A 287771-nucleotide genomic window follows, 5' to 3' on the forward strand; every position below is an offset into this window, starting at 1 on the left:
TGACTTTTATGAGCTATATTTCTCTGATGTTAGTGTCGGTTCTTTCCCTGTTCTCATCACAAACAGCAACAAGCATTACAGGAAAAAAAGCAGTTCTTCTTGGTACTGATCAGGTGGTGTATCCAAAGATTAACTTTTTTAAGCTCTAACACAATTATATCAAGGGAAAGTACAGTGATTATGAGTTTATCTTACTCTTCCTTTTTTTATTGTTTATAGTTATATTAATTAAACTAAGAATGTTGTATTCATTTCAGGTGTACAAATCACCCAAAGTGATTCAGTTGTATACATGTATGTATGCATGTATACTTTTTCAGATATATATACATATTCTTTTTCAGATTCTTTTCCACTGTAAGCTATTACGAGATATTGAATAGAGTTCCCTGTGCTATATCGTAGGTCCTTGCTGGTTATCTGTTTTGTGTATCATAGTGTGTATCTGTTAATCCCAAACTCCTAATTTATCCCATCCCTCCCTTTCCCCTTCTGTAACCATAAGTTTGTCTTCTGTATCCCTGAGTCTGTTTCTATTTTGTAGGTTCATTTGTATCCTTTTTTAGATCCCATATGTAAGTGGTATCATGTGGTATCTTTCTCTGCCTGACCTCAGTATCATTATCTCTAGATCCATCCATGTTGCTGCAAGCTGCACTTTTCTATTTTATGCCTGAGTAATATTCCACTGTTTATATGTACCACTTTCATCCGTTTGTCTGCCAACAGACATTTAGGTTGCTTCTGTGTCTTGGCTATTGTAAATTCACTCTTTCTTCTAAAGGCTTTTTTTTCCTTTTAAGGGTAAATGGCACAAGAAGAATCATTCGTTCTTCTTTGCATAAATGTTTCATGAACACAGTCCTGTGAAGACCACAGTGTTTGGAGTTGGGATGCAGGTGTTGGAAGGTCAGAGTCTCATGGCCCTCACGTCCTTTGGAAGCCTTAGCACAGGTAGAAAAATGATAAATGCCACAGAGACGCATTGCTGTAGAAATTCGGGGCAGAACAGGGCGTCCTTCCAGCAGGGACACACTCAATGGAGCTGGTGGCAATGGGGCTGGACTTTACTTATTTACTTATATGTATTTACTCATAAGTAATGAGTAAATACATGTAAGGAGGTGATGGAATTCCAATTGAGCTATTTCAAATCCTAAAAGATGATGCTGTGAAAGTGCTGCACTCAATATGCCAGCAAATTTGGAAAACTCAGCAGTGACCAAAGGACTGGAAAAGGTCAGTTTTCATTCCAATCCCAAAGAAAGGCAATGAAAAACAATGTTCAAACTACCGCACAACTGCACTCATCTCACATGCTAGTAAAGTCATGCTCAAAATTCTCCAAGCCAGGCTTCAACAATACGTGAACCGTGAACTTCCAGATGTTCAAGTTGGTTTCAGAAAAGGCAGAGGAACCAAAGATCAAATTGCCAACATCTGCCGGACCATCGAAAAAGCAAGAGAGTTCCAGAAAAACATCTATTTCTGCTTTATTGACTATGCCAAAGCCTTTGACTGTTAATCACAATAAACTGTGGAAAATTCTGAAAGAGATGGGAATACCAGACCAGCTGACCTGCCTCTTGAGAAACCTATATGCAGGTCAGGAAGCAACAGTTAGAACTGGACGTGGAACAACAGACTGGTTCCAAATAGGAAAAGGAGTATGTCAAGGCTGTATATTGTCACCCTGCTTATTTAACTTGTATGCAGAGTACATCATGAGGAACACTGGGCTGGAAGAAGCACAAGCTGGAATCAAGATTGCCAGGAGAAATACCAATAACCTCAGATATGCAGATGACACCACCCTTATAGCAGAAAATGAACTAAAGCGCCTCTTGATGAAAGTGAAAGAGGAGAGTGAAAAAGTTGGCTTAAAGCTCAACATTCAGAAAACTAAGATCATGACATCTGGTCCCATCACTTCATGGCAAATAGATGGGGAAACAGTGGATATAGTGGCAGACTTAATTTTTGGGGGCTCCAAAATCATTGCTGATGGTGATTGCAGCCATGAAATTAAAAGACACTTACTCCTTGGAAGGAAAGTTATGACCAACCTAGACAGCATGTTAAAAAGCAGAGACATTACTTTGCCAACCAAGGTCCATCTAGTCAAGACTATGGTTTTTCCTGTGGTCATGTATGGATGTGAGAGTAGGACTGAACTGTGGTGTTGGAGAAGACTCTTGAGAGTCCCTTGGACTGCAAGGAGATCCAACCAGTCCATCACAAAGGAAATCAGTCCTGCATGTTCATTGGAAGGACTGATGCTGAAGCTGAAACTCCAATACTCTGGCCACTTGATGCAAAGAGCTGACTCATCTGAAAAGACCCTGATGCTGGGAAATATTGAAGGTGGGAGAAGAAGGGGTTGACAGAGGATGAGATGGTTGGATGGCATCACTGACTCAATGGACATGAGTCTGAGTAAACTCCAGGAGTAGGTGATGGACAGGAGGCCTGGTGTGCTGCAGTCCATGGGGTCGCAAAGGGTCGGACACGACTGAGCGACTGACCTGAACTGAACCGATTTGCTCATCTATGGCTGCGTCCAGTCTTAGCTGCAGCATCTTCGGAGCGGCAAGAGGGCTCCTCTCCAGTTGTACCACACGGGCTCAGCTCTCCAACCAGGGATCAAACCCTTACCTACCTTGGAAGGGGGACCCTTAACCACTGGCCTTGGAAAGATAGAAAGGACCCCCAAGCGAGGCACGAAGGCTAGAGGCACAACCCTCTTCTCTTCTCTCAGGGAGCACTGTCCTTGTTGGCTGTTGTCCACTGTCTAAAACAATATTTTTTCCTCTTTTTTTCCAGTTAAGGTTGGAGAATAAATCCATTCCTCGTTACCCTATCTTGACTAGGAGTCCTCCCAACCTATTTTTTAATTCTGTGGGTGATTCCTACTTTTCATATCAATGAATAATATTAATTACTAATAGTGTTAATTATATTAATTCATATTAATACTATTCATATTAATTACCCAGTGACTCGGTTCCTAGGTATCCAAGGATGCATTTGAATTCTAGAATGGGTTCTTGTGATGGAGCAGACCACAGGCATAGGCTCTGGAGACCAGGTTCAAGTCCAGCTTCTGGTAATAAAGAGATGACGTTGGGCATATCACTTTGACATTGAGGCTGCCATTTCCTTTTCTGTCAGATGGCAGGATCGGTATCAGCCTCACCTCAAGGAACAGGGTTTAAGGATTAAAGACAGTATGTGTAAAATCCCACTGTAAACTCGAAAGCCCTATGTTTTGTAAGATCTCTTTATTAGTCAATTTCACAGCCCCGCTTCTATCATCTAACAAAGCTGGTGCTCTAGGAATCCTTTGATGGTCACTTATCATCATAAATGGGCATGGGAGGCAATGACAATGTATTGAAAGAAATGTGTGTCAAAAGCAAATGTCAATGGGACAAATACTTGTGGCGATCACCTTTCGAGGATTCTCTGTGCCATTTGCTACCTCCCTGAAAAAGTTGGCTTGAAGCTCAATATTCAGAAAACTAAGAGCATGGCATCTGGTCCCATCACTTCATGGCAAAAAATGGAGAAACAGTGGAAACAATGTCAGACTTTACTTTTTTGGGCTCCAAAATCACTGTAGATGGTGATTGCAGCCATGAAATTAAAAGATGCATACTCCTTGGAAGGAAAGTTATGACCAACCTAGATAGCATATTAAAAAGCAGAGACATTACTTTGCCAACCAAGGTCTGTCTAGTCAAGGCCATGGTTTTTCCAGTGGTCATGTATGGATGTGAGAGTTGGACTGTGAAAAAAGCTGATCGCCGAAGAATTGATGCTTTTGAACTGTGGTGTTGGAGAAGACTCTTGAGAGTCCCTTGGACTGCAAGGAGATCCAACAAGTCCAATCGAAAGATCAATCCTGTGTGTTCATTGGGAGCACTGATGCTAAAGCTGAAACTCCAATATTTTGACCACCTCATGCGAAGAGTTGACTCACTGAAAAAGACTCTGATGCTGGGAGGGATTGGGGGCAGGAGGAAAAGCGGACGACAGAGAATGAGATGGCTGGATGGCATCACCGACTCGATGGAGGTGAATTTGAGTGAACTCCGGGAGTTGGTGATGGACAGGGAGGCCTGGCTTGCTGTGATTCATGGGGTCGCAAAGAGTTGGACACGACTGAGCGACTGAACTGAACTGAACTGACTGTCTTCATTTGTGTATGTGACCACAACTATTGCTATAGATCATCTTTCTTAGAACCCTTTGGGGGCTTTTCCCTTTGCATGAATGTGACAGAAGAATGATTCTTACCAGCTCACTTTTCCCCCCCAAAGAGCAATAATGAAAGAGCAACAACCACTAACATCCTCGGTCAGCTCCTTGTGGGCCCCAGGCAGCACTAAGCACCTGAGCTGTGTTTCCTCATTGAATCCTCACCACAGCCCCGGGGCTGGGCTGTGATTGCCCCCATTTTCCTGACGAGTAAACTGAGGCCTAGAGAATTCCAGGAGTGAGTGCCAGACCCTGTCTCTAAAACTATTCTCTAGTAAAGCAAATCGAGTCAGATTCTCAGTAGCCAGAATGCTTCCAATTAACTGTGTGTGTGCACATGTACATTCTTTCTGGCTCAGTCAACTTCAAGAAAAAAGATAAATGGCTGTATAAGCTTATTTTAAAAATGCCTGCTTTTTAAAGAAAAGTACAGCTTGCGTTTGCTAGAGTCAGTTTATTCCAGTGAACTATATATCTGCTTGATTCATTCATTCATTCATTCATTCTAACCAGTTATTTAGCACTGACAGTCCCAGGCACCTTGCCAGGAACACAGGGACATAAAAAGTAATGACTTGAAGGCGTGTTGAATTGTGGTTAAGAGAACGGATGCAGGCATCCGTTTGCTTACTGCGTGGCCTTGGGCGAGTCATTTAGACTCCTGAGCCTCAGATTCTTCCTGTGACAAATGGAGATGACAACAGTGCCTACCACAAGGTGAGACCACATATGTCAAGCACTGTGCCAGGTGTGTGCCTGGCATGCAGTAAAAGCTCCATGAATATTTCCTATTGCCACCAGGCTGAGACACAGACAATGGACAGGAGCCACTGGGCTCCCAGCAACCACACTCCTAATGACCGTGATCCTGGGACTCGCTGGAGCAGCTCTCCTGCCTCCAGGGCCCTGTCCGCGTGGCCGGCTCTGGGCTGAGCACCCACCCAGGCCATTTCAGATGCCCTCTCTGCCCCTGCACTGGGTCTGGCATCTTGCTCTGCTTCACAGCCTTTGGCGTCCGCCACCCTGGCCTTCACGGTCAACACACCCACCTCAGAGCTGGCACCTGCCGGGGACTCGACACAGATGCTTGGAAGCTGCCTGCCACAGTGAGTGTTGGGTGAAAGAAAGGGCAAGGCTTCTTCTAGACTCCAGTGTTCCCCAAACTTGATTGAGTGTGAGCCACTTAGCAGTGGCCACAGAAATGCAGGTTCCTGGGCCCGCCCAGACCCACTAAGCAAGAATATGTAGGAGAGGGTGGAGCCTGGGAATCTGCACTTTTAGCAAGGACCCCAGGGGAATCCCCATGCAGGTGGCTCTGGGACCCTGCTGTTGGAAAACTTAGGTTTTCTCATCTTCTAACTGGGAATACTAAGAAAACTCCAAATTGTTATAAATATTAAGTGCAATTGTTTTCTTAACAAATTTGGTAAAGAACATAGGACTGGGAGTTTGGAGAGCTGGGCTGAGACGTAACCGTGTCTCTAACTCCCTGTGTGACCTTCTGCGAGTCACTCAACCTTCCTGTGACTCAGTTTCCTCATGTGCAAAGGGAAGGGAACAACACTGCCTTCTGTTCATCACAGGGCTGTTAAGTGACATCCCTCCCGGGAGACCTTGGTTATGGAAATCCTTTGAAATGGAAGAAGTGCTGGGTTTCTGAAACCCAAGCCCATGGGAAATGAAACTAGAGCAGGAAGGTACGAGGGCTGGCTCAGAGGCAGCCTGGGCCTCGGGGGAGAGTGGAGGTGAGGTCTTGACTGGGGCGGCCGAGCCCCTTCCCTGGGGAGGCAGGGAATGTCCCATGTGTGGGTGAAAAGAGGCCAGGATGAGAGAGGCAGCTCCCCGGGAGAGGCAGTGAGAGTGGGGAGACTACAGTCCTTAAATGGGGGTGAAAGAGAGCCTTTATTCACATGGAGCCATCGCCAAAAGTGCCACTGGAACTCAAACAAAAAACCCAGGTTACAGAGTATGTGTACAAGGAGACCGTTTATGTAAGTTTAAAAGATGTGTAAACAATATTTCATTCATATTTTATAGGTACATACATGTTTATGCAGTAAAAGTGTGGATCTGTTTAACAAGCATGTGTCTGTCACTCCTAATGTGCCAGACACTATCCTGTTGCTGTTCAGTCACTCAGTCTTGTCTGACTCTTTGCGATGCCATGGACTGCAGCACACCAGGCTTCCCTGTTCTTCACTATCTCCCGGAGTTAACCCAAACTCATGTCATTGAGTCGGTGATGCCATCCAACCATCTCGTCCTCTGTCATCCCCTTCTCCTGCCTTCAATCTTGCCCAGCTTCAGGGTCTTTTCCAGTGAGTCAGCTCTTCGCATCGGGTGGCCAAAGTATTCGAGCTTCAGCTTCAGCATCAGTCTTTCCTATGAAAATTCAGGGTTCATTTTCTTTAGGATTGACTGGTTTGATCTCCTTGCAGTCCAAAGGATGTTCAAGAGTCTTCTCCAGCACCACAGTTAGAAGGCATCAATTCTTCAGCGCTCACTATTCTAGGTGTTTTGTAAATAGTAGTCGATTTAACCCTCCAAATAGCATGCAGAGGTGGTGGTACTATTCATATTTCCAGTTTGCAGATGAGGACCCTTCAGCCTCAGAGAGGGTGATTATGTGTCAAAGTCACACAGCAGAACTAGTATTCCCACCCAGTTGTTCTGGCTCCAGAATCCTTGTACCTAACGTTGTTCCAGATCCTGGTGAGAAAGGTAAAGACTAAGGTTAGGACATGTTACCCCTGGAGAAGGAGGAAGGAGAGAAACAAGGAACAGGGGAGGGGCTAGAAGGAGCTCCAAATCTGTTATGTTTTGGGTTTTTTTCCCCAGAAAATCTGAGAAAATATGGCTGTATTTCTTTCCCAGGGCTCACATAACAGAGTACCATAGACTGGGTAGTTAAACAACAGAAATTTATTTTCTCACAGTTCAAGATCAAGCTGCGAGCAGGGTTGGTTTCATCTGAGGTCTCTGCCCTTGGCTTGTAGATGACTTCCTTCCGTCTGTATGTGTCTGTGTCCTAATTCCCTCTTTTTCTAAGGACTCCAGTCATTGTGGGTTGGGGCCCACCTGAATGGCCTCATTTTAACTACAGTAGGGCTTCCCTGATAGCTCAGTTGGTAAAGAAGCCACCTGCAATGCAGGAGACTCCAGTTTGATTCCTGGGTCAGGAAGATCCACCGGAAAAGGGAGAGGCTACCCACTCCAGTATTCTTGGGCTTCCCTTGTGGCTCAGCTGATAAAGAATCCGCCTGCAAAGCAGGAGACCTGGGTTCGATCCCTGGGTTGGGAAGATCCCCTGGAGAAGGAAAAGGCTACCCACTCCAGTATTCTGGCCTGGGGAATTCTACGGACTGTGTAGTCCATGGAGTTGCAAAGAGTTGGACATGACTGAGCGACTTTTACTTTTCACTTTCACCTTTTTAAAGGCCCTAACACTTACATGCTGGAGAAGACAATGGCGAGCCACTCCAATACTCTTGCCTGGAAAATCCCATGGATGGAGGAGCCTGGTAGGCTGCAGTCCGTGGGGTCGCTAAGGGTCGGACACGACTGAGCAACTTCACTTTCACTTTTCACTTTCACACATTGGAGAAGGAAATGGCAACCCACTCCAGTGTTCTTGCCTGGAGAATCCCAGGGACGGGGGAGCCTGGTGGGCTTCCATCTATGGGGTCACACAGAGTCGACACGACTGAAGTGACTTAGCAGCAGCAGCAGCAACACATACATGCAGTCACATTCTCAGGTCCTGGGGTTAGGATGGTTCAACACAGGAATTTGAAGGGGACACAGTCAGCCCACAACGATGACCAAATGATAAGATATGACAGAACTAATGCTGTTTGTTATATTGATCTCTATGCAGCTTTGTATGCATGAACTACTTCATAATAATAAAAGAAAAGTCAGTGTGTTGATCACAGTACTGAGTTCACAGTAATGATGAAAACACACTGGGTGAGAAGGTGCAAGAATCTGAGAGGAATAAGAGAGCCACCTGCTGCCTCTCTGCCATTCCAGATCAGGCTCCTCAGCCCTGGCTGCACATTAAAAGCATCTGAAGAACTCTGAGAACATTCTGAAGTCTGAGTCCCACCCAAAATCAATTAAATCAGAGTCTCGGGCTGGGGCTCAGGGTAAACAGGAGGGTAAACAGGTTGCCTGGGTGATTCTAATATGCACCAGGCCCATGAACCACTACTCTGAGTCCATGGCTCTCAAATGTTAGCTACTGTGGAGTCACCTGGAGGGCTCGTTAAACCCCCGGATGCTGGACCCCATCCCCAGGTTCCTGAGTGGGTGAATCGGGGATGGAAGGGGTGGAGACTTTTCTCCTTATCAGTTCCCAGGTGATGCTGCTGCTACAAAGCTCTGAGAGGCTGCCCACTGCAGACAGAGCAGAGGGTTTTTTGGTAAACACTGGACTGCAAATGCCCGAGGATGGGTTTACGTCCCCCTCACCACAGTCCCCACCACTCCCTGTTGCTCAGGTGGACAGGCGGCAGTGGCTGGACCTGTCCGGTAAGGTATCTCCCCCAGGCACCCATCCATTCATTATTCAGCGTGTCTTTATTTAGCACCCATAATGTTTCGGGTACCATTCTAAGGGCTGGGACCTCAGTGCTGAACAAGACAGTGACTGCCCTGGAGGAGATGGCAGTGAAGGGAAAACAGTGCTTTCTCGCTCACGTGCTCCTCCTTCCCTTCTCGCCTGGGTGGAATTCAGGGCAGCAGTGGCCACCCGGTCTGTTGTTTAAACCTGTGTGGGATGAACAGCCTTAGGTAGAAGTGAACAAAGAAAGATTGTGCATATAGTGGGATTGCAACTGTATTAAAATGCATTTTTCAAAGACTGAAAGATAATACATCAAAATGTTAACGAATGGACAAGTTTACGGATAAGTTTTGCTTTCCTTATACTTTTCTCTCTCGATTTTTCTATAGTGAACAGCTATTACTTTAATAACTTAAACATAACTCATATAAATACACTCTTGCCGCCGGGTGTACATGCCCGTGTGTGTGCAGGTGTATGTGCTCACACCTATGCTTGTCGACCGGAGTAGAGAGACAATTTATGCTCTGAGAAATAAGTCATTTAGAGAGTGGTTTTATCAGTGTGACCAGAGGGGAAGATTTCTCTTTCCTCTCATGTAGGGCCATTTGATTTCCCAGGGAATATGTCACTAATACAAGATCACACCTCCACGTAATTGAGTTTTTCTGCATAATGAAAGCTGACCCATTTACACAGCAATTCCCTGGTAAGTAACTGTTGAACAGCACCGGCTCTTAAATCACTCCCAGCCTTTCTCCAGGATTTAGGCCCTTCTAGTGTTACCGCTAGCTTCCCCTGGCCAGCACCCTCACAACACGATCCCAGAGAGTTTGCAGTATTTTCACTTTGCTCTCTTACGCTTAGTGGTAATTGTCATTTTGCAACGGACCAGTGACAAGCCATTCGTGTCCACGGATTCCGGGAGGGGCAGAGAGGGAGCAGAGCAAGCTGCGCATGCGTCAGTCACTCATCGCCGCCTGCCACGTGCTGTGCCGGGGCACGTGTGAGATCAGTCTTGGAGGCGTGCTTTGGTTTTTGCATTTCCAGAACTGTAGAGCCTAGGCACTGCATCCTAAAGTAGCGCCCCACCCCGCCCTGCGAAATTCTTTGGTCTGTTTTTTTCGTAGTTTCATGCTCTGGAAAATATGAATATGTCATATAGTAAGAGCCATTTATCAATATTAAGTATCTTCCAGGTGAAATTATACACTGGTCCCCACAACGACCCTATGGGGTAAATGCCGTCCTCATCCCATTTTAAGAGATAAAGAAACAGGAGAGGCTGGGTACTTTGCCCAAGGCCCTATGACTGATGAGAACTAAAGTCAGGGAAAATACCCTGAGCTTTTCCACTATGCCAGGCTCTTTTCTTAGAAACACAAATTAAGGTATAACAATAATAAAAATATTAATACCCAGACTTCATTATTTCATACTAATTCCTAATGGCTCACAAGGAGTTTCAATGCCCAGTTGCCCAGATTCTGACATTTTGGCTCATTTGTCAGCTCTATCGTGGCGATGTTGAAATATTGAAAATATATTAAAGGTGCTGCTCACTAGCCTTCCCCATTCCCCAACTAAGTTTTCCTCCCATCCTTTTTTTTTTTAATTCAGGTAAAACTCTTATAGTGTTTTAATTCTTATTTTTTTAATTGAGATACAGTTTGGACATACAACATACAGTTAACCATTTTAAAGCGAACAATTCAGTGGTATTTAGCACATTCACTCTTGCACAACTACCACCTTTGTTTTAGTTCCAGAATGTGTTACCTCTAAGGGAAACCATGTAACTATTAAGCAGTTACCCCCATTTTCCTGGCCCCTAGAAACCATCCCTCACTAGCCCTGGATTTGCATGCCAGGGGGTAGAACCCCTGTCCCATTCTGAAGGCCAGCTCTCTCTCCTCCTGATGAGAGGGATTGTCCAGCCTGAAGGTGGCAGCCTGAGCCACCTGCAAGCCCCCTTCCAGGTAACCCTCCCACCCTTCCAGGAAGGCAGCCTCTAGAGGGTTCAGGCTTTGAATCCTCCTTAAGTCTGTCGGTTCTGAGTGGCTGCAAGTGAGGGGACACTTGGAAACAGGCAAGCAGTATGTTACTGAGTTTGCTTTAATGCTCAGTGGTATTAAATGGCAAAGGGAATCTGCTTAACATAGTACTGATCTGGGGTGGTGGGGCAAGTTGCAGAAACTAACTCCTGTGGCCCATGATTTGTTATGCTCGTTCGTTCGTTCCGTCGCTCAGTTGTGTCCGACTCTTTGCGACCCCGTGGACTGTAGCCTACCAGGCTTCTCCATCCATGGGATTCTCCAGGCAAGAATACTGGAGTGGGTTACCATTTCCTTCTCCAGGGGAGCTTCCCGACCCAGGGATCGAACCCGGGTCTCCCGCATTGGAGGCAGACGCTTTAACCTCTGAGCCACCAGGGAAGCATAGTGAATATCAAAACACCCTGGTTAATAACGTTAGGGTAACAAAGGATGTATTAATATGTCTCTGGTCACTAAGTTGTTAATTGTAAAATACTAACCAGCAGGACAAAAATGGAGCCCCTGTGCCTCCCAACTTCTACCTTCTGTTACCTTCTACACATAAGAGCATTCACTCTTGGGAAAAAGCAGATGCTCAGTGGGGAAGCATATTTTTGAGGGGCTTTTGCATACATGATGGAAAGAGCAAGCTATTAATACTTTGCTTGAAAGATGAGTGGACCGCATGCACGATGGGAGGACAGGACTCAAAGATTGAAACTAAAATGTGCGTGCTGTTTTATAGTTTATAGAGCATTCAGAATTCATTCTCATGTAACCGTCTCAAAAACAGAAAATGAATGTCATTATTCCCATTTTACAGACAAGGAAATTGATGGAGTCCAGTTAAATGACTTGCCTAGGTTACACAGCTGGAAATGGTAGTCAGGCCTTCCTGACTCCAAAGTCAGCACTATTTTCAGGATGCTGGGTGTTACAGACTGAATGTTTGTGTCCCTCCAAAATTCCTATGTTGAAACCTAACCCCTCATGTGAAGGCATTGGGAGGTGGGGCCTTTGGGAGGTAATTAAGTCATGAGAACAGAACCTTCATAAATAGGATTAGTGTCCTTATAAGAGACCCCAGAGAGCTCCCTCCCCGATTCTGTCATGTGAGGACACAGTGATGAAGGCCCCCTATGAACCAGACACCAAATCTGCCAGCATCTTTATCTTGAACCTCCCAGCCTCTGAAACCCTGAGAAGTCTGTGGGTTTTGGTTACTACAGCCCAGACAGACAGACATAGGCTTCCACCTGCCATAGTCAAGGGTGATACTCCAGAGAAAGAGCAGGTCACTGCAGTGTGAGTTGCCAGAGCTTTCCCCAGGCATTATCCCCAGGTTTCCATTTGCTTGAATTTGTCATATCCATCAGGACCTGGTTGAATGAGCCATGGTCAAAGGCGAGAATCGTCCTCTCAGCCTGTGTATCCAGTGACACATGCATATAAGTTGGATCTCTCATCTCAGGTATCTCTTAATTCAGTGGAGTGCAGGGGAAGTGTGATCCAGCTGCTGCCCAGGCCCTTGTCTACTCTTCCCAGCTTCCTAACCGCTCCCCCACCCCCCGCCCTGCCCTGGCCACATTTACATTCTGTTACAATCATGCTGAGCTTTTTGCAGTTCCCAAGTGTGCCAGAAAGTTCCTACCCCCATGCCTTTAACAATTCTTATGATGACAGCTACAATGGTGATAGCTTTGTTCTGGATCCTGTCAATTTGCTAACTTCACAGTACACATGTACTATGTCATTTAACCACCGCCCCGTCCCTAGCCCTAATGAAGTAGTTATGGTCAATCCCATTTCACAGAGGAGCAAATTGAGGCTCAGAGTGGCTTAGTGCAGGCTTTGAGCCAAGCAATCTGGGTTCATGCCCAGCTCCACCACTATCCAATTAGTCTGAACTTGAGCAAATTCTGTCTCTCTCTCTCGGTTCCAGTATCTTGCAAACCACTGAGCGTGATGAACCTACCTCATGGGGCTGTTGTGAGAATTCGATGGGCACAGCCTTTGGCACCTGGTCAGGATTTCCAAAATGTTTAGCATAATTGATGCCCACTTTGTAGGCAGCCAAGAAAGAAACTAAACTCAGCTCAGCTGTGTCTAAGTCAAACCCTTCCCCTGCTGTTTCTCACTTTCATAGTTCAAGACCCAGGGTTCCACCCCTCCCCACGCCACCCTCCAGCACCTCGGGCAAGGCATCTGTTCCCCTCTTGTAAGGATGAGAGTGCGGGTGCGCAGGCAATCTTCCAGGGATTTCTAATGCCTCTCACAACTTCTAGGAAGGGCTTTCTGATCTCCTCCTGCTGTCCTCTTTGGTTCCCTCCCTTCCAAGCCGGGTAAACATCCCTGCCCGCTGTCTCCTCTCTACACTGTCATGCTTTCCTGCAGATGCGGATTCACAGGGCCCTCCATCTTGCCCCAGGACCAGGAGCCTCTAGGAAGTCCTGCTGAAACCCTAACATTGCAGCACCAGCCCCAGATCCTGGCACAGAGCTTTAGAAGGGGCACCGTAAATAAACGCGTGATAATTCGGAAAGTCCGCTCTCAGCATTACTATCTGGTGACTGGTCACACCCCTGCCTGCAGCGCATCCAAGACAGGTGGAGTGGAAAAGACAGTGGAAGCTTTTGGAGTGACTCCTGGTGTCCTGCCAGAGGTCAGAGGAGAGAGACTTTAAAGAATATTGTCTGTATTCCTAGGAAATGTGGCTGAATGTCAAGACTGTGATAGGGTTTGAGAGCTGGGGGACCAGAGAAGCATTTCAATTTCCTAGGCATGTCCTGCTACACGGAGAAAGATCACTCTGTACCATTACAGAGGAGGGTCTCTCATAATACCCCAAATTAGGATTTCAGTGAGGAGCATTTTGTCTAAGAATTTCTGTGCTAGAAGTCCTTGGAGAGCCTCTTAGGAGAGCCCCTGGCCCGTTTTATTTCCCCCCCTAGCACTTAGATAGGAGAAGGAAATGGCAACCCACTCCGGTGTTCTTGCCTGGAGAATCCCAGGGACGGGGGAGCCTGGTGGGCTTCCGTCTATGGGGTCACAGAGTCGGACACGACTGAAGTGACTTAGCAGCAGCAGCAGCAGCACTTAGATATGTACCAGACACATCAGATATGTATTGCCAGACACCCCCCAAGGCAGGTATTCTGTTTGGATTCCTAGCTGCACATAGTAGGCCCTCAGTGCATATGCCTTGTGGGCTGAATGTGTGTACTGAATGCACCAGCTTTTCACCGGCCCAATGCCAGGTGGGCCGGGCAGGCCAGCATCCTTCCCCAGGGACAGGTGAGAGGGGAGCGGACCCTGGGCTAGGAACCGGACTGGCCCGCAGGTCCGGGACACTCAGGGTTCGAACAGGAGCCCTGCCGCATGGGCTGTGACCTTGGGCCATACCCGCGCCTCCCGGAGCAGGAGTTTCCGCGTCTACGCCGCCGGGAGGGCGCCGCGCGCCCCCCAGCCCCCAGCGCCCCCCACGCGGCCGCCCGCCGCGACACACCCAAGGTCACCCCGGGCCCCGGCCCGGACCCCCGCCCCGCCGCCGGGTTTTGGGGTGGGGGCCGGCGCGGGGCGGTCCCGGGGCGCCGCGCGCGCTGACGCCGGGCCCCGCGATGCGGCGGGGACGGGGCGGCGTCGGCGGGCGTCCTCCTTTTGTGCGAGCGCCGGCGGCTCGGCTTCTCGAAGGTAAACGGCGTTTCCTCTTCCTCCTCGCCTCGTCTCTTCCTTTTATAGTTATTTCTCGCCTGGCGCTTGCCGGGGCCGCCGCCGCCGCTGCTGCTGCTGCCGTGCCGGCGCGGCGGGGGCCGCTCGCAAACCTGCGGCGGTGACGTGAGACCCGCCAACCCGGAAACGGCGGCGGCGGCGCCCGAGGCTCCTGCGCGCCCGCGCCCGCGCTCCCCTCGCCGCTCGCCGGGGCCGCCAGGTACGTGCCCCGGGCTCCGCCGGCGCCGCCGCCCGGGCCGCCCGGCTGGCCCGCGCGCGCCCCGCGAACCGACCTGCCCCCGGGGAGGGCGTGGGGTGCGGGGCGCGCGCGCGGTGGCTGCGGGGAGGGCAAGGGATGCGATCCGGGCCGCGCCGGGCGTCCTGCGGTTTGGAGTAGGGGCGCCGCGAGGGTGGGGGGCTCGGCGCGGGGACGGGGCGCCCGGAGGATGCGCCTCGGGTGGGCTGCGGAGGGCGGACGCGGGGGGCGCACGCCGCGGGGCCGCCGCCCGGGTCCACCCAGCTGCGGGGAGCGCGCGGCGGCGCCCGGAGGGAGGGCGTCCCCGGGGTGACTGCTCCCCGGCGGACCCCATCTGAGAGCCAGGTGAGGGCGCAGGGTCCGACCCCGGGCGCCTTGCACCCCCTCCCCCAGCTAACTTCCACTGCGGGCTTGGAAGGCCAGTCTTTTAGAATTGAGGAACTGGAGGGGGTGAACAAAATCTCCATTGGCTTCAAGACTTCCTCGTGGGGTAACCACCCGCCCGTGTTTAAAGAGGGCTGCTTCTGTGCTATTTATCTTTTAATCACCTTTTTTTTTTTTTTAATGGAAGTTAACGGGAGGATGCCCTTGCAGCCTACAGGGCTTTCCTGGGGCTGCGCACACACGCCGTGGGTCTCGAACCTGTATGTCCTGTGTGGCGGGGAGGTGGGGGTGGGGGGGTGAGGAAAGAGGAACCGAGGACTTCCCTTACTGGAGCCCAGGGGGGCGGGCTTTGATCCTCACCCTGCCGCAGAAATGGAGTTGGTGGGGGAGGGCTTGAGCGGGAAGGAGGCCCCGCCGGGGAGTGTCAAGGGGACTTTGTACCTGGGTTTAATTCCGTGCTCGGCCACTTGCTAGCTGTGTGACCTTGGGCAAGTCGCTTGCCCTCTCTGAGTCTTAGGCGCCTGTCGCTAAAGCGGGCTGCTCTGAGTTGGGCCTCCAGCAAGTGAGCGTGAATTTCTTGGCCTGGCGAGGGCGCAGGGATGGGAAGTGTCATTGTCACTCGCCTTTCATTTTTGCATCCCCACCGCCCGGAAGGGGGGCCTGGGGCACATAGATATCTGTGCAGTGAATAGGTGGATAGGAAATTTTGAGGAGTGAGTGAGTGGCCAGGTGTGGTTCCACGTTTTGGCCTCCTTGCCCTGTAAGGGCCTCTCCACAGTCCCCAGAGAGACATGCTTTGCCACCTGGGATATTCGTAATCCACCCCCTACCCAAGAAGGATTATCCTGTGAAAATATTGACTCCTTATGAAAAGGAGCTTAAACTCTGACTTTGAGCCTCTCCTCTTCTTGGAAGATTGTGTTTGGTGGAAATGAAAAGGAATCATCATTTTGATTGCCACTGCCAGATGACTGGCTGGGGCGGGCTGCCAGGGCTGACAGCTGGGCTGACTTCCCAGGCCTGGGGGTTCCTGTAAACGTGGTGGGTTTTCTCCTAGGTGGGGCATGCAGAAGTGGTCAGCTGGCCTGAGTTTTCTTGGGGAGGCAGGTTGTAATTTACATTATCTGGATGCTTGCTAAACTTTAGGCATGGGGAGGGGCAAAGCATGTGTGCCGAAGGAGGCTAGGTTGTTCTCATCCACAGGGGTACTTGGAAGTGGCCTTCAGATAAAGACTCAGGATGTGTTTCTGCATGTCCTTTGGGAGATTTTCAGATAATTTTGCTTTCTCTTACAGCCATTCCTTCTCTTCGTTTCTCAGCTCCCACAGGCCTGTGTGCACCTCTCTGAGGATCCTTAGCTGTGCTTTTTTTTTATTTTTCCCAACTTCTGGAGGGCAGGAGATGAACTCGAGTGCGGCTATTATTTTAAGAGGCAAGAGCAGGCACCTCTGAGCAGTGGCCAGCTACAGTTTAAGCTCGCACAGGTTCATTTTGAAGACATAGAGTGGCCACAGTTACCTATGAAGTAGAGATTTTATTTTCATCTTACGACTCAGAAAAAGTATAGGACTCGGCCCGAGACCCTCAGCCAATGAAGCCGCAGATTCAAGGTCATCACTCCAGTCTTCCATCCACTGAGCTCTCCCTCTCTTTCCTGTGGACTGTGCTCCCACCTGAAGGGCCTTTGCGGTTCCCCTGGCGCCTGGCAGGCTGTCTGGCATATGCTGGTGTCCAGTATTTTTTTGTTTGTGACAGAATGAACAAAAGAGTGATGGTTTCTCCTTTGCTCTTTGTGGAAGTTCAGTCTGTCTCTACCTTAAGGTCAACGCACTGGCCTATAGGTGACCTTGACATTGTTCTTTGGCCTTTCCTCCCCAGTGTGTCTTGGTTCCCCATCATGGAATCCCAGTCTCTGTTCTTCAGAACCTAGAGCCTGTGACAGGAGGGACTCCTGAAGAGACCACTGTCCTGTGACTTCAGCGGTCTGGGACTTGGCTGTCTCCAGCAAAACCATCTTCCAGCGAGCATTGTGGAGACGGTGTTGTGTCAGTGAAAAATTCAGCTTTAAAGTGACGCACTTTAGCTAGGCGCTGGCTTGAAGCCTTAGACAGATCACGACCTCCCTGGAACTTCCTTTTCCTCGTCTCTGTCCCCTCTCATCTAGTTCACTGGCCTCTTGAACAGGCTCCAGAGTCGTGCCTCAGTGTCCGCTCTCACTGCCCCTGTGCACGTCACCACGTTTCTTCCCCGCTCAGAGCCTCAGTGTTCTCATTTGTAAAATGGGATGGTTTTGCTCCTTGTCGTGTGCATGAAGCTCTCAGCCCAGGCCCCCAGTAAATGGCCATCATCATTAATGACTGTTATTATCAACAGCAGCAGTAATGATCCTTCACCAGAGAGAGCATAAGCATCTCAAAGGCCAGACCCATCTCTCTTTTTTAGCTTGAATTGGAGCTTCTGGAGAGAAAAAAATTGAGGGAGGGGTGGGAGAAGGGTGGATTTTATTCTTTTTCTCCTCTGGGGCACTTAGTAAAGGCTCCTCTTTTTTATCCATCCCTGAGGGTAAAGTTCTTTTGTCCTCTCTTTCTCATAAAGTGAGCTCTCTGTGTGTCTGTGACTCTCATTTCAATCTTCTTACAACCTTTGCATCCACTCCTTCCAGATTTCATCTGAGACTTGATCCCCCTGGATTCCCAATGGGCAAAGTTCTGTTGCATTGTGGAACTTTGGGAGTTAGGTCTTTGACAGTCTTAAAAGGGGTGATTGGCCTCAGCAGGTTGAAAGGAAGATAATAACTTTGTAACCAAGGATGCATGAGGTTAACTCCATTCTCTTATTCTCTCTCATCCTTTTCTACTTCGAAGGCAGTGTGGGCTTGGGTTTGGAGGCCTGAGTGTCTGGCTCTCCATCCTGGTTCTTCTGCTGCTTGCTAGCTCTGTGACCTTGGGCAAGACACTTCCTCTTTCTCTGGGCCTTCTTCATCTTTCAAATGAGGAATTATAATTGCCGCCTGGAAAGGTTGTTGTGGTGATCAATGCAGAAGTGGTCTGGGGAGTCTCCTAGCACATAGTAGGTGTTCAGTAAATATCAATTACTTTCCCACCATCCCTGGGCTCTTTCTGTCCAGGCCCCAATCCCATCGTCCTGTCACCCTGTTAATAGGGCTTCAGTTCCCACTGGGGATCAAGTCCTTGGCTTACAGCTTCTTCCTAGATTCAAGTCTCCATGCCTTCCCAAACCACTTGTTGACTGGCCACAGTATGGTGTTCCCCCTGATTGAAGAGATCCTTATACCAGAGCTGGTCAGGGAGAGTAAACTGAGGACTCATTGAGTTTACGTTCTGTCCTATTGATTTTTCCTCCCTCCACCTCCCACTCTTTTTCAAAGGCTTACATGTTACCATCTGCCCCAGGGAAAGGAGACGTTGTGTTCATAAATTCATAAATAATCAAAGTTGACGAGGAGATTTGTTTAAAGAAGTGATGCTGAGAATGATTTTTTAAATAAATATTTAGGATAATCTGAAGCCATTAGAGGAATCGCAGGGTTTATTAAAAATAAAACCTGAAAGCGTGTTTTGGAAGGATTCCTTTTCTTTTGAAGTTGAGTAAATGTCAAGAGTAGAAAATAAAGGAAGAAGATTTTCTGAGCGTGGACGCAGGGCCTGTGAGGGGGTAGATGGGCTGCTGGTCTGTCTCGTGTTAAATATTGGAGTCGGACACGACTGAGCGACTGAACTGAACTGATGCAGTCATCTGCTTTTGGAGGTTGGGGTGGAGGGGAGAGTAGGGGTAGCCTCATCCACAGAACTGAGGGAGGGGCTGCAACATTTTGAAGCCGCTGGGCTTCCTTGAGACTCAGGGGGCCAGTGGGTCACACCTGGCAGGAGTCACCTTGGGGGGCTGCACGTTTCAGATCCTGCTTGTGAGTCAGCAGCAGGCTTCTTGAAGGCTCCTAAGGTGGATGTCCTTTAGGAACTGTGTGTGTGCCTAGTCGCGCAGTCACGTCCAACTCTTTGTGATCCTCCAGGATTATGGCCTCCAGGCTCCTTTCTGTCTGTGAGATTCTCCAGACAAGAATACTGGAGTGGGTTGCCGTTTCCTCCTCCAGGGACCTTCCAGACCCAGGGATGGAACCCGGATCTCCTCCATTGGCCGGCAGGTTCTTTATCCCTGGCCCCAATGTACCAGGGAAACCTTTGGTACATTTAGTGAGCTACATTTTAGGGAGCCTTGCTAAGGGCTGTCTAGGTGGTCAAATCAAGGGCTGTGGGGAAGGGGCATGTTGGAGCTGGGGGGAACCTTGCAACACGTCCTATACTGGAGTGTATGAGTCCCCCAAATCTACTGAGGATTCCCTTGCAGAGTCAGAGTCAGAGGCTGGGATGGGGAGAAAGCCTGCATTTCTGACACTTCCCCACGTGATGCTCAGCGTTGTAGACCACGCCTTGAGTAGGGAGAGCTTGGAGGTCCCTACCCTCTCATTCACTTGGGACCCAGCCGACCCTGGAGGCTCCCGGCAGCTGATGGCTTAGTTAGTGGAGGAAGCAGACGTGCCCCAAACCACAGGATAAGAAGACAGTGGGAACCTGAAGAGTTGGGGAGGGAAGAGAGGAGGCAGGGCGAGTGTGGCAGCCTTCACCCAAGATACTGTTGGGAAGGACTGAGCAGGAAAAACGTGCTCAGTGTTGCAGGTGCCCGGTACTCTTAATTAAACCGATGAGGGAACTAGGATCTGGAGGGGGAAGTGTCTTGCCCAAGAGGCAAATGCAGGACTGGAACCCAGGTCTCCTGGCTCCCGAGCATCTGCCTGTGAGTACCTTGGGGCTGCCTGTGCTGGTCTCTGAGGCCAAGGCGGGTGGTGGCTGGACATCCTTCCCCGGCACGAAAGATATCTCTGCTCTTGACCTTCCTTGGGCAGGGGACCAAGCCCTTAAACCCACAGTGGAAAAGAAGACCCAACAAGGGAAGAGTGACGGCTTTGAAGTCTCACAGCCTGTCAGAGACACATGGCCTGCTCTCCCCTCCTCAGTCAGCATCCTCAGACCAGGATGGGGAGGGACAGTGCCACAGTCCTGCAGAGGAGGTGAGGGGAAGGCATGCAGTGGAGGTGAGGATGGGAATAGGCTTGGGCAGCAAGAGCAGAAAAGCTCCATCCTTGGCTCACTTGCTCAAGGAGTCTACTGGGATGGGCCCTGTCTGGCTACTTGGAGTTCTCTGGAATTTAAACCCAGTGCCCACTCAGCAAATACTGTTGGAATGTGGAGCTGAGGTGCCCTGGCCCTGCTGCGCAGTAGCTGTGTGACCTTGGGCAAATCAGAGCACCTTGCTGAGCCAGAACTACCTGGGACAGAGCTGGGCTGGTAACACCTCCTCTCTGGATTGTTTGGAGGGCTCAATGATGATGTCTGGACAAGCTGCTAGCCTAGCGCCTCATATCAATAGAAACACTCCAAAAAGACACCCCCTCCCTGCAAGGATGTAGTCACAGCTGGACAGGAACTGCTTTGTCCAGTGCTGATTTCAGGTCAGGATTGTATCCTTCTGGCATATCCATGGGATATGGATTTGATAGGAGGGCAAGTATTTCTTTTTGTTTGTTTAATCTTTTGGCTGTACCGTGCAGCATGTGGGATCTTATTCCCTAACCAGGGCTTGAACCTTTGCCCCCTGCACTGGAAGCAAGAAGTCTTAGCCACTGGATTTGCCAGGGAAGTCCTAAGGGCAGGTATTTCTGTAGGATACTTTGAAACTGCTGTGGTGCCTTAATGCAGAACCGAGGGGCTTGGCGCCTCTGGGGCTCTCCTTTGGAAGGGGGAAGAGCTGTGGGCCTCACGACCTGGTACCTCTTGGCTCACTCGCGGTGCCCTGAGTGTGGAGTCGCTTGCAGACCTGGTGCCTCTTGGCTCACTCGCGACGCCCTGAGAGTGGAGTCGCTTGCAGACCTGGTGCCTCTTGGCTCACTCGTGGCGCCCTGAGAGTGGAGTCGCTTGCAGACCTGGTGCCTCTTGGCTCACTCGCGGCGCCCTGAGTGGAGTCGCTTGCAGACTGCCTCCCACGCCCCGGCGCCCCCGAGCCCGTTGTGCTGCTGGTTGTGGCGCTTCAGTGGGGGCCTGGCTGCCTCTGCCTGGCATAGGGCCCAGCACCTCACGGGTGCTTAGCAGTCGAGTCCCCTGCCTGCTCTCAGCCTCAGGGACTGTCTGTCTGCTGGGACTCGGGAGGAGGAGCGAGCAGCCCAGCGGAGGCCTCCACTGCCAGTTTGTGTGCTTTGCTCAAAACCAGAGGTGAAGTAAAATACAGAAGACAGCGGGGAAGTGAAACTCGGCCAGTAACATCCTAAAATGTCTGCCCTGCTCCCCTGAACCCTAGTTCTGCGCACTTCCCTGAGCTCTGGGGGGCCCCAGGGGCAACCAGTGGGCACATGTAGATCCAGCAGGCCGTGAATCAAAGCAGAGGGGTATTTCATAGTCTTTTCCGAACATGCCTTCATAGCTATTGGGTGTTCAGTTCACTGTGGAGAAAGCAAATCTGTCCTGCTCTTCAACAGGGGTCACTCAGTGACGGCCTACTATGCGCTGGGCCCAGGGTGGGTCCACGGGGGGATAAATGCTCCGTGTCCCCCGGCCACCCCAAGGGCCTGAGCAGCTTAAGAAGGCAGGGTTCGGATTGTTTCCTTGGGCTCACCAGAACCCAGCCCCTCCAAGCCCACCCTGTCTTTCAGCAACCAGAGAGGCACTCTAGCTGGGTTTGGGGGTGGGCTCCAGAGGACGGAGCAGTGGGGTGATTGCAGGGTCGGGGAGGGGAGCGGATGGTGGGGACCGAGACAGCATCTCCGACACTTTGTGTGGCATTTATGGCCCAGGCAAGGGCCTCCCTGATGACAGGGCTCCCATAAATGTCACATGGTGGGGTTTTGTGATTTTGGGCTTTTGGGGTCTTTTGGTCTCGCTTATAATGACAGCAGCTTTCCCTTATTGAGCATGGACAATGTGTGCTTTCCAGGTGGTGATTCTTATCTTCAGAGTAACTCTGCGAGTTAGGCCATATTATCTCCACCTTCTAGAGGAGGAAACAGAGAACACTTAGAGGTTAGTCAAGAGCAGAGCTGGAATTCAAAGTACTGTCTCTGCCAGCTTCAGTGTCACCTACTGTTTTGTTTTTTTTTAAGTTTTATTTGTTTATTATTTTTGGCTCTGCAGGGTCTTCATTGCTGTGTGAGGGCTTTCTCTGGTTGCAGCGAGTGGGGCTATGCTTCAGTCTCCGTGCACAGGCTTCTCATTGCGCTGGCGTCTCTTATTGTGGGGCACAGGCTCTTGGGCGAGCAGGCTTCAGTAGCTGTAGTGGGTGGGCTCGGTAGTCATGGCACACGGCCTTAGTTGTCGCTCGGCATGTGAAATCTTCTCAGACCTGGGATTGAACCTATGTCCCCTGCATTGGCAGGGGGATTCTTAACCACTGGAACACCAGGAAAGTCCCACCTACTGTTTTTACTACCTCTTCTTAGTGTGCCTCGAGCATAACGAAAGTCCTACGAAGGGAGTTGTCTTTTAGGGAGCAGACTGCTGCGGCTGGATGCTGTTTGGTGTTGCTCGAAGACAGAGGTGGTTTTCTAAGGGAACGTCCCCTTATGCTAGGCACCCCGCCAGCCATCACTGGTGAAAGCTACCTTCTGTGAACTTGTCCAGAAGTTGAGGATTTATAAATTACTCTTGCAGGTAGATGACTTGGGCTAATTTGAGTAGTGAGGTTTTTGGTAAATTTCAGTGTGAAACTGACTTGTGCTGTTAACACACTTCTTGTTGCCTTTGCTGTTGGGACGTGTAGCACGTTCCTCTGTTCACACGCACCCCCCACAAGATGAAGATCTGGGCGAAGGAAGTGTGCTGTGGGTTCAGTCTTTGGGGCGGATGGTTGAATAGGAAAGTCCCGGTTCTGGAGCCTGGGTCATTGTAGACTCGAGACAATAAGATGGATACAGGATGAATTGCCTGCTGATGGTAGTCCCACCCTGCCATCTATTTTCAGTGTGTGGATTTGGCAGAATATTCTAAGCCTGTGTTTCCTCTTCCCCAGTATTTCTTTTATCTAACTATAAATTGGGTATGTTTACGCTTCCTGGGTGGGAGAATCAAGAGTCCACATTTTCTTTCTGTAAAATGTATTTATTTATTTATTTTTGGTTGTTCTGGGTCTTTGTTGCTGTGTGTGGGCTTTCTCTAGTTGCAGCGAGTGAGGGCTACTCTTGGATGCAGCGCCTGGGCCTCTCGTTGCGGTGGCTTCTGTTGTTGCTGAGCACAGGCTCTAGGCACGCGGGCTTCAGTACTTTTGGCACGTGAGCTCAGTAGTTGTAGTACATGGGCTCAGTTGCTCCGAGGCATGCGGAATCTTCCCAGACGAGGGATGGAACCCGTGTCTCCTGCGTTGGCAGGCGGGTTCTTGTCTATTGCGCCACCAGGGAGGTCCAGGAAGCCACATTTTCAACACGCACTCTCAGAGAATTCTGATGCCTCGCCACCCAGGTAGAGGAACCCCCACGTAGCAGAATCTTTTGCCTGGATACCACCTGATTCTAACTGCTGGGGGTGGGGCAGTTGGTGTAAGATGGAAAGGACATTGGAGATCACCTAGTCCCATCCTTCTCAGGCTTTTTCAGGCCACCACCCATGCAGGAAAACAGAATTTGTGAGCCCGGGTTGGGCAGTAAAAGAGGAAGCATCTCTTGGCTGGAGGTGGCTGACCCCAGGGCCACCCACCCTTAGTGCTGAGGAGGTCACTATCTCAACACAGTGTAACCTCATCTAGGAAGCTCTGATTCTCATCCAAGGTGGAAACTTGTTCAGACTGCCCATGAAGGCCCAGAGAGACGATATGAGTTGCCCAGAGTCACAGAGGAACTTGGAAGTCATCTATACCACTCACTGAAAGAATGAGCCATCAGACCAGGGAGGTGAAAGCCCCACATGGCCTGCTCATGGCCCAGCAAGGAATTCTTGTGACCAGATAGCCCATCCTTGCCAGGTGGCCATGGTGCAGAGCCACGGTGGCCTTCCCAGTGCTTACCAGCCTTGGAGGCCCAGTTTCCTGTTCTAACCTGAAACTGATTTTCTGTTAGTTCCTATCAGACAGACACATGCTTCAGGACTCAAAAGCACCAAAGGGGAAAAAAACATAAGAGTCACATCTCAGTCATGAAGTCCAGGAGTCAACCCAGCAGGCAGAACTGCGTGGTGAATTAGGAGACAGTCTCAGGAGAATTTGCCCCGGAAGGATCGTTTGCACACTTGTGATTTTCTATATGTGATGCTGTGCAGTAACCCGTGTGTGTGAACATATCATGCAAACAGTGTGCAGTTGTACAGAATGTACGGTATCCCAAAAAATAAATACACATAAATTCAAGAGGCAAAGTACACTTTCAAGTTTCTTAAAAAAAAAAAAAAATGTGGCCCTTTGAGCATAGTTAGATACACTATTGAGTATAGTTGAATGTGGCTAGATTAAATGAACATGAGATATACTTCCATTGTACCTTGTGATAGATTGAGGACATCGTGAGAATGTGTAGTTGTCCTGACCCAGTGGCACTCCACGTAATACACGTATATGTTAATAATTATCACAGGAGTCTCGCCAGTTTGAGTGCTGTTAACTTTGGAGAGTTTTAGGGGGGTCCAGATGCAGTGTGGGAGACCCAGTAGATGGGAAGGACACAAATTCTGGCCTAGTGGAGCCTGAATCAGTGTTTTTATTTTGTTACTGCGAGGCCTTTTCTCTATTTCCAGTGAGCAGGGGGTACTCTTCTACTTGCAGTGCATGGACTTCTCATTGCGGTGGCTTCTCTCGTTGCTGAGCACAGGCTCCAGGCACTCGGGCTTCAGTAGTTGCAGCACTTGGGCTCAGTAATTGTGGCTCGTAGGCTTAGTTGCTTCACGGCATATGGGATCTTCCCGGGGCAGGGATTGAACCTGTGTCCCCTGCATTGGCAGGTGAGTTCTTATCCACCGAGCCACCAGGGAAGCCCACATCTGTGGTTGACCACCCCATCCTGGAGTTGATCTGACAGGGTGTCCTGGGCCCTAGGGGGCTCTGACCTTCAGAGATGACCCCAGCACCTTGAGGCTTTTCTCCCTCCCCCCAGTGGAACTCTCTCTTTACCAAGCGGTGTTTCTCAAAGTTTCAGTGGTGAAATGCAGAGGAAGTGTAGAAAAGTGAATTTGCATACTTCTGACTTCACCCTTGCCCTCTCCCTCTCAGAAGTAGATGAGGAATAGTCCAGGCGTGTGACCTTTTGATTGTCCTGCCACCCCCTTCCCCCAGGGACCCTCCCCGCTTCCAAGATCGTGGCTGGGGATGGGATTGGAAAATGCTTCTCTCCAGCTAAACTGATCTTCATCTCAAGACCTCAGACATTTAAAACACAAAGAAAAGGAACCTGATCTCTTGTTCCTGATCCTATTAAGTGGGGCAGGAGGGAGGGAGGGTTTGATTCCACCTTCGAGCTTATTCTCCTGTGTTTTTCGGGGCTGTCACTCAGTCAGAGCGGGGGTGGGGAGGCCGACTAGCACCTGAGGTGCACCTGCTGACGTGCAGAGACTGGAATGTTCCTAAGAGCTTGCTTGGGAGAAAACCCAGTGGGTGCCCTGTCACCCTGCCTGGATGTCTGGGAGCTGTGTCATCCTGGGAAGGCAGGTGTATCTTCTTGCTTGTGGCCAGCTGGGTCCTTGCTTTATCAACCTTTCTGGGCAATCATGGCAGTTTGCTTTTATTTTTTACGTAATTTTATTTGCTGGTTTGCTGAGTCCTCGCTGCTGCACGGGCTTGTCTCTGTTTGCGGTGATTGGGGGCTGCTCTCTAGGCACAGTGCTTGGTCTTCTCAGTATTGTGGCTTCTCTTGTTGTGGCTTGCGGGCTTGGTTGCTCCATGGCATGTGGGATCTTCCCAGATCAGGGATCGAACCCATGTACCTAGTGTTGGCAGGCAGATTCTTTATCACTGAGCCACCAGGGAAGCCCAACAGCTATCTGTTGAGTGTCCAGAAGAGCCCTTGTTTTTTCCATTCCCTTCCTCTTCTCTTCTCCTGTTGGGCCCGATTCCGGGCCCTCGGCTCCCAGTCACCTTCCAGAGGCAGCGACAGGTGAGTCAGGCTCTATCCAGATGAAAGGAGCTCCAGCTGCTTGCTGAGCCCTGAGCCGCAGAGCTGAGTCACGCCGGTTCCTCATCCTGGCCCTTTCGAGGGTCAGGACTAGAACGTAACAGTTAAAAAGTTGGTGGTCGGAGAGGTTTCTGCCTGGGCCCGTCATCTCATTTAACTCTCATCAGCCGGGAGATGTATTCACAACGCCTAACAGGTGGCCTACTGGGTGTTCAGTTCAGTCTCTTAGTCGTGTCCGACTCTTTGTGACCCCGTGGACCGCAACACGCCAGGCTTCCCTGTCCATCACCAACTCCTGGAGTCTACCGAAACTCAGGTTTAGTAAAAGGTTTCGTCCTTGGGCACAGCTGAAGCTCAAGGCCACGCCAAGGTTTTCGTCCCTGAGGGTGTGCGTGTTGTCTGCCGCCGAGAGGGCGGGAGGCGCTGGGAACCCGCTGCTGGGCACAGGGCCTTGCCTTTGCTGTGTGAGCAGCCCTGCCAGTTGCTTCACGCTCCTTCCCTTCTCTGTGGCAGAGGTGTCATGGAGCATCCTTCTAGGAGGAGGAAGCCGGGAGTGTGATGGGCTGCCACCTCCCTGAGTCACTCTCCTAAGGGCCGCACTCCGGGGGTGCTGTCACCCGTGTCTTCCCAGAAGGCCCTGGCTGCTCTCTGGACTGCGGGGACGGGTCTGTCCTAGGTCTGCCCTGCTCTCCCCACCTGTCTCCCTTTCCTGTCCACACCCCACCCCCGCCACAAGCCTCCCAGCCTGGGTCGAGCCCTCCCTGGGAGAATAGTTGAGAGCTGACTGTGGGAACAGGCCTCTGTGAGTAGATGCACTGGGAAAAAAAGCCTTTGTCCAAGTTTGAGCCCAGCTAAGTGTTGTTGGCACTGAATTAAAGATGAGCCTCCTGGCTCTCTGTTCTTCTTCGCATTGACCAAACACCATGTCTTGAACCTTAAAAATAAAAAAAAAAACAGACAGGAAAAGAAGTCAGAAAGGGGCTGTTATGACAGAAAATAAAGGCTGAAGTCTAATAACAGTACCTTATAGCAGTGGAGTGCTTTGAGTTCATGTTGTGGCCGCTAAGCATCGCCAAGCCCAAGAACTGGGCCTTTTTCTCTTTGAGGTCTGCAGGTCAGGTTTCACTATAGCACTCCATCCAAGAGTGTTTGTAGAATGAGTGCATTTTTTTTTTTTTTTCCCAGAGAATTGAGAGGTTGAGTGATTTGCCTGGGGCTGCACAGCTGGGAAGGGCCAGAGTTGTAAGTCAGCCTTAGTCCTGGCTCTTCTTAAGCTCCAGTTAAGAGGTGGCCTCCTCACAGATGCACTTCAGGCTAGCAGGGAATTCAGAAGTCAGAAGACACACCTAGTGAATGAAAAGGGCATTTACTGAGGGCTCATCCCTCCCTTAGGGCTTCCCAGGTGGCTTAGTGGTAAAGAATCCGCCTGCCAGTTCAGGAGATGCAGGAGACGTGAGTTTGATCCCTGGATCGGAAAGATCCCCTGAAGGAGGAAATGGCAACCCACTCCAGTATTCTTGCCTGAAAAATTCCATGGACAGAGGAGACTGGCAGGCTACAGTCCATGGGGTCACAAAGAATCAGAACCGACTGAGCGACTAACACTTTCACTTTCACTGAGGAACTGGGAAGATGAATAATTTGGGGGTGGGGTACCTGGGGGTTTAGCTTGTGGTCACTCTATTTTGTTCCTTAGGGCTTACCAGGTGCTGCAGTGGTAAAGAACCCACCTGCCAATGCAGGAGGTGTGAGGGACGCAGGCTAGAACCCTGGGTGGGGAAGATCCCCTGGAGAAGGAAATAGCAACCCACTTCGGTATTCTTGCCTGGGAAATTCCATAGACAGAGGAGCCTGGCAGGCTACAGTCCACGGAATTGCAAAGAGTTGGACACGACTGAGTGTGCACGTGCGTACACACACACACACACACACACCGCTTACAGTCCATGGAATTGCAAAGAGTTGGACACGACTGAGTGTGCACGTGTGTACACACACACACACACACACACACACCCCTTACAGTCCATGGAATTGCAAAGAGTTGGACACGACTGAGTGTGCACGTGCGTACACACACACATTTTGGTCCTTAAGCTGAGTGGTGGGCACAAGAGGTAGTTTTATTCTTTTTTTTTTAACATCTGAAATAATGCAGATTAAAGCTTTTAAAATAAAGTTTCAAGCCAGAGGTGATTTGAAGATGCTATCTTGGGAGGGTCTGCAGTCAGTTGAGGGGAAGTTCCTCTTCTCTGTGCATCTAGCCATATATGGACCGGGCTGTCACACTCAGGACATGCTGAACTGAACTGCCTGGACGGTCTGAGCCAGGCTTTTTAGACAAGGTGACAGTTTGAATTTTAAAGGCCACTGCTGGGAAAAGCATTTCAGACAAAGGGACAGCATGTGCAAAAGGCAGCAGCACTCAAGGAGCTATAGGCAAATGGGTGGATTGGCTCAGCTTAGGAGCCATCCTTCAGTGTGTTTTCCTCATGATCATTTATACTCAGAGTGGCTCAGAATCCTGATGCTGGGGAAGATAGAAAGTAAGAGGAGAAGGGAGCAACAGAGAATGAGGTGGTTGGATGGCATCACTGACTCAGTGGATGTGAGTTTGGGCAAACTCCAGAAGATAGTGAAGGGCAGGGAAGCCTGGCGTCCTGCAGTTCATGAGGTCACAAAGTGTCAGACATGACTTAGCAACCAAACAGTGAATTTATACTCAGAATGGCTGAGAATCCAGGTTGGCGTAGAACTGACTCAGGATGAACTCTGCTCTGGTATGGAAACCAAGTCAGAGCACTTTGATGTTTATCAGGACCTTCCTTAGCTTTAAGAGAGGTTGGTCTCAGCCCAAAGAGGTTGGCTCCAGTTTCAAATGCAGAAAGTCATTGGTAAATGGAGACTCTGATAGAGGAACAGGACTAGCAGAGAGTAAACGCTGGTGAGAAGGATCATCTTATATAGAAAAAGAGCCAAGGTTGCCATTGTCTGATGCTAAGGACTCATCTGGGAAACTGCTGCATGCCCTTGGGAAGGGGTGGAGGCACAAGGGCCCATCTTTCTGTTTAGTAGCTTGGGGAATCATGTATTAATATATTCAAGATCGTTTTCTTTGAAAACATCTCAAAGCCAATGAAACTCCCTGGGGAGCCAGATTAAAGCAGTGATGGGGAATTTCATCAGCACTTAATCAAAGACATTGACTGTTTTCTGGGCCTCACTGGTGACTCTCCCATTGTTGACTTTAATTGTGGAAATGTGTTTATTAGCATCTTATTAGGGCTGGCCCAGGGTGTCAGCTTTAGTTTGCCCACTTTGATCTCTGGGATGTCATCGACTTTCTAGGGGGATCTTTGGGGCTCCTGGCCATCTCTGCCACTCATGTTCAAATTCAGGCCAGACTTGCACCCAGATTTCAGAAGAGAGGTCCTCCTCCACACCCCTGGTTCCTGCCTGGGTTGAGGAAAACAGTTTGTGGGCCGCTGTCATTGGGAGGGACCTTAGCCAGTGTTTGGTGAAGTGATGAGATGAGGAGACTGAAGCCTCCTGATGACGGTGAATGTGCTGATGGTCTCAGCTTCTGAGCTTCATGCAGTTTGGGTTGCTCAGTTGTTTCCAGCTCTCTGCAGCCCCATGGACTGCAGCACGCCCGGCTTCCCTGTCCATCACTAACTCCCAGAACTTGCTCAAACTCATGTCCATCGAGACAGTGATGCCATCCAACCATCTCATCCTCTGTCGTCCCCTTCTCCTGCCTTCAATTTTTCCCAGCATAAGGGTCTTTTCCAGTGAGTCAGTTCTTTGCATCAGGTGGCCAAAGTATTGGAGTTTCAGCTTCGGCATCAGTCCTTCCAGTGAATATTCAGGACTGATTTCCTTTAGGTTTGACTGGTTTGATCTCCTTGTAGAGCTTCATTAGGTGCCTCTTTTAATCCACCAGAGACTGGGGATTCCCAGGTGGCTCAATGATAAAAGAATCCTCCTGCCAATGCTGGAGACGCAAGAGAGGCAGGTTTGATCCCTGGGTCAGGAAGATACCCTGGAGAAGGAAATGGCACCCACTCCAGTATTCTTGCCTGGAGAATTCCATGGACAGAGAAGCCTGGTCCATGGGGTTGCAGAGAGTCAGACACGATTGAGCGCACACACAGTCCCCAGCAAAGCTGTGAGTCCACAGGATTTTTAAACACAGTCTTGACGAGCTGTGTGACAACCTAGTGGCAGGAGGCGGGGAGGGGTGAGGCAGGAAGAGCTGCGTGGTCCAGAGCAGCTTAGCTGACTCTCCCACCAGGGACCAATTAATTCAGCAGGAAGTTATGGTTTACATTCTGCCCTGGAAACTCAGGCTCTGCACACATTTCTGGACCTTGGCTCTCAGAGCATCCTCCCCGCAAGTTTTGTTTAATCACGGTCATGGTTGAAAACTCCCAGCATTTTTCCCCCTGATTTTATTAGCTAGTCCTTACCCACATTTCATCTGCTTTCTCTTAAACACTTTTTTTGGGGTCTGTGTTTATAGACCTTGAGTAAACACACATCCTTGACTTTAATTAGGAAGCCAGCAATGGCCAGAAAGGGGGGCTCATTCTGTTTCTCTTGTACTGTGACTGTTGAAAGAGTAAGACAGGGGATCCCCTAGGAGCTAGTAGAGAGACCTGGGGATGAATTATGTGGTCTCCCTGCCCCGCAGCAGATGAGGTGCTCTGAGTCAGCTTACATCGCATCGACGTTCCCTGCAGTAGGTCACCTGAGGTTACCTTTGATTCTTTCATTTATTCACCAAAGGGACACCACCTTTCTGTAACACCGTCAGACCTTAGTGGGCAGCAGCTATTTTTACCTGTGTTCCCTCCTGCTTCTTCACCTCTAGAATAGAGCATCCCATGGGTGTTCAGTAAATATTTGTGTATTGAGTAAATGAGTACCCGACATTCCATCGTTAGGAATCCGTTTCTTTGTTTTAATCACAGGCTCCTATCTCCTTGTATCTTAGAACAGTGCTCTGGGGGAGGGTGAAGAATACAGTAGGTGCCAATAATAAGCTGGTCACTGGAGGGCAGATGAAACTCTGTGACTGCTGGGGAAAAAGTGAGCCAGCAGCTGTCTGGGGTGTCCAGTCGGTGTGGAAACTGATATGAAGAGAGTGGGATTAGAGGCTCTGCTAGTTGTATGAACAGGAATCTTGGGCAGGTCACCCAGGCCCTCTGAGACAGACTTCTGATCTAGAAACCAAAGGGCGGAAGGATATCGCCAGACTCTTACCTAAAGAGTCTTACTTGCTCTGTCCCCTGTGTTTCGGTTTCTCCTCTATCTTCTCAGCTGTTCCCCCTGGGGCTTCCTCAAGGGATTTATTCTGCCTCCACTGTGTCAGACACCATACGAGGCCCTGGTGGGGGGACAGTGGTGTCGGAGGTAGATGAGTCCTTTTTTCTTCTAAGCCAGGAAATTGAGATGGAGAGAGAGCCAGCAGTGATACAGGGAGCTGGGGTCGGGGGCGTGCAACCCAGCCGAAGAGATCAAGGAGGGCTTTCTGGAGGAAGTGGCATCCTGAAGGGTAGGGGCTGTGTTTTCTTACTCTTTAGATTCCTAGCTCTAAGCAGAGTAGCTTACATGTAATAGGTATTTGGAGAATGAATGATGGATGAGCAAGTACATGTAACAGTGTTTTATAACCAGAAAGTGAAGGAAAAGGGGCAGGTGTTGGTGTTATGATTTGTGGAGGGTAGAGCAGGGGCACTTAGGGCAACCTTTATCTCCCAGCTTCCTGAGGACCACCTGTCGCCAAGAGCTAGGATCTCCCTTAGAGCACAGCCATCTGGGTAATAGTGTCAGCCTCTGCCTTTTGTCCCACAACTCAAGGATGGAGACTGTCCGAGGCTGGACATTTATAGCCAGCTTAGTGGCTAGCAGCCCTTCGTAATGGGATCTAAAGTTGGACATACAGACCTTGTTCTTGGGCTAGGTCCTAGGTCTAGTGGCTGACTCAGGAGGCAGCTCGTTTTGTGTGTGTGTGTGGGTGTGTGTTTATAAATGGAGTGATGCCCAGCAATTGCTGAAAAAAATGTCTGCAGCTTATATTCAGTTCACTAACTCTGCACTACATTTGCCATCCCCAGTGCAGAACTTGCTTGCTTTTTATCCTTTCCTTTAGCCAGCTGAACTTCTGGAAGCCAAGGATAACTGATTCATCTCTGTAACCCTAGAACCCAGAAGGAGGCCTGGCACGGCGCATCTGAATCTTGAAACAGTTTGCTGAATAAATGAACAAACAAATGAACGACTGAACCTCAGTTTATGCCAATGAAGTTACCCGGGATGTAGCTAAAGCCGAACACTTTATGGGACAGAGAGAGAGGGGTGTTTCTGGAAGTGACCTGCTGCTGCTCCGTTAGGTGTTTTGCAATAGCAGATGCTTGAAATTCTGCTTGACACTTGCCGTCTGTGGTAAGAGATGAAGAAACACTTCCTTTGTTCACACTTGGCTCTGAGGCTGGGTAGACAGTCAGCGGCCTCTCTCACTTCCTCCACCCTGGGAGCCCCTGGGTCCACTCTGTGGACCAGTTATGGTGAGACAGGGCTTGTGGGTCTGCAGTAGTTTGGTGAATTGGTGTGTCTTATGGGCATTTTCTGTATTTTCTATATCTCAGCATCCTTCCCACCTTCCTGTCTGGGGGAACTCCCAGGATGTAAATCTTGCAGGGGAACGGAGCTCTGACTCCTGGTACAGAAACCAAGGTGGACTAGATGTTCTTTTTTCCCATGTCTAGCTGCTTGGGCAGTGGCATGTGGCCTCCGAGTGGCCACATGGCTCAGATTCCAGGTTGAGTGCAGCAGTGATGCAGGTGATGTAGAGGTTCCTCAAAGTCAGGAATACCCTAAGTAGACATCCGTTGGCATGTCCTTGGCCCGGCCTCCCCGGCTCCTTTATCCCAGACTGGTTCTCCAGCCTGCCTGGAATTCTGGGAGCTTCACCTGATTTTCCCATCAAATTCCCTTTTCTCTCACCGGTAACCCTGACTGACAGGTGCCACCGAGGCCGGGTGGGGCACCCCACCCCTGTTATGTGAGGTGGGTGAGTTTGCTCTGGAGGCTCCCCATCTCCTACCTTCCCTTGTGTGGTGTCGACAGCATCCAGCCCGATCCCATTCCTCGAAGACCCAGTCTGTTGCAGGTCAGTTGTGTAAACATTGGGCCACCTACTGTGTGCCAGGTGTTGTGCTGGAAGACACAGGGGTGCAGAGACCAAGAGTCCCTAATCCTGGCGACCAGGGGCTTCCTGGCCGTTCATCCCTTTAACTGGTGTTTACTGGGCACGTGCTGAGTGCCAGCAGGCACTGTGCTAGGGCGCAGGGGTGCAGAACCAAAGAGAGGTAATGTTTGGCCTTTGGAGTTTTCATTTCAGCTCTTGAGCCTGTCGTTTCTTTCCACATGTCTTATTCTTTGCCTGTTTTTTCATTCATGTGTACGTGTGTGTGTGTGCGCCCACACTGTGTTAGACACACGGCAGCACATAGCCTTGTAGAAGAGACAGGGAAGAAAAAAGCCATTTTCAAATGCTGGGAAGGGCCATAACCTTGCTGAAGACTAGGCAGAGAGGTGACCACTATACGGCGTGAAGGGAGAGAAGGCATCAGGCTGCCATATGCTTCCACAGGGTCCGTCCTGGTCGCTGCCCTCTGTTACCTTGATAAGGACTGTCTGGTCCAGGTATTTGCTGAGGGCGCAATTCTGATGGCTCCATACGTATCGATTTAAGTGCTTGTCAAAATCAGAGATTGTCTGGGGACTAACTTAATTTAGGTTCTCTTAAAATAATCAGTGAGATGGAAATTTCAGAACACCAAAACGCTCACAGCTGTGCAGACATGAAACCTTTAGAATCAACAGTGAGTGGGGAGGACAGGGTGGGGGTCAAGTCGGTGGAAACTACAGGAGTTTCTCCCACTCTCCCCTTTTCATCCTCTCGTTCATCGAGAACTTGACCGATGATCCAGTTCTTCTCACTGGGCTGTATTGTTCTCTTGTCCCGTTCCCTCTTAGATTTGAAGCCAAAGTGAGGACCCTTTCAGTTCCTATGAGCTGCCCTAGGACTGGGCTCTTGAGGGCTTCTTCAGCAGTGGGGTTTCTAGGAAGGTCACCTGTACGAGCCCTGCATGCTGGCCACATCCTGCAAGGGCTATTTTTATTTGTTTTCGTGACAGCTTTACTGAGGTATATGATAGACAGAATCACGTCCTCCCAGAGATGCCCAGGTCCTAATCTCCAGGACCTGTGAATACTTACCTTACAAAGGGACTTTGCTGATGGGACCAAGGATCTCGAGATGGGAAGCTCTTTCCGGATTATCCAGGTGGAGCTTAGTAGAGGAAAATGGAGGGTGAGGGTCAGAGAAGAAGGTTTGATGATGGAAACAGAGGGTCAGAATCAGAGATTTGAAGATGCTGACACTGCTGGCTTTGAAGCCGGTTTGAAGCTACAAACCACAGGGTACCTGCAGCCACCAGGAAAGGGAGAACAAACAGTCCCCTGGAACTTCTGGAGAAAGCCTGGTTCTGATTTCAACCCGGTGAAGCCCATTCTGGATTTCTGGTCTCCAGAATTATAAGACAGTACGTCTGTATTTTAAGCCACTACATTTGTGGTAATTTGTTAGAGCAGCCATAGGAAACCAATGCTTGGTATATTTTATGTATCTAAAGTCTACCCATGTCAGTGATTTTTTTAGTTATTTTACTGAAGGGTGCAGCCATGGCCATAATATAGTTTTTAGAACACTTTCATCACCCTGATGAGATCCTTCATGTCTCTTTACAAATAATCTTTGTCCTCAATCCTAGGTAACCAATAATCTACTTTTGTACCTGTGAAAGTTGTTCAGTCGTGACTGACTCTTTGCGACCCCATGGACTGTATAGTCCATGGAATTCTCCAGGCCAGAATACTGGAGTGGGTAGCTGTTTCCTTCTCCAGGGGATCTTCCCAACCCAGGGATCAAACCCAGGTCACCCACATTGCAGGCAGATTCTTTACCATCGGAGCCACCAGGGAAACCCAAGAATACTAGAGTGGGTAGCCTATCCCTTCTCCAGCAGATCTTCCCAACCCAGGAATCAAACCAGGGTCTCCTGCAGTGCAGGCGGATTTTGTACCTGTACTTCTGTATAAATGTCTATAAACTTGCCTTTGGGACACTTCATGTAAGTGGAAGAGCTGACTCATTGGAAAAGGCTCTGATGCTGGGAAAGATTGAAGGCGAACGAAGAAGGGAGCGGCAGAGGATGAGATGGTTGGATAGCACCACCAACTCAACGGACATGAGTTTGAGCCAGCTCCAGGAGATAGTGAAGGACAGGAAAGCCTGGTGTGCTGCAGTCCATGGGGTTGCAAAGAGTCAGACACAACTTAGTGAATAGCAGCAGCAGCAGGTGTAGGAGGAAGATGTGATGTCTTGTGTCTGGCTTCTTTTCCTGGGTATAAAGTGTTTGAGGTTCATCCGCATTGTTGATGCTAGTACTTCGGTCCTCTTGATTGAAGGAAAGAGATGCTTTTGTGCTGTGTATCACATCATTTCTGCACTCACCAGCTGATGAACATCTGTGTTGTTTTCAGTTTGGGGCTGTTAGGATTAATGCTGCTATGAACATTCGTGTGCTAGCCTTTGTGCATGTGGGTTTTCATTTCTCCTGGGTAGATGCCTCGGAGTGGAATTTGCTGGGTTGTGTGGATTTCTGTATGTAACTTTTTGAGAAGCTGACAAACAGGTTTCCAAAGGGATTTCACTATTTTTCATTTCCACCAACAGTTCATCATGACTCCCCTCCACCCACTCCTGGTATAAGCCCCACTACTCAAGAAATTATTATTAATAGTCTGTTGAGGTTCTAGATTCCTGATCCTTGATCCATCCTACATTCTCGTATCACCAGGTTTGTTTTGGGCATTTGTAAAAATTTGGGGATATGGCACTGGATAAGACCTGATGATATTTATATTTTAATATAAACAGTGAGGCAGCAAGTTCAGGTCATTGAGACACTGAGTTAATTGAAGGGTTGACTCGATATCCTTTCTTCTTCTCTTATCATTATTATTTTCGAAATTGAAGTTTAGTTGATTTACAGTGTTGTTTTAGTTTCAAGGATACAGCAGTGGTTCAGTTATATATATTCGTTTTCAGATTCTTTCCCCTTATAGGTTATTACAAAATACTGAATCCAGTTCCCTGTGCTATATAGTAGGTCCTTGTTGGTTATCTGTTTTGTATATAGCAGTGTATATATGTTAATCTCAAACACCCAATTTATTCCTCCCCTGCTTTCCCCTTTGGTAACCACGAGTTTGTTTTCTGTGTGTGTGGGTCTAATTCTGTATCACTGTTTTAGAGTCCATATATAAGCACTATCATGTGATATTTGTGTTTATCTCTCTGGCCTCTTTCACTTAGTATGATAATTGCTAGGTCCATCCAGGTTGCTGCAGGTCCCTGTCTTTCTTTTTTATTTGTTTATTTTTGGCTGTGCTGGGTCTTCATTGCTGCACACGGACTTTCTCTAATTGTGGCAAAGGGGGCTGCTCTTGTTGCCACGCACGGGCTTCTCATCTCAGTGGCTTCTCTTGTTGCGGAGCACGGGCTCTAGGGCGCGTGGGCTTCAGTAGTTGTGGCTCCCGAGCTCTAGAGCATGGGTTCAAATGTCGTGGCACATGGGCTTAGTTGCCCTGCAGTGTGTGCGATATTCCTGGACCAGGGATCGAACCTATGTCCCCTGCACTGGCAGGTGGATCCATGCCTTTCTTTTTTACCCCAAGCAGATCGGCCACACATTAGCACATACTTGCTCCCCTCTCCCCCCCAACTCCGTTCCAGCTTCTGCTTGGAAGTTCTGCTTCCCCCCATCGGAGCCTGTCTAGACTCCCCAGACTCGGTGGATGGAATTGGGGGCTGGGGAGCAGACACAGGGTTCTGTCTATAGATAGATGTCTGCCTGGAGGGAGTTGGGGGGTGAGAGGCCCTGACCCTGTTGTGGGGGATGGCAGGACTGACTGATGAGAGCCACATGGAAAGCTTGATCAGTCTGGGCTTGCTGGGTAGGTGGACCCCTCCTGCTTCCTCAGTGACAGCAGTGAATAGAACACCGGCTTGATTTGGGGGCAGAGATGGGGAGGAAATCTCGCAGGCATTACATGTTCTGTGCGGGAACGGCTGTATAGACTTCAGTGACTTACTTTAAATTCAATCTGATCCCACAAGGGAAAAATTGAGTAATTTTATGGCGACTGGGAGAGGTTTTCAGGCCTTTGAGGAGAAACTTGACAGTGGGGCTTCTTGGCCAGATTGGGGTGACCAGGTTGTCGAGTTTGGGCCCTGGAGCCAGCAGGACCTTGGGGGGCATCAGACCAAGAAGTGGTTAGTCCCCAGGCAGGAAGGCAGAAACCTTGGGCCTGACCCTGCATGAAAGGCAGGTGTGGATGCCGTGGCTTTGGCGGGGCTGAGTTAGAGGATGATCGTGGCCTGTGTGTTGAGCAGTTGATGGGCAGCGGGAGGAGAAAGGCTCTGGAAATTCAGGGTGATGACCTGGGTCTGCCGAGTGGCCACGGCCTCAAGTAGAGCTCAAGGGATTCCAACTCTGTTCTGTGGATGATGTTTCTGCCATTTTTTGAAGACGAGGCAACTGAGGCCCAGAGAGGTGAAGCGACCAGCCTAAGGCTACACAGTGAGCCAAAGGAGCTGCCAGAAATTCGAGCTCCTGGCTGTTCCTGAAATCTCTGTTACCCTGCAAAAGGCGTTTTCTTTAGAGACGCTTGGGATGTACAGAGAACAGAACCAGCCACAATGAGTGATGAACAGATGTCCTCAGGACAAGTTGCTGGGTCCAGGGGAGGGGAGACACCCCTTACAGAGCCCACCCCCTGCCTGCCCACCCAGGCCCGCATTAGGAAGTAGAGGTCGCCTCTCATTGCACAACCAGCAGCTGCTGCTGTCTGTGTTGCCCCTGTTGGCGTTGTTTACGGGCAGCGGAGAGGGTGAGAAACCACACCAAGTCTCAGGCCTGGAGGGCTCCAGCCCCTCTGCCAGGAAACAGAGACCCCGTTTTGAGACACTCAGCAAGATGCGATGCAAAGAGCAGAAAGTATCAAAACATACAGCACTTCTCTGTGGCTCACAGTTTTAAGTGAGCGTATATGGATTAGTATTGTAATAGAGTAAATGGAGGTAAGGTTATTATTTATAAACTGTTGGAGGGGAAAAAAAGCAGAGGACCTGGTGTTTTGTCCTGGCTCCACTGCTTCCTGTCTGTGTGACCCCAGGGTGTCATTTCACTTCTTGGAATCTCAGTTTCCACTTCTGTAAAATGGGAAGATGCACTGGAAGTCCTCTGAAATCTTTCTTGCAGTAATTATAAATGCTGTATAAACTGTCTGTAATTATAAATGCTGTCAGTTTGTGTTCCATGCCAAGAGAAGCTCTATCTGTAGATTTTTTCCTGTGACTTTGGATGAAATGTACATAGCTGGCCGATTTTTCAACGAAAACTTGGGGTGGTGGGGGGAGTTTTAATTTACATGACAAAGGCTTGACTCAGAGCCACTTTATGGCTTTGGTGGGTGTTAGAAAGCTCTTGGGAGAGTCCTGATAGTTGTTCTGTGGGGACGATGCTGTGTTGATGAGGTTCTTTCAACATTGCCTTCACCCCTGTGAGGAGTGGGGGCTGTGACCTCAGTGGGCAGGATGTGGGTTACAGAACATGAGGGGTCACCCTTGTACTGCCAGAGCTTTTGTAATCAGCTGGCATGGGCTGGAAACACTTCCTGTCTTGGGGTTGGGAACCTGGAGTTGAGAGTGATCTCAGCATAGGTGTGCATGGTTGAACTGGAGGATTCATGTGGAGAACTCATGTCATCACGTCCTGGGATGACAGCTTTATGAGCTGCATTAGAGGGACTTGCATCATGATCTTCGGGCCATATAGGGCCACTGAAAGATCCGTGTATTAGAACAGGTGGTGTTCATAGCTTGTGAGATGGAGGGCAAGAGTCTGGGGGTTCAGTGGGAGAGAGATGCCCTCTTTGCATGAAGTGGAGGGCGTGGGGCCCAGAGCCAACCTCCCAGATGCCATCAGTAAGCCACAAAGTCACATGAACTGGCAGCCAGGGCAGGAAGCAACCAGCATCTTCTTGTGTACCCACTGAGAAATGTATCAGACCATACTCTGGGTTCCAAGTGTCAGAAACCAAACTCAAGCTGGCTTAGGTTTGAAAAAGATCATTTCACGTGAAGCAGTCAGGGGTGGCTGATATGGGCTCAGACCTCACTGGCTGGGTTTTGTCTCCCCCTGTTTCTTTGCCTTGCCTTCCTCCTACCTTGTTTCTCAGAGGGTCTTTCTCTGTAAGATAGATTCAGGCTTTCAACCTTTCATGTGAATAGCCCTGTGTGATGGGAGAAGGATACCCTTTCCTGGTGACTTTAGCCAAAGTGTTCAAGAAGATCCTTATTGGCCAGTTAGGGTCACATGACCATAATTGAGCCTTGAGAGGACTCTTACTGGCCAGTTTTGGTCACATGCTTGTTCTTGAAGCAGCATCGGTTCTGGAAGACTCCATGCTTCGACAGCCCTCCCCTGGGTGATCAGGGGACCTGGAGCACATGGTGGGAGTGTCAGAGGGTGCCCCAGAGGACACTGGTGCCATCCCAGAGGGGCTGGAGGCTGGGCAGGGAGGAGCCCCAAAGTTCCCTTTTGCCTGCTGAGGGTTAGGGTGGGTTAGGGTGGGAGGTCAGGGCAGACTTTCCTTTTGTTTGACCAGGGAGGCTTCTGAGGCTCTGTGCCTGAGCTTGGATGGAGTGAGTGGTCCAGAGGGAGGGAGGCGCTGTGAGTCTGTGGCCTGTCCCAGGTGCCGCTGCCCCGTGAGTCAGTCTTTCCTTCTCTTCCTCCAGCAAACGTGTATTGAAGGCTTGTTCTTCTGAATCCCTCAGAGTGTCATTTGCATTCTTCATGCCTCTGAACTGTGCCCAGGGTTGATGCTCAGAATGTTTAACATTGGGCAGCCACCAGAGTCCTTTCTGGAAGTTTCTACAGTGCTTGACATTCATCCTTTCCTAGCTGGGGCCCGCCTGGGGGCTCTGGGTTGGCGGGGAGTGGTCAGCTGGGGAGAGAGGGGCTCCGGCCAGTGCCTCTTTCCCAGCCTGGGTCAAGTCCTTCGGGATTTTAACAACTGGGCAGCCATGCTGGTGTGAAGCAGCCCAACACTTCCTGTTTGAGCGTTCTCGGGGTGGCACTGGGGAGCTGGTGCTCACTTGCCTGCCTCCCCCAGCCCTCCTCACACTCACCGCCCCCTGCCCCACTCCCACCCCCACCCCAGGGCTTCCATGGACCACCCACAGAGGGAAGGCACCATTGATGTTTGTGCAGGTCAACGGAGAGACGCCAGGAAGATGGCCCTATAAATGGCAGCTTTCTCCTGCTCACCCCGCTCCCTCAGCTGGGCTGTGTGGTTATTCAGATCAAATGCCCTTTCCTGTGAGGTTCGTTGAGTCCATGACTGCCCACACTTACTCTCTTTGCACCTGAGTTTTCTTTTTTTTTTTTTTCTGTGAGCAGTTCAGGTTTATAGGCTTTGGAGAGTGTGCAAATATTTGATTTAAATTCAGGAAGTCTGGAATGAGGAATAGAAAGAGTTACTTCTCGTTTATTTTTTCCGGGGACTCGTGGGGGGATGGGGTGGGGATGACGTGATGAATCCAGCCACCTGGTCCTCCAGGGCGGCGCTCCCAAGAGAACAGGCCAGGCCCGGGGCAGTGCGCTGGGTCCGCCGGCCCAGGGTTGCCTGTGTGAAGAGAAGGGACACGAGAGGATGCATAGTTTGGAGGCTTTTGTGGGTCTGAAACGGAGCGTGGAGCAGATGATAAGAAGGATGGTGCCTGCCACCTGAATAATAGCTACCAGCTGTTGGTTCTTCCTGCTGGCCGGCGATGGAGCCCATCTGATCCCTTTGACTGATCTCAGGAGTCCTCTCCACAAACCTGAGTGGTAAATACTATCATCCCTATTTACACCCGAGCCCCGAGAGGTTAAGAAATGTGTCCAGGATCACCCAGCTACTCAGTGTCAATTCGAGTATGTCAGGCTCCAAGGCCGTGCTAAAAACCACTGCCCTGTATACTGCCCAAGGGGTGTTCACAGACTCCATGGGCTGTTTGGGGGATAATTTGTTGTTTAGTAGGTAAGTCATGTCTGACTCTCTACAATGCCATGGACAGTAGCCCACCAGTCTCCTCTGTCCATGGATTCTCCAGGCAAGAATTCTGGAGTGGGTTGCCATTTCCTTCTCCAGGGGAATCTTCTCGACCCAGGAGAACCCACATCTCCTGCCTTGGCAGGCAGATTCTTTACTGCTGAGCCACCAGGGAAAACTTTGAGGATAAGTGGCATCCTATACATCAGAGCCTGAAGCTACTAATAAGCATTTATTCTCATGGTCGGAGCCTGCATACTGACTTGTAAGAGGGAGGAGAAAAAGTGTGGGTGAGAATGGATACAGAGGCAGTGAGCTCCAACCTGGGGTGTCAGGGAGGGAATGAACCCAGGCAGCCAGAGTTCCTGTCCCAGCCCTGCCCTGGCATCATGGGGCCTTGGGTGAGTCATACTGTCGCTAGCTTCTGGTTTCCTTTTCAGTGAAATGAGAGGAACAACCACAATAATAGCCTCTGTCATGGGCTTGCTCGGTGCTGGGTGCAGCCGTGGGACGCCGGGACGGAGAGGTGTACAGATTTGGGCTTCTGCTTGGGGTGCTTGGGGATAGTGGGGAAGGAGGACCCTCCCCACCGAGGCTGCGCATGAGACACGGGACAGCTCGGGCCTGGTGAACTGGAAGGGTCTCTGCCAGTTGGGGCGGGAGGGAGGCAAGCAACTTGTGGTCTAGCTGTGGTGTCAGGGTCCCCTGACCATCCGACTATTGTCCCTGCAGCCAGAGGGAGGGACTTAACAAGGGGACTTCTCTCCCCAGCCCTGGTTCTGCCTCGTGCTCATGTGTGCTCAGTCACGTCCGACTCTTTGCAACCCCATGGTCTGTAGCCCGCCAGGCTCCTCTGTCCATGGGCTCTTCCAAACAAGAATACTGGAGTGGGTTGCCATTTCCTTCTCCAGGGGATCTTCCTGACCCAGGGATCGAACCTATGTCTACTGCTTGGCAGGCAGATTCTTTTCCACCGAACCACCTAGGAAGCCCTCTAGTGCTGCCTAGATAGTCCTCATCAGAACCACCTTCCCAAGCCCTCAGATGACAGACAGCGAGTCCCAGCCTTGCCACTGGGACTCGCAGTCACCTGGGAGCTTTCTGCAAACACCGGTGCCCAATCTGGGGAACAGTGTTGCTAAAAAGCTCCCCAGGTGATTGTGATCTGCAGCTTGCTCCTCCGGGGACCTGCCGCCCGTTCCTGCTGAGGAGGTGGATTCATTAGAGCTGGGGACAGGTTCCAGAAACCAGATGCCTCCGGGGCTTCGCAGCTGCTCCTGGTTGCCAGCTCATTACTGTGTCCCGGCCCTTGGGAGAGGCAACAGGGGTGGTGTTCTCCTTACATGTGCCGGATGTGGGCTGGGCCCCGTGTGTCCTGTGCCCCTGGGCACTAGGTGGCCGGCCCGGGGTGTGCCTGAGCCCTGTGGGGCACCTGGGCTTCCTCCGGGTGCTGCCTCCTCCTGCTCTGGGCAGGGCCCGGATCCCTGCCCCTGGACCATGTAGGGTCATCCTCAGATGGCCTCAGAGTCTCAGCATCTCCCAGGACCCAGTACCTGCTACCCCAGTGGGACTCAGTGACAACCAGTCATAGGCCTGGGACCAGTCAAGCAGCACAGCCCCGGCAGTTTGGAATCTGAACTTGAACCTGCCAGGGATGCTGAAGTCTGGTCGAGATGATGCCCTTGCCCTCTTTTGGGTTCAGAATCATATTTTTCTAGCATTTTTTACATAGCATTTTACATTTTTTACATTTTACATGGTTCATTGACTTCCAGAGAAATTCTTTTTCGTAAGTTCTCCCGGGAACCAATCACTTTCTGAACACTGTCTCGTAGTCAACTTGTCAGGATCACAGAGGGAGAAACAAGCTTCCCCAGGGAGTTGTGACACATTTGCACATGACTGAGTCAGGATTCGAACCGTGGTAATTCTGACTCCAAAGCTCATTCCTTGCACAGAGGTGGACCGTAGTTCCAATTATGTAAAACCAAACTGTTCCGTATGGTGGCTACTAGCCATACGGGGCTATTTAAATAGAAATTAATAAAAATTAAATATAGTTAAAAACTCGGTTACATCAGCCAGAGTTAAGCTGCTCCGTAGTCACTCGGGTCCCGTATTGGACAGTGTAGATAAGGAACATCTCCAGCAGTGCAGAAAGTTCTATCAGTGCTGAGCTAGAGTGACCACATGGCGGAGACATGGCTCTGGGCCCAGCTTGCACAGTGGCTGAGGACGGTTAGAGAGCGGGGACATGGTGAGCCAGCCGGCTCACTTTGTTGCATGCGTGCTAAGTCGCTTCACCTGTATCCAACCCTTTGCGACCCTGTGGACTGTAGCCCACCAGGCTCCTCTGTCCGTGGGATTCTCCAGGCAAGAGTACTGGAGTGGGTTGCCATGCCCTCCTCCAGGTGATCTTCCCGACACAAGGATCGAACATTCGTCTCCCCCATTGGCAGTCAGGCTCCTTGCCTCTAGCGCCACCTGGGAAGCCCCATGTCACTTTGTTGGTGTCCACTAATAGAGCGAGCGACCAGCTGTCCTGCTTTGCCGATGGATTTTCAGGGACTTGGGACTTGCTTGGTTAATTCTGGGAAACAGGAACGTTCCCAGGAATGTGAGACATCGGTCACTTTGTTCACTACACTGTATCCACGTAGACCTCCTGTTTGTGCTTAGGTCCAGGACGCAAGAGTTGAACAAAGAGTTGCTCCAAGGTCAAGGGTGGGGGGAAGCTAGCTGATGAAGTGGCAGCATAATCTGGGAGGAGTGCTTTGAGAAAGAGGAGTACCAGGTAGTCTGTCCCCAGAAGTCTTTCCCTAAAGGGGATGCACCTGAGCTGAGAGCAGACACCTGGACGCGGTTAATCAGGTGAAGGAGTTTGGAAGTGGGCGGAAGCTCAGTAGTCAGCCCTGGGTAGTTAGGAGTCGGAAATCTTGGGAGCTGGTTCTGACTCCGCTGTGATCCTGCTGTCTTCACTGCAGGCAAGTTCCTTTCCTTCTACATGTCAGATTCTCCCATCTATAAAACCAGGCATTTAGACCAGACACCCCCAATAACATTCTCTGCCTTCACCCATGTCATGCTTTAATGGTGGCACAGTTTGAAAAGAGTAGGACTAGGGCTGACCCACAGGGTTGCAGTTTTGCTGAGATGGTCCTGAGTCTGACTGTTCAATCTCCAGGAAGTCTTCTCTTCCTCCTTCACTTCCTTTTTAATTTATTTTTTAATTGAAGTATAGTTGGTTTACAGTGTTGTGTTAATTTCTGCTGTACAGCGAAGTGATTATATATATATATTCTTTATACATATATATTCATTTTCTATTATGGTTTATCACAGGATAGATATATACATATACTTAATATTTGTTTATTTATAAGGGTCGGACATGACTGAGCGACTTCACTTTCACTTTTCACTTTCACACGTTGGATAAGGAAATGGCAACCCACTCCAGTGTTCTTGCCTGGAGAATCCCAGGGACGGGGGAGCCTGGTGGGCTTCCGTCTATGGGGTCACACAGAGTCGGACACGACTGAAGTGACTTAGCAGCAGCAGCTGGGTCTTAGCTGCAGCACACAGGATGTTTAGCTGTGACATATGGAATCTAGTTCCCTGACTAGGGGTCAAACACGCACCCCTGTGCTTTAGAAGCATGGAGTCTTATGCACTGAACTGCCAGGGAGGTCCCCAACATGGCATATGATTGTCAAGATTAGGTGATGGGAGTTGAGAGGGCAGGGCAATTGATGAAAGCTGCAGTAGTTATCTTAACATTGTTATCCACAACCTATGTGCTTATTTATTTTCATTCAGTCATTTTCATTCATTCACATATCTCCTATGTGCTTATTTATTTTCATTTCCTAATTTCTGATTCTAAATAATTAGGGTTGCCCCTGTGACCCTGTCCTTTGCATTTCCTTGTCACCCCTGGTCAGAGTCACACTGTGTCACAGTAGCCAATTCACATACTGTCCTTGGAGCCTGAGATCCTTGAAGATGGGAACTCTGTCCTCATCTCCATCTCCCTGTACCTCTGGAGCTGTCTGGCATGTGATAGTCAATCATCATATTCTTATTGAGCAGACCAACCTATTACTTGCTTGTGTGGTCACTTTTGACTTTGTTGTGGTTGTCAGAGCTACTATTATAAAATGCTACAGACTGGGAGCTTATAAAACAGCCCTGTAGTTCTCACTATTCTGAAAATCTGAGATCCGGGCACCAGCATGCTTGGGCAAGGGCTCTCCTCTCATTGTGTGTTCACGTGATGGGAGGAGTGAGGGAGCTATCTGGGGTCTCACTTACAAGGGCACTGATCCCGTTCATGAGGGCTCCACCCTCAAAGGCCTGACTTCCTAAAGCCATCACACTGGGGAGTTAGGATTCCAACATGGGAATTTGGAGGGGGGACACAAACATTCAGACCAGTAATACTTGTTATGATATGTATATTAATTATTATATGCATAATATGCATATAAATGATGCTGAAGCTCCAATACTTTGACCACCTGATGCCAAGAGCTGACTCATTGGAAAAGTCCCTGATGATGGAAAGAATGAAGGCAGGAGGAGAAGGGGACAACAAAGGATGAGATGGTTGAATGGTATCACCAGCTCAATGGACATGAATTTGAGCAAACTCCGGGAGATAGTGGAGGACAGGGCAGCCTGGCATGCTGCAGTCCATGGGGTTGCAAAGAGTCAGACACGATTTAGTGACTGAATCATGACAGTACATATAGAAAACTGCACGTCATGATTATTTTTGCACATGTATTGATTTGAAACATGAAATGGCAGATGTTTGGAGTTAGAAGGCAAAAGGAAGCAAACAGTGGCATGCTCAGGTGTAAACCATGGAAGGGTCTCCTGCTAACAATGTGATCCTGGACCAAACGCCATAGATCTTCCAGTCTGTCTGTTGAATGCCTCCTCTGCTTAGCGCAACAGGAGACAGATGCTGACTGGCTTAATTCTTCCAAGCAGGCAACAGGAGGTTTGGAAATGTTCTTAATAAAACTTTCTCATCTTGATTAAGAAATTATATACATATATATATATATTTTTTAAAGCAGATTTTTATTCTCTTAGTTAAAACTTAAGGGTAATGTGAACATATAGAAAAATTGCCTTCCTCATACAGGCTCAGGGAGGCAGTGGTAGGGAAAAGTTGGATTAAGAGAGCACTTTGAACTAATTGCAGTGTTAGCTTTTCTAAGTGACTGTGGAAACTGCTGAGTGTTCACAAGTAGCTTTTGCCGGGGCCCCCTTGAATGTGCAAGATAAGCTAGTTACCTGTGCAGTGATCACATTTAATATTTTTTCAAAATTTATAAAAAGAATGAATGTGCTTAAAAATCTTTTTTTTTGAGTTAGTTAAATATTGCCCTGGGGAGTTTGGGAGAGAATGGATACACACACACACACAGACACACACACACACACACACACACACACACACACCTGGGGAGTTTGGGAGAGAATGGATACACACACAGACACACACAGACACACACACACACACAGACACACACACACAGACACAGACACAGACACACACACACACACACACACACACCACACCACACCACACCCCGCCCCGAGTCCCTGTGGCTTGAATGGGAGGGGAGTTTGGGAGAGAATGGATACACACACACGCGGCTGAGTCCCTTTTCTGTCCACCTGAAACTATCACAACATTGTTAATTGACTATTTTCCAATATAAAAGAGAAAGTTAAAAAAATATTGCCCTGCTGATATTTTTACATTCCTACTAAGTCCTTTGAATAGTATAAAATTTCAGCCTAAGTTATGCAGATTATCATGAATCCTGAATAATAATACTTATTATAAATAGCATTTGTTGAGTATATAGTACATAGTAGCCACTGTTCTGCTGCTGCTAAGTCACTTCAGTCGAGTCCTACTCTGTGTGACCCCATAGACGGAAGCCCACCAGGCTCTCCCTTCCTTGGGATTCTCCAGGCAAGAACACTGGAGTGGGTTGCCATTTTCTTCTCCAATGTGTGAAAGTGGAAAGTGAAAGTGAAGTCGCTCAGTCGTGTCCGACCCTTAGAGACCCCACGGACTGCAGCCTACCAGGCTCCTCCATCCATGGGATTTTCTAGGCAGTAGTACTGGAGTGGCTTGCCATTGCCTTCTCCGAGCCACTGTTCTAGGGGAAAGTTATATTAAATAAGTGATTAAGAGTTGTTGGAAATAGTACAGAGCTCTTGTAATTGAACAGGATTATGGGTATATGTTTATAATCTTATTAACATATAGATATTTTTATTATTATTAACATAGGAATAGAATGAATCAAGGCTAAGAAAAAACAGCAAGTGATAAGCCAATAAAATTACAAGGTGAATTCACTGAGGAGGAGTAATTATTTGAATTATTGTTTTTTTGTTTAACATTTATTAAGCGTCTTCTGGGTAACAGGCCCTGTTAGGTACTTTTACGTCTGCTGTTTTATTTAATTACAATGCCTTCATCACTTGCAGATAAGATTTCCCATGGGCTTTCTTTGACTAATGAGTTAACCTAGGCCGTGGTTTGCAGTCCTGTTTGTGCTGTACAGTCACCTAGGGATCTTGGGAAAACTATAGTGCTGAGGTTTTGTCCTTAGAGATTCTGTTTTAATTGTGCAGGCTGGGGACCCAGCAGCGATATTTTTAAAGATTTTCCTCCTGCCCTTGTGAAATTTGGTTGAGCCGGAGTGAGAACCATTATGGTAGGTCATTTGAGATGTTATTTCATTGGCACAAAAATATTGCTTTAAATTCTTCAGCGATAAGCAGCTATTGTAAGCTTTGGGAGTTTGCTGTGCCAGGTGGATGCAAGCAAAGCATCTGTTTTCCTTTGTCTGTTTCCTATTAAATGGAATATGGAAAGTGTCAGAATGAGGATTGAATGAAGCAGGCTAGAAAACGTTACCCTCAATGTCCCAGACCCAGAATTTCCAGGTGCACTTCATTTGTCACCTGGGTTTTGCTCTGTGGTGGTTTCAGAAATGTCATGCCAGTGACTTGCATAATAAGTTTGTTCGTTTGTTTCTTGTTTCTGTTTTGCTTGAGTAACTTCTGCTCTAAAAGGTGCGTGCGTGTTAAGTTGCTTCAGTCATGCCAGTTATGACCCCTGGACTGTAGCCCACCAGGCTCCTCTGTCCATGGGATTCTCCAGGCAAGAATAGTGGAGTGGGTTGCCATGCGCTCCTCCAGGGGGTCTTCCCAACCCAGGATCAATCCCACGTCTCTTTTGTCTCCTGCATTGGCAGGTGGACCCTTTCCCACTAGTGCCACCTGGGTTCCTTTAAATGAAATACATACATTGGTACAGAGTATCGATCTGTGAATAAAAACTTTAATAAGAGGACACGGGAATTATAAGGAATTCTTTTGGTGGAAGGGATATATAGGTCAAAATGGCCTCCTTAAAAATTGTGTTTGCTGTCACAGTGAAGTTAATATCAAAACATTTTTTAAAAAGAGTGTTCAGGGAGCTCAGCTTTCCTTTAAAAATTGTTATAGCCTGAGATCACATTATAGAGAATTAAAAAGTGATCTATAATCCAAGAACATACCCAGACCCTAGAAAAGGTTTTTTGGTCATCTTCAAAAATAGGTTGATGCTTCAATGGGAGCTTTAGTCCTGCCTAGAGAATCCCAGGGGTCGTGAAAGTGTGACATAATTGGTGATCAGGTAAAGAGAAGATTCCATTAGACCTGCCAAGTATTTTCCCCTAAAATAAGCAGCGTTTCTGGTAGGGGCAACTAGATAGCCTTCCGTTTAAGACCGCTGTCCCACTTTTTAAAAAATTTTTATTTACTTGGCTGTGCTGGGTCTTAGTTATGGCGTGTGGGATCTTTAGTAGTGACATGCAGGATCTAGTTCCCTTATCAGGGATCAAACCCAGGCCCCCTGCATTGGGAGTTCAGAGTCGTATCCACTGGACCACCAGGAAAGTCCCTGATGTCCCCCTTTTAAAAACATTATATTGCGTTAGCTAAGAGGCCTTGCAAATTGTATCATCCTTTCGGACCTGAGGTTCTTCACTGGTATCACGAGTGGTGGGGGTGTTACTTTTCCAATGGAGCTTTGCTGAGTGTCTCCAGTGGCTTAGGGAGCCCTGGGGGAGGAGTGTTGAGCTGACACCTCTCTGGGTTTTCCACACTGGTCTCAGAGCTGCTGTCTGAGGGCAGCTCTGGATGGGTGCTCCTTTGCAGAGACATTAAACCCCTTCATGTTTGCATGCGTTTTTGAGGACCTGGTATGAATCAGGGTTCAATACTAGGGGCGGGGGACAGCAGAATGACCAAAATGAGTGTCTGCCCTCAGGTAGCTTCAAGTGTCTTGGAGGCGACAGGCTACACAAATAATTCAGCATTTCTTCAGCTAGGTCAGGGGCTGGGTGGGAGAAGGAGGCTGGGCAAATGACTGTGTGAGTGAGTCCTGGGTGCAAGAAACAAATGACAAGTAGGGGACAGCTCCCTCCTTGAGTCACTGGCTAGTCACTCCCGAAAGGAAAGGACAGAGGAAGGACAGGGCCCACATGGGAGGCTTGGCATTTCCCCCAGTGGACTCAGGGATGTGGCTGTGCTGGTGTAAGAGCTCTCAAGCCAAGAGGAGGATCTGGGGTCTCAGAAGACCACAGGGTCAGCCCTGAGGCCTGGGAGGGACCCTGAACGTGTTTGAACGTGTTAGTCGCTCAGTCGTGTCCCGACTCTGCCATCCCATGGACTGTAGCCCACCAGGCTCCTGTGTCCGTGGGATTTCCTGGGCACGAATACTGGATGGGGTTGCCATTTCCCTCTCCAAACCCTAAGTCAAGGTCCTGGAATTTGGTCCAAGGGTCTTGTGATTGGTGTGGCTGGGATTCTTTGAATGCTTGACCCTCCTAGCCCAGGCAGGTTGCCCTGGCAAGCCCACCTGCTGGCATGTCCAGGTCTACATACCCGATGTCTCTCTTCCTGCCTCTTGTGCTTGACATCATGAACCAGCCATCCTGCCTATGGGCCTTCCCATATGCTGCCAGTTTTACTTGGATCCCCCTCGGTTGGGCAAATTCTAACTTGTCTTTTTGTTTGCAGCTTAGATAACACCTCCTTGGGGGAAGTCTTATACCCAGCACTTTCCCTCCCCTCTGAAATTAATTAAATACCGTTTTCTGTGATTACCCAGCACCTGTACTCATCGGAAGCTCAGCATCTTAACCATTGAATTGATAGGGCAGTCTTTATTCCACTAATCAATGAGAGCTCTTTGTGGCTGGGACAGTTTAATTACTGGAATTAATCCCATGGCCACATGCCTGGCACACTGCAGGTGCTCAGCAGATAGGTCTTGAGTGAATGAGTGTCCTCACTTGACAGCAGCAGCTACAGAAGCTCAGAAAGGTTCAGTGACTTACCCAAAGTCACACAGCTCTGAAAGACCAAGAACGGACTGGAGCCCCTGCTATAAGTCTAAAGAGGAAAAAAGATCAGATCCAGTTTCTAGAGTCTCCCATCCAAGTACTAACCAGGCCCAACCCTGCTTAGTTTCTGAGATTGGATGAGATCAGGCGTGTTCAGAGTGGGATGGTGGTAGACCGGTTTCTAGAGTCATAGTCCAGCTTTTCTCTGTCCACAGAGAGGAAGTGAGAGAAAGCCACCCTTGTTTTGAGATGACTTTCCTTCTAGGGGAGACATACTCTCTTTCCTGGTTTGTCTCTAAGTGATGGAAAGACCAGCCTAATCTTCATGGTCTTAATAAAGAGTTTTGTGAGAGCAAGTTAGTATACTTTTTTCTAATTTCTAGGACTTTTGCCCAGGACCTTAAAACAATTGTTCCCAAGTAAACAGCTTGTCTTATTTTCTGCTTTGTAAATCTGGTCAAAGAATCAGAAAGAAAGAAAATAAAACCTTTATGTAATTGGAAAACATAGTGAGTTGAGAGACCTGTCACCAGTTTCTGGGCGTCTGTGTGTAAGTGCGTGCACACAACACACACGCAGAGTGTGGACCCTGTGCTTACCTGTGAAGCCTTCACTTGTGAGTATGCTTTGCTGTTGTTCAGTCGGTAAGTCACGTCTGCCTCCTTTGCGGCCCAATGGACTGCAGCCGGCTGGGCTTCTCTGTCCATGGGATTTCTCAGGTGAGAATCCTGGAGTGGGTTGCCATGCCCTCCTCTAGGGGATCTTCATGACCCAGGGATTGAACCTGCGTCTCCTGCATTGGCAGGTGGGTTCTTTACACTGAGCCACCAGGGAAACTTGGTATGCCTATGTTGTTCTAAATGAAATGGCTCTTTTCTTTGGCCACTGAGCAGTTTTCTGATTATTCTTGAAAAGGGAATTTTAAACCACATTCAGGCGACAGCAGAAAGGAAGCCTGTACTGGCGAACAAGAGGATTGCTGGCAACGCAGCCAGAGTGGTTGCCGTGATCAGCTGATAACATTCCCCCATGACAATTAGGCAGGGCCCCCAAATCTTTTGTGAATAAAGGGAGGCTGGTTAAGTGGCTTCCGGTAGTCTCGGTCCCTGATAACAAGCAAAGAGAAAACACTTCAGGCAGCTAAAGATTTAATCAAAATGAAAGCCAGAAAAAAGCATTCTCTTTCTCTTGTAGGCAATAATGAGTGTCTAGACATTGCAGACCTTGCTCTGATCTTCACACTTGATGCTAGTGAATGGGTTCGAATGGGATATTGTTTAACTTGGGTTTTATGAAAACTCCCTTTGATTCATAAGTTTTTGTGAATCTCTTTTGTGAGCATTTTGAGGGTGACAAGGATGGTGTAATGTACGTTTGTTTTCCCTTCTCTGTGGTGTAGATACCAAAAGCAGGAAGCGAGTTGGGTGGAATGACAGACCAGTTCAGATTCAAGTTGAGCTGAGAGTTTTTCTGAGACCCGGACTTGCTGAGGTAGCCCAGAGTCCCAGCATCCTTTATCATAGAATTATGAGTCTGAAAGGACAGCCAGGCTCCACCCTTTATGTCCCTGGGACAATTCAGTCCAGCCAAACTGTGCCCCTCCATCAGAGGAGTTTGATTTGGGGTTTCTCTTTATTTGCTATGCAGCCTTCAGCAAATTTACTTGACTTGCATATATAAAGAACTCTTAGAACTTGACATCTCTGAATGTCCATTTCCTTCTTTTTTTTAATATCTTCATTTCTTTATTTGTCATATACCTGACTGTTTTGAATGTTAAATGAGAAATACATTTGTGAAACGTCTTCTGTAAAATATAATGGTTTGGAGAAATATTATTTGGCTTGAAATACTACTGGACAGAAATGTTATATGGAGTTGTTATTCTTGGTACAGGAGAAAAACAGTAGTGATTAGGATTTACTGGAGGCTTTTTGTGTGCTGTGGTCTTGTGACTTGCCTAATCCTTGCTATATCTCTGTTTTGCAGGAGAAGAAACTGAGCCCTGGAGTTTGAGTAATTTGTTCAAGGTTACCAAGTTGGTAAGTGACAGAACCAGATTTGATTGTGGCCACCTGGATTCAGAACTAAGAGCTTCATTTGAATTGTCTTGAGCCTCACAATAGCCCTCAAGAGCTGAGGTTCAGAGAAGTAACTTTCCCAAGTTCTTTTCAGTGGTAAGGGGTTGTCTGAGTCCGTTCAGGCTGCTGTGGCAGAGTACCGCAGACAGGGTTGCATATAAACAACAGAAATTTAATTCTCACAGTTCTGGAGGTTGGCAAGTTCAAAATCAAGATGCTGGCAGATTCAGTGTCTGGTGAAGGCCCACTTCCTGTTTCTTCGTGCTGTAACCTCACATGGTGGAAGAGGCAAGAGAACTTTCTGAGGTCTCTTTTCTACGGGCACTAATCCCATCTGTGAAGGCCCTACCCTTGTGACCTAATCACTCCCTAATACCATCATGCTGGGGGTTAGGTTCCAACATACGAATTTGGAAAGGGGATGCCAACAGTCCCTTTCAGAGTTGACTGAAAAATAATAACTATATCTAGGGGAGCTCATCAGAAAGGGAAGTCCCCAAGTGTCAAAAATGGAGAGAAATCGAGAGAAATCCAAGCCAAATGGTTATATGAGCTGAAGGCACAATAACTTATGGGGTTTTTGCACCCACAAAGAAGCTGTAGAGTCTGGGGGTTAAGGTTTTGAGACCACAGTGGGCCTAGAAATGAGACTTGGGCCCAAGGTAGACATGAATTTCCAGGAGCTTTAAACATGTAATGTTTAAAAGGACTGGAAAAGCCCCACTGTCAGGAGAAACAGAGAGGAAGCTTTTTTTGAGAGGAAAGAAAGTCACCAGGAAGAAATGAAATATCTGGGGCTATACCATCTGTGGTTGTGGAATCTATATTGTTATTATCACGAGATATGAGAACTTGAGTTGAGAAATTAATATAGAAATTGGCTGTCTACTGTGGGACTCTCTAGCACAACACTAGGGATTGTGTTGTGTGTTTACACAGTCACTCCACTGGGTTATTTCAACAACCCAGACCTGACGGACTCTCGCAGAAAGAACTCTGAAGATGAGTGCATAATTAAATCATATGGACTGTTTAGGAAAGGAGTGACTAGAGTTGAAAGTAAAAAACCATCTAAAAGAGACTATCGACAGTATCTTTTTAAATGATTAAAAGCTAGAGAGAATACAAAAATGCAATGAAAGGTGGAAAAAGAATAAGTTGATTTGAAAAGCTGCCACATAGAAGTGAAAAATAGTCATTGAAATTAAAATCCAACAAAGGCGTTAACTGACAGACTAGATGTCGTGAAAGATACTTAGTGAACTGGAAGACAGTAATAACAGTTGACGTCTGTTTAGTCCTTAGTGTGTGCCAGCCACTGTTCTGTGTCCCTGTATTAACTGATTTAATCCTCAGAACAAACTTCTAAGGAAGGCATTATCATTATCATCTGTGCTTTACAAAGAAGCTAAGGTGCAGTAGTTTAAAACACTTGCCCAAGGTTGCAGAAGTGCTAATGACGGAGCTGGGGTTTGACCCCTGGCTGTCTTTTAGTGTAGCCTAGAGTCTGTGTATGCAGTTACTACACTGTAGAGTATCATTAAGAATAAGCACTAAGCAATAAAGAGATGGGAATACGGTGGAGAGGCATAGAGGAGTGGAGGAGAGGGTCTGCTTGTTTCTCAGCACAGGGGCTAGGGGAGAGGCAGCATGAGAAGACAGAACGATCAGCTGTCCCTTCAGATCTCCTCCAGTTCTGAGGTTCCAAGAATTTGTGATCCTACTGAGAGCAGACAATTGTAAAAAGGGGCAGCAGAGCCTCTGTTTCCACTGTTGTATGCATCAATGAGCTGATGTTTGACAGATCTCTGGGGGAAAAAAGAGAAGCCCTGACTAGCATTTGCCCATCTCTGTGGTATCAATACTTCCACCATGAACAGTTTCAAGCTACCGACATGATGTCACTGAACACGGGTTTGGGAGGAGGTGTGCACAGTCGGCTCTTTCGAGCCAGCCCGAGCCAGCTCAGCACACTAGTGCTGACGTTCATTCTGTTTTAAGCTCTGATCTCCGGGTTGTGCATCCAAGGGGCAGAATTTTCAGGCAGTAGTAGGATCGTGTGTGGTATCACGGGGACGAAAAGAGACCGTGGGACAAGAGTGAAGCTCTGCTCCCCTTTCTTCCCTTGAATTTGATAAACAAACCATTCTGTGAATGTAGTTGGGCAGATTGGCATCCTTATGACCCTGTTCGTGAGAGTAAAAGTGAGTCCAAACTCTTTGAAGGCCATTCCAGCATTTTAAGTGCTTGTACCTTTTGACTCTTGCAACTTCAAGGATTTTATCTTATAAATCCCATTTTTCCTATATATAAATACACACACACACACACATGAAAGTGAAAGTGAAATTTGCTCAGTCGTGTCCAGCTCTTTGCGACCCCATGGACTATACAAACCATGGAATTCTCCAGGTCAGAATACTGGAGTGGGTAGCCTTTCCTTTCTTCAGGGGATCTTCCCAACCCAGGGATTGAACCGGGGTCTCCTGCACAGTAGGCAGATTCTTTACCAGCTGAGCCACAAGGGAAGCCCATATATGTATAGTTTCCAAGGATTTTATTTTATAAATCCCACTTTTCCTATAGTAACACATCTTACGTATAGTGTGAGGTTGTGTGTAATGTAAGCTCCTTGCAGCATTGTTTGAAATAGCAAGGCCCTGGAAGCAACTGAAATAAATGTATGTCAGAAAAGGAAGATGGAAGAGATTAAGGTATATCCTTACAGGAGAATACTGGGCCACTGTTTAAAGTAATACGTCATATATACCAAGAAGGAATCCGCTCCAGGATGCATTCTTTTTTTTAATTGTTTTTCTTTTTATAGTTGGCATATAACATTATGAGCTTCAGGGGTACAATATAATGATTCCATATTTGGGTATATTGCGACATGGTCACCACACTAAATCTGGTTAATACGTGTTGCCATGCATAGCTGCACAATTTTTTCTTGTGATAAAAACTTTGATGATGTATTCTCTTAGCAACTTTTCCGCATATTTTTTTAAGATTTATGTATTTATTTAATGGCTGTGCTGGGTCTCTGTTGCTGCGCACAGGCTTTGTCCAGCTGTGGGAGCTGCTCTCTTGTTTCCGTGCCTGGGCTTCTCGTTGCAGTGGCTTCTCTTGTTGCAGAGCCCGGGCTCAGTAATTGTGACTCTCAGGCTTAGTTACCCCGTGGCACGTGAATCTTCCTGGACCAGGGATCGAACCCATGCCCCCTGCACGGGCAGGTGGATTCTTAACCACGGGACCACCAAGGAAGTCCCAGAATGCAGTATCATTAACTATAATCACCATGCTGTACATTACATTCTCATGACTTATTTATTTCAGAACCGTAAGTGTGTACATTGGACTCACTTTACCTATGTTTCCCAACCCCCAACTCTGGCAACCCCCAGTCTATTCTCTGCATCTATGAGGGATTTTTTTGTTGGTGTTTTTTAGATTCCACGTAAAAGTGAGATAATACAGTGTTTTTTCTTTCTCTGACTTATTTCACTTCGCATAATGCCCTCAGGGTCCATCTCTGTTGTGGCAGATGGCAAGATTTCCTTCTTTTTTTACTGCTGAGTAATAGTTCATTATATATATATATAACAGATCACACTTTCTTTATCCATTCTTTCCAGGATACATTCTTAGGTTAAAAAAAAAAAGCTCTATGCAGAAAAGTGTGTGTGGTATGCTCCCTCCCATGTTTGGGGGGGAAAAAAAAGGAGGAGGGATTAGTGTTTATGCAAACCCACCCACACATACAAACGCTTAATGATTTTGCATAGACTTTGCTGGAAGCACACCAAACAAGAAGGTGGTTGTGGGCAGTGCCATTGAATTCTTGAGAAGTCTCAGTGATGGTGGGTTTGGGGTGAATGAATGATGTCTTATTGTATATCCTTTTTTAAGCAAAAAATTTTTTAAGCATAAACATATGTTCTTGTTAAAAACAAACTCGTTAACAAAAAACTTCCCTTTGTGAGCTTTCAGTCGGGACCCCCTCTTAGATTTAGAGGAAATTGGCAGGTCTCCGTGGGGTTTCTGACCCCCAGGATTTGTGGAGCATGTGCCAAGCACCAGGCACTTGCCTGCGTTGTCTAACACTGTGGGTCTCTCCATGGCCTGACTCTGCCTGGACTCCAGTAGTGGCCTGGTCAGTGTGTGAAAAATAGTAATCCCATTTTCAGGAAGAGGGGAGGCAAAGTCTTTGTGGGAAGTCACGTGGCAAGCAAGAAGGGGAAGTGGAATTCACGTGGCACTTAAAGAAATCTTAAAAGTGCTTTGGGAACAGAGAGAACCCAGCTGCTTCTTAGCAATCCCTGTTATTTGGTAGGCATCCGTCTCTCCTGCCACATCCCCAGCACCTCTCTTGAGACCACGTGGACGTGTTCCATCAGTATTAATTTTTCCACCTCTAAGATTCTTTGCTCTGGAAAGTTGGAGCTGTGTTCCTGGACCAGATGAATTGCTGATGTGTTTGGAAACCACAAAGGCAAGGAGAATTTGTCCTGTGGTGTCCTCCTTTTCTGACTTATCTGCACAACTCTCCTGTTGAGTTTTGCATCATCAAAGATCTAACAGACACTTGCTCTGTTCACTTAAAAAGAGCGACCTTCAGGGCCTTTCTTAGCAAAGTAGATGTTCCCAGAGGTGCTTTGCTGTTGCCCTTGTTGTTTTCCGAGATCAGTCACATTTCTAACTCATCATGAAATGTCTTATGGAACCAGAGGCTTACTCTTGCTCTCTCTCTTTTATCATTTGGTAGTAAATAGGTTATTCATCTTCAGCGGGATGTTTTTGTGATTATATCAACAGTAGTCCAAATGGGCAGTAAAACTGGAGTGAAGACTTAAGTTCATGGACTCAAAATAAAGAAAAAACAACCTGGGTATTTAAGAGTGTAGCATCATCTGTAACATTGGGGTGAAATTCTTGCATGGGAGGGCTGTTTGCTGGTGGTTGTTTCTATTTTGTGGGCTCAACCAGACAGCATCCTTCAGAGATTGTAAGTTTCATTTCCCGTCGCGCATCGTGGGCTGTAGTGGTTTTAGTTTACTGTGAGATGACTGTATGTCAACAGTGTTATTTTGACTCCCCCAACAGTAATTCTATCTTCACTGCCTGAATGCAGGTACAGAGGAGATTGAAATGCTATTTCTTAGCTGCCGCCTGTCCTGACTCCACCTGCCTGTGCTCCCCTTGCTCTCATAGTGTGTAATTAAAGCAATTATCTTACTGGCTTTAAATAATTGTAGTTGTTTGTAGCTATCTCCACATCAGACCAAGTGCCAAGAAAGATGGTGTGGATCATCTTGCTTCCTGTGTGCATAGCTGGCATGCAGCTGATGCCAGAGCACTTCAAATTTCATGAGTTAGGTTTCTTTTGAGCCCCAAGTTGAACGGCCTTCCACAGAAAAGGGATTCGCTGGTTTACGTAGCTCCAAAGTGCAGGGATGGAACCGAAGGCACGGAGCCTTAGACTGTGTTGCTAAGGCTTACACAGGTTTTCCTCATCTCTCAGCGCTGCCTCTGATTTCTTTTTGGATTGTGGTGGCAGAATATGTCAGCACTTCTAGCAGCAAGGGGAAAAAATGCCCCTTTCCAACAGTTCAGCAGAAATCTCAGGAAAGAGAGGTTTCTTCTTCAGTGTCTCTGATTGGTCTTCTCTGGGTAACATGCCTGTTCCTAACCCATCGGTGGCCAGGTGAATGCGATGCTCTGATTGGCCACCTTGGATCAAATGCCAGCCCCCGCAGAAGCTGGGGTAGGGTCTGCTCTCCCCAGAGCTCAGGAACTGAGAATGAAGGCAGGCAGATGTTCCCCGGGGAAATCTGGAAACCATTTGTGAATGGGGGGTAGGCAGAAGCAAGATGTCCAATATAGTAAGTTTTTAATCAGTGTTTACTCAGTGAATGAATTAACAGATGAATGAGCAAACAAGTTCTGCCGCTGATTCTGTGAGCGGGTTCTATGATATCCGGAGTGGGGTTTTAACAGATGGAGCCTTTGCAGAGAGCCTTGAAATCAAGTCATGTAAGGATGACATTAAATTAGCTGAGATATTTAACAAGAAATAGACATATGATAGCTGTTCCCAAACGTTTGAAGGGTGTTCATAGGGACAGAACATTTGCTGGCTTCCTACTTTGTGTCATGCTTGCTGGGCTAGATGCTTTAATTGCCATCATCCTGCTTTTATTTTCATTTTATTTTTATTAGACCACCAATTTATGTTCATTATAGAAAGTCCAACAATGTACACACAAAAAAAGAGAAAAATAAAAGTCCTTCCATTAACTACCTAGGACTTATTGCTATTAATATTTTGGGGTGTATTCTCTCAATCTTTTCTCCCTATTTATAGATGCATTAAAAAATTCTTATTTAATCATGATTGTTGTGTTTGTCAGAGAGAAATTGTGGCTTAGAAAGTTGCCTGAGGTTCCAGGCTTAGGCACTAGAATTCTAGGACCAGAATTTGGTCCACATCTGTCAGCCTCTGAAGCCCTCTCTCATTCCCTGGTTTTTGATTTACCTGCTGCATAACCAGCAGTCTGTGTACTAATAGGGTTTTACTGCAGTTCTGTTCTGAGAATCTTGATTTCATCACTCTTTGTTTATCCACAGACTCATCTTTATTCATATACTCGGGAAATATTTCACTGGGTGCTTTGTGGGCGCTGGAGGTAGCCCAGTGGATAGCATTCCGGGAAGAATGAGCTCCTATCTCTTGCCAGAGACATTGAACAAAATTTCTGAGCTTCCCTCAGATTGGATCATCGCAGGACACACCTCTGTCTCTCAACCAATCATGGTGACAGAGGAAATAGGATAACACTGATTGGCTTAGACCATTCTGGACCCACCCCTGGAATTTTAGATGAGGTCTGAATGAATGAGGGATGCTGCTTAGCGGAAGAGAAATGGAATAGATGCTGAAGAGGCAACTGCTATCTCTAAGTGTTTAGGATCTGGCTATAGAAAGATAAGTAAGGCATTGTACCTACTGTTTAAAAGTTCACATTCTAGTGCGTTCCTGAGAGTTTGACAGTGATCAGAGGAAGGGCTATTTACATTGTTGAATGTAAAAATGCATTACATAATTTTTTTCGTTCTTAGAGTGTCCTTGTACATAGGTGTTTCCATTTTACGGAGAGGAAACAAGTTCAGAGCGATTAAGTGGCTTGCCGCAGTTGCACACCTAGGAGAGGAGCAAGGTGTTTCAAGGCTGTGAATCTGGTATTTCTTCCTCTTCTTATTGTGGTAGTCATGGAGAAAATAGACCGCTAACAGAGACCCTTCAAAGTTTTGCCTAATGACTCCTCCACAATAAGCAGGGCTTGGGAGTAGTTACTGCTTTTCATTTCAGGCTTTTGTTAGAGGATCATGCCTCCTTTTTTTTCTTTAACTCTGGATGGGAGGAAAATGCCTCTCCCTGGTCCAGATAAGTAAGAGATAATTGAATGAACTTCTGAGAAAAGCAGAACCATTGACAGCTCACAATGCATCAGGAGAGATGGTTGCATTCAGATACTTTTACAAAAATGATTTCTCTCTTTTTTTGACTTTGTTGCCTGAGGCTTCCATTTGGTTTTAAAATAGTAGAGTAACTATTATGGAATCATACACAGTGCTTCCTCCCCCTGGGCCCCAAGTTAACTTGCGTGTTCACAACACAGGATACATTTTTTGGTAAAGTGTTTATGGAAAGCCCAGTGTGATTCCTAAATTAAGCTGCCAAAACTAGGGCAAACAAACTGGATTTTCTGGTTTTCTCAGATTCTGCTGAGACTTAGCATCCAACAGAGCAAGAGATGATTTGCTGAAATCACTTGTGTGCTGGTGGTAAGATGTCTGTATTCATACTGTTGCCTGCACCCAACCTAAGCTTTGCTGCCAGGTGAAAGGGCCCCCACTTTTTTTTGTATACATTCTTTTAAATTAATTGATTATGGATTTGGCCACATCAGGGTCTTGATTGTGGCACGCAGGATCTTTTCCATGGTTCACATGGATTCTCTAATTACGATGTGTGGTCTCAGTAGTTGAGGCATGAGGGCTTAGTTGCTCTGCAGTATGTGGGATCTTAGTTCCCTGACCAGGGATCGTGCCCGAGTCCCCTGCATTGCAAGGTAGATTCTTTACTACTCAAGGTCCTTGTTTTTGTTCATAGATCTCCTGATCTCATTTGTTTCCATCTGTGCAGATGTAATTTCAACCTGAGAGAAATGAACGAAAAGAGAGAAATCAACATGATGGTTGCTGATAAGCTGACCCATAAGGTTTTCAACTTAGATGCTGTATTTTTGAGATCCTGTGTTGGCTTTTCACTTCTTTTTCAGGTTATTAGTGATGATAATTCTTTTATTAAAATCTATTCACATTTCTATTAAGTTGGCTATTGCATTTTGGATCTTGGGGATGGAGAGCTGAACAAAGAAATAGTCTCAGTTACTAGTAGCCTTTGGTGGCTCTCCTCTGACCAAATCTCCTCCCAATCTGTTCACACTAGTATCATATTTTTGGTTCTGATTTACTGTGGGCCTGGCAAACCTATGAAAGAGGAAGTGAGGTCTGAGGGTAAAATGCATAGCCTTTAGCATCAAATAAAGACCAGAAAAACCAGATTGCTGGGCTCATCTAGTTGACCCTGGAGGGGGCCCAGTGTGGTTGTTATTGGGGCTGATACTTACGTGCTGTTTGTTGCCTCGTATAACCTTGCTCACCCGAATGATATGAACACCACTGTCATAAAGGTGGCAGGATTCATGGAACCTGGGAGCAGACCATCTTGTTTGTGTGTGGGTGAGTGTGTGTATACCTGGACATATGTGTCTGTATAGATGTGCATCTTGCTGCCTCTGTGACAGTGGCTTTCAAACTTGCCTGTACGTTAGAATCATCTGGGGATCTTTTAAAATTTCAAAGCCAGGGCTACACACAAGATGAGTTAATTCACTGATTCTGGGCTGGGACACAAGCACTGGTAGTTATAAAGATCTCCAGGCGATTCCAATTTGCAGGCAAGTTTAGGAACCCTTGGCATTTGAGAATTATAATAACAATATCATTATTATCGTTTGAAGATGGAGAATCCCAGGGATGGGGGAGCCTGATGGGCTGCCGTCTATGGGGTCGCACAGAGTCGGACACGACTGAAGTGACTTAGCAGCAGCAGCAGCAGGGATAATGGTGGGCTTCCCTGGTGGCTCAGTGTTAAAGAGTCCGCCTGCCAATGTAGGAGACACAGGTTTAATCCCTGGATCAGGAAGATACCCTGGAGAAGGAAATGGCAGCCCATCCAGTATTCTTGCCTGGAAAATCCCATGGACAGAGAGGCAAGAAGCCTGACGGGCTACAGTTCATGGGGTCACAAAAGAATTGGATCAGACTTAGCGACTGAACAACAAGAACAAGAGCTGATGGTAATGACAGTGTTCCTAGCCACCGTTTATCATTTACCAACTGCTGCCTATAAGGCAGGCAGTGTCCTGAGTATCTAAACAGCAGGATCACATCTAATCTGCATGGCAGCCCTGCAAGATAGCTTTATAGGTGGTTGAATAAGGAAAGGAGGAGGTCATGTGTTTGTAACTGATGTCAGCTACAGAGTTGCTTAATCCAAAGTGTCAGGTGAAGTCTAGAAAGATGGAGTTGTTGGGCTCCTTTAGTTGATCCCAGAGTGACCACTGTGGTCATTGTTGGGGCTGAGATTTAGGGCTTGTTTGTTACCGCAGCATAACATGTCCCATCCTGACAAATGCAACCATCCATTTTAATAACCACAGTTTGATTTAGAAGTTGATATGCAAAAGAACATGTTGCAAGGTTATAAATTGAGGGTGAGTTTATTTTGGCTTGTGGCTTGGAAAGAGAAATGAGTGTATTAAACCAGGCTGTTAATCTTGGGCTGGTTGATTCATCCATCAAAATCAATCCAAGGAATCAGGTGTAATAAATTAATAAAACATAACCTTGTGTTTACACAGCACTTTTCTCAATGGAATACATGGTGCTAATGCAAACCTCATGCCACAGCTGGTCTTTTGACACATCCTAGGAGGACTGTTGCTGAGAAAGGCTTTCTTATCTCTCCTTGCTATTCTCTGGAACTCTGCATTCAGATGCTTATATCTTTCCTTTTCTCCTTTGCTTGTCACTTCTCTTCTTTTCATAGCTATTTGTAAGGCCTCCCCAGACAGCCATTTTGCTTTTTGCATTTTTCCATGGGGGTGTTCTTGATCCCTGTCTCCTGTACAATGTCACGAACCTCCGTCCATAGTTCATCAGGCACTCTGTCTATCAGATCTAGTCCCTTAAATCTATTTCTCACTTCCAATGTATAATCATAAAGGATTTGATTTAGGTCATACCTGAATGCTCTAGTGGTTTTCCCTACTTTCTTCAATTTAAGTCTGAATTTGGCAATAAGGAGTTCACGATCTGAGCCACAGTCAGCTCCCCGTCTTGTTTTTGCTGACTGTATAGAGCTTCTCCATCTTTGGCTGCAAAGAATATAATCAATCTGATTTTGGTGTTGACCATCTGGTGATGTCCATGTGTAGAGTCTTCTCTTGTGTTGTTGGAAGAGGGTGTTTGCTGTGACCAGTGCGTTCTCTTGCAAAACTCTATTAGCCTTTGCCCTGCTTCATTCTGTATTCCAAGGCCAAATTTGCCTGTTACTCCAGGTGTTTCTTGACTTCCTACTTTTGCATTCCAGTCCCCTACTATAATGAAAAGGACATCTTTTTTTAGGTGTTAGTTCTAAAAGGTCTTGTAGGTCTTCAAAGAACTGTTCAACTTTGGCTTCTTCAGTGTTACTGGTTGGGGCATAAGCTTGGATTACTGTGATATCAAATGATTTGCCCTGGAAATGAACAGAGATCATTCTGTCATTTTTGTGATTGCATCCAAGTACTGCATTTCGGACTCTTGTTGACCATGATGGCTACTCCATTTCTTATAGGGGATTCCTGCCCACAGTAGTAGATATAATGGTCATCTGAGTTAAATTCACCCATGCCAGTCCATTTTACTTCACTGATTCCTAGAATGTCGACGTTGACTCTTGCCATCTCCTGTTTGACCACTTCCAGTTGCCTTGATTCATGGACCTAGCATTCCAGGTTCCTATGCAATATTGCTCTTTATAGCATTGGACCTTGCTTCTATCACCAGTCACATCCACAACTGGGTATTGTTTTTGCTTTGGCTCCATCCCTTCCTTCTTCCTGGAGTTATTTCTCCACTGATCTCGAGTAGCATATTGGACACCTACCGACTGGGGAGTTCCTCTTTCAGTATCCTGTCATTTTGCCTTTTCATACTGTTCATGGGGTTCTCAAGGCAAGAATACTGAAGTGGTTTGCCATTCCTTTCTCCAGTGGACCACATTCTGTTAGACCTCTCCACTGTGACCTGCCCGTCTTGGGTGGCCCCATAAGGCATGGCTTAGTTTCATGACTTCCAAAGAATAGCAAGGAGAGATAAGACAGCCTTCCTCAGAGATCAATGCAAAGAAATAGGAAAACAACAGAATAGGAAAGACAAGACATCTCTTCAAGAAAATTAGAGATACTAAGGGAACATTTCATACAAAGATGGGCTTGATAAAGGACAGAAATGGTATAGACTTAACAGAAGCAGAAGATATTAAGAAGAGGTGGCAAGAATACACGGAAGAACTGTACAAAAAAGATCTTCACAACCCAGATAATCATGATGGTGTGATCACTCGTCTAGAGCCAGACATCCTGGAATGTGAAGTCAAGTGGGCCTTAGAAACCATCACTATGAACAAAGCTAGTGGAGGTGATGGAATTCCAGTGGAGCTATTTCAAATCCTGAAAGATGATGCTGTGAAAGTGCTGCACTCAATATGCCAGCAGATTTGGAAAACTCAGCAGTGGCCACAAGACTGGAAAAGGTCAGTCTTCATTCCAATCCCAAAGAAAGGCAATGCCAAAGAATGCTCAGACTACCGCACAATTGCTCTCATCTCACACTCTAGTAAAGTCATGCTCAAAATTCTCCAAGCCAGGCTTCAGCAATACGTGAACTGTGAACTTCCAGATGTTCAAGCTGGATTTATAAAAGGTAGAGGAACCAGAGATCAAATTGCCAACATCCGCTGGATCATGGAGAAAGCAAGAGAGTTCCAGAAAAATATCTATTTCTGCTTTATTGACTGTGCCAAAGCCTTTGACTGTGTGGATCACAATAAACTGTGGAACATTCTGAAAGAGATGGGAATCCCAGACCACCTGACCTGCCTCTTGAGAAACCTGTATGCAGGTCAGGAAGCAACAGTTAGAACTGGACATGGAATGATAGACTGGTTCTAAATAGGAAAAGGACTATGTCAAGGCTGTATATTGTCACCCTGCTTATTTAATTTATATGCAGAGTACAGCATGAGAAATGCCAGACTGGATGAAACACAAGCCAGAATCAAGACTGCCGGGAGAAATATCAATAACTTCAGATATGCAGATGACACCACCCTTATGGCAGAAAGTGAAGAGGAACTAAAGAGCCTCTTGATGAAAGTGAAAGAGGAAAGTGAAAAAGTTGGCTTGAAGCTCAACATTCATAAGACTAAGATCATGGCATCTGGTCCCATCACTTCATGGGAAAGAGATGGGGAAACAGTGGAAACAGTGGCTGACTTTATTTTTCTGGGCTCCAAAATCACGGCAGATGGTGATTGCAGCCGTGAAATTAAAAGATGTTTACTCCTTGGAAGGAAAGTTATGACCAAGTTAGATAGCATATTAAAAATCAGAGTCATTACTTTGCCAGCAAAGGTCTGTCTAGTCAAGGCTGTGGTTTTTCCTGTGGTCGTGTATGGATGTGAGAGTTGGACTGTGAAGAAAGCTGATCGCCGAAGAATTGATGCTTTTGAACTGTGGTGCTGAAGACTCTTGAGAGTCCCTTGGACTGCAAGGAGATCCAACCAGTCCATTCTAAAGGAGATCAATCCTGGGTGTTCATTGGTAGGACTGATTTTGAAGCTGAAACTCTAATACTTTGGCCACCTCATGTGAAAAGTTGAGTCACTGGAAAAGACTCTGATGGTGGGAGGGATTGGGGGTGGGAGGAGACGGACTGCAAGGAGATCCAACCAGTCCATTCTAAAGGAGATCAATCCTGGGTGTTCATTGGAAGGACTGATGCTAAAGCTGAAACTCCAATACTTTGGCCACCTCATGCGAAGAGTTGACTCACTGGAAAAGACTGATGCTGGGAAGGATTGGGGGCGGGAGGAGAAGGGGACGACGGAGAATGAGATGGCTGGATGGCATCACCGACTCGATGGACATGAGTTTGAGTGAACTCCGGGAGTTGGTGATGGAGGCCTGGTGTGCTGTGATTCATGGGGTCGCAAAGAGTCAGACACGACTGAGCGACTGAACTAGCTTCCAATAAATAAATAATTAAAAAAATAAAAACTAAGGATGGATACTTTCTCATTAAACCTGTATTCTTCTTTTTTTTTCCTTGTCCAGTGAATACTAAATTTTATTTTTTAATTTATTTTTGATTGGAGAATAATTGCTTTACAAAGCTGTGTTGGTTTCTGCTGTACAACAGCCGTGAATCAGCTATAAGTGTACACATAGCCCCTCCCTCTTGAGCCTCCCTCCCACTCCTCAACCTGTGTTCTAATGTGAAATCAGCCCCAGGATTTTAGAGAGGAAGCTAGCTGAACCAGTTAAGCTTCTTTTTAACTTGGGCTTTATTGGTTCTCTCCTGGAAAGATTTCTTTTTCTTCCTTTTTTAACCTTATACAGTATCTCTTCTTCTGTGGCCTTGAAGCTGTGAGAATCTAAACTCTTGCCATGCTCTTAGCTCCTGTTTGGCATATTCACATCATACTGTCTAAAGCTCTGTATTTCAACCGTTGTCCCCCATAGCTGGCGACCTCATCGTCTGGCTAATTTGAGAACAGGGAGTCAGTTTACATCTCACCTCCTTGTGCTGCTGATCCATTCCCTGGGTCCAGGGCTGTGGCCATGCTGGGGGTTCGGAGTAGGGTAAAGGCCCTAGGACTGGGTTAACTCACCCTGTCATCTGTTTGACCAGCTGCCATGGTTTGAGTGCATGCCTTGTGCCAGGCATGGTGCCCGGCTCTGTGCTAGCACTGCGGATGCAGGGTTGACATGACAGGCATGGCTCCTGCCCTGGTGAACCTCACAGTGTTCAAGGCAGTACACAAATCACCATGCAACTACAATTATGATATGTCCTTGAAATAAGTAACACCGGTCCTGAGAACTCTCACAGCAGGGACTCTGACCTGCTTTGCTCAAAGTTCAGATGCCTGGTGGTGATGAAGAGCTCAGGTGAGCCGTTGAAGGCTGGAGGCTTTCAGAGTAGCATTTGATCCCAAAAGCAAGGTAGGACCAGGTGAAAGTTTCACGATGAAGCCCACAAACAGCAGTAGGGTCCTGGTGATTTGATCAAGTTCAGCATAAGGGCTGGACGGATCCTCCCTATCTCTCCCCACACCCCCAACGCTGACTCCCCCGCACCAAAAGGAATGGTCCTTTCCCTTTACTTTCCCGGCTGCCTGTCTGTATCAGTTTCTTTGGCAATTGTGTGTTGCTTTGAATGATGATAAGGTCGTGTGTCTTTCATCCCCTGGAAGGGAAGGCTGTTTCCTGTATTCTGTGTGTTTTCCCCAGTGTGTGACCCTGGTTGATCAGTTGGGTCATGAAAAGACCTACATTTTACTAGTTAACTTTGGTTTGTGGGCCTCTTGCATTCTTCTTGCATCCACAGCAGCAGATCAAGAAGAGTAACAGGTGGCCCCTCCAAAGGCCTCCGAAGAGCAGATTCACGAAAGCTTCTGTTGATTGAGGCAGTGAATGGGAAAATACTCTCAACTTGGGAATAGTTTAATAGAAATTAGTTCACCTAGTTTTCTTTCTGCCCCTGTGATTGTTTCCATTCACAGAATAACTAATGTCCAAGAGCCTCTTATTTGCTTAAGCGCTTCTGGCCCCTTCCTTCAGGTCTGCTGCCATCTTCCTTGGACATGTCTTCCATTGCGCCTTCATTTTTCTCCTCTTTACATGCTTCTCTCTTCTGATGCCATCTTTTTGAACAGATAAATTTATTCAGAACATTGAAGGAAATAAAATTCTTTCATCCCTCCTTTCATGTTGTCATTGAGTTTTAATTTCTCTGGTGCCATCTGCCGTTTCCCCATGAGGGTAGATATTTTATATGAGTAGCATTCTATTTTATGCATATACTTCTGTGCTTTGCTCTTTTTTCTTCTTTTAATGTTTTTGGTGGCTCTGCACAGCTTGCCGGATCTCAGTTTCTCTATCGGGGTGGAACCTGCTCCCCCTGCATTGGAAGCACAGGGTCTTGACCACTGGACCGTCAGGGCAGTCTCTGTACTTTGCTCTTTAAACTTAATATTCACAGTCAACAGATGTTTTTTGAGATGTTAATTGAGCTCCTAGTGTGTGCCAGGCGTTGCTCTAGTGGCTGGGGTTAAACAGACAAGTGAGCAGACCAGATCCGCATGCCTGTTACCCTGGTGCTTCCGCCTTATTCATAGAGATTCACCATAAACACAGGACAGATTCTGTCAGGAGGTAATTAATGTCATAGAACAAAAATAGGATTAAAGAAGGTTGGGATTGTTAATTTATAAAATATTGTCTCGTGTTGCTACCATCTTTCTATGTACATATATGCTCTGTACTAAGTCGCTTCAGTCACGTCCGACTCTTTGAGGCCCCATGGGCTAAAGCCCGCCAGGCTCCTCTGTCCATGGGATTTTCCAGTCAGTAATACTGGAGTGGGTTGCCATGCCATTCTCCAGGAGATCTTCCTGACCCAGGGATTGAACCCACATCTCTTTTATTTCCTGCGTTGGCAGGTGTGTTCTTTACCACTATCACTCTGTGTACCTAGGGTTTCTTATTATCCCTGATATCAATAGATTATAATTTATTGAAAACCTTAGAAATTTAAACTTTAATCTGGAGAGGACTTATAAGTCATTGAGAGCAGACCCTTCATTTTCAAAGTGAGGAAACAAATCCAGAGAAATGAAATGACTTGTTCAAAATTATCCAGCCCCTAAGTGGCAACGCAGAAATTGTAATTTTAAATTGTAATTAAATTGGTTTTCATTAATTCTAAAGACAGTTCTTTCAAATTCAACTATGCTCTTTCCCTGTTGCGGGAAATTTGTTTCTGGTTTTTATTATACATAATGCTAGTACGGGCAGCTGTATGCAAGTACTACCTTAATGAAGGTAGTAGGTTAATTAATAATTAAAAATAATAACAAACAAGGACTTCCTTGGTGGCTCAATCAGTAAAGAATCTGCCTGGAATGCAGGAGACGTGGGTTCGATCCCTGGGTCAGAAAGATCCCCTGGAGAAGGAAATGGCAACCTCCTCCAGTTTTCTTGCCTGGGAAATCCCATGGACAGAAGAACCTGGTGGGCTGTAGTTCATGGGGTCACAAAGCCAGACATGACTTAACAACTAAACCATCACCACCTTTGCCAGGCACTGCCGTAACTGCTTTACTTGAGATAACATCATTCTGATACTTTCCTAGTTTTTCCTGATACTTTCCTAGTTTTTACAGATGAGAGAATGAAGGGAAGAAATCAGACTCTTGAGTACAGGGTCTGAGCTCTCAGCCACTGTGACATACAGCCTTCTGAGTCTGAATACGAAAACCACAAATCTCAAAACCCAAAATAAATAATCTGTAACATATAATTGTTTTAACCACTTAAGAGTTTACCAAGACCAGGGATGTCTTATTTTGTGTGTGTGTGTAAGTAATTTTATTATCCTCATTAATTTGGTAGAGATAAATCATATTGAAATAAGCAAAATCACATATATTTTATAAGGCAATGAAATGATCTGAGAGCAGATCTATTCTACTCTATATTCCCATCTATAAATAGAAAATAGCTATTATTACCATCTATAAATAGAGAATAACCAAATCCACAGAGTTTCATATTTATTACCTATGTCTTAGATTTAGTTGTATGTCACTGCTGTTTTTGGAGTAAAAAGTGGTTGACTATGGAGGCTCTCCTGTTCCATCTATTATTTTAGTTAACCCTGACAATAGCAGTGAATTAGGTGGTTATTGTGCCTATTAAAGATGAGCAGTTTAGGCACTTCCTTGGCTGTCCAGTGGTTAAGCCTTTACCTTCCAACGCAGAAGGTACAGGCTTGATCTTTGGTCAGGCAGCTAAGATCTCACATGCCTCATGGTCAAAAAACAAAAACATAGAACAGAAGCAATGTGACAAATTCCGTAAAGACTTTAAAGAAAAAATGGTCCACATAAAAAAAGAAATCTTAAAAAAAAGTTGAGTCATCTAGTATTTTAGATGAAGCTTGGACATTGAGAGATTAAGTTAATATTTGTAGAAAGAAAGGGGCAAGTAGGAAGCAAGGAAGTTTGAGTGACTCATGCATGTCAAGAGCTCTAGGACCTGGGGTCTAATCTTGGCTTCTTCTCTTAGTAACTTTGTGACCTCCAGCAAAATATTTAACGTTTTTTTTTGTACCTCACCGGAATTTTGTTATCTGGAAAGTGGAAGCAATAAAATCTTTCTCTTGATGTTGTTATAAGGATTGAATTAGAAAATGAGTGGAAATTAGCCAAAATGAAACCATTGATCAGAGGTATTAGCGGTAATAGTTGCTTCTGTCATTACCATATTTTAATCCAAACTCCTTTGTCTTTCCTCTAACCATGATATTTCTGGAAGACACATACAAAAATCTTCTTTTTTAGAACTCAATTTTCTTGCCTAGAAAATTCCATGGACAGAGGAGCTTGGCGGGTTAGTCTGTGCGGTTGCAAAGAGTCAGACACGACTGAGCATGCACATGTACAGTAGTTGATTTACAATGTTGTGTTAGTTTCAGGTGTATAGTACAGTGATTCAGTTATGTGTGTGTATTGTTTTTTAGGTTCTTTTCCATTATAGGTTATTACAAGATAGTGAATATAGTTCCTTGTGAAAGGTAAGTCGCTCAGTCGTGTCTGACTCTTTGTGACCCCATGGACTATATACAGTTTATGGAATTCTCCAGGCCACAATACTGGAGTGGGTAGCCTTTCCCTTCTCCAGGGCATCTTCCCAACCCAGGGATCGAACCCAGGTCTCCCGCATTGCGGGCAGATTCTTTACCAGCTGAGCCGCCAGGGAAGCTTAAGAATACTGGAATGGGTAGCCTATCCCTTCTCCAGCAGATCTTCCTGACCCAGGGATTGAACCGGGGTCTCCTGCATTGCAGGTGGATTCTTTACCAACTGAGCTATCAGGGAATCCCATAGTTTCTTATAGTTACTACTTACAGGTAGGTCTTTGTTGTTTATATATTGTATCTATAGTAGTGCGTATCTGTTAATCCCACACTCCTAATTTATCCCACCCGCCTTCTCTTTTGGTAACTGTAAGTTCACACAAAATCTTATTTAAATGGCATTGATAAAATTAGTGATCCTTGACACAATTAGGGATTCTCTTTTTTTTAATTTTTAAAATCTTTTTATTTTATTTTGGAGTATAGTGGATTAACAGTGTTGTGATAGTTGTAACCAGCAAGGGATTCTCTTCCTTTATAGCTTCCTTTGCCTCTGGTGGGGTGCCATATAAGGTGGGGGAACAGCAGAGCAACCCCTCTTTGGGTTTCTGGGTCACAGCGGCCTGGGTCACAGTGAGGCCTGGGAATGGATGGTTCACCCAGCCCTTCCTCTCCCTGCCATCCCTCTGGATCTGACTTTAAAACATCTTAGCCCCACCTTCCGTGACCCCTTCCTATGCCTGTGCATCTTCACAAGGTGACCCGGCTGCTGTGGGGGTGGGCAGGTGGGTCAGACCATGGGTGACCTGGAACACTGAGGGGTCCTTTTGGAGGGGGGTCTCCTTCTCCAGGTCGGCAGGGGGAAATCTTTTCTTGTGGAGGCTGTGACGTTTGAGCTGAAAATGCCAAGAGGTTCTTGAACCACACAAGGGGACTGAGAGAACTGTTTGTGAGAAAGGCCGGCATCGCCTTCCGTGTCCTCGTAGACTTTTCTGTAGCCAGCTTTTCTTTAAGTGGGGCACAGGCTTTGACCCACAGACTGCTTACGACATCAGTCAACTCCATGGACCAGCCCATCCCTCTTGGGAAAAGCCTGGCCATAGAACAGGGTTTGGGAAGGAGACGTGAAGACGTACAAAGTCTCTGCTTTTCTTCTTTTTACGTTCAAGTCTTGGCAAGAAGACGTGCTCTTTATTTCTGTCGCCTGTATCAGTAGCACACTCCCGAAATGAACTCCTTGATGTCGTCCTGGCTTCATCATACTTGAGCTTTCCCGGCTGCAAACAATTTTGCTTCTAGTTGATGGGGACTCTAATGACTACAGGTGGTGAATGGGCGGTGGGGAGTAGAGTTCTGCAGAAATACAGCTTGAAAGCAATACAAACACAGAGCAGAAACGGGGAGGCTGGTGAAGGGCAGGGCTGTATTACAGCACGTTGCCTTTGTTGACACTGAAGAAACCAACCCTTTACCGTAACACTGGGAAACTTGTTAAATGCTTTGTGGTGTGCCGCAGGGTCCCGCAGGTATGTATTATAGAGCCTTTAACAACAAGGTGCTGAAGAACCTTTGTTAAGGAAAGATGACCAAGGTAGATCCTGAGATGAAACACAGCAGATGACAATTCAAAATATGAACCATGTTTATATAAATCAATGTATTTTCTTTACATAGATACAGACATAGTAAAAACATCTGGAAATGTGTGCACATGGTATGGGAGGTTAGCTCATGGGGTATTTATAGTTTCTTCCTTTTGCTCCTCTGAATTTTCAAAATTTTTTTGCAATCAACATGTAAATATTATTCATATAGTCAGAGTAAAAGAAAGGTAGAGGAGGCCAGAAACCTCTTTTTTTTTTAACTCAAATTTTAACCCCCCAAATCATTCCACGTATTTATCGAGGTCCCCTAGGAGCTGGGTGGGCACAGTGACAGGTGTAGGAGTGGGCAGGGTAGCCTTGGCCTCTGCCTTCACTGAGCTGACACTGTGTTGAAAGTCTTTTTTTTTTTAATTTAAAATATTTTTTTAAGCTCAAAAATAAAAAAGTTACAGGTTGTGGTGAGTGCTAGAAGAGGGGCGGGGAAAGCCAGTGACATACGAGGGAATTTGGAAGGGAAGGTCGACTTTAGGAAGCAATGGAGGGACCGCTTTGAGGAGTGACTCTAGAGGAGGCTGAGACGCAGCTACATGGCAAGTGTATTCAGGGCGTGGGGAGGGGCCGGCAGATGCTGCCTTCCTGCGCGTCACTCGGGCCTGGTGAAACTTGAACTGCAGATGCCCACGTATGAGCACTGTGTTTCACTTGGAAATGTGAGGAGGCTCAGGGATACACCTTGTAACTCTGGGGGCATATGGCATACGGACACCTTTATGGCCTCTGAGAGATCGGTTAACGTCTTGCTAAATCACAGGAACGTATTGGGTTTGAACTGTTGAGTCTGTTCTTCGGTTCTGTTTGAGGAGCAGCTCTGATGTCATCCTTCACGCTGGATAGGCTTTGAGCCCTGCTCAGAGATTCCCAGGCCTCCTTCCCAATCCTCTTTTGCATTCACTAAACTCACACGGTGGGTGGATGCTCGTCTCTGCAAGGCATGACCCTTGAGTCTTCATTCTCAGCCTGGGCTGTGGTGCAAATATCTGGGAAGGTGCCTCTTTGTTTAGGGATTCAGTATTCACTGATTCCTCAAAGAGGAGGAGGAGAGCACTTGAGAAAAGTCCCTGAAAGTTAGATTAAGGACAAAGACTCGATAGAGAGTCAACAAAAGCTATAATCTAGGTGCTTTTACTGGATGGTATATTTGAGTTAACAGTGGCAGCAGCTATTCATGGAATCCTCTCTAAGAGCCATTGGGCCATACAAATCAAGAACCATAGCAATGTTTAGGTCCTTTGACCCATCGATTAAAATCCATGTAACTTATGCTAAGGTCATCTTTTTTTTTTAGTGGGGAGAAACCAAGAAAACGGTGATGTCTATTCTATAATAGCAGTAATAGTAATGACAGAGTACTTTGGGGTTTTGAACTCATTTTCCTGTTGTTGTTGATCAGTCCCTCAGTCATGCCCGACTCTTTGTAACCCCACGGACTGCAGCACGCCAGGCTTCCCTGTCCTTCACCATCTCCCGGAGCTTGCTCAAATTCATGTCCATTGAGTAAGTGATGCCATCCAACCATCTCGTTCTCTGTCACCCCTTTCTCCTCTCGCCTTCAATCTTTCCCAGCATCAGGGTCTTTTGCAGTGAGTCGGCTCTTGGCATCAGGTGGCCAAAGTGTTGGAACTTCAGCTTCAGCATCAGTCCTTCCAATGAATATTCAGGGTTGGTTTCCTTTAGGATGGACTGGTTTGGTCTTTCAGTCCAAGGAGATTTTCCTATACAACATTTATAAGAGCATCAAAACATTCCTGTGAGTACGTTTTTATGTCCATTTCACAGAAGGGAAATGGAAGGTTAGAGAGAGGGTGAGTGCCCTGCTTCACTCTGGCAGATTCAGGCTGTGAACTCTAGCACATGCACTGTCACCTGTAGGTATGCTCAGAAACTGAGGAAATTGCTGGGAGTCCAGGAGGCAGAGGGAAGGAACCAAGACTGAAAATAATTATTGAACTTAATATAGGCTTAATTCTGTCCCAAGTACTGAACAAATTTTATCTAAACTAATTTTTAGAACAAACTGTGAGGAAACTGAAGTTCTGAGATTAACCTGTGAAGGTTGTAGGACAGGTGTCAAATCCTGGCGGGGCCAAATCCACAGCTCCCTGGTGCTTTTAGCTCTGCTTTATTGCCTAGTGGTTCACAAGAATGCATTGCTCCAAGAGGGAATAATGAATGAAGGAGTGAAGGGATGAGATGGGTTAGGCCATAGAGAACTGTTGTTGTTGTTCAGTTACCAGGTCATGTCCAGCTCTTTGCGACTCCATGAAATTGCAGCACGCCAGGCTTCCCTGTCCTTCACCGTCTGCTGGAATTTGCTCAGACCTGTGTCCGTTGAGTCGGTGATGCCATCCAACCATCTTATTCTCTGTCACCCCCTTCTCCTCCTGTCCTCAATCTTTCCCAGCATCAGGGTCTTTTCCATTGAGTCTGCTCTTTGCATCAGGTGGCCAAAGTATTGGAGTTTCAGCTTCAGCATCAGTCCTTCCAATGAAAATTCAGGACTGGTCTCCTTTAGGATAGACTGGTTGGATCTCCTTGCAGTCCAAGGGACTCTCAAGAGTCTTCTCCACACCACAGTTCGAAAACATCAATTCTTTGATGCCCAGCCTTCTTTATGGTCCAACTCTCACATCCATTCATGACTACTGGAAAAATCGTAGCTTTGACTATACAGACCTTGTCAACGAAGTAATGTCTCTACTTTTTAATACACTGTTTAGGTTTGCCATAGAGAGTAGACATTAGGATTCCATGGTCAATAAATTCTTTTCGACAGCTCTGTAATTTCCACATGCAATAGGGTTGCCTAAGCATCTCCCATGAGAGTTGCAGCTTTCCTGGCCCTTGAGGCTACACTTTTCCAATACCCTTCACCTAAAGGCTCCCTTTCCTCGCTCAACTCATCCCTTGCAAAATGCCCAGAGTCAAATGAGTCCAGGGTGAACCAGGCATGCAGCGTGTGGACCTTTAGCAACTGAAAAGAAGCAGAGCTATTTCAACATGATGAAATATTCTGCAGCCTTAAAGTGATAAATGTGCCTGGAAAAATAGGAAAAGATATTAGAAGGTAGTTGCACATATCTGAAGATACCAACTGAAGCAGTGTTCATTTAAATGGATAAAGGTTGGAAGAGAATAGGAATGAAACTGGAAAGGTTTTGTGATCGGATGGGGTCACTGTCAGATTAATCTGTGAAGCTAGGAACCGCAGGGTCATGACCCACAGCTTCTGCTTTTTCTTCCTCTAAATTCCACTAGTCGCAAACATGTAGATTCTATAATACATCAGTAAATATCTCAATTCTGGTGTCCATTCTTTCTCTCCACTGCCAGTCTCCTAGAACAGGCTCTTACTGTGTCTCACCTGGGCCTCACAACAGCTTCTCTGGTCTGCTGGTCTCCACTCTCTCTCCCACTCTAGATAATATTGGACACTGGTCAGAGTGATCTTGATATAAAACACATCTGATTATGTCTCTCCCTTGCCTAGAAGCTTTTATTTACTGGTGGTTGCCTTCAGGAGGCAAGTTCAGACTCCTTAGGATGGTGTTTGAGGAGATCCTTTCCCATCACCCAGTCTTCCCCCCAAGCGTGTCATGACCTCTCCTTCCTCTGGCCATGTGACTTTTCTTCTTGGCCCTTCCCCCATCTCTTCAAGACCAAGCTCATCCTCTCTGAAGCCTTCACAGCCACTCCAGGGAGGGTTAGTTGCTCCACCCTCCAAAATTACAACGAATCATGCCGTGTTGTAATTGTGGGGTTACAGCCCTTCCCTTTACAGAATTTTGAGCCCTTCCAGGACAGGAACCACATGACTTACTGACTTCACCCTAAACCCTCAACATGGTGCCTGGGACACAGTAGAGGGGCAAAACTGTGTTGATTGAATGACTCAGTGACTGAATTTGTAAAAAGCAAAAGAGGAAATGCAAGTCAAGGGCTTTTAGTACAGTGCCTGACACATATACTAAGGATTAAAAAAAAAAAATGCTAACAAGCCACTATGGTTAAATCATCATTAGAGCCTAGTGCTTTTATGTAAACATCATTTTTGCATCCTCTTTTTTTTCAACCTGAGACTTTGACCACAGCTGAAATGTGATTACATTTATGCAGAAGGATGAAGAAGGGATCGTGGAAGAGTAAATTCATTACTTCTCCTAGGCTTTTGTTTTCTGTCCCCTCTTTCAGGACCTCCCACATGGGATAGTGGCAGAGCTTACACAGGTCAGGAACAGGTGTAGGGCTGATAAGGAGAAAGGTGTCTCTGAAAACAGCAATCTATCCTCCTCATGGGACTCATCCTCTATTTTACAGTTATCACTCATCAAATGGATTGTTTTCTTTGCTGGTCTGTGGACAGGGAGGCCTGGCGTGCTGTGATTCATGGGGTCGCGGAGAGTCGGACACGACTGAGCGACTGAACTGAACTGAACTGAAGCTCCTCCAGGCCAGCATCATGGCTATGTCACTTTCCAGAAATAAAATTCGGGCCAATGAATGACAGTTGATGGGCATCAGATTTCTGATCAGTGTAAAAGAAGAAGCTCCTAGGACTTCCCTCGTGGTCTAGTGGTCCCTGCTTCCACTGCAGGGGTGAGGGTTCAGTCCCCATTTGAGAAAATTCTACATGCTGTGGAGTGAGGCCAAAATAATTAATTAAAAAAAGAGGCTCCTCACAATTAGAGGATAATGAGCTCCACATAATTGGAGATACTTGAGCTAAACTGGATGTTCACGTGTTGAGGATATTACAGACAAGATTCCTCCTGCTCTCCATGGGAGACTCGGTTCCAGGTGTGTGGTTGTTGGCAGCTCGTATCTAAGGGACTGAGCGAGTGTAAGAACTCTTTCTCTGGTTCAAAGAGAGGACAGTGGGTCAATATGGACCAGAGTTATTTAACAGTAGATGTCCGTGTATCTGACAAATGGATCAGAGTTCTTGGATTGTGGAGATTGTTCTGTTAGCATCAGTTCAGTTCAGTCACTCAGTTGTGTCCGACTCTCCACGACCCCATGAATCACAGCACGCCATGCCCCCCTATCCATCACCAACTCCCGGAGTCCACTCAAACTCATGTCCACAGAGTCGGTGATGCCATCCATCCATCTCATCCTCGGTCGTCCCCTTCTCCTCCCGCCCCCAAACTTTCCCAGCATCAGAGTCTTTTCCAGTGAGTCAACTCTGTTAGCATCAGTGTTTGCAAAACATCAGCGCCCTGTGTTCCATTGAAATTGATGAAGATTATAATGGATACAGTGTAAGACCCCCAAATCATCCTTAAGTATGATAATTAGGGTAAAAGTCTGAGGCCTAGGGCTCTTGCCCTTAGTGTGTGCCTTGATAAAGCCACCTACTCTCTCCATGACGCTCTTAACCACATTTCTTTGTAATATGGCCAATATCACTTGGTCTTCATGTAACTCAAGAGCAAGACAGAAAACTACATAAGGTTAAGTGCTGCCTTCTATATCTGGGGCAAGGAGTGTTTGCTTGGCTACCTATGGTAAAGCCCAGATCACTACTGGGATCTTACCTATTAGACTAGAACAAGGGTTCATAATCAGGGTTTCATAGATAGGCTTCCTGGATCCAAAAATCTCCTGAAATTGTGTGCAGTTTGTGTGCCTGTACGCATTTCCCTGGAGAGAAAAGTGCATACTTTTATAGGATTTTCAATAGGGATCTTGACCTCAAAATGTTTAGAACCATTTACCTTCATAGTTACTATCAGCTTAGCAGTCAGATGGAAAATATCCCTGGGAGATGTGATCATTATTTACACTCTGGCATTAATGAAAAAAATCTGAGAGCTTCATAATGGGATTAGGATGAGCTAGCTAGATGGGATGTTCTTGTTTTCTAAGTAGTGAAGTGAGTGAGTGAAGTCGCCCCGTCGTGTCCGACTCTTTGCGACCCTGTAGACTGTAGCCCATGAGGCTCCTCCGTCCATGGGATTCTCCAGGCAAGAATACTGGAGTGGGTTGCCATTTCCTTCTCCAGGGGATCTTCCTGAGGGAACATTTATGTTCAGAGTGAAAGGGGAATTTGGGGAAAATGAAGAAGCTGCGCTCTCTACCACATCCAACTTCTCTGTCCATCAGATAGCCTTACTCAGGCCAGACCCCAGAACAGAGTCTCATTTATCTGAAAGTGCTATGTGTAGCACCATGCAAGCCTCAAGCGGCGCCTGATTTCTGTTCTCAGACTGATTATTTAACACCTCCCAAGGGCGTCTCCACGATATCATCGCAGGCGATAACGGTGTACCTCTCGGCTCTGGGGAGCCTGCCAAGCGCATCTGCAGTATCTGGGAGTTGGAGACTCAATCAGCACCTGGCGGAGAGGGAAAGGCGTGCCCGACTTTGATGGGTTCAGCAGAGTCCAGATCTGCGAGTCTCGAGTTTCTGCCATTTCTGAGCTTACTGACCTGAGGCAGGTCACTGTCACCTCTGAGCCTCGGTTTTTCCATCTGTAAAATGAGAAGGCTGCAAGACGCGGGTCCACCCAGAAGCCATCTCGGCCTTTAAGGTTCTGCCCCTTTAAGGAGGGCGGGGTAGCGGAGAAGGTAGCCGCGCCCCCTTCCTCTCCTCGCGGAGCCCTCCAGACCACCTGTCTCCGGCCTCGCCCCGCCCCCCAGGGGAGGGGCGGGAGCGAAGGGGGCGGGGAAGGAAGACTGGGTTTACCTTGCGGGGCGGGCGCGCGGCGCATGCGCACGGCCGGACAGGTCCGCGGCGCCCTCACTTCCTGGCATTCCCCCTTCCCCCTCCTCGCCGTTACCCTGTACATCCGGGTCATTTGCCCTCCCCGCTCGGAGGAGCCGCCGCCGCCGCCGCCTGGCTCGTCGCGGCTCTGCCACAGGGGCAGGTGCGGAGGGGCTCCCGGTCCGGCAGCCGCCGCCGTTGCCCCGCTCCGGGCCCGGGGCTCCCCCTAGCGCCGCTGAGGAGCCGCCGCCGCGGCTCGAGGAGGGCGGAGGAACGGGGCTGAGAGCGCGCCTGGAGGCTCGCGCGCAGGGTGAGTGGTCTATTTTTTCCCCCTTTTCCCCGCTTTCCTCACACCCCTGGCTCGCCTGCTCCGCGACCCCATTTTGGCGGAGAGGCGGGCGCGGTGGGGCCGGCGCGGGGCTTCCTCATGCCCCCCACCGCCGCCGCCGGGGGCCCGGCCCGGCGCCCACCCCCGGCGCTGCGGCGGCGTCTCCGCGGGCGCCCCGGGCCCTTCCTCGGCGCCCGGGCCGCGCGGCGCTCATTCATTCGGCTCTGCCTCTCGCCGCCCCTGCTTCCTTCCCCTCGCGCCTCCCCGCGCGTGCTCGCCGCCTCCGCCCGTGACCTTTGGCTCCTGGGCGCTTTCCGCCCCCACGTCGATGGTCGCCCCCCGACCCGGAGCTCCCACCTCCCTTTGCTCCCAGCGGCCGCCTTCGCTCCCTCCTTCCCTCCGGGTGCCGGTCCCCGGATCCACACCCCCTTCTCCCTCGGACTCCGCCACGCCTCGCCCGGACACGCGGCCCTACTGGTCACCTGCCGTGAAGTTGGTGCCCCGACCTCTTTCACTTGTGCCACAAGACCGTCCGACTCAGGTGCTGCGTGGACCTCTGATCCTTTAAAGTCCCGGTTCTCAGTCCTAGGGTGTGGTCTTAGCTGTGCTTCCAAAACACACGTTTCTACTATAATTATCCAAATGCATGACTGTCAAACTGTAGTGGAAGTGTGTGTGTGTGTGTGTGTTGTCCTCTTGATTATTCTGGGTCACACCAAATATCTCTCTCTTTTTTCCCCCTGGAAGAGTGTGCGATTGATTGCTCTGAATGTAAAATTTGGCCGAAGATTGTTACTCTTTCAACTCCTCCACATTCCTTCTCCCGCTGTTCTATGACTAATTTGCAACATTACCTGTTAATACTGTTTGTTGGTGAGGCTTCTTCTTGGCTCATCTGTCACCAGCAGTTACTGAATGTCCCCCAGTGAGCGGAATACTGATGAAATAATTGCCTGAATTCTTGCACTGCTACAAAATGCCGTTCTGGAGAAGACAAACATTTGGGACATTTGTTTCCACTTTTTCTCTCCCCCCCCCCCCCGTAAATTTATTGAGTTTGAAATCTTTTTACTCCATGTGTAATGTGGAGAATGTGTATCAGTTGTGTGTTCCTGTAGTCTTGCCATTTGGAAGACTGGCATTCCAGAGGAGTGTTTTCTATAGCTCAAGGAATTTCAGTCACTTGGTTGTTCAGAGACTTATTGCAGATCATTTTAGGCTAACGTATCAAGAAAAATAAACTGATCCTTTTAATTCTTTAATTATACTTAATAATAGAAACAGAAGATCTGTGTCTGGAACAACTTGGTAATCGGGGCTTATTTGATAGCCTGCTTGTAAAGTGTTGCAGTTAACTAAAACTGCCTGATTCAGCATTCATAAAATGAAATGACAGCAGTTTTTCTAATATGACATTCATAGTTCGTAATAATGAACTCCAAGGAAGGTACTTAGTCCTGAAGTGCACCTTCCTACGTATCAGTTTGATACAATTGCTGTCAATAGCATTTATAACAGCCATTTCTTCTGGAGAGGTAGGTACTAAAAATGTGGTTGGCTGTTCGTCCCCTTTCAGGTTTTGGATGACCACTTTAAGTGCTAAGATTACTTAACTTGGAGTCAAGATTGTATTTTTTTTTTTTGCAGAGCAATTTTGCTGGGTAATATGTATTTTAAATTCTTTAAAACTTTTAACAGTTATGTCGCTACTTGAGAAAACTCTCATTTTGTAAAATGTAGGATAAAAAGTATAAATTCTAGATTATTTGATAATTGCATCAAGGCTAGATTTTTCTTGCCTAAGAAAAAATGGTTGATCAAAGGAAGGCATGATTAGTAAATTGACCCTAATCGCCCAAGCAAAAAATACCGTTTTAGATGCTGAGTAAAACTGAGTGAATGTAATTTATTTCTCATAGATTCCAAGTGACATTTAACAGCAAACTTAAGATTTATTTCTTTGAACTTTCCCCTTCAAATGGGTGAAAAATAGTGTCATTCTTGAGGTTATTTGACTCATTTAAAGTGGTCATTTACCTTTACTTAGTAAGTAATTGAGCAGTAGAGACAGATGCTTATTTCATTTAATCCTAGTCTCCTTGGGGAAAATACTGTACTGTCACTTTTATGAGGTTACTTAACTCATTAACTATTGATGCACTCAACTGTTAGAACATATAATTTGCTCTTTTCACTGTTTAAGGAAAACAAAATTTCGAAATCTTTAATTATATTGTTAGTGGCATGCCCACTGTTACTTTTGGTCTCTCCTTTTCTGTTACTGTAACAGGGCTTAGCACAGTGCCTGCCTGGTGCACAGTGGATATGCAATAAACGTTCTGACTAATTGAATGAATGGCAGGCTTGGAACAGTTAGACTGTAACATCATTTTGTAATTATGTAGCAAAAGTCTTAGAGAAAGATGTTGATTGCTCTCAGATGCAATTTTCTCAGGTAACTTGTACATTTTGAGGATTGCTTTATATAATTATTTTAAACTGCTTTGAAATCTTTGAGGAGAAACTTCAATAGACATATCAGTTTGTGATATACTTAGTTCAGTGAAGGGATATGTTCACTGAAAATGGATATTTGATGTAGGTATCTTGTCAACATTCATGACCAATGGTAATTCAGATAATTTTTTGTATATTTAAAGTTTCTAAAAATTCTTGAGTGTGTGAGCTTATCCTATATTATAATCAGTTCACTAAATAAGGTTAATTTTTCAAGGAGCATTTTTCCATATAGTAGAAAAGTAACGAACCTGATAATGTGGCAGTGTTTACTTAACATTTCAGTGGTGGTGGTGATAATGATGTTAACAGTAACTAACAGGTACCTAGTGTGTGCTACTTGCCAGGCAGTGTTGTAAGACATTTAATCTTTACAACACCCTAATTCTTATAGGTGGTAGTATTACAGACTAGGAAACTAAGGCTGGGTAACTGAAGGGACACAGAGATAGAGGACTGGGTCTGTGCCCTTCATTATTACTCTGTAATCGCGAACACCTCTGTGCCACGTTCTCCATACAACCCTGCAAGGTGTAGGTTAATTCTTGCTGCTGCTGCCGCTAAGTCACTTCAGTCGTGTCCAACTCTGTGCGACCCCATAGACGGCAGCCCACCAGGCTCCCCCGTCCCTGGGATTCTCCAGGCAAGAACACTGGAGTGGGCTGCCATTTCCTTCTCCAATGTGTGAAAGTGAAAAGTGAAAGTGAAGTCGCTCAGTCGTGTCCAACTCTTTGCGACCCCATGGACTGCAGCCTCCCAGGCTCCTCCGTCCATGGGATTTTCCAGGCAAGAGTACTGGAGTGGGTTGCCGTCGCCTCTCCAAGGTTAATTCCTAGTTAATTCTTAAGTAGCATTAGGAAAGTAAGGCTCAAACTGCTTAGGTAACTTGTCCAAGTACTTGCCCAAGTAGGATCAAGAAGGCTGGCATTTCAACGCAGGCCTCTATGACTTGTAGTCTTCACTAAAATTATTTCAAAGTACTAATTTGAGGTCCTGTATTTTATGTTATATATTTAGAAGGCATATTTAAAACAGTGAGTCTCAAACGTTTTCACCTGCCACACAGGATGGATAATGTTCACTCTTCTCTACTGTCTGTGAGCACATGTGTTAACATGTCAGTTGCTCAGTCGTGTCTGACTCTTTTCAACCCCATGGACTACAGCCCCTCAGGCTCCTCTGTCCATGGGAGTCTCCAGCCCACCAGGCTCCTCTGTCCATGGGATTCTCCAGGCAAGAATACTGGAGTGGGTTGCTATTCCCTTCTCCAGGGGATTTTCCTGACTCAGGGATCCAACCCAGGTCTCCTGCACTGCAGGCAGATTCTTTATGGTCTGAGCTACAGTGAGCATGTACAGGATTACAATTTCCTGTCCACTGGCTGTAACTTTACCCCTTTCCCACTCACACAAGTACTGAAATGCAAATGAGTGACATTTGTAAAATTTTTTAAACAAGGAAATCGTTCTTAGAGTTTTGATCCTTTAACTATATGGCATTTCTTGTGACATGCCCCACATCCTGATCATGGTACGTACCATGGGTGAGAATGGCTGTTTTCAAAGACACTGGGTGATTTTATTTCAGTAGAAGACCTACTGAAATAAAGATGTAAGATATAAATGTAAAATGTAAAGATATATTTCTGTAGCTATTTTAGTTTATTTTGAAAAGATGGTGTTCTGGTACTGTTGTATACAGCATTCTGAAGCTTTCAGTCCTGTACAGTCATTTTCTGCCTTGTGAGTAATCTCTACTTGATGTGTTCTAGTTGGTGCATTTTGTCAGCTCTGTGCTAAATCTAAACTGATAGACACCTTTCACTGTGTCTATCTACACTGTGCCCAGAAATCCTTCTCTCAGTCATAAACCGACATGTTCTCAGATAATCCAAATTACACTGAACACTGAGGTCAGTTTCAGAAAACACCAGAAAAAAAAAATGTCATATTCTCAGATATTATTACTTGGGGTTGTTGTTGTTCAGTTGCTGAGTTGTGTCTTACTCTTTGTGGCCCCTTGGACTGCAGCTCGCCAGGCTTCCATGTCCTTCACTATCTCCTGCAGTTTGCTTGGATTCATGTCCATTGGGTTGGTGATACCATTCAACCATCTCATCCTCTGCTATCCCCTTCTCCCCCTGGACTCAGTCTTTCCCAGCATCAGGGTCTTTTTCAGTGAATCGGCTCTTCGCGTCAGGTGGCCAATGTATTGGAGCTTCCAGTCGGTTAGCTCTAACACGATTAAGCTTCAGTCATTCCAATGAATATTCATGGTTGATTTCCTTTAGGATTGACTGATTTGATCTCCTTGCTTTCCAGGGGATTCTCAAGAGTCTTCTCCAGCACCACAATTCCAAAGCATCAATTCTCCAGCACTCAGCTTTCTTTATGGTCCATCTCTCACATCTGTGCAGTGACTACTGGAAAAACCATAATTTTGACTGTATGCCTTTGTTGGCAAAGTGATATCTCTGCTTTTTAATATGCTGTCTAGGTTTGTCATAGTTTTCCTTCCAAAGAACAAGTGTCTTTAATTTTATGCAGCAGTTACCATCTGCAGTGATTTTGGAGCCCAGAAAATTAAAATGTCTGTCACTGTTTGCACTTTTCCCCCTTCTATTTGCCATAAAGTGATGGGACTGGATGCCATGATTTTAGTTTTTTGAATGTTGAGTTTTAACCCAGCTTTTTCACTCTTCTCTTTCACCCTTATCAAGAGGCTCTTTAGTTCCTCTTTGCTTTCTATCATTAGAATGGTATCATCTGCATATCTGAGATTATTGATATTTCTTTTTGCAATCTTGATTCCAGCTTGTGATTCATCCAGCCCAGCATTTCATGTGATGTACTCTGCATATAAGTTAAATAAGCAGGGTAATAATATATAGCCTTGACATACTCTTTTCCCAATTTGGAACCAGTCCGTTGTTCCATGTCTGGTTCTATTACTTCTTGACCTGCATGCAGGTTTCTCAGGAGACAGGTAAGGTGGTCTGATATTCCCATCTCTAAGAATTTTCTGCAGTTTGTTGTGAGCCACACAGTCAAAGTCTTTAGCATAGTGAAGCAGAAGTAGATGTTTTTCTGGAGCTCTCTTGCTTTTTCTGTGATCCAGTGAATGTTGGCAATTTGATCTCTGATTTCTTTGCCTTTTCTAAATCCAGCTTGAACATCGGGCAGTTCTTGGTTCACGTACTGCTAAAGCCTGACTTGAAGGATTTTGAGCATTGCCTTGCTTGCAGTGTGAAATGAGCACAATTGTATGGTAGTTTCAATATTCTTTGGCATTGCCTTTCTTTGGGATTGGAATGTAAACTGACCTTTTTTCAGTCCTGTGGCCACTGCCGAGTTTTCCAAATTCACTGGCATATTGAGTGCAGCACTTTAATAGCATATCTTTTAGGATTTGAAATAGCTTAACTAGAGTTCCATCACCTCCACTAGCTTTGTTTATAGTAATGCTTCCTGTATTTCTATATTTGGGATTATTTATGCCATTTTTCTGTTCTTAATGTGGGTAATGGAGAATTAAAGGCACTAATTTAAGTGAAAACGGAGATTGACTACATCTTGAAGTGGACTTTTTGTCCACAAGTTTGTTGACATGTACTGTTTTTTTTTTCGGCTATGCCACAGGGCTTGTGGGATCTGAGTTCCCCAATCGGGGATCAAACCCAGGCCATCAGCAGTGTGAAAGCCTGGAGTCCTAACCACTGGACGCCAGGAGTTCTTGACTTGTGCTCTTATTGGTAGAGTCTCCGTGTAAAATTTTAGTATGTATGGACAAAAACATGTAAGTCCTGATTTGCTCTTTCCTGATAGTGTTAATATTCTCAGAGTATCTGTAAGATAGGAATAATACTATCTTTGCTACATTCCTCCCAACACTGTTGTGAGATTTTTGTATTTATTTCAGTGCAACATAATAGGGGAGGAAGAATGTAATTTTATGAAGTGATGCATTTTTAAGTTGAATGATCATTAAAATCTTTTTTGTTTTAATATATTTCTTTGACACCTGGCACAATATGTGGTATATGATTGCTATTGATTACTCAAATAGTTATTGAGCACGTAAGCAGGGTTACACAACAGTGAATAAAATGTTAGTGGTCCCTTTTTAACAGAAGAAGCAAAGACAGAGGAGAATAGACAGTATGAATTTAGCAGGTACCTAATCTTATGAGCCAGGATAAGCACCCATCTTGTAATGTCATCTAAACTGAGATCTGGGGAGTGGACCATTAGTCAGTCTGGCAGAAGGAGAAATGCATGGACATAGGAAGGAGAGGCCAAAGCCTGGAGATGAGGAAAAGCCTGTGCATCTTAGGAACAGTTACTGGTTCTGTGTGGCCGTACTGCAGGGAATGAGGGAGATGTGGGAAAGAGGTGGACAGGAAGCGCGCTGTGAGGCTGGCTGGCTGAGTCATGTTAACAGGTTCAGGGCAGTTTGGACCAAAGGCCACGGGAAGCCATTATAGGACTTTCAAGGGGGTGAGAAATACTCATTTATCTTTTCAAAAGGTTGTTCTCAAAGCTTTTGGAGAATGGATTTAAGGTAAAGTAAGACTGAATACAGTTGAGCAAGTTCAACTTTTGCTAAAGTCCATGAGAGAACTGATAGTAATCAGTGCTCAAGTACTGACAGTGGATGGTCTGGCAATACAGGGTTTATAGATGTGGGCGCCCATAACTTTGTGTCCAGTGGTAAAGTAGAGGATGAGTTTCCCCAGAGGGCTCTCCACCTCTTTTTCATGTAAAGTTGAGATGTTATGGAGCTAAGGCAATCCAGATATATTCTCAAACAAGCATTTTCAGTTGACTCCCCATCTTGTTAGTCATTGAGTATGAACTGACCCACCCCAAAGTAGATGTATCAGATTGGAAATCATGAAGCCTCCCTGAGTCAGACTTTCAGTTTCCACAGGAGCCCAGTAGCCAACTGCTTAACAAAAGCAGTTGGCCTGATCGCTGTGTCAGGGAGGCAGAAGAGTCCATCCTCCCAGGGGCACTTCCAGGTGGCCCTGTATCAGAGGCTCCAGTCAGTAAAATTGTGAGTCACAGAGACTTGTCACCAGAAATGGTTCTTAGGGCTGTGGAGCCCCAAAGGTGCTAGCACTTGCCACACAACCCCTCCTGATTGGGAGAGTCCCCTCTGGGACTCACAGGATGGGAAGTTCATCCTATACCGTAGGATGGATGTAGAGGCAACAACAGGAGGGCTTTGAATTGGCCCAGAGAGCCTCGGCCATAAGTCACTTCATTTCCCTTCCCTACTGTAAATGCTGCCCACACCCTACTCGCTGAATCTGGGTGTGGGACGAGATCAGGGAGGGACCACGGGGGTGTCCGTATCCAAGAGAGCCATAAAACTTGAGTCCTTCTCTAAAGCTTCCTGGCCAGCTTCTGAGGGGGATGTGGTGGTCTGTGGGTCAGGGAGACCTCAGCACTATCCCTTATTATTTTCCTCTGTAAAGCAGAAGAGTTTGGGAGGAGGAATAGAGAGGGAGAGAAGGGGGTGTGTGGCGGAGAGCAGCTCTGCACCAGTAGTCAAGGCTCTGCATTCACTTTTGGTCACTCCCTTGTAATTCTGCCAAGGGAACTTCTTTTCGGTCCATCATCCAAAGCCTTTTCAGCAAGGTAGTCTTTACTTACGCAGTCTATTTTAGCTTCGGGGACTCTGGCTCAGCAGTCACAGATATTCACCTGGAGACACAGGACTTGTTTGCCCATTGTCGTGACACATCCTTCCTCTTCCAGCCCAGGGTAGAGTGAGTAACAAGTCAGTCATCATTTCAGTGCCCGATTTCGATCCCACTTTTCACTGCTCAGTTTCTAAACGTGAGTTCAACTCCTTTCATTAACAGGACAGTGGATTCTTAGTCCTGCCTTCTCTCCATTCACCACTAGAATAACTCTGAGATTCCAGTGTGTCTTCTCATTTCCCAGAACTCTGCCCTCAGGGACCTTTATCCTCTCTCTTTGAGTCCTGGCTCTGTCAGTATCCCATTCATGTTGCCAAAACTGTCCAGAACCATGACGACCAGAGATCTTATCCTGCTTGCAAGCTAGTAAGTTTCCCTGCCACATTTTCATGGATGCTGGTAGAAGACAGGAGTCTCCTGTGTAAGAGCTAAAGGATAGTTGATTCCTCTCAGTAATATTAATAGCAGTAGCCAGAGTATCAGCATTTGTAATAGTGTAATTTCCTGATCCTCAGGTACCCATAGTGGACCATGTTACTGGAGAGAAGCCCTTCATTGAGGGAACCCAAATATTTTGTAATGAGCAGTAAGCATGCCTGTCCTTTGCTCTAGAGGGAGTCATTGTCTTTATCTCTCAAGGCTGTTTGCTCCACAGATGTCCTTGAAAATATAGTCCAGAGCAAAAAGTCAGTACCTCTGTTTGCAGCATGTTAAAAACACAGACCTATAGAAAGTTGTTTCCCAACATATGTAAATTGTATTTCAGTAAATCTGACTTTAGAGAGGTAGCTGACATTTAATAAGAACACAATATGTATATTTGTTGGTGTTCGTTTGGTTGACCTGTTTTTGAGGGCAAACCTCTATGCAATGACTTCCATGAATTTTAGGATTAATTTTCCCCAAGGTAAATTGCTAACTAATAACATTTACTTAAAAAGAAATGTGTAACATATTCAGATACCTTTTGATTTGGGGGAAAAAATTACTTGTGATCATTAAGGATTTCAGGAACGTTAAAGTGAAATGTGAGAAAACTGTTGTAGATTGATGCAAGGAGTGGGGTTACTTTGTTTTTGTTTATATCAGATTGTATTACAGTTCAGTTCATTCACTCAGTCCTGTTCGACTCTTTGCGACCCCATGGGCTGCAGCACGCCAGGCTTCCCTGTTCATCACCAACTCCCAGAGCCTGCTCAAACTCATGTCCATCATGTGAGTGATGCCATCCAACCATCTCATCCTCTGTCGTCCCCTTCTCCTCCTGCCTTCAATCTTTCCCAACATCCGGGTCTTTTCCAGTGAGCCAGTTCTTTACATCAGGTGGACAAAGTATTGGAGTTTCAGCTTCAGGATCAGTCATTCCAGTGAATATTCAGGCCTGATTTCCTTTAGGATTGACTGGTTGGATCTCCTTGCAGTCCAAGGGACTCTCAAGAGTCTTCTCCAACACCACAGTTCAAAAGCTCAATTCTTCTGCGCTCAGCCTTCTTTATGGCCCAACTCTCACATCCATACATGACTACTGGAAAAACCATAGCTGTGACTAGATGGGCCTTTGTTGGCAAAGTAACATCTCTGCTTTTTAATATGCTGTCTAGGTTTGTCATAGCTTTTCTTCCAAGGAGTAAGGTCTTTTAATTTCATGGCTGCAGTCACCATCTGCAGTGATTTTGGAGCCTGAGAAAATAAAGTCTGTCACTGTTTCCCTTGTTTCCCCATCTGTTTGCCATGAAGTGATGGGATGCCATGATCTTAGTTTTTTGAATGTTGAGTTCTAAGCCAACTTTTTCACTCTCCTCTCACTTTCATCAGGAGGCGCTTTAGTTCTTCTTCGCTTTCTGCCCTAAGGGTCGTGCATTTATTTTTTGTTTGTTTTTGTTAATATGTTTGAGTTTCAAAAGGTAAAACCTTCCCTACACCCGCAGCTGTATATGCTGCTTCGTGTGTGACAAGCTCTGATGACACCTCCATCTCTGGTAGGGTTGGACAGAGTGATATCACCAGCACTGGTGTTAGTCTTTCTCTTGTCTCGTGCTTCTGGTGGACAGAATGTCTGCTCGGAGCTTCACAAAATACTTGGAGCCCAAAGAATCTGTCCGAGATGCGGGAGACCTGAGTTCCATCTCTGGGTTGGGAAGATCCCCCGGAGGAGGGAAAGGTTATCCACTCCAGAATCCTGGCCTGGAGAATTCCATGGACTGTGTAGTCCATGGGGTCGCAAAGAGTCGGACACAGCTGAGCAACTTGCACACACAGTCACAAATATTACTAAGTGAAAGTGAAAGTTGCTCAGTCTTGTCCGACTCTTTGCGACCCCAAGGACTATGGAATTCTCTAGGCCACAATACTGGAGTGGGTAGCCTTTCCCTTCTCCAGGGGATCTTCCCAACCCAGGGATCGAACCCAGGTCTCCCTCATTGCAAGCGAATTCTTTACCACCTGAGCCACAAGGGAATCCCAAATATTATTAAACTTAATTTTAAAAACTTCCCCCAAAACCATGAGTCGTAGGTGATCTTCACTATCACGGATGAAGAAACTGAGGATCTGAGAGGTAGATATGATTGCTTAAGAACACACAGCTAGAAAAAGTTGAAGTTTGTCTTGAAGCGCAGCCCTGTAATCATGGTCTTACTCCCTGCCAGCTTGGGTTGCAAACACAGTGTTTGTAAGTGAGGCTTCCTTTTCTTTAGATTTTGAGATAGTGTAGTTATAGGAGAGTGAGAGGCCAGTGTAGTTAGATGGAGAGAGGCTTAAACTTGCAGTTTTCATATTTGTTTTGTTGTTAAGTGGTAGGGCTCCATTTTATCAACTTGCAATTTCTAAATCGTCCCTTTCAGTTATTTTCTGTAAACAAGTATTCTTGTGGAGTATTGAAAGCTGACTTTCCTTGCTGAAGATTGTTGTTTGAACTTCTTCTGACTTAAATATTTAATGTGTTCTGATATTAAGTAAGTATATTTACCAAGTTGTTTTTGAAAGTACAGAGAAATCAGCTTCATGTATTCCATTCATTTGCCTTAAAGTGTACATGAATTTAGACTTGGAAATGTAAAATGATCTGCTCGGTATGTTGGTGCTAGTTCTGAGTTGCTACTGGGTAAAAGTAGGTTGATGCCTAAAACTGAGAGGCTGAAGCGTTTTTGAAATAGTCTTTGGTAAGTGGGACTTCCTATATTAAAATGTGAATATAGTTAAACTAAAGCTTCTTCTTTTTATTTATAGAACAGTATGTTGAAGCAATAGTCAAAATATGTAGCCTGGGGTTGGCAACCCTCTGAAATGGGTGTGCCTCAGTTCCATCGCAGTGTGTGTCATGGTGACAACTGGCCAGGGCTCTGTCTTTGGTATGTGTCCCTGACCCCTTCTTAGTAGCCTATTAGCATATTTAATGTGTGTTTTTTAAGAACTTCATTTTAGCTGATTTTCAGTGTTCTTTCTTTGCAAGCAACTTTTAAAAAACGATAGTGTATCTTAGTTTTATTAAAATCAAGTTTAACTTTTTAAACCATTCTCAATTTGCCTAGTTTGGGTAGGTAGACAGCTTATGCATTTAAATAATTTTTAAAAATATTTAAGCACTTCAAAATTTCTTCCCAGTCTAGGTATACAAGCAGACCTTTTTGTGAAGTCCTTTTATGGCCTCTGGTCTCTCAGACCCCTTCTAAGATCTTATTTGGGCCTCACAAGTGAGAGACGGAAAAACAGTTTTCCAAAAAGTGTGACTGGTTTATAGTATTACAGGAAACTGTCCTCAAGTTATAAAATACGGGTTGAACAGGTGCCCTTAGACGGTCTATCCCAGGCACTTGTTCCCCCCTTGTAGCAAGGTCACATTTTTTGTACATCAGGGCTTCTTAACTAATTCGCTGTGCATAATCTTTATATACACCCTTTTCCGTCATCTTCTGTAAAATGGGAACTCTTAAGTAACCTTGTCATGAGTTAGTTGAGGATATTGGAAAAGACTGCTTGGAACTATTTGGTGAAAGTTCTTCACTTAATATGGAAAGAAAAAAAGCTTGTTTTCTGAGGTTGCTAAGATCTAAGGTAGGAGCAAATCTGTCTGTGAAATTGTGAAGAAGGAAAAAGAAGTTTATGCTGTTTTGCTGTCATACCTCAAACTGCAAAAGTTATGGCCTCAGTGTATAAATTCTTAGGGAAGATGGGAAAAGGGTTAAATTTATACAGTAAGATACTGTGAGAGACAACATTCACTTAACTTTTATTACAGTATGTCATTATGATTGTTTTATTATTGTTATTCTCTTGCTGCTGCTGCTGCTGCTAAGTCACTTCAGTCGTGTCTGACTCTGTGTGACCCCCATAGACGGAAGCCCACCAGGCTCCCCCCTCCCTGGGATTCTCCAGGCAAGAACACTGGAGTGGGTTGCCATTTCCTTCTCCAATGTGTGAAAGTGAAGTTGCTCAGTTGTGTCCGACCGTTAGCGACCCCACGGACTGCAGCCTACCAGGCTCCTCCATCCATGGGATTTTCTAGGCAAGAGTACTGGAGTGGCTTGCCATTGCCTTCTCCGTGTTATTCTCTTACTGTGCCTAATTTATAAATTAAACTTCATCATCGGTTTGTGTGTATAGGGGAAACCATGGGTGTGTGTAGGTGTTAGTGCTATCTGAGGTTCTAGGCCTCTCTTGGGAGTCTTGGAGCATCTCCCCCTTGGATAAGGGGGACTGCTGTACCTACTTTTTCTCTCTATAGATTTTCCTCTTCTGGACATTTCTTATAAGTGAAACCATGTAATACATGTTTTTTTGTGTGTCTGACTTTCTTCACTTACCATGATGCTTTTGAAGATCGTTCGTGTTTTTGAGTACAGCTAACTTTTGAACTATGTAGTTGACCCTCTGTACAATTGAGAATCTGTAACTTTACAGTCTGCCCTCTGTATCTTCAGTTCTGTATTCTTAGGTTCAGCCAACCTCACTATGTAGTACTTACTGCATTGCGTATTTATTAGAAAAAAATCCACATGTAAGTGAATCTGTGCAGTTCAAATTCATGTCATTCGAGTGTCAGCTGTATATACCAATAATTCGTTCCTTTTTGTTGCTGTATAGTATTCCATTATATGGATACACTACATTTTTTTTTATTCTTTTACAAGTTGATGGACATTTGGATTGTTTCTGCTTTTTGGTCACTGAGTGTAATGCTGCTGTGAACATGTGTGTGACTGTATGTTTTCACGTCTTTGGGGTAGATGCCTAGGAATGGACTTGCTGGGTCATGGTAAATTTGTGTTTAATTTTTTTTGGTTTTTTGAAACTTCTATCTAGACTACCATATGAGAGTTTCAGTTTCTCTATATCCTCCTAGCACTTTTCATTGTCTTTTTGGATTATAACAATTTTATTAGTTGGTATGAAGTGATACTTTACAGTGGTTTGGATTTCCATTTCCTTAATGACTAATGTTGAACATCTTTTAAAGCCATTTTTGTATCTTTTATGTGAGATGTTTATCGAATCTTTTGACCATTTTTTAATTGGGTTGTCTAAGTTGGAAGGGTTCTTTACGTAGTTTGGATCCAAGTTCTTTATTGGATACATGATTTGTAAGTATTTTCTCCCAGTCAATGGGACAAAAAGACAAAGAAAAATTGTCTTTTTATTTTTTTCATTGTCTCTTTTGAGTTGCAAGGCTTATGAGTTTTAACAGAGTCACTTTCTGTTTTCTTTTTTAGATTTGTGTTTTTGGGGCTGTGCCTAAGAAATCTTTGCCCATTCCAGGGTCATGAGATTTACTCCTCTGTTTTCTTCTAAAAGTTTTTTTTAATAGTTTTAGCTCTTACATTTAGGTCTTTGATCCATTTTAAATTAACTTTTGTGTATAGTGTGAGGAAGATGTCTAAACTCATCTTTTTGTATATCATTATCCAGTTGTCTCAGCACTATTTGTTGATGAGATTGTCCTTTCCCCTTGTTGAATTGCCTTGGCGTTTTTGTTGGTAATTAATTGACCATAGATATATGGCTTTATTTCTGGACTCTCATTTCTGTTTCATTGGTCTGCATGTCTCTCCTTCTGCCAGTACCACATATTTTGATTACTGTAGCTTTTCATACCATAATAATATAGCATTCTTCTTTTCTTATAAAAAATATACACTCTTAAATATTGAAACTATATGGAAAAGTAAAAGAAGAAAGTAGGAATCACCATCTAAGTGGTCACTGTTTCGGTGACCGTGATTCCAGACACCTCTGCACATATATGCATGTTGCATGAGTGCACACACACCCTCTGCAGTTATACATAGAGACATGTCAGTATTTGCCCACACTCCTTGTTCTTACGTACTTTTTGAGTGAATGCCTCTATTGTCAACTTCAGGAGAGAAATGATTGTTTTTCTTTCTTCAGGCACTTTTTAAATTCTGGGAGTTTTTACTGACATAAACTTCTGAGAAGAGTGAAGATGCTTTGGGCTGAGAACTATGAGTGGTGTTTTCTTGGTCTCATGTTAAATGGAATGTATATCTCACTCATCTGCCGAAATATGGCCTTCAAACAAAATTTTAAATGTGTGCTCTGTGAATGGATGGCAAATAATGTGTGAAACTTTGAAAAATTAATCCCCAGATCCAGTTTTAAGTAAATTTAGTTTGCAGAAGTCTCTTGTTAAGTATTAGGTAAACTTTTTGACAGTTGTGACAGTGAGTGTGGAGCCAATAAATTACATATGTATATGCAGTGATAGTTGTATTGACAGTCATGTGGGGGCTGATCCCTGCTGCAGGCTTGGTTTTTACTGAGTTATAATGGAGTAGCATATTTGCGCTTTGGTCCTTGGTGATTTTAGCCTCGTAGACTTGATGAAACTGGGTCCTTCGCTACTTTCAGTAGCCATTGTGGAGCTGACCAGATTCGTCTGAGTGTAGGTCCACTTCCAGGATCAGAAACTCCTCTGATATTCACATTTTTCTTGCAGTATGATTTTTATATGATGAATACATGGTTTAAAGTCACATTTAGAGGTATAGATGTAGGAGACCATACGGATTATGCTTCATTTAAAAAGATTGAAGTTTAATTTTGGCAATAGGGAGCCATTAAAGAGGTTTTGACTTTGGAGGGTGACATAGATAGACAAGTTTCAAAAAGCCACCTTGCACATTGGTTGGTTCCGTGGAAATTCGGTGTTTGAAAATGTCATGCTTAGTCTATGGCCATATCACCCTGAATGTGCCCAATCTTGTCTGAGCATGTCATGCTTAGGTTATGTGGGAAACTGGATCGCTCAATGAAATTATATAAATGAGTGCTTTTTTTCATGATTTTTAAATGTTAATACTTCAAATAAATTTTCAGAAGACAAAATGAAAACCAGTAAGCAGTGACTAACTGGTGGGATTATAGATTTTTCTTCCTGTTTGGTGGAAATTTTAGAAAAAAATATTAAATATGTAATAAGATGTTAAAATGAAGCTCTTTTGTTCTGAGTCTAGCTCTAAGTCAGTAGATGCACATTTCTGAAATGAGTTGTAAGAACACAGTGCAGGTCCTGCAAGAGAAAGAGCCAGAAAATGGATTTTGTGACTTCTAACACCTGTCCCATCTGTTGGTATATGAAGATTCAGGAAGTTGGAAATTGGAAGAGTTTTTGAACCAAGTAGTTGATGTGAGTTTCTTCTGACTCCCCCTCCAATCCCAGTGTTCCCCCCACCCCAAGTACGGGTAGTGACTTTTAGAGCTTACTCAGCAATTGATTCTGTTTGGGGGATACAGTGGGTTGATGTCTGTCTCTCTCATGCCTGGGTAAAGGAGATGCTGTTTGCTCTGGCAGCACATGAAAAGGATCTGTGTGGGTTCCTGTTCTTTGGGGCAAGGGTTACGTGATTCCTGTGGATTCTATGAGGGCCACTAGGCGGAGCCTGGTGGGCTGCCATCTATGGGGTTGCACAGAGTCAGACACGACTGAAGCAACTTAGCAGCAACAGCAGCAGCAGTGAGAGAGAGCCCATTGGAGCAAAGTCGTGTGGAGTGGAGCAGGGAATAGACAACTGGATGCCCAGAGCAGATGCATGTTCTCCATCAAGGGAGTGCAGTGAGAGATCTCAAAGGACTGGAGTGGCTGAGAGCGTGCCAGGACTCTGGACGCAGTTCCTCACAGGTTGGCTCTATGCACTTGTGAGCTCAGAGAGTGCCCATGTCCTCCAGGGACCCCTTAATTGCCTCCCCCAGGGTTACTAAAGTGGAAGGAAGAGGGGTAAAGCGCAGTCCTCTAGTAATGTCTGCTAGCCTGCTTGTGGAGAAGGAAGTGGCAGCCCACTCCAGTATTCTTGGCTGGGAAATCCATGGACAGAGGAGCCTGGCAGGCTATATCATCCATGGGGTCTCAAAGAGTCAGACACGACTTCGCGACTAAACAGCAGCCTGCCTTAGGCAGAGCCGGGCACAGGGGAGAAACTGTAACCTTGAATGAAAATTTTGACAATTATACAGTGCTAAACAGAGCTATCAGTTTCTAAGCTCAGTTTTTATAACTTGAAAATGACCAAGATCATAATAAAAGTTCGGGGGCACTCTCACCAAAGAATAACTTTAAAGGACAGCAGTGAACAGAAAGTTGCTTTATGGTTACATCCCACAGGTTCTGCTTGTTCGGGGTGATGGTCACTGTTGTTTTTCTAATAAGAAAACTATCAGTGAAAACAAATTTTTATAAGAATGTGCCCATTGAGACATTTGTTGTGGGTAAAACACTGCCTTTATGGCCAGGCAGATCTGTGCTTGAGTCAAACCAACGCCTTGTTAGCACTGACATGAGGTAAGTAAACCAGTTTTTGAGGTTAATTTCCATCATTTACTTTTCATAAAAGGGGAACCATCATCTGCTTTCTAGTGTTTTCCAGAGAGATTATGGTCTATAGCAAAATTCATGGTACACATAGGTACTCGCAAATATTACTAGCGCTCTTTCCTCTCTGAAGCAGATGTTTCCTATAGCTTTAAATGTTCTTACTCCCCTTCACATATGTTTTGCTTCCTCTAAATGTACTTCTTTAGCATACCAAATGAATTAGAGGATTTAAATGACTACTGGATACTACTATCAAGGATGTAAGAAGTGTGAGCTTTTAATATAGCTAAAAATTCAGTTTTGAGTTGAATTGTGAAAGGTTTTCAGAAACAGTGAAAAGTAGTTTTACTTATCTGTTAGTTTTTAGTGAGGAAACGTATGAAGTAGGGATCTAGAGAAAAGGTAGACCCAGGTGGAGAATTGTTTTCATTACCTTTCTTGGAGCTTTTTTTTTTTTGGGTGCACCGACTTACTTGATCCTCGGCATGTGGGATCTTCCCAGGTCAAGTGTTGAACCCATGTCTCCTGTATTGGCAGACAGATTCTTGACTACTGAACCACCAGGGGAGCCCATGGTTTGGTTTTCATAAAGCAAAAAGAAGGGTTCTTACCCCAGCGAAAACACTTCGTAAAAACTAGTATCATTCTAGTGTTCCTATTTTCTCAAAACATGCATCAGTGTTTTCTTTTTCTGGAAAGCTATTTTAGTTTTTTATTTGATTGATAACAGTTTAAAATGTTCTTGGTGTTTTGTCATCTCTTCTTTCTGGATGTTCCTATACTTTAGTGTTCAAATTTTGTACTTTGAAACTTAAAGGTTTATTCTTAGTAATACAGGCACCTCTTAAATGCCTCAAAAAGCTGATTTATGTCACTTTTAATTTCATAATATCTTTATAGTCTGCATCTCAGAGTTCCATTTGTAACATAGTTAAGATTTGTTTATTTATAGGAATGGCTTTAAATTAGGAAGGAAGTTATAGTTAGCTTTGTATTTTGAGTCCAGAATATTCTTTATAATTCATTCAAGCATCTTTGGTTGCAGCTTGCAGAAATTGACAGGGTAATTTGGATGGAAAAGGAATGTATTGGGAGGCTGGCAAGCAACTCACAAAACTGGCAGAGAGACTAGGAATGCAGCCTCAAAAAACTGAGCAGTAGTGAAAGGAGAAGGCAGTGGCACCCCACTCCAGTACTCTTGCCTGGAAAATCTCATGGGCAGAGGAGCCTGGTAGGCTGCAGTCCGTGGGGTCACTAAGAATCAGACACGACTGAGCGACTTCACTTTCACTTTTCACTTTTATGCATTGGAGAAGGAAATGTCAACCCACTCCAGTGTTCTTGCCTGGAGAATCCCAGGACGGGGGAGCCTGGTGGGCTGCCGTCTATGGGGTCGCAGAGTCAGACACAACTGAAGTGACTTAGCGGTAGCAGTGAAAGGAGGGCAAGCCCCAGGAAAGCCCAGCCCAGGTGATGGTCTGGTTGGAACACTGTCACTGGGGTCTGCTGCTGCCAGTACGAATGACTCCTCAAGTATCCCCCCCTGGGTCAGTCGGAAGCCGTGGGGGTGGAGGTGCAGTGTTAGTGGGCTGGCCGTCCATGACCTACACACTTGTGCTCACGTAACTCTCTGAGTTTTCATTTGGAGGCCCTTGACCTGGCACATTTAACATGAATGGAACTCTTGCTTTTTTTGGTGACCTCAGTGGTAAAGAATCCGCCTGTCAATGCAGGAGACACAGGTTTGATCCCTGATTTGGTAAGTTCTCCTGGAGGAGGAAATGGCAACCCACTCCAGTATTCTTGCCTAGGAAATCCCATCGATAGAGGAGCCTGGTGGGTTACAGTCCGTGAGGTCCAAAAGAGTCGGACACGACTAGGTAGCTGGGCACGCAACCACTTGCTCTTTCCCACCTAGGCAGGTAGTCTTAGAAGTTGTTCTGTAATTTGGATTTTTCTGTTTTATGTCTCCTTATAAAGAAGAGAAGCGAAAAGCAAAGGAGAAAAGGAAAGATATAAGCATCTGAATGCAGAGTTCCAAAGAATAGCAAGGAGAGATAAGAAAGCCTTCCTCAGTGATCAATGCAAAGAAATAGAGGAAAACAACAGAATAGGAAAGACAAGAGATCTCTTCAAGAAAATTAGAGATTCCAAGGGAACATTTCATGCAAAGATGGGCTTGATAAAGGACAGAAATGGCATGGACCTAACAGAAGCAGAAGATATTAAGAAGAGGTGGCAAGAATACACAGAAGAACTGTACAAAACAGGTCTTCATGACCAAGATAATTATGATGATGTGATCACTCACCTAGAGCCAGACATCTTGGAATGTGAAGTCAAGTGGGCCTTAGAAAGCATCACTGTGAACAAAGCTAGTGGAGTTGATGGAGTTCCAGTGGAGCTATTTCAAATCCTGAAAGATGATGCTGTGAAAGTGCTGCACTCAATATGCCAGCAACTTTGGAAAACTCAGCAGTGGCCACAGGACTGGAAAAGGTCAGTCTTCATTCCAATCCCAAAGAATGCTCAAACTCCTGCACAATTGCCCTCATCTCACACGCTAGTAAAGTCATGCTTAAAATTCTCCAAGCCAGGCTTCAGCAATACATGAACTGTGACCTTCCAGGTGTTCAAGCTGGTTTTAGACAAGGCAGAGGGACCAGAGATCAAATTGCCAACATCCGCTGGATCATGGAGAAAGCAAGAGAGTTCCAGAAAAACATCTATTTCTGCTTCATTGACTATGCCAAAGCCTTTGACTGTGTGGATCACAATAAACAGTGGAACATTCTGAAAGAGGTGAGAATTCCAGACCACCTGACCTGCCTCTTGAGAAACCTGTATGCAGGTCAGGAAGCTACAGTTAGAACTGGACATGGAACAACAGACTGGTTCCAAATAGGAAAAGGAGTACATCAAGTCTGTATATTGTCACCCTGCTTATTTAACTTATATGCAGAGTACATCATGAGGAATGCTGGGCTGGAAGAAGCACAAGCTGGAATCTAGATTGCCGGGAGAAATATCAATAACCTCAGATATGCAAATGACACCACCCTTATGGCAGAAAGTGAAGAGGAACTCAAAAGCCTCTTGATGAACGTGAAAGAGGAGAGAAAAAGTTGGCTTGAAGCTCAACATTCAGAAAACTAAGATCATGGCATCTGGTCCCATCACTTCATGGGAAATAGATGGAAAAACAGTGGAGACAGTGTCAGACTTTATTTTTTTGGGCTCCAAAATCCCTGCAGATGGTGATTGCAGTCATGAAATTAAAAGACACTTACTCCTTGGGAGGAAAGTTATGACCAACCTAGATAGCATATTAAAAAGCAGAGACATTAGCCTCTAGTCAAGGCAATGGCTTTTCCCATGGTCATGTATGGATGTGAGAGTTGGACTGTGAAGAAAGCTGATTGCCGAAGAATTGATGCTTTTGAACTGTGGTGTTGGAGAAGACTCTTGAGAGTCCCTTGGACTGCAAGGATATCCAACCAGTCCATTCTGGGGGAGATCAATCCTAGGTGTTCATTGGAAGGACTGATGCCAAAGCTGAAACTCCAGTACTTTGGCCACCTCATGCGATGATTTGAGTCACTGGAAAAGACTCTGATGCTGGGAGGGATTGGGGGCGGGAGGAGAAGGGGACGACAGAGAATGAGATGGCTGGATGGCATCATCGACTTGATAGACATGAGTTTGAGTGAACTCTGGGAGTTGGTGATGGACAGGGAGGCCTGGCGTGCTGTGATTCATGGGGTCGCAAAGAGTCGGACACGACTGAGCGACTGAACTGAGCTGATACACAGATTGAGGTACAGCATATTTGACAAGTATTTTACAGAGGGTAATATTGAGGATGTCCCTATGTATCACATCAGAAGGCGTACAGTGATTGTCACATTTCTTGATGATAACTGAGTTTGATGCCTCATTTGAAGTGGTGCCTACCAGCTTTTTCTGTTTGTTTTTTCAGTCTAAAATACATACATAAAAATTACTGATGATATGAAAGTATTAATTACGGCAATTAATTATTGTGTTTGCAATGATACATTCATTTGGTTTGTGGATATTAACCTGTTAAATCATTAAAGTTGTTTAAGTCTAGAAAATAAAGATAGTGCAGTACTAGCTTTTTTTTCCTCTGCATAGGTTGGAGAAGTTTATTTTATTTTTTTGTCTTATTGTGTTTATACTTATGTTTGAGAGTAACACTCAATACACTGCTGTGAGCGTGTACCACAAAATAGTATGTGTATATGTTGACAGTAATTTCAGGCTATGACAGTTCCTCTTCACTGCATAATAGGCAGCACAAGGTAATATACAGTGTATGCCAAAATGTGGAAATATTGATTATTTTCCACTTCTATATCTCTGCAAAGCCTCTTGAAGTTAGGAGAAACAGAATTCCATTAAGAAATTACCAGCTGTTTTGAGAAATTAAGCTGTATGATATGATGCTTTTGTATTTGTGTGTATTGATGTTTTGTATCTGTTAAGTCCATTAGATATCATATGGCTACTTTAATTCCTAAGAGAAAAGCTGTAAGATATGTAAGGTTTTTTTTTTTTTAAAGAGACGATAGACACAGAAAAAAAATCAGTTTTATCTTAGGATATGTAGCATGTTTGGACAGTGTTTTAAACATAAAGCTTTAACACACACACATTTTGGCCATTAAAGACTAATTTTTAGAATAATACTTTTTTTCCCCTTATTCTTTGTTTATTCCAGTTTTATTGAGGAATAATTGTCATACATCACTGTGTAAATTTAAAGCATACAACATGATGATTTGATTTCCATATATTGTGAAATAATTACAATAAAAGTTATTGTTTTTTGATATTTTCCCCCCTTGTTGTAAGTTCAGACTTGAATAGTCAATATCTGAAATTAATTAAACTCTCCAATAAGTAGAAATAAAAGACAATTAAAGTTTAAACATGCATAGCAAATGGGATAATAATTGTTGAAAAAATTGGTGTAGTTTTTGTTATTTAATGTGATGAAAAATCTTATCTATTGTTGTGTGGGATTCTTGATGTTGCCTCAGTCTCAGTTTAACAAAGCTTTTTCTTAAGGACTTTTGCATTAATCTTTTCTTTGCCCCATGTTAGGAATCAGGTGGATAGCATTTAAAATGCCTCGTTTAGACACAGATGTATAGAACTGTCTTTTGGACTCCGTGGGAGAAGGTGAGGGTGGGATGATTTGTGAGAATAGCATTGAAACATGTATATTATCATATATGAAATGAATTGCCAGTCCAGGTTCGATGCATGAGACAGGGCGCTCAGGGCTGGTGCACTGGGATGACCCTGAGGGATGGGATGGGGGGTTCAGGATGGGGAACACATGTACACCCATGGCTGATTCATGTGAATGTATGGCAAAAAGCACTACAATTTTGTAAAGTAATTAGCCTCCAATTAAATTAATTAATTAAAAAAATAAAATGCCTCTTTTAGGAGGAAAGAATATTTTCCTTTTCTAGGTTAATGGGTATGCTCAAAGAAATCCTGTAAAAATGTTTTACTTAAACTATCTAAAAAATATCTTTGGAAGTTGTTAGTGGTGGTGGTGGTGGTGTTTTAATAAACGTCAACTAATACTGTCCTCTAGGCTTAATTCAATTACTTCTTCATCTGTTTTCCTAAAGTATTTTATCCACAGAACTTTAGTGTAGCATTGTACTTAATTACATGGCATGGTCGTAATTTATTTACCTGTCTTCTCAGACTGTGAGCTTCTTGAGGACAGGTATTATATTACTCAGTATTTTATACTCTGCCTTGCATGTGCAATCTGGTGTTGGAAGTCCTTTTCTAATCTTTGTCAAATTGTCATTACTAAACAGGTTAGCATTATTTTTTAAAGAAGATTGTGTGACAAAGCATTTTTTAATGATTTTGAAAAATCTACTGTTTGATGATTGCTTAAGCAGATAGTTGTGAAGTAATATTACATATCAGGTATACAGTATATCTTCAAAGTGGTTTTGTGCTTGCTGCAATTGAATTATTTTGTTAGCTTGGAAGAACCATTATCTATAAAACCATGCTGTCCACTTGAGAGTATTTTATTTAAAGTCTTTTTTATTAATTTAAATAGGGGAAATAACACATTTTTCTAAATTTTACTAGTTAGCCCATTACTTTTTTTTTTTTTAACGGCCTCTTTTTTTTTTTGAACGATTTTCCTAAAGAAATCTTTTTGGCAGAACGGCCAATCTTATGAGGCCGTAACTCTAAATAAGTCACATTTACTCTAGTACCCTTAAATCATTTATCATGTCGTTTGCTTAATTCACACATTCACTCAAGCAGCATATACACATTGGAGACTACAGTGTGTCAGGCATTATGCTTAGTACTGGAGATACAATAACAGTGAACAGGCTTTCAGTCCTGGGAAAGAGCCAGACATTGTGACTAGTGATATGATGTGTCATGGAGCCCATGAAAAAAGATTATTGTGGAATTTTCTCTAAATTTCTGTTATAATTGTGATCTGTAACAGGGATCTAGTATGGACAGAATTGTTAAGGACTTGTTACTTTTTACATGTGCAAGAATCATTTCCCCAGGAAGTCATTAGCCTCTTTCAGGATAAAGATTGGCTTATTTCTTTGTATCTCAAGCACGGCTGGGGACACAATTGTGTTGAATAGACAAACAGAAACTCTCTAACCCCTGGTGCTGCTTAAACTCTTTGGGCCTTGAAAACTGCAAGAGTGACAGTGACAGCCTCTCTGCAGAGGGAGTGCTCTTGGCCTAATGTGACAGGTTAAGCCCTGGGAAAAGAGCCAGACAGTGGAATAAGTGCCCCTCGGACTTTATTTCTGGGTTGCTCAATTTTATGAATACATATTGTAGTCCTTTCTATAGATGAAGAAATTGAAACTTTGGGAGATTTAAGATTCTTTTTTTTAAAAATTAATTTATTTTAATTGGAGGCTAATTACTTTACAATATTGTATTGGTTTTGCCATACATTGACATGAATCCGCCCCGGGTGTACATGTGTTCCCCATCTTGAACCCCCTTCCCACCTCCCTCCCCATGTCATCCCTCTGGGTCATCTCATGCACCAGCCCTGAGCATCCTGTATCATGCATTGCACCTGGACTGCCGATTCGTTTCACATATGATAATATACATGTTTCAATGCCATTCTCCGAAATCATCCAGCTGAGGTTTTCTTTCTGTCAAATTACCTTACATGTGGATCTGTATTTTTGTTTGGAAAATGATTAGATGTTTGTTTTGGTCGTAGAACTCTTTGGAATTAGGAGAGCACGGTGTGACATCCCAGGCACAGACCTCTCTGAAGCTCACAGGCCCAGCGTGACCAGGTCCTTAGTGCTGGCTTGGTTCATGGCATGCTGCAGCAGCCCGCACTGAAAGGCTCACTGGCTGATGTTGTTTGTAAGCAACACAGATTACCTTTTACAACAGCCGGAATTTGCCAGTTACTTCACTTAATTTTTAATGTTATATAAGGGTTAAGCAATTTTAAGAGTAAGTTGTGGACATTTAATTTTATTAGTGGTTCCTAGTTTTATTTTGCATAGATTTTTTTTTTCATTTTAGTGTATGGAATAAAGCTTTTTTAAAAAATTGCATAGATGACTCAGTATAACCATCTGTATTTTGAAATTTGTGGTATTGCAGTTCAAACCCAGAAGTTTGAGAACATACTGCACTTAAATACATACTTTTGTAGAGCATTCTCTCAATATTTGGCACTTTGGGGATATTGCTGCTAAACACTTGCTTGTGTTGTATATTTCCAACAGTAGGAAAAATGGCTAGAGAAAATTAAGAAGTGGACTTAGCCTTGGGACTTTGGATTTTCCAATGGTGGACTTGTCTCTGATTCTGTTACTGTGAAGTGTGGTTTTCAGAGGTACTCGGTGAACAGCCAGTTGTAGAAAGGGACATGAGTGGATGGACGTTGTGTTCTTTGCTTCCAAAAGACCATTTTCTTTTGTTAATGTAGGTTAGCCCTTTTGATATTTATGTGTTTTTACATGGGTTAGACTATAATATTTGCTGTAATTGAAAGTGTGAAATCACATGCCTTCCTTCCCCCTTGTGGTATAGCTTGCAATATGGAGTATTGTTTTTATGCCTTGGCCAAATTGTCATACTTGTAGGTCTGGGTCAGCTTCCAGCATTTCATCCATTGCCTTCTTGGTGTCATAAGACACACCCGTGAATTCTTTCAATGAGAATTTTTTTGCTGGCATCACTTCCTGTGGGACATCTTCGTCCTTTTCTTCACGACCACTTTCCTCACTCTTGTTGATAAGTTTGTCTCCACAGAGTTCCTCTGACTACATATTTAGTCTTCTTAATGGCGACAAGTGTCAGCGTTCTTGCAGTCAGCTATTTTTTTCTATAACCCCATTTATGTTCTGTTAGAATTTGACTTCTGATATTATCACTTCTGTTTCTTTACTGTAATTTTATCTTTGTTGGCAAGTTCTCTTGTTTGGCTGTCCATTTTTGTAAAGTGTCCCATGGGTTTGTACCTGGGAGACAAGGAGGAAACACAGCTCTGTGCTTTGCAGTCTTTGTGTGACCTAGATAGCAGACGTTCACAGTGACCAACCACTGATTGGCTGTGAGAGAAGTATTGAGATCGGGCACTAATGATGATATAAAAGATGGGTATAAAATTATGAAACTAAAAATATAAAGCATTCTGTTTTCATTGTCTTCATTTCTCATTACATTTTAAAGAGGCAACCAGATGTTTTAGAAAACATGTATTTGTGGGTATGGTTTATACAATAACAACAACAGCATCAGCTTACACTTATAGGTTACTTGTATGTTAGGGACTGTTTTAAGTGCTAAGCATATATTCATTTACTCCTCACAATAGCACATTGAAGTAGGTATTACTGTTAGTTATCCCCTCCACAGATGACCAAACAAAGTCAGAGAGAGATTAACTTGTCTGGAGCTAAGGCTCACAGTCTGGCTCCAAAGTTCGTGCTTTATATGTTATACTTTGTAAACCAAAGCTAGTTCATAAACTGTTGCCAGTCTGCAGAAAATTGGGATTTGTGTTTTGTAAATCATTTAAAAACTTTACTGTTTTTTCTTTTTTTTAGTATTCTGTGTTTTTTTTTTTAACTGTAGCATGTTAGTATTCTGGTTTTTTTCCCTTTCAACCATGATGGGTGGAAAATTAAAAAATGAAACAGCTGTCCTTCACCACAGAGAGCTTGAAAAATCTCAGTATGCTATGCAGGAAATCGTATTCAGTACTCTAGAAATGACCTGTATTCAAAGAACGTGTCTTGGTCTTCATAAAAGGATTAGCTGTCTGAAGAATTTTTCTGAATTTAACAACTTCAGATTCTGATTATTCTTGATGGAGAAAAGAGGGATTTTTACTGTAAACACCTTAGAAGGAGGCAAGGCTTATCTCAAAAACTTCTGCTATTTTGAAAGTGGAGCAGGTTCCTGAAAGAGTAGTAAATTGTACCATTCACCTTTGTGCTTTGCATGTAGATTTGTTGTTTTAACACGGATAGGAGAAAACATGCTTGTTTCCTGTCACCATAAGCGTGACGTGCAGATCAAGAATTCACAGAATCATTTTACCTGAACCATCTTATAATGTGCTTCAACACTTCATATGTGCAAGATAAGTTATAAATTGTTAATAAGCATAAAGTGAAAGTTCATGAAGTCACCACTGATTAAGATACAGGAAGCTGCCTTATTCCTTCCCTATACAGTCTCCCTGCTGCCCCCTAAAGGAAAATACTTTTCCTGAATTATGTGTTTATCACTTTTATAGCTTAAAAAAAAATCACAATTGTCAGTGTCTCTTAATAATATGTATTTTAATTATGCCGTATTTGAGCCGTGTAAAAATCATTATGTAGTCTTCTTAAGACTTATGATGACATCATTTCTGAAATTCATCCATATCCTTCTTGGTGACTGTAGCTCTTTTGTACTGATCTATAAATTTTCATTGTGTGAAAAAGCTATAGTGTATTCATTTTCCTATCATGGAACATGTAGTTTGTTTCCAGTGTTTTGTTATTTTTTTTCCTTTGTAACAAATAGTGCTTCTACAAGAGTTTCTCTAGGTATATACCTGAGAGTAAGATTGTTCACTTTAGCAAGATAATACCAAATGATTCCTAAAGTAGTTGATAATCACTTAATTATCACCTAAAGTGATTATCAATTGATAATCCCACATTCTGGGTATCTGAGAGTACCTGTTGATAAACATTTTTGTCAAGGTCAACACTCTTGTTAAAGCTCTTAATTTTTACTAATCAAATGGTATTTTATGTGGTTTTAGCTTATAAATGTCCAAGACTGAGGATTCAAGTTTTGTGTTTCTTTTTATTGAAACACTTCTTTATAACTGTGGTCCATTGTTTCATTGATTTTTTTTTTGTCTTGCTCTTACTGAGTTTAGTAGTTCTTTACATATTAGATACTGATCCTTTCTCTGTTATATATGTCATCAATAGCTTTCTGTGGCTTAGTGGTTTGTATATTCAGTTTCTTTAAAGTGTCAATAAGCAGAAGTTTTTGATGCTAATATAATAAAATTTATCAGTCTTTTCATTTGTGGTTATACTTTTAATATTGTATTTAAATTGAGCTCTTCTTCCCTACTTTGGGATTATGAAGAAACACTTTGTGTTTTCTTCTGAAATTTGAGTTTTTGCCTTTCAAATTAAAGTCTTTAATTCCATGAGAATTGATTTATGTGTGGTATAGGATAGGGATTTTACTTTCTATATGAACAGTCAGTTACCCTAGCTCCATTTATGCAGCAGTCTCTCCCTAGTGATCTGCAGTGCAGTCCCTCAGGATTTGCTTCTTCATAAAGGTCTGTATGTATTCCTGGACTGTGCATTCTGCTTTTTGACTGTACTTTCATTTGCCAGTTTGTCTTTGTATTAATTCCATTCTTTCTTAGTTACTGTTGTTTAATTTTATATCTTGATGTCTGATTAAGCAGTTTGTCTAGTTTTGAGTCCTTGAGCATTTTGACTGTTTTTTGATTTTTGCTTTTTTATGTAAAGTTTAGCATGAGTGTATTAAGTTTTATAAAATAATACTTTGGGGATTTGGGTTGGAAATGCATTGAATATTAATGTGGATTTTAGAGAGGACTGACATTTCTTACAGTATTGTCTTCTTATTTATGTATATGATGTCTACATTTATTTATGGCTTTTTTAAAGTTTTATGATTGTTTTCCATGCAGAAATTACAAAGCTTTTGTTAGGTTTATTTCTAGTTACTGATTGCTTTTTGCTATTGTGAATTGTGTCTGTGGGGGAAATTCTCTTTTGTTCTTTTTACTGGAAAATAGAAATGCAGTTGAGATTTTCATGTTGATAAAAATATTGTTACCTTGCCAAACTCATCAATTGTTTTTTCCTCTAAAATTTTTTAACCTTTAATCTCTTTCTCTTAACTTATAAAGTTGGCTAGGACCTGCATGCAGTGTTAAAAGTATTGATCGTGGACGTGTTTGTCTCATTTTAATTCTAAAGGGAATGTTTTAACAGTTCTTCATTAAGGATTATTTATTATAGGCTTTGGTAAGGGTAGATATCTTTTATTGTTTCTATTCTTATTTTGCTAAGGTTTTTTTTTTTTTTAATCACAAGTAATGCTTCATGAAAAGATCTTTCTGCATCTTTGACCTGATCATATGTCAGTCCTTTTTGCTTACATCTGTTAATGTGGTGAAAAGCAGTTCTAGGTTTTCTGCCCCAACTTTGCTTTCCTGAGATGAGCCAATTTTTTTTTTTTTTTAGTTCAGAGTAGGGCTCAGAGTGGAAAGAGGGGTGGTAGTGGGAGGGATAGAGGTAAGAAGCTGGAAAGGATGGTCATTTCAGTGCTAATACGATTGCTGATTATTTTGGAGCCTGTATATTCTTAGGAGGATATGTCATTAAATGAGTAGATATTTATTTGATCTTTTCCAAAATTGGCCATGGGGAAAATGGTATTTTCTTTATATATAGAATTGTAACTTTTTATTTTGCCTGTATTATCGCTCTTATTTATACTTCCTTTAAAATTTAATCATATGTGTAAATTTTATAATGGATTTTGAATATATGAAGTAGATTAAATGAACCACACTAAAAATTCATATCTTTTCTTTGAAACAAACATTTATTTTGAAGAATTTGAGTTTTTGCAGCTGCAAAATAGGTTATGTATTTGTTTTACAGAATTTACTTAAGCCTGTAGAATCTTTAGGTTGGCATGATCACAGTACCTGTTGTCCACAAATGCATTTTGCTGCTAAGTCACTTCAGTCGTGTCCGACTCTGTGCGACCCCATAGACGGCAGCCCACCAGGCTCCTCCATCCCTGGGATTCTCCAGGCAAGAATACTGGAGTGGGTTGCCATTTCCTTCTCCAGTGCATGAAAGTGAAAAGTGAAAGTGAAGTTGCTCAGTCGTGTCCGACCCTCAGCGACCCCATAGACTGCAGCCTTGCAGGCTCCTCCATCCATGGAATTTTCCAGGCAAGAGTACTGGAGTGGGGTGCCATTGCCTTCTCCACAAATGCATCTTACAGTACGTTTATTGCTGTGTGTTCCAAAACATACCCGAGTTTAGGTCTTAGAGAAATCCCATTGTAGGAAGTCCACTAATCAGGGCTTGATGATTACATCAGCCAGGAGATCAGTAAGAAGGTTCTGAACAACATTCCCGAAGCCTAGTGATCATCTTTATGAAGCTACTGCCTCAGGCTTTCCAGTTATGCTGCTGTGGTTTTTTCTTTAAGGAATCGTTGTAATTTTACAGAGGATGTTAATGGGAAAGTAACATTGCATTGCCCAAAAAATTTGTTCAGGTTTTTCCATATGATGTTACAGGAAAATTTGAATGAACTTTTTGGCCGGCCCAATATTTACTTTACAGAAAGTCACAATTACACAGAGGAATATTATAACTGTTACTACTTGTACAGTTTCCTGAAAAATAATTTTCTCACTCATTCCCTGCCTCCTTTCCCCTGCCCCTCTCATGTGACTTTGGGCAAGCTACTTCACCCTTGAAAGCCTCATCAAGGAAAAGAGGCTAATAATTTTAATCTGATTAGATTGTTAGTCTTCAGTGAAATAAATCATGCACAGTGTGTCTTAAACACAGTAAGTGCTTATGAAATGGCAGCCTAGTAGATCGTATTTGAAGACAGTGTCTAACTTTATCATATGCATTTATATACAGTGTCTGATCTAGGAGTTCAAAAGTGACAGTGATCCTCTTAAAAATAAGGAAGGCCTTGATAGAAAAATGAGAAAGGACTAGTTTTACAAATACAGAGTAAAAAGAGCCAGCGTTATTTAATAGTTCAATAAAACTGCTGTGAAAGAAGGCACCATATTGCGTGTGTATGTGCAGAAACACACCGTGGTGCACACCATGTACATTTTAAACAATGAAGTTCATGTCCAGGATGCATGGTTCTGATGGCATTATAGATTGAGATGTATCTTTGTAAAGCAATTTGGCATTAGGTATCAAGACCTCTACATCAGTTCAGTTCAGTCGCTCAGTCGTGTCCGACTCTCTGCGACCCCATGAATCACAGCACGCCAGGCCTCCCTGTCCATCACCAACTCCCGGAGTTCACTCAAACTCATGTCCACAGAGTCGGTGATGCCATCCAGCCATCTCACTCTCTGTCGTCCCCTTCTCCTCCCGCCCCCAACCTTTCCCAGCATCAGAGTCTTTTCCAGTGAGTCAACTCGACGCATGAGGTGGCCAAAGTATTGCAGTTTCAGCTTTAGCATCAGTCCCTCCAATGAACATCCAGGATTGATCTCCTTTAGAATACCATAAACAATTTTAACTTATATCAACAAAGATTTGTGTTGGGTATAGCCAGGATAATTCTTCAGATTGTCCTCTGCAGAGAGGGGCCACATCTGTATGTCAGGCACAGCACAGAAACGTCACTCTTGGGATCATGGGTGGATTTGGGGATCAGGGTCTTCTCGCCACACTGTGGAGCAGTGGCAGCCTGGTGTATAAACACACAGCAGCACTGGTGGCCCGTCTGGACTCAAGTGCTCAGGCTCCACAGCCACACTAGTGTATTCAGCAGTGTCTTGTGCGTTAAGAGGTTAAACTCTTCTCTGTCTAGTCTATGTGGGCTATCTTAGTTTAGTGTGGAATTATTTCATCACAGTTTATTAAAGTTTTCTTTCTTCATTGCCCTGTGATGATTATACATTTCTCACATGGAATGTTCTCTTTGTACCTTCTACCTTCTTGTCCAGATTGTATTTGTTTTCCAAATTCTACTTCAGCTGCCAGAGCTCCATAGCTTCATAAAATCTGTACTCCTAGCTGGAATTCCATGATTGCCGCAGCACTCTGTGTAGCTATTTCTCATGATACTCATTTTCATCTTAAATATTTTAATTGCTATACTAAGACTAGACATTTGAGTGCACAGTCTTTTTCATCATAGTATCTCCTAGGGTATCTCTTTTAGTGGTATATACATAAACAGACTTTGTGATAAATATTTGGTGTTGAGTTTTTTCTTTTTTAAGCATGTATATACAGTTGGACCTATTCTAATTTCTGATCTCTTCCCCTCACTGTATATCTATCCCAGGGCCAAAACATTTTAATTACTGGTGAGTAGGATGGATCCATCTCACCTGTTCTTCTGTCTCTCAAAAAATTTTTATAGACTTGCATGTTTCCTTTTTCTCAAATAGACACAGAATACCTTGTCAAGTTCTCAGGTTTAAAACTTATCAGATATTTGTTGGAATTATGTAATAATGCACTTTTTGTAATATTGTCTGATCTGTGAGTATAATCCATAGGCCCTTTATTTCAAGTGCTCGTTTCTAAGAGAGCTTTTTAAATTGCTCTGTGTATGTTAAGGGGAACTTAAAAAAATTGAATTCAGTTAGGTTTTATCATATACCCAAGCGGAGGAGAACTGCAGCCTAGGTGGAAAAGGTTAGACTTTTCCATGGGATTATTTCAACACCATTTATTAATGCAGTTAGATATATGTACCATCATTTGAAATACTGCAAAGCTGTAAATGTAGCTGGCAGTGCTCTGAAGTCATAACTCTTCTATTTTATGTTTTGTTGGAGGCAAAGAAATTTTAACACTTATTTGAAGAACCTCTAGGTTTATAGATATAAGATGGTGGATTGTCTAATTTACATATTATCTAATATTCACTACTTACGACTTGATGTTTGATTTCGAAGGGTGAAAACAATTACAGGTGTTTTATTATTTCTTGATTTATTAAGAATTAAACAGAATCAATAGAGCTTTTCCCCCATGGTGTTATGTAAGTGGCACTGGCTTTTCTTCTGTGGTTTATGCAAGTGGCCAGCCAAGCCACTTTGGCAGGAAAAGCAAAAATGTGTTTATTCATTCCATTTGTAGTAGCATTGATCCACGAGGAGCTTGTGAGGAAAACCAGAGTGGTTAGGCTTTGAACATAAGTAGCTCCCATTCATCTCCTGTCTGATCGAGGAAAGTATAACGACAGATTAAGGATTAGTAGTATAGCAGCAGTTAGAAACAGTACAAAGTTCTGAAGCAGATGTTGAGGACTAATGGTTCATCAACCAAATACAGCCCTCAGACTTTTTATTTTGGCCTACTGAATGTTTCCAAAACTTACTCAATTACTTCATAACATCCCCAAACGGTTTTATATGAGTACCTAGCAGTGGATCACCTGCATTTTTAGCCTGACATGTTAGTAACGTGGCACTCTATAGATGAAGCCCCAGCTAGCACTTCTGACATGATCTCAGCATCTCACTTTGCACCACCTGTTATGGAGGCTCTTGAATACAGAAGTAATAGTAGATCTAATACTGTTCATGCAACTCAGCCTTCAACAGTGAGTAAATAGGAGGTGGAATAGAAAGCATGAAGATTTTAGGCAGTGAAAGTTTTAGTTGAAAAGGGATATATGAGAAAGAGTAATTGCAGAGAAATCCAAGGTTATAGAAGTGTCGTCAAATGATCGGGGAGACTGTGGGTCGGTGAGGCATGGGGAGTGAGATGAGTTCAGTTTTGAACATGTGAAGTTTGAGCTGTCTGTTAAAACATCCTAGTGGAGATACTTAGTAGGCAATGCTATGAAAGTGCAGAGATGGAGAAAAGTGTCTGGACTGGATAAATAAATTTGAGCAAGTTTCAGATTTGCTAAATTTAGATTCAGAAAGTTATGAGATAGGATGAGGTCACAAGGAGAGTGGAGGACTTGCATCTGGGTCCTGGGGCATGTCAGCGTTCAGGGATTTCAGAGAAGTTCAGCACAGGAGATGAAGAGGGAGCAGCCAGTGAGGTGGGACAGAAAGGAAAGGAGGTGTGGTGTTCTGAAGGACAAGTGTCTAGACCTGTTTTCACCTTCTAATGCAGAGCCCAAGACAGGGCCTCTTCAGACAGGTGATTTCTTGGGGGAAGTGTTAACAAGAAACAGAAGCTGAAGAACTGGGGCAAGTGAAACTGAAAAGGAAAGTCAGTCTAAGGGAGTCTTACTGATCTGGTCACTTCTGTGAGCATTTGGGCTTTATCTTGAAGAAGCCCCCTGAGAAGATATTGAAGAGTACGCCTATTGGTGGGAGGAAGAGGGTGTTTGTCTACCAGACTTCATCTCCCCAATGGCCAGTGATTGCCCAGGCTCTTGTTAACACCTTCGTACTTCCAGGTTCATTATGACTCAGGATGGCCTAAGAGTTCCTGTAGGCGTCTCTAACTGCAAAGCCTCTGAGCAGGAAGTGAGCCCCACCAGTGCAGGAAGCAGCTGAGGGGAGGCGCCTCAGCTGGAGTGAAAATGAGAGGCGGGACATGAGGGTGTCCTGTGCAACCCACCAGTAAGCTTGCCATTTAGTTCCGCCTGCTACAAAGCTTTCAAGGTGGTGGCTGACCACAGTGTCTACATTAGACCCATGACAGAAGGCTTAGTGGAATAATGTTCTTTAGTTCAGTCAACTACTAATTCTAGACTGTCCTCCCCCTCAGCCAGCACCTTTCAGCAGGCTGAGGCATTTTCCTGGTAGAGTGACCCAGACTTTCTTCCCCCAGGGATTGGTGCCTGTGGTTACGTTGTCCTTTCTGCGATTGCTATAGCTGTCCATTTGCAGTTGCCAGCGGGCGGGGCCGCCTCAGTTCCCTCCCACGGGCTCTCGGTCTGCTGCCTCTTGTGTAGGAGCTGGCTTAAGTCCTCATGGCCAGGGGTCAGTTTACAGGACCCTTCCCCGTTACTCTCCTGTCGGGTATTGCTTCAGAATTCTTCCTGCGTCTCCTGACAGAAGTGCCTTCTCTTCTCCCCTAGAGTCAGAACTTTTAATTCAGTGGACCCTAAGGTTGCCAGTCTACCGTTCATCTTTTGATTCCTATATAATTTTTTTTTAAACTCTGTCAGAGATAGTGCCACATTTCCACCTTGGGAAGAGTGTGTCAGATCACATACCACTTGGAAAACTGTGTGCGATTCCCTCAAGCTGTTACCAATCTTGTATACATAGAAAGTTTTGTTATATTTGTTAATCTCGGACTCTTGGGTTATACCAGATAAATAGGGAAAGAAATCTTCTCATAAAAGTTACTAGTTACATCAGTCAAATGTTTCCCTCGTTCTCTGTGAATTCAGCTAGTCATATGGCTATCGTTGTTCTTAGTTGCAAAATTAAACTCATTCTGAAAACTTTATTTCACCTAAAATTATTTAATAAGGCTTTGAAATGGTAAAACCAGTCCTCGAGAGGACTTTGTGGTTCAGTGAGTTTTTCCAGATGTGCCTCTGGCATTATTATCATGAAATATGAAGATCTTAGTACTTGTATTAAAACTGATTTTCTAATACATTGAAACAGAACTTAAACTGTGATAAGAATATAGAAACATGCCTCTTTTGATAATTTTACAAGAATAAAGAGGAATTGCTAGTTTTTTCTCTTGTCATCTGAATAAAGAATTTCTTTATTTTTTTCTCTTGTTACCTCCTGCTTCATAAGCTATGATGAGAACTGAGTACTTGGTACACCTGTTTGTCTTTGAATATCTTGATGGTGACAACTAGGGTATATAACTTACTGGTATTTCTCAGGGCTTAAGATAACGCCTTAGTAAGTCCTCCATAAATAGTTGTCAAGTTAACCCAAGAGGGGAAGGATATGGCTTATGCATGTGACATATGACAGCATTGATGAACTTTGTGGTTAAAGTTAGTTTTAATAAAATTAAACGTTGTTTTAAATTATAATAATGTGTTAGACTGTCTTCCTTTTTCCTTCCTTTAGACAGATAAGAGGGACACAAACAGAGTCACCAGCACTGGCTGAAGGTAAGTACGTCTTTGGGGAAATGATGATTCTAATGCGTGAAAAGCCGCGGTTTGAATGAAGAGTGATACCTGCTAAGCGTGATTTAGGGAAAACGTTCTGTGCACGTTGTCGAACTGCTAAAAATGTCTGTAGGAAGTACCCTGTATTGTTTAGTTTCTGGCTTAGAATGGGAAGTAATGTAGATTAATTGGAACTTTTTTTTTACAGCTTCCTTTCAATAGGAGAGGTATGTGTTTTTCCTTGAATTTCTTTCTAAGTCATTTTAGCTATCACCAGTATAGTTGAGTAGGAAAAGTCTAAGCCATAGTTCTAGTAGTTTGAAATAAAATGTATGTGTATATTTTGAAGCTAGCTAGAAGGAAAGACATGTTTACATACTTTCTTAAATAAGAATTCTACCTATAATAGATTTTGGTCCTTTTATAAAATCGTTAAAGAACGCAATAACAACAGTAAAGAGTCACTGTTAAAGGGTCCTCAGTACCTTACCATTTACAATCCTGTGATTGTTTTAATTATAACAAGTTAATAGGTGTTTGAAAATTAATTTTTCTATAGATACATTTTGTGTTGTCTAAGTGAAAATGATCAGCTTAAAGTCCCTTTCTGTGTTTTTTCTATTCGTAAGCAGGGATTTATATTTCAGAACTTGCCTGTCATTTTATTAAAGTGGATATGATTATGACAGTTATGGTCATTCTTTGGAATTGTAATAACCTCACCTACACTCTCTGTTATAGGGCAGGAGTTACCCCCCTTTTATTTTGTTGTTATTTCATGAATTCTAATAATGATCCATGATTTTATGAAGTAAAATGCATAGAATTAAAAAAGAAACCAGTTACTATTGAAATACAGTTAACAGATATTAAAAATACAGATTTTTTGATCATTATATATGTTTCTCACATTAGAGAATAAGCTTTAGTGACAATTCTGTTAAGTGCTGTAATTTTAAATAATTATGAACTTGCAGTAATTGTAATATGAAAATACCCTTGATTTTTATCAATGACACATTCAATAGATATTTCTAATCCTACGGTGGCTTGTTGCCTGTAATCCTGTAAGGAATTGCTAAATTTCACATAAAGCTTAGTAAGAAGTTTCCCATTCAGGTTCACAGATCACCAAATTCTCTCTCTGAACCTCAGATAAAGAACTCCTATTAGTGAAAAATCCATTAGACTTTTCTTTCTCCATCATGTTTGAGTAAGTGTAGCTTTTTATGTCTGTGTAACTAATCTTAAAGAAGTAGAGTTACACATCCATTCCTTAAGAAATATCCTAACAGAAATAGCTTTGAAAAAACTTGTATTTGCTAATCAGTAATCACAGAAACAGCAACATAGTCTGTAGAAAAGGGAGTAGAAGATGAGTTAAACCTTGGAGAGACCCTGCCTTCAAAGAACTCACATTCTAGTTCAAGGAACATGAAATAAGCATGTAAAAAATAACCTATCAGTTTGAGATACTTAAAGTTTAATACAAGGAATGTCATAAATGTCATAGGGAGGATGCAAATATATTGTAAGTGCTCTGATGCTTGTGTTATGGAAGCACAAAAAAAGTCACGACTTGTAAAATGTCACCAAGTGTCTTCCAGTTGCTTGTTTTGAATAGAACATTTGTGGGGCTTTTTTTTTTTGGTTGTGGTCCTTTGATTCTATCATTGTATTCTGATTCTGATACCATATTTTAAAGATGTTCTTAAAAGCTGCACTGTCAAGCAGCACAGGGATTGTTTGGTTGGTTTGGTTCTAGGAGGCCGGTGAAAACTGGGACCAAGGAGGAGAAATTAACAAGCTTCAGCTTCATGCAAGTTTTTTGTGGTGGTTGAGGGTGGGGTTCATGTCAGATTAAGTATGTGTCATTTGATTATTGGCTGAAGTTTCTAAAAAAGTTTTTTTTAAATTGACTCAAGTCTGGAAAGGTGTCATTTGAAAAAAGAATGACTTCCTCTTTGGATGTACTCATGCAGAATAAAGTATTGAAGCAGAGACTCGATTACAGCTTGGCATAAATAGATGTTGTAGAATACATTCTTACTAAGGTAAGATGGTCAAGCTTGAGTCTTCCATTTTAGTGCATGTCTTAGTTTGGGCTGCTTTAACAAAGGACCACCAACTAGGTGGTTCATAAACAACAGAAATTTATTTCTCACTGCTTTGGAAGCTCAAAATCAGTCCAAGGCCAGTGTGGATGGTCCCTTCCTGGTCTAAGATTTTCTTATTCGTTGATGATTGGATATTAAGCCTTTCTGTCTGGTATCTTTCACTCCTCACAGTGACTGTTAACATTACGGAGAAACCACAGGGACGTCCCTGGCGGTCCAGTGGTTGAGGAGTGCTTCAAGTGCAGGGGGCAAAACTTTGATTCTTGGTGAGGAAATTAAGATCCCATGTGCTACATGGTGCACCCAAAAAACAGAAGAAGAAACAAACCACAGTCCACCCCCTACCCCCCCCCAAAAAATGGAATTTTTGCTTCAGAGAATACTTTATCTTTTAATTCAAATTATGAGGGAAAGTGGATAAATTTTTTTAAAAAAACTTTTTGGCTATGCTTTGTGGCATTCAAGATCTTAGTTCCCCAACCAGGAATCGAAACTGTGCCCCCTGCAGTGGCAGCATTGAGTCTTAACCACTGGACCACCAGAGAAGTCCCTGAAGGACAGTTTTTAAGAGCCTCTTAACCATTACAGTCATAATGTAATAACTAGAAATTCTTATTTGTGTATATCAAATACTGGCAGATTTCTTTGAGCTTGGAAGTCTCCTGTTTTCCCCCTCTCCTTCCTGCTCTGAAATCTCTGAGGGAAAAGAATGATGGTGGGTTCGTATTTCCTCCTTTTGACCACCTTGAGACCTCCTTACCTGGGAGTGAGGAGTTCCTTGCCCTTTCTGCTGTAGTTTTTTGGCTGGGAGAGAAATCAGAGGCTCTCATTCTTGCAGAATGAGGCAGAATGTGTATATGTAGTGAATGAGAACGTTTCTGTAGCCCTTAACCTCGCCGCCAAGATATGTTAAAAGGCGACTTTTCTGAGGATGAATGTTAGGTTTTAGGATCAAGATTTTAAGAATTTTGGCTCTCACTGCTGTAATGCATAAGAACATGAGAAATACCAGTGAATATTTGTTCAGTGGTGATAAAGAGTGTTGTGGGAAAATATCATTGCTGTCTAGACCAGCTTTAACGTGTTAGCAATAAACCTTTGCCTGTTTGCCTTGCCCTTAATTGAGTTTCTCAGCTTTTGTGGATTTAATTCAACTTATAGTTGAATTATTCCTTTGTAGGTAGCACATTCCACGAGCTTACCGCCTGCTTTGTAAAGTTGCAGTTTGTTTCATTTGACCTAAAGCTACACCTTTTATGGATGCCCTTGGTTTAGATATGCTCTTCTTTGATGAACAAGCTTTTTTCACTTGAATTTTAATTCATTCATTAATTCGACTGTTTATTGAGTAGTGACTATATAATAGAATGTCTGCCAGAGGCTAGAGTTTATTTAGGAATTTAAAAGCTTAAAAAGAATCCCATGAATCTACTAGCCACTGAGGGACTAGAGTATTTCCTAAACCTTTTAAGTTTCCCAATCCTATGGCCCTGTGCCTTCCCAGAGATAACCAGTATCCTAAATTTTGTGTTTATCATTCCCTTGCATTTTAATATATATATATTTACCACACACAGGTATTGATATATATAATTTTTTCATGATTTCAAAATAGTGGTAGGTTTTAAGAAGGTGAATTCAGAATACTGTTTTTGTTTAGTGGTCATAGTTTAAAGAGAAACCTTCATAATAAATCCTTATAAAACAGGTAATTTTGAGTTTCAGGATTTTTTTTTTCATGTTTCTATCATACACTATCTTACACACTCCTAAGTCACTTACCTTAGAAATTTGTACTAGCCCTTGTCATGTCCTGTGTCTGTCCCTGAATGTAGGACACTCGAGCAGGAAGCATTTCTTTGCTTTCTTCTAAATTTGCAACTCAGGCAGCTAATTTGCATAGTGGTTTAATTTTTAATGGCTGGGTATATGGAAGAGTACCTGCAATCTCTGAATCAAATTCAAAGATGCCAGGACAATCTGACGTAATATTATTTTATCATGGTTCACTTTCAGTTAAGGAGCAATATTAGTCTCCTGATTTATTGTACTTATTGCACATAACTAGGCATCCTAGTGAGTCTTTTACTTAAAATAGCTTAACTAAGATTATTCATTTTTAAATGCTAACTTTAAGTGTATCCACTAGATGTCAGCATTAGGAAAGGTGTGTCGTACCATGTGTAGAATCACAGCCAGAAGAAATGTGAGAGGTTCAGTCTGAGTAGTAAACTGACCTGTGTAAAGTCACATATTTTGTGATAGAGTCAGAACTAGAAATCAACATCCCCCAATTTTCATTCCATTCTTTATGTCACATTTCTTTTTTATTTTATTTTTTTTAATTGGAGGCTAATTACTTTACAATATTATATTGGTTGGTTTTGCCATACATTGACATGAATCCGTCCCCGGGTGTACATGTTATGTCACATTTCTTTAAGGCCAATAACTTAACTCCATGTAATTGCTAGACTAATAAAATATATTGATCTTGACATGTGCTTGTGAGGTTTTAGTACTACTATAGTGATACTGTAGCTGGGCACCCAGAAACACCTGAGATCCTGCTTCCCAGGCTTTATATTTTTGAGAGTAAGGAGAATCAGTGTCACCTTATTAGGAGCTACACTGCCTGGTGATACTAGATTAGATAGTATTGGTCAGGTTAAGAATTAAGTTATTCTCTTTGAGTTCCTCTGTATAAGTCATATTTCAACCAGGAAGGCAGAAACCTTGCTAAGTACTTTAAAACAGGAAATTTAATATATGGATTTATTTACACAAGTGTTGGAAGCCTGAGCAAAATTAAACCGGGGTCTGTGTTTTTATGTACAACACTTCTGTCACCAATTCGGGACTGTTTTCCAACACCACCTCTGACACCAAATGTGTGGAGTTTCTCCCTCACACCCACCAATTCCCCAACTCTCCAGATACCATCTAGGTGTCCTGCACTTCATTTTGATTCTGACATTAACTGTGTGAAGTGAGTATACGCCTCACAGGTTAAGGGCTCCGTCCCTTGAGACTGTTCCCCACTCCAGATGCCAGGTGCAAGTCCTTGGCCTCCTCTACCTCTCACCAACCCCCATGAATCAAGGCTTCCCACAAACCCCTCCTCACATTTAGCGATCTGCTTTGATCAGTGACTCATAGAACTCAGGGGAACACTTTACTTGTTTCAGTTTATTATAAAGGGTTTTATCAAGGATACAAATGAACAGCCCAGGTGAAGAGGTGCATAAGGTGAGAGGTCTGGAAGTATCCTGAGCACAGCCGATTCTTGTTCTTGTGGAGTTGGGCTGTCCCACTCTTCCAGTAGGTAGCTGCATTTACCAGCCTGGAAGCTTCATTACGCAAGCCTGACTGATGATAAGTCATTGGCCGATGATCAAACTCAATTCTTTTTTTACAATTAAAAAATGTTTAATGCCACCCATGACCCTTCCTTTACAGGGAATAGATGATATATTCGTTGCAAAGATTAAAATTCCTTAACCTAACATCCAAGGTGCTCTCTGATTCAACATCAACCTGGACTTCAGTAGAGTGGAGAGGCTAAGGGAACGTGGGGGTGGGCCACCCTGGCCTGAATGTCCAGAGGTCAGGAGATGAGGCTGAAAGTTGCAGCTCTCTGGTCATGCCTTGGTCTTCGTGGCAGCCAGTCCCCATCTTGAAGCTAACTAGAGGCTTGCCAAGAGTCAGCTACAAAAACAAAAGAGGCTCCTGCCACCCTGGAAAGTCAAGAGATTTAGGAGCTCTGTGTAAGGAACTGGTGATAAAGACCAAGTATATATGTGTTATATCACACGAGGTAGCTTAGATATTAATGGTACCCACAGGAAGTAGCCATCACTTCTAAAGCAAAAGGCAAGAGGTGGATTAGGAAGAATTTAGATGCTTGAAGGAGGAAGATTGGATGCTTAGACCTCTGAAGGGGGCGGCCAGGCCTTTCTCTACTGCCAGGAGTGCCACAGAAACTAGAACTTGGAACCGCAGCTGCCTTTTGCTCACAGGAATTGCCAACAGAACTTGAAAAACAGAAAGAAGGACCTTCTTTCTTCCCACCTTCCAGTTTTTTTTTTTTTTTCATGACTCCCCCAGACAGAATATACTGAGCATTCAGCTGACAAAGTAGTCTAGGTCGTGAACTTGACAGCTTCCTTGTTCCAACATCACAAAGCAGATTATAGAAAGATTGGCGTGGGGAGTTAGAAATAGGTGAGTAACCATCACAGTCCACTTCTGACTCCTCAGCACTTGCTTGTTGAATTAAGGACGATTATAACAGCAGTGTCACGCTTTCTCTCCGAATTTTTGTTCTTGAATAGCTCATGCTCTAAGGGTTCAGGTGGGAGGGGGAAAGGTTCTATGAATCTAGAGTCACAGAGAGAATGAGGAGTCTCCTTATTTTGCAAGTTTAGTGGAACCAGACATGGGGAGAGACTTGCAGTCCTGGGAGCTCAGGTTCTGCTTAAGCACATTTACCACAAAAAAGATCAGAAAACAGCAAGGTCAGGAACAGAAGGGAAATCTTGGTTGTACCATGTAACGAGCAGATATTTGTCGCTGTCATTGTGTCAGAATGATTCTGTTGAGCAGCTTCTCTTGTTGGCAGGAAGGGGAGGAAAGGGGAGAAGTAGGAGCAGGAAGGTGAGTGTGTGATGTACATTTGCAGTGCCATCAGGAGAGCTGACAGAGTAATGTTACGTTAATTATTGCAGATGCTTTATTGGCAGACTTGCTTGAACTGGTTATTTCTCTCTATTATACTGTTGCTCAGAGAAGGCAATGGCAACCCACTCCACTACTCTTGCCTGCAAAATCCCATGGACAGAGAAGCCTGGTGGGCTGCAGTCCATGGGGTCGCTAGGGGTCGGGCATGACTGGGCGGCTTCACTTTCACTTTTCACTTTCGTGCTTTGGAGAAGGAAATGGCAACCCACTCTAGTATTCTTGCCTGGAGAATCCCAGGGACAGGGAAGCCTGGTGGGCTGCCGTCTATGGGGTTGCACAGAGTCGGACACGACTGAAACGACTTAGCAGCAGCAGCAGCGTACTGTTGCCCACCTATTGGTGGTTTTCAGCTTCTTACATAAAACTAGTGTGTTTAATACCATTAACTGCTGTGTTCCTAGTGTGAATTGCAGCTATATCAGAAGCTAAGAAAGAATTGTGATTATACCTCTCCTTTAAACTACTCTGTACCTAACTGATCCTTTAAATTAAAGAAATATCATTGGACTCACCTGTTTACAGTCATTAATTCATTAGATATTTATTGAATATGAACACTGCCCTATATCGAGTATTTCCTTTGGCTTTCCTCATAGCTCAGTTGGTAAATCACCTGCCTGCAATGCAGGAGACCCAGATTCGATTCCTGGGTCAGGAAGATCCCCTGGAGAAGGAAATGGCAACCCACTCAGTATTCTTGCCTGGAGAATCCCATGGGCAGAGGAGCATGGCAGGCTACAGTCCACAGGATCGCAAGAGTCGGACACGACTTAGCGACTAAACCACAACCACACTGAATATACATTTGGCGAATAATTAATATTCAGCTAAGCACAAAAGTGAATATCATTTTTGGGAAGATGTTCTTGCCTGGAGAATTGCATGGATATAGGAGCCTGGCGAGCTACAGTCCATGGTGTTGCAAAGAGTCGGACATGACTGAGCGGCTGACACTTTCACTTTTCAGTGTTCACCTAAGGCCAAAGCTGAAAATCACTGTAGAATAAACTTCTGATATAGATGAATACATCTGAAAAATTATCAAAATTATTATGTTATTAACTGTAATAGATTTAAAAGTTTGACCTATTGAAAATTTTTTATTCTTGTACTATTGCCAGCTGCTAGCTTACTCCTGGAGTCACTTCTGCTGTTCATTTGCAATATTAAATTGGCATTTGCTTTCAAATGGTGGTGATGTTGCAGTCTAGAAGCAGGTCTACAAACAGAACTTTGTGCAATGTTTGAAGAAGATGGTGCCTGAAATTATTTCAGAAGCAAACATGCCAAGTGAGATTGTTGATAGCATTTGAATTATTTTCAAGTTTCTGCTATTTTAGACTGTACTTGCTGCTTTGTGTAATCTCTTGAGAAATGTTTATCCTTAAACCTTAGAGCTAGAAATATTGCACTGCAGTTATGTAACGGCTTTCAAGATAGCAAAGCCCTATGAGTTTCTACCTGCCTTTCTCTTTTTTATTCACCAGATTGCAACATTTTCTGTGTAGTTGATTGATCGGAAGGCTTTTTCAGTGTGTGTCATTTCTGTGATTACTCTCTTAGATAGAGCACATGAATTAGGTTATTTCTTCAGCAGGCTCCAGCAGGTGGAAGTTATTAGTAATTTTTTTTTTTTTTTACTGAAGGTGTTGTTAATTACATTCAGAGTACAATATTGATACTTCTTACAGTAAGGCAGACTTTTAAACATGTAATAACTACTTGGTTATTAGTAATTAAGCACAAAGCAATTCTGGACCCTCTTGTATCTCTGGTACTTTTTCTTTGGAAGGAGGATTATTAAAGGGATTTATTATTTTTTTGCTTGTACAAGCTACAGTTTGTTACATTACATTGTCTGATAGTTTCTGAATGTACAGCTGAAGAGTGTGAACAAAATGTAAGCTTGTGACTCTTTAGTCATTCCAGGCCTTCAGCATGCATGTACCATTGTCAGTGAACATGGTGTAATATTTTTCATTACTGATTGTCCATCCAGTTAATGCTGCATCAGAGTCATGGTACAGGTTATATGAGAATTGAAAATTTATTGGTAGACAAGTAAAGCAGAAGCATAGCTGAATTCCATACCCACCATTTCGTTGATTTTAAAGATTTTCAGAGGTCTGAATAGCTGTAAGATCGAGAAATAGCATAGTTAATATTAAGTAAAGTTTTATATGCAATAGAATATAGTTCAGGAACATTGTATCATGTGTAATCCTAGGCAAAAGAAGACCTTTTTGCGTAGAATTCAGAACTTGGGTAAATAGAAGAAATTTGTCTTTAACACAAAAAATGATCGCTAGAGTGAACATTTTGACAAATTTTTTTTAGAATTCAGAACTTGGGTAAATAGAAGAAATTTGTCTTTAACACAAAAAATGATCACTAGAGTGAACATTTTGACAAATTTTTTTCACATTTATGCATTTTTAGTCACCATAAATTAAAAGAAATGGGATGATATTAAAGCATTCTTATGAAATCGATTGTTTTTAAGTTTTGTTAGAAAGAATGAACTCTTTTCAGTATCTCCTTTTTCTCTTAACACTTCATATTTCTTTGTGTTCTTTATTCATTTATTGAGTTGAAGATGATAATGGATATTGGCTTGATTTTGGAATTTGTCCTCCATGGAAAATTTTGAGGGCGCACAATTAACACTCTGATTTTAATTTTTTATCAGAAGATGTGAAGAATTCCCAAATAGGAGTTTCTTTGGAGGATATATCGTCTAAAGGAAATTAACATTTAAACCCACACTTTAAAGCTTATTACTGTTTAATGTTATGAGTGAAGTTCAGGTTTACAAAGATCAGAATTCTGATATTGGTCAGTCTCCATCCTTATTGTATTTTGGAGCCATATTTATGGCTCTGGGAGGATATTAGGTTCTTTTTAAGTTATCTTGGCAAACTGTAATTTTCTTGACGTTCATAGTATTTGAGAAGGGAGTAAGCTTTTCCTAAATTCTCAGGTGTTTTTTTTTTTTTTTTCTTTTCAACTCAAGGGTTTTCAGTTGTCAGTGTTTATTTTGGTATTTCTCCTCTTTGGAATACTCCTATAATTTTACAGACATATTTTTATTTCTTGCTGCCCCCCTCCCCAGCGAAAACCACTGCACTGGGTCATTGCTGCTCACAGCTCTCTGGTTGCAGAGAGCAAGGACTACTCTTTGTTGCCGCTGCGGTGGCTTCTCTTGTTGTGGAGCACAGGCTTTAGGCATGGCCTTCGGTAGTGTGGCTCCCGGACTTAGTTGCTTCTCAGCACATGGGATCTTCCCAGATCTGGGATTGAACCCATGTCCCCTGCCTTGGCAGGCGGATTCTCATCCACTGTACCACTGGGGAAGTTCTTCGTGTATTTTTAATCATGCAGTTATTCAGCAAATATTTATTACTACCTGCAGCATCCCAGGCTTTATTCTAGATACGGGGGGTAGAGTAGTATACAAAGCAAAGCTCCTGTCTCCTTAGAGTTCACCTTGCAGTTGAAGACAGACTAAACAGATTTTCAGAGGAATGAGGATGTGTTAGATGGTGATAACCGTCAATTTGGGAAGGAGACAGAGAGGAGAAAGAAGAGGTATGATGGACAGATTGGTGAAGGAAGCACTCTCTGAGGTGGTCTAATTGAAGTGACGACCGCAGGAAGTGCAGTAGCTTGTCACTTAAAGGAAGGTCTGTGGGCAGAACCTCCCAGGCCAGGGCAAAGCAAGTTCAGAGACTCCTAGGAGAGAGGTCTTGCTGTGTTAGAGAAAGTGCAGCAGGCTGTTGTGGAGAGTGATGGGAGGTGAGGCTGGACTGAGACAGGGGAACATCATGTTGGGTTTTGTACCACCTGGTAAGGAGTTAGGGTTTTATTTTGAGTGTAGGAGTAAGCCATTGCATGTTTTTGAGTGGAGTCGAGATGTCCATTTGTATTTTTGAAAGATTGCTTTGCCTCAGAGATTGCAGTAGGAGGCAAAGGTAGAAGCAGTTAGGGGGCTTTTAAAGGCATCCTGGCAGGGGGTGATGGTGGCAAGAAGCAGGCTGCTGAGCAGTGAGGGAGGTGAGATGGGGCATCCTTTAAGCTAATGGTAAAAGTGTATTAAGGAGGGTGTGTCAGTTATGTCAGATGCTCCTGACAGGTGAAGTAAGGTGTGGACTTGAGAGCTGATCATTGGAATTAGCAATGGGTGTTACTTGATGACCTTGCCGGAGCATTTTGGTGGCATAGGATTGGGCAAAAAGCAAGGTTGGAGTGGACTTAACAGAGAAAGACACTGAGTGTAGGCAGCTCTTCTTAAGGAATTTTCCTGCACAGAGAAGCTGCGAATAGAGTGGGAGCTGGGGAGGGAAATAGTATTGAGATGAGTTTTTACTTTGTATTAAGATGGGAGAAATAGCTGCATGTATGACAAAGAGGAGCATATAGAAGAAGAATAGCCATAAAGCAGGAAGGAAACTCAGATGAATGTATTGCCCTAAATGTCACATGAAGAAAATGTTTCGGGAAGGAGCAAATGATAAATTGGGTCAGAGGCTATTAAGAGGTCCACTGAGTTGAGCTGTGAGAACTGGCCTTTGGCTTTTTCCAGATGCAGGGCTCAGTGGGCTTCGCAGAGAGCCAGCTTCCTCATAGTAGGAGTGGGCGTGAAAGCCAGACTGGAACGGGCGGAGAGAACGAAAGGCAGAAACTAGGAAGACAGTTACAGACGGCGCACTTGACAGGTTGCTGTAGGGAGGATGGGCAGATGATGTGATTGTAGAGAGGGTGTGAAGGGTTGCTTTTCATACAGAGAGGAGAACAGGCCCCTGAGGGAAGGGCATCTGTCAGGAACAGGTGCAGAGGTAAAGCAAGTGATTGTTAATGAAATAAGGGGGGTAGAAAGGACAGTCGGTGTTTCCTTTTCTTGTTTTTTGGGGGGGTAAAAATATAAGGATGTCATTTCTTCATGTGAGGATGGAATATACATTGTTTGAGGTTTAAGGCGATCTTTGTTAGAGGTGGGGAGAGGAGAGTACGATTGCTCAGCTCATCTGAGAGCATGTTTCATGTCCATGGTCACACATTTAATGCAGTGGCTCTTATCTGGGGGGCAATTTTGCCCCCTGGGGAATAGTTGATGATATCTGGAAACCGTGTTGGAGGTCACAGCTGGGTGTTGGGGTATTACCAGATGTCTAGTGGGTAGCGGCCTGGGATGCTGCTAAACATCCTACAATGTAGGGAACGGCCCTCAAACAAAGAATTACGTAGTTCAAATGTTAATAGTGTCAAGTTTAAGAAACTGTGATTTATAGTGAATCTTGTCAGTATGTTTGAGTTTTCCTTCCTTCTTCCCCCACCAAGAAGTATTTATTAAATTTATAAACTGGATGTAAACAAAACTGACACTAACCAGAGTCATTCAGAATGTGTTAGGTATGCTGAAGGAGAGAGTTGGGCAGTGTGATGGAAGATAACTGGGCAGGGGTACAGCTGCTGTTGATAGGGACAAAAGCCACTCTGAAGAGGGGGCGTTTGAGATGAGGCCTGAAGGGTGAGGGGCTTCCCCAGTAGCTCAGCAGTACAGAATCCATGGCCAGTACAGTAGCTGTAGGAGACAGAGTTAGATCCCTGGGTCAAGAAGATTCCTGGAGGAGGGCATGGCAACCCACTCCAGTACTCTTGCCTGGAGAATGCCATGGACAGAGGAGCCTGGCGGGCTGCAGTCCATAGGGCCACAAAGAGTCAGTCTGACTGACGGCTGAAGTGACTTAAGCACACACACACGCTGAGGGATGAACAGAAGCCAGCTGTGGGAAAGCCCCCTGAAAGTAGCATTCTAGGCAGAAGAGACAGCATTATAAGACCCCCCCTGAGCTCATAAGGGTAAATGAAGGAGCAGCATTTCTTAGGAATTTTCTGGAAAGAAAGATGAAATAGCACATTAACTGTACCATGTTTTTGTGTTTCCAGGGGCTTCTGTTACTCTAGTTAAGGAAACTTACTTTCAAATGTTGTATGGGAAAATGGTCTAAAATATTTATTAAGTGCCTTTTGTAAGCTCATAAATACATTTGACAGACAACCAGCTAGGAAGAACATGTTCCTTTCCAGATAAGATGCCAGTTTTGAAACAAACATATAAATAAGAGCTCACGGTCACAAAATTCCACCAGAAATCTTGCAAACACTTGAAGTAAACTATATGTGATTTCTGCATATTAAATTTCTTCTTAGCTTATTCAGTAAATATTTATAATATTCAGTGTAAATCCAAGAATTACAGTAAAAAGCAATCAAAAGGAAATTCTTTACTTTTTCCTCCTGAATCCAGATTGTCAGACTAACAGTTTAGCATTGTAAATAGTAATTTTTATTATTTAACTTTGAAATAGTGCCTCTCAAGTCTATCAGTATTTTGGACCAAGTTTTATGTAATGTGAAAAATCTTTTATGTATTTTGTATCAGGTTCATTTATTCATCTGAAATTTAGAGATCGTATTAGAACTCTTTTAGATGCAAATGACAGAGGGCCTGCTCAACTAAAAAGGTAAAAGGGACATTGATTGAAAGAAACTAGGATGTCTTAAAACCAGAGGAAAATCTTGCAGCTGAACTGAGGCAAATGGCAGCAGCTGAAACCTGGGAACAAACAAGAAGAAATGAAGGACTTAAGGACACGTCGTGTGACTCTCAACTGCATGTTGGCTTGTGACAGACTGGCTTCCTCAGGGCAGGAAGCACATGGGTTCCAGAGTCTCACGTGCACGGCTTCTGCCGCTGGGAACAGACCCTGCGGGTCAGTCAGATCGCTCTGACAGCAGCCGGAGCAGGGGCAGCGGCTGCTTTGCTAGGCGTGGTCCTGAAGGTTTTGCTTACACTGCATCAACCCGTTTAGTGATTTTATGAACCCTCTGCAGTGGAGGTGGTTATTATATATATTACACAGATGAGATGGAGAAGGAAATAGCAGCCCACTCCAGTATCCTTGCCTAGAAAATTCCATGGATAGAGGAGCCTGGCGGGCTACAATTCATGGGGTCACAAAGAGTCGGTTATGACTGAGCACACACAGATGAGTGAACTGAGGAAACTTGACTGAAGTCACAGAGCTTAGAAGTGGCAGAGCTGTGGTGGGGCTGTTAAACCCTGGCAGTCTGGTGCCTGACAGAACTGGCAGATCCTGTTTTGTCATAGTCATTGAAATCAGTCACACTGAGGAGATGGAGAGGGAAATGGCACCGACTCCAGTATTCTTGTCTGAAGCATCACATAGACAGAGGAGCCTGTTGATCTACAGTCCATGGGGTTACCTAAAGTCAGACGCGACTGAGCAGCAGCAAACTCATAGGTATTGAAGTCGATCACACTGGAGATGGAGAGAAGTTTTTTTTTTTAACTGTAAACTATGCAAGACAGCAGGAATATGGTTTTACTTTGTTTATTATTAAAAAGTAATAAGCTTCCTGGTGGCTCATATGATAAAGAATCTGCCTGCAGTGCAGGAGAACCCAGGTTCTCTGGGTTGGGAAGATTCCCTGGAGAAAGGATTGGGTACCCGCTTCAGTATTCTTGCCTGGAGAGTTCCATGGACAGAGGAGCCTAGCAGGCTACAGTCCATTGGGTCACAAAGAGTCGGACAGGACTGAGTGAGTAAAACTTTGACTTTATTAAAAGATAGTGTGTAGTGTAGTGTTAAGTCACTCAGTCGTGTCTGACTCTTGGCAATTCCACGGATTGTACCCCACCAGGCTCCTCTGTCCATGGGACTCTCCAGGCAAGAATACTGGAGTGGATTGCCATTCCCTTCCCCAGAGGATCCTCCTCACCCAGGGATCAAACCTGGGTCTCCTGCACTGCAGGCAAATTCTTTACCATTTGAGCTACAGGGAAGACCATTAAAAGATAGGACAACTGATAATATTATAATGAACCATTTTCAGACCTTTGAAAAATTCCATGGGTTTTTGTTCAAAGAAAACACATGATGTGGGTTGCCTGCACAGCCAGGAAGGAATTTACTGAAGGAGATGTAGAAAAATGGAGCAGATAAGCTTGGCCAGTTTCAGTATTTTCCCTGAGGATCAACTGTGTGCATCCAAGTTCTAAGGGAAGGAAACTTGAATCTCTCCCGCTGTCTACCTGGTGGTGGTCTCTTAGGGCTAATTACAGGGCAGCATTTTAACAGTATTCTTGACAGAAGGGGGCCATGGGTTTTGCGATTTATAAAAATGTAGTTTGTATTAAAAGAAACAGAGCCATGATTTTTTTTTTTAAAGTTACTTTGTGAATTTTGATTTATAACACAGGGAGCATTTTAATTGGATGCTTTCTGTGTGCCATACACTGTGCTGATAAATCAGTATTTAATCTCATTGAACTCTCATAATAACCTTTTAAGATGGTTACTATGAAATGTGTATTTTACTGAGGAAAATGAGTCCCAGGAAAGTTGACGACTATCCTCAAGGCAAACAGCTCTTTAGGTAGAGTTAAACTTTTAATTTGATTCCACAGATTAAGCTCTTTTAGCAACAAATGGCATGCTGCCTTTTCCTCTTAAAGACAGTTACCGTCCTTTCACATGCTGATTTTCCATCTATGGTTGAAGTTTTGATCAGTTCAGTTCAGTTGCTCAGTTGCATCTGACTCTTTGTGACCCCATGAATTGCAGCACGCCAGGCCTCCCTGTCTGTCACCAACTCCTGGAGTTTACCCAAACTCATGTCCATCGAGTTGGTGATGCCATCCAGCCATCTCATCCTCTGTCATCCCCCTTCTCCTGCCCCCAATCCCTCCCAGCATCAGGGTCTTTTCCAGTGAGTCAACCCTTCGCATGAGGTGGCCAAAATATTGTAGTTTCAGCTTCAGCATCGGTCCTTCCAATGAACACCCAGGACTGATCTCCTTTGGGATGGACTGGTTGGATCTCCTTGCAGTCCACGGGACTCTCAAGAGTCTTCTTCAACACCACAGTTCAAAAGCATCAATTTTTCGGCGCTCAGCTTTCTTCACAGTCCAACTCTCACATCCATACATGACCACTGGAAAAACCATAGCCTTGACTAGATGGACCTTTGTTGGCAAAGTAATGTCTCTGCTTTTTAATATGCTATCAAGTCGCTCAGTCGCGTCCCGTATCCGACTGCTTGCAAGCCCATGGACTATACAGTCCATGGAATTCTCCAGGCCAGAATACTGGAGTAGGTAGCCTTTTCCTTCTCCAGGGGATCTTCCCAACCCAGGGATTGAACCCAGGTCTCCCGCATTTTGAACAGGTTCTTTACCAGCTGAGCCGCAAGGGAAGCCCTCCAAGGAGTAAGCGTCTTTTAATTTCATGGTTGCAGTCAGCATCCACAGTGATTTTGGAGCCCAAAAAATAAAGTCAGCCACTGCTTCCACTGTTTCCCCATCTATTTCCCATGAAGTGATGGGACCAGATGCCATGATCTTTGTTTTCTGAATGTTGAGCTTCAAGCCAACCTTTTCACTCTCCTCTTTCACTTTCATCAAGAGGCTTTTGAGTTCCTCTTCACTTTCTGCCATAAGGGTGGTGTCATCTGCATATCTGAGGTAATTGATATTTCTCCCAGCAATCTTGATTCCAACTTGTGCTTCATCCAGCCCCGCGTTTCTCATGATGTACTCTGCATATAAGTTAAATAATACCAGTAGGTAATTCTTTGTATATTTGTTCTTAGTTCTTATTAGTGACAGAAGTTATATATGTTTGGAAACAGATATCCATATGTATTTGAAAGGTTTTGAAAGTTGAAGCTGTGAAATTGTTTTTTCCCAAATGTTCCTAAAAAGTTTATTGAATAGATTTAGTAATACTTTAAGGTCATTCTTTGGCTGTTTTATTTTTTCTTGTATATAAAAGCTTGGTATTATTAAACTTTTAACAGTGTAGAAGATAATTAAGATGAAATATTTCTCTTTTAGTTTTAATCTCAGACAGTCCATCTGTGTCATACATTGTACAAGATCCTTTCAGTGAAATTCTGTGTAATAGGAATTTTAGTATCAAAAATAACATAGATCCCTGTTGGTTGCCATAAGGGGCATTATTTTAAGAGAGGGGTCCCTGCAGTGTTAACCATTGTTGTGAATAAGCTAAATTGCTTTTAACATTTCTAAGAAGTGTATGCCAGTTCATCAGATTTTGGTTTGTAAACTGAATAACTGTTACATGCAGACTCTTCTTTCCTCTTTGGGAAGCTTAGAGTTAGGACCATATGCCAGTGTCCAGAGAATAGGTGGAGGAAGGGAGCACAGCACCGGATGCCAGAGTGCTAACTCTTTTCAGACTTTTTTCTAATAGGGGTCGAATAATAAGGTGTTTTCTTTCATTGATAAAAATATTGTTACTTTGTATTTCACTTCATTTACCTTTATCAGAGCTTCCATATTTGGAGAAAATATGGAAGTATGGAAGTATGGAGCTTGAGAGGAAGGGGAGGGGATGGGCTGTTTGTGGTGCCTTAGACTGCCTTCCCTATAGCTGCTGCATTTTCAAGGTGTGAATCTGATTTCCTGGAGGATCCTGACCCCTCCTTACACCTTCATCTCCACTGAGTCATGGCAAGTTCTTGGACAAGGTTTATATCAATGCGTTATTTTTCCTCTGCAAACTTAAAGAATTGTAATATTTGCTGGCTCCCTTTGTGTTGGCTTGCTGTGTTAACTCCTAAGTTACATACTTTGTGTACAGTTGATATTGCTGAATAATCAGCTTATGAGTTAAATTATAAAAAGTTTGATTAATCTTAGAAATATAGAAAATGTAGAAATACTGGTTTATGTATGGTAAAATTTAAAAAATGAGTCATTAATTGATATCTCCTTTCAGTCTTTAATGATTAAGTGTGGTTTGAATACTGTCTTCCTTATACTCCTAATAGGATTTGCTTCTACAAGAGGGAAAATATCCCCAGTATTTAAAAATAATAGTCTCAGTATTTCCTTAGATGAGAAATCTATTCTTAATGTTAATTTAAATTGAGAATATATGCCTTAAGCATTTTAAAGGAGTAACACTAGCATAGATGTTAATGAAATGTAACTATTGTAAGTTAAATGTAAAAATCTAATTTTTCTTCCAGTTTTGCTTTATGTAAATTTTTTGATATGTGGAAAAGAGGGACAAGAGCTATAAACTCAGAGCCAAATGTGCTTTTGTTCCAAATTTTCAATGCCAGAAGCATATAAACCTGCACCTGTTGGTAATTATGAGCAAGCCAGCCTTTGCCGAATCCCAGGCCTCTGCTTAAAACTTTTTTTACTGGAACTAAATGATGTTGCCATTTTTATTTTTAGGTTTGCTGGCATGGGTAATCTCATTAAGGTGCTAACCAGGGACATAGACCACAATGCAGCACATTTTTTCTTGGATTTTGAAAGTAAGTCTCTTAGCCCCTCACGGCTGGTGCATAATGGTAAAGGTGAAAGATAAATTAATACTCACACCACAGTGAAGGCCAGCTATTTGTTAATAAAATACGGGGATCACACAAAATTTGCATGACTTTTTTTCTTAATCGTAGGCAAGCATCACCATCATATGTATGATTCAGTTTTTCGTTTGCGAATCATGTTGAGTGTGTAGCCAGCGCTGTCCTTTCATTAGTCCATGAAGCAACTAGCCTTGTGATGAACATTCTAATAGTATGCCTCAGTGACTGCCCAGCAACCTGGTTGCTTATAGTCCTATAATAATTCTATTCATATGAAGAATCAGAGTTGTGCTGCATATCCAGAATCAATTCTTTAAGTAACTTCCACAAATTATTGAGAATCCAAATTCGGTTAGAAATACATGCTTTGTTGAACGGCATACAGGAAGTAGTCTGCTATTCTGCTACTCTTAAGATGAAAGCAAAGGTGAGCAGTGGCTGAAACTCTTTAACATTTGGCTTTAAAATAAATTGTTGTTTCAGTGCAATATTTAAAAACAAGATTTCCTGTGAATAATTTTTGATCAGAAATTTCTTTTTCAGAATACTAGCACTATTGGAATACTTAAAGAATTTTTCATTATAAGGCCATTAATGAAACTGGGAGAATTTTAAGAAGAATTAGAGCAACAGTTGTGCCATTGTGTACAGGAAAACTACATTTCACCTCTAGGTCCTACATATCAGCACCTGGAGAGCCCGCTTTGCTGACTGCCCGAGCACAGTCTGGGTAACCTGAAGGACGAATTCATGGCCTAATGAACATTTTCCCTGTTATGATTTTTTTTTTAAGTTAAATTTCAGATGTTCTTTTTTATAAAGGGATATTTTCTCTTTTCTCATTCTTGTCTTGACAGGTACCTTAACATGGGGAATCTTCTTAAAGTTTTGACATGCACAGACCTTGAGCAGGGGCCAAATTTTTTCCTTGATTTTGAAAGTGAGAAGATGATTTTATATCTATTTTTCTTTGCCTGCAGTAGACTGCGTTTGTCTTGCACTAAATGAATGTTTCCACTTCGCCATCTTTTTAACTTTTGCTTTGCATGACTGAGCTATGAATTGTTTGAGTAAAACTTCTTGTGCCTTCTAGAACTGGAAGTCATATTTTATAGATTAAATTGTGATAATGTTTTTACTTGAATTTTTATAAGAGATTTATATCTCTTAGTTGGACATTAATTTATAATTTGAGATCTCTAGTAAAAACATTTGAGATGCTCTGAAAACATTTTTATGAAAAGATTTTGGTGGAAAGGATATGCTTCTTCAAGATTTGTTAATTAGAAACAATATTTGGGGAAAATTTTACTGTAGTGGAGAAAAATTGATTAGGTTTCAATTACTCTATGTACCTACTGAAATACTTTGAATACACAATCTGTTCATGAAGGCCATTCAAAGCTCAGTAATTTGGGCATAATATTAAAAGGTAAGTGTGAACCTTAATTATTTAATCTTTGAAGATAACCGATTTTAAAAGTTAAATTTATTGTGTGTATTTATTTCAGGAATTAATTTTTTTTCTAACTCTAAATAAAAAGAAAAATAATGGGTTCACAGACCTTTAAGTAATTTGCCTTCTGTTTGTTTTATGTTGCATGACCTATTGTAATATGGTCTAAGAGTGGCAGGTAAGTGTCATTGACCTCTGTGCATGTTAAAAAGCTTTTGCTTTTTTGGCTGTCAGTATTGCTTTAGCTTGTCTGGTTGTCAGATTGGGAACAATAATATTCAATTGGTGTTTTAGTGTGAATGTTGCTATTTTAACGGATCATTAGAAAATTGTTAGGAAAGGGTGAAGAGCCTTTAGGTTATAAATCACGTTACCACTTGCATTTTCATCTGAGATTAAAACATTTGAACAGATTTTTAAATACTTAAGACATTTTATGATTTTTAAAACAAATCCCTTAAATCCCCCCGAGACGTTGTATTTTTTCCATCAACTTCAGTTTATGTGATATTATACAGTTCATTCTGTCTTATGAATAATTTATATTTTTTTCTTTAAACAAGGATAGATCATATGAGCACATAGATTTATAGTTTGTCTCCATTTGATGGGGCAGTCTGTGGTCTCTGATATTTTTCCACTTTTATTACATTCCTATTGATGTTTCATACTGACAATTTGCATACTCTGTACAGGCTAGTGAAGAGTAGTAATGTCAACATCAGGACCATATTGTTTGGTTTTTAGGGAACGATGTTATTGAATGTTAGTTTTCTTGACCCTTCTCAACAATTTAACAATGCTACTTTAAATGCATGTTTAGCATGAATTTTAATCAGCTTGGGGATATTGAGCAGTTTGCTGATTTGAGGATTATTCTTTCAGATGAGGCAGCTTACATTAGAGCTGTATTTTAGTTTACTTGCATCTGTTTCAAACTTGCTGTTGTATATTTTTCTGCTATTCTGTCTCCTTTTTATCTTTGTCTCAAGTTCTTTACATTTGCAGAATCTTGGCTTTGATACAGTCAAGATCTTGTTCAAGACTTGGCACTTGATCTTTTTATAAACCTAGCATTATGTTGTGGTCAAGTGAGAAGTATGAATTTATTGTAGTTCTCAAAAGATTATTTGAACTTGGTTTTCTAATCTGTGAGGTTATCCTTAAATTTTAAATAGCTAATGTAGTAGCAGGAAAAGGTTAAAATTAATAACAAGAATAACCAACAATGAAGATCTACATATAAAATGTTAACTTCCTAAAGGCAGATATAAATTAAGTATTTGTTGCTTATATCAGCCAATGTAAAACTTTTGACACTTACTAGTAACCTGTAAATGAAATGTACTGAAAACAGACTGCAAACTAGGTCAGAGTTTGTCCCTGTTAATTCTTAGTTACATTTTTTAAATATGTTTTCTTTTGAATCTAACATCAGAGTTGTCTTAATCAGTTTTATCTCTCATCCATTTGCATATTTATCTTCTTTTTGGAAATGTGCTTTTGTAAAAATGTATTTTATCATTTAGCTACTATAGTGACCCCTTGAAACTTCCTTTCTTTTTAACTGTTTTATACCAGATTCAAAATTGCCAACACATTTGATTTGCCAGTTCATAGATTGATGAGATTAAAGTCATATTCTGTTATTAAACAGTGTTTAATACATTATTTATTTCTAGATAAACTGTAATATTTAGGTTACCGGAATAATTTAGCTTTACTCTTACCATTATTTTAATTGGTTAAGCCTACCTAGTTCAGTGCATCTCCATGGTTGGGCAGCTATAGAAACAATACCATACAGACAGATATATTGGCATTTTGCATCAAGCTGTATAAAAATTAACTATTTTAGTAATTTTGAACTATGATTTAATGGATCCCTATATTTTACAAAATGAAGACTGTCTTTAAAGTACATCATTATCCCTTAATATATGTGCTTGCACGCACACAGTGCGTGCCAGCCAGTAGATACTGGGGATGCCAAGATAACTAACAAACAACCCTCACCTTTGGGGAGTTCTCCATCCAGTAGAATAGATAGCAATGCAAGCTAATTATTTAACATCATTCAAATTATATAGGTCAGGAAAGGAATTAACTTTACCTTTGAGTGGATTGGACATAATGAGAGAATTCCTGACGATGATATTAGAGTTGGGTTGTGAAGGGTGATAAGAATGTTTCATGCTAATTTAATGCAGGATGTTGTGGAGAAAAAGGAATAACATGTTTTTTAAAAAAAGCCTTAAAGCATGAAATGACATTCTGTGTTCAGTGAAGCGTATTATCTACTTGAGGTACTAGAAAGAAGGTCTTTTTCTTAAAACAAATTATCCCTATATGATTTTATTCTAAGAATAGTGGTTTAATTAATATGTAAGTCCAGAGTTGCATATAAACTTTGGTGGCAGTTATGCTAATGACAGCATATTAGAAGCACTGAATTGGGGCCTGTACAGCCTCTTCTCATTCGTGAAATTTCTTATTTTATAATGACATTGTTAATTTATAGCTCATTCTAATGACAGATCTTTAGCCTGAGTAACTACTATGTGTATTAGTTCATGCAGTTGTCTCTTGCGAGAAGAGGGACTCTTATTTTTATGTCCCTTCCCAACCTTAGCAAAGTGCTTCATGATCACAGAAGTTCAGTGTTCATTAGTTAACCTTGATTTGTGTAACTCCAGGTAGACCAAATAGAAGAGTAAATATAGGTGGTTATTTGTGAGAAGTAGACTCTTACATTCTCTAATTCTTTGTTATAGAGCCTTTCCACTTAGTCATACATTTCTTCGAATTCTTGTGTCTTTTGTGTTTCCTGTTCCCCTTTCCCCCCAGTCAAAAAAAATTTGATAGTACCCACTCTCTTAGTCTTTTGTTTTTCCATTTTACCTTTTATATATTTTCAGTTGCTTTTGCCCAGTACTTTGAAATTTCTGATGGCATTTTGTTGTATTTATTTTTCTAAAGTGGTGTAGGGTTATATTTGTTTATATATAAAAATTCATAATAGCCTTCTTTAACACATGCTGGAGGCATATTTATGAATCTGTACTTTCTCATTCATTCAACAAGTATTTATTATGGAAAATCTACTAGGTACTAAGTTTATATACTGAACAGTGGTATGTACTGTACATACCCTGCCTATTTACTGCATGAATGAATGAGATTAAAGCAGAAAGACCTCTTACCACAATTACAATTTTTTTGTGACTTAAAATTTTTTTCCTTTTGTAGCTCGTCTTTGCCTCTGTACCATAACAATGTCAAATTTAGCAGTTACTTTCAGTGACTCTTCAGTAGGAAACTAGTGTGAAATTATTAAAATAATTAATTTTGCCTTCAAATAGTAAAAGCAACTGAAACATGCCCTAATTTCCCTTGAACAGCTTTTAAAACTAAGCTTGATGAGTAATCACTATGCCTACTCTCAGTAGTAGATAGCATTTTGCAATCAAATGGATGTCCTTTTGTTAACTGGCTAAGTGATATGTTTTTCCTCAAGTAATTAAATTTTTCATTTTTTGCTATGAAAAGTCAAAGTGACAAGTCTTGGTTGATCCCGTTTTGGGGAAAATGCTTTATTTTATACAGTCCTTTCCCCTCCCGAGTACTTCACCCTTTTGCATGACTTGCTGTCAGTAAGTAGTGCTTACCTGTCTGCTCTTTTCTGTTTGTCTTCATTTCTACAGCAGTCTTCAGCAGCTTTCAAAATTATAAATGTGACTTTCCTGTGACAGTCTGAAAAATGTTTAATCAGTGTGGTGCTGGGTATTTTTACCACCCTTAAGGGAAACTGGAATCTTCTCCTTTATTTTTAAATTTCTTGGTACTTATTAAACCTTTAATAATGATTAACCACTTCCAAGGTCTATTTAAATCTCCTTGATTAATATTTCTTTTGTATATAATTCTCAGTGTCATGTTTTTCTGTTAACAGCTAGTCACCACACCCAAGATACATAGTTTAGTGTTTTCAAACTTCACAAATATCTTTTAATATATAATAGTCAAAATATTGTCCTTTGTCATGAATTCCCACTTCATGAATTCAAACTATGATACGTGTCTACTATTGATGTTATGTCTGTAGTTTCATAATTTCATATGGAAAGTATAAAATACTGTTTTTTGCATGTAAAATTTTTCTCTACTGCATCTGGTGTAAGTATAAAAAGTTATAACTGAGGTGTACTTTTTTTAGTGTGTGTCTGATTATGACTGGAGAATATGGTCTGGCTAAATCAAAAATTATTACTGCTAAATGACAAACTCAGATTTTTAAAAAATCATTTAGCTGTAATACCATTATTTGCTCCTAGTAATACCTTTATAGCTTTGGACACAGAGTCTTTTGAATTTTTCAGTCGATTCCTCTTGTGTAATTTGTCTTAGTAGTTTCATTTAAAAAAAATACATGATTTCTGAAAGGAGATTTTCAAAATAAGGAAACAGACTTGAGAACACAAATTCTTAAGTTGGCTTTGCATGTGAATGTTACTCTTACTGTTGCTGTAGTACTGTCTTAAGTATGTTGAAATTAAAGTTTGATACTGTAATTGTTGATTTAAAAATATAAATGATATATCTTTGACTAGTTGGAGAATTTAATAAATGAAATTGAATTATGACTTGCCTTAAGCACAAAGTTCCAGGTTTTAGGCACCTGGACTCCTAGTTTTGTGTGTGAACTAAGTTTTAAAAAATTTTTTAAGGAAAGGAATAAATAGATCTTTGTGTATTTATGGGAAGGTGGAGTATGTGCAGAAAAGTCTAGGTTCTAGTATTATATGATTGGTAAACAATATTTATGAGAAATGTTCTTAATTCATATTATAAATCTGGTCTGCCTCCCCTACCCACACCACAATTGCTCTCTAAAACATTATGGTAATCATAATGTTTGTTATTTTAAGTGCTTTTTGCTTTGTCTGTAGTCTTGAATATAGTCTAGTGGTAAAGATTTCTGAAAAACTCAGATTCCTCACAGAACATCCATTTCCATCATTTTCCCCCACTAAAAATCAAATGTTTGAATAAAAAAGATTTATCCTTAGCAACACAAATGACCAGGGTATTAAAAACGGGATTTTTGTCACCTCAGGCCTTAACAGAGAAATCCAGAATTACTCATCTATTAAAACCTGTTTTGTGGCTAAAGCCACACATGGTGGAAGTGCCCATATGTTTATGTTCCTAACTATGCTTTTTATAATTCCCCCTTCATTTTTCTTCTCACTCAGTCCCAGGTATATGGAAACTCCTTTTTTGCATTAATATTTCAAAACTTCAGTGATAATATTGTATCTTAAATTATCTAATTTTTAGTAGTCTAGTAATTCTGGAGTCCGTTCATAACTCAAACTCCTCTGAAGAGTAATCTGCACCTTTTGTTCATCAGCAGAGAAGTTCACTGGTCAGAGTATAAAGGTTTTTAGAACCACTAAAGTCTTTTTTCTTAGTTCCCAACTTTTTATATCAAAACTCAATCATTAAAGTGAACTTCATAGGAAAGCAGTTTATGTCTTAAACTGTAGATGAGCCAGGTGCATTAGTTGGCCTTTCCTTTCTGTTGAGTTAAATAGATGGTTACTGATGCATTTTCAGTCATTACTGTTAGTGGTGAGTATAGTAGAAACAATGAGTGTACACTGACAATTAAAATTTTTGAGTTACAACTCTCATTTGTTTAATATAACACGTCACGACTTGTAACTTGAATAGTAATGTTTGGTGTTCCTTGCTTCTCTATGATATTTACCAACTTGAGGCTAGTTACTCAAATGCAGAACTATGAAAAAATGATCAGTCTTTTCTAAGAAGTGTGAAGTTCGCATTGGAAAAAATGTTAAGTCAAACCAACTTTTTAGAAAATTGGATTATTTAATACTTGAGTTATTATACATGTACTTAAAAAAATCATGTGACTGTAAATTTTCTTGTGCTTTCCTGCTGTTTAGATGCCCAGCCTACAGAGTCTGAGAAGGAAATTTATAACCAGGTGAATGTGGTTCTAAAAGATGCAGAAGGCATCCTGGAGGACTTGCAGTCGTATAGAGGAGCTGGCCATGAAATACGGGAGGTGAAAATTCCTGTCCCTCTTTTTAATCCTTATTGTTTCCCATACTGTATTGTCTATTTCCATAGTCAGAATTATTTAAAGGAAGATTACTTGCGTTATTTCAGAAGTGGTTGCAGTGATATAAGGGTAAACAAAACAAGGTTCTATAACTACGTAATTTATATATATTAAAGAGAATTCTTTTGGTCTACTCTCGTACCTGAAATTTACAGTATCTGTGGGGATGCTTTTCATACTGTTTTTGGAGGGGAGATCATCGAGCATTCTGTGGCTTTTCTGATCTGCCAGTCTATCTTGCTGCTCCTCCTAAGCTTCCAGGGAGAAAGCCAGAACCATCTTTGTGGTCTGGACCCCCTCAACTGTGTCTGATGCCACCAGAGAGCAAATGTATGGTATAGTCACCCTCAGCTTTCTTCTTCCCAAACCTCTGAACTTATCCAGGTTTTCATCCATCTTTTTTTCCATTTCTTTTTTTTCCCCTAGAAGAAGCCATGTCTCTACTCCTTACCAAGACTAACTTCTCTACGTTTGTTCTCCACCCTCCTCTGAAATTTTACTCTTTGAATTTCCTTTTCTTAATTGCATCTTTTTCTTTTACTGAGTTCTTCCCCACTCAGGCACCCATACACGCAGGTGTCCTGTACTACCCAAAGAAACTCCCTGGCCTCTGGACCTTCTGTCTCTTTTTTCTCATTATATTTCTTGAAGGCATAGCTCACACTTTGTTGTTTCATTTTTTCCCTGACCTTCTGCTTCTATTCTTCTTATCTCTCCTACACTGGACTGTTTGTTTCCCGAATGTCTTGCACATGTACAGTTCCTTGCTTTTGTTCTTGTCTGGAACGTGCACTTCTTTTTTTTCTTTTCCTGCTCAGTTCCTATCCTTCCTTCAAATCCCAATAATCTACTTCCCTGTACTCTTTTGCCATAGCACTTTGCACAGTTTTTTTTAATAGTAGTCACGACTTTTTTTAAAAATTACTGATATATGATGTCTGTATCTTCAGCCTTCTAGCTTGAGGAAGGTTTCTTTCTTATTTTTGTGTTATCAGCACCTAGTACAGTTCTTGGTAAGCAGTTAGTAACTATTGAAGAATAAATGCAAAAAGACTGATCTTGCCAGGATCATTGGTTTGAGTTAAAACCTTACGATTTCAGTAAATGAAGGCATGTAACCATTTCTGGGAATTTCAGGTTTTCTAAACATAGCTGAGTATAAATCTAATGTATAAAGAACAAATGCGACAACTGAAACTGTCATAGGTCAGTGTGAAGACTTAATTGACTTAGTAGAACAACCATTCTACCTTTTGAGAAGGCGTACAATAGAATAACAAAGTGTTTAAAGTTTAATGGAGGTTGGTTTATGAAGAAACAGGTGTTTTGTGTTTTAAAGAAACTGTCTTAATACAAGTGGCATTGTAGAATCATTGTCTTTTTGGAGGTCAGTTTGACAAGGTGTAAAATCAGATCTATAAAATTATCTGTACTCTTCTGTCAGATACTTAATTTTAGAAAATACTCTCCAGAAGACTGTATCATTCAAGGGAGAGGTAAATGTAAAAATCTTTATGGCTGCCTTATTCATCATAGCAGAAATTTGGAAGCAATTCATAGAGTTGTTTTGAGGATAAAGTTAGATAGTCTATCAGAAGAGACACATAGAAGCTGACACATAGAACATAGACTGAGAGTTTACTGTTATTACTATGCTAATGATGTGAATTATAATATATATATATTTGTTTAAATAGCACTTTATTAAACACGACTCTAAAGGTGAATAAAATTTGATTTAGGACACAATCTAGGGACTTCCCTGATGGTCCAGTGGTTAAGACTCCGTGCTTCCAGTGCATGGGGCCTGCATATGATCCTTGATCAGGGAACTGGATCCCAAATGCCGCAGCTAAGAGCGAAGATCCTGTGTGTTGCAACTAACACCCAGCAGTCAAATAAATAAGATAATTTTTTTATAAGAATATATTAAATAAACAAAGCTTATTCTCTAGAATAAACCACTAGAGAGGGAAATGAGAACTTTCTGCTAATGTTTTGATATATCAAACATTTTAACATTTTTGAAAATAAGAGTTATAATGCCTACTCCATGACAGCCTCACCTGCTTCTGTTCTTCTTACCTCTCCTACACTGGACTGCTTGTTTCCCTAATGTCTTACACACGTACAGTTCCTTGCCTTTGTTTTTGTCTGATGTATGGCACTTCTTTTTTTCTTTTCCTGCTCAGTTCCTAGCCTTCCTTCAAATCCCAGTAATCTGTTTCCCTGTACTCTTTTGCCATAGCACTTTGCATGTTATTTTTTTTTAATGGTGGCCATCACTTTTTTTTAAAAAGGCTTGACATCTCACTAAGTGCCTTTTTCACATTGGACTGTGATATAGGTGCTGTGTCAAAAGTGTTATCTAACAGCAGTGGAACTGATCTGAGAGGAGGGTCACAAGTATAAAGAGAACCATAAACAGTTGTCATAGAAGAGCAGCCAGTGTCTTCAGTTCTAAATCCAGGCAAGGCACACCCAGGGAAATAGTTAACTCTGTTCAGTCTTGACAGTGGGTGACATTTGCTGGAGCATTTTAATATTATGAGAATGAGTTGGTATTTAGAAAATCGTGTTTAAATCCTTGCAAGAGAGGTTGGATAGGCTTCTGAAGAGAAGAAAATAAATTAAAAATTTTCATCTGTTTGCTTATTCCCCAAATAATAAAATGAACACATTTTTATTACTTGATATAAAACCATTGAGATTTGGCTTAAAGGCTAAAAGGATTGTTTCGTGCACATCAGAATAATATCACAGTCCCTTTGAAATAGTCATATCAACATAATGTGAAATAAAGATTGTTACATGTTGTAAAGTCCAGTTTTCTTTAACATAATGTTATTTCTAGATAGTCATATAAGTGAGATTCATTTCAGACTCCTATTTGTTTATGTAAAAAAAGATTGAATATAATGACAAGCTTATAAAGCAATTTGCTTAAATAATGTATATGGCCCACTTATTTAGCTTGTCGCTAATTTATTTGAAGCATCTTCTAAATCTGTCTAGTTTCGGTTTTATTTGTTTCTTTCTGGTTTTGTATGGATGGAGTCAGAGTACTAGTGTCTTGGGAAAATCTGAATGTGCCATTATCTTCTGATGATGTTGTAAACAGGTGCTTCACCTTTCAGGTGGAATGTTTAGCTCATGTGAAGATGTTAGAAAAAGCAGACCAGGTTATGGAAAAAAGGGTGAAGAAAAGCATCTGTAAGCAAAAGGAAGATGAAATCAATAATATACATTTCTTTGGGAATAGCCCTCTGTACTTACAAATGATGGCCCAATGACTTGGAAGACTGGGCAGAGAAAGGGCATATTCTTATTTACAATAGAATCTCTAGATTATGTTTTATTTTCTCTCCGTTCACATTTGAAACTTTTTCACCTTCTTCAAGAAAACCTAAAAAATTTAGATTCCAGAATAGGATTTTAGTTATCGGGAAGGGATAAGTGACAGTTTCTAAATCACATTTTTCAGGTTGATTGTTCTTCAGTGTTTGATAGCTTTTTTAAAGCTAGGTTGGACCTTGGAATTTGAATTATTGAGAGTTCATTAGCCTTTTCCCCAGAATTGGGTCTTATTTCATTTATCACCTGCCTTTTTTGTTCCTTTTATTCCATTAAAACAATTCTTAAAGAATTTCTAAGAAAGCTTGTCTGTGATATGGGAAAAAATATAAAATGGTATCTTTATTTGGTTCTAAATTTGAGAGTCTAAATTTTAGATTCTAATAGGTATCAAGGCATAATATACCTGACAAACATACATTGTGTCATTTTTCTATTCTCTTCTATCCGTATCCATTGCAAGGGTGATGAAAACTATTATACTAGGTTTAAAGCACCCCTAGAGTTGAGAAGGCCAATTTTGGCTCTCCTGGATCCATTATACTGAATTTCATAGACTATACCAGGATTTACTATGTTTGGCAAAACCTGTATTTTAATGTAAAAATAATGCTGTTATGATTTTTTAATAAGTCTTGATTATTTTTACTCTTTGGATTTTGAAGGCCATCCAGCATCCAGCAGACGAGAAGTTACAGGAGAAGGCATGGGGTGCCGTTGTTCCACTAGTAGGAAAATTAAAGAAATTTTATGAATTTTCTCAGAGGTTAGGTAAGTGGAAAGTTTTATCATTATGACTTCCTCAGTGAAGAAGCTGTTTACAAGATTTCATGTTTACACTGCTAAATGTATGTGTCTCATAGGTAAAGCCGCTTGGTAGACCAAGATTATAGCTTAATGCTGCTGTCTTCCTGTTCAGCTAGGCCTTTTAAGTTCTTTAGACAATTTTCCTCAACAAATTAAAACTTCTGTAAGAAGATTTCCGATTTTTTGTAGCCTAAAGTGTCTTATTGTGAGAATTGCTGGTAGAATTCCTTTCCATCTCTGGAGCAAATCCTTTCCCATGTGTGGGAACTAATCCTCAGTCTCCTCGGTGATTTAGATTTTTGTGTTCCTAAGATCGATCAGATCCATGTACCTAAAACTGTACACAATGAGAACTAGGAAGCTAATGGTATATGTGAAGTTACTGAGGGAGTTTATTAAGTAAAAAGCATTCGGAATGGTATGCTTTTTCCCTTGTATGGGAAAAGTTATTTCAAGATCAGAATTGTGCCTTTAATACAGTGAATAAGTAGAATTGGAGTTCTTTTTCTTGAAGAAGAAAGAGACAGCAGGTAAGATTTAGCCATTTAGCTGCTTGTGTAAATTGGAAGAGCTTTTACTTTGTGAAGTTGAGAACATGGGGTGGGAACTGGTGTAGATTGTGTCAGAAGTTTGAAACATTTCAGTTTAAGCTTTTGACATGTGTTTATATAGTTTTACTTTTTGAATCATATAAATATGTTCTATATCCTAAATGAGTATATACAATTTAATAAGAAAACTAGTACTGTAAGATAGAAGCCAGTTGCTCAGTCATGTCCAACTCTTTGTGACCTCATGGACTGCAGCACGCCAGGCTTCCCTGTCCATCACCATCTCCTGGGGTTTGCTCAGACTCACCTCCATTGAGTTGGTGATACCATTTGGGGGCTTAGAAGCTAAATTTAGACCTGAGATACGATTTGTTTTGCCCACGTGGTTTTTTAAAAATTCCTAATTAGTTCCCATGTTTTAAAATTGGTGATTGTTTGCGTTTTGTGTGTATGTATCTTAAGTCTTTGGTTGCTTTGGAAAAATCAGTAGCTTAGGCAACAATTGATCTTTCCTCTCAGTTGGCGAAGCTAAGTGGCAGACCGACTGTGTCCATTAGTTAAGGTGTGTACTCTCTAGTTGCAGTGGGTCTCTACTGCATCCTGGTTTTTTATATCTTGCTCTCTTTATGTCTTTAAGTAAACTACTTGGCCATTTGTGTCAACCTCTGCTTCAAAGTTGAAATTCTGTGTTGTTTTTTTAATGTCCGTATTTTTTAAAAAAGAGAATTTCTTTTTTTCCTTAGATGCAGTACACGCATCAAATGCAAAGACAAGTAATAGTTGAGATAGAAGCGTTTGCATAAATTGTCCTTTTCTTACAGAAGTAAGAATTATAAATTATTTTCCTCAAGCATAGCGGTCAGTTCTGTTAGTCACGTATCTTGGGTAATCCATAGCTTGTAACCTCAGGGGGCCTAGGTGTTTTTCTCTTGGGTAACTTTTCTGCTACTTTAAGTAGTTCTACTTCTCAGTAGTATCACCACTACTTTAAGAGTTTTCTTGTGTGTTGCTAGTTCCCAGCTGTTTTGAAGTTAAAATGCTTGCGATGCTGCATAGATCCTTCTCATGTTCATATTGGTCTCTCAGCATTTGCCAATTAAAGAAAAAAGAATAATTAGAAACTAGGTCAACCAGGCAGGCTTACATGTTCATATTTTAACTACTGGAGTTACATCAGGTGAGTGGTGTGTGTATCGGCACAAGTGCTGAGTTCCACCTCACCAGAGGCTGCAGTAACACAGGTAGTCGCAAAAGGCTCTCGGCGTTTCATTCTGTCAAGTGGGAGCCGTGAACTTCGGTTGTGTAGGCTAGGACTTCTGTAAAGGTGTGAGCAAAGCACACGTTTAAGATCTGCTGCTTTACTCCTCAGCTCTTGGCTAGTAGCATGGTTCATGTTTCCAGTTTCCTTGCTGACAGGATTCATATCCTTGCTTGCGTGTGATAGGAACTCAGTGTTGAACGAGTGAGCGAATGATGGATTAATGAATACATGCGTCTGATATATCAAATATTTGTTAGGTATTTAGGAGAAGCAATAATAATAGATTTTAGGCTTTCAAGGCCTAATGGCCTGTGTTTGAATTCTGGTGTTGGTGGTTATTAGCTGTGTGCTCTTGGCTCCATCATTTAACTTCTGTGAGCTTCAGTGTCCTACTTGGACCTCCAGTGAGTTGAGTCCTCTGCTTTAAGTGCACTTAACCGCTGTTGTCTCTTTTCTTCCTCGCTGCTGAGCCAGAGATGAGGATAAACACCACACAAACTGTGAAGATGCATGTGGTCCTTCAGAATTTCAAAGAGAAGGTTGCTTGGCTTGAGCACTACAGATCAACCATGGGTTGGACTCCAGGAGAGGGACCACTTGACTAATTCGGAAGATACTGAGCTTTGCCAACGTGGTTTAACCTTGCTGACCTAAGAAACATCCTGTACTTGCTTGTTTCAGTCAGAGGCAGAGGGCTTCCCAGTTGAGAAAGCTGTCTAAGGGAAGGTTGTGTGTCCAGACAGTACACAAACTGCTTTGTGTCTGCTAGTCTTCCTCCCATTCCGGGGGTTGACAGCGACCCCCTCCAGGTATCACAGTGAGTGAGTCTGTCCAACATGTTGACTCCTCTTCAGTGGGCTAGATTCACCAAATCCTATTCGGAAGGTTCTGAAGCGCACAGTAATAGTGGTTACCTCGCTTGGCTGTTTGAAATCCCCTGCAGTCCGTATCCTTTGGGTTCTCTTCTGAGGATTCAGACTGGTCTTTGATAGTGGATGGCTGGCAGTCGGTAAGAGAATATATGGCTCTGGTCTCTGAAGGAGCTTCCTCTTCCTTGTCATGCCTTGTTCCCCCTTCTGGATCTACCATGTGGCCTGATCTGTCATTATTTCTCCACTTGATAAGTCATCCATACTCCCACAGTCCGTTCTCCATGCTGCAGATAAAGTGGAGTTTTTATTTTTTAATTATTTATTAATTTTTGGCTGGGTCTTTGTTCCTGCTTGAGGGCTTTCTCTAGTTGCAGTGCCTGGGGCTTCTCGTTGCAGTGGCTTCTCTTGTAGAGCAGAGGCTCTGTGTACCCAGGCTCAGTAGTTGTGGCTCGCAGGGTTAGTTGCCTGTGGCATGTGGAATCTTCCTGGACCAGGAATTGAACCGTAGTCCCTTGCATTGGCAGGCAGATTCTTAACCACTGGACCACTAGGGAAGTCCGAAGTGGAGTTTAAATACTAATCTGATGATGTCACTACCCTGCTTAGTTTCTCTAGGGACACTAAGGTGACAAGGCCGGGTGCTTCGTGTGGCACACAGATGATGTGCGTATGGTTTTAGTCTTAGGTTCCTTTCCTTCTTGCCTCTCTGTTCCATGTGCATTATTGTTTTGCAGTTTCTCTACTCAGTCATGCTCCTCTCAGTTCAGGATTGGGCCCTCTGCCCTGTCTGTTTGCAGACTCCTGCTCACTCTTAGCGCACAGTCCAATCTCGGTCCAGGTGTCATGTATTCAGGCAGGTCTTTCCCTGAGTCTGCAACTGGGTGAAGCTCCATTTTTATACCTTTCCACGGTACCATACCCTTCTGAGTACATGTCCCAGCTGGAGTAAGTTGTCTGTCTTCTCTCTGTATAATTAGTCTCTGTGTGAGCATAGCGTGTGTCCCTCTTCATCTGTTTACCCAGTGCCTGACACGTATTAGACCATCAATACATTTTTTAACTTACTATTAAAAACGGATGATAACTATCATTTGAAGTTACTGTGTGGATTACAAATAGTGTCTAGCTCAGTACCTGGCACATAATAGACGCATAAAAAGCACTTACTCTTGGTACTTATCAATAATTTAATCTTGTATAAGGTTATGGAAGGCTAGTTAGAATGTCATTTTATATGAGAAACAGCTTATTATGGTGGAAATAATAGGGCTGTGAAGTCAGAAGGACTTGGCATTTATGAAATATACCCTTGGGGGTCTGACCTCTTTGAAACTCAGTTTATCCATCTGTAATGCCCATGTCATAGTTGACAGTGAAAGTTAAATGACCGACTAGGTTAAGTACACAAGTATGGGTATTAGTTCATAATTGGATCGCATAAATAAATGATAGAGTTGGTAATTTTTTCAGCTTTTTAAAAGTTAATGATAGGACATAAATTTGTTTTCATTAATAAATATCTTTATTAATCTAGCATTTATTCATAAATGGCAGACCACCATCTAACTCTATAAACTTTGTTTTCTCTGAATAGAATCTAGCCTTGTTGTATGAGTCTGTAGTATGTAACAGTATTAGTTTGATTTCTGGCATTTTTTTGAAGTGAAATCAGTATTTCTATATTTTTATTTATTTATTTTTAGTATTTCCATTTTTAAACACAATATTAGCCTGGCATTCCAAAAGTAGCAGTTGTTTCAAGGGACAATTTTATCTGTGTAATGAATTAGAATATTTATATTATAGCCCTGAGATAGCAAGCTGTACAACATTCAGGAAGCTAATGATTAAACCACATATTTGGTTTCTTTTCATAGCTGAAGAAAGGTAGTTTGTGTTTATAAATAAACAGCACAAAGTATGTGAAGTGGTAATTCATTCATACCCACATGCAGATATGACTGACCATCGTTTCACCAAAAAAGACATAGTCACAGTTACCATTTCATAAAAATCAACACTGTGTAGAATGTGAAAATAATGTTGTAAGATTTGTGTTTTGATCCTGATATTTCATTCAGATTCACATTCTTCATGATTCTGAATTTGGGTTTACAGAAATTGAGTTAGTCACTTCAGGGTTTCTATTCTAGTAAACAGTACTCAATTTGAGTGTTATGTTTAGATAATCTAACTTTTAAAGAAACCTTATTTTTATGGAAATTGAAATCAAAACATTTTAAAAATGATCACTTTTTAATAAATAGATACAAACCACATCTTAACGTTTTGTTCTTTAGAAGCAGCATTAAGAGGTCTTCTGGGAGCCTTGACAAGTACCCCGTATTCTCCCACCCAGCATCTAGAGCGAGAGCAGGCTCTTGCTAAACAGTTCGCAGAAATTCTTCACTTTACACTCCGGTTTGATGAACTCAAGGTAGGATTGTCCTGCTGGTCCTCCTTGTTATGAAAATCATGCATCTTTCAATGAGTACTAGGAGGAAATGCCTGGAGCCCTTATTAAAGTGGGGTGAAATGATGTCTGCTGTTCCTCAACAAAAATGGAAAGCTGGGTTTAAAAATTACACAGGCTTTTTGGTGTAGCATAGCAAATAGCAAATTCCTCAATGTTCAGTTTTCATTTAACTTCATTTTAAAAATTATCTCTGAAACAACAATATTGACATCTTCTAATATTTTTTCTTTTCTGCTCATCCCCAGTTTTTTTTCCAGCATTCTTCTTTAATGTATAAAAATGTTGATTTTTCTTTCTCTCCTACCCCTGTCCTTCTTTCCCTTCTTCCCTTCTTCCGTCTTCTTTCTCACACCCTCCTCTTCCCCCCATCTACTTATAAACATCCTTTTTGCTAGAAGGAGTGCATTTAAAGAAAGAAGCATTAAATTCCATATCAGGAGACCTTAATTCCGCTTTAGGCTCTGTCATAGTAACTAATGATAAGGCAGGTCCTCTGACTTTCCAGCACCTCATGTACCTTGTTTAGAAAATGGAAGAGCTGGATTCCTAACTCCAGCGTTTTATAAACATTGTATCATAGACAGCTGTTCTCCTTTATTCATACTTTGAACACAAATGGTTTGTTTATAAAATTTTAGTCTGTTTGACGACTGCCCTGTATATTAATTGTAATAACCTGCAATAAGTAGCTACACATTCCTTTTTGTTTTTGTCTGTTTGGTAATACCATTTTTGGTGAGCAGCCTTTTCATGTGTTACCTGAAATTAATGAGAAGAAAGAAGGACAGTGTACTGACTGTGACTGAAAACCATTGTGCACAGTCTTGTGTGTCCATCATGAGACAGTTAGCGAATCAGTGCCGTAAGCACAGTGTTACATAATTTAAGTGCAGATCATTATCTTGGATGATAACGGTTTTAGTTCTTAAAGTGGTATTACAAATTAGAGAACGTAAATTAACTAATTACAACTCTAGTATATACTTCATTTAATTTTTATACTATCCTTTAGTAAATAACTTTTTCTTTCATAAATATTTTCTTTAGATGACAAATCCTGCCATACAGAATGACTTCAGCTATTACAGAAGAACATTGAGTCGCATGAGGATTAATAATGTTCCAGTAAGTTAAAGCTTGAATTATGGTGTGATAATAATAATTCAGATCTCAATTTGTTCAGTTTAATCTTTTACTCATTCATTCATTCATTGAGATATATTCAGATAACATATCATTCAGATAAAGCTAAAGATAGTAGTAAAGGTAATAATTACGGGCATCCACAGCTGTGGGAAGAAAGAGCAAAATGTAGCAAACCATATGGTATTTACCACTTGGTTCTTTTGTTCCACAGCTACTTCAGTAAAACTGCTTTTTATCTGTATAACATTGAGACAAATTTCTTTGTTTTCTCATTTTAACTGCCGAAAAGTTTCATGAATTAGTGGTAATGAGTTATTTGTCCCTGTGTTCTTAGACTGGAAGACTCTTGGGGGAGAGGTTGACCCGGGATAGGAACAGCACTAACCCTGGCAGGAAGGGGAGCGGGGTCTTGGACCCCAAAGATGTCTGTGTCTGATGCTGCCATGTGAGAAGATGGCTCTGAGCCTGTTGCTCGGCTAGCATAGCATCTCTTGTGGCTTGTTAGCCTCTCGACGTCTCATTTTAAGCTGTTTAATACTCTTTTCTCCTAGACATCAAATGCCAACCTTAAGTGTGAGAAAAATACTGTCTTTTTCTCAAGATATTTTGAGGACCTATATTGTGCTAATTTGAAAAACAGAGAAAATTTCTGGGATCATCCCTGACCTCAAATAGATAGTTTAATGAAGAAATACTATGTAAGTTTGTAGGGAGTGTTAAGTGGCATAAAAGGTTAAAAAAAAACCCCAAAGGATAATCGGAGACCAACACAATACTGTAAAGCAGTTGTCCTCCAGTTAAAAAACAAAACCGAAGGAGACCATGGAGTAAATATTTTATGAAGTCGTTGCTCTTAAGACAGGCCTGGATCAGAAGAAAGATTTCTCTTAATGAAGCGTCTGTTATATGTATTAATTTGGTTTTGCACAAGCCAGTTTAGGCTGACCTTACTGTCTGTCTTTTTCATACTCCCTATGTAAAATAAAGTAAAATAAAATGACCCAGTTTTCTATTACAGCTGTGCTGCCATCATTCAGACCAAAGGCATTGAAAGCAGCTTTGTAGTGCCTTTGGCTCTCAATAATTATAGGTCAGTTCAGTCTCTGTCACGTGCCATTTTTCTCAGATTTCTTCACTGCCCCCTTCCCATCTCTTAGTACTTCTGTCCCAGTTGAGAGCCTAATTCCCACTGTTTTTGGCAACTGTTCTGTAGCTGCAGAACTTATTTTCTAGCATACTATCTTTTTGGTACAGTCTGCCATCAATTAATTTTAAATAAAGTTAACTTTATTTTGAAGATTGGCTTAATTGTTACTCCTTCTAACGCTAAGTGGCTTCCCATTACCTACAGAAGAAAAATATGACCTGAAGCTAAGGTTTAGTCTGACCCCAGCTTTCCCTTCCAGCTTTCTTTCACTGGTTGCTGTCCCTTATTACACTGACCTATTTGAATTTACACTCTGCCAAGTCATTTGCAAGCATGCTCTGCCCCCTGACTGGTTGAAATGCCCTGTGTACCTGCTCATCAGCATCTGCCAGAGCCTAGCCCTTCCATGCATCTGTTTTAGTTCCTTCCAGTCTTAGTCCCCCCCGCCCCCCACCTCATTCCTCGTCTCTTAGCATGTTACTGAGATAAGCTATGTGGATACTTGCTTGCTCCTAATAGGGTGTGATGTCATAGTCATCTGTACATCCTCTATGGCATTTAGATGGTCTCTTGTATACAGCAGGCAGCCCATTTAAGTTTCATTTAATGGCTTAATATCATTCATATTTATATATTCTTTATATTTTAATCTTTTTCTTGTTAAAGATAATGTAAGTGTTGTGTACATTTGAGGGTCTAAAATGTAAGCATATTTGTTCTTAATAGATTAGCAAGCATTAGTCAGGCACCTTGCCTAGGTCCTTTTGTATTATTTTAATAACTTAGGAGCTGATACTAAGTGTCCTTATTTTCCACACAGGCAGAAGGAGAAAATGAAGTAAATAATGAATTGGCAAATCGAATGTCTTTGTTTTATGCTGAGGCAACCCCAATGCTGAAGACCTTAAGTGATGCTACAACGAAGTTTGTGTCAGAGGTAGGCACTGCCTAGGAGGTTACTCTTCGTGTCATTCCTCTCAGCCTGTGTCCAGGTGGGCTGGGCTCAGTGAGTGCACTGCAGACCTTCCAAGCTGACAGATGTGCCTGGTGCACTGAGTCTGGTCCTCTTCTCTGAGACCCACTTGTACACGCCTGCCGGCACCCTTAGGATGGATCATCGACACCTCCATGGTCTGCTGACCACAGTGAGGTCTTGATACTGTGCAAGCAGATAACTTAAGGGTTTTCATCCCCAATTCCTTTCTTTATCTCACCCCTACATCCCCTCCATCAGACAAGGCAGTCTTATTGGTTCTCCTTATTAAAGTGTACCCTGAGTCTGAGAACTTGACCCTGTACTAGCTCAAGTGACCTCTCCGGAGCACCCCACCTCTTCCTACTTGGATTTCTGCATTCACGCTCTGACCCACTTTGGCCTGTCTCCTGAGTGTAGCCAATAGTCTTCTTAAGACGCAAACCACATTCCCTTCCTCCTCTGCGTAAAAGGTTTCCAGTTTGGGAAGTTAAAGAGGGAGGGGGCGCATGTATACCTGTGGCTGACTCCCGTTGATATATGGCAGAGGCCAATAATATTGTGAAGCAGTTTTCCTTCAATTAAAAATAAATAGGTTTTGGACAGGGGAAAGGTCTCCAATCGACTTCCCAGGGCCCTTAGAAGCAAATCCACATGTCGCGTGTCTCTTGGGGCCTCGTCTGCATGTCGTGGCTGTTCCCGCCCAGCTCTCAAATGTAAGGGCTTCTTGAGAGATGGGAGGATCTCAGCTGTCTTACTCCTAGCTGTGTCCTCAGAGCTTAGAACAGTACCTAGAATCTAGTGCATTTTTTTTTCTAGTGCATTTTTAAAAACAAAATTTAGAGGAGGAATCAGATTTTAAAGTTGATAATTTTTCATGTTATGCTAGGTTTTAAATTTTTCATAAGTAATAGCTGTTCATCACTCTTTTGTTCTCTGTACACTTTTACAGAATAAAAATTTACCAATAGAAAATACCACAGATTGTCTAAGCACCATGGCTAGTGTGTGCAGAGTCATGCTTGAAACACCGTGAGTATTTGCTGATCTTTTTCACTTTAACAGTCCTGTTGAAATGATTGACAAAGATATGAATATGTCATATTTGGAAGATGGAATTAAATATATCCCAAGTATGTAATAAAATTAATTACACAGCTTAATGTAGGTTCTGGTTAAATGTATAAAGTACATTTGGTTTTCAGGTTCATCAGACCAGTCAGATGCTTCAGAATAGGGTTTTGTGTGCTTTTCAGGGGCTCGTCTGGTTATGCCTGTCAGATATTCTCTTTCCTTTTCAAAGAGCACTTTGCCTTTTTGCTAGAGGGCTAGAAATATTCTTAAATGCTTATCCCTTCCTCTCAACATTAGTTATTAGTTCTCATCTTCTTTTTTCTCCCCAACACTAACCTAAATTCTCTTCTGGGTTTCTCCTCTCTGTCACACCATTTGTAACATATACTACAATGTTTTCTGTCTGAATGTTCCTGTCAGCAGGCAGAAAGACTTCTTCCTATATTCCTGAATAGTATATAGTTTTATTATATAACTTTAGTTTTTGTGGGGCTTTTTATTTCCCAAAACAGTATTATATACTCATCTTATTGGAAGACCTTTTGAAGTAAGAGAGAAACTGCTTATCCTCATAGCATCGTCATTCTCATCTAGGGCAGCAGGGTCCTGGGGAGTGAAGGGACTTGTGCACGGTGACTGACATGATACACGTGCTTGGGTGTCTCCATTGTGGTCTGAACTCTTTCTGCTATGCCATACTGCCTTCCTTGTAGACTAAAAGTGCTGTTTCCTTTTTCGCGTTTGAGAGAAGACTTATGATTGAATTTTAGAATATTAAAATCCTGCAATACAGTAATATGTTTAGATCAAGTTAGTGTCTATAAATGCCAATACTTTTTCTATTAAGCTAGTTCCTTTTCTCATCACATTTATGATGACAGCCTTTCAAAGCACCCCTCCCCAAACTTTTACTTTGGGGCTACTTTTAATCTCTCTAAAATTGTCTGATCTCCACTGAGCAGAAGGGGCAAGATACCAACATGCATATGAGACCAGGATGTATAAGTGGAAACTGTTCCGCCCCCTCATTTCTCTGGGAATCTCGTTGCAGAGAAGGTGAGGGTATAGTCCCAGCGTCCCTTTTATATATCAGCAGGATACAACTTTGAGCATCAGCCAGCTCATGAGTCTGTGATGGGCCTCATTCACCTTTATGTTTCCTGCCCTCCAGGGAATACAGAAGCAGATTTACAAATGAAGAGACGGTGTCATTCTGCTTGAGGGTAATGGTGGGCGTCATAATACTCTATGACCACGTGCATCCAGTGGGAGCATTTGCCAAAACTTCAAAAATTGATGTAAGTTGAATTTGTTTTTTATGTAATTCCCAGTAATTTCAAACATAAGTGGAAACTATAGGCTTTTATATAAAGAGCTAGCCAGCTACACTCTGTCTCAGAATTTAGTTTTATAGTTTGTGATAATGGTAGATTTTGGTTTTCTCTCTTCTCACGGTATTTGTTATAGCCCAGTTACAGGTGGAATAGAATGACTGAAGGTAACTGCACTCTTTTAGAGTATCTCCTTGTGGGGAAGCCTCATTCATAAAGTGGTACTTCTACATATTTTGCAGTATGTGTAAATAAATAATGAAACAAAAAAAAATCTTTTTATTGTATCCTTTCATTCCTTTGACCAAAGGCCATTTTCAAACAAAAGATTTACTTTCAAGTGTATATTAAAAGCCAGTAGAGGTGCCCCAGTGAAGAAAGCTGGAGACTGTGTACTGTCCCTCCTCCCAGTCATCATAATTTGTGGTTGCAATCTGAGTTTCTCTACTTTGTAATTTCTCGCCTCACTCTCACATCTGGCTCATGAGAATTTTAACCAGTATTTACTGAGAATTGTCTTCCAGTTATCCTGTGACAGACTCTTGGCATCTCATGTATAGAGGACTGATGATTAGTCAGTCTTTTTGTCTCCATCTATCCTATGTAGAGAAATCAACATTTTTTGAATCATTATTGTGTCCCAGGAATTTTAACATTTGCTCTCTATTTAACTTTGAAAATACTCTTAGGATGTAGGTGTTATTTCCCCTGTATTAATAGAGAAATAAAGTTTAGGGAGATTTTTTAATGTAATTGCTAGTGAAAGGTACCTGGATTTTGAACCCACGTCTCCATGGCTTTCGAAGCCTGTGGTGTTTCTGCCATGCTATGCTTTCTCACAGTAATCAGGCTCATCTTCCTTGCGGATCATTTTCATCGAGTTGTTCCCTTTCTGTGAAGCCCGTGACACATCTCTGCTGCCATCCCCATCAGCTCCCCATGAGTCCTCCTGGTTTTTGAGGCCCTCTCTGAACTGCCCTGTGCGATTCACCTTAGCCGTTTGCATGTGATGAGCTTTCTTACTTTTTTTATTGGGTTCATCTACCTGGAAGGTGCCTCTTTTTCTTACCAGTGTGTCCATTCCATCCTTTAAAAGGTTACTCAACAGCTTTTCCAGAAAGTCCTACTTTAGTAAACCTTTAGTTTTCTCATTAGTGTGTTCGGTGCTTCTGTTCATCTGATTTGGTTTCCAGAAAGTTTTGTTTGATTGACAAACTGAAAATAACACTTGGGTAGATTTTTTCCCCCTATTCTTAGAATAATTGTTTTGACATTTCTAGTGTGTAATTTCTCATGAGTGCCGTAGTTACGGAGCTGGTTTAAGTATTAACTGTATTGAGAATGAATGTTAGATGGAAAATCAGTGTTTGACCTTTGCTGTTTCGTTTTCTACTTAGATGAAAGGCTGTATCAAGGTTCTTAAGGACCAACCTCCCAACAGTGTAGAAGGTCTTCTCAATGCTCTCAGGTGGGTACACGCACAGGTACACGTGGATAGAGTGAACGTGTTAAGATGCTTCAGTGTATGAATAATACATAAATGTTAGAAATGTGAAGATCTCATGTTGCTTGTTGGCAGTCTTGCTTTCAAATATTGATCACAGTATATTTTATAATGAAGAATGTGTCCCACTGAAAATAACAGCTTCATTTCTTTGCCGAAGAGTGTGGCTTTCACTTTTCTGCCCACCTCAATGGAAGGACTGCTTTTTTGTTTTGTTTTTTTTAATAAAAGCAATTGTATAAAACTCAGAAAACAGGAAAATTTTAAGAAGAAAATACGAACCCTCACTATTTTGAAATAAACCACTATTTAACATTTTGGTATATACCCTTCCAGTTTTTTTTTTAACATTTTGATACATATCCTTCTAGAGTTTCTTTTTAAAATACTGTATAGCTTCATATAAAAGTTACCTTTTACAAAATAATATTATACAAATGGTTTTATAGCTGAATTTTTCCCTTCACTTCAGTTCAGTTGCTCAGTCATGTCCGACTCTTTGCGACCCCAAGAATCACAGCACGCCAGGCCTCCCTGTCCATCACCAGCTCCTGGAGTTCACTCAAACTCACCTCCATCGAGTCGGTGATACCATCCAGCCATCTCATGCTCTGTCGTCCCCTTCTCCTCCTGCCCCCAATCCCTCACAGCATCAGAATCTTTTCCAGTGAGTCAACTCTTCGCATGAGGTGGCCAGAGTATTGGAGCTTCAACTTTAGCATCAGTCCTTCCAATGAACACCCAGGACAGATCTCCTTTAGAATGGACTGGTTGGATCTCCTTGCAGTCCAAGGGACTCTCAAGAGTCTTCTCCAACACCACAGTTCAAAAGCATCAATTCTTTGGCAGTTAGCCTTCTTCACAGTCCAACTCTCACATCCATACATGACCACTGGAAAAACCATGGCCTTGACTAGATGGACCTTGGTTGGCAAAGTAATGTCTCTGCTTTTTAATATGCTATCTAGGTTGGTCATAACTTTCCTTCCAAGGAGTAAGCGTCTTTTAATTTCATGGTTGCAGTCACCATCCACAGTGATTTTGGAGCCCAAAAAAATAAAGTCTGACACTGTTTCCACTGTTTCCCCATCTTTTTCCCATGAAGTGATGGGACCAGATGCCATGATCTTTGTTTTCTGAATGTTGAGCTTCAAGCCAACCTTTTCACTCTCCTCTTTCACTTTCATCAAGAGGCTTTTGAGTTCCTCTTCACTTTCTGCCATAAGGGTGGTGTCATCTGCATATCTGAGGTTATTGATATTTCTCCCGGCAATCTTGATTCCAGCTTGTGCTTCATCCAGCCCAGCGTTCCTCATGATGTACTCTGCATAGAAGTTAAATAAGCAGGGTGACAATACACAACCTTGACGTACTCCTTTTCCTATTTGGAACCAGTCTGTTGTTCCATGTCCAGTTGTAACTGTTGCTCCTGACCTGCATACAGGTTTCTCGAGGCAGGTATACTAACTTTTCCCTTAGTATAGTATAATTATATTTCTGTGTTCATACTACAGATCTTTATTACTTTTGTACATTTTTCATAATGAAAATAAAGCAGCCTAGTCATTATTTGATGTCTGTCTTCTCAGTTTAGACTTACTTGATTTAGTTACTAAATCTCCTTTGAATCCTGGACTGTGTTTAAATGAAAATCTCAACCCATTATAGAGTCTTGACTGCAGAGGTTTAATTGGTAGTTATCATTTCCCTAATGTAAAAAATGATTTGCTTGTTACTTGATTGTTTTGTGTTTGAGCACAAAAACTATGTGAACGCAGATATTTATTCAGTGACTTTTTGAAGTCATAGGCCAGTGTAGTGCATTGTAATTCACATAATAGAATAAACTGATTTCCAATATAGTATTACCTTCCTCACATGTTTCGTGAGCAGAACAGATTGTTTATTCTTTTTGGACACTTAGTCACATCTGGTACATCATTAAGTAGAATTTAGGCTGTGTCATTTCAGCTGAGTGGAACCATGAAATTATTTTATTAAGATGATGAAAAGTATTCTATAAGCAGTGACTGTCTAAATAAAGATGGTCTATTCTGGGAGTAGGGGTGGGAAGAAGGCTCAAGAGGGAGGGGAGATATGTATAATATATATGTATAGTTAACTGATTCTCATTGTTGTTTGGAAGAAACCAGCACAATGCTTTAAAGCAATTATCCTTCAACTAAAAAATAAATAAAAAGAAGATGTATTCTAAGTGAAAACCAGAATGATTAAGGAATATAATATAACAACAACAAAAAAAGTGCTTATGTCAAATTGTTTCAACCATAAGCCTATCAAAAACCTTAACTTCTTTGAACTTTTTACTCTGGAGACTTCTCACTGAATATCAATATTTACGGTTTTGTGATTCTTGCTGCTTGATCCCTTTCCAAAGATTTGCCATGTCATAGTCAGCTTGAGCTCTCTCCCACGCCCTTTCCTTTCTGATTGGTTAGGCTCTTCCAAAGCCAGCAAGTGACAGGAACCCTTTTTTTCCCTAAAGTAAGAAATAATAGAGGTCTAGGAAGTTTTAGTGTAACATTTATCTACCCTGAAGGGACTGTGTTTCCATCAGTAATTTAAAGCGCAGAGTTCACTTCTGTTTTTCACAGTGTAAAAGTAATTTGGTGTGGAACAGAGGAGGGCAGTGGCAGTGAGGACAAAGGAGTTGACGTCCACCCCAAACAGGCTGAGTTTGAGAGAAAGGGGGAGAAGACTCACTGTCTACCAGGTGAGGCGAGAGCCACCTGGCAGCTGTAGGTTTCCTTTTAAATAATATCATAGAAGTCAGAAAATAAAAGTTCGCTGCAGAGATAACTCCTGATCTGTTCTTACTCAGAGTGAAACACATTCTGTGTCCGGTTGGTATTCCCCCCTGGGAGGTTTTGTGAGGTTAACCAATATACCTGTTGTGATGTAGTGGTGGTTATAATTAGTAACAGTTTTATTTCACCGTGCATTTACCATGCAGCTTCATGTCTGGGGCTTTATTGCCTCCACCACAGCTTAGTGAGGCAGCTGGTGGATATGGGCCAGAGGGGGTGTCTCCATCCTACAGTAGGTACCTGAAGCTCTTGAGAGACTTAAAGATGACACAACTAATAAATGTTGTAGTCTATTTTCAGATTCAGGGTTTTATTCTTAAAATCCCATATACTTGATACTGCATTATCAAGCCGTAGGTTTACTCTCAGATTAATCATTGTGCTTTGGAATCATCTGGATGGAAGGGAAATGCAGATTCCCAGGTTACCACCTCCAGAGAGTCTAGTCTTCTCATTAGGTCTGGGAAGGGGGGCAGCACAGGCACCTCATTTTATAAATAAGCACCCTGTGTGTTGTAGATAACATTGGTACTTTGAGAAACACTGCTTAAACTAAACCAACCTAGCTCTTAACATGCCTCACTCAGAACAAAGAAAATATTGTTAAGAAAGTATTTTAGAATCCCCAAAGTGCTGTGCAAGTGTTGTTATTTCTATCTCTACAAAATAGAACACACTTTTGCTGCATTATTTTCTTTTTTAAGTGACTAGGTTATTTATTACAGATGCTCACTCCACCCTTTTCCTCGGAGTCAAGTTTTAGATAATATAGTTGCATATACATATATATATTTGCTTGTTTTGAATATTTTTCTGTAGTAATGATACAATTCCCTCCATCTGACACTGTGCGAGGAGGAGAAAGCAGCGAGCCATGTCTGTGTTTTACAGACGGAGCCATGGAACCAAGTTCCTTTGATCATAAGAGAAAGAGAAACAAAGAAAACTAGAGCTGGGAGTTCAGTTTCAGTGCTAGATAATTACCTTCTTTATTAATTTATTAAGTTCATTCTTAAATAGTAGTTGCTTCAGTGGAAAAGTCATATGCTCTTAGAAAAGGAGTTTTGTATTTATGTATAAAGTGAAATAATAACATTCATCTTCACATATACGTTATTTTCACTTGTGGTTAGATGCTGTTGGCCTTTTCTTGATGAAAGTGTGAGGATGAACTGTCTTAAATATAAAGGAGAACAGGAGTTTGCAAACTGGTTTTGTAAAGGACCAGAGAATAAGCAAATATTTTAGGCTTTGTAGGCCCTATGGCGTCTGTCACAGTTATTCAACTCTGCCCTGGTAGCAGGAAGGTGACCATAGACGATACTTAAGTGAATCAGCATGGCTCTGTTCCAGTAAAATGTTATAGGCACTGAGATTTGAGTTTGATGGAACTTCCACATTAACGTGAAATACTATTCTTTTTACTTTTTCTTTCAACCATTTAAAAATGTAAAAATATGCTTAGCTCACAGGCCATACAAAAATAGATGGTAGGTTGGATTTAATCCATGGGCTATACTTTGCCAGCCTTTGATATTGGACAGCTATTTTCCTTTGAGAGGGAAGTTATAGATAATTGTTTACTGTAGAATCTAACCAAACCTTTTCAATGAGGGAGGTAGTTCCAAATGAGTAAAACAGCCATTGGATATTCTGTTTAAAGGTAGGAGGAGCATCAGCCAGCAGGGACTGAACAGGGGTGAAGCTGGACTGAAAAGGCCTTCTTATGTAAGACAAGCTCTTCTGGCCACTTGTTTCTCTTAATGTAATTACAGAACCTGATGCAGGCTATGTTTGTTTGTGCTTTTAACCCCCTAAAATGGATGTTTTTCCCCTTGTTAGGTACACAACAAAACATTTGAATGATGAGACTACCTCCAAGCAGATTAAATCCATGCTGCAATAACAGTTCTGGAAAAGCACCTGCTGTAGACGGAAGACAGTATTCTGCAGTGACTGAGAATGCACAGTTTTTAGTGATTGCAATTACTCTCTCATTTACTCTTGCTTTTTATTTCTTTCCTCTGTTCCTATCCCTCTTTTTTAATCATGTTCTTGATCTTAAGACTTTTCTGTGCCAAAATCAGTAAAGTTATACTCTGAAGGGATATTGTCCTTTCAAACAGGCCATCTAAGGCAGCTAATTATGCATCGCATTGGGGTCTCTACTGAGAAAAATTCTGTGACTTGAACTAAATATTTTTAAATGTGGATTTTTTTTGAAAACTAATATTTAATATTGCTTCTCCTGCATGGCAAAACTGCCTATTCTGCTATTTAAAAACCCTCAATGACTTTATTTTCTACTGCCGCTTTTTCCATGTGCAGCCAAAATAAAAATGTTTAAATTAACTGTGTTGTACAAATGGTACCCAACACACACTTTTTTTAAATTAGTAAGACTTTTGTTTAAAGTTTTAAGTTTGCATTTTGACTTTTTTTGTAAGGATGTATGTTGTGTGTTTAACCTTTATTAACTAACGTTAAAAAACTGTGATGTGTGCGTAGAATATTACGTATGCATGTTCATGTTTAAAGAATGGCTGTTGATGATAAAATAAAAATCAGCTTTCATTTTTCTAAGTGTGGTTTGGATTACTGATGTTTTGTTTCTAGGTCTCTAGAGCTTTCCCTGTGTATATTTTTTGGAATGTATGTGTACAGTACATTTTTTCCCCTTCTTTTAGGGGAGAGCTGGGTCTTTTTTATTACTTTAATTGCTTTTAAAATCTAGCTGAGTACAGCAAGAGTAGTGGTGGTGGTGGTTTAGCCACCAAGTCCTTTTCCGACTCTTTGTGACCCTTTGAACTGTGGCCTACCAGGCTTCTCTGTCCATGGGTTTCCCCAGGCAAGAATACTGGAGTGGGTAGCTATTTCCTTCTCCAGGGAATCTTCCTGACCCAGGGATCGAACAGTGCATTGCAGGCGGATTCTTTACCAAAACTGAGCCACCAGATAAGAAAGACCTAGTAATCTGGTCACACTTGATTTTTATCCTTGATTTATTCTTGCATGGATGTAGCAATGGAAGGGAAACTACACTTTTGCTGGAAGGGCAGTTTTCAGGAGCTGGAAGGTGGCAACTTGAAAGAGTATGTGGAGGGAAGACCAGTCCGCTGGGAGGAGAGTGAGTATGCGAGGGGCTTCCCAGGAGAAACCGAAGGCCGCAGTGTCGCCAGTGGTAGGAAGCTTCATGTGCTTATTACTTTAAGATCATAGATCTTAACCATAAAGTGTCCTAATGGGCAGAAGCTGCTTAAGGTTTGTCTCATCCACCCATGCTGGGTTAAGGGTTATCTGGGAGAAAATCCCAGAGAATTCCATCCTTGTCTCTGGCTCACTAGTACCAGATGACCATGCCCACAGCCTGTCGTGATGGAATCCCTGCTCACCTCTCTGCCACCCACAGCGTGCTCCCAGCAAGGCTCAACTGTGTGCTGCTCAGATTGTTCCACTCAGTGTCACACTTGGGTCCCACTGGTCCCTGGGCCTGTCATCCCCTTCTTCCCTCACGTTCATCTACGGAATAGCAGCTCTCATCTTTGGAGGATCCGCTTGTGTCCGACAAAGCCTTGGGGATAACCCAAGCCACCTTCCAATAAAAAGGATGTTAGGTTAAATAGGGCTTCCCTGGTGGCTCAGAGGTTAACGCGTCTGCCTCCAATGCGGGAGACCCGGGTTCGATCCCTGGGTCGGGAAGATCCCCTGGAGAAGGAAATGGTAACCCACTCCAGTATTCTTGCCTGGAGAATCCCATGGATGGAGAAGCCTGGTAGGCTACAGTCCACGGGGTCACAAAGAGTCGGACACGACTAAGCGACAGAACAGAAGAGAAGGTTAAATAGTCACCCTTCCCCGAAGGTAAGTCCACCTGGAACCTGGAGATGCTCTGTCATTTGGAAAAAAAGTTATTTGCGACTGACATTAAGTCAAGGATCTGGAGATAAAACCATCCTGGATTACATGGGGTCCTAAACCCAATATAAGAGGCAAAAAAGGGGAACCGGACATAGCAGAGGCCGTGTGAAGATGGAGGTGTGAGTGGAGGGAGCCGTGTGTCTGCAAACTGAGGGCCCAGAGTCACCGGCAGCACCAGAAGCTGGGGAACTTTCTCCCAGAGAGCCTTGCCAAAGAAACCAACCCTGCTGACACCTTGGCTTCAGAATTTCGACCTCCAGGACTGGGAGAGAATAAACGTCTTGTTTTAAACTACACAGTTGAGGCTAGTTAGTCATGGCAGCCCTAAGACTCTCATACAAGTGTCTCATCCAACACTGCTGCCGTCTCACCGGACCACTTCCCTCATCCCGTGAAAACTTAAGAGCCTCGTCTGATGTCCCTTCAGCATCCCAAGGATTTTTCCCAGTACCTAGATCTAAGGAGGTGCCAAGTGTAACTGAATGGATATAAATTAAAACATTTCGTGGCTGAAATAGGTAACATTAATACTGCTGTGGCCTTTGCAGTTAATGCAGTTTGTGGTCTCCACATCAGAGAACAAGTGGAAGTTTCTCTCAACCTCTGACCAGGCCTCAGCAAACTCCTCTGCAAGCCAGTCCCCCTGCCACCTATTTCTGTACAGCCTATGAACTAAGAATAGTTTTTCCATTTTTAAAAGTTTGGTAGAAGTCAAAACTATATTTTGTGGCATGTGTAAAATACATGACATTCAAATTCCAGTTTCCATAAATGTTAGTGGAACACAGCCTCACTCATTTGTTTACATGTTACTTTTGGCTGCTTTTGCATTACAACAGCAGAATGGAATTCTTGTGACAGGCCATATGGCCCTCAGAAAGTTGACTGATCTCTAGTTCCAAGAACAGATGTCTTTGAGAACCTGAAGAAGTTGAGGTTGTTGGAACCATGGAACAACAGCTTCCGTGTGTTGGAAGCACGGTGCTGCATAGGAGCCATCTCTGCTTCCAGAAAGTAGGTTTAGTTTGGTTAGTAGTCACCATTCAGATAGTAAGAAGGTCTGCCGAGTCTGATCTCTATTCATGTCTATCCTCAGAATGAAGGATTGTAGGACTGGCCATGGGCTCATCAGCAAAGAGGACCAGGATTTTATAATCAGTCTGCCCGGTGTGCTGGAGGGAGGTGTGACTCCACTCTGTGCAGGTGAATCTCCTACCACTCTTTTACCCCCTCCACCTCTAAAACACAGCCTGGTTGGTATCGCTTTACTCATCCAGTACCCCGGCACTGGTGCCTCTTCCTTCATGGGATAAAGTGTGGCTTCATGTCTTACACCAGCAACACCCTTCCTGATGTGTTTTTCATACTGTTTCTGCAACCCTCAACCTATGTCTGGATGAGTAGAACTTTTCACTTGGCTGTTTTCCCACTAGCGATTTGGATTAAGAAGCATGCTGGACTATTTTAAGATTACTCCAAGTATTTTAGACTTAAGGCATTTGTGCTCAAATCCAGGTCTTTGAAGTTGAAATGACATACTGATTCCATTTGAGATGGCACTAATTGCTACTCCATAAATTCTTACGAAATTATCCCTTATTTCACATGTTTCACAGTCTTAACATGGTGATCCTAGAAGATGGCAGTGGAAAGATCTGTAGATTAAAACTCAGGAAACCCCAGCCACATTGCTTTTTTTCTATCTTCCTAGTCAGTAAAATGAGAATGGAGACAGTATCTCCAACATTTGATTCCATGTCATACAGTATCTCCAACATTTGCTTCCATGTCAACATTTGATTCCATGTCTTATCTATACTGTCTGCCAAATGCTGCATTCGTGTGAACAGTTACAACGCAGACTTCCGAGGTGGTGCAGCTGCGTTTAAAACTTATAACTTTGGCTGAGCCTCGTGTGTCCGTGTTTATGAGGTGGAATGCTTGAAATACCTACCCCTCTACTGTAGCCCTGGGGGTTGTGCTTGCTGGTGCTGCACTGTCCATGTGCACCAGGATGCCACCTGCCAGTCTCGTTACGACAATCGTGATGTTTGTATCGTAGCCTGTTTCAGGTGGCATGTCCATGAACGTGTATGGTTCTCCACTTACCCCAGAGTTGTCCCCAGCACCAGTTCTGACTACTTAGCTCAGTCTAGGGGAGAGTATTATTGGGCAAAGATGCCCAATTTTAATGATCCTTTAGAGATTCTATAACTGATTAATAGTAACTTACTGAGGTGCTGTGTCCTAGTGCTAAGTCGCTTCAGTCGTGTCCAACCCTATGGACTGCAGCCCGCCAGGCTCCTCTGTCCATGGAATTCTCCAGGCAGGATTATTGGTTGCCATTTCCTCCAGGGCATCTTCTAGATGCAAGGATTAAGCCCACGTCTCAGGTCTCCTGCACTGGCAGGCAGATTCTTTACCACTAGCACCACCTGGGAAGCCAGAATTTACTGTGTGTGTGTGCTTAGTCACTCAGTCGTGCCCGACTCTTGCAACCGCATAGACTGTATGTAACCTGCCAGGATCCTCTGTCCATGGGATTCTCCAGGCAAGATTACTGAAACTTACTGTGAACTAGTGCCATTTATTTAACTGGGCAGGCGATTAACTGCTTATTTGAAACCAAAACTAGCAGCATAATTATTTTAAACACAGTGCTCTGATCTAGTGGTAATTCCAGCAGTGCTCACAGCACATTCTGGTGTCAGAAACTTTAGTACCTGTTCACAGCCCACCTAGACAGTGTCCTAGGACTGAAGATGGGTGCCGGGTGGGGCATTTGTGGAGGACAGCAGTAGTTTTCTGCGTTTAAGAAGAGGGTATATGGGGAAACAGAGGCAGCCAGTGGGGAGGACAGAGCTGTAGAGGCCACCGGAAGGCTGGCTTTGGTCTAGTCATCAGAAAGCTCAGTGAAGGAGTGACTGGATCTGATGTATTTGATATGGCTCAGTCCAACTGCTGTGCCAGGGACAGAATGAGGTGAGCAGGAACAGGCAGGGAGGCCAGGTGAGCCATTGCAGTAACCAAGGCAGAAGTGATGGCGGGTCCTTGAGTGGACGCGGTGAGCAGGGGCCAGAGCCGGGATATGTTTTGAAGGCGGAGCCCCCTGGGACCTCCACAGACCGGATGTGGGGGTGTGGGAGAAGAGTCCAGGGCCATCCTGGCCTGGGGCCTGAGCACCTGGGGGCTGGGGGCCAGGAGCGTGCCCTGCAGAGTGAGGGGTGGAGTCTAGGTCCTGGAGGCACTGGCTCCTGGCTTCAGGCAGCGCTCCTGCCGCGAGCACCTGGCATCCGTTGGTCTGGTGGTGGTGGCAGGGCGGGGGGATCCTCCAGGGAGCATTTGGCTGTGAGAGGCTGGGCGGAAGGGTAGGGCTGTGGAGGGTGGACCACAGGACAGTCTGTGTAGGGGAGTCTCCACTCTGCAGTTTGATCCCTTTCTGCCCCTCTCTTGCTTTATGACTTCCCTGGGCCCCACTTTCCCCATCTGTAAAAGTCAATCTCTGTGGTCCCACCTCAGTCCTGGAGTAGCTGTTGAGGCAACACTGGCTTCTGGGGTCCTGAGAGGGGAGAGCTGCTCCCAGGGGTCAAAGGCAGTTGAGGCGCCTGTGCCCAGACCCCCGGGGCCGCGGGCAGCTCACCTGTCCCAGCTCTGTGGCCGGCCCCAAGCTAACAGCTCCTGGAGCCCCGGACTTAGCTGCTGAAAGGAGAGTTCAGACAAGAATCATCCTGTGAGGGCCGGTGGGTGGGCTCACTAGTGGTCCTCCAAAGGGAGGAAACCACCGTATGTAAGCTTGCTATTCAAGGGGCGCAAACATGAGAAGACATGTTCAGAGAGGTGAAGAAACTTGCCTGAGGTCACACAGCTACTGATAGGGCCAATTTTCAGTCGAAATCTACTGGCCTCAGAGCTCTTGCTCAACATATTTTTCTCCAGCTTTGATGACAGAATCCTCACTTTCTCCAATAGAACCCGTTTGATTTAATTAGTACAATGTGGATTCATTTATGACCACCTCTCATTTGAGGCAAAAGCTGCTTTTCAAGAAAGTTTAACTTAAAGACATAAAATTATGGAAGAATATTATGTGCTCTCCAGAACACAAGAGAGAAGCCTTTCATTGCCACTGGACGTCTGTTCCCTCCCCTGCAACAGGGAAGACTTTTGCTGGAGGAGAGGACTGGCCAGTTTGTGTGATGAAGTTCAGAGAGGGAAAGAAAGAATTTTCATGAAGATCATGTATATGGACTCATTTCATGTCCTTGAAGACACACATGAGTTAAACATTAATCCCTTTTAAATTACTTGTGGCTCATTAACTTATTAAAACGTGGGCCTCTCCTGAGCCCATAGCGCAACGATGCAAAACAAGAGGCTTGATTTATTTGGTGGGCTGGATGATCCCGGCAACGCAGAGTGGAAAGTGTGTGTGTTCCTGTGTTCCCCACAAGGAGGAGCCCCTGTCCACTCTCCAGACAGAACTGAGGACGCGCAAATGTGAAAGTGTGACATTGGTGCATTGGTTCCAGAGGAGGGCCTTCCAGGGATTGGTGTGAGGTCTGTGAACATCCTCTTGCCTGAAGTCTCACTTCTCAGGTTACAGAGACTGTTTCAGTTCAGTTCAGTTCAGTTCAGTCGCTCAGTCGTGACCGACTCTTTGTGACCCCATGAATCACAGCACGCCAAGCCTCCCTGTCCATCACCAACTCCCGGAGTTCACTTAAATTCATGTCCATCGAGTAGGTGGTGCCATCCAGCCATCTCATTCTCTGTCGTCCCCTTCTCCTCCTGCCCCCAATCCTTCCCAGCATCAGAGTCTTTTCCTGTGAGTCAACTCTTCGCAGGAGGTGGCCAAAGTATTGGAGTTTCAGCTTAAGCATCAGTCCTTCCAATGAATGGCACGCAATATGCTACATTTTTTTAAAAGTAAGTGTATAAAACTAAGTTACTGAATTTTTCTGCAAGATAATTTATACGAGTGATGGGAAAAATACTGAAAGGATAAACATCAGAATGTCAATATTGGTTATTTCTGAGAAGTGGTATTAAGGAGATTAAAATGTTCTTCATTCCTTTCTGAACTTTTTTTTTTTTTTACAGTGACCACTGTTTTGACTGTCAGTCAAGTTTCATCGGTAGAAGAGAATATATCAAGTGATCCTGCTGAGTGATCGCTCTGCCTCTGAGCGCTTACTCATTTCCGTCTGGGTGGGCTCTGCTAGGAAAAGCATGGAGCTGGGAGTGGGGAGACCTGGTCCTGGCCTCAGGCTCTTCCTCTGCTCCCCGTGAACAGCCTGACACACACGTGTGCACACCCACACTGCCCACTGCACACACACTCACAGCCCTTAGCCTGCACCGTGCTCCATAGTGAAATCCCCAAACAGAGCCGTTGGGTGACAACGGAGCAGTTTGACCCACTGTGCTCATTTCACAGGTGGGGAAACAGGCTGAAGGAGAGTGGCAGGGTGCTGAAATGAAGGGGAGGCTGGCCAAGTCCTCTGAATCTGGAGACAGGTTGGGCAGCTTCTTCCACAACAGCGACCCCATTCTCAACAATGACATGGCACAGTAACAGCCGACACCCAGGCACTGTGCCAAACAGTTTATTTACAACCTTTATAATTTTCACTACAGTCCTACGAGCTAGGAATTCTGATCACCCCATTTCATGGGGGGTGATTTTACAGGAGAAAGAAGCGCAAAGAGGGCAGGATATGCCCAAAGCTACCCAACTTCGGCGATGGGGAGAGAGTTCTGGAACCAGCCTCTACAGGCCCTCCTGGAAGAATCCTGATCCAAGGTAGGACTCCAGCCTAACTGGGGCCCTTCTGTCCCCGATCTGGATGGGCGACTGAGGTCTGGGGGCTGGTCCTGAGAAGGAGAGAGGGTGTGAGCTGAGCCAGCAGAGCCCCATCATCACCGGGGGCCACCTGCGTGGAGGCTCCGGGCCAGCCATTCCCTGGAGTCACGGCAGCAGGGCCCCTCGGGGAGCACAGAGAACCTTCCTCAGGCATCGGTCTGGAGGGCCGTGGGGCTGGGCTCGGCCAGCAGCTGCAGCCCCATGAGGGACACGTGAAGAGCAGGCAGCTGCGGCACCGCCTCAGGGTCCCAGGTGACTGGGTGGCCAGGGCCCCGCAGCTCCAGCCCACAGCTCTTCACCAGGCTCTGGGTGAGGGCCGTATGCTCACGCTGCAGCCAAGAGAGGACTTCCAGGGGCAGCGAGAAGCCTGTGTCTTCCAACTGGTTGTAGTTCTGCTCTAAAATGCTCGCCACCTGCCAGGAATCACCCGGGAGGAACACACAGGTCTCCCAAGGCTGGACGCAGTGGGACCCGCCCTGAGGGTGGGTGCCTGGGGCCTCTGATCACTGCCCCGCCCCCCCGCCACCACACCTGAGAGCCTGGGGCCTTGCCCCCTGCAGAGCTGGGGCTCCAAGGACCGTGACCCCCAAACACGCCCTTCCCTGTGCTGCCTGGGGCCTTGGTTTCCAGCACTCCCAGGGCTCCCAGCCCCTGCATACACTGTTCTGCCTGAAAACCCACCCCATCTCTTCATTCATTAATCCCTGAATTGCGTGGAGGGGCCCCCTTTCGGAAATACCCCTCGGCCCCAACAGCTGCCAACATAAGCTACACAAGACCCAGGGCATCTCCTGTTCCAGGCACTGTCTGCGATCACCTGTTGGAGTCTCCACTTGACCAGCCTGTGTTCTCAGGCCCGAGCAGGACCCAGCCTAACCCCTGAATGAGCCTGTGTGTGGCTGCCGTGGTGGTCTGGATCCACAGGGGTCAGAGCCCAGCGCACCCCCCACGCCCCCTCCCCAGGCTCTCACCAGCTGCAGGGGCAGGATCCCTCTCTGCAAGCACCGGGTCAGCAGGCAGTGTTGGGTGGCAGTCAGCGCTGCAGGGAGGCGGCTCCCAGGAGGACAGGCTGGGATACTGGAGCCCTGAGGTGGAGACATGCCCCACCCGGGATCTCTGGGGCCATCTTTCCCCAGGAGGTTCTAGAAGGTGGGATCTGTGTCTGCCCTGGAAGTGCTGCATGGCCTTCAGTAAGACCGCTCCATGGCCCTCAGTTTTCCTAAATCACAATCCGTCGAGAGTGTGCGGGGGGGGGGGCTTCACTGACCAAGAGAGGTCGTGTGTAGTAGCTCACCGCTGGATCTGGTGGCTTTGTGAGGTGGTTACTGACCGGAGATTGGCGAGACTGGCCCGGGATCCCCCTGCCGAGCCAGCACGAGAACCCGGCCCCTCCTCCAGCCCTAGCGGGCCCTTTTCGAGGGCGACAGACCACCCGAGGGGTTCCGGAGGGTGCTTAGGACCCGGCACCCCGGTGTCCGTTGCTGCAGGGGGCCGGGGAGGAAGAGCGAGGAGAGGCAACCTGGGTCCCTGTCTGTCCTCCGCCCATGCACCCTGCCGCCCAAGCTCCCGTCCCCACGCCCTGGTGCCCCAGCCCCTCACGGTGCCAGGGAGGCTGGGACGAGCCTGGGTTCAGCAGCGCTGGACCACGGTCCCTCCTTGGGCTCCAGGAAGAGCCTCGCACAACCGGGGGTGCGCAGCCAGCAGGGACCCCTGGAGGCCGTCAGGACCCAGAGCACCTCTGGCTCCTGCCGCTTAGCCCCCGCCCCCTCCCTGCTCTGACCACGGGCCCCTCACTCTGCCTTCGCGCTCCTGAAGGCCCCGGGGGCTCTGGAGCAGCTCCTGGAGGGCGCCCAGCAGGGAGAGCCCTGGCTCCTGGGGCAGCCTGGCCAGGGCCTCCAGCTGAGCCCCCGCCTGCCTCCTCAGCCCTGGAAGCCGGGCTCCTCGCCGGGGGCCCTGCCTGTGGGGGGAGGTGTTGGCACCGCTGCGTCCTGTGCCCAGGCTCCTGCCTGGCGCCAGCCCCGCCCTACTCAGCCCCGGGGAAGCTCCGGATCAGGCAGAGCGCGCCTTTCTGTGCCCACCCCTCCTGCCTTCCCTGGTACACCATAGGCACTCAGCATGTTCTGAGCACCTACTGCATGCCAGGCACTGCACACCCCGGGGCGTATCCTCACCTTCCGCCTTCCACCACGTCCCTCTCTTCCTCCTGAGTCACTTACCCTGCCAGGGCTGATGCTTCAGCTCAAGGAGAGGCCTCTTCTCTGCCCCGCTCTGTCTATTCCTCGGACCCCTGGACTGAGGCCCTCTCCACCCCATCGCCCCTCTGGGATGGCTAAGGCAGGGCTTCTCAGGGTCTCCGCGCCCCTGCAGAGGCGGGTGGGTGAGTGGGTGCTCTGGCAGGGTGGCCAGAGGGCCCTGCCTTCTGCCTCCTGTTTTGTTAACCATACAGGCTGCCTCTGGAGAGCCTTCCAGGTACCCAACGCTGCCCAGACATCACTACCGATCTTCCTAACCTGTGAAGAAAGCCCAGACCTCCCCTTGTATGGTGGGGAGACCAAGGCTGGAGCCAGCCTATGAGCTCACCGTCCTGCTCACAGCCTGGTCCTGGGGTTTTGAGCGTATCTCCATCCCCCCGGGGAGAGGACACAGGGCCTTCCCTGCCCCTGAGTGACACGGGTTGACTGAGTGGGGCAGGAGGGGGGCCCTGATGACAGGGTCAGGGCCTTCTCTGGAGAGGCGGTGATTTCTGGCTGGGTTCCTGAGCTCCTGGCAGGGATCACTCACCTCCACTGGCATTTCTACAGAGCTTCCCTTCGGGCAGGTACAGAACAGCTGCGTGGGAGCAGGGGTAGAGAAGAGTCCCTGGACCACCGATGAGCAGGCCCACCCCTGGTCCACATGATTCTCTTGTCTCTCCTTTCCTCAGGTCCAATGCCCTGGCCCCATCCCCACCCCCGGGGCAAGCTGGGAACAGGCTGGGGGGTGAGACCTCCCTGAGATCTGGCCTGGAAGCCCACTATGAAAGGCACCTGAGTGCTCAGGCCCACGAGGAAACAGCCTCCCTCTCCCTCTTCCTGCCCCTTACTTGGCAGCCGCACCGCCCTCCACCAGCTCCTCCACCCTCCACGTGCCCCAGCGATCCTCCTCCATCACCAGCTGCAGCACCCTGTAGGCCAAGACAGTGCCCTGTGGGATGCCCACTGCCTTCTCCTTGGCCATGGTGCCTTGACCCTGCAGCTGGGAGGGGGCAGGGAGATTCTAGGACCTGCAGGAAGGGGTCTCAGGGCTAGACAGGAGCGGGGGATGGCAGGCACAGGGGGAGGGGCTGCAGGAGGCCAACCTGATGACCAGGGGCTGCTGAGGTTGGAGATGAGGAAGGTGCAGAGGCAGGGGTCACTCGGGCACAGCAGGAAGGCACTCTGCAAAATATGTTGCACGTGAGACATTTCCAAAAATCCCAAGGCTTTCTGGGGTCAAAGCAATACACGGTGGCATGGCAAAAGCGCTCCAAGGTCCCACTGCAAAGAAATGAGTTTTCTTTTGCCTCACTAAGTGTTGTCCAGAGTTTGGAGGGTTCACTTCAGGAAGGGCTGAGCTGGAAGCCTGGGGCGTGGCAGTTCGAGAACCTCCATGGGTCGTCCTCTGTCAGTAGGCAGCTGACAGAGGGGGCTCTCCGGAAGCTGGGACTCCCGAGTTGGGGCCAGTGGCGCTACCGTCAGCACTGGATCCCACCGGAGAAGTGCTGCCGCGAATCAAGAGAACTATCCTGGGGAACGGATGAGACGAGACCATGGAGACCATTCTGTACCACCTCCGAGCTCCCGGACAGTATTCAGTGTGGTGGCCTGGAAACTGACCCCCAGGCGACCGGCCCCCCTGCCCTCATGGGGATGGTGAGCGGTGGGGCCCATGGGTGCAACTCGATCTGTGGGAGTCGAGATCCCCCCGAGCCCTAGAATGCTAGTGAGGCCCCGCCTCCCCATCACAGTGGGGACCAGAGGCAGCCCATGGACGCTGCATGGCCTAAGAATGGAGCTGGTGAGGAGCAGGTCTGGGTCTTGAAGGCAGGTCGAAGGAACCCTGCCTGTCGGTCCCTGTCCTTGGCACGTCCCGGGCACTCTTCTCACATCGCTGCAGAGTCTCACCCTGATTCCAGCCCAGCTTCGTGGACCAGAGAAGTCAAGCTCAGAGGGCCAAGTGACTTGCCCAAGGCCACACAGCCAGCCAGGCAGGGGCAGAGCTGGGGTTCGCACCCAGACACACCCAATTTCAAAGTTGATGCAAAACCCCCTGCACTGCGATACTGCTCCTCAGCAGCAGGTAAGACTCACCCGGGAGAGTCAGAACACCAGCAACTGGGTCCTCGTCCACACCAGTGAAAACTCTGTGTGTGTGTGTGAACTGGTATTTTTAAAAAGTCAAAAACCAACAAGACACCTCTCCAGGTGATTCTAAAGTGCAGTTAACACAAGCGCCCAGGGATTCCACACTCCTGGATGAGATGGGGTGGTTTGCCAGGAGTGAGGGGTGGGCTCCTTGGTGGCTTTTAGCACCAAGCATACCACATTTGCGCCCCCAGGATACCCCCCTGCACCTGGACGTGGCCCAGAGGAGAGACAGCTCCCTCTGCTCGGCTCTGAAACGTGGCGTTTCACATTTTACAGGCCTCCATGGCCTCGGTCACCTCGTACAGGCTCTCCTTCTCCTTCCGGCTCTGCAACTCCTGGAGGAACGAGGGTCTCGGAGTCCTCAGTTTCCTGCCGGGGGTGCTGTTGGGAGCAGGAGAAGAGACAGAGCTTGGGGGGTGCTCTCCAGGGCTCCCCCGCTCTGGGGCCTTGCGCGGTGGGCAGCCTGGACTCTGTGCTGATATGGGCGGGGGAGCCTGGCCTGTACTCAGGACTGGAATTCAAGGTCAGGTGGCGGTGGTTGGAAACATCCGCCACCTGAGATATCTGTCTCCTGCAAGACTTGAAATGACCAGCCCCGAGGCTGCCACTGGTCTTCTTGCCCACTAAATTGAGCAAAAGGCGTATGTTACATGTGGTGTTTAAAAATTTTGAGATAATATTAAAATTGGTAGTAGTGGTGATGTAGTCATTCAGTTGTGTCTAACTCTTGCAACCCCCTGGACTGTTGCCTGCCAGGCTCCTCTGTCCATGGAATTTCACAGGCAAGAAATACTGAATTCGGTTGCGATGATTTCCTTCTCCAGAGGATCTTCTTGACCCAGGGGTCGAATTGCAGTCTCCTGCATTGCGAGCAGATTCTTTACTGACTGAGTTACCAAAACCCCAGTTTTAGCTTCTCTCAAAAAAAAAAAAAACAAAAAACCAACAAACTGGTGCCACGGAGCGCACCTGTTGCCTCACCCTTGGCAGCTACCGCACTTCTTTTTCTTTTTCTGGCCTTAAAAACAACCAGGGGTTTGAAATCTCTGACTTAACACGAGTCCCTCTCACTGCCCACTCTCTCTTCCCCGGGGGGGGGTTCCTGCCCCTGGGTTTGCTGCTAATAGTGGACTGCCCCCATCCTAAGCTACTCTTCAGAAGGCTTCTTTCCAGGCGCTCAAGTGGCTGGGACCTTGGGGCTTTTCCCTCCTGCCCCCCGGCCCCGGGGGCCTGGGCCCACGGAGAGCAGAGCCCAGCTCGCCTGGCTGATGTTCCCACCTCTCCTCCACCAGAGTCTCCCAGGTGTAGGGGGGCACCCTGAGCATCCACACAGCCAGCATGGAGCTGCGGCTCACTGCGCCACTGCCTGTTGCCTTCCCCTGCTGCCCGGTGCCCAGGCTCACACCCCCTGTCACGGCTCCCGCCACTGCCTCCTGGAAGCAGATGGGTTCGCTGCAGCTCAGCTCTGTGGGGAGAGGGGTCCAGGTGCGGGCCAGGGGCATGGGGGGACTAGACCTCTGCCTCAGGCCCCAGTTTGGCCTCCACCTCTTACTGGCTCGGTGTGACCCCAGGGCAAGAAGCCCTCGACTCCTGGAGCCTCAGTTTCCCCATCTCTAAAAGGGGCGGAAGAATGACAGAGTTTTCCCTCCAAGAGTGGTGGCCAGCATTTACCGAAGAAATTGCCAACAGGGTCCCTGCCACCCAGCAAGCACTTGGTGCCTGTCAGCCATTACGGCGATTAAAGTGATGATGATGATCACTCATCAGAGAGCCGGGACAGGAGGGAGGAAAAGGTGCGCCCTTCTCCACACGGCAGGCACGTGCTGCCTGGGGGTGTCCCTGGCATGTGCCTGGGTGGAGGGGGTGTCAGCTTTCTCCCCCAGGTGGACCCTTTATCAAGCAGCACCGTGGTCCCCTCCACTCTGCCAGCTGCCAGCCCCACTGGGAGGTACCTGGGATGGGGGAGCCGGGCTCTAGGGCGTCCACAAGGGAGAAGTCCGTGGAGACGAAGGGGGTGTCCCTAGGCCAAAGGGGGCATCTGTGTTTCTTCCTCACCAGGCAGAAGGGGCGCAGGCGCAGGGTGCTGGCCAGGCTGTCGCCCTTCTGGCCCAGCTCTCTGACCAGGCTCTTGCTGTCCCTCGAGAAGAACGATGACAGGTTCCTTGAGGGGTGAGAAGGGCGGGTGTCTCCCAGGGCTGTGGGTGTGGGGGCCCTGGTGAAGCTGTCAGCTGGTTGAGCTTCTAACACAGTGAGGAGGGGGGTGCCCTGAGCAGAGGGCCCCCACCCCCATACCTGGGTGCTCAAGTCAGCATGTAGGTAGAAATCACAGGTGGTCAAAACCCCCTGGAACCATCCTTCCAATCACCCCCCCACCTGCCTGCACGGGACCCCGAGAAACTCCAGGACCAAGGATGCCTCAGTCTGAACAGCTGTTCCCTTGGGTAGGTGGCTCTGAGCCTTGTTAGGTAGAAGTATATACATATTTACATAAAATATTTGTGTGTGCTGTGCTTATCGCTCGGTGTGTCCAACTCTTTGCGACCCCATAGACTGTATCCCACCAGACTCTCCTTTGTCGGTGGGAATTTCCCGGGCAAGAATACTGGAGTGGGTTGCCATGCCCTCCTCCAGGGGATCTTCTCCGCCCAGGGATTGAACCCAGATCTTCCACATTGGAGGCAGATTCTCTAACATATGAACCACCAGGGAAGCCCATATTTATAGGTTATTATTATCTATAACAATACTTCCTCTTGGGGATTGCAACCAGGACTAACGAGCTGCTTGTAAAGCACTTAGAACAGTGCTGGCACATGTTGATAAGCTGTCCCCTCGGGGGTCTGGCCCAGCCTCCTAGTTGGGAGGGTCCCAGGCAGGGTCCAAAGCTGGGGTGGGGGATGGTTGGGGGGTGAGCGGGTGGGGGCAGCAGCGTTTTGTTCAGCCTTTGATAGCACTTGCTATGGCAGTGGGCACCTCACCTTGGAGGGCACCGGGGAACCACAGAGGGCTCCTAAGCAGGACAGCAACATTGCACACCAGCGTGTGAGTTTCAGGAGGAGCACCTGAACAGCCGGGAGCACAACCGAGTGGAAACGGGAGACTTGAAGAGCTTATAACTACATCCAAAGGACATGACTGTGGGCTCCAACCAAGAGGACAGATTTGTCCCCTGCTGGGGTCTGGGGGAGAGAGTGTAAGGGGTGGAGGGAAGCGAGGGGCTGACTCTTCCACTAGGCATGGTGCCCAGGGCCCCACAAAAATATTTTAATTTATTTAAAATCAGAAGAAAGAAAATTTTAACTCTCAAAGAATGTCATAATACTTAATATGAGAATATTTGTCTATATATGAATACACTTAAGATCAAAGAGAAATGTAACAAATGGTTGGGAGTGGGCCAATACAGTCTTAAATGGTAATTTTAGTGTTTTTTTTTTTTTTGGTGGGAGTGTTAAGGACTCTTGAGTCTGGGAGGCAGCATCTCAGTTGCTATGAAATGAAAAGACGCTTACTGCTTGGAAGAAAAGTTATGACCAACCTGCTGCTGCTGCTGCTAAGTCACTTCAGTCGTGTCCGACTCTGTGTGACCCCATAGATGGAAGGGATTCTCCAGGAAAGAACTAGACAGCATATTAAAAAGCAGAGACATATTTTGCCAACAAAGGTCCATCTACTCAAAGCTTTGGGTTTTCCAGTAGCCATGTATGTATGTGAGAGTTGGACTATAAAGAAAGCTGAGCAGTGGAAAAATTGATGCTTTTTAACTGTGGTTTTGGAGAAGGCTCTTGAGAGTCCCTGGGACTGCAAGGAGATCTAACCAGTTCATCCTAAAGAAAATCAGTCCTGAACATTCATTGGAAGGACTGATGCTGAAGCTGAAACTCCAATACTTTGGCCACCTGATGCAAAGAACTGACTCATTGGAAAAGACCCTGATGCTGGGAAGGATTGAAGGTGGGAAGAGAAGGGGACGACAGAGGATGAAATGTTTGGATGGCATCACTGTCTCAATGGACATGAGTCTGAGTAAACTCTGGGAATTGGTGATGGACAGGGAGGCCTGGCGTGCTGCAGTCCACCGAGTCGCAAAGAGTCGGACAAGACTGAGCGACTGAATTGAACTGAAGTCTTGTCGACTCTTTCAACCCCATGGACTTAATGTAGCCCACCAGGCTCCTCTGTACATTGGATTCTCCAGGCAAGAATACTGGAGTGGGTTCTCAGAAAAGTGCTCCTAATTTTAGTATTTTTAGGGAGGAACGTGACTACGTGGCCCGTGCGGGGCGGCTGCAGACGTTCCCGCCCAGGGCCTGCAGCAGGGGCGCTGCCCGAGCGCTCGGAGGGGCGCCGTCGGGCCCCGAGGGGACCTGAGAATTTGGGCCGCGACCGCTGAGGGGACCCCGGGGGGACAGTGTGCGCGACACGGGCCGCCCCAGCCAGGGACTCGGCCTCATGGGGAGACTGCGAGAGAGGCTCTCCGAAGAAAAGGGGTCCGGGGAGGGAGGGCGGCGCAGAGAGAGGGCAGGGGGGCCCCCAGAACCCGGGTACCGGCCCCTCCCCCAGTCCCTACCTGAGGCTCCGAGTGACGGGGTGACTGTCCTGACCCCAGGCTGCGCCCCACGCAGGAGCCCTCTCGGAAGCCCGCCCGGACCACCAGGACCACCAGGGTTTCCAGCCCTGCTCGTGGCCCCCGGGGGGCGCGGAGTCTCCCACCTCTCCCTCTGACCCCGGACCCTGATCCCCGGGGGTGAGTCTCCGGCTTTCAACAAGGGTGCCGTGGATGTACACTAATATTAATATACGTGCTGTTTTTCTTTCATGTAGTTTAAAGAATCAAATTGTTCCCAGATTTGTAATTTTTTTTTAAACCTCAGATGCCCCCTTCTCTGCCAGCCCCCTACCCCCCCGCCCCAGTTCCTCCCCAGAGACATAACTTTGAACTCTTTTTGTTGTTGTTTTTTTCTCTCTTTTTAAGGACTGTATTGAGATGTAATTCACACACAGTTCAGTGTCCAATTCAGTGATTATGAGTACATTCACAGAATTGTGGAGCCATCCCTGAAGTCAATCTTAGAATATTTTCATCACTGCCTCCCACCCCAAGAACCCCATCCCAACCACCTTTGTGCTTTATAGATTTGCCTATTCTAGATATTTCATATAAATGAGATAATACAAGACGTGGTCTTTTGTATCTGTCGTCACTTAAATAATAGCTTGCTCAGTTGTAGGCATTAAACATGGACCTACACCAGGGAAAATGAGAATTTAGGTCCCCCCTACCTCTACACCCAGACAAGTCCCATCCCTCCTCTGGAGTTATAATTCTCTTTGTTCTTTACTGTTACTGTGACTCTGTAAACTCTACTCAGCTATTAATAAATTGTAATTACTTTTTATTTCCAGGAGGATTTTGATAGTTTCTCGTCCTTTTTTCCTTTTCTTTCTATTTTTTATGACCTATATCTAATTAAATCCAAACTCTGTCAAATGTTTAAATCTCTTCCTCTTACACCCAGATTCCAGGTATTTTATCAATTTCATACTCCTGGAGAACCTCTCCCCAAGGCTTCCTATCACTTAGGTGTATCACATCCTCTTACAACTTTCAGGAAAAGGGAACATAGGCAGTAATTAAAAAAAAAAAACTTCAGTTGAAAATATCCTTATTCTACCTTGATGATATAGACTTCTAAATTGGAAATAATTTTCCATCAAAATTTAGGAAGACCTTGCTCCATTGCCTCTAGTCTGCAGTGGTTGTATTTTAAAGGCATTCTCATGTCTGATCTTTTGTAAATAACCTGTTTTTCCCCCTGGAGTTTCACTTTGTCCACACGTTCTGAAATGTCCCTGAAATGTTGTGGTATGAGCTAATTTTCATGTATCAATATTTGTGTTAGGCACTGAATGGGCTTTTTAAATCTTGAAATATGTGTCCTAATTATGGGGTATTTTCTTGAATTGTTTTCTTGATGATTCCCTGTGTGTATGTGTATTCTCTTTTGGGAGAAGGGGCCTGTTTTATTCAAATGTTCGCCTTCCTAAACTGCCCTTCTAAATTTCTTTTCTCATTTTCATCCTGTGGCTTTTGGGTCTACTTTTTGGGAAATTTCCTCAACTTTATCCTCTAATCTTGAATTTCTTTTCTGTGATAATAGTTTTAATTTTTAAGAGCTCTATTTTCTCAATGTTCCTTTTAAAATTTGTTGTTTAGTTGCTAAGTCATGTCCAACTGTTTTGCGATGCCGCTGTTGGTAGCCTGCTAGGCTCCTCTGTGGATTTCCCAGGCAAGAAAACTGGCATGGGTTGCCATTTTCTTCTCCAGGGCATCTTCCCGTCCAAGGGATCAAACCCAGGTCTCCTGCATTAACAGGTGAATAGTTTACCGACTGAGCCGTCAAAACCTAAGTTTTAGCTTTTCTCAAAAACAAACAAAAATCCCCCAAAAACAGCGCTGTGGAGCTCACATTCCTGCTTGGCAATAACTAGGTACAGCTGTGACACAACTGTCGGCTCCAGGCAGAGCCTGCGTCCTCTTTCCTTCCACCAGGGGATCTTCCCAACCTGGGAACTGAACTCGTGTCTCCTGCATTGGCAGGTGGATTCTCTACCACTGAGCCACCAGGGTATGGCCCTCCTGGTTGCTTTTTTGTTAGTTTTGGCCTCAATTGTTTCTCAGATATCTGATGATGCTTGTCTGCTCCCATTTTGGGGGAGGGACATAAAAAATCAGAAGCTCTGAGCGGTGGGTGGAGCTTAGTGACAGCTTCAGTGGCGGGCAGCAGTGTGCACAGCTTGGTTGCATGTTAGAATCAGCTGGGGATCTCTTGAACCTCAGGATACCTGCTCTCACTGCAAAACAGCTAAATCAGACTTGTTGGAGTGGGACCAAGAGTTAGTATGTTTTAAAGCACCCCAGTTGGTTTCTGTGTGTACCCAACACTGAGGACCTCTGCTGTGCCTTTCTTTGTGGAAACCGAACATCTACATCAGTAGGATTTTCTCTTGTGCCAGGTCCCCAGGAAGAATCCTCTAGCCTCCTTCCTGCTAGACTAACCCTCCAGTCTCCCACTGAGGCACTGGGAGAAGTGAGTCAGCTGGAAAGACTGTGCTCACAACTCCCAGCTGGGAGAGAAGGTGAGGCAAGAGATGACCTGGAACTTTCCATGAAAAAGAGGCTCTCTCTGGCCACTTGTGTGCCCCTCTAGTGACAGGAGAGACTTCTGGAATGTATCCTTCTGTTTTCTTTTTGCTGGGTGGAAAGAGAAAAGAGAGCAATAGGCACCCAGTGTTAATTATCATGAAAGTAACAAACAAAAAAAACCCAAGAACTTTTCAACACTGGGGAAAACAATAGGAGTAAAACAAGATCTTCTGGGGAACAGGGGGAGGCTGAGGTGCCTTGCACCACTGTACGGGCTCTGAGCCCAAGGCCACAGGCTTATTTATTTATCTTTGTCTGGGCTGGGTCTTCGCGGCTGCGCTGGCGCCTCTCCAGTTGTGGTGCTCAGGCTTCTCATTGCAGTGGCGTCTCTTGCGCAGCACAGGCTCTAGGGCCCGTGGGCTTCAGTAGTTGTGGACCTGAGAGCACAGGCTCAGTGGTTGTGGCGCTTGGGCTTTGTTGCCCCACAACATGTGGGATCTTCCCGGACCAGGGATCAGACCCATGCCTGCTGCATTGGCAGGCGGGTTCCTTACCACTGAGCCACCAGGGAAGCCCCGGAGTTTTAAAAAATAAATCTTTCGTTCTCATCTGCTTGGTTGAGACATTGTAGGGAGGGGAGATGGGATCGGGGAGGAGAAGACGAGGCATCGCCTCTGGAAAGAGGGGCTGACCCTGAACTCAAGGAAGTGTTTGGGGCGAAGCGAAGCCATATTAACGAAAAGAATAACCGCACCTGTAGCCAGCTTGCCTCTTCTTCCCCAGGCAAGCTGGGTGAACTCTCTAAAGGAAGCTAAAACTCCTGAACCCTTCCCCACCACACGCTGACCTCTCTGAAGACTCCGGTTGTTCTGTGTGGAGAGACAAGCAAATGCCTCTCCTCCAGGCTGAGGGAACCCAAGCTCTGGGCATTTAGCAAATCCGTACAAGACAGGACAGAGTCCAGGCCAACCGTGCAGGCCTTCTCAGAGCCCAGGTAAGTCCTTTCTCTTTTTCATGCCAGTAGAAACAGGCTCCAAACTGTCCTTTGTATTGGAAGAGACACAGGTCTCAATTCAGGTGGTGTGGAGGCCCCCCTCCATCTTTGTGCAGAGTGGGGCTTTGGACAGAGGCGCTCATGCTGGTGTTGAAAACAGTTTGCACAAGGTGAGAGCTGTGATTTAGGTTTTATTTGGGGCAAAATGAGGACTGCAGCCCAGGAGACGTGTCTCAGATAGCTCTGAGAAACTGGTCTGAGGAGGCGAGGGAAGAGCTAGGATATATAGGAATTTTGCAACCAAGTGCAGGTTGTCTGAACATCAGAAGAGCACCGTTAATTAAAGAGACCAGATAATGTCAAGTTAAGGAATTTAGCGCTTTTTCTATGTATGGGAAGATGTAGTCTGGATTCACTGAAATCATTTCTTCCATATGCATCTCGGCTATTTGGGACCAATATCCCATGTTTTCACATCCTGCCTGGGGACAAGCAAGATAAATAAAAAAAGGGTTACATGGCATCTATACAAACACTAGAGGAAAGAAAGACAGCAGCAGAATCCATTCAGGTAGAGAAGTTAAAGAAGAGCCCACAGTGTCCTTAATTATTTTCTATTGAAGTGAAATAATCTCAGTAAAACAAGACCTTAAAGATGAGAAGAAGAAACAACAAGACTTAAGTCAAAAGGGAGACTGCAAAGTTAAGAGACCAAATTGAGTATCAGGATGACAATTTCTGAACTAAGAAATTAGAAAAGCAATAGAATGATGATTGCAGTTGAGGGTTGACTCACAGACATTGAGGAAAGACCTGCCATGATCTCAGAGAATATAAAAGGGAAAAGGAGAGATTATAGCGAATAGACAAGTTAAAATGTATTTAGAGGACGGACCCTGAAGACATTTGTGGGCTTCCCAGGTGGGGCTAGTGGTAAAGAACCTGCCTGCCAATGCAGGAGACGTAAGACACGTGGGGTTGATCCCCGGGTGGGGAAGATCCCCTGGAGGAGGGCATGGCAACCCACTTCAGTATTCTTGCCTGGAGAATCCCAGGAACAGGGGAGCCTGGTGGGCTACTGTCCATGGGGTCGCAAAGAATCAGACACGACTCAGGGGACTTGGCACAGCACAAGGACATTTGGTGACTGAGAAATAGAGAATTCAACAAACAGAATGTATAATGTCTTTAGTGATGAGTGAATCTTCCTTAAGTGAAGGAAGAACTGAACCCACGGCTTAGAAGCCACTGTCTGAAAACTCCCAAGCTGACTGACAGATGCAAAGGTATAATCGTGTGTGTGTGTGTGTGTAGTTTTAAGTTTGAAACAATTCCAGGCATACAAGAACACTTCAGAATGAAAAAGAACTCTTGTTTTAAATATTTTATCACATTTCCTTGATCACATGCTTCTCTATCCATCCATCAGTTCACCTTATTTTCTGATATACTTCCTAGTAAGTTACAGATGTCAGTACACTTTACCCAATGCAATTCAGAATGCTTATTCATTAGAGAGTTCAATCTTTGTGTACATTGCTTTGAAGTAAAATTAACATGCAATGAAATGCTCAGATCTTTAGATCCTATTTGTTGAGTCTGGACAAACGCATAAACCTTTAGCAAGATACAGAGTTACAGGGTATTTCCACCCCCTAGAATGTTCCCTCCGGAGAAGGCAATGGCAGGCCACTCTAGTATTCTTGCCTAGAAAATCGCATGGACGGAGGAGCCTGGTAGGCTGCAGTCCATGGGGTAGCTATGAGTCAGACATGACCAAGTGACTTCACTTTCACTTTTCACTTTCACACATTGGAGAAGGAAATGGCAACCCACTCCAGTGTTCTTGCCTGGAGAATCCCAGGGACGGGGGAGCCTGGTGGGCTTCCGTCTATGGGGTCACACAGAGTCGGACACGACTGAAGTGACTTAGCAGTAGCAGCAGAATGTTCCCTCCAGTCTTTATCGGTCTCTGTCCACCCAAACTGAACTGGCAGGAGGCGGGGCTCCATGTTCCCTGAGCACAGAGGATGCTCACAGCTAGACCGGGGTGCAGCCAGGCCTCTCTGGACTCAGGGCCCCTGGGGAGGACTCAGGCCTCGGCCAGTTGCTGTAGCACCGAGAGGGACCCATACAGGGCAGACAGGGGCTTCTTGGCCTCCAGGTCCCAAGTCCCCTTGGGGTTGTCGGGTGCCACCCTCAAGCCACACTCCTGCAGCAGGCCAAAGGTGACAGCCAACCCCTCTTCCTGCAGCGAGGCGAGGAGCTTGGGATCCAGGGTGAAGGGAATGTTCCAGGGGTACCGGAAGTTGGGCTCCAGGATGCTCTTCACCTGGAGGAAACAGGGTCAGCTGTTGCAGACCAGCCTTTGAGGCTGGAAATCAAGACCTTCTATCCTGAGAGCCTGGGCCTTCCAGCGTCACGGGAGAAGGAGAGCGATGGAGTCAAGGGGCCCATAACTGTCATCCGATTCTGACCTGTGGTCAGGGTGAGCTTGGATACGTTTCTGAAAATTGTTGAGCTTTGGTTCCTCAGCTGCCAAATGGTGATACTGACATTGACCTTGCTAAATTGTGTTATCTGCAATTACATGTGTATATGTGTATCTGTGCAGTGTGTGCATGTATGTGCATACATCTGTACACATATGTACTTACATATACATATATGTGGAGGAAGACAATTTGCAAATGGTAACCGTATGAGAAAAGCATGAGCACCCAAACGTGTGTTCCTGTGAGGCCCTTTTAGAACTGTGGGCACCCTCTGCTGGGGTTGCCATGGAGATGGAGACCCTCCTGAGGTAGACCCCACTCCTGGGCTTGCTCCCCAGAGGGAGAGGCAGCCAGGGAGTCCCCAGCGGCCACAGGGGCTCGTCTCCAGTGCCAGCAGGACGTTACATCACCTCTCTCTCCTCAGGATCATTCTTATCCCCCCAGTTCCCTCGCCCTCGTCCCAGGACGCGGGCCCCTAGAGGTTGATTTCTCACCAGCTCCCGCTGCTGGGGCAGGATCCTCTTCTCCATGGACCAGGCCAGCAGCTCATGTTGGATGTCACTCAGCACTGGGGACAAGGGAACATTTGGGGAGAGAGAGTGGTGAGGAGTCAGTGTTTTTCCCCCCACTGTGAACTAGGGAACCCCAAGAGAGGGGAACCTTGAGGCAGAGGAATAAAACCCACTAGGTGTGAAGGTCAGGTTCCCTCCTTCTGCTCTTGGGATGGTCTCCAGGATGCTCCGTAACACAGTCCAGACTGGAGCCTGGAATCATCCACACCCAGTGATAGGTTGGATGGACTTGGGCCGGTCTTGCTAGGTCCTGGGCTGGTTCTATATCCTACGGTGAATTGATCTCACTGAGCCCTCCTGACCTTGCAGAGACGTATGATGTAAGATGAAGGTCATGGTATTAGAAAGATTTTAGAGAGGTGTGTGCATGCGTGCTCAGTTGCTTCAGTCGTATCCAACTCTTTGTGACCCTATGGACTGTAGCCCTCCAGGTTCCTCTGTCCAGGAGATTCTTCAGACAAGAATCCTGGAGTGGGTTGCCATGTCTTCCTCCAGGGGATCTTCCCACCCAGGGATCTAACCTACGTCTCTTATGTCTCCTGCATTGGCAGGCAGACTCTTTACCACTAACACCACCTGGGAAGCTCCCAGAAAAGTGGCAGGTGGCATCTAACCCCTTCCTTTCGAGTCTAGAGGCCACATTTGTGAGGTTCCCAAGTTTCTCTCAAGTCACTCTTACCCAGTAAGGCTTCAAGGAGGTAAATGATATAGGGTCTTGACTCAAGCCACGTATTTCTTAGGTCTTCCTGCATCTCACTTAGGGAGCTGCCCATATGATCCCAAAGGTTCCCATCCAGCTAGAGGAGACTCGTATTAGCAGTAAGACAACAACAACAATAATAGTAATAGCAATAGATATCGTGGTACAATTCTGCCAGTATCTTTTGAGTTTACAAGTGATTAACTCCAGTAGAAGGGGGGGGCTCTTCACCTTCCCCAGGAGAGTCCAAGCAGCTGCAGCATGTGGGCTGCAAGCCCTGGATCTGGTCACTGTGCTGGGCCAGTGTCTGGGGTCCCCTCCTCAGCCCTCCTTCCCCGGGCATCTCAGCTGTCAGCCTCCTAAACCTGCCCCTTCACAACTCTGATTGGCCTTAGGGAGAGTGGGACCGCCTTCTCACCACGTCTGTGAGGTCCTGCAGAGCCCCTTGGTCCTTGAGCTTGGCCAGGATGGTATGGAAAAGAGTATCTCGAATGTCCCTGGGGAGCTTGGCCACTGCCTCCATTTCCATGGAAACCTCATTTTGTAGGGACTTGAAATCTGTCCTCAGCATCAACATCAACCAGAAAGTGGGGGACAATTCTTTGATTAGAAGGTTTGTGGTGTGATAAGCCGTGCACCTCCATCCCATTTATCTGCCAACCAAGAGCATTTCTGTGGACGGCATGTTTGAACTCTGAGGATGGAGCTATTGTAATAGGCTAGAAAGGTGGGCAGTTCTAGTGCTGAGAAGGGGCCGGCGGGTAGGGGGTGGCAGGTAGAAGGCTGGGAGGCGAGAAGGAGATCTGGAAAGAGGTCACAGGAAGTGGAAGAAAATGACCAAGTGCTCAGTTCTGGGTCATGTCTGGAACAACGTGGATTCTCGTGATGGGCTCTAGAGATGAGAATCCTAGGTGCTCTGGGCCCAGTTTCCACATGTGTTGAGTGGGATGTTATGTGGGTTACATGAGTTTACTAAGTAAAATGCTTGGGGGCGTAGCACCTGGCACGCATAGATTATCCATCTCATCGTGCAACTGCCTGCATCATCTGTGACCACAGAACAATCAAGGCATGGTGTTGGGGGTTCTCTGCTTCTCCTAGGAGACTTCAGGTGGTCTCCAGATGGTCTGCTAAAGGGAGTAGTCCAGTGAGGCAGGGATTTCTGTTTGGTCCATGGCCGTGTCCCCACTGCTCAGAATAATGCCTGTTGCTGGAATAGTTTTCAGCAAGGGTTTGTTTCGTACGGGCACGCGTCCTTGAGTGAGTGAATGAATGAGGCGCTGTACAAAGCATCAACTGGGAAGTAGAGCTCAGTTTTGTAAGTTGCGTGCACATCACCTTTTGGGTACTTAGCTTTGCAGTTTTTCACCCAGGAAGCCCCAGGTTTCTTCATAAATACTGACCTCGGCAAATGGGTTCCTGTATTCTTCCTGGAAAGAGTCACAAGGGATCATCTCCCTTTCTCATCCCCCAGGTTTACTCTTGAGACGTTTCAGAGGGTCCTGCCCTCCTAACACCTCCTCCCTTTTGTTTAACCTCTTCCTCTCCCCATTCCAGCCCGTCCCTCCACCTCCTTGGCCTTCCCAGACCCTTCCCATTCCACAGAAACTAGGGCCAGGCCCCAGGGCAGTGGGTGGCAAAGGCAGGGGCCATCTGCTCTGCTTTCCGGATGTGTATGTGCCATTAGGACCCCAATCCCAGCAAACACACACTCACCAATTGGGAGGATGGGATGTCTTATGGTGCCTAGAAGGGAAATTAAATTCCCCATCCAAGAGTTAGCCTGTGAGGACACTCGGTTTCTCCGAACTTCTGCCCCCTACTTCCCTGAACCCCCTGCTTTCTGTCCACCCCTACCCCTTGCCCAGGGCACCAGAGCCAGCGCCATGGGTAAGGACAGCAAAGGCAAGCACGTGGGACTTGGGTTGTGACGGGAGGGATCGGAGCCCACTTTCCTGGCTGTAAGATCACCCACTCACCCATCACTGATTTTATCTGCCATTTCCCTGGAAAGATAAGCAAAAGGGCTCATTCGCCAAAAGAGTTAACCTCCCCTCCCCCAAGACACACACACAAACACACACCCCCATTACCCCATTCGAAGGAGAAAAGTGGCTTTCTCTGTGGCCGCAAAGGTCTATGGCTTGTGAAGGACAGAAAGGATAGCAGGCTATGGAGGCAGGAGGTAGCTTCCCTCTGGGTCTGCCTTGCAGACGAACACCTGGCCTAAACACCTTGCACCACTCTTATTAGCATCCAGAGAGGGTCAGGGCTCAGCAGGGCCCGGGGGCTTGGCAGAGAACCTGCCCTGCTGAGGAACTCACCTTCTGAAAAGGCTTTCCGCTTGTCATCATCTGAGATGGAGAGAATTTCTGGATGGGAAGAAGGCAGGTCAGGAGAGCCCAGGCTATTCACGGTGGAGGGTCCGATCCCACTTTCCCGGCTCTAAAGTGACTCGCTTACCTAGTGCCATTCGCAGCTCCTTCAGTTTCTCTGGAAGAAGAAGCAGACGTGCTCACTCAGGTGCTTTTCCTCCCCTCCTGTCCCCTCTGTCTCCTCCTCCCAGCCTCTCCGACTCCTCCCTGTCCCCCACTTCTTTCTCCTGTCTCAGCTGACACAATGCCTGGAGACAGGGAACCTGGGCAAGTACTGTCCGCACCCCGCCCACGTTCCCCCCCACCCTGCCCCCAGGACTCTACTTCAGGATTCAGAGGAGAAAGGTGGCTGTCTGTGGGGCCAAGGGGCCTGTGTCTGGGTCAAGGGCAGGGGAAGAAACTAGGAGGTGGTAGAGGACCTGGCTGGAGGAATCTTCCCTGTAGGACTGAACGCCTTGCAGGGCTGCTGCAGCATCCAGCCCAAGGTCTAGGCAGAGACCCCTCCCAACTCAGGAACTCACCTTCTGGGAAGGTTTTCTGCTTGTCATCATCTGAGATGAGAAGAATGGCTGCAAGGGGAAGAAGCCAGGTCAGGAGAGCCCAGGTTATTGCTGCTGGATCCTTTCACACGCCTGCACCCATAGCCCTCTCCCTTCACCCTCCGGCCTGAATGGTGCAGATGGGCCCCGCATGCCCTGTCGAGGTCGGGCACGACTGGCAGGCAGGGCTGTGACGCTCTTTCTCCTGAATCCCGCTGTCTTCGGTTCCCACCGGCTAACACTTAGAAAACATATTTTTGAAAATGAGACTTCTCATCCCCTTCTAAATAAACAACACTTGTCATTCCCCACGCTCTTTAATAACACTGCCATCTCCTGATGCCCTCTGCACAGTCTCTGGTCTCTCTCTAAATTAGCCGTGAATCCCATCTTTATCTCAACTCTCAGTAGGACTGGCCCCCTTTCTAGAAGCTGAGGTCCTCTGACCCCATGAGCCTGGAGAGCTCAGTTCTTTTCTACTGTTATCGACAGGCGGCAACTGATGAAAGCACCTGGCCTTGATGAGCGGTTACAGCGAGGGTGCTATCGGTGTGTGTGCATGCGTGCGTGTGTGTGTGTGTGTGTGTGTGTGTGTACAGTGTAGGGCATCCTCTCCCCTTGGACCTCAGCTGGGTCAGGATGGCCTGTGTGTGTGTGTGTGTTGAGGGCACCTTCTCCCCTTGGACCTCAGCTGTGTCAGGATGGCCTCTAGCTGGGTCTCGGCATTTGGGAGGGGAGAGGGGGACGTCAAGGATGCTGAGTTGTGTTCCCAGTGCTCACCATTCCTCCTGGGTGTGTGGTTGCTGTTTGAACACTGGTTCACAGATGTTGAGTCAGAACCCAAAGCAAGGGTTGTGTGTATTGGGGGCTGTGCATTTTGAGGCTAGTGAGGGAAAGACATATTAATAGATAAATTCTTGTGTTCTGTTGTTGGGGCTTCCCTGGTTGCTTAGATGGTACAGAATCTGCCTGCAATGCGGGAGACCCGGGTTCGATCCCTGTGTTGGGAAGATCCGCTGGAGGAGGAAATGGCCTTACATCTGCAGTTCTGTCTTATGAGCTTTACCTGGGCTTACGGTAAAGTGGGGGGCTCTGCGGCTCCCCCAGGTGAGCTGCCGAGAGCAGCAGGGCCTTGAATGCATAGAAACAGTTGGGATCAGGGCTGCTCTTTGCCTGGTGCTAAGGACACCCTGCGTTGGGCCCCACTTGTGTCTGTCTCTGCGTGGGACACTGCCTCTGGGTCTCCGTGTGGTCATGGTTCGGTCTTGTGGGCTTGGGGGTAACTGTGAGAGGTTGAGAAATTGTGCTCCTCCCCTCCCCCAGCAGGGAGGGAAGCCAGGGTGGCCTCTGGGTGGCCTCCCACTGCCCCCCACCCCTCTCAGGCCCTGCTCACCTCTGCCATTCTCCTGGAACACCAGCTGCTTCCTCTTATAGGCCATCACGGTGCCCTGGGGCAGAGTCACCATCCTCTCTCTCACTTTGAGACCTGATCCCTCTGCTGTGCTCTGGGGAGAGAAGCCAGGCAATTCATTCATGTGTGCATGAGCTTCTAGAAGCTCACAAGCCGAGGACTCAGCAGCCTCCTGCCCTCCTGCTCCCCATCCTGGTCCTGATTTCCAGTTACCCATTTTTTTTTTTAATCTTCTTTGGTCCAGTATTTACCTTCATGTCTCTCAATGAAGACATGTGGACCAGTCAAGCTAACACATAAAACTAACCGTTACATGGAGTTATTCCTGTATTCTAGGAGACCCGAATGATGATTAACATATATTCTCATATGACCTGGATGAGTGGGATGGTGGGGGGCTGGGAGGGAGGCTCACGAGGGAGGGGATATATGTGTACATATGGCCAACCCAGTTCATTGTACAGCACAAACTAACACAACATTGTAAATTACATGCCAGTAAAAAAATGTATCATCATAAGCTCTTTGTTCAGTTCAGTTCAGTTCAGTCGCTCAGTCGTGTCCGACTCTTTGCGACCCCATAAATCACAGCACGCCTGGCCTCCCTGTCCGTCACCAATTCCTGGAGTTCACTCAAACTCATGTCCATCGAGTCGTAGATGCTATTATTTTAATTGTTTTGGATCAGGGAGCATACACAACGTCCTCAGGCAGCCTCATGAGTCACTGGCTCTCCAGAATCAGCTCTGTTCTTTGATCCCCCAGGATGCCTCTTACCCTCAAGTTCCCAAGAGAGAGTCCAGTGTAGACCAATGCCATGGGGAGCTCTGATGTATTGAAACACAGGTGGTACCAGGGAAAACTGATGCGGCCGTGAGAAGCAAGCTGTTTTAACAACATCTCAGCCCAGGAGCTGATATTTAGAACCTTGCTGGATGCTGTGAGCAGTCGTCCTATGTGAAAGGATACTGGGTTTTCTCCTGTTCTCGCAAAGTCCAGTTGTCCAGCTCAAGCAGATGGAAACCCAAAGCTGAACATCAAAATGTCCTTCAGGCTGAAGTCGTGTTGGGATCTGGCCTCCCCCAGGACAAGTTAACCGATTTGGGGATAGTTAGTTCATATTTCAGGCTATTTTTTCCCCCCCGTTTTAATTCCTAAATCTCTTAAATGAGGACAACTTACACAAAGTATGTTGCGTAGAAAACATGTGATAACACACACACAATTTCGTTATCTCTGCGAATCCTAGCCAATATTGCATACATATTTGATACATTAATTTGTCTAAATCAATTTAAAAGATTATAATTGGCCATTGTGAGTGAGTTGTGTACATCATATGTGCTTGAATGTATTTAAATCTGAATCTATAACTTCCTGCTTCAGGTATCACAGTATTTAGTGTGTTTTCGCTGCCAGAGTTTTGTTTTGTGTTAATGATTCCTTGGGCTTCTCAGGTGACTCAGTGATAAAGAACCCACCTGCAATGCAAGAAACACAGATTCGATCCCTGACTGGGTTGGGAAGATCCCCTGGAGAAGGAAATGGTGACCCACTCCAGTACTCTTGCCTGAGACATCTTATGGACAGAGGAGCCTGGCGGGCTATAGTCCATGGGTCTCAGAGCTGGACATGAGTTAGCGACTAAACAACAATTCCTTGTTTCCTCCAGCAAACCACACAAGAATATAATACAGCGACTACACTTTAGTAATTTCAAGGATCTATCATTTACTCAAAGCAAAATATAATCTCAAATAATTAAATTCATTGCCCATTTTATCACTATGGAATAATCCCATGTACTGAAATACTAAAGGGAGGATGTTAGATGGACTCTCAGGTCAGGGGTCAGGCTTCCTCAGCATATGAGAAGTGGGAAGTAATGACTCCACTCACCCCACCCCCTGAACCCAGGTCCTAAGTAATGACCCCACTCACCCCACCCCCTGAAAACAGGTTCTAAGAGGGTCCAGAGTCCCTGGAAAGGGACGCTGGGCTGGCTGTGCTCTTGGGGCCCTACCCCACTTCAGGACAACACAATACCTTGGCATAAAAGCTCCAAGGGATAGAGAATTTGCCCGTGGCATTCATACTGCTGCTGTCCTGCAAGATGATTCTGTCGGTCAGTTTCACAGCCTCTGTCACCACATACAGGCTGTCCCCTCTGGTCCGGCACTCCTTCAGAAATGACGGCTCTTGATCCAACACTTTCCTGGGGGGCATAAAGGAGGAGGAGGGTCAGAGTGCGAAAGAGTTGGCTTCTTGGGTTACTCCTCTCCTTAGGACCTGAAGGGTGCAGAGCCTGTGTGGAGCCCTAAACGGTGGGAAGGTACTGGCTTATAGACTAAGAAGGATGTCTCTGGTATGCATGATGGAGAGGCCCCCTTCTGTTATGGAGGAATGGGTGTGAGAGTATGCAAGCCATTCTCTTAAGGCTTTTCCAAAATTATGTTAGTTCTTTTCAGTTCAGTTCAGTCGCTCAGTCATGTCCGACTCTCTGCGACCTCATGAATCACAGCATGTCAGGCCTCCCTGTCCATCACCAAGAGGGCACTTTATAGATCTCCGGCTCTAGGGCCTCTGACCAGAAGAAGTAGAGAAGTCTAGACGGTGGAAAACAGTCCTTAGAAGATCCTGCTGTCAAACCTGGGGACCTCCACACCCATCCTTGTCCAGAGACATAGTCATGGTGGGATGTGGAGCGTACAGATAAAGTATGATGACGCTGGGAGGATTTTGGTGGGTATAGGTGGGTGCTGATGGATTGAACATCCTTGGTAGGTGGGTAGGACTGGCTTGAAGACATAAGTTTGGCTGGGAAATGTGAGTGGTGTGAAGTCCTGAAGACAAATTTCATCTCCATTTCATTTCTGAAACTCATCTCTGCTTCCACTCAAGGCCCCTGCTGGGGTTGGTGCCCTGGATAACAGTCATGTGAAAGCCTGAGAAACTCTTAGATTGCTTTTCAGTGGAGGGGGTCACTGAGGATCCAGGGCTGAGCTTTCCCATTGCCCTTGGAGTGAAATTCAAGCCACTTATTTTTCAGTTGCTAAGTCATGTCTGACTCTTTGAGATCCTATGGTCTGCAGCGTGCCAGGCTCTTCTGTCCTCCCCTGTCTCCCAGAGTTTGCTCAAATTCTTGTCCATTGAGTTGGTGATGCTCTCTAACCATCTCATCCTCTGCTGCCCCTTTCTCCTTTTGCCTTCAATCTTTCCCAGCATCAGGGTCTTTTCCAATGAACTGGCTTTTCACATCAGGTGGTCAAAGTATGGGAGCTTCAGCAAGAGTCCTTCTGATGAATATTCACAGTTGATTTCCTTTAGGATTGACTGGATTGATCTCCCTGTAGTTGAAGAGACTCACAGGAGTCTTCTCTAGCACGACAATTTGAAAGCATCAATTCTTCAGCACTCAGCCTTCTTTATGGTCCAACTCTTACATCCATATGTGACTACTGGAAAAACCTTAGCTTTGACTAGATGAATCTTTTTCGGCAAAGTGATGTCTCTGCATTTTAATATACTGTCTAGGTTTGTCATAGCTTTCCTTCTAAGAAGCAGTCATCTTTTAATTTCATGGCTACAGTCACTGTCCTCAGTGATTTTGGAGCCCAAGAAAATAAACTCTGTCACTGTTTCCACTTTTCCCTCTTCTTTTTACCATAAAGAGATAGGCTCGGATGCCATGATCTTAGTTGTTTTTTTTTTTTTTTAATGTTGAGTTTCAAGTCAGCTTTTTCACTCTGCTCTCAAGCTGCTTATCTGGTGTCTACCCCACTGACTATAGCCCTCCAGGCTCCTCTGTCCATGGGATTCTCCAGGCAGGAATGCTGAAGTGGGTTGCCATTTCCTTCTCCAGGGGATCTTCCTGAGCCAGGGATTGAACTCACATCTCCTGCTTGGCAGGAGATTCTTTACCACTGAGCAGAATTCCCTTTCAGTTCAGTTCAGTTCAGTCGCTCAGTCGTGTCCGACTCTCCGCGACCCCATGAATCACAGCACGCCAGCTTTCCTTTACAACGTGTTAAAAAAGTCCTGGGCCCTGTCAATGGTAGATATCCAGTGTATCTGACACTAAAACGTGGATAAATTTCCAATACTCCACTCCATTCTTCTATACAACAAAACTGATTTAAGTAACAATCATGCACTAATAATGGCCAAAAAAATAAAGACTGAACATTTTTATTGCAAAGTCACATAATCAAGGCAGTCAAAACTGGAAGTTAAAAAGTAGCATAAACATTACAGAAACAAAAAGGAAAACAATCTCTCTATAGTTTTTGTATCTACCTAAGTGTGTGGATCACAATAAACTGTGGAACATTCTGAAAGAGATGGGAATACCACACCACCTGACCTGCCTCTTGAGAAACCTGTATGCAGGTCAGGAAGCAACAGTTAGAACTGGACATGGAACAACAGACAGGTTCCAAATAGGAAAAGGAGTATGTCAAGGTTGTATATTGTCACCCTGCTTATTTAACTTCTATGCAGAGTACATCACGAGGAACGCTGGGCTGGAAGAAGCACAAGCTGGAATCAAGATTTCCGGGAGAAATATCAATAACCTCAGATATGCAGATGACACCACCCTTATGGCAGAAAGGGAAGAGGAACTCAAAAGCCTCTTGATGAAAGTGAAAGAGGAGAGTGAAAAGGTTGGCTTGAAGCTCAACATTCAGGAAACTAAGATCATGGCATCTGGTCCCATCACTTCATGGGAAATAGATGGGGAAACAGTGGAAACAGTGTCAGACTTTATTTTTTTGGGCTCCAAAATCACTGCGGGTGCTGATTGCAGCCATGAAATTAAAAGACACTTACTCCTTGGAAGGAGAGTTATGACCAACCTAGATAGCATACGAAAAAGCAGAGACATTACTTTGCCAACCAAGGTCCGTCTAGTCAAGGCAATGGTTTTTCCCATGGTCACGTGTGGATGTGAGAGTAGGACTGTGAAGAAGGCTAATTACCGAAGAATTGATGCTTTTGAACTGTGGTGCTGGAGAAGACTCTTGAGAGTCCCTTGGACTGCAAGGAGATCCAACCAGTCCATTCTAAAGGAGATCAGTCCTGGGTGTTCATTGGAAGGACTGATGCTAAAGCTGAAACTCCAATACTTTGGCCACCTCATGTGATGAGTTGACTCACTGGAAAAGAGTCTGATGCTGGGAGGGATTGTGGGTGGGAGGAGACGGGGACGACAGAGAATGAGATGGCTGGATGGCATCACTGACTCTGTGGACATGAGTTTGAGTGAACTCCGGGAGTTGGTGATGGACAGGAGGCCTGGCGTGCTGTGATTCATGGGGTCGCAAAGAGTCGGACACGACTGAGCGACTGAACTGAACTGAAGAGTTTAATTCTGATCTTTTGTTAAGAGATCAACATGAGATTTCATGTAAATAATTGTCTAGCAATTAATACGGAGAAGGCAATGGCAAGCCACTCCAGGACTCTTGCCTAGAAAATCCCATGGACGGAGGAGCCTGGTGGGCTGCAGTCCATGGGGTCGCTACAAGTCAGACATGACTGAGCGACTTCACTTTCACTTTCGCACATTGGAGCAGGAAATGGCAACCCACTCCAGTGTTCTTGCCTGGAGAATCCCAGGGACGGGGGAGCCTGGTGGGCTTCCGTCTATGGGGTCACACAGAGTCGGACACGACTGAAGCGACTAAGCAGCAGCAGCAGCAGTGGCAGCAAGGGCTGTGTTATCTGATATCTACTTACTTCCTGAGCCTCATTTTCTGTCACCTTCGTCTTGCTTGGATAAGCTGCAGCCTCCCCCCTCCAACATCTTGACAATACCCGCCTCTGCCCTGCCTCATTGCCTTTAACCCCTCCTCTGGATCCCTTTCACCCACTCTTGCTTGCTTCTTTTATTCTTTAGGTCTGAACTCAACTCAGCCCCTCAGAGACATAAACAGACTACCCTCCCTCCAGCCACTCTCTGTTACTTCTTCCCGTCTTACCTTCAGAGACCCCATCACAAGCTGTGATTACCTTTGTAGCTGAAACACGCTACAGCCTCCACATCCCCTTTATTAAAAATCTAACTGCCTTTTTATATTTAAAGCTTTGATCTCAGACTTACTTATCATACTTGAAACTAGCTGATACAATTTATCCTAGAAATTTTCTGTTTATTCATCAAGGAGAAAAATGGTTTTTATTTTCTTAGCTCCAGAAACCCATATATTTTCCTGCAAGACAGTTTTTAAGGGCTGGCAAGACACAAGGAAGACAGAAATCGGGCAATGCCCTGTCAAAGTAACTTCTGTTGAGTTTCTAGTTGCTTCCTTAACATGGGCTTCCACCTTTGTTGCCTTCATAAAATTCTATTTAAACTGGCATCTCAGTTTTTAAAAGGCATAAAGACTTAAGTTCTTTGTTAAGTTCTTAGAGATTCATTGGATATCCATCTTTGCCTATATGCATGGAGGTAAATTAAATCATGGACACTTGCAGAGTTTATTTAAGCAGTCTCAGAGTCTTTGTCTCATTTAAATTAATATTTTATGAATTTATTTTTTATCGATTATTTCCTCACTCCCTGCCCTTTGCCTATCTACACTAAGTAAAAGTGACTTTAGGGCAGAGATATTTATGTCTTGTTATTATTCAATGCCAGCACATAATAGCATAGTAATGGGCAACTACTGTATTAATAAGTATGTGTGAGATAGTCACTGTTAGTTGCAAGAATGAATGAACGCATGAATATCTAAGAAGGGCAGCTTGATATGGGATGTCATTTCCTTCATTCTGAACCTCAGCAACAAGCTCTGCTAGATGCCTCCTTGCCATGAGGAGAGCCCTTGGGGCTCCCTGACCCGTTTGTCCTCTCCCCTGGCCTCACCTCTTCTGGAGGTCTTCCCAGTCGCATGGTGAGATGGTAACAGACTGAACCTCCAGGGAGCACTCATAGGACTGGGCAGCCTTCCCCTCCACATTCACTTCTAGCCCAGCAGTCACATCCACCTTAACCTTCTCATTCAAGACCAGTTTGTCTCTGAAGACGAATGTTCCTGTCACTACAGGCTCTGGGGATAGAAAAAAATGACCTTAGGTTTAGCCAAGAATTCACTCTGGAACAGCTGGTGTGGGAAATAGAAGAACTGAGTCCTCTTTTTACCCTAACCCTCTTTAAAAAAAAAAAATATATATATATATATATATATAATGTGAATTTTGATTTACTTAGCCACTCCCCATGGGATCTTACTTCCCCCATCAGGGATTGAACTCAATTTCTCTGCAGTGGAAGCACAGAATCGTAACCACTGGACTGCCAGGGAAGTCCCTACCCCATCCCTCTTACTCATGTAAATCTCAGTGGAGAAGCCAGCTGATCAGTTAAAGTTTTAAATGTAAATTACTGCTGAGGACAAGCAATACATCTCCCCAGGTGTTGGACAGCAAGGGACATGTCCTGATTCCAAGAAGGGATGATGTCACTTGCACGCAGATCCAGGAGAGCCCGAGCATCATCTCTCCAGGCACTGCATCAGCCCCATGGGGCAGTGCACCCAGCGGAAAATGTTTGGGGTTTAGAGCCAGGCAGACCTGATTTGGATTCCAGTTCTACCAGTTCCCAGGTGTGTAACTGAACAAGGTATTTTGTAAGTTTCAATTTGAAAGTGAAAGTGAAGTTGCTCAGTTGTGTCTGACTCTTTGAGACCCCATGGACTGTAGCCTACCCAGCTCCTCCATCTGTGGGATTTTCCATGGCAAGAGTACTGGAGTGGGTTGCCATTTTCTTCTCCAGGGGATCTTCCCCACCCAGGGACTGAACCCAGGTCTCCCGCATTGCAGGCAGACTCGCTTTTACCGCCTGAGCTACCAGGGAAGTAAGTTTCAATTTATTCTTATGCAAATGGAGCTGTTAATCCCAACTTCAGAGGCTGCTGTAAGGATTCAGTGTGCTAAAAACGTGCCTGGGTCCAAATAATTAGTTAGATTCTCAAAGAAGCGTGGCTCCTTGCCCTGTGCCTTGAGGCAAGGCTGGTTTGGTATCTACCTGTGCAGGTGTCTTAGGGGTTTCTTGGGTGCTCGACTGTGAGCACCCTTGTGTTTTACTCCTTACCTCCCTCCCCCCTGGTTGACACTACCTGGGACTGAAGGGCTTGGCTCCAGGATGTCCATGAGGGTGTGGTCAACGGGAACATCAGGTTGTTCCCAGAACTGAGAGAGGGTCCTTCTCTTCTTCCGCAGTAACTTCAGCTGACAGAATTTGTGGGCACTCAGCAAGTTTTGGATGGGCCTGAAGTCTTTGCCGCCAAGCTCTTTGACCACATTCTTGCTAGTACACTCAAACAGGGAGGGCATGATGCTAGGAGCGTAGAGGGGAGTACAAAGTTCATTTGGGAGAAAGGAGGCAACCTCTGATAGATCCTTGATGTTTTTCCCCAAAGGAACGGGCATGATAGGAGGTGAATTTAGGTCTTTAAACCAGACACAGAAGGGCAACTACTACAAAATCGTATTTGTATGCGAATTTTAAATAGCTAAACTCATGGAAGAAGCAGAGAGTATGATGGTGTCCAGGCATTTGGGGGGGAAATGGAGTGATATTGGTCAAAGTGTTCAAAGTTTCAGTTACACTGGATGAAAAAAAATGGAGATCTAATGTACAGAATGGTGACTGTATAGTTCACACTATTGTATACTTGAAATATGCGGAGGACGTGTCTTAAGTGTTCTCCTCACAAAAGAGGGTATGTGAAGTGCTGAAAGTAGAAAGTGAAGTTGCTCAGTCGTGTCCGGCTCTTCGCGACCCCATGGCTTGCAACCTGCCAGGCTTCTCCGTCCATGGGATTCTCCAGGCAAGAGTACTGGAGTGGGGTGCCATGCCCTTCTCCAGGGGATCTTCCCAATCCAGGCATCGAACCTGGGTCTCCTGCATTGCAGGCAGATTCTTTACTGTCTGAGCCACCAAGGAAGCCCATGTGAGGTGGTGGATATGTTTACACTGTATATATGTGTGTGTATATATATATATGACCATTTTACACTGTATATATATATATATATATATATCAAAATATCAAGTTATAAACCTTAAATATATAGAATTTTTGTCATTTATACCTCAATAAAGCTGAAAAAAGGATTAAACCGATTTATGAAAAAGCACAAAAAGGAAGTAAATCCCAGGCAATAATGTAGATTGGAGCTCAGAGTCAAGAACTGCCCTGGAGATCCAAGTGTTTGAATTATCTGTGTGTAAGTGGTAACCGAAACCAGTTACCACTTCCTGGTGTAGTACTTACTTACCACTTATTACCAGTGTAGTAAGGATGTGTGTGTGAGTGCTCAGTTGTGTCTGACTCTTTGTGACGTCATGGACTGTAGCCCGCCAGGGTCCATGGGATTCTCCAGGCAAGAATACTGGGGTGGGTTGCATGCCCTCCTCCAGGGGATCTTCCTGACCCAGAGGCAGAACCCAAGTCTCCTGCATTGCCAGGCAGATTCTTAACTGCTCAGCCACTAGGTAAGCCCAGTAATGATGAAGACATGAATAAATAGTTAATAGTTGGGTAGGCAAAAATGTGAAGTGCATTTTTCAGACCACATCAAATGAGAGCAATTCATTGCTCTCTCTTGGGGAAATAGGAACAAGATTTTCCAGTTATATAGAATTCACTTTTTGAACACTCATTGAGTGTTGAATAAAGACAGAATTTTCAACAATTCAAATAAAATCCCTGATGTGACTTTCAGTTTTGTCTAGTGTGGGCCCTGGAAGTGCTCAATGGACAACAGAGAAACTCAAGAACAAAAAAGAGTTCTCTCAGCCTGGGCCTAGATAAAGATGTATCAAAGATACATTCCTCAGCCTTACATGCTTGCAGATTGTTATTAGGAGTTCTCCTTTACTAATGAGAACTTTAGAGGAAGCAGTACCTTCTCTGGGGGTCACATTGTGCTGTACTGAGTCACTCAGTCGTGTCCGACTCCGTGACCCCATGGACTGTAACCTGCCAGGCTCCTCTGTCCATGGGATTCTCCAGGCAAGAATACTGGAGGGGGGTTGCCATATCCTCCCCCAGGGGGTCTTCCTGACCCAGAGATCGAACCCAGGTCTCCTGCATTGCAGGCGGATTCCTTACCGTCTGAAAAACCCAAACAAATGCACCTCTGTTCATTTCAGAAATCTACCCTGAACATTTCTGTCTCTGGCCAGAGTGTACTATCTTCTCTTCTTGTTCATCCCCCTGAGTCTACAGTTGGAACTTACCAGACTGTGTATTGTTTTGCCTTGTAGAAAAGATTCTAGTTGAGTAGGGTCCCTTCAGACCTCCTGATGTCAAGCAGAGTTTGACAAACTTCAGAGAGTAGATACATGTGACTCTACTCACTGTTTTCTGTCCACCAGGAAGTCTCTGACTCAATTTCCAATGCAAAATCCTAGAAAAACAAGCATACGATGGGCCCTCTTCTCTTCCCGGAGACCAGGGCCAGAGCTGAATTCTGGATCATGGAATCTTACCTTCTTAAGTCCTTCTCAGTCAAATGTCTGTGAAGTAGAATCAGGCAGTGCTTGGTTCTATATTTATTAGACTGTCTTGGAGCAGATTGGACAGAGATATTGGGAAGCAATGCTCTTTCCCTGGCACAAAGAGAACTGGCTCAACAGGTCTTTGATTTATGTCTTTATTAGTCATTGTGACTGTGATAACACACCTGGCTCACATTTTATCTTAAGTGTGCTGTATGTAAACTGCAATCCTGGATCATCAAGGAAGGGCCAAGAGTAAGCAATGCTGATTTACGTAAGATTTCAGAGGGGCGAGGTGGGGTAGAGGCATTGCACAACACAGGTTAGTTTCTTGAGAATTTTCCATTAGTCATCTTTTCAGGGGTTTTCGCGCAGATCTTCCCTCTCAGCCCCTCCTTCCTCCCCCTGCCTGTGCCTCTGTCTCTCCCGTTCCTGCTTCTCCTCACCTGGTCAAGGTCTTGCATGTTTCTGCCGTTTCGCTTCTTGGTCTCTGCTCTCTCGCACATCCTCACTTCCCTTTCTTTTCCAGGGCAGCCTGAGCTTCTCAAAGCCCTCCCTCACTGAGCTACTCAGTCAGCAAACAGCTTCCACATGCCAGCTACCATTTCTAGTCTCCGGGTCTACATTTTCTTACATACTGTCTGGACTCCATTGTTGGGGGTAGAGAGGTTAGTAAGACACGGTGCCTGACTCCAAACACTTACCTTTACTGTTGGGGAGACAGACAATACCCATTTTAAGACTGGCAAAGTAAAGAAGATGGAGAATAAGCGTGTCCTCACAAGTGCACAGAAAGCACGTCTGTGGACAAGTGCGTTTGCAGTTTATGCTGAGTTTTCAGGCCGGCTCCCCTCTGTTTGCTGGGTTCATGGTTCCTCCATCTCGCCTTCTTGGCTCATCATCTACTTTTCCTTAACGTCCTGTTGCCAGGATTGCCCAAACAATCCATCTTGGAATTACCTTTCTGATGTATACGTCACACTTTCCCGATTCTTTCTGAGCACCACATTTAAGAAGCCAGGGTGGGCACTTAATCAACCCTTCTTTTTGTCGCTGTTGGTTCTGCCTTCACAGTAGGCCTGGATCTGAAACAGGAGGGAAGAGGGCAGGGCACAACCTTTAAAAGAATGACATACCCACAGGCCATGACATGAACCGGTTAGAGCCAACTAGGTCCAAGGAGGTGGAAGAGACTTCCGCTAGCCTCAGTGTGTGCTCCCTGTAGCAGATCAGCAAGCTAAATGATACACCCACAGGGGTCATGACAGTTCCAAGTCCAGCCATAAAAGTCAACCAGTGGGTGGTGGACAATTCCTAGAAATCCCCACCCTTTCCCCCTGCCCTGCAAAAAGTTGGACTACTTCTCCCACTCATTAGCCTACGAAACTACCCACCGACATGAGATGGCCATACTCTGTGATTGGAGTGTGCTCCTCCCTTAATCAATCCTATTCTTACCTGTCATTTGTTTCTCCCTGACTTCTTCATCAAGAGCCTGAGCTTGAGTCCTGAGGCAGGTGTGTGATCTCAGTTAAAAGGCCACAGGTTCAAGCCCCCGTCTGGGATGCACGGGTTCCGATCCGCTCTCTTGTTACCAGTTTCTGTGCCCAACTCTAGCCCGTGACCATCACCTCTCACCTGCATCCATGTAATCCTCTCCCAACCAGACTTCCTCCTTACACAGCAACCACAGGCATCTTCTCAGAAGAGGCAGCGATTTTTTTTTTTTACTCTTGAGCTCAAGCCCTTCCATAGCTGCCAATCCTACTTCAAGTCCAAACCAAATCGTAAGAATGACTAAGCGTAGGCTGTACCAACTTGTCCTCACTCTGATGAATTCTCATACTTGCTCTTCCACTTTCATGCCAAGTATTTCTTCCTTTAGAGTCTTTGCACTTCCTTATTCCTCTGCCTGGACTACCCCCGCCCCCCCCGCCTCCGGCAGTGACTGTACGGTCCACTTCCCATCTTATAACCGTTTAAGTCTTTGTTCAAAAGTCCCTTCTCAGTGAGGCCTTCCTGGTCAAATTGCCAAGACCACCGTTACCTCTCCCGTTACTCATGGATTTTTACCATTCCTAGCCGTTATATTTACTACTGTGGGCAGGAATCCCTTAGAAGAAATGGAGTAGCCATCATGGTCAACAAAAGAGTCCGAAATGCAGTTCTTGGATGCAATCTTAAAAATGACAGAATGATTTCTGTTCGTTTCCAAGGCAAACCATTCAATATTACAGTAATCCAAGTCTATGCCCCAACCAGTAATGCTGAAGAAGCTGAAGTTGAACGGTTCTATGAAGACCTACAAGACCTTTTAGAACTAACACCCAAAAAAGATGTCCTTTTCATCATAGGGGACTGGAATGCAAAAATAGGAAGTCAAGAAACACCTGGAGTAACAGGCAAATTTGGCCTTGGAGCACGGAATGAAGCAGGGCAAAGGCTAATAGAGTTTTGTCAAGAGAACGCACTGGTCATAGCAAACACCCTCTTCCAACAACACAAGAGAAGACCCTACACATGGACATCACCAGATGGTCAACACCAAAATCAGATTGATTATATTCTTTGCAGCCAAAGATGGAGAAGCTGTATACAGTTAGCAAAAACAAGACCAGGAGCTGACTGTGGCTCAGATCGTGAACTCCTTATTGCCAAATTCAGACTTAAATTGAAGAAAGTAGGGAAAACCACTAGACCATTCAGATATGACCTAAATCATATCCCCTATGATTATGCAGTGGAAGTGAGAAATAGATTTAAGGGACTAGATCTGATAGATAGAGTGCCTGATGAACTCTGGACGGAGGTTCATGACATTGTACAGGAGACAGGGACCAAGATCATCCCCATGGAAAAGAAATGCAAAAAAGCAAAATGGCTGTCTGAGGAGGCCTTACAAATAGCTGTGAAAAGAAGAGAAGCGAAAAGCAAAGGAGAAAAGGAAAGATATAAGCTTCTGAATGCAGAGTTCCAAAGAATAGCAAGGAGAGATAAGAAAGCCATCCTCAGCAATCAATGCAAAGAAATAGAGGAAAACAACAGAATAGGAAAAACAAGAGATCTCTTCAAGAAAATTAGAGATTCCAAGGGAACATTTCATGCAAAATTGGGCTCGATAAAGGACAGAAATGGTATGGACCTAACAGAAGCAGAAGATATTAAGAAGAGGTGGCAAGAATACACAGAAGAACTGTACAAAAAAGATTTTCATGACCAAGATAGTCACGATAATGTGATCACTGACCTAGAGCCAGACATCTTGGAATGTGAAGTCAAGTGGGTCTTAGAAAGCATCACTACGAACAAAGCTAGTGGAGGTGATGGAATTTCAGTTGAGCTACTTCAAATCTTGAAAGATGATGCTGTGAAAGTGCTGCACTCAATATGCCAGCGAATTTGGAAAACTCAGCAGTGGCCACAGGACTGGAAAGGTCAGTCTTCATTCCAATCCCAAAGAAAGGCAATGCCAAAGAATGCTCAAACTACCGCACAATTGTACTCATCTCACACGCTAGTAAAGTCATGCTCAAAATTCTCCAAGCCAGGCTTCAGCAATATGTGAACCGAGAACTCCCAAATATTCAAGCAGGTTTTAGAAAAGGCAGAGGCACCAGAGATCAAATTGCCAACATCCGCTGGATCATGGAGAAAGCAAGAGAGTTCCAGAAAAACATCTATCTCTGCTTCATTGACTATGCCAAAGCCTTTGACTGTGTGGATCACAATAAACTGTGGAAAATACTGAAAGAGATGGGAATACCAGACCACCTGACCTGCCTCTTGAGAAACCTGTATGCAGGCCAGGAAGCAAGAGTCAGAACTGTACATGGAACAACAGACTGGTTCCAAATAGGAAAAGGAGTATGTCAAGGCTGTATATTGTCACCTTGCTTATTTAACTTATATGCAGAGTACATCACGAGGAACGCTGGGCTGGAAGAAGCACAAGCTGGAATCAAGATTGCAGGGAGAAATATCAATAACCTCAGATATGCAGATGACACCACCCTATGGCAGAAAGGGAAGAGGAACTCAAAAGCCTCTTGATGAAAGTGAAAGAGGAGAGTGAAAAGGTTGGCTTGAAGCTCAACATTCAGAAAACAAAGATCATGGCATCTGGTCCCATCACTTCATGGGAAATAGATGGGAAAACAGTGGAGACAGTGTCAGACTTTATTTTTTGGGGCTCCAAAATCACTGCAGATGCTGATTGCAGCCATGAAATTAAAAGACGCTTACTCCTTGGAAGGAAAGTTATGACCAACCTAGATAGTATATTAAAAAGCAGAGACATTACTTTGACAACCAAGGTCCATCTAGTCAAGGCTATGTTTTTTCCCTTGGTCATGTATGGATGTGAGAGTTGGACTGTGAAGAAAGCTGATTGCCAAAGAATTGATGCTTTTGAATTGTGGTGCTGGAGAAGACTCTTGAGAGTTCCTTGGACTGCAAGGAGATCCAACTAGTCCATTCTATAGGAGATCAATCCTGGGTGTTCATTGGAAGGACAGATGCTAAAGCTGAAACTCCGATACTTTGGCCACCTCATGCGACGAGTTGACTCACTGGAAAAGACTCTGATGCTGGGAAAGGTTGGGGGCGGGAGGAGAAGGGGATGACAGAGAATGAGATGGCTGGATGGCATCACCGACTCTATGGACATGAGTTTGAGTGAACTCCGGGAGTTGGTGATGGACAGGGAGGCCTGGAGTGCTGTGATTCATGGGGTCGCAGAGAATCGGACACGACTGAGCGACTGAATTGAACTGAACTGAACTGAACTGAGCCCTCTATCTGGCCTTGCAGTTGATGACAGTTCTGAGCCTCCTTTGGGTCTTCAGAGCATCCATGGGTGGGAGTTCAGGAGATACACAGGCTGTCCGGTTGGCCCCAAATGGAGGTCAGCATTCAGCAGGGCCCGTGGTCTGGGCAGAGAACCCCCCAGCCCTGAAACTCGCCTCTCTACAAAGGTTTTCTACCTATCATAATCTGAGATGAGAAGAATGGCTGGACGGCGAAGAAGCCAGGTTATTCCTGCTGGATCCTTTCACGTCCCTGTCCCTTAGTGCCCTACTTCCCCCTCACCACCCCCAACTCCACCCCAGGCCCAACGCAGAAGCTTTTCTCAGTGTGGCCTGGGAACCCCTTGCATCAGAATCACCTGGAATGATCATTCAGACTTAGAATCACTGACCTTAAACTGACTTCCCTGGTGGCTCAGAATCTGCCTGCAATGCGGGAGACCCAGGTTCGACCCATGGGTCGGGAAGATTCCCCTGGAGAAGCAAATGGCAACCCAGTCCAGTGTTCTTGCCTGGGAAATCCCATGGACAGAGGAGCCTGGCAGGCTACAGTCCATGGGGTCGCAAAAGAGTCATACACAACTGAGCGACTAACACTTTTCACTGAATCAGACTCTCTGAAGAGGAAGCTGGGGCCTCTATTTTAGTTCACATTTTATTTTTTCCATAGCTTTATTGAGATATCGATCTATAACATATACAAGGTTAAGGTGTCCAGTGTGATGATTTGATGCATGTATATATTGCAAAATGGTTACCACAATTAGGTCAGTTCACACTTTCATGCCCTCATATAATTACCATTTTTTTGTGGTAACATTTAAGATCTACACTCTTAACAACTTTGAGTAGATAATATGCAATTGTTTTTTAAATTTTTATTTGCGTATTTATTTTTGGCTGTGCTGGATCTTCGTTGCTGCGTGGGCTTTTTCTTTAGCTGCGGCAAGCGGTGGCTACTTTGCAGTTGCTGTGTGCAGGCTTCTCATCGCAGTGGCTTCTCAGGGTGGGGCGCACAGGCTCTAGAGTGCAGGCTCAGTGGTTGTGATGCACAGGCTTAGCGCTCTGCGACATGTGGAATCGTCCCAGACCAAGGATCGAACCTGCGTCCCCTGTGTCGGCAGGCAAATTTTTAACCATGGGGCTGCCAGGGAAGTCCAATCCAGTATTGTTAATGACAGTTGATGTTAGATCCCCTAGACACGTTCGTCTTATAACTAGAGGTTTGTACCCTTTGACTGACGTCTTCCTGTTCCGTCCACCCCCCAGGCCGTGGCAACCATCATTCTACTCTCTGTTTGTATGAGTTTGGCGTTTTTATCATTCAGGTATAAGTGAGATGACATGCTATTTGCCTTTCTCTGCGGATTTGTCTCGCATAGAATAATGTCCTTGAACTCCATCCAGTGTTGTACAAAAGTGGCTTGGAGCCTACATGTTAAATAAGCACTTCCAGGGCGATTATATACGATCTAACATGATATTGAGCTTCCCATGTGGCGCTAGTGGTGAAACATCTGCCTGCCAATACAGGAGACAAAAGAGATGTGGGTTCGATCACTGGGTTGGGAGGATCTCCTGGAGGAGGAAATGGCAACCCACGTCAGTATTCTTGCCTAAAGAACCCCATGGACAGCGGAACCTGGTGGCTATAGTCCATAAGATCGCAGAGTCAGACATGACTGAAAACATGATATAAGATTGTAGCATCATTCAATCTAACGTGTACATTATACCACCTTTAAAAGGAAAGGAAATCGGCTTCTTCCCTCCGTCCTCTAGGGTTGTCTTCTTGTTCCCTGTTATCTTACTCTCCTCGAAGCTCCTCCCTCACCTGTCTGTATCTAATTCTGCCGTCATCCTGGGCGATTTCCAATTTCATGTAAGAAATATGCAGAGGCCCTAGTCTTGCCTAAGACCAAACGTTAAGTGTTTGTCAGAGGACGAGAGGAAGCAGAGTGGAAATGGTCCCATAAATGGAGACCCCATAGATCACGGTGTGGCGGTGTCTGGGGAGAAGAGAGTTTTAGGAGGGAATGATCAAGTGTGTGTTCCGTGGTGGTGCACGCAGAGTACATTCACTAAAGGACAGACCTCAGTGGGTTGAGGTGAGGGTGCCGGGGAGGGGGTGAGGACACAGGGTATAGGAGATTCTTAAGGAAGTTTCTATGAGGGGCAAGTGGGTGGGATGAGGGGAATCACTGGAGGAGGGCACTTGGGTGAAGGGGTTTATGAGCTAGCAGAGACCTGATCTGGTCATCAGGTCCTGGGGGAGTACTCCAGCGACCTGGAGAGGGTGAAGATAAGCTTGTGTCCATCACTTCGCTGGACACCTTTCTCTAATCATCACATCAACTCTGAAGAGAAGGTCTCTTCCACTGTACAGATGCTGCTGCTGCTGCTGCTAAGTCGCTTCAGTCGTGTCTGACTCTGTGGGACCCCAGAGACGGCAGCCCACCAGGCTCCCCTGTCCCTGGGATTCTCCAGGCAAGAACACTGGAATGGGTTGCCATTTCCTTCTCCAATGCATGAAAGTGAAGTCGCTCAGTTGTGTCCGACCCTTAGCGACCCCATGGACTGCAGCCCACCAGGCTCCTCCATCCATGGGATTTTCCAGGCAAGAGTATGCAGTGGGGTGCCATTGCCTTCACCCCTTTACAGATGGGAAGGCTGTGTAAGAACAAACACATATTAAAAATAAGCTTATTTCTGCCAGTTGACCGTCAGGGGAAAGATTTCCCTCCTCTCCTTTTCCTTAGAATGTTGTAGAAAACTTGGGAGAAAATAAAAAGCCTGCACTTTCTCCTGTCTTGGAAATGTATATAAATTGTTTTGAAAACTCAGCATTAGGACCCAGGAATGTCTTTCTCTAGGACCTGAGAACTGCTCTTTGAAATGTAAACGCCTAGTACCACCCCTCCCAGTTTCTGTGGAAGGGCAGGACCTAAATTCCCTGTGTACAAACTTATTCCTTGTTGTAAAAGGTTTGTTTTTCTTTTGGATAAAAGTCAATTAACTAACAGGTGGTCACACCATGGCCAGATAAAGTCAGGATAAACTACATGTGATAAATGGTCAAGTCTTTTTATTGGAGGACTAGTTACTATTTAATATAAAAGTAGGAAGTCAAGAAACACCTGGAGTAACAGGCAAATTTGGCCTTGGAATATGTAATGAAGCAGGCAAAGGCTAATAGAGTTTTACCAAGAGAACACACTGGTCATAGGAAATACCCTCTTCCAACCACACAAGAGAAGACTGTACACATGGACATCACCAGATGGTCAACACCAAAATCAGATCGATTATATTCTTTGCAGCCAAAGATGGAGAAACTCTATACAGTCAGCAGAAACAAGACCGGGAGCTGACTGTGGCTCAGATCATGAACTCCTTTTTGCCAAATTCAGACTTAAATTGAAGAAAGTAGGGAAAACCACTATACCATTCAGGTATTAGCTAAATCAAATTCCTTATGATTATACAGTGGAACTGATAAATAGATTTAAGGGACTAGATCTGATAGAGTGATGAACTATGGATGGAGGTTCGTGACATTGTACAGGAGACAGGGATCAAGACCATCCCCATGGAAAAGAAATGGAAAAAAGCAAAATGGCTATCTGAGGAGGGCTTACAAATAGCTGTGAAAAGCAGACAGGTAAAAACCAAAGGAGAAAAGGAAAGATATTCCCATTTGAATGAAGAGTTCCAAAGAATAGCAATGAGAGATAAGAAAGCCTTCCTCAGCGATCAGTGCAAGGAAATAGAGGAAAACAACAGAATGGGGAAGACTAGAGATCTCTTCAAGAAAATTAGAGATACCAAGGGAAGATTTCATGCAAAGATGACCTCGATAAAGGACAGAAATCGTATAGACGTAAGAGAAGCAGAAGATATTAAGAAGAGGTAGCAAGAATACACAGAAGACCTGTACAAAAAAGATCTTCATGACCCAGATAATCACAATGGTGTGATCACTCACCTATAGCCAGACATCCTGGAATGTGAAGTCAAGTGGGCCTTAGAAAGCATCACTATGAACAAAGCTAGTGGAGGTGATGGAATTCCAATTGAGCTATTTCAAATCCTAAAAGATGATGCTGTGAAAGTGCTGCACTCAATATGCCAGCAAATTTGGAAAACTCATCAGCGGCCACAGGACTGGAAAAGGTCAGTTTTCATTCCAATCTCAAAGAAAGGCAATGCCAAAGAATGCTCAAACTACCACACAATTGCTCTCATCTCACACGCTAGTAAAGTCATGCTCAAAATTCTCCAAGCCAGGCTTCAGCAATATGTGAACTGTGAACTTCCGGATGTTCAAGCAGGTTTTAGAAAAGGCAGAGGAACCAGAGATCAAATTGCCAACATCCGCTGGATCATGGAGAAAGCAAGAGTGTTCCAGAAAAACATCTATTTCTGCTTTATTGACTATGCCAAAGCCTTTGACTGTGTGGATCACAATAAACTGTGGAAAATTTTTCAAGAGATGGGAATACCAGACCACCGGACCTGCCTCTTGAGAAACCTGTATGCAAGTCAGGAAGCAACAGTTAGAACTGGACATGGAACAACAGAATGGTCCCAAATAGAAAAAGGAGTATGTCAAGTTTGTATATTGTCACCCTGCTTTTTTAACTTATATGCAGAGTTCATCATGAGGAAGGCTGGGCTGGAAAAAGCACAAGCTGGAATCAAGATTGCAGGGAGAAATATCAATAACCTCAGATATGCAGATGACACCACCCTTATGGCAGAAAGTGAAGAGGAACTCAAAAGCCTCTTGATGAAAGTGAAAGAGGAGAGTGAAAAGGTTGGCTTGAAGCTCAACATTCAGAAAACAAAGATCATGGCATCTGGTCCCATCACTTCATGGGAAATAGATGGGGAAACAGTGTCAGACTTTATTTTTTGGGCTCCAAAATCACTGCGGATGCTGATTGCAGCCATGAAATTAAAAGACGCTTACTCCTTGGAAGGAGAGTTATGACCAACCTAGATAGCATATTAAAAAGCAGAGACATTACTTTGCCAACCAAGGTCCGTCTAGTCAAGGCTATGGTTTTTCCAGTGGTCATGTGTGGATGTGAGAGTTGGACTGTGAAGAAATCTGAGTGCTGAAGAATTGATGCTTTTGAACTGTGGTGCTGGAGAAGACTCTTGTGAATCCCTTGGACTGCAAGGAGATCCAACCAGTCCATTCTAAAGCAGACCGGTTCTGGGTGTTCATTGGAAGGACTGATGCTGAGGCTGAAACTCCAATACTTTTGCCACCTCATGCGAAGAGTTGACTCATTGGAAAAGACCCTGATGCTAGGAGGGATTGGTGGCAGGAGGAGAAGGGGATGACAGAGGATGAGATGGCTGGATGGCATCACTAACTCGATGCACATGAGTTTGGGTGAACTCCGGGTGTTGGTGATGGACAGGGAGGCCTGGCGTGCTGTGATTCATGGGGTCGCAAAGAGTCAGACACGACTGAGAGACGGAACTGAACTGAACTGAGTTACTATTTATCTTTCTGGGATAAATATCAACAATCTCAGATATGCAGATGACAGCACCCTTAAGGCAGAAAGTGAAGAGAGACTAAAGAGCTTCTTGATGAAGGTTAAAGAGTTAAAAAGCTGGCTTGAAATTCAACATTCAAAAAAAAAGGAAAATCATGGCCTCCTGTCTCATCACTTCATGGCAAATACATGGGAAAAAATGGAAACAGTGGCAGATTTTATTTTTTTAGGATCCAATATCACTCCCAGCAGTGACTGCAGCCATGAAATTAAAAGACACTTGCTCCTTGGGAGGAAAGTTATGACAAACCCAGACAGTACATTAAAAAGCAGAGACATCACTTTGCTGAGAAAGGTCCTTCTAGTCCAAGTTATGGTTTTCTTCCAGTAGTCATGCACAAGTGGGAGAGTTGGACCACAAAGAAGGCTGAGTGTTGAAGAATTGATGCTTTTGAACTGTGGTGTTGGAGAAGACTCTTGAGAGTCCTTTGGACTGCAGGGAGATCCAACCAGTCCATCCTAAAGGAAATCAATCTTGAATATTCACTGAAGGACTGATGCTGAAGCTATAGCTCTAAAAAAAAAAAAAAAAAAAATCTGATGCAAAGAGCCAACTCTTTGGAAAAGACCCTGATGCTGGAAAAGATTGAGGTTAAGAGGAGAAGGAGGCAACAGAGGATGAGATAGTTGGATAGCATCACTGACTCAGTTGGGATGAGTTTGAGTGAACTCAAGGAGACAGTGGAGGATAGGGAAGGCTGGTGTGCTACCTGCAGTTCATTGGATTGCAAAGAGTTGGACATGACTTAGTGACTGAACAGTCTTGAAAATAAGTACCATGTGATGGCTGGATGGCATCACTGACTCTGTGGACATGAGTTTGAGTGAACTCTGGGAGTTGGTGATGGGCAGGGAGGCCTGGCGTGCTGTGATTCACGGGGTCGCGGAGGGTCGGACACGACTGAGCGACTGAACTGAACTGAACTGAATTGCTTACATGGCTTCCCAGGTGGCGCTAGTAGTAAAGAATCCACCTGACAATGCAGGAGATACAAGAAACCTGGGTTTGATCCCTGGGTCAGGAAGATCCCCTGGAGGAGGAAATGGCAACCCATTTCTATATTCTTGCCTGGGAAATCCCATGGACATTGGAGCCTGGTGGGCTGTAATCAATGGGGTCACAAAGAGACATGACTGAGCATGCATACACACACAATTGGTTGTAACTGCAGGACTATATGTAAATAAAAGGGTGAGATTTTTTTCTGTCTTTGCAGTCTCTTAGTGGATTGCTGATGACATGCACCATATTCTGGTTTAATGCTTATTCAGTGATAATATTATTTTTTTTTACTACTTTTGTAGATAGATTTTCTAGGTTGGGAGATTTTAATTATATTTCCCCTATAACTAAAACACAGCAAGTGCTATGGCAAATGATTGATCTTTTCTCCCCATTCTTTTCTCTTTTTTTGAGTTTTATTTATTTATTTTACTTTACAATATCATATTGGTTTTACCATACATTGACATGAATCCGCCATGGGTATACATGTGTTCGCCATCCTGAATCCCCCTCCCACCTCCCTCCCCATCCCATCCCACTGGTCATCCCAATGCACCAGCCCTGAGCATCCTGTCTCATGCATCAAACCTGGACTGGTGATTTGTTTCACATGTGATAATTTACATGTTTCAATGCCATTCTCCCAAATCATCCTGCCCTCGCCTTCTCCCACAGAGTCCAAAAGACTGTTCTATATATCTTTGTCTCTTTTGCTGTCTTGCATACAGGGTTATCATTACCATCTTTCTAAATTTCATACATATGCATTAGTATACTGTATTGGTGTTTTTCTTTCTGGCTTACTTCACTCTGTACAATAGGCTCCAGTTTCATCCACCTCATTAGAATTGATTCAAATGCATTCTCTTCAATAGCTGAGTAATACTCCATTGTGTATATGTACCACAGCTTTCTTATCCATTTGTCTGCAGATGGACATTCCATGTCCTGGCTATTATAAACAGTGCTGCGATGAACGTTGGAGTACATGTGTCTCTTTCAATTCTGGTTTCCTTGGTGTGTATGCCCAGCAGTGGGATTTCTGGGTCATATGGCAGTTCTCTTTCCAGGTTTTAAGGAATCTCCACAATGTTCTCCACAGTGGCTGTACTAGTTTGCATTCCCACCAACAGTGTAAGAGGGCTCCCTTTTCTCCACACCCTCTCCAGCATTTATTGCTTGTAGACTTTTTGATAGCAGCCATTCTGACCAGCATGAGATGGTACCTCATGGTCGTTTTGATTTGCATTTCTCTGATAATGAGTGATGTTGAGCATCTTTTCATGTGTTTATTATCCATCTGTATGTCTTCTTTGGAGAAATGTCTGTTTAGTTCTTTGATTTTTGATTGGGTCACTTAGTTTTCTGGAATTAAGCTGCAGGAGCTGCATGTATAATTTGGAGATTAATCCTTTATCAGTTGCTTCGTTTGCTATTATTTTCTCCCATTCTGAAGGCTGTCATTTCACCTTGATTATAGTTTTCTTTGTTGTGCAGAAGCTTTTAATTTTAATTAGGTCCCATTGGTTTATTTTTGCTTTTATTTCCAATATTCTGGGAGGTGGGTCCTGGAGGATCCTGCTGTGGTTTATGTCAGAGAGTGTTTTGATTTTTGCCTATGTTTTCTTCCAGGAGTTTTATAGTTTCTGGTCTTATGTTTATATCATTAACCTATTTTGAGTTTATTTTTGTGTATGGGGTTAGAAAGTGTTCAAGTTTCATTCTTTTACAAGTGGTTGACCAGTTTTCCCAGCACCACATGTTAAAGAGATTGTCTTTTCTCCATTGTATATTCTTGCCTCCTAGTTAAAGATAAGGTGTCCATCAGTTCAGTTCAGTTCAGTTCAGTTGCTCAGTCATGTCTAACCCTTTGAGACCCCATGAATCACAGCACGCCAGGCCTCCCTGTCCATTACCAACTCCTGGAGTTCACTCAAACTCATGTTCACAGAGTCGGTGATGCCATCCAGCCATCTCATTCTCGGTCGTCCCCTTCTCCTCCCGCCCCCAACCTTTCCCAGCATCAGAGTCTTTTCCAGTGAGTCAACTCGTCGCATGAGGTGGCCAAAGTATTGCAGTTTCAGCTTTAGCATCAGTCCTTCCAATGAACACCCAGGATTGATCTCCTTTAGAATGGACTGGTTGGATCTCCTTGCAGTCCAAGGGACTCTCAAGAGTCTTCTCCAGCACCACAATTCAAAAGCATCAGTTCTTCGGTGATCAGCTTTCCTCACAGTCCAACTCTCACATCCACACATGACCACTGGAAAAACCATAGCTTTGACTAGACGGACCTTGATTGGCAAAGTAATGTCTCTGCTTTTTAATATGCTATCTAGGTTGGTCATAACTTTCCTTCCGAGGAGTAAGTGTCTTTTAATTTCATGGCTGCAATCAGCATCTGCAGTGATTTTGGAGCCCCCAAAAATAAAGTCTGACACTGTTTCCACTGTTTTCCCATCTATTTCCCATGAAGTGATGGGACCAGATGCCATGATCTTTGTTTTCTGAATGTTGAGCTTCAAGCCAACCTTTTCACTCTCCTCTTTCACTTTCATCAAGAAGCTTTTGAGTTCCTCTTCCCTTTCTGCCATAAGGGTGGTGTCATCTACATATCTGAGGTTATTGATATTTCTCCCAGCAATCTTGATTCCAGCTTGTGCTTCTTCCAGCCCAGCGTTCCTCGTGATGTACTCTGCATAGAAGTTAAATAAGCAGGGTGACAATATACAACCTTGACGTACTCCTTTTCCTCTTTGGAACCGTTCTGTTGCTCCATGTCCAGTTCTGAATGTTGCTTTCTGACTGCATACAGGTTTCTCAAGAGGCAGATCCGGTGGTCTGGTATTCCCTTCTTTTTCAGAATTTTCCACAGTTTATTGTGATCTACACCATCAAAGGCTTTGGCATAGTCAATAAGGCAGAAATAGATGTTTTTCTGGAACTCTCTTGCTTTCTCCATGATCCAGCGGATGTTGGCAATTTGATCTCTGGTTCCTCTGCCTTTTCTAAAACCTGCTTGAATATTTGGGAGTTCTCAGTTCACATATTGCTGAAGCCTGGCTTGGAGAATTTTGAGCATGACTTTACTCGCATGTGAGATGAGTACAATTGTGCAGTAGTTTGAGCATTCTTTGGCATTGCCTTTCTTTGGGATTGGAATGAAGACTGACCTTTCCAGTCCTGTGGCCACTGAAGAGTTTTCCAAATTTGCTGGCATACTGAGGGCAGCACTTTCTCAGCATCATCTTTCAGGATTTGAAATAGCGCAATTGGAATTCCATCACCTCCACTAGCTTTGTTCATAGTGATGCTCTCTAAGGCCCACTTGACGTCACATTCCAAGATATCTGGCTCCAGGTGAGTGAATACACCATCGTGATTTTCTGGGTTGTGAAGAGGTTTTTTGTACATTTCTTCTGTGTATTCTTGCCACCTCTTCTTAATATCTTCTGCTTCTGTTAGGTCCATACCATTTCTGTCCTTTATCGAGCCCATCTTTGTATGAAATGTTCCCTTGGTATCTCTAATTTTCTTGAAGAGATCTCTTGTTTTTCCTATTCTGTTGTTTTCCTCTATTTCTTTGCATTGATCGCTGAGGAAGGCTTTCTTATCTCTCCTTGCTATTCTTTGGAACTCTGCATTCAGCTGCTTATATCTTTCCTTTTCTCCTTTGCTTTTCACTTCTCTTCTTTTCACAGCTATTTGTAAGGCCTCCTCAGACAGCCATTTTGCTTTTTTGCATAGGTGTGTGGATTTATCTCTGGGCTTTCTATTTTGTTCCATTGATGTATATTTCTTTCTTCATGCCAGTACCATACTCTCTTGATGACTGTGGCTTTGTAATAGAGCCTGAAGTCAGGCAGGTTGACTCCTCCAGTTCCATTCTTCTTTCTCAAGATTGCTTTGGCTATTCGAGGTTTTTTGTATTTCCATACCAATTGTGAAATTATTTGTTCTAGTTCTCTGAAAAATACCGTCGTTAGCTTGATAGGGAGTGCATTGAATCTATAGATTGCTTTGGGTAGTATACACATTTTCACTATATTGATTCTTCCAATCCATGAACTTGGTATATTTCTCCGTCTATTTGTGTCCTCTTTGATTTCTTTCCCCAGTGTTTTATAGTTTTCTATATATAGGTCTTTTGTTTCTTTAGGTGGATATATTCCTAAGTATTTTATTCTTTTCATTGCATTGGGGTATTGATTTGTTTCCTTAATTTCTCTTTCTGTTTTCTCATTGCTAGTGTATAGGAATGCACGGGATTTCTGTGTGTTAATTTTATATCCTGCAACTTTACTATATTCATTGATTAACTCTAGTAATTTTCTGGTGGGGTCTTTAGGGTTTTCTATGTAGAAGATCATGTCATCTGCAAACAGTGAGTTTTCCTTCTTCTTTTCCAATCTGGATTTCTTTTATTTCTTTTTCTGCTCTGATTGCTGTGGCCAGAACTTCCAAAACTATGTTGAATAGAAGTGGTAAGAGTGGGCATCATTGTCTTGTTCCTGACTTTAGGGCAAATGTTTTCAATTTTTCACCATTGAGGATAATGTTTGCTGTGGGTTTTTCATATATATCTTTTATTATGTTGAGGTTGCTGCTGCTGCTACTGCTGCTAAGTCACTTCAGTCGTGTCCGACTCTGTGTGACCCCATAGATGGAAGCCCACCAGGCTCCCCCGTCCCTGGGATTCTCCAGGCAAGAACACTGGAGTGGGTTGCCATTTCCTTCTCCAATGTGTCAGTCGTGTCCGACCCTTAGCAACCCCACGGACTGCAGCCTACCAGGCTCCTCCATCCATGGGATTTTCTAGGCAAGAGTACTGGAGTGGCTTGCCATTGCCTTCTCCAATGTTCCTTCTATTCCTGCTTTCTGGAGGGTGGTTTTTTAAAATCATAAATGGATGTTGAATTTTGTCAAAGGCTTTCTCTGAATCTATTGAGATAATCATATGGTTTTTATTTTTCAATTTGTTACTGTGGTGTATTACATTGATTGATTTGTGGATATTGAAGAATCCTTGCATCCCTGGGATAAAGCCCACTTGGTCATGATGTATGATCTTTTTAATATGTTGTTGGATTCTGTTTGCTAGAATCTTGTTAAGGATTTTGTATCTATGTTCATCAGTGATATTGGCCTGTAGTTTTCTTTTTTTGTGGCATCTTTGTCAGGTTTGGTATTAGGGTGATGGTGGCCTCATAGAATGAGTTTGGAAGTTTACCTTCCTCTGCAATTTTCTGAAAGAGTTTGAGTAGGATAGGTGTTAGCTCTTCTCTAAATTTTTGGTAGAATTCAGCTGTGAAGACTTCTGGTCCTGGGCTTTTGTTTGTTGGAAGACTTCTGATTACAGTTTCAATTTCCATGCTTGTGATGGGTCTGTTAAGATTTTCTATTTCTTCCTGATTCAGTTTTGGAAAGTTGTACGTTTCTAAGAATTTGTCCATTTCTTCCAAGTTGTCCATTTTATTTGCATATCAGTTCAGTTCAGTTCAGTTCAGTTCAGTCCAGTCGCATCCGACTCTTGACCCCATGAATCACAGCACACCAGGCCTCCCTGTCCATCAACAACTCCCGGAGTTCACTCAAACTTGTGTCCATCGAGTTGGTGATTCCATCCAGCCATCTCATTCTCTGTCGTCCCCTTCTCCTCCTGCCCCCAATCCCTCCCAGCATCAGAGTCTTTTCCAGTGAGTCAACTCGTTGCATGAGGTGGCCAAAGTATTGGAGTTTCAGGTTTAGCATCAGTCCTTCCAATGAACACCCAGGATTGATCTCCTTTAGAATAGACTGGTTGGATCTAGTTGCTGATAATAGTCTCTTATGATTCTTTGTATTTCTGTGTTGTCTGTTGTGATCTCTCCATTTTCATTTCTAATTCTGTTGATTTGATTTTTCTCCCTTTGTTTCTTGATGAGTCTGGCTAATGGTTTGTCAATTTTATTTATCTTCTCAAAGAACCAGCTTTTGGCTTTGTTGATTTTTGCTATGATCTCTTTTGATTCTTTTGCATTTATTTCTGCCCTAATTTTCAAGATTTCTTTCCTTCTACTAACCCTGGGGTTCTTCATTTCTTCCTTTTTTAGTTGCTTTAGGTGTAGAGTTAGGTTATTTAGTTGACTTTTTTCTTGTTTCTTGAGGTATGCCTATATTGCTATGAACCTTCCCCTTCAGTTCAGTTCAGTTCAGTTCAGTCGCTCAGTCGTGTCCGACTCTTAGCGACCCCATGAACCACAACACGAAAGGCCTCCCTGTCCATCACCAACTCCTGGAGTTCACTCAAACTCATGTCCATCGAGTTGGTGATGCCATCCAGCCAACTCATTCTCTGTCGTCCCCTTCTCCTCCCGCCCCCAACCTTTCCCAGCATCAGAGTCTTTTCCAGTGAGTCAACTCGTCGCATGAGGTGGCCAAAGTATTGGAGTTTCAGCTTTAGCATCAGTCCTTCCAATGAACACCCAGGATTGATCTCCTTTAGAATGGACTGGTTAGATCTCCTTGCAGTCCAAGGGACTCTCAAGAGTCTTCTCCAGCACCACAGTTCAAAAGCATCGGCGATCAGCTTTCTTCACAGTCCAACTAGTACTGTGTTTACAGTGTCCCAGAGGTTTTGGGTTGTTGTGTTTTCATTCATTTCTATGCATATTTTGATTTCTTTTTTAATTTCTTCTGTGATTTGTTGGTTATTCAGCAGCGTGTTGCTCAGCCTCCATATGTTGGAATTTTTAATAGTTTTTCTCCCGTAATTGACATCTAATCTTACTGCATTGTGGTGAGTAAAGATACTTAGAATGAGTTCAGTTTTTTTGAATTTACCAAGGCAAGATTTATGGCCCAGGATGTGATGTATCCTGGAGAAGTTTCCGTGTGCGCTTGAGAAAAAGGTGAAATTCATTGTTTTTGGGTGAAATGTCCTATAGATATCAATTAGGTCTAACTGGTCTATTGTATCATTTAAAGTTTGTGCTTTCTTGTTAATTTTCTCTTTTGTTGATCTATCCATAGGTGTGAATGGGGTATTAAAGACTCCCACTAATATTGTGTTATTGTTAATTTCCCCTTTCATACTTGTTAGCATTTGTCTTACATATTGCGGTGCTCCTATGTTGGGTGCATATATATTTATAATTGTGATATCTTCTTCTTGGATTGATCCTTTGATCACTTTGTAGTGTCCATCTTTGTCTCTTTTCACAGCCTTTGTTTTAAAGTCAATTTTATCTGATATGAGTATTGCTACTCCTGCTTTCTTTTGGTCTCTATTTGCATGGAATATCTTTTTCCAGCACTTCACTTTCAGTCTGTATGTGTCCCTTGTTTCGAGGTGGGTCTCTTGTAGACAGCATATATAAGGGTCTTTTTTTGTGTCCATTCAGCCAGTCTTTGTCTTTTGGTTGGGGCGTTCACCCCATTTACATTTAAGGTAATTATTGATAAGTATGATCCCGTTGCCACTTACTTTATTGTTTTGGGTTCGAGTTTATACACCCTTTCTGTGTTTCCTGTCTAGAGACGATCCTTTAGATTTGTTGGAGAGCTGGTTTGGTGGTGTTGAAGTCTCTCAGTTTTTGCTTGTCTGTAACTTTTGATTTCTCCTTCATATTTGAATGAGATCCTTGCTAGGTACAATAATTTGGGCTATAGGTTATTTTCTTTCTTCACTTTAAGTATGTCCTGCCATTCCCTCTTGGCCTGAAGGGTTTCTATTGAAAGATTAGCTGTTATTTTTATGGGAGTCCCCTTGTGTGTTATTTGTTGTTTTTCCCTTGCTGCTTTTAATATTTGTTCTTTGTGTTTGGTCTTTGTTAATTTGATTAATATGTGTCTTGGAGTATTTCATCTTCGGTTTATCCTGTTTGGGACTCTCTGGGTTTCTTGGACTTGGGTGATTATTTCCTTCCCCATTTTAGGGAAGTTTTCAACTATTATCTCCTCAAGTATTTTCTCATGGTCTTTCTTTTTGTCTTTTTCTTCTGGGACTTCTATGATTTGAATATTGGGGCATTTACCATTGTCCCAGAGGTCTCTGAGGTTGTTCTCATTTCTTTTAATTCTTTTTTTCTTTTTCCTCTCTGTTTCATTTATTTCTACCATTCTATCTTCTACCTCACTTATCCTATCTTCTGCTCCGTTATTCTACTGTTGGTTCCCTCCAGAGTGTTTTTGATCTCATTTATTACGTTATTCATTATGTATTGACTCTTTTTTATTTCTTCTAGGTCCTTGTTAAACCTTTCTGGCATCTTCCTGATCATTGTCTCCAGGCTATTTATCTGTAACTTCAATTTGTTTTCAAAATTTTGGATCATTTTCACTATCATTATTAAGAATTCTTTATCAGGTAGATTCCCTATCTCTTTCTCTTTGGTTTGGTTTGGTGGGCATTTATCCTGTTCCTTTACCTGCTGGATATTTCTCTGCCTTTTCATCTTGTTTATACTGATGTGTTTGGGGTTGCCTTTCTGTATTCTGGCAGTTGGTGGTTCCTCTTTATTGTGGAGGTTCCTCTCTGTGTGTGGGGTTGGATGGGTGACTTGTCAAGGATTCCTGGTTAAGGAAGGAATCCTTGTGTCGGTGTTCTGGTGGGTGGAGCTGGATTTCTTCTCTCTGGAGTGCAATGAAGTGTCCAATGATGAGTTTTGAGATGTCAGTGGGTTTGGTGTGGCTTTGGGCAGCCTGTATATTGAAGCTTAGGGTTATGTTCCTGTGTTGCTGGAGAATTTGTGTGGTATGTCTTGCTCTGGAACTTGTTGGCCCTTGGGTGGTGCTTGGTTTTAGTGTAGGTATGGAGGCGTTTGATGAGCTTCTATCGATTAATGTTCCCTGGAGTCAGGAGTTCTCTGGTGTCCTCAGGATTTGGGCTTAAGCCTCCTGCCTCTGGTTTTCAGTTTTATTCTTACAGTAGCCTCAAGAATTCTCCATCTATACAGCACCGATGATAAAACATCTAGGTTAAAGATGAAAAGTTTCTCCACAGTGAGGGACACCAGAGAAGAGTTACATGGAGAAGAGAAGAGGGAGGAGGGAGATAGAGGTGACCAGGAGGAGAAGAGGGGGAATCAGTAGGGGAGAGAGCAAGCTGGCCAGTAATCAGTTCCCTGTGTGCTCTCCACAGTCTGGATCCCTCAGAGAGGTTCACAGAGTCACACAGAGAAGAGAACAGGGAGGAAGGGGACAGAGGTGACCAGGACAAGAAGAGGGGGAATCAAAAGGGGAGAGACAGATCCAGCCAGTAATCAGTTCCCTAAGTGCTCTCCACAGCCCAGAACACACAAAGAGATTCACAGAGTTGGGTAGAGAAGAGAAGGGTGACGGGGGAGATAGAGGCGACCTGGTGGAGAAAAAGAAGAGTTCCCTGGATTCAGGAGTGCAAGGGGGAGATAACAATCAGGCCAGTAATCTTGCTCCCAAGTAAAAATGGGTACTGAAGATTGGGTTCTTAAAGGTACAAAGTTGATGCTGCTGCTGCTGTTGCTGCTAAGTTGCTTCAGTTTAGTCCGACTCTGTGTGGCCCTATGGATGGCAGCCCACCAGGCTTCGCCATCCCTGGGATTCTCCAGGCAAGAACACTGGAGTGGGTTGCCATTTCATTCTCCAATGTGTGAAAGTGAAGTTGCTCAGTCGTGTCCGACTAGTAGTGACCCCATGGACTGCAGCCCAACAGGCTCCTCTGTCCATGCGATTTTCTAGGCAAGAGTACTGGAACAAAGTTGATAGCAAATCCCAAAAACCAAAGGTTAAAAATCTAGAGTAGAGGTTAGATTCTCAAAAATACAATATTAAAAAAAAAAAACAAAGTCACAAAAATTATAAAATATATATATATGAAGTTTGCTTTAAAAAATAGGGTCTTTTTTTTTTTGGTAAGGTGTTCAGTTCAGTTCAGTCACTCAGTCATGTCCGACTCTTTGTGACCCCATGAATCACAGCAGGCCAGGCCTCCCTGTCTATCACCAACTCCCAGAGTTCACCCAAACTCATGTCCATTGAGTCGGTGATGCCATCCAGCCATCTCATTCTCTGTCGTCCCCTTCTCCTCCTGCCCCCAATCCCTCCCAGCATCAGAGTCTTTTCCAGTGAGTCAACTCTTCACGTGAGGTGGCCAAAATATTGGAGTTTCAGCTTCAGCATTAGTCCTTCCAATGAACACCGAGGACTTATCTCCTTTAGGATGGAACAGTTGGACCTCCTTGCAGTCCAAGGGACTCTCAAGAGTCTTCTCCAATACCACAGTTCAAAAGCATCAATTCTTTGGTGCTCAGCTTTCTTCACAGTCCAACTCTCACATCCATACATGACTACTGGAAAGACCATAGCCTTGACTAGACGGACCTTGGTTGGCAAAGTAATATCTCTGCTTTTTCGTATGCTATCTAGGTTGGTCATAACTTTCCTTCCAAGGAGTAAGCGTCTTTTAATTTCATGGCTACAATCAGCATCCGCAGTGATTTTGGAGCCCAAAAAAATAAAGTCTGACACTGTTTCCCCATCTATTTCCCATGAAGTGATGGGACCAGATGCCATGATCTTTGTTTTCTGAATGTTGAGCTTCAAGCCAACCTTTTCACTCTCCTCTTTCACTTTCATCAAGAGGCTTTTGAGTTCCTCTTCCCTTTCTGCCATAAGGGTGGTGTCATCTGCATATCTGAGGTTATTGATATTTCTCCCAGCAATCTTGATTCCAGCCTGTGCTTCTTCCAGCCCAGCGTTCCTCATGATGTACTCTGCATATAAGTTAAATAAACAGGGTGACAATATACAACCTTGACGTACTCCTTTTCCTCTTTGGAACCATTCTGTTGTTCCATGTCCAGTTCTAACTGTTGCTTCCTGACCTGCATACAGGTTTCTCAAGAGGCAGGTCAGGTGGTCTGGTATTCCCATCTCTTTCAGAATTTTCCACAGTTTATTGTGATCCACACAGTCAAAGGCTTTGGCCTAGTCAATAAAGCAGAAATAGATGTTTTTCTGGAACTCTCTTGCTTTCTCCATGATCCAGCAGATGTTGGCAATTTGATCTCTGGTTCCTCTGCCTTTTCTAAAACCAGCTTGAACAAGGTAATAGTAGGTTATAAAAATGAAAATTAAAAGGAGTAATAGGGGACTTAGAAATAAATATATTTTTAAATTTAAAAAAGTTATAATATTAAAAATATATCTAGGACTTTCTCTGGAGCTGTTGCAGACAGTGTGGGGTCAGTTCATTTTCAGATAGTTCCTTGGTCCGGATTGTACTTCTCAAGGTCTATAGGCCCCTTCCTATGTAGTGGGTGCTAACTACAGGGTTTTAATCTATTGCACCTGTCACTTTCAAGGTGGTTCCCTCTGTTTATTTTAGCTTCTTCTGTTTGCTGGTCTCCTCAGTGTCTAATTTCCACCCTGACACAAGGCGGGCAGTGGTGGTCACTTATTTAGGCTCACTTGTTCAGTCGTGATGTGGGGAGGGAGGAACACTGCAAACAAATATCACCGGCGTGTGCTCACAGTGATTCATTCTCACTGGGTTTGCCCCCGCTCACAGCGTGTGTGCTTCCCCAGTCTACACTGCTTAGGCTCTAGTTTGCTCTGCCTGGAACTGTCTAATGCAGGCCCTGGGTTGCATGCATTTCCCAGGTCTAAGCTGCTCAGGTTCAGGTTCTCAGGTACTCCACAAAGGCTCAGACTTGGTTGGGCCTGCGTTTTATGTCCATCCCAGGTCTGAGCAGCCCAGGTGACCAGGTGCTTGGCAAGCACAGTCGCCCCCAGTTGAAGGCTGCGACTTATCGCCTCCCCCGTCCCAGCTGCTCGGTTTTCTGGGTGTACAAAGGGCGTGCCTTCAGGTGTGCTGTGTGTCTCTTCTGGGGAGTTGATCTCTGGCTGCGACCCTCCTGGCGGATGTTGACTGTCCAGAATCCCAAGAAGTCTTGGTTAGCAATGAAGTCTGCTTGCAGTTTGGTATGGGATACCTCTCTGGGGCCACGATTGCCCCCTTCCGGCTCTGGCTGCCCTTGCCTGCTTGTCTCCGGGGCAGGGGATGGGCTGTCGGCAGCCGGCTAGCTCTGCTTAGTCCTTTGTTCTGTGAGCAGCCCTGGAGGTGTCTTCAGTTCAGTTCAGTTCAGTTCAGTCGTGTCCAACTCTCCGCGACCCCATGAATCACAGCACGCCAGGCCTCCCTGTCCATCACCAACTCCCGGAGTTCACTCAAACTCATGTCCACAGAGTCGGTGATGCCATCCAGCCATCTCATTCTCTGTCGTCCCCTTCTCCTCCCGCCCCCAACCTTTCCCAGCATCAGACTCTTTTCCAGTGAGTCAACTCGTCGCATGAGGTGGCCAAAGTATTGCAGTTTCAGCTTTAGCATCAGTCCTTCCAATGAACACCCAGGATTGATCTCCTTTAGAATGGACTGGTTGGACCTCCTTGCAGTCCAAGGGACTCTCAAGAGTCTTCTCCAACACCACAGTTCAAAAGCATCAATTCTTTGGCGATCAGCTTTCTTCACAGTCCAACTCTCACATCAGGTTAAGGCTTTTCCCGGGATAGCTATCCCACAGTCTGGGGTGCTATCTCAAGCTAGTTCCCTCAGATTGCTCTCGGATCATTCAGGCCCGGTCCTTACCCAAAGCAATGCAGCCCGCATCCCTGCCCATCCCCCGCTTGCTAGTGGGGGATGTGAGCCTCTGGGCCGCTGCTCCGCTGGGAGTTGCTGTTAGGCACGTAATCTGTGGGTTTTAATTATTTATTAATTTTTCCTCCCGGTTATTTTGCCCTCTGATATTCCAAGGCTTGCCACAGACCTTCCGGAGAGTGTTTCCTGGTGTTTGGAAACTTCTCTCTTTTTTAAGACTCCCTTTCCAGGACGGATCTCCGTCCCTACCTCTTTTGTCTCTCTTTTTATCTTTTATGTTTTTTCCTACCTCCTTTCAAACACAATGGGCTGCTTTTCTGGGTGCCTGATGTCCTCTGCTGGCATTCAGACGTTGTTTTGTGGAATTTGCTCAGTGTTCAAATGTTCTTTCGATGAATTTGTGGGGGAGAAAGTGGTCTCCCCGTCCTATTCCTCCACCATCTTCCCATTATTTTCGTTTTTAGTTTGTTATGAGGATGAAATTGGTTCAGGTAGGTCCAGTGTTTACTTCACTGGACCCATTGTAATGTTTCTTCTCTTCACAGAGGCCTAAACCGTGTAAATAAGCAAGCCCCCTACCTAGTGGTCGACACAGGACGTGCAGGCACTTCTATGAGGGTTCTTGTTCAGTTAAGCAGTGTCCTTCGGATAAATGTCTAGTTGTTTATCAGTTTGATGATGGAATGAATATTTAGAGCAGAGCAAGAGTGGGTAAGGGATCTGACCCAACCGGGTTTGAGTTTCTGGCTTGTGCCCTGGGTCTGGTAATGTTGTGCTGTGAGAAGCAATGGCCGACAGTCAGGCGGTGGGAGAAGATCTTTTATTAATTTGGTGAAAGTGAAAGCTGCTCAGTCGTGTCCGACTCTTTGTGACCCCATGAACGAATTCTCCAGGCCAGAAAACTGAAGTGGGTAGCCTTGCCCTGCTCCAGGAGATCTTCCCGACCCAGGGATTGGACCCAGGTCTCCCATATTGTAGGCGAATTCTTTACCAACCAAGCTATCAGGGAAGTAAGTAAGTGTTAGTCATTCAGTTGTGCCTGACTCTTTGCGACCCCATGGACTGCAGCCCACCAGGCTCCTCTGTCCATGCGATTTTCCAGGCAAGGATACTGGAGTGGGTTGCCATTTCCTTCTCCAGGGGATCTTCCCAACCCAGGGATTGAACCCGGGTCTCCTGCACTGCAGGCAAATTCTTTACCGATTGAGCTATCAGGGAAGCCCTATTAATTTGGGGGCATATTGAATTGGAAAAGTCTGTGAGATCTCCCAGTGAAAGTGTCAAATAGGTAGCTTGAAATAATGGTCTTGGAGTTGAGAAGTTATATTGATGATGTGAATTTGGGAGAGACTGCTCTGTAAATTAAAAGACGCTTACTCCTTGGAAGGAAAGTTATGACCAATCTAGATAGTATATTAAAAAGCAGAGACATTACTTTGCCAACAAAGGTCCATCTAGTCAAGGCTATGGTTTTTCCAGTGGTCATGTATGGATGTGAGAGTTGGACTGTGAAGAAAGCTGATCGCTGAAGAATTGATGCTTTTGAACTGTGGTGTTGGAGAAGACTCTTGAGAGTCCCTTGGACTGCAAGGAGACCCAACCAGTCCATTCTAAAGGAGACCTGTTCTGGGTGTTCAGGACTTGGAAGGACTGATGTTGAAGCTGAAACTCTAGTACTTTGGCCACCTGATGCGAAGAGCTGACTCACTGGAAAAGACTCTGATGCTGGGAGGGATTGGGGGCGGGAGGAGAAGGGGACGACAGAGAATGAGATGGCTGGATGGCATCACCGACTCGATGGACATGAGTTTGAGTGAACTCTGGGAGTTGGTGATGGATAGGGAGGCCTGGTGTGCTGTGATTCATGGGGTCACAAAGAGTCGGACACGACTGAGCGACTGAACTGAACTGCTCTGTAAATGGCCATTAAAGGCAAGAGAATAGATAAGGTTGACTTTAAAGGCAGTGTATGTAAGAAGAGAAGTGTGGTGGTGATGGTTTAGTCACTAAGTCATGTCCGAGTCTGCGACCCCATGGACTGTAGCCTGCCAGGCTCCTCTGTCCATGGGATTCTCCAGGCAAGAATACTGGAGTGGGTTGCCATTTCCTTCTCCAGGGGATCTTCCCAACCCAGGAATTGAACCCAGGTCTCCTGCACTGCAGGCAGATTCTTTACCAACTGAGCTATGAGGGAAGCTATGAGGGAAGAGAAGTGTACCTGAGACCAAGTCTGAGGTTTCCTAACCTGTAAAGGTGGTTGGTTGGAGAAGGTTGAACCAGCAAAGGGAACTGAAAATGAGGTGGTTTGGTGGGCAGAACTTTTAGCAATGGTTCCCAAGGTTCCATGCCCCGGTCCCCAGATCCTGTGACTTCACTCATGTGATTATGTTATATGGCACAACTGGTCTTCAAACACAGAGCTATCCTGATTGATCTAACCTAACCAAAGACATCCTTGAGAGTGGAGCATTTCCTGCATGCATTTCCAACAGCATTTCCTGATGTTAGAACAATTTGGTGAAATTCCAAGTGTGAGATGGATTTCATATGCTGTTGCTAACCTTGATGAGGGAGGGGTCATGTGAGAAGAAATATTGGCAGCCTTAAGGAGCAGAGAATGAGGCCTTCAGCGGACGGTTGACAAAGAAATGGGGACAGCAGTCCTATAGCCTCAAGGAACTGGGTTCTGCCAACCACCTGAGTGAGCTTGGAAGCAAATCCTTCCCAGAGACCCCCAGGACCTTGACTTCAACCTTGTGAGACCTTCATCAGAAAGCCCAGGCAAACTTGCCGGAATTCTGATCGAGAGACCAGGAGGTCATTAAATAAATGATGTTTAAGCTGCTAAACTGGTGGTAATTTGTTGAAAAACAACAGAAAATAAATGCAAGTGGCTAAAGTGAGGAGGAAACCTAGGGAGGAATCAGCAACATTGTGGAAGGAGTGTTCTCTAAGAAGGAGACAATGGCCAAAAGATTTGAATGCTGCTGAGAATTTTTTTAAAAATGGATTAAACGTTCACATGAGACTTAGCTACATGGATGTCATTTGGGGAGGTTAGCAAGGTCTCTTTGTGTGGACTGGTGGGCCCTGAAGTCTCATGGCCGTGGGTTGAGAAATGAGGCAAGTGTGAAGTGAAGTGAAAGTTGCTCAGTCGTGTCTGGCTCTTTGCGACCCCATGGACTATACAGTCCATGGAATTCTCCAGGCCAGAATACTGGAGTGGGTAGCCTTTACCTTCTCCAGGGGAATCTTCCCAACCCAGGGATCGAACCCAGGTCTCCCACATTGCCGGCAGATTCTTTACCAGCTGAGCCACAGGGGAAGACCAAGATTATTGGGGTGGGTAGATGGCAACCCACTCCAGTGTTCTTGCCTGGAGAATCCCAGGGACGGGGGAGCCTGGTGGGCTTCCGTCTATGGGGTCACACAGAGTCGGACACGACTGAAGTGACTTAGCAGCAGCAACAGCAGCAGCAGCAGCAGCCTATCCCTTCTCCAGTGGATCTTCTAGACCCAGGAATCGACCCGGGGTCACCTGCATAGCAGGTGGATTCTTTACCAACTGAGGTATCAGGGAAGCGAGGTAAGTGTAGGCATTGCTTAAATTCCTTTGTGTTAATGGTGAACGAAGCTTGTTATATATAAGGCAGTAAGTGACTCGAAGGGGTTGGAGGGTGGGGTGAGAACTTGCTTCACTTGAGCGTGATTAAAAACCGATGGGGGGGCTTTTCTATGGGGGGCCTCTGGTAAAGCATCCGCCTGCCCATGCAGGAGACACGGGTTCGATCCCTGATCCAGGCGGCTCCCACGTGCCATGGAGCAACGAAGCCCGTGGACCACAACAACTAACCCAGTGTTCCCGAGCCGGGGAGCTGCAGCTACTGAAACCCGCGCCGAGAGCCTGTGCTCCGCAGGAAGGGAAGGCGCTGCAGCGAGAAGCCCACACACCACACCTAGAATATAGCCCCCGTTCTCCGCAACTAGAGGAGAGCCTGCGCGACCACGAAGACAGTACCGCCACAATAAATAAAAAACCCATGGGACGTATCAGTGCAGAGGGAGAGGTTGAAGACAGGAGAGGTAAGGGATACAGGCGAGTTACTTTGTGATTTTTTTTCTTTCTCTTTTGAAAAGTGAGATTTTTAAAAAAGAATGATTTCTAGTTATTTCTAAGGTGCTCCTGTTCTGATTATCCACTTTATTTTTAGCTAAACTCTCATGCTTACTTGGCCTCTCCAAATCTTTGGGAACTTCCTTATGTTAAAGTCAAAATTGTATGTTCTGTTAGCTGTCTCTCTCTCTCTGTCTCCTCAAATACATTCCAAGGACTCAGCAGGACGTGCTCTCTCGGAACACTCTAGGGGAGAATCCTAACTCACCTCTCCTGGCTTCTGGTGGTCGCCAACAGTCTTTGAAATTCCTTGGCTTGTGGTTGCATCATTCCAGTCTCTGCCTCCTTCGCACAGTCTTTTGGCTTGTGTCTGTCTGTCTGTCTCTCCTTTTTTCTCTTTTCAGCCACATGGCATGCAGGATCTTAGTTCCCTGACCAGGGATTGAACCCATGTCTCCTGCAATGGAAGTGGAAAGTCCCTCTGTGTCTTTTCTTATAAAGACTGGATTTAAGTCCACTCTCATCCAGGATGACCTCTTCTTAGCTTAACTAATTACATCTGCAAAGATTTTATTTCCCAAATAATGTCACATCGGTGGGGGGAGTGGTCCACGTGGATGTGAATTTCTTCCTGAGCTTTCCTGAGTTCAGGGACCACATGGGTAAATTAGCCTGTGAAGGGGGTGTGTGCATGTCTGTATCAGGTATGCGCAGGGGGTTACCAGCAGCCTGAGGACGTAGGAGGTGCCCTCCCCATAAAGTCATTTCAAACACTGCCCTGGACATGCACACACACCTGAGCTGCTGCAAACTAGGCTCGCAGGCTGCCAACTGGGTATCTCTCCTGGGCCAGAGTAACACTTCTGTTCCAAGAAAAATTCATTTTCAAGTTAAGAGTCAGTGGAAGCTTTGGCTGCTGTTGGGGGAATAGTTTGGAAGGGGGGCCACCTTGCATGGAAGGAAATAGGGAGACTGTCGAAGTAGTTTCTCTAATTGTCCAAGCACTAGATGGTAGGAGCTTTAAAAAAGAATTATACTGAATTAGAGTTTAAACAGATGCCAGGGAGACCTTGGAGCATAATTTTGTTTTTACAAACTTTATTTGTATATAGGATTTCATCTTTGTAGTTCATCCAATGAGTGCCGGTGACTGGCAGTATTTTCTCATGCATTTCCAATTTATGCCAGAAGGTGGCAGCATTGTCAAGCAGCTGGCAGCTAGCTGGGGCTGTTTGCAATGCCTTCACTTGCGGAGGGAGCGACTGTCGGGCCTCTACCTTCTGAGTCTCATCGGTGCTCCCTCTCTGCCCTCCCCCACCCTCTCTTCTCCCCCTTCCAGTTTCCTCTCTGCTGGGAGAAATGGGACAATGGCAGAGGGCCTTAAAACTGGTTTCTTTTCATATCCTGAGAATAGAATTTCCCTCTTAAACATGGATTGGAAATGACTCTCTTAAAAAACCTCTGGGCGGGGGGGTAAGACCTGAATTACAGGGGAACTTAGAGCTATTTTCAGTGTTTCAGAGAAACTGTGACTTGTAAACTGTCAGCTGCTTATGCTGGGATTACTGCGGATTCTGTGGTAAATCTGATTGTTTTCAGGCCGAGCAAAAGCCCAGGTTGAGAGGTTTACATACTTCTCAAAAAGCAGGGAAATATTATTTCTAGAGAAATTCAGCCAGGCAATTACACTTTTTCAAACTCTTGGAACCTTGGTTAACACATGGGAAAACAGGGATGGTGAAAATCTTGGGATTCACTGTCTTGGTGGAAACAAAGATTGTCTTCATGTACTTGGAGAGCGATTGTGACTGGTTGGCGGGGTCAGAGACAAGAATCTGGGTTTGGAGTTGGACAGACCACTAGCTATGTGACTTCTGGTAGAGAATTCAGACTCTCTGAACTTCAGTTTTCTCATCTTAGGGAATTGCTGTTGGATCTAATTTAAAAAGTTGTATAGGATCCTACCATGCATCTAGCACATAGCTGCTACTCAATAAGATTTCCTTGAATGGATGAAAATAAGGGCAGAAGTAACATGAAGTTTTAAAGGCTGTATCCTTGGTATTATGGCCTGCGTTGTGTTTAGCAGCTCAGTTGTGTTCGACTTTTTGCGACCCTATGGACTATAGCCCGCCAGTCTCCTTCTCCAGGTAAGAATACTGGACTGGGTTGCCATGACCTTCTCCAGGGAATCTTTCTGACCCAGGGATCAAACCTGCATCTCCTGCATTGCAGGCTGATTCTTTACCATTTGAGCCACCAGAGTGAGGAAAACTCAAAAGCAGTGGGTGGAAAGAAGAGAAAAATGTGATTCTCCATTTTGGGACGTTTAAACCGCTATTTAAAGTTTATAGGTATTCGTGGGTCCCCTCCCTCTGGAGCGGGACCGTAAGTAACTGGAGACAGAGACTGAATGGGACTTTCCTTGCACGTTTCACGTGCGCCGCATGTGTGGAGCAGACACCAGTTGTTAGAAAGAAGGGAAGCATCACAGGGTCTTTTCATTAGAGTACAGTCAGCCCTCCATGGAGGCTTCCCTTGTGGCTCAGTTGGTAAAGAATCTGCCTGCAATGTGGGAGACCTGGGTTTGATGCCTGGGTTGGGAAGGTCCCCTGGAGAAGGGAAAGGTTACCTACTCCAGTATGGAGAATTCCGTGGACTGTATAGTCCATTGGGTCCCGGAGGGCAAGTCCAGCTTTTAATCTGCCTTATCCTTGTCATCACCGAGGAAGCAAGACAGTGATTGGCTGCCATCATTCACCCTCTCTTATCTGTGTGTGTGTGTGTGTGCACGCATGCGCGCGCTTAGTCGCTCAGTCGTGTCTGACTCTTTGTGACTCTTTGGGCTGTAGCCAGCCAGGCTCCTCTGTCCCTGGGATTTTTCAGGCAAAAATGGAATGATCTTGTCTCTTGTCTTGATCATCCTCCCCCGGGGGATCTTCCTGCCCCAGGAATCGAACTCATGTCTTCCGTATAGCTGCATTGCAGGCACATTCTTTCCCTGCTGAGCCATCAAGGAGGCCCTGTATCTATTGAGGAGTGTAACCTATTTGCAAGTTGATAGTGTTATTCCGTGATGGTGACAGAGAGCGTGTGAACCTCAATATGGGCAATGCAGGTGTCCTGTCCTCCTCCTTGGTTTACTTTGCACACCCCACCTGCCTCCCAGGTGGGCAGGGAGCAGAGGCAGGAGGGGGTCTTCCAGTTATGGCAGCTCAAGGCAGCAAGGTACTGAAGGCTTATCTCCTCCCACTGGCTGTTTCTTTTTGTTGTTCCTTTGTTTTTTTCAAGAAGTAAATGCTGGTGTTTATTTTAGATTATAGATATTTTAGATTCATTCGTATTCATTTTCGACAATCTTTAAGAGCCATCCAACTGGCCTTTGTAAGCTTGAGTGCCCCTGATGACTTTGCTTCAGGAGAACTTCACGAAAATCCCCAAGTGGGATCTAAGACCTGAGGCCATTGATTCCCTCTCCTTCTCGTGGAGTTCTCAAGTGTGCCTGTTGCTCACGGTTCTTCCCTTGGACACACCAAGGCCCCGTATTCCTTCTAGACGCAGGGCCCCTCACTGCAACTAGGGGAGATCGTTGTTTAGTCGCTAAGTCGTGTCCGACTCTTTTGTGACCGCCTGGGCTGCAGCTTGCCAGGCTCTTCTGTTCATGGAATTCTCCAGACAAGAATACTGGAGTGGGTTGCCATTTCCTTTTCCAGGTGATCTTCCCAACCCAGGGATAGAACCTGCATCTCCTGCATTGGTAGGCGAATTCTTTACCACTGAGCCACCAGGGAAGCCCTTTTACATGTATGCATGCATGCTAAGTCGCTTCAGTCGTGTCTGACTCTTTGCGACCCTATGGACTGCAGTCTGTCAGCCGCCTCTGTCCATGGGCATTCTCTAAGCTTGAATACTTGAGTGGGTTGCCATGCCTGCCTCATGTATGTATAGGTTTCCATAAAAGATTAAGGGCATGCTTGTCATTAAATGAGCTGCTACCTATGATTGACTGACCACACACAAAATGCTAGGTGTTGAGGACATAGAGAGAATAAGACAGCTTCAAGGAATGTATATTTTATAAGCTGTCATCTCAGAAAAGGGGAGAGAAGATTGTATTATCTCTTCCTGTGTGACAAATCACTCTGAAACATAGTGGCTTCAAATTACAAACATTTAATATATGATTCCCTTTTCCCATGGGTCAGGAAATTGGAAGCGACCTTAGCTGGATGTTTTGGGCTTGTGGTCTTTCATGTGATTGGAGTCTGACGTTGGCTGAGGCTGTGCTCATCAGAAGGCTTACCTGAGGCTGGAGAATCTGATTTGAAGATGGGTCTCTCACGTGTCTGTTGACAAGAGGCTTGGTTCCTTACGGTGTGGGCCAGTCGACGGATGGCTTGAATGTCCTTACAATATGGCAGGTAGCTTCCCCCAGAATGAATGATGAGAGGCAGAGAGAGAAGAAAGTTTCCATGCCTCATACAATCTACTCACACACTGTGAATTCTCCATATTGTGTTTTTTAGAAGTTAGTCCCTGGGACTTCCCTGGTGGCTTAGTGGTTGGGACTCTGTTTCCAATGCAGGGGGTGCATGGGATCCCTGGTTGGGGAGCCCAACCACATGCCTCTCACGGCCTGACCTAAGAAAGACATAAATAATGACTGAAGAAAAAAAAGTTAGTTCCTAAGCCCAACTCCCATTCACGCTCCATCTCGTGAAGTGAGGGGTACCAAAGAATTTGTGGACCCTTTTAAAACCATCTCATGGATGTATAGGTATGTTTTTATCTACCTACCAATGTCACGATCCCCTCAGGATGCAGAAGCAGGCCCCTGTGCCCAGATATTCATTCATTTAACCTTCAGTCCTTGAGTACCCACTACTTGCCCGTGATCCCAGCGGCGAAACGTAACTCTTTATTTCTTCACTGGGACTCTGGAAGGAATTAAGAAAACTCTCAGCTTAGGTAAAAATTTGAAGAGCTATCTTCCAGAATGCAGGAGGAGAAGGGGGTGACAGAGGATGAGATGGTCGGAGAGCATCACCCACTCAGTGGACATGAGTTTGAGCCAACTCTGGGAGATGGTGAAGGCCAGGGAAGCCTTGTATGTGGCAGTTCGTGGGGTTGCAAAGAGGCGGACATGAATTAGTGACCGAACAACAGCAGCAGCAACAACAAATCTTGTAGAGTAAGCAAGAAATAAGCCATCTGACCAAGGTAAGGGTGTGCGCCAACCAATTGCAAATTAAGAGTGCAAATGTACTCCAGTCAAGTGTATTCTGGGTTGCTTTTTATTTTGGAAATCCTTCTGCTTTTGTAACGGTTGCCTAGCAACCAGAGCTTTGTTCTCAATTCACACCAGGAGTGTTGGAACAGAGTTGCTCAACGGTATTAAAATTCACTGCATTTCTAGAGCAGCAGAGGAACTCTGGAGGCTGAGCCCTGAGGGTCACCTGGCCGTGCACAGGAGGGAAGTTTACCTAGGGTCAGGGGAGGGGTGTGCATACAAGGCCGGCGTGTCTTCTTACCGATGGCTAAGAATGACATCATTCACATCTAAGAAAGGGTAAGGCTTGTTTTCAAGTGTCCTTGACACTTGCTTCAGCAACACTTGTGTTGAAATGGGAATGACACGGAAAATACAACCCGGCTTATTTGCCAGTGAAATAGTCTACAGTTTCAGGATTAAAAGCTACACATTTTGGAGATGTTGGTACAAAGCTAACGCAAAGCCAGCTACTTCCCAAAATTTTCATTAGCCCCAAACCAGAAAATCTTACTTTCCTTTTCTTATATGTTTTGAATTAAATGAAATCCAGTGAACATCTAACGGGCACACGCTTTGTGCAAGTCTCTGGTTAAATGCTCCTGAACTGCAAGAATAATAATGTTTGAGCTCACTCATTCATTCATTCCGTCAATGAAGATTTATTGAGGATACAATCTGTCAGGCACTCTGCACGACACTGGGGATATAGACAGAGATAAAATTGATGTATTTCTTGTCCTCATAGTATTACATTCTAGTGGGCTCGTGACATAACGGGGGAGAGAAAAACCACGTAGCTCTCCTGGTGAAGGAGAAGGAAAGAGGACTCCTGGGGGCATGTATGAGAATTTTGACAGCTACACAGAACTCCCCAAATCAGCGTTTCTAGATGTTTTGCTGTGAACCGTGCTTGAAGTGTGGGTTCTTTTTTTTTTTTAAAGGGAAGTATAGTTGATTCACAATATTGTGGCAATCTCTGTTAGACAGCAGAGTAACTCAGTTACGCCCACCTTCTCCCCCCATATATATATATATTTAAAAATATTCTTTTCCATTAGGGTTTATCCCAGGAGACTGGATATGGTTCCCCACGCCATACAGTGGGACCTTGTTGTTTATCCATGTGATCGTTTTCCTCTACCATCCCCCAAATCCCAGTCTGTCCTTCTCCCCCACCCCGGGCCGCCACAAGCCTGTTCTCTGTGTCTGTGAGTCGTTTCCTGTTTCAAAGAGAGGTTCATTTGTGCCGTATTTTAGATCACACATTTAAGTGGTACGAGGGTTGTCTTTCTCGTGCTGGCTCATCTCAGGATGATAATCTCTAGTTCTATCCATGCTGCTGCCAATGGCAGTAACTGAAATGAGGGAGATTTTTGAGAAAAACTGCAAAAGAATATGGCAGATGAAGGAGAGAAGGAGGAAGCCAACAAAATTTGGCATCTTTTTTTTCTTTAATTATGGCTGCACTGGGGCTTCATTGCTGCGCGTGGGTTTTCTCTAGTTGCGGTGAGCGGGGGCTGCTCTTTTTGTGGTGCGTGGGCTTCTCACTGCAGTGGCTTCTCTTGCTGCAGAGCACAGGCTCCAGGGCACGTGGTCTCAGATGCTGTGGTATACTTGGGCTTAGTTGCCCAGCATCATGTGGAATCCTCCTGGACCGGGGACCGAACCGGTGACTCTGCACTGGCAGGTGGACTCCCAACCACTGAATCCCCAGAGAACCCCAGATTTGTCATCTTGAGCCTGATGATTAGGTTGGTGGTGTCCTATCTGAAGTAAGGAAGTCAGGAGAATGATCTGGAGCAGGGTAAAGGCATGACACCCATTTTAGGCATATTGAGTTGCCAGTGCTGGCTGGGCGTCCAACCTGGTAGTGGGAAACTTGGGACCGCAGCTAAGGAGTGAGACTATTTTTAAAATGTGAGGAAATCATTAAAAACAAAAATGTAGTGGGTAAACTCACCAGATGAGAGCTTAGGGGTGGCTATGTTAATCTTTCAGCTGCCATAACAGAAGAGTAGAGACAGAGTGGTTTAACAACAGAAAGTTGTTTTCTCACGGTTCTGTCTGAAGGCTGGAAGTCAAGTTCAGGTTGCCAGCATGCTCAGGCCTCTGGTTTGCAGGCAGCATCTTCTTGCTTTCCCTAGGTGCATGTGTATGGAGAGATGGGGAGGGAGGGCGAGGATGGGTGAACCTTCCTCTTCTTACAAGGATACCAGTTTTTATCATCATGGCATCCGGTCCCATCTCTTCATGGCAAATAGGTGGGGAAACACTGGAAATAGCAACAGACTTTATTTTTCTGGGCTCCAAAATCACTGCAGATGGTGACTGCAGCCATGAAATTAAAAGACACTTGCTCCTTGGAAGAAAAGCTGTAACCAACCTAGACAGCACCTTAAAAAGCAGAGACATTACTTTGCCAAAGGTCCGTATAGCCAAAGCTACAGTTTTTCCAGTAGTCGTGTATGGATATGAGAGCTGGACCATAAAGAAAGCTGAGCACCAAAGAATCGATGCTTTTGAACTGTGGTGTTGGAGAAGACTCTTGAGAGTCCTTTGGACTGCAAGGAGATCCAACCAGTCCATCCTAAAGGAAATCAGTCCTGAACATTCATTGGAAGGACTGATGCTGAAGCGGAAACTCCAATCCTTTGGCCACCTGATGTGAAGAACTGACTCTTTGGAAAAGACCCTGATGCTGGGCAAGATTGAAGGCAGGAGGAGAAGGGGATGACAGAGGATGAGATGGTTGGATGGCATCACCAACTTGATGGACATGAGTTTGAGCAAGGTCTGGGAGTTGGTGATGGACAGGGAAGCCTGGTGTCCTGCAGTCCATGGGGTTGCAAAGAGTTGGACACAACTGAGCGACTGAACTGACTGAATTTTACTTTTTTACAGCGAAAACCTTTTGCATTGGGGTATAGCTGATTAATGGCTTCAGGTGAACAGTGAAGGGGCTTAGTCATACGCATACATGTAACCATTCTCCCCCAAACCTCTCTCCCATCCAGCCTGGCACATAACGTTGAGCAGAGTTCATGTGCTATACAGTAGGTGCTTGTTGGTTATCCATCTTAAATACAGCAGTGTGCACATGACCTTCCCAGAGTCGCTAACTATCCCTTTCCCCTGACGTTTTCTACGTCTCTTTTGTAAGCAAGCTCATTTGTGTCATTCCTGTTTAGACTCCACAGGTAACTGATGTCATAAGATATTTCTCCTCCCCTCTCTGACTTACTTCACTCAGGGTGCTTCTCTCTGTGACCCCATTTTGATCTTGAAAGAAAGTGAAAATTGAAAGTGTTAGTCGCTAAGTTGTGTCCGACTCTTTGTAACTCCATGGACTGTAGCCTCTCAGCCTCCTCTGTCCATAGAATTCTCCAGGCAACAATACTGGAGTGGGTAGCCATTCTCTTCTCCAGGGGATCTTCCTAATCTAGGGATTGAACCCAGGTTTCCTGCATTGCAGGCAGATTCTTTATCAGTTGAGGTATGAACCCAGGTCTCCCTCATTACAGGCCGATTCTTTACCATCTGAGACACGGGGTAAGTCCAGGAATACTGGAGTGGGTAGCCTATCCTTTCTCCAGGGGATCTTCTCAACCCATGAATCAAACCAAGGTCTTGTGTGTTGCAGGCAGATCCTTTACCCATTGAGCTACAAGGGAAGCCCCATTTTAATCTTAATTATCTCCTAAAAGTCTTATCTAAAATATAGTCACAAAGGTGCTAGGGCTTCAACATAATGAACTTTAGGGGGAAACATTTCAGTCCATAGCATGTGTGTAAGAAAGATGGACTATGGGTAGACCCAGGGAGAGGACCCAGGTTTAGGATTTGAGAGGAGGTAGAGGATCCATGAAGGTGATTTCTTACCATGTGTGTTTGTTTGCATTGTGTGTACTCCAGATCCCCTGGGAGCCAATGGTCTGTCAGTTACTTTGTAAGACAGATGGCACCTCTTCCAGGCAGACCTCCCTGCCTGTCGCTCACATGCAGCTGAGGTTGCCTTCCTAATAATACCTGTTTCAGCTTCCCTATGTGTTTACACACATTTTGTTATCAGTATGCCTATGAGTTTGCTTCTGCAACAGACTTAGCTAGGATTCCGGACCAAATTCTCCTGACTCTAGAATGCGTGCTTTTCCCGCTGTGCTTTGCTGGAACGATTTCTAGCCTGACTCCAGTATAAGACAATTGAGACCCTAAAATGAAGCGATGAATATGAAATGGCTTTGTAAACGGTAAGTTAACATATAACTATAAACTGACATTCCTATAATAAGCCTTTATAATTTATGTTTGCATATGTGTTAAGGTGGCGTTATTACAAATGGCGGCAATGTCTATCTGTATGTTCATTAGTATATAATAAATCATGTATAGATGATTACATAGCATTAATATTTTATGAGTTTAGAATTTTCATAAGTGCGTTCATGCATGATATATGTGTGGTATTTATGATGTATGTGTACTGGGGTGAGTGTGTGTATTTTTATCTTGGTGCTCAGAAAACAGCCGTTACTGGCTTTTAAAATGTGCTCTATTAAAGAGGAATTTAAGCAAAATAAGAAAACATTGTGGCATGTCCTGGTATCAGAACATAAATACATTCACAGTCTTGGGTGTTAATAATAATAGTTATTAAACTTCACTTTTAGTAAATTTGTGGTTTTTAGCCTATAAAACGTGGTCATGAGCACCCCCCTATTTGTTCTCACCACATCCTCCTGAGGGCTCCCGATCTGTGTGTTGGGAGAAGCACATGTTTTGACACTTGTCAAACTCAGGTTTCTATTCTGGCTTCTGCCGACTTACTAGCTTTGGTGTCTTATAATAGTTACATTGCCTTATCATAGTGTATTTTAATAGTTACATTGTTGAGTGCCTTTTATGTTGAAGCTCTTTTACCTATTACTGTGTCTAAGCTTCATATGAACCCTCTAAAGGAGAGTTCCCATTATTAATTCCATTTCCAGATGAGAACACTGCATCTCAGGGAAGTTACATGATCCATGTGGTCAGGGAACACACTTTGTGTGACTTGAATCCTTTTAAATGTATTGACGTCTTTTACTGCACAGGAACTAATCTATCTTGGTAAGTGTTCCATGTACCTTTGGGAAGAACATGCATTACGCTTGTATCGTGTGGTGTTCTATACATGTCTGTTGGGTCTTGTTGGTTGATAGTGTTGTTCATATCTTTTATATCCTTACTGTTCTGGCAATTTTTGAGAGATACCCATGGGTATTGAAATCTCAGCATGGAAATGCCAGTTTCTCAATCAGGTTTTCCTTCAGAGTTTTAGTTTAGTAGCTTTTAGTTATAGGTGGTGCTAGTGGTAAAGAACCCATCTGCCAGTGCAGGAGGCATAAGAAATGAAAGTTTGATCCCTGGGTTGGGAGGATCCCCTGGAGGAGGAAGGCATGGCAACCCACTGCAGTATTCTTGTGTTGAGAATCCCATGGACAGAAGAGTGTGGTGGGCTACCGTCCGTAGGGTCACAAAGAGTCAGATACAACTGAGAAACTTAGCGTGCACACACACACACACACACACACACACAGAGAAAATGAAACATGAGTAAGTTCTCTCTTGCTGGCCTGGCACTGAGCATGAAATATGCTGTCTTCCCAACAATCATGCCCTTTGGGAAATACTGATTGGATGGTTAGATGGATAGAGCGATGGATGGATGGATAAATGAATGAATAGAAGCAGACTTTCTGTCCATTCACGCAAGTAAGACTTCCTGAGCTTCTTTGCTGGGACAGCACTGAACTGTCTCTGGCATCACAGTGATCATGGAACACATGAAGTTTCGGATCTCAAGGTGTAGTGATCCTGCAACTCACATGAAGGAGAGGAACCAGCCTTTACCTGAGAGCAGGTTTTGAGGAGGCCAGAGCTGGGGTAAGTGGACGACTCGAAAAGAGGATGCCCGGTGGGAAGAAAGGTCGTTAGGGATCAGGCTGGCTGGCAGCGGCTGCAGACCGCCCCCTGCCCCGCCCCTCCCCGGGATGCAGCCTCCCAGCTTTTCCTCCCCTCCAGCTTGGCCTCAGCCAGGATGGGTGGTGTGAGCTGCTTCCTGTGATGTATTCAGAGCCATTGCTCAGTAATATAACTGTCTGTTCCAAACGTCTTTACTTAGCATTTAGTGAGAGCCCGACCTTTTTCCACCCAAGGCCGTTACTTATATCAGTGGCTCTGTGTGTGCTTGTAGCCAGGATAAATCCCCCCCGAGTCAGGGGCAATAGATCATGAGCTCCATCATTTACGGCCTATAAATTAAAGGGTGGCTGGCAAAGCTGGCTTCTGTGCCTGGCGGCCTGCTCCTTCGATACACAGTGTCACTCTTTTATCAGGGGGATCGTGGGGGCAGGCTGTCTGGTCTCCTTCTGAACCCCCTGAAAGACAGTATTTACCGGCTATGGAAACACCTTCACCGCATGTTTATTTCTTTGAGACACTCTGCCCCAAACTCATTGGCTCCTTGTTCGCGACTCTGTCCTGAGCCGTCTGGGCATTTAATGGCTTGGGTTGGTATGCCTTCCACATTTCCAAGGCTCCTCAGTGGCGGCAGAATCCACTTTTAAAAACCCCACCACACCCAGAGTGTTTGGGGTTTCATAATGGCAAAGAGTGGCTGTCTTCAGCTCTCTGGAGGTTTGCATTCCTCAGACAGGGCGTTCCTCCCTTTGCTCGGAGGCCACAGAGCTCCATTGATGCCTGGGACCATCCCATCCCTGCTCCTCGAGAGACCTGGCGCCACGCTAGGGGCTCTGACCTCCCCATCGCATCCCCTGGGTGGAACAGACGCATGACTGTGGAGTCCTAGATCACAGGATGAGCCTTGACCTTGTAGGAAGATGGTCCTCGGTAGATGTCTCTGTCAGGGTCAGGTTTCGGGGAACTGATGCTGCCTCTGTATTTGGAACAAAGGCAGTTATCATGTACGCAGTCCTAAGATGCCTCGGTCCAGCCTGAAGATACTGCGTGATGTTCCAGGAGGGGCTGAGGGGAGCGCAGGGGAATGAGCCTGTTACAGTCCTGGGGCTGAGGACTTGGAAGGCACTTTAGAGGTCGTCCGGTCCAACACTCTACGGAATGCAAGAATCCCACCCTGACCTTCGAGACAAGCGCCCACTGGTGGCTCAGTTGGTGGGGTCCTGCCTGGTACCCAGCCTTTGTGGCATCTTCTGCTGTCGGCTGGAGCTCTCAGGACCCCAGCTATCCCAAGGCTGGAGCATTTCTAGAAACCCTTGAGGAGTTAGTGAAACTAACATTTAGGTCCCCCTTGGGCTGCCCCTCTATTCCCCATCTTTGCCCAGTTATCTAGCAACTGGGATGAAGCTGTCCCTACACCGGCTACCCATCCCTCCTCCTCAGTTTTCATGGTGTAGCTACTTCCCAGCCCAGCTCTGTCCTGGGAAGATCATCTCCCCAGGGCTTATAGCCTTGTCCCTGGGCCCAGCCCACTGACTGAGGTCTTGCTGGCTGGCTTGCTTCCTTCCCCACCTCCTCAATGTAGACATGTACCGTGGGCATAAATTTCTCCGTTTCTTGCTGTGCTCTGTCTTCTGTGGCCGGTGGAAACCCTGAGCTAGCTCCCCTCACTACTGAATGCACCCTGCACTGAGTCAGGCTGCTGGGCTAGCCACCTTCCTAGGACTTGCAGCGCAGCCCAGGCATAGAATGTTTAATTTCAAATCCTGGGTTGCCTGGGATCATATGTGTGTCATCGAGCTGTAGCTTCTCAAGATACGTACCTACTGAAAAATGAATGAATCTTCTGAGGTGGGAAATCTGTTTAAGGATAAAATGTATCCTGTATTGAGTAAGTACTACAGGCCAGACACTTTGCATGTAATACTTTATGTGCATCAGATCCCCAAAGCCTATGAGGTGGGTGGTATTATTATTATTACAATTATTATTGTTATTTTAGTCCTGTGTTCACAGCACAGGCACTAGAGCCGGAGTACCCGATTGAAATGCCTACTCTGCTGTTTGCTAATACCCTGGAGGCTCAGATGGTAAAGAGCCTGTCTTCAATGCAGGAGACCCAGGTTCGATCCCTGGGTCAGGAAGATCCCCTGGAGAAGAGAATGACAACCCACTCCTGTATTCCTGCCTGGAGAATTCCATGGACAGAGGAGCCTGGTGGGATATGGTCTATGAGTTTGCAAAGAGTGGGACACGATGTAGCGACTAAACCACCATCACCTTGGAAAAGCTGCTCAGCTTCTTTTTGACTCGGTCTTTTTCTCTTATTCATAGGATAAAACTGCTGCTGCTGCTGCTAAGTCACTTCAGTCGTGTCCGACTCTGTGTGACCCCATAGACGGAAGCCCACCAGGCTCCCCCGTCCCTGGGATTCTCCAGGCAAGAACACTGGAGTGGGTTGCCATTTCCTTCTCCAAGGGTAAAACTACTAATGCCCATTTCCAAGGGTTGTGATTTAGAACAGTGCCTTGCTGGACCCAGAGATGTTGAGCCCCATGCCGAGTAACAGTAAATGGTCAAGTTGGGGCTTGCAGAAAGGCCCTCTGGCCCTAGGGCCGCCTCTCTCTCTGCATCTCCCTGACCCCTGTCTCAGCCTTGGGGCCAAGAGACTAGCCTGGGTGGCCTTAGGTGGCATTTCTTTGCAACAGTCAAAGTCCTTGCTTTTATTGATTTTGAACTAGCCCCTTTGCATTGGTAAAGATCACATTATTAATCTGCTTGTCAAGAAAAAAAACAGTGCCTTATGGTCTCATGGTTCAGAGAACAGAACTGGTTTTGGGAACCCTTGCATTTGGGACCAGCCTCTGCCACTCCCCAGCCGGGTGACCTTGGTCAAGTCCGCCAATCTCTTATGCTGTGGGTTTTGTCATCTGTAAAAGCAGGAGAATGAAATTTCCCTCACAGGACTGCAGGGGATTCAATTGGATGACGCGGATAAGTGGTTGTGAAAGCATTTTGTTCAGGTTTCTCCTTTGGAAAGTGGGACGGTGATGCCTGCTTGTAAGGATTAAGTGAGAAAACCCATGCACACTGTCTGGCACAGAGCAACTTCTCAATTGACGCTGCTAGGATGGTCGTTGTCATCAGCCTTAAGACATCCTGTGCAAATAATAATTCGCTTGCTTTCCTCTGATGGAGGCTTTCAGCTCAGCCACTCATGTGCTCTCCTCCCCTCCTGGACAAACACAGGAATCTGCGAGATGGTTGCCCAGACTCAGCGCACCGAGTGTGGCTGTGAAGCAGGTTTTTCCTCTGCCTGCAGATAACTAGTCTCCAGGGGGCCTCAAACCTGTGACCTTGCCTTCATTAGCCATGTGAACTGGCTGGCCCAGTCTGCCCTCCGTAATAATTCCTGCCAGATGACAAAGAATATCTTACCCCATGAGCCTTGGATTCATACCAACCTTTGACCCTATTCACTTAAAAGGTAATGAGCAACAGAAGCACCCATTCATTTATCCAGCGAGCATTTATCCAGGGACATTCTTGAGTTTCTTAGTTCATCAGGACCCAGTGTGCCTGCTGCTGACTCTTTCAGGCTGCCGCCTTCTTCCCGAGATAAGAACAAAGTCAGGTATCCGAGTTTCCCCTGTCTCGGGGCCATTCATCACCTTTTCTCTTCTCTCCACACCCAATCGAGTCAGGAACTCACATTAAAAGGGCTTGAAGTGGATGACTCTGAGAAACCCCAGGACCCAGGATCCTTTCCCTTTATGGTCCCATTAGCGGGCTGATGGGTGAAGACCACGTGAGGGGCCCGAGTGTAAGAGAGCCCGGCTGACAAATGCAGAACACATGTTGGCTGTCGTGAGGCTGTGGCACCTCCTTTGCACATGCAGGTCTGCTTAATTCAGTCCAGCAAGTTTTGGGCAAGTGCCCGACTGCTTGTTTATTCAGTGATCCAGTCATTCATTCATCAAACATTTCTTGAGTGCCGTATACAAGTGCTATACTGTACTGCAGACAAAAGAAATCTGTAATGCTTACCTTGCCTGCATCCTAATGGGAGATACAATTTGCCTTTGCAAAACACCCAGAAAAGAGTTACATGCATAGGGCAGAAGGAAAAAATATTTACTTCACATTCATTTAACACTCACCAACTGTGTGTCACTATGTTAGGTGCCGGTGCCCAGAGAGGAGCAGCAGATACATTGTTTCCACCATTGGGGAGGCTTGGGAGACTGCCTTCAGTTCAGTTCAGTTCAGTTCAGTCGCTCAGTCGTGTCCGACTCCTAGCGACCCCATGAACCACCGCACGCCAGGCCTCCCTGTCCATCACCAACTCCCGGAGTTCACTCAAACTCATGTCCATCGAGTCGGTGATGCCATCCAGCCATCTCATTCTCTGTCGTCCCCGTCTCCTCCTACCCCCAATCGCTCCCAGCATCAGTCTTTTCCAGTGAGTCAACTCGTCGCATGAGGTGGCCAAAGTATTGCAGTTTCAGCTTTAGCATCAGTCCTTCCAATGAACACCCAGGATTGATCTCCTCAAGAATGGACTGGTTGGATCTCCTTGCAGTCCAAGGGACTCTCAAGAGTCTTCTCCAGCACCACAGTTCAAAAGCATCAATTCTTTGGCGATCAGCTTTCTTCACAGTCCAACTCTCACATCCATACATGACCACGGGAAAAACCATAGCCTTGACTAGACAGACCTTGGTTGGCAAAGTAATGTCTCTGCTTTTTAATATGCTATCTAGGTTGGTCATAACTTTCCTTCCAAGGAGTAAGCATCTTTTAATTTCATGGCTGCAATCAGCATCCACAGTGATTTTGGGCTCCAAAATCACTGTGGATGCTGAACCCTGAGATCAAAGAATATCAAAAGTAATGAGATCTCAGTTAAGAGGAAGAGATGGTTATGCCAAACGTGGGGGCAGAGGGAAGTACATACGAAACGGTTCTACTCGGTGTTTGAAGAGAGATTTCAGTCATTTTGTCTGTCGTAGGTGAAGGGTGGGCTTTCCTGGGTGGCTCAGGGGTAAAGAATCTGCCCGCTAAGGCTGGAGATGCAGCAGATGTGTGTTTGATCCCTGGGTCAGGTAGATCCTCTGGAGGAGGAAAGGCAACCCGCTCCAGTATTCTTGCCTGGAGAATCCCAGGGACAGAGGAGCTTGGCGGACTTACAGCCCATGAGGTCATAGTGTCAGGTTTGACTGAGGCACACAGGTGAAAGGTGGTGGTCCAGGTTTCCATATGGCAGTGCTTGAGTCAGGGCTCGGAGTGGGTCATGTCCTAAAAGGGAGCCCACCTGGCTGCACTGCCAGTGGCCAGCACTGGTCCCCACTACCTCCAGTGCCCTCCCGTTTCCGATCCGATGACCTCTGTCATCTGTGTGTATGCAAGACACGCTTCTTGTGGAACTGGGACTGAAATTCCCTGGGAATTTGAGTCCTACTGAGCTTGGGAATGTTGTCTTGGTCCTTTCCCCCTTTCTAGGCTCAAAGAGGTTCCTAAGACCAGCCTCAGAGGACTATAAAGATGAACTCTAAAATTCATGCTAATAATTCATTCCTTACAGTCATGTTAAATAGCACATACAAACACACCATCTCTAGCTGGAAATGAGACCGTGATAAAGGAAAAAGTTCAGCTCCTCTGAGGGCTCTTTTGTCTCCCCTCTTGGACAAGGGGTCCTATATTTTTTATTTTGCTTTAGGCCTTGAAAATGATGTAGCTCTCCCTGCATTCAGGGCTTATCCTAGCAAACATTTTTGGTGTGCCTGACCTGGACAGCTACTTAGCTGAGAGATAGCTGAGCTTACCTTGGTTCCTTCATTCTTTGATCATGTCATCCTTCCAGGTGCTGGCCATCCACAGATAAAAAGGATGCACCGTCTGCTCTGTCAGGAGTTTCCAGTCCAGTGAGGGGACCCGAGGGCAGGGGCACCCCTGTGTGTGGGGAGGTGGGGAAGGTCATGCCTGGTGAGGCTCACCTACCCCACTCTGTTTCCCAGAACCTAGCACAGTGCCTGGTACATGGTGAGGGCTCCATATATGTTTGATGAAAGGATACGTGATGTAATGAACATGAAAGTGTCTTGTTAACTGCTTAATACTATGGAAATAGGAGGGTTATCCCTAATGGTGGGGGAAATATAGGTACTGCAGAGAATATAGCTTTCCAGAGCTCAGCCAGAGCAGAGCAAGATGTTCTTCTCCCCTGACCTCATGAATTGTGATCCATTTGGTTTCCTCCATGCACTTTGGCAGCTCAGTGGTAAATGATCCACCTGCTAATGCAGGAAACGCTGGTTTGATTCCTGGCTTGGGAAGACCTTTGTCTTCCCTGGTGGCTCAGATGGTAAAGAATCTGCCCACAATGCTGGAGACCTGGGTTCAATCCCTGGGTGGAGAAGATCCCCTGGAGAGGGAAATGGCAACTCACTCCAGTATTCTTTTCCTGAGAAATTCCATGGGGAGAGAAGCCTGGTGGCTACAGTCCATGGGGTCTCAAAGAGTCGGACATGACTGACTAAGCCTGCACTTTTGGGGGGTCTTGCTTCTGTGTCTTTCCAGATGAGATTTCTATCTTGGGGTGAGTGGTGCCACCTGATATCAAATGTCTGAATAAAATTTGGTCTTTTCTCCCACAAATATATATTGAACATCTACTAAGGTGCTGGTTCCAGGTATGGGTCAGAACCATAAACATCCAGATAAAGAAAGGACATAGGATTCATTGCACACATGCGTTCCCAAATGGGGACCCTCAGTCCGGTCCTGTTGAGTGATGTTTTCACTGGGTCACAGAAGAACAGTGAGATGAGCCTGAGGCTTCAGAGAGCTACATTTGTGAATTTAAAGGATTTCCTTTACTCTGCAATCGTTAAAATGTAAATGTGCCTTTTTTTTTTTTTTTAAAGCAGAATGACTGCAGTAGCAGATGATAGCTGAATTTGTATCCGTATTCACTGTTGGCAAAACGTGGGCAACCCTCTGTCAGTTCTCTGACATTTGGGTGGGGAAAACGTTTACTGGCCCATGAAATGTGAAATCTGGGGATTCCCTGGTGACTCAGTGGTTAGGGCTCCACGTGCTCACTGATGAGGGTGCAGGCTCCGTTCCTGGTTAGGGAACTAGGATAACACTGGAAAAGCTGGGACGTGCTGGTGTCCAGTTGTGCTTCTTTGTCCCTCGTTCAGCAGCATCACCACCCTGCCCTTCACCCTGAAAAGAGCGCTGACAGATATTCCTCCAAGGGTGGAGGAGCTCCCTGACTCTTTGTAGAAATCATTTTTGTAATGTCTTTATGTGAATTATGTCTTTTATTTTCCTGTCATTTCTCATATCAGTCTCTGCCTATGAGGGCTGTTCGTATGTTGTCCATAAGAATATTCATTGGCAGGTGGATTACCTGGATGCCTTCTCAATCGGTAGCTAACACTGATTAAACGTGACCAAAATGCCATGCCTCCTGCCAGGAGCCGGGGATACAAAGATGAAGATGGCATAATAGCCCTTTCATATATTTGAGGATGAAATACGCACCGACCTCTACTCCATCTCTTCATTCCTCCAACTATCTCTACTTCTGATTAACCGTCTCTACTTTTCAGACCTTTTTCAAAGGAGAAAGTCTTACGTTTCTGTTGTCGGGAGGCGGGGAGAGGGGGGCCTCCCTGGTGGCTCAGACAGTAGACAATCTGCCTGCAGTGCAGGAGACCTGGGTTCTGTCCCTGGGTTGGGAAGATCCCCTGCAGAGGAGAATGGCAACCCGCTCCAGTATTCTGGCCTGGAGCATTCCATGGACAGAGCAGCCTGGTGGGCTAGAGTCCACAGGGTGGCAAAGAGCTGGACACAACTGAGTGACTAACACTTTTCTTAAGTTTCCTGTATCATTTGGCTCCATCTCCTCTGAATGTCCTTCTGTTTATCTAAGTTTCTCTTAAAATATTCCCCCTGAAATTGAGATACACTCTGTGTTGTCTGATCTGAGGATATGGCATAAGTACTATCACCGCCACTAATCTGCTTATTATAGTCTCATGAATACATCATAGGAATCATTCATTTTCTTGAGTGGGGGCAGCTGCTGTACACCAGGGATAACCTAGTACTTGCTAGTATGCTGTTACTGTATGGCAGCCAGTTCTAAATACATTACATCTCACTTTCCTCTTCCATAATGGTGCCAGCTCATAGACTCTCGATAGTCCTTTGAAAACATACTACTATAGCAGAGGAAACTGAGACCCGTGAAGGTAAAAAAGCAGCATCGCAAGAACGGACACTCCCGGGCAAGGAAAGTCTTTGGCTGAGCCCCCAGGGCCTGGAAGAGATTCTCCCGGGTTGGGGTAGCAGAGAGGACTTTTCAGGCTTCAGAGTGGTGCTGGCCCATGCAGTACTGCAGGGAGGCCTGGAGATCCAAGTGAGGGAGAGGGGGCCGGTTGTCTGCCGAGCTGACACCCGAGGCCGCTGGTCAGGGATTCTTGAGGCTGGAGCTCGGTCCAGAAGCAGCAGAGGGCTGCCCAACCTGGAGCAGTTGGGGGCAGGGGTCCGGGCATCCTTGCAGCCTCCTGTGTGGGTGGGTGGTTATCACTACGGCGCTCTCCACCAGCTTCCACACGGAGTAAGACCCTCCGATTCATAAAGTGACCCTATTGTGTTGGGGGGTGTTCCCAATGACTGAGGTGGTGGGGTCATCACAAAGAAATTGTTAGCCTGTAGTGCCTTATGTGTGTGACGCTGGGCGGAGGGGAGAAAGAGGGAAGGCAGGGGAGGACAGAGGGAGGAAGGAGACGTGGGGGAGGGGGCGAGATCCTGCTGGGGGCCTCCCCCATCTCCTGGTTCCCACACTTCCCTCAAGGAGTGCCGTGGCCTCAGCTGTTTTATTGCACGAGTGAGTGACAGCAGGGCTGTCTGCCGTCGGTCACTGGGAGCAAGAAGACCATTAGCCGCGGTGATTTATTTCAGGTCAGAGCACCGCACGGTGGTGCCCATCACAGAGGCCCTTGAAGCCTGGTGATGGATGGGAACGGGGTACCGGAAGGGGGATGCTTGGGCTGGGAGCAGCGTGCCGCAGGGGGCGGAGCCCAGGCCTGGGGCACAGCCCGACCCGAGCTCATCGAGCCCCCCGGCTGAAGTGGAGTGGAGTGAACGTCGCTCAGGCGTGTCCGACTCTATGACCCTTTGTGACCCCATGGACTATACAGCCCATGGAATTCTCCAGGCCAGAACACTGGAGTGGGCAGCCTTTCTATTCTCCGGGGATCTTCCCAACCCGGGGATGAACCCAGGTCTCCAGCATTGCAGGCGGATTCTTTACGAGCTGAGCCAGAGGTCCTTGGCTGAGTTGCTTCTCTCTGGGCCTCCGTTTCCTATCTGTAAAATGAGGGGGCTGAGCAAGAAGGTTTTCTTTGTTCTGGTGGTGGGAGGTCAGTTCTTTCTAAGCCCATCACCGGGAACAATATTCTCATATTCTTCTGCATCCTTGTCTCTTAGCAGGACTGATAATGCAGGTCACGTTGTCCATGGCAGAGGCCCCCAGCCTTTTTCTGGGATCAGGGACGGGTTTCATGGAAGACAATCCTTCCATGGACTTGGGCATGGTGGGGGGATAGTTTCAGGATGATTCGAGAACATTGTATTCATTGCGTACTTTATTCCTACTGTTATTACACCGGTTCCACCTCAGATCTTCAGGCATTAGATCCAAGAGACTGGGGACCCCTGGTCTATGCCACCTTCCTTGCTCTCTTTAATTTCCCTCCCCCCGTTTTTTTAGCTGCTCTTTGCAGCCTGCCAATCTTAGTTTCCTGGTTAGGGATTGAACCTCCGCCCCTGCATTAGAAGCACAGAGTCCTAACCACTGGACCTCCAGGGAAGTCCTAACTGCCCTCTGCTTTAAATCCTGAGCCTGTCATGGAGCCTTGAGACCTGGCTCACTTCATGCTCCGGTTCTGTCTTCCTGCACCATGTGTATTTTCCTCACCCTTTCTGGGCACCTCTGAGAAATGAATCAGACTCTTTCTACTGCCTTGGAGTGTTAAAACCTAACTTCTAAAATCCCGTTGCACAGCAGACAAGGACAGGGATTAATCATGAGAATGATTTCTTTATATATATACAATTTTTAAAAATTAGAGAATAATTACTTTACAATACTGGGATGGTTTTAGCCATACATTGACATGAATTGGCATTAGGTATACATACGTCCCCTGCCTCCCGAATTTCCCTCCCAGCTCCTTCCCCATCCCACCCCTGTGGGCTGTCCCAGAGCACTGCTTTGTGTTCCCTGCGTCACACGTCGAACTCCCACTGGCTCTCTGTTCTACATGTGGTAATGTGCATGTTTCAGTGCTCTTCTCTCGTGTCATCCCACGTGAGACGCAGTCTTCATCCCCTGCACCCCTCTTAGTCACAGCTGATTTCAAGCATCAGTTGTACCTTCAAACCAGCACAGCTCTGTGGTGGGGCTGAATGCACAAGCATTTCAACTTTAAGCTGAGACCAGAAACTTCAAAGACGTGTCCCCCTCCCAGGGGGCTCACTTGGGCTCCCGTGTCAGACTGTTGCAACGGCCTGTTCCTCCTCTCCTGCCATTTAGTCCACCTGTTTACGAACTCTGAGAAGCACTTCTTTGCTCTATTTCTCTCTCCTGTCAGACTGCATATTTTCGTGACGCCCCAGGGTTCTGGAATCCTCAGGACCCTCTCCCCTGCCGTGGAGCCTTGGTGGACAAAGGGCAGTCGCGTTGGTGAAGATTGTGGGGCTGAGGCTGGATTGGGAGGGGGCCGGGGAGGGCTTGGGAAAAGGCTCTGAGCCTGGAGAAGATATTCTTGAGTCAAGGGAGGGAGGGAGGAAGGGAGGCTGGGGGGGTCCCACAGCCAAAGAGAGGAACCCACCAGGCAAGACATGTTTCAAGGCAGGTCCTCCCGCAGGCAGACCCTCCACTGTGGGCCCAGCGCCACTAGTGTGACCCAGGGCCGACTGTCTCAGTCAGGTGCCTGATGCGGTTCAAAGCTCAGTCCAGCAAGGGCTGGCTGTACCATTGAGGTGCTGAAGATGCAGGAAGCTGGCCTGGATGTCCAGGAAGAAGCCAGGCGTTCTGAGAGCAGGGGTGTTGTACCACATGCTAGCGTGGGGTCTGAAAAAGCAGGGCTTGGAGGCCATGGTCTAGAGAAAGAGCAGTGTTTTCCAACTGCGGTCTGGGGCCAGCCTACCTAGAAACCTTGTCATTTGGAGAGGAGTTCCCCGGTGGTCCAGGTGGTTAAGAGTTTGCCTTCTACTGCATGGGGGTGCAAGTTCAATCCTTGGCTGGGGAGCTAAGATCCGACATGCTTCATGGCCAAAAGACCAAACATCAAACAGAAGTAATACTGTAACAGTTTCAATAAAGACATTAAAAATGGTGAACATAAAAAAAAAAAAAAAAGGCCACCTGGAGGGGAGTTCTCTGGTGGCCTAGAGGTTAGGATTCCAGGTTTCCACTGCCATGGTCCAGCTTTGATTCCTGGTTGGGGAACTGAGACCCCCATAAGCCTTGTGGTATGGCAGGAGGAAAAAGAAAAAGTCACCTGGAGAGGCTTTTTAAATACATAAGTTCCCATACTCCTAACTAGACCCAAGAAACCAGTGATTATCGCCTACATGGAAGATTTAGAACCAGCCATGAACCTAGGAGGAGCAGGACTGTGTGTGCCAGTTCAGTTCAAAGAAAAAGGCCCAGCATAGGGTTGGTTGAACATGGGTTTGCTGGGTGGCACTAGTGGTAAAGAACCTGCCTGTGAATACGGGAGACATCAGAGACATGGGTTTGAACCCTGCATCAGGAAGACCTCCCGGAGGAAGGCATGGCAACCCACTCCAGTATTCTTGCCTGGAGAATCCCATGGACAGAGGAGCCCAGTAGGCTACAGTCCATGGGGTCGCATAGAGCAGACATGACTGAAGCAACTGAGCACGGTGTCCAGGGTTGAACTTGATTCACGCGGAGCTGTACATGGAGGAGAGCTCTTTACAGGCTGGCAGTGGAGGGTTTTTGACCCTGAGGAGCTCTCTGTCTCTGACCACATCCCTGAAGGCACACGACGCGGTGGCTGCCACGCACAGTAGGAGCTCCGGGAAAGCGTGAGCCTTCCGACGGGCAGGGAGGACCCTGGCAGTTTAGCCTGAGTTCCAGCTGTGCCCAGAGCTGCAAGGGGCGTTTCTTCTGGGCTCAGGACCCCCCACCCCAGCAGCTGGCCCACATCCCTGGCCACCCCTTCCCCAGGCTCTGCATCCCGGCCCGGCCATGCTGTTCTCTGCAAACACCCCTGGCCTCCCTCCAAGTCCCCGCGGGCGATGGGTCTCCATTTGCAGGAGGGTGCGGAGCCGAGAGGTGATTTTATCCTGTCCCTCAGCTGGGCCCAGCTGTTTGCAGCCCGGGACGGACCTTCCCTTCCCGTTTCTCATTTGTTCCGGGATAAAGCGCAGAGCTTGCTTCAAGGTTTCTAGACCACCCAGGCCTTTGGGCCTCCCTGGAAGAGGCCCTGGAAATGTTCTTGGCCCCTGAGGCCGTCCTGGGGAGGGGATGTGAAGGCTGGCGGCGGTGGCAGGGCCAGGCCTGGGGAGAGCGCAGGCCCTGAGCATGGGGGGTTGGATCCAGGCTGCAATGAGAGGCTCCCTTGGGCATCGACCCTTCACCTACCCCCTGGGAACGATAGCACCCGTCTAACAGGTTCTCATGAGGATTCAATGAAATGAGGTCCATGAGGGAGTTTCCTAGCTCTGTCTGCCACCTCGGGAAAGATGGAGAGGTTCAGGTCACTACCAGACTGAGAACCACGATATTGGATGACCCCGCAGGGAGAGAATCAGGGGCAAAGGGCAGGAGGGAGCTTTCCTTCTGTGAGTCCCTCCTCCCTGACAACCCCATCCTTCTCTTCAGGGTCCCCACGGTCGGGCAGTCACTCTGCCTTCATCTCCGTCCCCACCAAGAATTCGCGCTCTGGTTCCACCGCTACCCTCTTGTTCTTCTTTGACCGTATTTAGGGCGGAAGGAACGCCCTAACTCCTTTTGTAGCTGGAGGTGGGGGCAGAGGTGGGGGCTGGGGTGGGGTGGGAAAGTGGGCGGAGGGAGACACCTACAAGACCAAGTTTCTTGTTTGCCAATCTGGACTACCTTTATTGCATACTGCCAGCGTGCTGTTCTGTTGATCGAGGCTACATTTTCTTCTTACCAAAACCCCCAAAGACTGGGATGGATGAAACACCGCCCTCACCCCCTGCAGGGTGTTATACAAAGTCTCCAGTGCCCTGGCAGTAACAGGTGCCAGCCACCGTTATTGTTGGTGGCAGTAATAGTAGCAGTGGTATTTCCAATGGGCATGTGAAGATTCTGATGATGTTTCTCTAGCCACTTCAAGATAAGGTGGTGAATTGGTGTGCCGATGACAAGGTGCCACAGAGCAGAGGACAGACTGTCAGCCAGTGGGTCTGACTCTCAGCAGTCGGGGTGGAGAGTGGGGCTGGATGGGGCTCAGGTTCTCTGCAGACTAGGGTAACAGAAACCAAAATACTATCTCTGGCAAGCACATGTTATCCAGGTTTTCAGTCTCAACCTCTAGGAGCAATTAGAAGTTGAGGACTCAGAAATGGACAGTGGCCTGCGTGCAAATGAATATCCTTAATTAAAGTGCAGAAAAGCTGGAGCTTTTTAAAAAACATTTACTTTTAACTGGAGGATAATTGCTTTACAATGTTGTGGTGGTTCCTGCCGTACGACAACTTGAATCAGCCCTAAGTGTACACATGTGCCCGCCCTCTTGAACCTCCCTTCTACCCCATCCCACCCCTCTAACTTGTCACAGAACACTGGGTTGAGCTAAAGCGGAAGCCTTTAAATTACCAGCTTTTGGGGGGCAGGGGAGAGGGCTCTTTATATTTAATGGAAAGACTGATGCAACTGTTGAGTGGCCTCCTGTGTATGTTTCCAACCCAAACTGGAATTAGTTATGTTTATTTTGGTGATGGAACAGTGAGGCTCAGATAGGTTAAGAAACTTATCCAAAGACATACAGTAATGTACAGAAGCAGGGTTCCAACCAGAGTCTGGTGCTTTATCTGCTCTGTGGTGCTGTGTTTCAGGTACCCGTGGTGAGGAAATAAACCGGTGTTCTTATTCAAATATGTGTCAGTTTTCTATTGCTGCTGTGAAAAATTGCCACACACTTAGCGGCGAATAAGATCATAAATTTGTTCTCTTATTGTTCTGGAGGTCAGCAGTCGGAAATGAATCTTAAGTGGCTGAAATCAAGTGTCAGCGCACTTCTCTTCCTTCTGAAGACTTCCTTGCTTTTCCAGCTTCTAGCGGCTTCCTGCACTCCGTGACTTGTGGCCAGGGACTCTCATCGCATCCCCATTTCTCCCTTGTGTTCTCATCATCATACCACCTTCTTCTATTTCTCTGTTTAAAAAAAAATAACTTTACTTATTTGTTTTTGGCTGTGCTGGGTCTCTGCTGCTGCATGGGCTATTCTCTAGTTGCGGTGTGCAGGCTTCTCATCGCAGGGGCTTCTCTTGTTGTGGAGCAGGGGCTCTAGGGCACACGTGGTCTTCAATAGTTGCGCTCCTTGATTCTAGAGTGCAGGCTCAGTGATTGCGGCACATGGGCTTAGTGGCTCCATGGGATGTAGGATCTTCCTGGATCAGGGATCGAACCAGTGTCTCCTGCATTGGCAGGCAGATTCTTTACCACTGAGCCAGCAGGGAAGCCCACTTTCTTCTATTTCTGCATCCAACCCACCTGCCTTCCTTTTATAAGGATCTATGTGATGACAGTGGACCCGCCTGAATAATCCAGGGTGACCCCCTCTCCTCAGGATCCTTAACTGAGTCGCATCTTCAGAGACTCTTTTGCCACATAAAGTTACAAGTTCCAGGGCTGAGGTCATGGATATCTTTGGGACCATCATTCTGCTTACCATGATATCTGAGTAAGGTTTTAAGTCAGTGCGATCTCATGGTAATTGCCTACCTTTCAAACCCTGTCATCTGCACTGTTCAGTACAGTTATTACGTTAGAATGAAGACCCTTAGGACTTGTTATGTGATAACAATTGCCTATTTTTATTGATTGCTTGGGCTTCCCTGGTGGCTCAGACAGTAATGAATTTGCCTGTAATGCAGGAGCACCAGGTTTGATCCCTGGGTCGGGAAGATTCCCCGGAGAAGGGAGTGGCAACCCACTCCAGTATTCTAGCCTGGAGAATTCCATGGATGGAGGAGCCTGGCAGGCTACAGTCCATGGGGTCGCAGAGTTGAACGCGACTGAGCAACTAGCACTTTCATTAGATGCTTTCCATATTCTCTGGCCCAGCTTTAAACTCTTAGCTGCAACCTCACTTAATGCTCACCAGCCTTAGGAGGTCAGTACTATTATGGCCTGCATTTTCCAGATGAGGACAATTATGACAGAGAGGTTTAGCAACCCACCCCAGATCACACAGGTAGGAAGCGGTGGACTAGAGCCCTGCCGTCAGGTCCCAGAGCCTCCCGTGGCTGTGAGCTCCCGGAGGATAGTGCCTGAGCCTGTTGTACTGAATGTTGTATCCCCCATGTGTGTCCGTATGGTGCCTGGCCAAGGTAGGCACTAAATAAACATGCTCTGTGAACGAAAGCGTAACACATCCAAACCCCCATGACTTGATTGCCTCTCTGCATGATGTCATTAAGCAAGAGAAGAGGAATCAGACATGGTAGAAAGACCGTGTCCCTTCTAAGAATTAAATTAACTGTGTTTTCGCTTACCTTGCCAGTAAGCAGGTAACACAACCTTTTCCCATTGGCCAGGAGTTTCTCTCATCGAAGCACTGCAGTGAATAGAGAGCCTAGTATGCAGCCCCCTGGAGGATGAGGCTGTGGTCAGGGCTCACGGGTCTGCACTGTGGACCCGGTGGGCACCCAGGGTCCCCTGGTCTCTTCTCGTCCTCATCCCTGCCTTTGCCAGCTGCTTGCTTCCCCCTGCCCTCGTCCCTTGCTGGACACAGCGGTCGGGCCCACATCTGTCTTCTAGGCTGCAGTTTGAGCCCAAGAAGCATTTTAATCTCGGTGCTCATGTAAGTCCAACCCCAGGAGTTGAGCTCTAAGCTCAGTTTTTTTGTTTGAGAACCTCCCAGCCTCAGGTATCCGGGCTCTTGGCGGGTCATCTACTTGAAGAGAGACTAGGACTTGTCCCGTCTCTGAGCTTCAACCAGAGGCTTCCATGTGGTGATGGCACAGGGCTTCATCATGTGTGAGCAGACAGGCGGTCTCACATGGGAGGGCCACAGAAGGGGGTAAGGAGAGATCCCTTACTTCAAGCCACTTCTCCCAGTGGGCCCTTGAGGACCCCTTTGTCTTCCACAACAGGCTTTGCTGGGCCAAGCATCCATTGTTGAGAAGAGATTCTCTGTGAACCGATGAAGTTTGAGGAGGCGAATTAATCATATGTCTTTCATAACTCTGAGTCTAGAACTTACTAAGAAATCGAGGAAAGGAGCTGGTGATTGGAGGCATACCAATCAACTTAGTTATTGGGTTGGCCAAAAGGTTCGATCAGGTTGTTTTTTTTTTAACACGCTGTTACAGACAATCCCAAATGAACTTTTTGGCTAACCCCGCACTACTGAGAGCGCTTCTCCGTGGGGGCGAAGCCGGAATCTTGTTCTGAGTTTTGGAGTCTCACCACGCCAGCAGCGTCCGGGGCTTGGGACGTGGGAGTCTTAGTTTTCCAAACCAACCTGTCCACTTGCCTTTTGGTCATAAGATGTCTTAAATCTCGTCCAGCGCCTCTTGCATTCAGTGGGGTTCTCCCCGTTACTCCCTGGTACTGTTTGATGCTTACTTCTTTGTGACTCTGGGGGAGGGGGTGGAAGGACCTGCGTTACGCGGAGGGTCTGGGCTCCCAGTCACGCTGTGCGGCGATGCCATCCATGCCCAGCAGATGGCGGTGTTACTGCACGCACGGGGAGATGAAAACCGTGGCTTGAAACCGCCGCCTCCTTCCTTTCTGGAAACAAAATAAGCAGGCCTTCCCCCTCCCGCTTCTTTGAAAACTGGGGAGGGAGCTTTCTGAAAGGATGTGTACTTCTAAGCTTTCAATTCAGTTCAGTTCAGTTCAGTCGCTCAGTCGTGTCCGATTCTCCGCGACCCCATGAATCACAGCACGCCAGGCCTCCCTGTCCATCACCAACTCCCGGAGTTCACTCAAACTCATATCCACAGAGTCGGTGATGCCATCCAGCCATCTCATTCTCTGTCGTCCCCTTCTCCTCCCGCCCCCAATCCCTCCCAGCATCAGAGTCTTTTCCAGTGAGTCAACTCGTCGCATGAGGTGGCCAAAGAATTGGAGTTTCAGGTTTAGCATCAGTCCTTCCAATGAACACCCAGGATCGATCTCCCTTAGAATGGACTGGTTGGATTTCCTCGAAGTCCAAGGGACTCTCAAGAGTCTTCTCCAACACCACAGTTCAAAAGCATCAATTCTTCGGCGATCAGCCTTCTTCACAGTCCAACTCTCACATCCATACATGACCACGGAAAAAACCATAGCCTTGACTAGACGGACCTTTGTTGGCAAAGTAATGTCTCTGCTTTTTAATATACTATCTAGGTTGGTCATAACTTTTCTTCCAAGGAGTAAGTGTCTTTTAATTTCCTGGCTGCAATCAGCATCTGCAGTGATTTTGGAGCCCCAAAAAAGAAAGTCTGACACTGTTTCCACTGTTTTTCCATCTATTTCCCATGAAGTGATGGGACCAGATGCCATGATCTTTGTTTTCTGAATGTTGAGCTTCAAGCCAACCTTTTCACTCTCCTCTTTCACTTTCATCAAGAGGCTTTTGAGTTCCTCTTCCCTTTCTGCCATAAGGGTGGTGTCATCTGCATATCTGAGGTTATTGATATTTCTCCCAGCAATCTTGATTCCAGCTTGTGCTTCTTCCAGCCCAGCGTTCCTCATGATGTACTCTGCATATAAGTTAAATAAGCAAGGTGACAATATACAGCCTTGACGTACTCCTTTTCCTATTTGGAACCAGTCTGTTGTTCCATGTACCGTTCTGACTGTTGCTTCCTGACCTGCATACAGGTTTCTCAAGAGGCAGGTCAGGTGGTCTGGGATTCCCATCTCTCTCAGAATGTTCCACAGTTTATTGTGATCCTTAGGTGGGATTTGAAATGAATTTGAAAGAAATCATATCGTCTTCTCAGGCTGCTTCCGTGTCTCCCTGCGATGCTGTGGATCAGTGCATCATGGTCCGTATCGATGGTCCCTTTCCTCGCCCTCCCTCTTCGCTTCCTTAGTCCTTCCGTCCTTCCTCCCTGTTTCAGCAGCACTTTATTTAACACATGTAACTTTTTTAAGCTATGTAATGTAAATTAGGACAGATGACACTTGGACTTGTTAATTGCACAAATAGAATGTGTGTGCATGCACTCAGTCGTGTCTGACTCTTTGCAACTCTATGGACTAGCCTGCCAGACTCCTCTGTCCATGGGATTCTCCAGGCAAGAATACTGGAGTGGGTTGCCATTTCCTACTCCATGGGGTCTTCCCGACCCAGGGATCAAAACCACATCTCCTGAATTGTAAGGGGATTCTTTACCACTGTGCCACCTGGGAATTCTATGTCAAAGAAATAGGAAATAAAAAAAAGAAATATGCCAAAATGTCAAGATGGGTTTCCTTTGTGGTTAGGAGACACTTTTGTATTTTTATTTTTTTTTAGATTTTTATTGATTTTGTTTTTTTCAGTATTTGTATTTCACTGATTTTAGCTTTTCGGTCATTCTAGGGCAAAGTTGAAGTATGTTGGTGCACAGTTCCGTAGGTTGTAGCCTATGTGTGCATTTGTGTGCCCTCTGGATGGCTGCTTTCTCTCTTTCGTTCACCCTCACCAGCCCCTCTCAGCCTTTCCTCCTCTTCCTAACTCTGTCCATTCCTTCATGCTTTCCCTAGCTTGTTTCTCCTTCTCTAAATGCCTCTGAAATGCTGGTGTTTCAGCGTTTTTTTTTTTTTAAACAGGAACTCTATCGATGGTGAACTCATCTATACAGTCCATGGAATTCTCCAGGCAAGAATCCTGGAGTGGGGAGCCTTTCCCTTCTCCAGGGGATCTTCCCAACCCAGGGATCGAATCCAGGTCTCCTGCATTGCAGGCAGATTCTTTGCTAAAAAAGCTCTCAGGGAAGCCTCATCTAGTCCCCTAAATGCTATCAATCACCTTTATGACAAATGGCCCCTTGGACTATAATCCGGTCCAGACGTCTCGGTTTCACTCCAGATCCATTTGCTAGAATCTCTTTCGGACTCAGCTGTATGTTCCAGAGGAAACTCCAATATGGCATGTCACAAACTAATCTCATCTCTCGTCCTGTCTCGGGTGTGCCTCTCTTGCCCCCAAATCTCTGTTAATGCTGACACTGGAACCCTGGGTCGCAGGCTGGAACCTCATGTTTATGCTGTCTTTCCATTGCTTTCCCAGTCAAGCAATGACCAGGCCCCGTGAGTTGTATTTTAGGCGTGTCCCTTGATCTCTTCTCTTGTCTTCATCCCCGTTTGCTCTAACTGGGGCCCCTTTTGTATCTTGCCTGTGTTCACCTGGAAAACCTCCTAAGAAGTGAAAGCGTTAGTCGCTTAGTTGTGTCTGATCTTTGAGACCCCCATGGACTGTAGCCCACCAAGCTCCTTTGTCCATGGGATTCTCCAGGCAAGAATACTGGAGTGGGTGGGCATGTCCTTCTCCAGGGGATCTTCCCAACCCAGGGATTGAACCTGGGTCTCCTGCATTGTGGCTCTTTACCATCTGAGCCACCAGCGAAGCCTGGAAAACCTCCTAATTGGTCTCTAACTCTTTAGTTTTGTGTCTCTCCTGTCTACTCTTCCCATTTCTAGTGTGGGCTGCAGCTAAAAACAGATGTGATCATGTCTCTCCCACGTTCAAAACCCACCCAGAGCCTCAGGATGGTCTTCAAAGGTTTAGGGTGACATCCAGGGCTTTCACAGGGCTCCATGAGACCTGGTCACTCTCTCTGCTTCCTCTGCCGCCCTGGCCCAGCTCCAAGCTTCAGCTTCATGACAGGCAGTGGGGCGTGCCAGCCACACCAGGCTCTGAGGGCCCTTGCACATTCCTCCACCTGGTAACTGTATCTACTCAATGATTAGGTCATAATCACCTCCTCTGGGCCGCTTTCCTTGGCTCTCAGGAACACAGAACTGCTCCTTCTTTTGGGGTCTTCTGCATGCCGACCATTGAGCAGTGGAACTTCCTCCCCGGAAGAGATGGTCAGAACCCAAAGGACCTTGATTTTATGAGGAAAGTCAGAAAAAAGCAAAAGGAGATCAAGACCAAATGAGACATGGACCAGGGAGTAGGGAAGGAAATAAAGGTTTAGAAACCGGGGGACGGCGGTGAGCAGTGTCACAGAATGAACGCTTAGTGCCCACAGGGTTGTATGGTTTGTCTCAGGTAGTCCTCGCAACAACCTCGAGGGTCTGTGTCTTCATATTAGAAGGATGAAGTTCAAAGAATTGGAGTAACTGGCCCCAAGTGACATCGTTGGTGTCAGAGTCACTATTTTTTTTCTTTAAATATATATTTACTTATTTATCTGGCTGCACCAGGTCTTCGTTCTGGCATGTGGGATCTAGTTCCCTGACCGTGGATCAAACCTGGGGCCCTCTGCATTGGGAGCATGGAGTCTTAGCCACTGGACACCAGTTAGTCACTTTGGGGTGAGTCTGAAACTTTGCACTTCCCAGTGAAGGAATTGTGCTCCTTGACTTACCTCTGGAGGGAGCACTTTCTTTCTTTCTTTTTTTAAACATTATTTATTTATTTAAATTGGAGGCTAATTGCTTTACAATATTGTAGTGGTTTTTGCCATACACTGACATGAATCAGCCACGGCTGTACATGTGTCCTGAACGCCCCTCCCACCTCCCTCCCCATCCCATCCCTCAGGGTCATCCCAGTGCACCAGCCCTGAGCGCCCTGTCTCATGTATCAAACCTGGACTGGTCATCTAGTTCACATATAGTAACATGCACGTTTCAATGCCATTCTCCCAAATCATCCCACCCTTGTCTTCTCCCACAGAGTCTAAAAGTCTGTTCCGTATATCTGTGTCTCTTTTGCTGTCTTGCATATAGGGTCATTGTTACCATCTTTCTAAATTCCATGTATATGTATTAATATACTGTATTGATGTTTTTCTTTCTGGCTTACTTAACTCTGTATAATAGGCTCCAGTTTGATCCACCTCATTAGAACTGATTCAAATGCATTCTTTTTAATGGCTGAGTGATATTCCATTGTGTATACGTACCACAACTTTCTTATCCATTCGTCTGCAGATGGACATTTAGGTTGCTTCCATGTCCTGGCTATTGTAAACAGTGCTGCGATGAACATTGGGGTACACGTGTCTCTTTCAATTCTGGTTTCCTCGGTGTGGAGGGAGCACTTTCTAAGTCAGAGCAATCTTTCCTTCCTGACGTCCAGAGAACCAAGCAGGGCAGACCGAGCAGTCATTTGCTAATGGTTTGCATCCTCTGTAGTTGCTGGCACCCAAGGGAAGTCTCTTGAGCACAAACCTGGTAGAAACTCCTAGAGCTGGGAAGGCTGTGAAAAACCAGCGCTTTGACTGTATGGACCTTTGTCGACAAAGTGATGTCTCTGCTTTTTAACACTCTGTCGAGGTTTGTCAAAGCTTTTCTTTCAAGGAGCAAGCATCTTTTAACTTCCTGGCTGCAGTCACCATCCAAGGTGATTTTGGAGCCCAAGAAAGTAAAATCTGTCACTGCTTCCACTTTTGCCCCTTCTGTTTGCCATGAAATGATGGGACAGGATGCCATGAACTTAGTTTTTTGAATATTGAGTTTTAAGTTAGCTTTATCACTCTCCCCTTTCACCCTCATCAAGAGGTTTTTTAGTGCCTCTTCATTTTCTGCCATTAGAGGGGTATCAGCTGCATATCTGAGGGATGATAGCACTCCCCCAAGCCTCCTGCTCAGGCTGATCCAGTCCCCAGCTTGCAGGAGAGAGCAGAGGAACAGGTCCAGAAGCAAGACCATATCCTGGTCTTATCAGAAGCACTCTTGGCAAATGATGTGGGTTCCGAGAACTCTGGCTCGATTTGCTCTCAAGGGCAAGAATTAATAAGCCATCCAAGTGGAGGGCAAGAGGACCGGAAGTAGTAAACCTTCTGTGCTGAGATTCAGGAGATCTGGGTTCCAGCTCTGACAACTCACGCGCTCTGTGGTTTGAGCCAAGAACTTGGTGTCTTGAGCCTCAGTGCCCCTTTGGATAAATGTGGATCTTAACGCTTAAGGCCACTTATGAGGATTTAATGAGACTCACTGTTGTAATCTACAAATCACATGTCTGGTCCTCCAGTCACCTGTGAACTCCACGAAGACATACAGCTGCCTTCTTCATCTCCATAACCCTTTACATAAAAGCCAACAGTTAAGATATAGATATTAAAGGCTTTATAGCTCTTAAAATTTTCTTTTAGGACTTTGATTATAATACTATTCTATGTTAATGAATTCATGATTCTATTCATTTGGTCAAAGATTTATCGATCACTTACTGTATACCAGGCAATATGTAGGTTTTTTGATAGATGAGGATGAAAAAGCCAAAATATCCTTCCCTATGCTGAGATGAAAGTACTCATGGGGTATAATCATTACACAGACACACGTGGACAAATGCAATTTGAGTTCCAAGAAGGAGACAAAAAACAGGAAAATGGATGAATGTGTTGGGAAGGAGGAGGGGCATGAGTAGGTTTTGGAGACTGGGCAAGACAGAAATCCCTCTCTAAAAAATATTTGTTTACTTATTTATTCAACATCATTGGGTCTTAGTTATGGCGGTCAGGATCCAGTTCCCTGACCAGGGGTTGAACCTCAGCCCCCTGCTTTGAGAGTGTGGAGTCCTAGCCATTGGACATCAGGGAAGTCCCACGGCAGGCGTCTCTGAGGTGGGGATATCACAGGTGAGACCTGAAGGCTGAGAAGGAGCTGGCCAAAGATTGAGAAGTGGGGTGGGTGAGGGCTACAAGCAAAACTCACTCTAAGCTGGGTGTTGGTTCAGTCCCACTTGAGGGAGGGCAGTGCTAGAACTATCTTTTATTAAGAGAGTTTCAAAGCATGGGCTCCAAAATGCGTTGTGGAGTCAGGCTCCCAGGCTCAGGCAAGCTGGAAGCGAAGGTTATGGAGTCATCGCCCAAGGACAGTGCATCAGAACAACTGCTGTCAGGGTCCCCGCCAGGGACCACAGAGAGGGAGGGTGCCGCAGAGGGCCTCAGGGTGATGTACCGGAGCTGCCAGTAACAAAGCCAGGTCTGTTCTCCCCTGCCTGCCCTCCACCCTGGCGCAGGGCACAGCCGTGCATCGGACCCCTCCTTCTGCTGCATCTGTGTGAAGACCCCCACCCCAAACTCCTTTGCCGGCAGGAGGCGGCTGGGAACAGCTGGGAACTGTTGTTGCTTCTGGCCACATCCTGGAATGTCTTCCTTGTGGATCCTGTGCCCCCGAGCTCCTGGGGGCCCCTGACTTGACCTGAAGCTGAACTTAGCCAGAGGGTCCGGGGCTCAGAGTTGCCTCCTTGTTCAGCTCAGATAGCGACAAGAAATTGCACAATCTTTCTGAGAAAGCCGAGGCCGTCTTACTTGCCTTTCCTGGGATGGAAAGACTATGAGAGGCCCCTGCGCGTCCATTCATATTTTCCAAGGATGGTGCATGAGAGAGTGGCCAGATAAGACCCTGGCTTTTGTTCGCAAACACCAAGAGGAGGTCCCGGGTGAGATAGCAACGCTCCCGGTGGAGATGAGGTGGAGAAGGGTGGCTTCAGATAAGACGCTGGTGGAGCAGAGTGGCTGTTTTTCATGAGTGGAGGCGCAAAACATCTGTTAATGAGTTTGTCTGAGAGTGAACTTTTCATTCACAGAACCGGAGAATGCAGAGTTGCAGCAATTCTAGTCTTTTGAAACATTTTTTTGTTAAGCACAAGGAAAAAGTGTCCAAGAGCGGGGACGCGGGTTTTCTTAGATTACCTGGCAAGTCAGATAAAGCTCTGTGTAGCTTTCGGAGCCTCTGACATAGAATCCGCTGCCTTTTCCACTCTGACCAGGGTACCACACAAGCCCTGCCTCCCAGTCTTTCATCCCTCCTGTCATCTCTGTGCACATTTATTCATTCATAGACCAACCCATCTATCGATTCATGCATATTTTAATGCGTACATGCACCATCATTTATTAAGGACACAAGGAAGGCCATGACAGCTCTTCAAAGAGTAGACAGTGTAGTGGAGTGGACACTCAGGAGCGCAGGGCGGTGGGACCAGCCAAGCGGTGTGGGAGGGGCTTGTCATGGTAAGGATGCCAAAGCAGCTGTGGGCAAGATGGCTTTTGAGCTTCAGACAGAAGCTGGGGGTGGAGGGCAGAGCCGGGAGAACAGACCTGCCTCAAAGGAGGGAAAGGATTGCATTTTCGAAGGAAACAATTTAGCATTACACCTCAAGAGGCAGCATGAAGGCTGGATTGAAGAAATGAAATGTTGGCACCAAAGAGATAATTTATAGCAGTCAGTTCATCCAGCAAGCCAGCTATACACGCCTCGTGTCTTCAGGTGCCATCCTTGGTGCTGGGCACTCTGGGGATGCCAGGATGGAGCTCTTTCAAGTGTAACAAGGTGATGGGTAGCGCGGACTTTCCATCTAGACGGTGTTCAAATCCTGTGTCTCCCACTTACCAGCTGGTGGTCTTGGGTGAGTTGCTTAACTTCTCTGCGCCTCTGTAGCGCCGTCCGCCACTGGGGACCGTGATTCATTCCTCACAGGGCTGTCGCGAGGCTTAAGTGAGATGACACGCTTCACTGATGATGAAGCTCTTAGAACTTCACGCGGAATAGCGAGTACTCCATCAACATTACGCATTCTGGAAATCTCCATCCCAACGAAATGGCCTTTGTTAATGGCCTTGTGTGTGTTTTTTACTTTACTATTTCTGTTTTCAAACGCCCCTTTCACCAGCCTGGAATGACTGCTCCTTCCTTTGCCCATATCCAAGTCCTCCTTTCGTTTGAAGCCGAGGAAACTCGGGCACAGGCCTGGACCCAGATGGACCCTCTCTACCACGCTGGTTCCGCGGCTGTTTCTCAGGACCTTGCTTGGCCTCTGGGTTTCAGTCCCTGTTCTCTGGAGTGGGTACGCACATATATCATATCTATAATTGACTTACAACATTGTGTTAGTTTTAGGTGTGCAGGAAAGTGACTCAGTTATATGTATATACATTTTTTTTCAGATTATTTTCCATTATGTTATTATAAAATGTTGAATATGGTTCCCTGTGCTATGCAGTAAATCCTTGTTGCTTATCTATTTTGTGCATAGTTTGTAGCTGTTAATCCCATACTCATAACTTATCCCTCCCTGCTTCCCCCTTTGGTAACCATAAATTTGTTTTCTATGTCTGTGAGTTGGTTCTGTTTTAGGTATAAATTCGTATGTATGATTTTTTACACCCCCCATAGAAGTGATATTATGTGTCTTTTTCTGTCTGACTTATTTCACTTAGTGTGATATTCTCTTAAGTTCATCACTGTTGCTGCAAGTGGCAATATTTTATTCTTTATCATGGCTGACTATTATTCCACTGCATATATTACTATACATACATATGTGTGTATATATGTATATATAAAATGAGTCATCTGTCAATGGGCAGCCCAGTGTTCATAGCAGCACTATTTACAGTAGCCAAGACAGGGAAGTGGAGGTATTTATACAGACCTGGTAGAGTTCTTGGAAGTGAAATCCTCAGACTCTGGCAGGTATTCAGTGTTTAATAAATGATAGATATTATTAAGCCAAATCTTGCCAGTCCTTCCTGCCTGAACTTCCCCCTGGACTCTAGTAATCACTGATTTCTAATGTTTATCTGGTTAGTTACTGACCCTGTAGACCATGTAGTAATTTATGCCACCTTTCCTCACTACTTGCTTGGAACTACTATTGGAATCTTATGGTCCCTTAGCTTTTTGAACACAGCTAGCATCCTCCCTTTCTTAGCTGGAGGCTCAGTGGTAAAGAATCTGCCTGCCCAGTAGGAGACACGGGTTTGATCCCTGGGTTGGGAAGATCCCCTGGAGAAGGAAATGGCAACCCTTTCCAGTATTCTCACCTGAGAAATCCCATGGACAGAGGAGCCTCGTGGGCTGCAGTCCACAGGGTCGCAAAGAGTCAGACGCTTAGGCGACTAAACAATAAGTAACCTCTTCACTGCAGTGGGGTGTCCCTGGGGGAGACCCTCTACTTGACGACAGTTTGCCGAGCAATCCAGAGCCTTCCCTGTTCCAGGAGCGTCGTGTGGGGCTTGGATTTCCAGCACCTCACTGCCTTTCCATGGCGGTACCTTGCCCTGGCACAGCTAGAGCGCCACGGTGCCCGTTCTCCCACGAGTTGTGTTTTGTCGCATCTCTAGCTTGGCGCGGTGCACGCTCCCTCCCTGGCTGTGTACTCTCCTGGCTGCCCCCATCACCAGCTGTGAGGCTGACTCCTGGCCCTGGGTCCAGAGTTGGGCCAGAGCAGATAAGGGCTTGTTCTCGGAACCAGCTCACTGGTTGTTGGATGCCTCCTTCTCTTTTTCTTCTCTGTGAAAACAGGAGCCTTGCAACTGTGTTCCAGGAAACATTGCAACGGCCCTGTGCCCTGGACGTGGCCTCACCTGAGATAAGGCCTGGGGGTGGGCTCTAAGGAAGGAAAAGCTACAGCAGAAAAGAAGGTCTCATCGGTCAGAAGATTCTTCAGGCAGGGAAACAACCACCTCTGGCAACAATGGCCAAGAGCATGGCATTCCAGGAGTCTGGGCTGCCCAGGGGCACGTGAAGAACAGGCTTGCCCCCAGAGGAGGGGCTGATGGCTCCTTTGCCATCCCAGGCACATGCCTCTGTAGGGGTGTGGGGGCTCTTGCACCCAAAACGGAAGCACCAGGGCCCGTGATGACAGCTCTCCAAGGCCTCAGTCGTGGAGCTGGGGCTGTGGTGGCTGGTGCAGATGGGCCGTGGACAAAGTGTAATCCAGGTTACATCACTTAAGTTCTCTGGATCTCACTTTCCTGCCTAAAAATAAATGTGTTATGTCAGTGGTTTAAACATCTTCCAAAAAAAAAAATCAGAATGTTTTAAAGTTTTTTTTTTTTAACAAAAAGTAATTGTATACATATTCCAAGTTTGTAAGTCAGATAAAAAGAGAAACTCTTTCCTGCCCTTCAGAACTACTGTGTGGCGTGTACCCAAGGTGCACGTGTGTAAATCTGGCTTCCCCAGACAGGATGGAAACTCCACGGGCTAGTCACTCTTGGCTGTCTCTTCTAGGTCTCCCAGGCTGCTTCCGTGATGCTCCCTGTCAACAGAGATGGTGGAGCAGTGCTTGTGTACAGGGACAAGGGTCAAAATATTTACCCATTATGACCCGGTCACAAACTGCATAGAAAGGATGCTGGCTAGTTAACTGGTTGGACGTCAGTCATGTTTTTTTTGGTGTTAGAATCATATGGGAGGTGTTTTCAAAATACATTCTTTGGGTCTCATTCAGATTCCTTTGAATAAAAATTTGGGGGGCTATTATTGATATTTTAAATTGTTTTCTTTTACTTAAAAACATTTATTAAGTATCGTTGATGTTTACAGTGTTGTGTTAATTTCTGCTGTATAGCAAAATGACTCAGTTAGACATATACTCTTTCACACATGCTTTTCCATTACGGTTTATCAAAGGATATTGATGTTGAATATAGTTCCCTGTACTATACAGTAGGGCCTTGCTGTTTATCTGTCCTAGATATAATAGTTTGCATCTACTAATCCCAAACTCCCAGTCCTTCTCTTCCCCACCCTCCCTTCCACTTGGCAACCACAAGTCTGTTCTCTATGTCTGTGGGTCTGTTTCTATTTTACAGATATGTTCATTTGTGTCATATTTCAGATTCCACACATAAGTGATATCATATGGTGTCTGTCTGTTTCTTTATGACTTCACGTAGTATGCCAATGTGCCAATCTCTCGGTCCAGCCATGTTGCTGCAAATGGCATTATTTCATTATTTTTTTGGGCTGATTATTACTCCATTGTATATATTGTTGTTGTCGTTCGGTCGCTAACTAGTCCGAGTCTTGACAACTCCATGGACTGTAGCACACCAGGCTTCCCTGTCCTTCACTGTCTCCTGGAGTTTGCTCAAATGCGTGTCCATTGAGTCAGTGATGCCATCTACCAGTCTCGTCCTCTATCACCCGCTTCTGCTCCTGCCTTCAGTCTTTCCCAGCATCAGGGTCTTTTCCAGTGAGTCGGCTCTTCACATCAGGTGGCCAAACTATTGGAGCTTCAGCTTCAGCATCAGTCCTTCCAATGAATATTCAGGGTTGATTTCCTTTAGGATTGACTGGCTTGATCTTCTTGCAGTCCAAGGGACTTTCAAGAGTCTTCTCCAGGACCACAGTTCGTAAGCATCAATTTTTGGCACTCAGCCTTTTTTATGGTCCGTGACTACTGTAAACACCACAGCCTTGACTATATAAACATTTGTCAGCAAAGTGATGTCTCTGCTTTTTTATATACTGTCCAGGTTTGTCATAGCTTTTCTTCCAAGGAGCAAGCGTCTTTTAATTTCTTGGCTGCAGTCATCATCCACAGTGATTTTGGAGCCCAAGAAAAAGTCTGTCACTGTTTCCAGTTTTTATCCGTCTATTTGCTGTGAAGTGATGGGACCAGATGCCATGGTCTTTGCTTTTTGAATGTTGAGTTTTAAGCCAGTTTTTTCACTCTCTTTCACCCTCATCAAGAGGCTGTTTAGTTCCTCTTCACTTTTCTGCCATTAGAGTGATATCATCTGCATATCTGTATATATTAATACGTACTAAATCTTCTTTATTCGTCTGTCGATGGACATTTAGCTTGTTTCCGTATCTGGGTTGTTGTAAATAGTGCTGCTGTGAACACAGGGTGCAGGGGTCTTTTTGAATTATAATTGCATCTGGGTGTGCGGGGGGATTTGCTGTTGTTCAGTTGCTCAGTTGTGTCTGACTCTTTGCGACCCCATGGGCTGCATCACATGAGGCCTCCCTGTCCTTCACCATTCCCTGGAGCTTCCTCAAACTCACGTCCATCGAGTCGGTGATGCCATCCAACCATCTCCTCCTCTGTCACCCCCTTCTCCTCCTGCCTTCAGTCTTTCCCAGCATCAGGGTCTTTGCCAATGAGTTGGCTTGCATTTTTGAATACTATCCAGAGGATAAAGATGAATCTACTCCCTCCCAGTGAAACACTAAGACCTTTATTCTTGCTCTTTGGTTGGGTGAGTGGTGTCTGGGGGGTACCCACAGAATGAAAGGAGACGGAAGCTGACCCTGAACACAGGACAAGAATCCCGCCAGTGGCACCATGAAGCATGTACCCTGGGATGGGTTTCAAGCTGAACAGTCCATGAAATAGGAACGAATTGGTTTTCTAGGGCTGCTTGAAAAAATGACCACAAACTTGAGAAAAACTCCAGAAATTTGATCTCACAGAGGTCTGCTGGCCAGAATCTGAAATCCAGGGTGTTGGTAAGGCTGTGCTCTTCTGGAAGGCTCTGGGGAGAAACTTCTCCTCTTTCAGGTTATGAAGACTGGGCGTCCCTTGGCTTGTGGCTGGATAACTTCCTTCTCCACCTTTGTCTTCATACAGACATCTCTTCTCCCCATCTCTTCCCGGTGTCTCTTACAAAGACACTTATTGGTGGATCATCCAGGGTGATTTCAAGATAGCTAACTTAATTACATCTGCAAAAACTTCTTTTTCAGTTAGGCTCCCATTAATAGGTGTTGGAAGTCAGGATGTGGACATATCTTTTGAGAGGGGAGCCACCGTTCAACCCACTATCACACACTATTAACCCTGTTGTGGAGATGAGGAAACCTGGATGCAAGGCATGGCGGTGATTTGTCCATGGTCACTCAGCTGGTGGGTGGCAGAGCAGGGCTGGGACTCACCCTTAGGCTTGCTTTGAAGACCGTCTACAACAGAGCATGAATAGAAGGAACCTCAGAGAACATGCAGAGAAGGCAATGGCAAGCCACTCCAGTACTCTTGCCTAGAAAATCCCATGGACGGAGGAGCCTGGTAGGCTGCAGTCCATGGGGTCACTACAAGTCAGACATGACTGAGCGACTTCACTTTCACTTTTCACTTTCACACATTGGAGAAGGAAATGACAACCCACTCCAGTGTTCTTGCCTGGAGAATCCCAGGGATGGGGGAGCCTGGTGGGCTGCCGTCTATGGGGTCGCACAGAGTCGGCACGACTGAAGTGACTTAGCAGCAGCAGCAGAGAACATGGGACTGTCCTTAGCGATCTGGCTTGCAAAGCTCAGCTTTGCCCACAGAGGGCGCTCTCTGTCAGTCTGTTATGAAGGTGGTTATTGGTTCTGATTTGACCTGAGTGGCTAGAAGGCTGACAGTAGTAGGGGTAGTAGTAGAAGTGTGTGAGTTCAGGCGTGTCCTACTCTTTGCGACTCCATGGACTGTAGCCCGCCAGGCTCCTCTGTCCTTAGGATTCTCCAGGCAAGAATACTGGAGTGGGTTGCCATCTTCGCCAGAGATCGAACCCGAGTCTCTGGCAGTGGCAGGTGGATTCCCGACCTCTGCACCACCTAACTGACCTACTTCCTTCTATATCTTGAGCACAGTGCATAAAATGTCAGACAAGTGAAATTTCATGCCTATAAGAAGATGCTGTATCCATACGTCCACGTGTCTTTCTGGTGTCTACAGCTTGCAGTTAGCAGCAGTGCAGCGATGCCATGGAAAGGGCTGTTTGGGAAGGCTTCCTCAGATCTCTTCCTGTTTCCTTCCTTCCTTCTTAATGCACTTCAGATCACTCACGCTGCTGAGCGTCCCAAGGGTGTGAGGTGAAGTTAATGATTCTCTTCCTGCAGATCTCAGAGTATTTCTAGGTTTTGTTGATTTAGGGGGTCCTGTTGAAGCCAGGAGGAAGGAAAAGACAAAATTTTGAAGCCCGTTCAAGCCCTACGGTTTTAGGAAAAATGTAATAATGTTTTACAGCACCAGATGTAAGCACATATTGTAACTGTGAGGGCAGTGTGAAACAGTGGGCAGGCATGCTCTTTTCCTTAGGTTAGCATGAAGAACACAGCTTACACTTCAGCTGGAAGGATGGAAGCTAGACAACAGTCCGTTTGTGACGTCAGGGGTTCTGTTTCATGGGAAAGGTGCCTGAGACCGATTTCTCAGGGGGTAGTTTGGAAACCAGGAGGACGGTGGTGGGGGCGTGCCTGGGGCAGGAATGAAGGGTGATCACACTTTTTGACATCAGGAAGACTTTCCAAAAGTTATGCCTGTAAAACCTTGCAGTGATTGACTTGGGAACCCGAAATGGCCCCAGAACCAACAAAACAGAGGCTGGATCCTCAACAGTCACGAGTGGATTTGGAGGTCTTTCTGCCTGGTTCCCTGGTGGCTCAGACGGGAAACCCTGTCATCCTTTTTTTTTTTTTTTTTGTAGTTAATTTATTTTTTATTGGAGGCAAATTATTTTACAATATTATATTGGTTGGTTTTGCCATACATTGATATGAATTTGCCCCGGGTTTACATAAGTTCCCCCTCCTGAACCCCCCTCCCACCTCCCTCCTCCCTTTATCCTCCCTCTGGGTCATCCCCGCATGCCAGCCCCGAGCATCCTATAACATGCATCGACCCTGAACTGGTGATTCGTTTCACATATGACAACATACGTGTTTCAATGCCATTCTCCCAAATCATCCCACCCTCACCCTCTCCCATAGAGTCCCAAAGACTGTTCTATACATCTGTGTCTCTTTTGCTGTCTCGTATACAGGGTTATCATTTGCATCTTTCTAAATTCCATATATATGTGTTAGTATACTGTATTGGTGTTTTTCTTTCTGGCTTACTTCACTCTGTATAATAGGCTCCAGTTTCATCCACCTCATTAGAACTGATTCAAATGTATTCTTTTTAATGGCTGAATAATACTCCATTGTGTATATGTACCAAAGCTTTCTTATCCATTCGTCTGCAGATGGACATCTAGGTTGCTTCCATGTCCTGGCTATTATAAACAGTGCTGCAATGAACATTGGAGTACACGTGTCTCTTTCAATTCTGGTTTCCTTGGTGTGTATGCCCAGGAGTGCGATTGCTGGATCACATGGCAGTTCTATTTCCAATTTTTTGAAGAATCTCCACACTGTTCTCCATAGTGGCTGTACTAGTTTGCATTCCCACCAACAGTGTAAGAGGGTTCCTTTCTTTCCACATCCTCTCCAGCATTTATTGCATGTAGACTTTTGGATAGCAGCCATTCTGACTGGTGTGAAATGGTATCTCATTGTGGTTTTGATTTGCATCTCTCTGATTATGAGGGATGTTGAGCATTTTTTCATGTGTTTGTTAGCCATCTTTATGTCTTCTTTGGAGAAATGTCTGTTTAGTTCTTTGGCCCATTTTTGGATTGGGTCATTTATTTTTCTGGAATTGAGCTGCAGGAGCTGCTTGTATAATTTGGAGATTAATCCTTTATCAGTTGCTTCATTTGCTATTATTTTCTCCCATTCTGAAGGCTGTCTTTTCACCTTACTTATAGTTTCCTTTGCTGTGCAGAAGCTTTTGATTTTAATTAGGTCCCATTTGTTTATTTTTGCTTTTATTTCCAATATTCTGGGAGGTGGGTCATGGAGGATCCTGCTGTGATTTATGTCGGAGAGTGTTTTGCCTACGTTTTCCTCTAGGAGTTTTATAGTTTCTGGTCTTACATTTAGCTCTCTAATCCATTTTGAGTTTATTTTGGTGTATGGTGTTAGGAAGTGTTCTAGTTTCATTCTTTTACAAGTGGCTGACCAGTTTTCCCAGCACCACTTGTTAAACAGACTGTCTTTTCTCCATTTTATATTCTTGCCTCCTTTGTCAAAGATGAGGTGTCCATAGATGCGTGGAAAAAATATGGAACGCTTCACGAATTTGCGTGTCATCCTTGCGCAGGGGCCATGCTAATCTTCTCTGTATCGTTCCAATTTTAGTATATGTGCTGCCGAAGCGAGCACCCTGTCCTCCTTGTGTATGCGGCGTGGAGAGTATGGAAAAGCTCCAGGTTTTGGCAGGAGAGTCCTGATGTGTTTGAAAAGCAAATGCTTTCTGTATTTCAAGATGAAAGCAGATTGAAGCTTGATATTTTTGCTCATCAAAAACTTGAAGTCAAGGCTTGGCTTGGTGGAGCATTAGAAGGTCACTGTTTTCTGTGATTGTCGATCTTGGGCCTGGAGTGTTGAAGTAGCCTGGCTTCCCTGGACTTCCTTCTGCTGCTTTGGGAACGGCCCACCAACAGGCCAGCTCCCCATCATCCAAAACACCCCTTGGGAGGCAGAAATTTGAAATCTGTTCCAAGTTGAAAGAGGCTCTCCCGTGATGGGTAGGCCCCGCTCTGTGACACTGTAACTAATTCTCTCAGTCGTGGCAATTCTCCAAATTCCTGGACATGATCAAGTGACCAAACAACTTCAGGTCAGCTTCAGGAGAAAGCTGTCTCTGGAATTTAGTGTGAAAGCATGTGAAAAACTCAAGCCCTGAGTTGCTTTATGAATGTTCATATTCTTTGCAGGCAGCTCGTTTTAGGGAAGGAATATACAACCCTTAAAGTCGAAAGACATTCAGTGAAAAAAAAGAATCAAAAGTGCAACTCAATGACCCTTAGGTAAGTGGCCCACGTTCGTATTTTGGGAACTCAAATCAATGGAAATAAACTGAATTGCCTTCAGCACATTTTTGTAAGCATGTTTGGAATATTCGTCGCTCTAAAGCTGGCCTCATGAGAGGCATATTGCCCTGTGAATGCTAACCCCAGCTTTGAGCACTAGCTGGGTCTCTTACTCACTCTGAAACAGTAAGCGAATCTCCTGACTTCTCAGGAAGTCAGCTTCCCTATTTCTAAAATTAGTTGGCTTCAGAGTTTTCTTCTCTATTTAAACTTCTCTGGTGTATTTTCAAGCGTTAGATGAACTAAATGAAATAAATCACCACTGGGCCGCTGGCTGGTGGACAGACAAGGTGAGACGAAGCCCCGGATCTTCTGATATCCAGTTCAGATATCTATCCGCGTTCTTCCCAGTCTCGCCACTTAGAGTGTTGGCAGAGCAAGAAGCCGTAACTAACCGTGGCTGGTCTCTGCCAGACAGATTCCCACTTCACTTGGTCTTCTGTGTGTGCGTGCTCAGTCGCTCAGTCCACCATTAACAGCTGCTCCTTTACCTTCCTTTTTCCATCTTTAAAATGGGCAATATCATATTCGATGTTTAGGATACTGGAACATGGGTTCTCTTGCCCTCTTCATCTTGTCTGAATCATTTGTATTCAGCATTCATTACAAATGATGCCATGCAGGTGCCTGGAATGCTGGAAAGATGGTTGTGGTATGTTGCTATGGGAAATAAACGGTACAAAGTAACATGTTTTGTATGAACTCTTTCTGTATAAAAACGTAAAGAAAGGTATACAAGGAAGAAAGAAGGATCATCACAGGTGGGCTAGTTATGGTTTGGGGCATTCCTGGTACGACCAGTGCTTTTCACTTCTTTGTTGCTTTTCTGCCTGTGTGCTAAGTCACTTCAGTCATGTTAGACTCTGCGACGCTATGCACTGTAGCCCACCAGGTTCCTCTGTCCTTGGGATTCTCCAGGCAAGAATACTGGAGTGCGTTGTCATGCCCTCCTCAGGGGACCTTCCCAACCCAGGGGTCAAACCCACATCTGTGTCTCCTGCACTGGCACGCAGGTTCTTTACCACTTGTGCCATCTGGGAAGCCCCCAATTTCCCTTAAATGTATAAGCTGACTATATGTTATGTGGTAATTTGTTTTTTTAATACAACTTTTAAAGGTGTGTAGGTGAGGACTCTTTGATTGGGAGGGAAATCTGATAACCAGTTTACTTCTAGGTAGCGCTTGAATGCTGGAGAAGGCAATGGCAAGCCACTCCAGTACTATTGCCTAGAAAATCCCATGGATGGAGGAGTCTGGTAGGCTGTAGTCCATGGGGTAGTCCATGGGGTCGCTAAGGGTCGGACACGACTGAGCGACTTCACTTTCACTTTTCACTTTCACACACTGGAGAAGGAAATGGCAACCCGCTCCAGTGTTCTTGCCTGGAGAATCCCAGGGACGGGGGAGCTTGGTGGGCTTCTGTCTATGGGGTCACACAGAGTCGAACACGACTGAAGTGACTTAGCAGCAGCAGCAGCGCTTGAATGAGACGCAGTCCCCGAATTTTTCCAAATAGACACAGATTGTGTCTCATCCCCAGTAATCGCTGATTAACCCTCGTTTTGTTCAGCGAAGACAGCCGCTTTCAGCTGCCCCTGGGTCAGTGGGATGCTGCTGCCAAGCGCATGGGGAACTGGGGGCTGCATCTGCCGCTCGCCTTTGCCAAACAGCTGTGCTCAGAGCCAGCAGCAGGATAACACTCACCTGCAGGAAATGTGGGTGGTGAGCTTGGTCTGCAGGCTAGGGGACAAAGAGTGGACGGTCCCACTCCAACAGGTGTGCCGGCCAATCGAGCCATGCGAAAAGCATGTCTGTTGCTCTGAGTAGCAAGCCAGAGTGCCTCAGCTGTTGGATAAGACAGTGGGCAGGATGCCATTGCAATTTGGCTGAGAACCCACAGTCCCTGGGCTCAGGACTTGCAGCACAAAGGATCCTGAAGGGGCGTTTCCCCTAAGCTCACTAGTAGAATTGGAGGGAGACAGAATGAAACCATGGCGCGCACACAAGTGGAGGCGTCAATTGCACGCATAAAGGCATCAACAGAGCACACAGATTCACTGTTCTGGTGTATTTCTGTCACATCTCTCTCAGCCTTGTCAGGAGCAGAGGGGCTGCCTTCCTTTGCTCTTAGTAAGCAATGGCTGCAAAACTGGAAACTGAAATCACTTAATTGCATATTGGAATGTAATTTAAAAAACTGATTGAAGTATATTTGATTCACAATGTTGTGTTACTTTCTACTGTACAGCAAATTGATTTAGTTATGCATATATATATATATATATGCACCAAATGTGATTTAAAATTTTTTTTGTTATTTAAGAGTATTTCTTTTTCTGGTTGCATTCTGTTTCATGGCGAGTGAAATTGTTTTTCCATTTCCGAAAGCAATAGTATTCTCTCTATGTTCTATTGAAGTGGAATTGAATAACAGTATTATATGTCAGTTTCAGGTGAACAGCAAAGTGATTCAGTTATACCTATCCATGTATCTATTCTTTTTCAAATTCTTTTCCCATTTAGGTTATTACAGAGTATTGAGTAGAGTTCACTGTGCTATACAGTACGTCCTTATTGGTTATCTATTTAAAATATAACATTTGTGTACATGTTAGTCCCAAACACCTGATCTGTCCCTCCCCTTCACCATTCTCCACTGATAACCATAAGTTTGTTCTCTAGGTCTGTTAGTCTATTTCTGTTTCATAAACACATTCATTTGTATCATGTTTAAGGATTCTGCATATAAAAGCTTCCACATATAAAAGATTCCTCATATAAGGGATACCATATGATATTTACCTTTCTCTAGTAACAGTATACTTTTAAGAGTACATTGACATAAGTTAAATAGGATCATTTGTAATTTTTATTTTATTGGAGGCTAATTATTTTACAATATTATATTGGTTGTTTTTGCCATACATTGACATGAATCCGCCTGGGGTGTACATGAGTTCCTTTGTAATGTTATTAATAATGTAGTTAGATTGTGTCATTGGCAAAAATCTTTAAAGTGATGCAAACCACCGTTGCCTACACCATTCCTCCTGGCCTGGGAGTTGAAAGACAGGGGCTTTGCTGTCTCACTTACTAACTGTGTGTGCATAAGTCAGTGGCTCCCAAGGTTGTCTGAACATTGGAGTCACCTGGAGGAGGGACGGGCTTCAGAAACTCCTGATGTATGTTTTTTTTTTATCTCCAGAGATTCTGAGGGAGCAGACTTAATGCATAACCAGTGTGTTAGAGTTTGTAAAAGAGCCCCAGGTGATCCTAATGTCAGATGTGTTGGGAACCACTGCCCCAAGCAAATTCTTTGCTCTCCCAGAGCCTTAGTTTCCTTCTTTATTACATGGAGGTACTGGGTGTCTACTAAACAGGGTCTCTGCCCTTCACATTCTTAAAGATGCAGGCAAACACCTTCAAGTGAGTAGTTCAACACTTTCTCCATGAAAGGGACTGTGGGAGAGTAGAAGACATCAGGGTTCTAGAAGCCGAGGAGAATGTCAGGTCTGTCTGGGGCTGTTGGTGCAAAAGGAAGGAGAAACAGAAAATGGAGAGGAGACGGAAACTCCTCCCAGAAACTCCTTTCTCCAAGCCAGCTTCGCTGCTGCAAGTTCATGTTTTCAGACAGGAACAGTGTGAGCTGGGGCAGAGCTCAGTAAGAGCTGGGTCTCGGAGGTATAGGCTTCCGTGCGTGGGCTAGAGTTGCGACCTCAGAGAAGCCACTTTATCACTTTGGGCCTCAGTTTCTCTATCGGGGGCTTCCCTGGTAGGTCAGATGGTAAAGAGTCCACCTATGATGCAGGAGACCCGGGTTGCATCCCTGGGACAGGAAGATCCCCTGGAGAAGGAAATGGCAACCCACTCCAGTATTCTTGCCTGGAGAATCCCATGGACAGAGGAGCCTGGTGGGCTACAGTCCATGGGGTCACACAGTTGGACACGACTGAGCGACTGAACGCACTCTATGAGGAAGATGACGGGGTGGATCCATTGGTTTATAAATTCCCTTTAATTATATCTGGGAAGAAGTGCTACAATGCCCCACCCCCACCTCCCACCTCCCAACCGACAGTGGTTTCTGGGCTTTTTGCCAACAGAATACACAGTGGGTCAGTAGGTGGCGCTAGAGACCTTTGAATTGGGCTTTTAGGTTTCTTGGTTCACCTGATTCATCCCCCCCGCGGCGGTCCTGGGAATGCTGCCCTGGCAGGCTTTTCTGTTGCTGGGTTTGACAGCTGCTGTCTGAACTTACTCGTTTATGAGCCACAAAGGGGCACCATTTAGAGGAAAAGCATTTCTTTGCAGTTCCCAACCCCAGCACACTGGAACCAGTTTGGTGCTTGGAGCCCAGTTCCATCTTTCCTCTCTTACCGGAGTAATGCCTTACCTGAGTCTGATGCTTGGTAGATGTTCCTGCAGTGATGAATCAGTGCGGGATCCTGGGCGTACTTAATAGAACTTCTGGATTCAGAGAGAAACCTGGGCCATTTTTAAAAAGCAAAACCCATTTCTGGGAGGGACATAAATGTGGATGAACTACAGTCCAGCTCCATGAATGAATGAAACATGGAGATGTCTTGTACATTCCAAGAATTCTGCTGGCGCCCAGGTAGGGTATTACATTGCAATTCAAGAAACACGGTGTTTGAGGCCCAAAGAACAAATAACCTATAACGTAATACATATTTAAAAGCAAGGGCTTTTACTGAGAGAAAGGATTATTTTTGTACAGGACCTGAGTTTTCTGTTAATAACGAGAGTTGTGGAGTATTGCAGCTAATGTTCCTGGAAATTAAAGTGATATTCATAGAGAGGGTACTTAGAAACGTGTGTGCTAGGGACGGTTACTAGGATGTTATCAGATGAACCAAGGACCCCTTTCAGTCTTTGGGGGAGTGCGCTGGGAGGGCCAGAGTATGGGGAAAAGTCTAGGATTAGCAGACTCAGATTAAGAGCCCTGAGTGGGCTTTCCTGGTGGCTCTGGGGTAAAGAATGTGCCTGCTAATGCAGGAGACATGGGTTCAAACTCTGGTTCAGGAAGATCCCACGTGCCACAGAACAGCTAAATCCGTCGCCTACTACTGAGCCTGGGCTCTAGAGCCCAGGAGTCATGACTACTGAAGCCCGTGTGCCCGAGAGCCCGTGCTCCGCAGCAAGAGAAGCCACTGTAGTGGGAAGCCTGCACGTTGCAACTGGAGAGTAGCCCTTGCTCACACAAGTAGGGAAAAGCCTGTGTAGCAACGAAGACCCAACACAGGCAGAACAAATAAATAAACTGAAAAAAAAAGCCCCGAGTGCCTTGTATTAAAGCTGTCATGAGGTCCCTTGGTTGGCTTCCCCGTAATCCCTAGGGTCAATCTGGTGTGATAAACTTTTTCCAGCAGTCAAGTTTATCTAGGCTACACTTTATCTGGGAAGTTACAGAAACTTCCAAAGAGCAGTCGGCTGGGTTTTCCCTGGCTCCTTGTAGAGTGCTGCCTCAGCTTCTCCACGTTTATGGTTTTAATGAAGATCTGAAACAGCTGGTTCCAAGCCGGGCCCCCAGAAGCACCATTCCCGGGAGGGCTCTGGAGACTGCGTGTCAGCTCCCAGAACGGCGAGAAAGTAAGTCGAAAATCTCGTGTTCATAGCCTCGCAGTTATAATCATAGACGCCATTAATTGAATGCCTTCCAAGTGCCAGATGGTATGTTAGGGAGTTTTCACTTATTGCCTGGAAATCTCACGGCAAACCTGCAGGGTCCTGTTTTATACCCCAGTTAGTGGAGAGGAGGACAGGGAGACAGGGAAACCGTTTGCCTTGGTTTCCACGGCCGGAGAGCAGCCAGGCTAGACTTCTAACCAGGGTGCCCAGCTCAGCCCCGTTTGCTTAGGACTTTCCCATTAATTTTTATTTTTTTAATTTGGCTGTACCGGGTCTTAGTTGCGGCATGTGGGATTTAGTTCCATGACCAGAGACTGAAGCTGGGCCCCCTGCATTGAGTACTCGGAGTCTTAACTACTGAACTGCCAGTGAAGTTGCAAGACTTGCTCAGTTTTAAGATAAAAAGCCAGGGATGAGGGGTGGGGGTGAGAGAGAGGGGATCTATACATCCATATATATAATGTATATACTTATGGCTGATTCGCTATTGTACAGCAGAAATGACATAACACAATGTTGTAAGGCAATCATCCTCCAGTTAAAAAATAAATAACTAAAGGCACCTTGTCCCAGTGACCTGACATCCAAGTGTGTCGGGTTCTGTCAGCTGTGCCACGTTGGTGCCAAGATGTGTCCTTGGCACCCCTCTTGACAGTCAGTGGTGTGTGGTTTGGGCTCTCTCTTGATGCCCCCTTCGGGATGTGCTCTGCTCTTCCTTACCTGTCCGCAAGAGCCAGTTCCTCTACTGCTCAGGGCCTTGTCCCCTCCAAGCTGTTTCCGTGGCCCACTTGCTCTTATTTTGGGTCTGCCCCTGTAGGGTTCATCTGTTCGGAGCTTCCCCCGCCGCTGCTTACAAACCATCTGAAGACTTGGACTTGAGTTCCAACTGAAACCCCTTCTGCCTCGGAACCCCCGGATCCCTGGAGCCTTTGCTCTCTCATCCAAGACAGGGTGGCAGCTGTCCTCATCTCCAGACACGGTCATATAGCTGAACTTCAAGGCAGGATATGAAATTGAGTTTGAACTTGAAAGGCACTGCGTATATTGGCTATTGTCATTGCTGGTGACTCCCTACTTCTCCCCCGCTTCCCCCAACCTTGGGAAGGACACATGAGTTCAGTGCAGTGTAGACTTCCAGGCCTGGGAGGTTTTGGGGTCTACTGGCCTGGCGACCCGTGGCTTGTGTGTCCTGGGTTTCTTCTCTGCATTTTGTGGATTTAAAGACAGGATTTTGTGAATGTCTGAGAAATTGGTTTGTTCAGTGCTTAGTCTTGTATCTAGACTGGTTTTAAGTTGAAAAGGAGGTTGGAACCGTGTACCTTCCAGTCAGCCATCCAGACCCAGCCCTGGGGACACTGGCCCACAGTGTTGTCATTAAGTATTTGTGTCATGAGCGAATCAGTGAGTGAATTAGTGAATGACAGAAAGAGATGGGGTGGACCTTAGAAATGGGAGGTAGAATGGCTTTGTGAGGCTAAAAGTAATCAGTGCAACTAACAAGATGATCTCTCATGAACACCTTGCATCTTTCTAGAACAAGGTGGCTTGTGAAGATACATATTAAATAAGAAGGGTGATCCTTTCACTCCACTTTTACCCCTGCTCTAGTTCTTTCTGCCCCTTGCCATGGTTATTCCCATCGTAACCCCATTCCTCTTGGCATCATCTAAGCACAGACGTGAGCCATCTTTATGGTACCTAGTTTAGCAGCCTTTAAGCAGATTTTACCCCCCACCCCAACCAATCCAGAGCATGGCCATTTTCAATTATTTCTGTTATTTCCTCTGATCTTACTGGTTACTTCTAAGTCTCCATTGCTGGTTTCTTTTTTCTGCCCACCCATCTTAAATTAGAAAGCCCATGCTTGGGACCTATTTTTTCTATCTGCACTCCTCTTGGTGATCTCATTAAGTCTTTTGGCTTCAATTATTATTTATATCCCATGATGCTCAGATTTGTATTTCTGGTCCAAGCCTCTCTCCTGAACTCATATGTTCAACTGCCTGTAGGGCATTCCATTCTCACTTGTATTTGTTATTGTTCAGTTGCTAAGTCCTGTCTGACTCTTTGCAATACCATGAACTACAGCACACCAGGCTTCCCTGTCCTTCACTATCTCCTGTAGTTTGCTCAAACTCATGTCCATCGAGTCGATGATGCTATCCAGCCATCTCATCTTCTGTCACCCCCTTCTCTTCCTGCCTTCAATCTTTCCCAGCAACAGAATCTTTTCCAGTGAGTTGGCTGTTCCCGTTTGGTGGCGAAAGTATTGCAGATTCAGCATCAGTCCTTCCAATGAATATTCAGGGTTGATTTCCTGTAGGACTGACTGATATGATCTCGTTGCAGTCCAAGGGACTCTCAAGAGTCTTCTCTAGCACCACAATTTGAAAGCATCAGTTCTTTGGCTCTCAGCCTCTTTACTTCTTTACTTGTATTTTTAATAGACATCTAAAGGCAACATGTCCTGAACTGCAGTCCTGATCCACCCCTCGCCTGTCCCTCCCAACCTGGGTCTCCAGTGGTCTTCCTCATCTCACCTGAGGGTAGCCCCATCCTTCCTATTGCTCAGACCATGAGCCTTGGAGACATCCTTGGCTCCTCCTTCTCTTTCATCCCCACCTCTCTCTAATCTGCCAGAAACACTTTAGTTCAGCTTTAAAACATCTCATTTCCTTGATATCAAGATACAGATTATATCACTTTTTAATATCTCCAGGTTGGGAAGTTGCCCAGACACTGGCATCTTAAATTTCATGAGATGTGGTGTAGCAAGGACTGGGCCGTTTCTCAGCTCTCTGCTGCTACTGCTTAGGTTAAGGTCACCGTCCTGTCTCACCTGGATGAGGTCTCACTGTGGCTCACCGTCCTGTCTCACCTGGATGAGGTCTCACCGTGGCTCACCGTCATGTCTCACCTGGATGAGGTCTCACCATGTCTAACCATTGTCTCACCTGGATGAGGTCTCACCGTGGCTCACTGTCATGTCTCACCTGGATGAGGTCTCACCGTGGCTCACCGTCATGTCTCACCTGGATGAGGTCTCACCGTCATGTCTCACCTGGGTGAGGTCTCACCGTCATGTCTCACCTGGGTGAGGTCTCACCGTCATGTCTCACCTGGATGAGGTCTCACTGTCATGTCTCACCTGGGTGAGGTCTCACCATGTCTCACCATTGTCTCACCTGGATGAGGTCTCACCATGGCTCACCATCATGTCTCACCTGGATGAGGTCTCACCATGTCTCACCGACATGTCTCACCTGGATGAGGTCTCACCATGTCTCACCGTCATGTCTCACCTGGATGAGGTCTCACCATGTCTCACCGTCATGTCTCACCTGGATGAGGTCTCACCATGTCTCACCGTCATGTCTCACCTGGATGAGGTCTCACCATGTCTCACCGTCATGTCTCACCTGGATGAGGTCTCACCATGTCTCACCGTCATATCTCACCTGGATGAGGTCTCACCATGGCTCACCGTCATGTCTCACCTGGGTGAGGTCTCACCATGGCTCACCGTCATGTCTCACCTGGATGAAGTCTCACCGTGGCTCACCATCATGTTTCACCTGGATGAGGTCTCACCGTGGCTCACCGTCATGTCTCACCTGGATGAGGTCTCACCATCAGGTCTCACCTGGATGAGGTCTCACTGTGGCTCACCGTCATGTCTCACCTGGATGAGGTCTCACCTGGATGAGGTCTCACCATGTCTCACCGTCATATCTCACCTGGATGAGGTCTCACCATGGCTCACCATCATGTCTCACCTGGGTGAGGTCTCACCATGGCTCACCGTCATGTCTCACCTGGATGAAGTCTCACCATGGCTCACCGTCATATCTCACCTGGATGAGGTCTCACCGTGGCTCACCGTCATGTCTCACCTGGATGAGGTCTCACCGTGGCTCACCATCATGTCTCACCTGGATGAGGTCTCACCGTGGCTCACCGTCATGTCTCACCTGGATGAGGTCTCACCGTGGCTCACCATCATGTCTCACTGTTGCAGCTTCTGGAGTGGTTCCCTTCCATCTCAGTTGGCAGTCCATTGTCTGTTCTCAAGTGATGGCTTGGTTTGACTCCTTTAAAACACAAATTTAAAACCTTCTGATGACTTTTTGTCTTGTGAAGGGAATACAAAGCTAGTGTCCCCACAACATCCTGCCCCTCTTTCACATCTATAGCATCCTTACGCCATCCAGTCCTCACACATGTCCCCAGGCCAGACTAGCTTCCCTGCTGCTCAAGAAACTCAGACATACTTCCACCTTTGGGCTTTTTCAGTGGCTGTTGCTATTCCTTGGAACCCTCTTCCCTCCGTTATCTGTTTGGCTCACCCCTTTGTCTCTTTCAGGTTTTGCTCAAACATCATCTTATCCATGAGGTTTACTTTGACTCTCTAATCAAAATTGCTACCCATCCCACACCCCAGTACTTACTTCCCATTCTCTGCTCTTTGGTTCCTATGACACTTACCACTTTCTAGCACCCTTCACAATTTACCAGGGCTTCCCTGGTGGCTCAGACAGTAAAGTGTCTGCCTGCAATGCAGGAGACCCAGGGTAGATCCCTGGGTCAGGAAGATCCCCTAGAGAAGGCAATGACAACCCACTGTAGTACTCTTGCCTGGAAGATTCCATGGATGGTGGAGCCTTGTAGGCTACAGTCCATGGAATTGCAAAGAGTCGGACATGACTGAGCGACCTCACTCTCACTTCACTTCACAGTTTACTTATTAATATCTATCTTCATGTCCTGAATGGAAGCTTCACCAGGGCAAGAATTAGTCTGTTTTTCCTTCCTGATGTGTCCTCAGCACCTGGAGGAGATGCTTATCCATATTTATTGAATGTGTGATTGAATTTCAAATTCTCTAAGAGCAGTGATAAGACAGAGAACCCCAAGTCGAGCCTGTCACCTTGTCAGAGAGAGCCTGGTGTGATTTCGGTGATGACAGCAAATGTTTTCCCTCCATCCCTTTCGAAATAAGACTCCCAAAGCTGAAGCTATCATTAAAAGCAGCAGTGGGGAAGAGGTGTGAAAGATGGCTCATAGAAAATAGCAAAGTCAGCGAAGTCAGTGTCTGCGTAGCTTGAGTGAGTCAGAAGCCGGGTGGCCGTGTGTGACTGTCATCAATCACCCTCTTCACACCACGTCAGCACGAGGGACGACTTTTGTCTGCACCCCCCGCTTCCAGTGCCATGATGTATGGCCTGGGAAGAGTCCTGAGCACTAACAGTTGAAGAACCCCCGAAGATAAATGCTCACGTCTTGGCCTGTGGTGGAAGAGTTAATCATCATGAAGGGTGAATGGACATGCAAACCCGTGTTGGCTCTGGTCTCCCGAGCCTCGACTGGCTCTTCTCCACACACGGGGTCCTGGTGACTGTTACGCCAGAAGAGGAGATGGCACTTGTGTGGAGCTTTGTGACCCCTTGGTTGCATGGCTTTCTGAGAGATTAGCTGAAGATGAGAACACAGGCAGACAGGTATCAGATCAGGCAGGGAGATTCAGAACCCTGCCTCTAGGCAATGTCTTCTCTCCCTCTTTTCCCCTTCGACAGAGAGCTCCAGGTGAGAGTATGTTCTATGGACAGAGAGAAGGACTTGGAACTAGAGTCTCATTTTGCCACATTTCTGGGCAAATGGTTGATTCTTTTTAGTTTCTTTCATGATTTATAAAGCGATAGCCTCTAGTAGCTTTACAGAATTTTAGATATCCCCCACGGCTTTAACGCCTTTTAGCTCATATGATTCTCTCAATTCTGTAAGGTCAGGGAAGATAAAATTATCTTGTTTTACAGACACGTACCGCCCCAAGATTTTGAGACTTCAAGTCATTTGTCTGAGGTCACAAAGCTAGTTAACAGCAAAGATGGAATAAAAACTCAGCTTCTTGCTTCCCTTGTTGTTTAGTTGCTCAGTTGTATCTGACTCTTTTGTGACCCCATGGACTGTAGTCTGCCAGGCTCCTCTGTCCATGGGATTTTCTAGGCAAGAGTAGTGGCGTCAGTTGCCATTTCTTCCTCCAGGGGACCTTCCTGACCCCAGGGGTCGAATCTGTGTCTCCATGTCACCTGTGTTGCAGGTGGATTCTTAACTGCTGAGCCACCAGGGAAGACTTTCTTGTTTCCTAGCTCTCCAAAATTTCAAGAATCTCTTTGATTTCAGTATTCATTGAAGTGGAGTAATCAATGATAATCCTCTCAAAGAGAGATTTTCTTAAAAACATGATAGAGGAAGAGCATAAAGACAGTGAGTGACCGCAACAGCTGAAGCCCAAGTTACATTTCATCATTCATTCATTAATTCCAAACATCTATTTTTTTTTTTTTTTGACTGCCTGCTTTGTGGTAAATCGCTGTTGTTGTTCAGTCACTAAGACATGTCTGCCTCTTTGCAACCCCATGGACAACAGCATGCCAGGCTTCCTGTCCTTCACCATCTCCCCGTGTTTGCTCAAACTCATGTCCATGGAGTCAGCGATGCCATCCAAACATCTCATCCTCTGTCACCCCCTTCTCCTCCTGCCCTCAGTCTTTCCCAGCATCAGGGTCTTTTCTAATGAGTTGGCTTTTCGCATCAGGTGGCCAAAGTATTGTGGTAAATACATAAGTTCAGTGAAGAATCATGGTGGATTTGTTGGGCTAACAGATAACAGCAAGGGCAAAAAGGAGGAAAAATTAATTGAAGATGAGAGAAGAGAAGATTCAGGAAGAGATTCAGTGAAGTTTCAGCTGAATCTTAAAAGATGCTGAAAAATTAAATTTTTTTTTTGCTCTTTTCTTTGTTATTAGTGCCAAGCACTCCCTTTATAATTTTTGCTGAAGATCCAGTTATGCTGTTTCCAAGAAGGATACTTTCCTACTCATCAACGTTCTGGCCTCAGAGGAAAGACAGGCTAGTGGAGGCCTTTTTCAGTTTGGTCCGTGAGCGTAAACACAGGTGAATCTCAGAAGCTGGGACGGTTGAGAATGCCCTTCTTACAGGATGGCAGGCTTGCTCTTTCTGTAGCCTATTTGTTTCCTATAATTATTCAGTTTCGCAAAGAGAACAGAAGGGGAGACAGAAACTTTCTGGAAAATGCCGCTGAGATGTGGGAACTAATGTGAACATTAGCCTGAACACTTTCATGAGCCAAAGCTAGGGGAGCCACCTACTAATTCATTAGGTTGTGAATGAAGCCTTTCTCATTCAGAGGTCACTTATCTGGCCGCATTGACTATGGGACAAACATCTGAGAACCAGGAAACGGGCAAAAAAAAAAAAAGACTTGGAGATGTCAAAGCCGTCATCATAAAGGCCATGGAGTAAAGCACTTTCTTTCTGACTTTGGTGCAGAACTTTTTTTCCTTAAGAAATAGTTCTAACTTGGCAACCTGGTTTCCCAAGATATAGCTGATTAGATACAGAAAATTAAAAGGGTGAAGGGGAG

At 45.1% G+C, this 287771-nt stretch overlaps 3 protein-coding genes and 1 non-coding gene across 18 annotated transcripts; 1 reads left to right on the forward strand and 3 right to left on the reverse strand.

The window, feature by feature from the left end:
* The first annotated feature begins 14587 nt into the window (after positions 1–14587).
* On the forward strand, positions 14588–163135 carry CYRIB (CYFIP related Rac1 interactor B). Of its 11 annotated transcripts, none has more exons than XM_088844865.1 (14): positions 14588–14791; positions 53018–53070; positions 115291–115334; positions 115543–115561; positions 133485–133567; positions 141050–141171; positions 145248–145353; positions 150374–150510; positions 151597–151674; positions 153663–153779; positions 154768–154847; positions 156061–156187; positions 157618–157688; positions 162395–163135. In XM_088844865.1, the coding sequence occupies exons 5-14, from the start codon at positions 133495–133497 to the stop codon at positions 162456–162458; spliced, it is 975 nt and encodes a 324-aa protein (XP_088700991.1). In that variant the 5' UTR covers positions 14588–14791; positions 53018–53070; positions 115291–115334; positions 115543–115561; positions 133485–133494; the 3' UTR covers positions 162459–163135. The 11 variants fall into 11 exon arrangements, with proteins under 11 accessions (XP_088700991.1, XP_088700993.1, XP_088700985.1 ...); XM_088844859.1 differs by lacking the exon at positions 133485–133567 and adding an exon at positions 134479–134561 and having other exon boundaries at positions 14589–14791; XM_088844867.1 differs by lacking the exon at positions 115543–115561.
* A 7199-nt stretch (positions 163136–170334) lies between these two features.
* LOC148775257 (gasdermin-A-like) lies at positions 170335–179172 on the reverse strand. The gene is made up of 14 exons (XM_088844579.1): positions 178988–179172; positions 177839–177897; positions 177697–177780; positions 176671–176958; positions 175997–176183; positions 174993–175087; positions 173957–174072; positions 173416–173567; positions 173115–173305; positions 172914–173011; positions 172097–172286; positions 171660–171814; positions 171299–171475; positions 170335–170746 (listed from the first exon to the last, which is right to left on the reverse strand). The coding sequence occupies exons 1-14, from the start codon at positions 179170–179172 to the stop codon at positions 170480–170482; spliced, it is 2244 nt and encodes a 747-aa protein (XP_088700705.1). The 3' UTR covers positions 170335–170479.
* Positions 179173–183033: 3861 nt separating this feature from the next.
* LOC129560358 (gasdermin-C) lies at positions 183034–203115 on the reverse strand. Of its 5 annotated transcripts, none has more exons than XM_088844873.1 (16): positions 202920–203108; positions 202166–202546; positions 201201–201370; positions 199072–199292; positions 197820–198003; positions 192998–193166; positions 190934–191045; positions 189523–189570; positions 189090–189119; positions 188951–188998; positions 188343–188372; positions 188030–188056; positions 187045–187184; positions 186606–186723; positions 185849–185922; positions 183034–183341 (listed from the first exon to the last, which is right to left on the reverse strand). In XM_088844873.1, exons 4-16 carry the CDS (start codon positions 199286–199288, stop codon positions 183219–183221), a joined length of 1320 nt encoding a protein of 439 aa, XP_088700999.1. In that variant the 5' UTR covers positions 199289–199292; positions 201201–201370; positions 202166–202546; positions 202920–203108; the 3' UTR covers positions 183034–183218. The 5 variants fall into 5 exon arrangements, with proteins under 5 accessions (XP_088700999.1, XP_088700996.1, XP_088700995.1 ...); XM_088844870.1 differs by lacking the exon at positions 183034–183341 and adding an exon at positions 183371–185191 and having other exon boundaries at positions 203100–203115; XM_088844869.1 differs by lacking the exon at positions 183034–183341 and adding an exon at positions 183371–185191 and having other exon boundaries at positions 202920–203106.
* A 70746-nt stretch (positions 203116–273861) lies between these two features.
* LOC129560552 (U6 spliceosomal RNA) lies at positions 273862–273968 on the reverse strand. The gene has a single exon (XR_008686785.1). It is a non-coding gene; the product is annotated as a U6 spliceosomal RNA (small nuclear RNA).
* Between the last annotated feature and the right edge of the window lie 13803 nt (positions 273969–287771).

Source organism: Moschus berezovskii, chromosome 16 (genome assembly GCF_049115385.1).
Source record: "Moschus berezovskii isolate FMDL1 chromosome 16, NW_MosBer_1.0, whole genome shotgun sequence".
NCBI lineage: Eukaryota > Metazoa > Chordata > Mammalia > Artiodactyla > Moschidae > Moschus > Moschus berezovskii.

Coding starts and splice junctions, on each gene's coding strand:
- CYRIB (XM_088844865.1), top strand. CDS start 133,495: ATGGGTAATCTCATTAAGGTGCTAACCAGGGACATAGACCACAATGCA. Junction 133,568..141,049: donor TTTTTTCTTGGATTTTGAAA/GTAAGTCTCTTA, acceptor CCTGCTGTTTAG/ATGCCCAGCCTACAGAGTCT. Junction 157,689..162,394: donor GGTCTTCTCAATGCTCTCAG/GTGGGTACACGC, acceptor TCCCCTTGTTAG/GTACACAACAAAACATTTGA.
- LOC148775257 (XM_088844579.1), bottom strand. CDS start 179,172: ATGAGGCCGAGTCCCTGGCTGGGGCGGCCCGTGTCGCGCACACTGTCC. Junction 176,184..176,670: donor GCCCGGCTCCCCCATCCCAG/GTACCTCCCAGT, acceptor CTCTCCCCACAG/AGCTGAGCTGCAGCGAACCC. Junction 171,815..172,096: donor GTGGTCAGAGCAGGGAGGGG/GCGGGGGCTAAG, acceptor GGCCCCCTGCAG/CAACGGACACCGGGGTGCCG.
- LOC129560358 (XM_088844870.1), bottom strand. CDS start 199,288: ATGCCCTCCCTGTTTGAGTGTACTAGCAAGAATGTGGTCAAAGAGCTT. Junction 191,046..192,997: donor CTTGGAGCTTTTATGCCAAG/GTATTGTGTTGT, acceptor TTCTCTCCCCAG/AGCACAGCAGAGGGATCAGG. Junction 186,724..187,044: donor TGCAGGACCTCACAGACGTG/GTGAGAAGGCGG, acceptor AGTCTCCTCTAG/CTGGATGGGAACCTTTGGGA.